Here is a 202,305-nt window from a genome sequence, read left to right as displayed (position 1 = left end):
AAATTAAAAAAGTTCATTTAAAATAAAAATCCGCAGTAAGATTTCATGTCAGACTTCTTTTCCTTATGGCTGCATACTTTTAAAAGCGTTAATACGGCAGCATTGCCTTAACGCTAGCACGATTTTTTCTTTGCGCGAAAATTCTTAGTTGTCCCACGTTTTCTGGTGCTTTTCACTTTTGAAGTAAGTTTGCAATTATTTTAGTTTTAGCTTTTTTTATATTTAAAATGCATTAATGCACCAGGAAAAACAATGCAAGTATCGGAAACAAAAGTTCAATAATAAGTGGCTTGACGACGAAATTTTAGTGGATAGTTTGAAGCTGTGGCAAAAGCAAATGCACTGCATGCGACAAAGTTTTGAGCTGTGGCAAGTCTGATTTACAGAAGCACGCCGAAACAAAAATGCTCCAAAAAATACTAAGGCAATTAAAAAGACATCTAAAATAAGCAGCTTTTTTTAGAAAAGGCGAGTAAACCAAATGGCTCCAGAAATTTCGAAATAAGACTTAGCATGTTCTTCGCTGAGCATAATGTTGCGCTGCAAGTGGTGGACCATTTAATCCCACTCTTAAAAGAAATCGTGTCCGATTCTGAAATAATAAAAAAATCTGAGCTTGGAAGAAAGAAGTGCACCAGCGTAATAAAAAATGAATTGGCAAAAGAAGAAAAAGACAATTTAGTTAAAAAATTAAGAGTAAACAAATTTTCCATAATGATCGAAGAGAGCACAGACATCGCACTCAATAAGCATGTGAGATTTTTCGACAAGGAAAGCGAGCGGCTTGTGGTTAAGCTGATGGATCTAATTCCAATAAGAACTGATTGCACTACAGAAGCTCTGTACGGAATTTTTAAAAAATCTTAAGCAAACAATTCAATTTTGACGTTGCAATTGCCTCATTATAGTGTAAACACAGGAGAAAAAAATGTAGGGAATTTCGTAGGGAAAATTTGTTGTAAGCGTGGGGAAAAGTAGGGATTTTTTTTGGGCTCTGTAGGGATTTTTCAAAAAACCATTTACCATCACTGCTCGATAGATGCAAGCAGCTTCTTCGGTGGCACGCGATCAACGGCCATGAAAATATTCTTTCTACACTGTTGAAGATGAGCAAAACGACAAAATCTATGCTAAAACTTCTAAAGGCGCAAAAAATGTTGTTCAAGGGTTCAGCGAGGCCACTAATCAGCCTACGTAATGGTTTGGTGGGTAATTACTTGTAAAGGGCGTTACATCTCTTCATTTCTGCAAAAAAAGGGGTTAAGACAGGAGCCAAGGTGTACCAAGAGGATGTCATTTAGAAGGCGCGGAGCAGCAGTTGATCAGTACTCTCTTTAATGGTAACGAGTTAAGTTCTTGAAGGGGCACTTAAGGAAATTAACCAGTGAGCAATTGACTAGAAGTAAATCCTGAGAAGATGGACTGGGTAGCGTTCACCAGGAAATACAATATTTTAAAATAGACTGGATAACATCACAATACAAGACATATACTAAGTACCTAGGAGTAATGTTGGATAGCAAACAAACGAAGAAAGCACTCAATGCCTTATACGCATTTGGTATTAAAAAATATAAATAATTAGCGCGTACACTTCTGTTAGGTGTTTGGCCGAGCTCCTCCTCCTTTTTGTGGTGTGCGCCTTAATGCTGTTCCTGAAATGGAGGGACCTACGGTTTTAAGCCGACTTCGAATGGCAAATGGCTTTTATGAAGAGATTTTTCATTGAAGAAATACACTCGAAGTTATTCCGGTAATAAAAACCAGAAAATGTGAAACATTTGTGGAAGAAACGCTAAATATTCAAAGTACAAGACTTATTTTAAGCAAAAGGCAGATTTATTTGGAATTGATTTGAAGATAAGATTGTTACGATACTCCAGCGTTTCTTATTACCATTGTGGACCATAATTCATATGATGGTTATTTGCAGGGCATACAGAAGGCTGGCAACAGCAACAGCCTCGTTGGAAAAAATAACTGATCTTAACTAAACCGCCTATCCCCAGGCTAGCTTCTGAAATAAGAGTAGTCATATTTTGGAGTACATAAATGTTAGCATGATTTCGCAATTTCCATTCGACTTCATGCAGCTAATAAACTCGTACCTTGAGTGTGCAAAATATTACGACGCTAATTTGGAAAGATAAAAGTTCCAAAACAAATTATCTGTAGAAGAAATCCTGGCCATGGATAATGTTTTCATAAGAATGGGAAAATACAGTCTTTCTAATAGAAGATTGTCCCCATAACTTAGAAAATATTTGACAATTTCGATTCTAACAAACCCCATTGTGTGAAATATATGTATGTATTCAATAAAATGTATAGTCATCACCATTAGCTAAAATGGCTTCACAACTTCGAGTCATACCTTGTGTTAATTTCTGCGCAAGTTGTAGTTGTAATCGGCTCCAAATCAGTCACATTTGCCTTGATAACTGTTTGACCGACTATATTTGTTTTTCTTTGAGTTTGTTAAACTATTGCCCAAACATGTTCAATGGGATTGGCATCATGCTACTGTGAAGGCCAACCCAACTTTTCAGTGCCATTTTGTTGTTTCTACTCTACGCATCGACGGTTTTGATGCTTGGTATCGTTGTCTTCTTGTAAAATTCAAGGTTTCCTCATTCTTCGAAACATCTTCACAACTGACAGTAATAATACTTTCTGATAAATTTTATTCATCAAAACTGGGTTAAAATTGCAGCTAAACACAAATAAACAGCCAAATTCTTTTTCGAAGAAACAGCCCCAAACATGAACCTTAACTGGATGCTTAACAGTTTTTTGAAGTTGTCGATTTACTTCAGTGTCCCAGGACCGACGTATGCAACTATTCGCCCAAAAGGGTGATTCATCCATGAATATTACATTTGACCAATCACGTTGTGAATTTGCCTCAGTCCATGCAAGTCTTATTTCAAATTTTGACAACGAGAGCAGCGGTTTTTTGAATGTGCTCCGGAATTTGAGTTCTTCTGCACGTAAACGTTCTCGAATAGTGTCTTGTGGATACATTAACATCCCTTTGTGAAGTTTTTGAGAGTATAAAATTTCCAATGCAAAAAAGAGAGTTGTAAATTATTGTAGGTTACATATTCTTTTCTTAATATTATTGTTAAAAGTATTGCTATGCCCTTCGAGGACAAACTGTTGCTAGATATCGATTTGGATGGCCAAAAAGCAGAAGATAGCATTGAAGCATTTTCCCAATAATTGAATGTTTAAAAAGTTATAACCTCTAGCAAGTTCATTCCCCAATATCGATACAACATGTATTCTTCTAGGTACTGTTACATAATACGAATGCCAATACTAATTATAATTTTTTTACTGTGGATTTAATGGATTGTTTCTATGTAATTATCATTATTATTGTACAGGGAATTATTATCAATAGCATTTAACATGCTGATTTCATTTTTATCCGTTCTTATTCTTCTTGATTATCTCTGCTCTTAGCGTAATTAATAGTTATATCAAATGCATTTAATTTTATAATCCATCTTTAGAGACATTTATTTTCTTTGAGCTTTTTCAGAAATACCCTTTAAGCACGCTTATTTCCCTTAAATACAAACACCAAAAAGGAACAAGATTCACTTATAGACAATCTTCATTGATTGAACATTTGGATGAAAGCATTTTTGTAACAAATAATACTTTATATTTTATTAAAACCCTATTAATTAAATATCGTAAATATTAATGGACACCGTTGCATAGATGTTTTTTGAAAACTGAATTCTCTAGTATGTATATTGAACTAGCATTTTAGTATTTCAATTGTGCAAAAAAGGGTTTAGAGTTTGACCGAAAAATTTAAATGACTCCAAAATTTTTGGCTTGAAGATTTTTTAGAAACGCAGCGAAAATAACGCGAAAAATTTAATGGGACACCTAAAAAAAATAAGAATTAAGGGAGAATTTTTGATGACTAAAAATTTAAATTTTTATGCTATATATGGATTTATAATAAAGTTTTATACCTTACTCAACAGCCCGTTAGAAACAGAATAAAGTAAGAGTAATTAATTTGAAATTTTGTATAATTTTACTAATAATATATTTTGTTGTGAAATAATATCTGGAAAATCCCATATAAATCGATGCATCGATACATCTCCGATGCATCGAAATATGTCAATGTAAATTCTAATGCCCAAAAACCCAGTCAACCAAAAGTGAAAAATGTTTGCAATACTATTTACGGGGCGAATTTATTGAAGGTGACTTCGGTATGCATGTATTTTGATTTTGATGGTTTCAAATACGACCTTAAAAAACGTGTTTTTTTTTTTTGGGTAGTAAAGTGTTCTATAGGGCCCTAAATGTTGGGAGTTTGATAGTTATAAATGATTAACGTAGGGTATACTTCGATGGGGTGGCGGGTAACACGACTCCGACTTTTTTTATTAAGGTAACTATTATATCATATATACATATATTATTAATTACACCAATTATGATCGACAAATTGCCACTTCAAAATTAAATCCTAAATTCTAAATAAAAATAATTATATAATTTGTTATCAAAAACAAAATCCGGATTTTGTAAAAGTTCAATACTTTTGCATTTAGGAATCTGTAACTATTCATCACCACTTAAATGAATCTATAGTCATTTTAGAAGTATTCAATACACAAATATAAATTTATATGTCCTTCTTCGAAAAACTTTCTTACTACCATAAAAATTCAAAGACGATGGAAAGTTTTCATAATATTGATGATTCTTTTCCCTTAAATACCCAAAATATTTGACAACTTTTTTTATTTATCTAATATTTTTTCACATGTGTGAATAAAATAATTTTAAGCGAAATTTAGAATTTCTAATAATTATTAATTGGTATTATTTAAGAGTATTAGAATCCAATAGAATTTAGAGCTACACTTCTATTCTCTGCAATTTTACAAAAATTAATTTAAACCAACAATATATTTGAGGATAACATTTCGAAACTCCCCTTTTCCATAACTGCACATTTTAATTTAAATTCCTTTGAATTTTTGAACACCATGTTTTTATTTAGATCTGTGTAATTAAAAAATTATATTCAATTTAAAATTGACTTCAAAATATGCTCATATAAACTGGCTTGAAGCTCAGAGATCCGCCTATTTCCTTGCATGTACTTCCTTACCACCAACATGAATTTAGGGAAAGGTTTTTAATGAACTTCTCTTAGTAGAATGGGAATACATTTTTCCCACGACGTTCTCGTATCATTCAAAATAATATTATTTGTAGGCCTGATTTTATTAATAATTATGAACGCTTGTACATGTATTCAAACTTCGGTACAAATCATTTCACATCCATTTACATAATTTATACAGATCAAACTTAACGTAAAAAACAATCTATAGTTCGCAGATTAAAGGGTTATTAATTAAATACATTCATATAATTGAAACATGAATAATTCAAGATTTACAATAAGTGTAACATGCCAACGACAAATCTTTCGTATTTTATTTTAAAGAAATCAATGGGAGTTTAATCAGAATTTAATACAAAAAAAAGTTCTATTCTAAAAAACACAAAAGTAGCAAATTCACCAAAGTTCTTCATAATTGCACAATATGGAAATTTGACAGAAATTAATTCGTTTACTTTTACGTATAAGTATTTATCTTAATTGAAACTACTTTAACGAAATTGACATTGGCTCTTAAAATGTGCCACTCGAGCATTTAGCCGACTTTTATCATCCGTATTAAAATCAACTGGAGTCAGCGTCGAAGGAATTAGTGGGGCCAGAGCGAGCGAATAGTTAGACTGTCTTGTACTACAAGCGTCCCCAGCTAACGGGGTAGTAGCACTATCGTTGCTTGAATTTATGCTCTCATGGCGTAAAGCACTTGGAGTTGCTAAGCCCGTTTCCTCATTGCTAGTATCCCACACGACTATAGCATTTCTACCAAATTTTGAGATAGTGCGTAAAAGCTCACGTCGGGCATGTACCGCTTCCTCATTGCATTTAAAAATTATCTGATATTCAAAACAGCCCGGGAAGATTTCGCGTCCAATTAACTTATCAAAAGTAATCAGGTTGCGTAGCTTTTCATAAACGCTTTCCGGTGACATACGATACGTTTTTTTAAGTAAAAGTTTTGAAGAGTTACGAGACTGCCGAACCCGAATCATAGGTAGTGAATTTTGTCGAAAAAGTTCCGGTAAGCTACGAAAGTCCTACTTTAGAAATTAGAAATAGGTAAATCCACAAGTTCTATTTACCGAATAATAGCCGTCTTCATGAGTGTTGGATTTAAATATTGAAGATAAGCGAAGCCTCGAGAGTCTCCTGAAAAATTCACCTTATACCTCAGTATATAAAGCTCACCAAGAAGAGCAGCGATTTCCGCGATAGATTCAGCCCTAATCTCCGGCGGTATGCCACTAAGAAAAATCTGAAAAAAAAATAAAACATTAAAGGAAACCAATTAATTGTGGAGTTTATATAGCATCACTTCTCCTGCGCATGCGTTTAGTTGTATTTGCAGAGACTCATGTATAGATCTCAAACTTTTAAGATATTTAGTTCCATTTTCCTGATAAGATTCGTAATGCGTGGAAGGGAATTCAAAAGGTGAACGCGAGTACTGAATTAAAGATTGGTGCTGTTGGCGTGGTAATGCATTTGACTGTTGTGGCTGTTCTTTAAAATATAATTCCATTTTGAACACTACACTTTTACACTACAAATACATAAACCTAGCGTGGGTTCCCAGGAATTGACGCGGCGTATGTATTTGACGCGACGTATTGCCCGCTTAAGCTTTTATTCGCGAATCTCAGTTGGCGTTTCAAAGGCAGTAGCGCATAGAAAATTCTGAGAAGCGTATAAAAATCGTTTGGCGGGCATATTTTGTATTTACATATAAACATATGTATTCACATGTTTATCAGCCTGCATGCTTTGATATATGTGCATATACAGTACCGTGCAAAACTCTTTAATATGTATATGCCAATTTTTGTATGTTATATGTAATAGAGCTAAGTAACATATTATATTATATTTATCATTTGCTTTCCTTATAAATATGGATTAAGAATTGGTTCATATATTTTTTAAAGAGCCTAATGAATAAAGTAGTTATCAATTTGAGTTCTCTCGGCTTAAGGACGTTATATTCAACTTCATATTCGATAATATTTTCATACCTACATTTACATACATATGTATCTATATAAATACATATGTATGTAAGGATGTACATACATACTTTTAATTCTGGTCTTAATGCAAAAGTATGTTGAAGGTTTCGTTGGTGTGAGAAAAGTAGGCAAATGTTTGCATTATACTTTATAACAAATTGTTAAAATATTTATTTAGCTCATGGAAACAATAGTGACTATAGTAAAAAAATAGGCTTCTGAAGCACTTCTGGTAATGGTTTGTAACAACAATTCCATAAGCCTTAATTTCGTAGAATTCTAACTCTTTTCAGTACTCGTTGATATTTTAAACTTCTTTTAACGACAAGAGTAAGATCGACTGTAGAAAATCTAGTTGTTTTCGGGAGAGGATCTTTGTACACACGGTGGAGAGGGATAATAAGGTGCATGTATCAGCAAAATATGGTCAGATAAATCAATGCATATTCTCGCTAAGTGCGCTTTAAAGTTCCTTTGAGTAATATCAGCAGCTATCATAGTCGTTTGATATCAAACGAGGTTTCAGACAGGGTGACTCCCTATCGCGTGACTTCTTAATCTTGATGCAGCATGAATCCTTTCAACATAACAACTGATGAAGCCTACAAATTTTAAATTGCTGATTTCAGAACCTTTTAAAAGGAAATATTGCAATTAAGTAAGAGCTACATATGTACGTAAGGTTCACACTCACCAAATTATTAAAAGTTGTGTATGGTTTGATTGAAAAAAAAAAAATAAAAATAGAAGCTAACCTTCAGTCATATGAAAAAAATTTGATTATTATGCACAACACTGTATATGTAAATTTTTATGTATGTATAATATGTACTTATGTTGGAAGCCATAATATTCTCTATACATATACATTTGTATGCATATGTATGTATATATACTAGGTATGCAAATTTATTAGAACTCCTATTTCTTTAACATTTCAAAATTTTCCAAAACGGAGCGAAGTAGAAAGAAAGAAGAGAAATACACAGTAGTGGAGCATAAAATAGAGCCGTTTTAAGCTCAAATTTTTAATGCACTTAAATTCTGAATGGACTTGTATTCATTCACCTAGTCGCGTTCTTTCGAAATGTGAACTTAAAATGATAATAAAAAACAGAAATAGTTTTGGAATGAATTTACATTATTATAATCGGGTACATAATTTCAAGGCATTTATTTTTTGAAAATGATATCTGGCATATGTAAATACATACATACATATAAATATGTCCGCCGCGGCCGCGAGTTACATGGTCCATTCGATCAGTCCAATGTTTGACTAGTTTTTCCAATAAATGGTCCGTATGGTGTCAATGGTGGTTTGAATATTGCAATAAATCGATTGCTCAGTCCATAGCAGTTATATTTTCTTCAAGCTTTAGGCCAGACTCCATCCCTAAGTCATTGAGTTGTTTGAGCCAGAACACGTTTTTTCGTAATATGCACTGTGTAAGTTTGTGCGGGAGTCTACTGCTGTTGTATTTATAGATAGTTTTCCAAATATATTTCATATGTAGTTCTAACGAATATAAGTAGCTATCTTCTACGTTAATTTCTAGCGTTATTGCATAATTCGGGTTGAAGTCAGGTAATTTGAAAATTCTTTTAATAAAAAAACGCTGAAGTTTATTTACTTCTTCGAACAGCGTATAACCCCAGATTTGAGCGGCGTATGTTTGTATGGCTCTGCACACAGCCTGAAACAGCTTCCATTTGGCTTTGTATGAGATGTATGGCTTAGCTAAGAAATCGTTCCATGTACTATTAAAGATAGCTTTTGCTGATTTATTTCTGGCTTGCACATGTTTGGCAAACGTCATTTTGGATGTTAGAATGACACCAAGATATTTATATTCTGCTACCACTTTTATTTCCTCACCTTTGTACCACCATTTTTCTGCCTTGGCTAGTTGACCACCTTTTCTAAAGACCATCATCTCAGATTTCATTAAATTTACTTCCATGTTCCACTCAGCGCAATATATTTTTAGTTTTTTAATCATAGATTGCATGACGTTAGGATTATCAGCTAAGAGAACAATATCATCAGCATATAGAAGAAGGCATACATTTATTCCCTCAATCAGTAGACCACCTTTCAAACAGTCATGTAGATCATTCAGGTATAATGTGAAGAACAAAGGTGATGACGGACAACCTTGTTTCACCCCTGTACCGTTTACAAAGTAATCTGATACTTCCCTTCCTGTCCTTTATGTTATTACTTACTCAGTGGATGAAGTCAATTGAGACTTGAGAGTTGAGAACTTTGAAATTAATTTCAGATGAACTTGTACATTTAAATGCTTTTACAGATTCGTTATGAACGAATAAATTTGTGTAATTGAATTATATATGTATGTACATATGACATTAATGTCTGTAACACCGCATTTTAGTTGAAAGTAAATAAGTTTTTTGTCTTTTTAATGGCGTTATAATACTAAAATTAATAATATTTTGACATTGAGAACAGAACCTGTGAAAAGCATTGGGTATACTTACTATCCAGAGCTTAAATAAAAAAAGCGTAAATAAAAACATCGTTAAGAAATTGTGTTTCAGAAATAATAATCAATCTAGGGCAGTTTTTGGGTCGCGACTTTGTCTAACACAAGCCAATGTTTGCCACAAGGAGAAGTCTTAAATAAATATGGAGATCGGGGACGACACCAACGAATTAATTTAATTGTCTAAGCTCAAGGAATGCTGCTGTATCGCACTGTGCAATTAAAAGTCTTAAATTCATCATTAAACGCGTGTAGCAAATATAAATCTTTTTATATATATTTGGAACATTCAGCTTAGACCTCTTCGCATATTTCTATATATGTATAGCTACGGACAGAGAAATTGCGCACTTCCCCATAATAGCATATAATGATGATTCTTTTACTTTCTATTCTTTTATTTCATTATCATCAACAAAAAAAAAACACGCAAAATAAATGAAAGTTCAATATCTACAGTTATCAGATTTTGAACTGGGACACTGGATATTTTGGACACTGAAATGGCGTACTTTTATCGATCTGCAAGAAAAACAGAAATTAGTTCTTTTGAATTGGTTAAACTTGTTTCTTAAATCTTTACCTGATTAGTATTTTGTTGAGTATCCATTATTTCTCAAAACTGTTTCACACCTGCGAGGTAAACTTTCTAGTATCTTTTGGCGTCTCTCCAGAGAAATAGGACTCCACGTTTCCTGTACTCCTTGCCATAGTAAATTGACATTTTAAAATTAGCCTTAATATCGTTCCATAAATTTCCAATGGAGTTATGGTCGAGGTTTTGCCAGAACTGCCTTTTAAAAGCCAATTTTTCACCACTTTTGCTATATGGAATCGTTATCATGTAAGTATAACCAGTTTAGTGGCATTTACTCAGAGGAATATGGCTCCACCGCGTTTTTGAGAATATCAATTTAAGCTTTTTTTGTTGACACGCCCATACAATTTATTTTTATTGAGATGTTTTCGCTCATGTCCACTTGATATATTCATGTTGTATGCCTCACTTATTTTCAGCATCATCGCTCGAGAGGACTTGAAACGTAAGTTTTCTTAATGATGGCCTTGTCCTGCTGAATTGTAGCCTTTTGCGCAGGTGTCTTTCGAATTTTCTTTTAAGCATATTTTTGTCTGCTAATTAACTTAACTAATGATTGAAATACTTGTAGAACCAGGGGCGGATCGTGACATTGTGGGGCCCTGGGCTAATGTTACTCGGGGGCCCTGTTTTCTATGGTGATGCAGTATATAGTTATCAGAAAAAAATAAAACATTAAACATATAAAACATTTATTTATCAAAACAAATATGACAATAAAGAATATTAAATTACAAATCAATCTTTCTGCATTTTCGTGCAGCGAATTCCATTATTTGCTCATCAACTGCTAAATCCTTTGTTAGATCACAATTTATCGAAAGAAGAGATAAATGATAAATCGATCGTTCGACACTGTTGTCCTATACTTATTTTCAATATATGACATCCTGGAGAAAGAGCGCTCCGCTTCGCAGCTGGTGATGGGCAACGTCAAAAAAATTTTTAAGATGGTGTAACAATTAGGAAATACACCAACAAGTTCCCTTTCATAGATAAGCTTATAAATTTCACTGCAAGAGGTGTAGCAGTCTGATTTAGATTGTAGTAAATATGATTTTAATTGAACGCATTCATTTACTAAATTTTCATCTACGTCATCTGAATAATATTTTACAATATTGCGCACACTTTCCAGATCCACGCTTTCCTGGTTTTTATTCTGCAAATCCATTAAAAAATTTAATTTTTTGCTGTTTGTCTCATAGACTTGACCCCTTTCATTTAAATCCATAATCAGCTTATCCAATGCAACGTTTAGCGTGTCTCTTTTAAATTTTTCTGCGCCGCCCACTGAGACTTTAGCAGTAGACTTATCGGCAAATTTTGAAGTAATTTGTCTCTTGTAAACGTCGTTGTAATTTTTTCCACACTAGTACTTAATTTTTTAGCTTTCCCTTCGTACTCTTTTAGCTTCTAATCCGAATGCTGTCGTATGTTGTACACGAACTTTTTAACGAAACAATTAATTTAGTGCCTTCGCAAATATTTAAGCCCGGGCTCTGTATTTTTTTATTTACTACATGAAACCTCTCCAAAATTTCTTCGCAAAATGTGATCAAAATTGCAAATGAGAGTTTCGCCAGTTTATTAAATAAACTTCGTGCCTCTTTTCTGAAATCAGCTTTCTCATCCTCATTTTCGCTAAAAGTTTTTAAAATTTTCATAATTTCAGAATAATGATTTCTTAAAGCTTTGACAGCCTCATAATGACAAGACCATCTGGTTTGGCTTAAACTTTTTAAGGTAAATTTTAGTTGCATTTCACGATGTAACAATTTCCACCTGTGGGTTGAAGATGAAAAGAAAACATATATTTTTTGCACCACTCCAAAAAAATTTACAATTTCGGTTGCAACTTTAACACATTCTTCACCAACTAGGTTAAGGGAATGTGCAGCACATGGTACATAATCCGCACTTTAGTTTTTTGTTTAGTTAATGCTTGGACACCTTTGTACTGACCCGACATATTGGCTGCGTTGTCATAAGACTGTCCCCTACAGTTATCCAGTACCAGCCCATTTTTTTCTAAAAAGTGTTGTAGAATATTAAATAATGTAAACCAGTATGACTACTAATTTTGATGAATGAGACACATCTCTCGTACACATGTCCCTGAAAACAGTATCGTAATACAATAGCAAGCTGGTCATTGTGAGACAGATCTGGAGTTGAATCCATCACAATTGAGTAATACTTCGTGTCGTCGTTTTTTATTTGATTTATAATTTAATTCACTATCTGTTTGCCCATAATATCAATAACTTCCTCATATACTGTTTTTGATAAGTACGATATTGTTGGTTTCGGTCGCAGCTCTCGTTGTTCAATATGTTCCCGAATGAATGGGTCAAATTCTGCCAATAGATCCAGAGCTCCCATGAAATTACCATTATGTGGTGTACCAAATACTTCTTCGGAACCTCTAAATGCTAATCCTCTTATACTCAAAAATTTTATCACTGCAATAACCCGTTTCATGACATTATGATAGTACTCTGTTTCTTTCTTTGATTGATCCTGGAGCTGCTTATCTACAACAGACTTATTTTCTTTTCGTGGCAGCCAAGCTAACATAGAAAGTTTATGTTCATTAGAATTTTCGTGATTTTCTAAAGACGTTCCTATGTGTTTCCAATCAGAAAATCCCGTTGTATATTGCGAAAGTGTTTTAGAAAAAAGTTTGCAAGTCGAACAAAAAATAGTCTCAAGGCTGGGTGAATAACAGAACCAAGGTCGTTCTAGTACTTGGCCGTTTTTCATTTTCTTAATGAAATATCTATCTGAGAATAATCTATTTTGATCTTTATATTTTTTTGTTGAAGCTGGATATTTATTTTCTGGATCTTTATTTTGAAGATCTGTTATTTCATGAGAGAGGATGGGATTACCGAGGTAATTATTTAGTAACACTGGCCACGATCCCACGTCAAGATATTTCCCAAACTCAAAGTTAACGTTTTCTGAATTTCGTTCAGTCTCAATATAAGCTTCCTTATGTTGAGCATTAATATCGTTTCCAGTGGGATCAGAGGGTTGTTGGTAGTCAGATAATTGTTCATTTGCATCACTAATATTTTTTTTTGATGTTGGGGATCCTTACTCTCTGTAGATATGTTCTCTTTGGATAAGGTTCCTTCCTTTTCGCTTGATAATAGATTTTTATATCTTTCATTTTTATGTTCTATTTTAAAAAAAGTATGTAGTTTTGCACATTTACTTTTTTCTTTTTCTCGGCTAAACTGTAATTTTCGTTTTTCGGCTCCACTTTTATATTTCCTTGTAGACATTGATATGATTTTGGTATTCTAAAAATAATCAAAGAACAGAATTAACCTATAATCGTTGAGATAATCGAATAGGTACTAATATTTTGTACAAGTAACGCAATTTATTAGAAAAAACATCCGAATAAATTTTTGAGTGGATGAACCCGACCGCTGAATGAGGAATAATTTTCTTAACAACTCCTGTCGATTTGTTTGGTTGAAGCCACCGGTAAACTTAATTTGTTGAAACCGATTGGCGCTACCGATTATTTCACAAATCATAAATCGCCAGCTTCTACTGATTTTTGGTTCCATGTAGAGCTGGCCATAATTCGAATTCCCATCCACCCTTACAGAAATTAAAGAGAACACTTATAACTAGATTTACTTACGCAATTACGATGCAGTTGCCTTTGCTTTGTTCTGAATATTCCATGGAGCTTCATTGTCTCTTTTCAAAATTCGAGACGTATTATCGCACCAAAACTTTTTTATGCACTATACTTTTTTTAAGTTATATAGTAACTTTATTAGAACCACACAGCCAGTTTTTGTTTATTTTTGCACTTCGAAGACAAGCATGAACTAAATTCTTGATCTACGGGGAGTCCCCAAAATATACGCAAAATACACCGTCTATAGACAAGCGAAGTGGCAGGTGAATTACCAATTCGTTTCATGGGCGCGCACACGAGTTGATCGATTTTAGTTGCAAACGTACGATTTTTTTTCGTTGCAAGTAACGTTCGCACACGTGTGCAAACAAAACAACATATATAAAGTCAAGTATCAATGTTTATGTCAGCGCAGGATCAGCACTGTCAAAAAGGGTGAGTACTTAATTAGTTGGCACTTAACCGTTTAAACGGTTCTGGCCGTCTAGTGTTTTTAGTAGAAAACTAATATGAGTGTGGTAGTAAAATATCAGTGCGTCTTGTAGGACATTCGTATTTTATTTTTATTGGTGGCTGGGGGCCCTTTGCAACCACGGGGCCCTGGGCTGAAGCCCAAAAAGCCATTAGGTAGATCCGCCACTGTGTAGAACTGCGCTATGTCGCTTTTCAACACAATAAATGAATTTCGAGTGAATCGTGGCGAAAAGAAACATTAAAAAAGTTAACGAGACTTATTGTCCGATATTAGAGAGAAGTGATTCACAGCATAACATTGGCACAAAAATATGTATGTACGAATATCAGTTAACCAGATAATCAGTTAATCTTCTAAGAAACAATAATTCGTATAGAGGACACTATACGTGCTCTATTTCTCTGTTCATATACATATGTATGTATATGTAAGGATAAAGATAAATATAAAGTACAGAAAGATAAATATAAAGAATTCTTCAAAATGTGTTGCGCGATTAACTTCGATTTACAACGAATCACTTTGATGCTTTCGTTTTATCATTCAGTTCAAAATGTTTGATTTATTCGGACTTCAACTTGGGTGTTCAGGAATTGTCTGAAATATTTTGGGTAATACGTCAGATAGTTTATAATGTTATAAATCGAGCGAAAAAAGAGGGTAGATTAGAGCAAAAGCGTGCAGATGGGTCTCAAACTACTCGTAAAATTACTGGACGTGCAGAACGTTGATGATCCGAAAATTGGATCAAAACCCGATAATTTCCTTGAGAACACTTGAAAAGGAGCTTAACGAGGAGCGTGGTATTAGTGTGTTGTTATAAATACTAGGGGTGGGATTATTTTCGAATAATATTCGAATAAACATTATTCGAATAAAACGAATAATACTATTCGTTTCAAATAATTCGAATAGTTCATTATTCGAATACCTTACTATTCGAATATCTCACTATTCGAATAGTTTACTATTATACCTCACTATTCGAATACCTTACTATTCGAATACCTTACTATTCGAATACCTCACTATATATTCATTAACATCAGGGAGAAAATGCTTTTAAAAATATAAAAATTACATTGGCGCTTCTCATGGTGCATGCACTTGTACATAAACCGATTAGTAGTCCGCTAATCTAAATAAATATTTACCGAAAATATTCGAATAGTGAAGTATTCGAATAGTAAGGTATTCGAATAGTAAGGTATTCGAATAGTGAGGTATTCGAATAGCATTATTCGAATAAACGAATAAAAAATTCGAATAAATATTATTCGAATTACGAATACCTCTCGAATAAAAGATTTTATTATTCGAATAATTTTTATTCGAATAGTCCCACCCCTAATAAATACACAAGCCCAGAGTCCACACATAAACGTGATTGAAAATGTGTGGGCCTTTTTGAAGAAAAGAGTCCATAAAAGACATCCAGGAATGCAGCAGCATTAAAAACTGCAATAATGGCAGAATATACCGAACGTATAGTATACGACATAAATTTTTTCATTCCATGAAAAAGCGTCTGTTATTGAAGCTAACGGTTATCATACGAAATATTAAATTAATAAAAATATTACGTATTCACATTATGCATTGTAATGAAGTTAATTAAAGTATTAAAGTTTGTATGTACTGTGAATAAATATGAATTAGTACAAAAAAGAAGTCAATGATAAATAAAGAGTGCTAATTTTTGCTAATGAAGTCGAAAAATTGAGATTATTTTCTATTTCAAAAGACATTCTTGACAAACTGTATTCACATACAATATCATAGGTAAATATTAAACAATGCTTATGGAATGTCAAGAAAACAATTCGTTTATATACATACATATATACGTACTTATAATAATCGCATGCGTCGAAAATCATATTTAAACTTAAAAAAATATGTAAGGGAGGTAGGGATTTCACCAGTGGCGGATCCAGGATTTCATAAAGGGGGGGTCCGGGGTATTTTAGAAGGGTGTTTTTATTAAAAATCAATTTCGTGAATAAAATATGGCATTATTCGCGCTGCATGTCGTGACTAGCCGATGAAAAAACTAATAGCTCTAGATATCTTGTAAAAAAAATTCTAAAAATAGTAAAGGACTTTGATTCAAAATTACAAGAATAATTGGCGGTTTTTATACATCGTGGGACACCTTCATAAATAATTACGCCTATTTAAGATACAATATATTATAACATATGTTGGAGCCAACTTGCAATTCAACCATGTATAGTTTAAGTACGAAAAAAATATCAACCCTGTTTGTAACTTCTTTACTTCTTCTTCTTGTATTAATGCTTACTGTGACTCAATTCACTCCAATAAAGTTCTTCAAACGAAACGGTCGTGTTTATATATAATATTATATATTTAATTGCGCTTTTCTCTAACAACATGTGTTGCTATATAACGGCAAGAAAGTTACCATGAAAGAGCTGTTGCTAAAAAACTAACATCAGATTTGTAATCATCGACACCAATGTCGAACATACATAGTTTTCTAAGAATCTGTTGCGCCATTAAAGAGGGCGTTAAGAAAATGAATTTGCATGTCTAAAAGTCTTAAATTCAAAATAGTATAACTTTTTTTCATTCATCCTAGAAGTCTTTTAAAAAATGGATTTTAAAGCTACAGAGTATTACTTTGCGATTCCGTTGTGAAAAATAAAAAAAAAATTTACCTTACTCAAAAAAAAATTCATAAAGATGTCCAAAATCGGCATTTCTTGACTATTTAACCACAAATTGCCAAAAGTCCTGACGTGCTGGAGCATTTTCAAGATCAAATTCGTTTTCAGCACAAAAAAAACTTCAAGAGACACTCGTAGCTGTTTTAGAAATTGGACAAAAATGAAATTACGCAGGCCTGTGTAATTATTCAAAATTTTGAATTGCGTCCGTCGTATTATAATTGTTTTTATTATAAAATAAGTTAAAACTGGAAGAAAAATCTAATAAACTGCTAATGCATATAAAAAAATATTGTTTTTTTAACTTGATTCATACAGAATTGAAACATAAAATTTTAGAGCATGATTCCAATGGGGGGGGTCCGGACCCGAAAACCCCCCCCCCGTGGATCCGCCACTGGATTTCACGTAAATATATACTTTTGTTGTTAGAAAACGATTGCATATATAACTTCTTAGATTGTCTTAGGCGGTTATTGTTCGAAACTATAGATACATCATTCCGTCTGAAAAAGTAAAAATATTAGTGTAAAAGAAAAAATATTAAGTGTTAAATTCTTACAAAAATTTTGTAATAAAATTCGTTGTTATTGGAACTTGCGGAATCTCCCGAAAGCAAACATTCACCAGTAGGAGCCAGCATGTGGATATGCGGCATACGACGACCACCACGGTGTAACTGCATATGAGGTGTAGTATGGCTCAACGTATGTGGGAGCTGCTAAGGCGACTGATGGTGCAGCAATGGCAGTCACAGGAACGGTGTAAGTGCTAGGTATTATCCATTGGGGCTTTCCGGCGGCGATAGTGACAAGAGCAAAAAAGCAAATCATTAACTGAAAATGTAGAAATAAGAAAATATTTCTTGAATTATATTTAATAAACGACTTATATTTTTACACTTTCTATACATGAACAAATTCCATCAAGTCATATAATAAAAACCTCAAATCAAGCTGAGACTGTACAAGGTGATATCAGCCGCAGTTAGTTTGTTTCTTTCTATCGCCTAAGCATTGGTACTATATGTGAACTCGAAATGAAATTACGAAAAGAGGCTGGTCTAGTACTAGCAGGTCCGTAGAGAGTATATCCGGGCCCCGGGGGAAAATTGCAAATGCGGGCCCTTTCCAATTATGTCTAATTCATATAATTCGAATTACTCTCGAGTCCGGGCCCCTCTGAGAACTCCGGGTCCAGGATAAAAAGTCCGAGTGCATTTTTGCAAAACCTGCTCATTAAAACTGTAGTTCAACTGTAAGATACACATCACAAATTGGAAGATATGATAATAAGATTTTGATAATATGTATCCTAATATATGTATGTATATGTATATACATATACATTCATACGGGGGCAGATACACTGCTTTTTCGCAGAATCGTCAGGATATTCGAATACGTAGCTATGTAGTTTGCAGAGCATAATTTAAGGTCTCTGTTAAAAAATACATCTAAAGTCATAAGTCTACGCTCCTTAGTGAGTAGTTGTAAAAGTAAAATAAAAAAAGTTTTTAAATTTTTGTAAATAATATTTTTTCTTTTAAATGCGTAATTCATTTTAGATCACACTATTTAACAAATAACTAATAGATTTTATTTGATATGCAAATATGATAAACTCCAAAAGTCTACGCCCCTTTGTGAAAAATTTGTGCACGTGCACGTTTCAAGGCCTCTTTGATTATAATTTGGTGTTCCGTTTTATTTCTTTCCAGAAGCGCCCAAAAGTGTTCAATAAGGTTTAAATCTGGCTATTGTGGAGGTGTCGGCAGTATTTTGGGAACATTTTAGAGATGCTATGACTTTACTATAAAAGCCGCTTGCTTGTTGTTGTAGTTGTTTTGTTGAAAGCAGTTAATCTCAACGCCTTGCTTTTAAATTGTCCCACGCCAGCAGCTGACATACAACTCACACCATGTTTCACTGTTCGTAATAAATTTTCTTAATTAAAACTTGCTCTCATCCGAAGAAACAACATTTTTCAAAATTCTGGAGGCTTGTGTACATACATATATGGACATTTACGAAAGCAACGCGGTTTCGCCTATTTATTAGGGAAATAACTGGCTTCTTCCTAGCAACTCTTCATTGATAGCCGGCTTATCTTATAACTCTTCTGACAGTTGAAACCCTAATTCATATATTTTTCAAACTTATTTGTTATTTCATCTTTCACCTTTGAAGCAGTTACCTTTGCACCTTCCTTCACAAGCTTTATAATATTGCCCTATAGTATGATATAATAATATTTATAATATAATATATAAATTTACAAGGACGCCCTACACTTTTAAGTTGTAACTGCGATATTTTCGAAGTTCTAAATTACTGTCCGAACTGATATCTATGCCCTGCCTGCTATTCTTCCCATTTGTTGATAGTTTTGACCTTCTTTCCACAATTTTATTATGACTTTCCTCTCTCGTCCATTGTAAGCTCTTCGCAGATTTTAATAGTTTATTAAATAAAAAAATCGTCCTAACATCACAAAAGGTGAATCATCATAGAATTAGTGTACACTTTTGATATTCGCCGTACTACGTATTACGTTAGATTTTCATTCACAAATAGTATTTAAAAATAGGAGGAAGGTATAATTATGAACCGTAGTGTATGTGATTTGTAGAAAAGTGGGAAACTGCACTGCGTTTCATTTCTCTCCATTTTGTTATTTTTTTCTGATATTGTCGAAGACTATCCAAGACGGCTTATTCCCCTTTTCCATAATGCACTCATTAGAGTATATTTAAAATATTTTTTTCACTACTTCAGATTTTTTAGGGTATTCACTGTATTCTGACGTACTTACAAATTTTAACATTTTTGTGTTTTTTCGGCCGTTTCTTATCTTAACTGCCGCTGCCAACTTTTCAATGTTGTTGAATGGAGGATGTAAGTACTTTTGAAAACTTTAACAGCAAACAATACTTGTTTTATACATGCGACCGCCCCGTTCGCAATTTAGAAAAATGTACACTATTAATGTTTGATCACTTACAAATTCTACTAGTGTACTATACATTTATCGATAGTGTAAATATTTGTCTTGCCTACAAAAGGATATTGTAAATTAGCAAATGGAATACAAAAAATCGTAAAAGTATTGTACGAGTATATACAGAATGTGAGGCCTCTTGTTTGCCAGGCACGTCCATACACACGATCGTACAATGAGCAATTTGACAGATTTGGACACCGCATAGCACGTCGCAGGCATTATTAATTTATATTTTATTTATATGCCAGTATGTATGTATGTATACGAACAAATCCGAATTCGGGTATATAACTGATGTTATGTACATATGTATAATATATGTACCTGCATATACTCATACATATTACATATCTAACTGTCAGTAAGTGTCAAAATAATTTAAAATATGTTTTTTCACAGTTCTTTTATGAATATTATCATGGTTTTTCATTTATTGTAATATTCGTCGAGAATAAAATTTTTTCAGTTGATTTTTTTTTATTTTATGTTCTCAAAAAATCGTTGTCGTTAATCTTAGGATTAATTAAAATATCCACAAAAACAAAGAGGAGAAAAAGTGGAAAAAGTCGTTTTGACGATCCAATTGTGATGAATACCCACTCAGAACATGTTCTCGAATCAAATGGACCAATATTTATTAAAACCAGGTATTACAGTTTAAGAAAAACAGTTTAAAGTATTTTATAGTGATATCTTAAAACTATTATCTCTCAATGCAGCTGTTGGGAACTTGAGCAATTTTGACATGTTCCATGTGCACTCATAGCGTGAACTCAATAATGTCAAAGATATCGAACTATCATTTACTTGGCGGCTCTAGTAACCGAATGAGTTGATGCCTAGCTACCGGGTATGAAACACCAATTATAGGGTATGAATCACCCCTCCATAGGCAACGGCAAACTCTGACAATATCTCCGTGCTGCGTTTTGTAAAAGTTCCTCATAAAAAAATCATTTGCCGTCTACATACTCATTTATAACCATCTAAAGTTAAATAAATAAATATAATTTGTGGAAGGCACGAACAATCGTTGCTATTTTCTGAGATGAAGATATTCACATGGCTTATGACATACTTTTTTAAGGAGGGATACCATGAAAATACATATGGTTCATACAACGCTCCTGAAGGTTGTATGGCTGCGGAGATATAAATTTAGATGGTTTATACTAAATGTGCAAAGGATAATCAGTGTTACAAAGAATATCATAACACTAACAGCGTTTTCCTTTCTTGTACTAAAATCACATTTATTCTGCGCTTCCTCAGGGCTGAACAATTTTCGTGTTTTTTTCAGTAAATTCATAGGACACAGAATTACCTTTACAAAACGTGACGAGATGCGTTGCCCATCTAATTTTAATTTATCTGTGCAGACATGCTCGTCAAAATATTTATTCGAAAGTTTTATTTTTTACAAATTTACAATTTACAATTTAAGTAAATCGTGCAATTTTATTATATTCAATACATAATTTGTAGAAACAACATTTTGTTGTATAGCTACATTTTCGTAATGTTACCTTATAGGTAGGTAGGTAGGTAGGTGAAATGGTTGAAGTACTACTCTGGCACTCCCAAGTAGCACTAAAGCGCCATTTTCGTACCATTGTGAGTCCTCCAATAGGAAGATATCTATAGTCAGCTAGGGCTGTTGATATAATGGGAAGATTGGTGAAATTTTGGTTTATGTTGCCATATAATGAGGTTTTTGTTTTTGTTTTTAATAAAAGGAAACGCTAATAATACATGGGTTAGAGTTTGCGCTAAAGATAGGACTTCTTGCTTCATCTTAACATGTAGTGAAATGAATTTTTAATCTTTTTTTATGAATACTAAGCTAAAACAAAGAAACGCTGTGGGTTTTTTGGAATAGGGACACAAGGTACATATTTTTGTTAGGTTTTTTCAGAAAACTCCTGTAAACCAAAGAAATTTAAAGCATCTATATCTACCGGAATATGCAATGGCAAACCTCCGAGTCTATTTCTGCCATGAAAAAGCTCTTCATAAAAAATATCCGCCGTTCGGAGTCCGCTTGAAACTGTAGGTCCCTCCATTTATGGAACAACATCAAGACGCACGCCACAATTAGAAGGAGGAGCTCGGCCAAACACCTAAAAAGGGTGTACGGGTGTATCTTCTGGTATACAAAGAAATGGAAAAATCGTGTTTTTCTATAAACAAAAACTTTCTCTCAAGGTGCAACTGCCCTTTATAAATCCTCGAACCAATATACATACGTATATTCTAAATGAAGGTGTTATAGGCCTGGGGCAATGGGTCCGTCGCGGCAACGAATTTGTCTGAGGCCATTGTGACAGGCCTATTATTTATACATAAGTGAGTTTGTTCCCAGTTTTATGAAGAAATAAAAGGAAGTAAACTAAACTGGTCTAAAATGAACGGCTAGTAACTCATATAATATCTTTCCTTGAAAGAAAATCCACTCAAAGAGAACAGCATCCAACAGACGAATATACCCAAAGTTTACTTGAACATCCTGAATGACAAGTGCTCATTGTGCCCACCACAACATAAAATCAGTTGCTGTTCGTAGCTGGCCGAGTTCGGTTGTGCCTGGAAATAATTCAGTAGAATAAAGTTGGGAGCACGAAACTAGAGAAAGGATAACAAAATATTACCGGAGTGAATGTAAAAAGAGAATAAGAGTGAGTGAGTTTGCGCACATCCCACAATTTTTTGAAAATATGTAACAAGTGAGAGCAGCAGTGAATGACAAAAGTGCAATGAGGAAGTGAAAATGCACGAGTGTTTGCATATACATACATATTTTATGTATTATACTACTACTATCGATGAATCCTACTACAGCGATATATACGCTTGTATTAATACAATGAGCAGTGTAGTGATAGCGACAACTTCTAAGTATTTATGAAATCAGAAAGAAAAAAGCGCATGTAGCACTCACTCATATATGCATAGTTCATAAAAAGGACGGAGGTTCGCCTGAAAATTATTGCTAGTGGTAAAGAGTTGAAAAAAAATAAGTAAAAAAAAAAAACAAAAATACATTAAAGGCCGACGCTCCAGCATCAACGCGAAAGGTAACGAGTGAGAATAATAGACAAAAGTTGAGGTGTTCATATTCGTATTGTCTAGTGTGTTATATACAAATATCGCAGTAGAATGTAATCCAGAGTATTTAAAAAAGGACATTTAGTATTAAACTGTTTTGAAAAAAAAAAATCAGTATTATTATCATAATAAATTGGAAGTGTATGCAAAATAGGCCCAGTGCTTATTGTATATTTAATGTGGTGGATTATATGATAAAATTTACATTAAAATACCTAACACAGTGAGGATAAATGTGTACGCAAATGAGCGGATGCCGACCATGCAAAGAAGGTTTCCTATGAAAATTGGTTAGTAAATTGTGCGATGCTTAATTATTTCCATGATAAAATACATTATTTTGTTGATCTTACTCGTATAAGCGTTTTTTAGCAATTTGTACCAAATTAAGATTTCGCTAAATTAAAATACGAAATGGCTTCTGTCCAGACGTAGTATGCAAAATATGATTGTTTTAATAGACAACTGACGTTTAATTTTAAAGAACCTTGTAGTAATGTAATTAATACATTTCATACTAGTTTAACGTTTTAAGCAGCGATATACAAATTTTTCACCGGCTCATTGTAAACTCTCGTATAACTAATATTCAATTTACATGTGAGCACATATAGATGCGTATCCTGCATTGGGATTTTATGAATGCGTACGAAATTTGTTTTTCTATTATATCTTTAGACTTTAGGTTGTAGAGGTACTTAAGAAGTCATTAAATCTTTTCAATTATATCAACTGGAGGAGCTAAGAAAAACAGAAAAAGTAACAGAAAAGGTATACATAATAAGAGTTCTTGATCCTACAAAATAACATATTTTGTTTCGACTACTTCTATTGTAATAATTTTACATATATATTCTGTAGTTCTTAAAATAAACGCTTTTATTACTTCTTCATGTAGTGACCAGAAAAGTAATTTCCAGAGGTTCTTTTCAATGTACGCTGTGACTGTATAATTTTCAAAATACGGCGGAGGCGGCGGAGAACCTTTTGAATGTTTCGGTGTAATATCCTGTTTTCACAATACCAATTTTTTAAGCCTGTATAATTTTTTTATTCATAAGCTGGTATTAGAATCTTACTACAAGTTGAAAGTTAAATAAGTTATTGGAAGGAATTGAATTTAAAAATATGCTCATAAAACGAGCTGTGCAAAACAAAAACTAAAATTCCTTAGTGCAATTCTTACTGAATTACATGCAATCAGATAAGTTTGGTTCCGAACTAAGATTTTCGATATTGATATCAAGCATTTCGACGACTTTAATACTGATTGGGTAGACTATTAATTTCATTTTCCTTGCGGTGATAAAATCACTATTTCGGGAGTTTTAGCAGCAACAAAAATCCATAACGAATAGAGACAGTGGTGATACTTTTTAAAAGATTTTGCAATTTGATTGGGATGTGTAGACAGTTTAGTTTTATATCTTGACATATTTTGCATTATTTCTGCTTTCACTGTGAAATTTACAGGTCTTTGCGGCTGCCACCATTTAAAATATACCACGGCGTTCCAGTGATTGTTCTCAGTATTTTTGATTGCGCTCGTTGAGTAATTTCGATATTGCTGTTGCCCAAATTGTTCAGACCATTATGTCCGGATGGGCTTTAGTATATGGTTGGGTTTTTGTTATGTGTTTAAATATTTAGTGTCAAAGTAATTTTACTTGCTTTTTAGCTCGTTTATACGAGTATGTGTGCGCCACTTCACAAGTCAGTGTTCTACGACTTATAGGGCTGACACAATGGGTTTGTTCCGTCTGTTGCGGCAACAGATTTGACTGACGCGACGTGCCAAACGCACCGTGGTGCCACAATGAAGGTATTGGAGCTTATAAAACAGATGTTCTTGTCGTGAAAGCAATTTATTTCGTTGGGGGGCGTCCATAAATTACGTGAAATGTTTAAGGGGGGAGGGGGTCGAGTCAAATCTCATATAATCTTACGTTGGAGAGAGGGGGGGTCTCGGCAAATATCACTCAATTTTTTTTCTGATTGAAACAAAAAAAAATTATACTATTTTGGTCCATTATCCAGATTGTACATGCTTAAGACTTAATCTTAAGCGTAATCGTAGCATGATTAAGATCATTCACTAATTCGTTCGAAAGAAAATAATTTCATTCATACTTCGACGAGTAGGTAATGTATAAACTACTGTCAAACCACCATATTTGTTTTATACCAAATAGCTCAATTTAATCTGAATTTACTGTACAGGGTAGCCCGTCGTTTGTTTTCGCGCCACTATCAGCCGAACGCGCGACTCGATGAACAAGAGCGTACGAGCTGAGTGGCAGCGACACACGGACACACGGATCTGCATATGATTCTTCACGACCGTTTTCTGCCACCTCCATACCCTATCACTCAGGTTGATGGACGTTTGACAATTCCGGACTTTAAAGAGCATAACTCAAAGTCATTTGCTCCATTTCTAATACGGCTACCGATTCAACCGCTGAATTCCTTTAATCAGCACGCCTTATGATCTCTATTGCCCAAGTATACGTGATGATTTAGAGAAAAGATGCTGCAGTACACGCGGTATTTACTTCGTATCTATCACAAGAGCTGCAGAGCACAGGCGAGCAGCTCACATTGCACCAGTTAAGCAAGCGCGTATGTTCCGCAAAGTGCGACCCTCACGGATTGTCACAAGACGAGCTAATGAGTTACTGTGCGCAAGCGTCAACGCCTTAGAGTGGCTAGATCAGAACGAAGTTGAAGGAGCAGATGATTTTACTGGAAATCTTATAGACATGTTGGTCCCAATAGTCTCTCTTGAAACCGCACATGATTCTCCATGGACTGAATTAGAGTAGATATTCATTTTTAATCGCAGTAGTTACGATTGTTAAATTTCTATTACACTTATAACTCTCAGCAATATTGATTAGTCTTAACTAGTCTTAACTAGTCGTAAATAAAAGCACGAAGCAATTTTATTTTCTTTTTACAATAACAATCCAACGCGTTTACATAAGAAACCCACATTTTGAAAAATCTCACGTGAGATTGGGGGATGGGGGAGGGGGTTGAATAAAATCACGACATCTCACCAGGGGGGAGGGAGGGTCAGAAAATAAAAAAAAACACCTCACGTAATTTATGGACGCCCCCTTGTGTATAAACAGGTTTTTGTTGGTTGTGAAATATATGTATTATAAAATTAATACTTATTGAAGAGAAAATCGTTTTAATAAAATATGTTAGTCGCAACGGTGAGTGCGATCATAACGTCGAGATCGGGACACACATTAATTTTTCAAGACCACTTTGTTAAATTTGGCCTTTCCTTTACTCTTTAAAGCTTTTATTGAAAAGATAAGGGATACGGAATGTATATGGCGTCTGCGCCGCAAATACATATAATCTATTTTGCTGTCAGTCAAATTCGTTGCCGCAACAGATGATATGGAATCATTGTGACGGCCTTATTAGAAGTGGTGGGCAACTGGAGCGACAAAGTATTGCGATGTGGTTGGTGACGTATAGGAATATATAATGGCACTCCTGCCATAATAGTGTGGCACTTGGACATAGTAGTTTTGATCTTTATTCCAAATTTTCTTTCATAAATAAATGCTTTTAAGAGTTTGTGGATTTTTCATGACAAAACGCCCTACAGATTTACGGTGTAATACAATTTACTTCTTCGATCGTCCCATGTTTTTTCCAAAAACCAAATTGGTGAGTGGAGATAATATTATTAGTTAGTAGACGGGGCCCAAGTTTGAGTTTGAGAAGTTTCTCAAACAGCTTTGAGAGACATAGAACTAGGACAATTATTGACGTTTTCAACTGCTGAGGAAGTGGCCTTATTTGGATATCGACATAATAGGTTTGCTCATGTGTACTAAGCACAGTTTGGTATGAGTATTTCAATCATCATTTTTGGTGGCCGTATATTGTACGTTTTTTGATTTACATAGATGTTATTTAATAGCCTCTGTTATTTCGATTGGTCAAACTGCCAGCGACTCATTTTATTATAATCCGGCACTCCGAGAGCAAATTCCATTTGCAATGCCATATATAGGTTTTAAAAAAGATTAAATTAAATATCGCAATATGGGCTTCAACGCCATAGCATCAATTTTGGAAAAACTTTTTGTAAAGCGCAAATCTCCATTTTTTATGATTTTAGTTTATACCACTTTTTATCTCGAAAAACTTTTTGTAAAGCGCAAATGTCAATTTTTTATGATTTTGGTTTATACCACTTTTTACCTCAAAATATTGTATTTTTTGCTCCCTGTCTTTGCTCTGAATTCTGTTATTGATTTCTTCAATTTGGGAACATGATAACACTTTTTCAAACTCCCCACTATCAACACTAAAAATTTCTGTTTCAACTATCACTTCCAAAACAATATCTGGAAGATAGTCTTGCAGTAAATTGGAAGAAAGTTCTTTTATATTGCAGATGCAGTAAATATGTAAGGATGACGTGGTTATTGACTATTTTAAATAGTAACTTCTTATAACAGGGGTAACCAATTTTTTATCCAATTAAATTTTTACTTACGTTGTTATTTGTAACAGATAAAATACAAGTAATTCATAAACATATGTACATAGTATATGTATGTAAATACTTGTGAGTACATTATCATGTGTATTAGCTTTCGTCCATTTCGCTTGGCTGGCAAAATGTAAAAAGCTGTGAATGCCTGCCGTGGCTAAGTCAGCCAGATATTCGAAATTCATTAGATGTTGCATATTTTACTACAATTACTAAAAAGTATTTCGTGCTCGTTATGTCAAAATATATTTTTGAGCGATTTAATACGTGTTTGCAGTGTTGGTGGTGCATGCCTATCAGTTTTATGAGATGTTAAGTTACATAGTCATAGTTTTGAATAGTTATATATATACATACATGAATACTTATATATAATTGGCTTTTAAACCCCTGTCTGGGTGTTTGGCCTCTTCCTATTTGTGGTGTGCGTCTGGATGTTCTTCCACAAATGGAGGGGCCTACAGTTTAATGCCACCCCCGAATGACAGATGTTGTTTTATGCTGAACTTTTTTATAGTAGAAATACACTAGGAGGTTTGCCATTGCCTATCGAGGGACCACCGCTCAAAACAAACTTTTTCTATTAGTCGGTATTTTATTATAATTGTGTGTTAAAGCTGTTATATGTTCTAGAAGATGGGGCGAAATCTAATATTTATTTATTCTTAGTAAATCGTACAGACTACCAGAAGAGAAATTAACTGTAATACTTATCTATGTACATATATAATTCATTCGGTGACAATTTAAACATTTGCTTAGAAAACGAAAAATCAACAAATCAATGATGGTATGAAGTATAAGTAGAGTGAAAGAACACTGTTTTTGCTTTGTAAAGACTTCAAGCTTATTGCATCATTCGAGGGAATCGGATCAGAAAAGGGATCTGAAAGCGAAACAAAAAATTCTTTTGAATTCGTTATTTATTCGTTTATTAGTTAGGTGGTGTCAAAACGTGTCTTAGTTACCCAACTCATTCCGTTTTATACAGTGTGAGGACAGAACTCTTTTGGTGAAATAATATAATTTTATAAAATACATTATAATTATTACGCCGGCCACCCCTAGCCGATGGGGTTGGTGCGTGAAACTTGAAATCAAAAACAGTTTTTTCTAAGGCAGTGGCAATGGCACACCTCCCAGTGTATTTCTTCCATGAAAAGCTCCTCATAAAAAAAGTTTGCCATTCGGAGTCGGCACGTGAAATAGAGAGAAAATGAAATAGAGTAGATCCAGCAGGTCCTAGTAAAAAAAAGCGAGGATTATTTCTGATTCTGAAACCGAAAATGAAATGATGCTATTGATACATCTTGCATTGAAGAAATTTCCAGGATGCTGCTGATGGGACTTTACAGAAAACATTGAAAGAAGGTAGAGATGTAGATCGATTACCAAGTTATACGTATCAAAGAAGTCTCGGGTCCAACTATATATATTTATATATATTTGGGGCGTACACACTTTTTGGGTGTTTGGGAGAGCTCCTCCTCCTATTTGTAACGTGGGTCTTCCACAAATGGAGGGACCTATAGTTTCAAGCCGACTCCGAACGACAGATATTTTTATGAGGAGCTTTTTCATGACAGAAATACACTCGGAGGCTTGCCATAGCCTCCGAGGAGCGACCGCTATTAGAAAAATGTTTTTCTTAATTTTGGTGTTTCACCGAGATTCGAACCAACGTTCGCTCTGTCACGCACCAACCCATTCGGCTACGGCGGCTTCGGGTCCAACTGCCTATGCTAAAAAGAATAGTATGCTTGGTTCGGTAAATAGTGCTTTCAAATTGATTATTGACGAAGGGTTATGGTTATGGGTTTTTATGGCAATTTTAAGTTTTAAAAACAAACTTTATATTCTTTTCCATAAAGATTTTATTAATAAATATTTTATTTCAATTTAGTTCGCCTGTTTTTTTGCAAAAAGCATACATTTCTTTGTATGAGTCAAATTGACTCACTTCAGTAAAAATAATCAACACTCGTAAATCTAGTATTAAAATGCTCATATTTCCTTCTAGCGCTTGGTTAATTTGTTTTTTAAATGTAAAAGACATAAAAACTAAAATGTAAAACTTTTTTTAAGTTAAAATTTATGAAACACCAAATGAACGGTGGACGAAATATATGTATATGTAATACTATACAGTCGGGATTCTGGTGCGGTGTCATATAAGTCAGTGAATACTATGTTTTTACTTTCTTGACACCACGATGTACAAAATACAAAGGTGACGCCCATCTGGTACTATTATTCCACTCCACTATCAATTGCACTAGTGTGGCGTCACACACACAGCGATTCTATTTGTGTAATTTCTTACACAAAAATTATTCCTCTCTGATGGGCGCAATCTGTATTCTATCATTCTCGGCTTGGCATTTTGCAAGGCAAATATCATATAACCAATTGTTGCCACTGTAGATGAATATAAATGAGACTGCCTAGCAATAATTTCAATGCTAAGCATAAAGATATTGAAGTCATCATTTATAGATTATGAAATACATTGTGTAAAATAAGTACCCGAAATTTAAAAAAAAAACACATTTTTTCATATTATTCATCATTATTTGTTGGATCGCCTTCAAAATAGGCTCCTTTTGAGCCGATACAAATATTCCAACGAACAACCCAGTCATCCATGGCCCGCTGGTAGGCCGGCGCCGGGATGGCCTTCAGCTCCTTTAGCGAATTTTTTTTAATGTCTTCAATCGACTCAAAGCGCCTTCCCCGAAGTGGCAATTTTAGTTTTGGGAAGAGAAAAAAGTCACAGGGTGCGAGATCTGGCGAATACGGTGGCTGTTCGATAGTATTTATTAAGTTTTTGGTCTTGTATTCGCGTACAATCAAGGCTCGGTGCGATGGCGCGTTGTCGTCGTGCAGAATCCACGAATTGTCCTTCCACAATTCGGGCCGTTTACGGCGAATGGCTTCACGTAAACGCCTTAAAACGGATAAATAATATTCCTTATTAACCGTTTGGCCCTCTGGAAAGAACTCAGAGTGCACCACGCCTTGGTAATCAAAGAAAACCGTGAGCATAACCTTCACTTTTGACCGGCTTTGGCGTGGTTTTTTTGGATACGGCTCGTTCTCGAAGCGCCATTCAGACGATTGCTGACTGGCTTGCATATCGTACTCGTAGACCCATGTCTCATCACCAGTTATTATGCGTTTCATGAACGTAGGGTCCGTATTAGCTCGGGAAACCATGTCTTCAGAGACCTCCTTCCGATGCTCTTTTTGCAAAAAATTTAGTAAAATTCGCCAAGTAAACAAAAGATCAACTCACTTTGACTGCAGAATAAAACACACTAAGTAATAGATCCCGTTCTAATAAGGCTTGTGCATTCAAGGACATGTGTACCAACATGAAAAAACCAAATTTGAAGTGTCAGGTATTCTCGGGAGAGTTTAAATTATAAATTCCGGGTACTTATTTTACACAATGTATTATCACTCTTCCTGCTTTCATATATTTATTAACGCAATTAAAATTTGCTACACTGACGTTGCACAACCTTTGCTGTCTATAAATTGTATTTTGAATTTAGGGTGAGATTTCTCGTGACGAATCAATTCACTATAAGGCATATTGGAATCAGCGGTCTGAACATCGATGAATTTGCACTATTAATGATGTTGGCCGTAAAATTTTGAGTCAACAAAGAGGGAGATGCTTCCTTCATTAAGGAAAAGGTACCTGCGTTGATTACTTCCTTAACCCCATCTACATATATCATCGACGTGTAATGGACTTGCTCGCATATCAACTTGGTTCTCTTCTGAATTGTATGGAAGTTGAGACATTAAGTATTTATTATTAAGATATATGGGAGATCGCTACAAATTTAGGACCATTGCTTACAATTTTGGTTTACGAAATTGGCAGAAATGTAAATATAATTGAAAATAAATATCTACTACAGGTACAATATTTTACTAAGCATAAGTACAAATCAAACTATTGGCATGGCGCAAGCTGCTGAGGAGAAAAACGCAAGTTATGTCGTTTAATCACATATTATATTATACCTATGTTTGTTTATATTTATATCTGTACGGCGGCCGCCGTAGCCGAACGGGTTGGTGCGTGATTACCATTCGGAATTCGGAGAACGAACGTCGGTTCGAATCTCGGTGAAAGATCGAAAATGAAGAAAAAGTTTTTTCTAATAGCGGTTGCCCCTCGGCAGGCAATGGCAAACCTTCGAGTGTATTTCTGCCATGAAAAAGCTCCACAAAAAATATCTGCCGTTCGGAGTCGGCTTTAAACTGTAGGCCTCCCCATTTGTGGAGCAACAGCAAAACGCACACCAAAAATAGGAGGAGGAGCTCGGCCAAACACCCAAAAAGGGTGTACGCGCCAGTTATGCATGTACATATGTGTGAGCAACCACTTTGAACAGATCTTTCTCATAGTCAAATGGTCATGCAATAGGTATAACGCCAACATGTTCGTTTGATATCTTTGCGATGTTAGCTAACATAACTCACTCATTAGATGGTACTTTAATCAATTGCAACTGTGCCCACTGACCCCCACAGGGGAAAGCGGTTTCTTCGTGGAACCTTGAACTTTCGAAGCTTCGTATACGGTCCAGAAAACTTCTTAATAAGGCCTTAAAGACCCAAACAGAAGAGGACTGGGGTAATCATCGACTTACACAGAGAGAATATAAGAAAAAAGTACGGAAAGCCAAACTTGAATCCTATAGAAATTTCTGCAGTAACGTCAAAGAAATGAGGGAAACAGCGAGATTTTGTAAGGTCCTTCATCTAGACCGCTCAATAAGGCTGGATTCCATTCGAAAAGCTGATGGTGCGTACATCATTTCCAAATCGGAAACGTTTAATGCTCTACTCGAAACCCATTTTCCGGGTAGTAGAACTCTCTCTGAAGTTGAGAGTGGCATGAACAATAACGGTGGCAACGGTGGAACCTCTAGGTACAGCTGGTATTTTGCTAGTCGGATAGTGACAAGGGAATCGATAAGGTTTTCCTTATCTTCCTTTGAGAACTTTAAGTCCCCTGGACCTGACGGAATATATCCAGCAATGCTTAAAAAAGGAGGAGACAGGCTGATTGAGGCCCTGAAAAGGATCTTCACATCCTGTCGTACACTTGGGTATATACCATCCCAATGGCGACGCGTCAGAGTAGTATTTATTCCGAAACCAGGAAAACGCGACTATTCCCTAGCAAAAAGTTTTAGACCAATCAGTTTGACAGTTGACGCTTACCAGAGTGAAAAATCATCTGAATCAACCTTACACGATATTGTTAGCAAGATTGAAGCCTGGCTGGAAGCTGATGAATACGCAATGGGCGTGTTCGTGAACATTGAAGGGCTTTTGATAATGCCACTTTCGACTCAATATGTTCTTCTGTCGAACGACACGGAGTTAATCAAACCATTGTAAAATGGGTATATTCCATGCTCTCTGATGTTAACCGATGCTCAGAACAGTGATGAACTAATCACCGTCAGGGCCAAGCAAGGATGCCCCCAAGGTAGTGTTCTTTTTCCGCTGTTGTGGTGCTGGTCGTAGACTCTCTACTAGCGGAGATGCAGGAACTCGGTTTTCATGGCGAAGCATATGCGGACGATGTCTGTGCACTAACATCGGATAGATCCCTAAGGAGGCTTTGTACGAAAGTGCAGAGGATTCTGGACACAATCGATAACTGGTTCATGAGACAAGGCCTTTCCGTTAATCCGAACAAAACAACCACAGTCTTGTTTACGAGAAAACGGAAATTGGCTGGACTCAGTCTTCCAACACTGAAAGGTGTGACACTTTTTCTTTCCGATGAAGTTAAATATCTAGGATTAGTCTTGGATAAGTCAGCTCCTTCTGGGAGACACACGTTTCACTGAAGATGAATCGCGCATTAAGGATTTTTCAACAATGCCGCAGAGCCTTTGGTAAGACCTGGGGTTTGAAACCTGCTGTGGTCCTTTGGATATACACAACACTTATCAGACCAATCATCACTTACGCCTCTGTGGTCTGGTGGCGACGGGGCATGGTTAAGTCCACAATCCGGGAACTATACAGGCTGCAAAGAAGTGTATGTTTATGCATCGCGGGTGCCATGAGTACAACCGCTGGTGATGCTCTAAATGCTTCGCTTGAATGCATTAAAATAAAAGCAATGTGTGGACTCCATAAATATGGTTTCTGGCACGAAGACGGAACTTCGGGGCACAGAGAAATCTTTAAGACGCTATCTGAGCAGTATCCACTGTTTTTGATGGATATTTTCTTTACCGATGGTGCCAAGAATGAAATAGGGTCTGGAGCCGGATGGTACTTAAACGATAGTAATAAGTATCATTATGCTCTGGGAGAAACGGCAAACGGAAGTTTTTGCCATCGTGAAAGTAGCCGAATGGATAATCGAGAGGAGATGGAGCGGGAAACAGATTGGAGTTTTCAGTGACAGTCAGGCTGCACTGAAGGCCCTGGAGAACGCGAAGCAAACCTCTAAGTTTGTTCAGGAATGTTAGAAGAAGCTTAATTCTGTCGCAAGACAAAACAGGCTTGTACTTAAATGGGTTCCAGGACACTCCAGGTGTCAACCGTGGATCAGCGGTTCCCCCACAAAGGCCAGAGCCAATAATCGGAATCAGTTCCGCAGGAATCATGAATTGGATGAGCGATTATGTAGGCAATATACATAAAGACCGATGGTCCGGTCTAGAACGCTGCACAACTGCAAAGTGTTCTGTGACAAGTCCAGACAGAAAACTGTCTACTACAATTTGGAAGGAAAGACGTTCGGTTGATGGACACAACCCATGGGGTCAGCATATGACCACCATTGGAATCATTGAGTGCCTGTCGTGCTTGGAGGAGGCGCATAGCAGTGATCACTTTCTCTGTGAGGGTCCTACCTTTGCTAGAGCACGGCTACGAGTTTTGGGTTCCGATGTCGTGAGAATGAGTAACATTTGTTCTCTAAAACTGGAGGATATTTACAGATTTGCCAAAGAAAAAAAAAAAGGAAAATTCTCACAGGACTAATTATCAATATCTCTGTCTCTATTCTTTCCTATCGCTTTCTCTGATACTTTTCTCCTTCCCTCCTTGACTATCTACCCTCTTTCCAGAGCTTTAAATACGATGTCCTTTTTGATTCATTGTTTTGAAAATAACAAAAGTAGCGTAACTCTCAGCACAATAATTCTCGAACTAATGAATAGAATATCATGAAGTTTTAACAGCTGTCTTTTTAAGGTTAGTACTAATGGAAAAAAGATGAATGCAATAAAACTAGTGCCATATACATATGTGTTAGGCCCGGAACTTTTCAGCCCATGTGATATATTTGAGTCGAAGGTGCCACATACGTGCCGTATATGGAGTAACATATAATATAATCACACAACACATGATGATTCATATTTTGCTCTCATTCACTTTCGTTGCCGCAACGGACCCATTGTGTCAGGCCTATAAGCACCTCGAAATATGGGAAAGCTTCAAATCATGCAATTTAATTAGATATATGTATGTAAGTAAATAGTTTTCTATATAATGTAGGATTAAGTATTATTGTGCTTAATTTTACAACCTTTGTTTGTTAATTCTGCAAACTTATTAAAATGTCTATGAAAAAATATACCTACATTCTTACATACATACATTGATGATTGAAAATATTTCCGTTGCTCGTTTGCCACTCTTGTTTGACTTTACTGAAAGCGCACTTGATAAAAAGAGTTCACTAACCGATAGAGAAAGCAATTTAACGGGCGGGTTTTTCCATTTTCATTACGGTTCGTAAGCTCCCATTCATCGGCAGTAAATACACATGTTTGTGTTTGTACACGTACAATAACAACAAAAACAATGTATTCCTATGCCTCAGCAGTTTTTAATTATGCACTATACATTTCATACATTTTATACATTGTAATAATCGCGACCAGTATTGCCGTTATGCTGTGGTCGAATGTAGTCAAATTTGCTTTTATAAGACAATTAAAGCAAATATTTTAGGAGTTATTATTGGAGTTTAATCTTCATCATTCGAATTAAAAAATATAATTATTTTTTTCAATAAACGATGTGCTAGTTAAAAGTTTGAACAGTACAACGGTTTTTTTTAATTTTGGGATGCCATTGTAGAAATATGTTTTGGAATTGCAACACTGATCACTAAAACGGCTAAAAAAGGAATGAAAACAGTAAAGACTTGGCTGCATTTGTATATATGACCATTTATTGATTGCAGTAGTAACGAGAAAGAAATATCGCTCCTATGAACATTATAAAATAGGTATGTACATACATGCACAATCACTAATATATTATTATATATGAATGTCCGTGCGCATGTAAATATGTAATATGCAAATATGTAGTCGTATACCTATGTGAGAATTCGGCAGATGCATCTGAAACTCAAATTTACCGGCTGCCTTTTACTATAAAGCTTATGAGCAAACTCCACAGTCGCATTAGCATGTATGCATATGTATATACATTAATGAATGAGTCCTGTAAGCCGTACTATGCTTTTTCGAACATCCTCAACGTTTCGTTGTTAATGCTGGTTAGATACGAGTACGTACATATATACACAGATACATCCATGTGCTAGAACGAAAGAGAGAGAGAGAGCACTTCAAATTGTGTTCAGTAATAAACTTTTGCCGGTGAAATAGTCTGCGTCACCGCAATTCGGAAATGGCTGAAATTTACATCTAATATGTTCATATATGTATATAAATGCTTATACATAGATGCGATTACGTACACGTGCACAACAAATTGTTGATTGGCTAGTGAGGGTAGAATGCAAAAGTCATCTTTAACCATAGAGATCTGTGATCACAGTTCAGCTTAGTTGTTTTCAGTGATTTGCTTTCTAAATCGCGGCACGGTTGTCTTCATGATGAAAGAATAATGAGATGGCGCCTATCGTGGCCCCGTTACTTTGCTCTCAGCGAATTTGACAACGAGTTACGTGATTTTAGCTCCAGTATAGCCAGATTACCATTTTCGTATCTTGATTTAGTATTTTTTTTTGTTATTTAGTCTCGGAGTTTTAGTTCTTTCTTCATGACATTTTTCTAGCCTGTTCTAATTAAAATGTAATGTTTATAATTTTGTAAAATATAAATTTTTTAATAATTAGTTAAATAATTCACTCAGCTTTACTTTTTTTTAACGTCTGGTGGCATTGCCCGCGACTGCAGGTGTTGTTGGTGTTCTTCTGCTTTCGGCAGTCAAATATCTTTCTCGCTACTGCAGTGTTGCCTAGCTTTGGATATAAAAACGCACTAAAATGCCCATTTGAAGAAAATAAAACACCAAATTTTTATTGAATCATTTAAAGAACTTTGTATGCGTGACAAATTGTCTTTAGAATGTGCGTTTTTTTTTAATAAATGTGTTATGCTTATGTTCAATTTAATTTATGAGTTTTTGTTTGTTAAGCGAGACTCTTTTGTTAAGGGAACAACTTATTTGCTATATTTGACGTTATACAACTAGATAAGTTACTCTTTTTGTAAAACTGTCAGTATGGTGTGGTTTCTTTAGTATTTTCTGGTATTTTGTGGCTTATTTTTACAATGAATACACCTCTTGATGCCCTATGTCCCACCAAGGATTGATGGCCGGAAGAAACGATTACTCTTCTATGGTTTTAATCCTCTCTGCATTATTATTCGGTTGTCGTGGGACAAAATAAAAATAACTTTACAAACATTGGAAATAAATGCACGGCAACCCCTACGATTTGTTTGTGTTTACATTCTTTCACATTGGGAAAACTTGACTCACAGTAAACGATGCCGTCCGCATTTAAAACAGTATCAATCGATTTATAAGTATGCATGTGTGTTTGTATTTCATAAAATCTGAAACGTTAGATATTTAAACAATTTTTTAATACAATCCACTTTTTATTTCTAGTGGGATTTTGTTTGCTAGGGCTTCTTTAGATTAACTTTTCTGCAAATATGTAAGTAAGTAAGGTATAAAATATAAGTTATCCAATACAAAATGAAAAAAAAAAATAGAAATCGATGAATGTTATTTACAAGGAATTATAAAAACACTTGAACGAAAAATTTACATTTTATAAGATCGTTAAGTAGATGGTTGATGGCAAGAGTACCTCAGGTTCGCTACAGGTAGCACTAGAGTGCCGTTTTGATACCATAATGTAGACCACTACCTGCGAAAAATTACAGAACTTAAAGGAAGAAAACCATCATCAGTCATCCTGTACTGTTGATGCAGTTGAGGAGAGAAAACTGATCAGTGTTGAAGGACTGCCTCAGGCTATCCCCAAAACGCCAAAACATTAATCAAGCGCCAAGCCACCAGACCCGGATATTTGCAAAGAAAGGGTTCAACAGTCTCTTTCTCTGCAGGATTCCTAAAGCTTTTGCAATGGGGATTGTAAAGAAATCCAAGATTCTCCGCTTGAGTTCCGATCATCCAGTGACCGGTGAACACCGCTATGTGTTTGGAAAATGAATGGCGGGGGATCCCCAGCACATTAAGTGGTAAGTTATCACAAAAACTCTGACAGTCTACAGGTAGAAAATTTTTCAAATTCTGCAAATGGTTTCACTGTTTGTTATTTCCCCCTCTAATATAGGGAACTGGACTTGATATCTTTCATTACAGTTGTTAGGTGTCCCTGTGACATTACATCGCTCATTTCGTTTACTTTTATTCTTTTAGTTATCGTTTTGCCTATCTATTGTAATTATCATGTATTACGGTATTATTGTACAGTACTATTGTACAATATGTTTAAAGATACACATGCGCATACGCTGGGATCGACATAGCTCGCCATTATCCGTTTTACAATATAAAGTCTCAAGTTAGGGAAACGTTTGTATTCGATTTGCAGACGTGTCAGACAACGCTATTTATGACTTTTATTGTTAATCTGATTAGATGCTCTTTAAATGAACCTCACCGCACACCCCAAATGCGACCAAATCATTGAGGTAAATAGTAACTCAAAAGTATATGTATTTAAATGGAAATTTAAAGGGCAGCAAAGAATAGGCCTTTTATTTCCTCGGCCCAATTCAGAATATTAGTAGATATATAATAACTAGTACCGGGTATTTTACCTGAAAATATTTGCTAAAATTTTAAGAAAAGCGATGCTTTAGCCAAAATATCAATATCGTCTTGAAATCCAGCTGCATCCGAAGTGTTTTTTATTATAGAGAAAACTTTTAAAACTACCGCACATAGTACAAATTTTGTAAACAGAGCAGTTACTAATGTTATTAATTAAACGTCAAGGATGATAGAATACATGGATGCGTCTTCAGAATTCGCTGTGTCGTCACAGCCCATGAATAAACGAACATAAGGAAGGGGAATCACTTATTTGTAAGGAGGAAGAATAGGCGAAAGCAATAGAAATTACCAAACACAAGAAGTTATACACACATCCTCACACACGTGTTCTTGCTACGGCGTCTTCTGCATAAAAACGCAAACAAACTGCATTTCGAGGCTTTATATCCATTAGTGTTTTCAAAATTTAACACACGGCACTTCCTTTTCATCAGTTTGATTAGTTTAAATCTTACAAATCAAATCACAATATTACCAAGCCATTCACTGAATTTTCACAAACATGAAATTTCTCCAACTTTTGTTAGTTTTGTATTGTGAAGGGATCTGACGTCAGACTTGTCAAAATCGCGCAAAATAAATTAACGGTTTTCGAAAGCCACCACCATCAGTACTCAATTCGCCTTGATTAAATCTATAAAAAGAAGTGGTCTTAGGACGCTACCTTGTGATATCCCTGAAGATTGAACAAGGTGCTGTAAGTCACTACATCAATTGAAACAACTCATGTCCGCTACACAGCCAACGTAGGAGGGGTACTTTTTTACTTTTAAGAAGTTTATATAAATGCAATTTACTTGAAAACCAGATGAAAAAGACTCGAAGGAATTTTTAAAAGATATATGTTTATATCTAATATAATTGTTGTAAGGTTCCAAACGTCAACAGAAGTCCCAGAAGATAAGGAGTTGTACAATAAAAACTTTGCTAAAAATATTGTTTTGTTGACTTTAAGAAGGGTTATAATTTGGCTCGAAAAAGGAAAATTTTAAAATTTCAAGCATCATCACTGCTAAGGACTCGCATCATCCACATTTGCTGGCTATAGTCTGGGCAACTTTCACTAAGGCCTTACGGTCGTATCTGTGTAACTAAGTGATATCGAGGCATAGCTGCAAGAATTATAAAAGTTGTTAGTCATTATAAACGTAAAGATGAATTAACGGCTGTTTATATTTATTATAAATCATTTATCTTCAATTCATTTCAACAGACTCAAGAAGAAGAACATGTATGTGTGCAGATGATCGATATAAGATCACTTAGTTTTAGAGAGTTTTTATAAGTTTAGTTTAAAATTTATATTACATATGTATGTAGTTTTATAATCTCTGAATAATAACTATAGCTTTACATAAGTAGTATTATTGCTTAATTCTAATTAGTTTAGTTTTGCATATTAACTTTAGCGAATTTTTATTTCTTTTTTTTATTTTTGCTTAACTTATATAATAACATGTTATTTATACAAGTTTTAAAATTGCAGCACTAGCAACGAAGGCCATCAGCTATCTGAATACTTATGAAATACGAATTTACAAAAGTTACAATATTATTAAATTTTGGATAGAACTAAGATTACAAATTAGTATATAGCGTATCTAGTTATATCTGTCTTAGCAAATCATTTGATTTAAGGTAGTTGTACATTGTTTTTTTATTATTTGTCGAGGGCGCTTTCAGTAGATCAAGAATGGATGAACATCAACAAAAGCTATGCTGAAAGGCATTTGTGTATTTTGGCAGGATGATAATATATGCTCCAGTGATAATTGTCCGTGGCATTTGAGGCATTTGTTTGGTGTAGAACCACTCAAAAGATGAGAGTGGGTGAGTATGGTGTGACCAAGCCGTAAACTTATAAAAGGTTTCAACATTTTTAAAGGCAAAATAGGTGTAAAGCTGGGTTTTATCCTCTTGTGATTAACAGAAGCATAGTGGTGGGTGTAGAGTTTCCAGTCATCACGGAGAGTGGAATTACGCCGTCTGGATATCTCAGAAATTATATCTTGTTTAGTTAGATGACGATGAAAAAAGGATGGAATATTTTCTACGCTTTTAGCAGCGGCATCAGCATTTTCATTACCTCTGATTCCCATGTGACCAGGAATCCACATAAATTTCAATTTATTTTGAGAGGTTTGAAGCATGTTACGGATAGCAACGATTTCTTGTTGTGTATTAGTTGGTGACTCAATAGCATCAATACAGGATCTGCTGTCTGTACATATAACATGTTTTCCTTTATTCTGTTTAGTATATTTGGCAGCTTCATATAAAGCAGCTAGTTCCGCGGTTAATACTGAGCATATGGGGTGAAGTAGGCCATGTTTAATTAATTCGCCATTTTCTTTTGTTACAGCAAAAGAAGTTGAGAAAGAAGTTTTAGAGCCGTCTGTAAAAAGTAAAATCCAACCTAAATTCAACAATTTATCGCGTTCAAAAGCAAATATTTTTCTGTATTCATCTCTCAATGTTTTTTCTTTGCAGAGGTGCATAGTCCTGATTGCAAAGGAAGTGTTTTTGATAGCCCAAGCCGGGTAGGCTTCTGTTTGATGAAATTTGGAGTAAGGAGGCATATCAAGTTGTTTAAATAAAATGAGACAACGAAAGATAACTGAAAGTGTTCTAGGCCGTGTTTTCCTATTTAAAACGTTGTTGAAGTTCTTAGCAAGATTGATGTTTGATGAGGATACAAATTTTGGAAGGAGGCGATAAGTGCAGTCATTAACTCTATCCTTTATAGTAGGGAGCCCCGATTCCGCAAACAAATTCCTCAACGGAGTTGTTGGAAAAGCTCGGAGAGATCTTCGAATGCCAATATGATAAGGTGTGGATATCATCTTTAATGAGCGTTTATCGCATATTCCATAAAATGGTAAAGCATATTCGATCTTTGATAGTAGTAGAGCCCTCGTAACGTTGATGAGTGATGACGGGTGGATAGCGCTATTCTTAGAAGGAAGATACTTAATAATACTTAACCTAGTTACAAGGCAGTCTTTTACATATTTACAATGGTTTTTAAAACTATATTTAGAGTCTATAATGAGGCCAAGGAGGTTGGCTTCAGTTACGGAGCTTATAATGATTCCATTGTGATCAAGTTGAAATCCAGTACAATATACCTTTCTGCAAATATGAAGGGTCTTGGTCTTTACAAGTGATATAGACGTTTCTGAAGATAGAGACCATTCATCTATATCATTCAGAATATTTCTAAAAAGGCAAGTAATATGTGAAAGATCAGAAATTTTGGTGTAAAATATCACGTCGTCAGCATATACATACATAGTTGACATTCAATGCTTTTGTGATTTTTTGCTATATACATAGGCAATTTCGTTAAAAGCTTTAATAAAAAGAAAGGCTGATAATGGAGAGCCTTGAGGCGTGCCATTATCTAAAGGTTTTGTTGACGATATAAAACCATTTATTCTGACCTTACACTCTGTACATATTAGAGAGGAAATTCTTTACAATTGTTCTAATTCTTGGACCTACTTCCCATATATCTAATTGGCGCATTATAATATGAATTCCGATTCGATCAAAAGCTTTCTGGAAATCAATTGAGAGCAACGATATATGATTTCTTGAAGAGAGTGCATTTGAAATGAAGAGGTCAATGTGTATAAGACAGCCAATGGGACCATGATGTTTTCTATATGCAGCTTGGTTTAGGCTGAGTATTTTTTTATTATCAGCATACCACATGAGTCTGTTGACAATTATCTTTTCAAACAATTTACCAAGACAAGGCAATAGCGAGATTGGTCTATAGCTATCAACTTCTGACGCTGTTTTATTGGGTTTTAAAATGGGAACAATGCATGCTAATTTCCAGGATTGAGCAAAAGAGCCGCTATCAAGAATATTGTTGAAAAGGTTGATCAGCCTCGTTTGATCGAAGTGGGACTGTTTCGAATCATTGGGTAAGAAATCCTGTCAAGGCCAGGAGTTTTTCCTTTCACAGAATTTGAAACGTATTCGAATTCGGATAATTGTATATCTGCTTCTAGTTGCTTTGCAGCCGTTGATAGGCGGAATGAGCATGAGAAGCTACTATTAAGAGCTGCAATTTTTTCATTACGGAAGTGTCAGAAAAGCTCGTGTTGAAGGAAAAATATGAGGCGAAGAAGTCAGAAATATCGGCTGGGGAAAATAGCACTCTGTTTGAAGAGTTAATGTGCGAAAAGGTTGAAATTCGCGGAGAACCAGTTAAGATTTTTATGTCTCCCCATATTTTCTTGGGGCTTGTGGTAGTTGGTGAAGTCAGATCTTCAAATTTTTTCCGTTTCGCAGTTTTTGCCAAAGGTTTTTCTTTGTTGACAGATTTAATAACTATATATTTCTGATCATCGCATTTGGTTATGTTAACCTGGGGTAAATCAGGAAAAGATTCTTGGGGTTTATTAGTTTTTTTCCTTTTTGATTGCGGACTAGAGGACAGAAGGGGGAATCTATTCTCGCCTGGGTAAGTAGCCCCAGAGGGCATTTTGAAAGAACTTCACCATTATCACAATATACGATATATTTTTGGATTAACTCTTGTGAAAAAGAAAACACGTGTAGCGTTAAGTTGGAGGTTAGCAAGTAATAAGCTCAGAGAAAATAAGCGACCGCACTAGAAAAACTACGAATGACCATAAGCAAAGAGAGTTAGTCGGTGACTGCTTTAGCGAATTAATATTTATGACCGGTCGATTCAAGTCGACAGCGAAATTGAATTATACTTGGTATTGCGTTAAGATTCCTACATACATTTGGGGTGTCCTTGTTATAAGTTTTAATTGGCAGCACTTGAGATCTTAACTTATCTATCTTATTATAATGAGTGATAAATTTAGAGATGAGGTGTCCGATTTGAAATTCAAATAAAATAACAAAAATTCAAACTGATTGGAAAATCTTTATTATTTTTGGTGGAACCATTCATGACATTTATTTTTTAAAGATAGTCCCTTTCAAATGTTGATCGCAACTCCGGCGTAATTCGACTATCCGTAAGTACCAATTTTGATTAACTCGCTGAAGGACCTCGGTCGGTATCTCGTGAATAACTTTAGTAATGTTGGCTTCCAATACCTCAATCGAAGCTGGTTTATCTACAATACAAATCATTTCGACTTTACATACCCTCACGAATAAGAGTCAAAAGGTGACGTGCAATATCACACGATTTTCGTGGCCAATCCACTGGTTCGAGACGAGATACGAGGTGTGTTCATAAAGTATCGCGAATTTTGGTGTTTTCCAAAAATTATTTATTTATTCATTAATATCTATTTTGTCCCCTTCAAAGTAGTCTCCATGAGATATTATGTACTTGTGCCAACGTTTTTTCCAATCTTCGAAGCACTTCAAAAAATAATTTTTGTTTTTATCTTGTTCAGCTCCTCCTTCGATGCCGCCTTTATCTCGTCAATCGTAGTGTAGCGTCGTCATTTCATGGGCCTCTTCAGTTTCGGGAACAAGAAAAAGTCACAGGGGCCAGATCTGGGGAATACGGTGGCTGTGGCATCTTTAGTGTGTTGTTTTTGGCCAAAAAGTCGGGCCAAGCAACGATATGTGAGTAGGGGCGTTATCGTGATGCAAGAGCCAATTTTTGTCTTTTCCTAAAATCCGGCTCGCGCCAATCGATATGTCTAGGCCCTCAGCAACTTCTCTAACGGTGATTCGACGATTGGCCAATACCATTTTCTTCACTTCATCAATTTTTTCGTCTGTTGGTGAAGTGCTCGGGCATCCGGCACGCTTTTCGTGGTTCACATCTTCTCGAACCTCTGAGAACATTTTGTACCACCGATAAAATTTGCTTTGGTCCAAAGTAGCTTCTCCGTATGACACAGTCAACATTCGGAATGCATCTTAATTTCATTTTTCACACAAAATTTGATACAGGTTCTTTGATCCATCTTTTTGAATAGGTAAAATTCGAAGTCGAGCCGAAGCACGTGCAAACAAAGCAGCTGTCAAAAATTAACTGAACATTCAAAATGGCATAAGTGAGTACCAACATATCGCCACAAAAAAATCGAAATTCGAATATACGTTACCTGCGAAAATTCAAAATTCGCGATACTTTTTGTACACACCTTGTATAAATTGCTTACTGAAACGATGACGCAGTAAATCCACTGTTTCACGGGCTATATGGCAAGTAGCGCCGTCTTGTAAATACCAAACGTTGTGAACGTTGAAACGCCATTCACTATTACATTGGCATCAGCCTCGTCTTTTGAAAAAATATGGGTCGATGATTCCTCCAACCCATAGGCCGCACCAAACGCTTCTTTTCATACATGGAATGGCTGTTCTTGACTGGCTTCGCGTTGCTCTTCAGCCCAAATATGGAAATTTTGCTTGTTTACGTATCCATTAAGTCCAAAATGGGCCTGATCGCTGTACACCATAAGTTGGCCTGAGCGTGCGATGACAATTGTCTCAGAGCGTGGATATAATACAATTGTACGATTTGTAAACGTCGTTGAAGCGTAAGTCTTTCCATGATGAAATGAAAAAATTATGTATTTAGTATGACAGCAGTCACTCGTGATATCTCAAAAAAACCCTATTGGAAAAAGTACCTCCAATCTGATCACCCTTTATATTATTTTATAATATACCTATATACAGTCGGTGTCAGAAAAAAGGATCTGCGATTATTCATGAAGTATAAAAGATATAAGTATATGGTATTTAAATTTTTTTTACATGAAACTATGTACAAAACTACGTGTCGCAATTACTTAATAAGGCGTGTAGTCTTCATCGTTGTGGCATCTTTTTCATGCTTTGAACCAGCTTTTCTGCGTAGCTCGCCGACAAACAGCACTAGATTTTGCGAACTTGACGCACGAGCTGCTTTAATCATAGCCTGGGCTTCCGGTAAGATGCGTTTTCATAATTCCCCACACATTTGGAATGGGGTTTGCGGCTGGGGACTGGGAAGACCAGTCCAATACTGTGACACCGTTTTCTCGTTTTGTTGTTTCTCACTGTATTTTTCTGAGAGCAGTGGTTTAGATGATGTGGGACGGTAGGATATGTTCGCGTCCTTCAGTCGACATTCAATGGCGTTGATACTCATATCTATTCCCTTTTTAGCAAGAATTGATCGTGCTTGGCGTAGTCACAAAGAAGGGTCCCGCTTAAAAAGTTGAACGATCACTTTATCCTGATTTTTTGTCGTCACTCGCTTCAAGCCGCGCTCGGAAAAGTCATCAACGTTTTTATACACCTTATACCGCTGATTCCACATCACAATAAACTTTTTTTATTTCTTAATCACTTTTGCAGCAGCGGCATAAGATAATTTCGGCCCTTTCGATTGCATGCATAAAAATACCGCCTCAAAACGCTTCGCGTACTTCTCACTCATTTTTGTTTGGTTGCGTTTACGGAAAAGTTTCGAACGACACTTACCTGAGTTAGCACTGACGTTGAGTGTGACTATAGTATTATGCAGCAAAAAGCAGAACGATAAATATATTAGCTTGAAGTTAAAAGAAAAAAAACAGTTCTTTTCTTCTGACACAGACTGTATATATACATATATATATTTGTATAATTGGCGTGTACATCTTTTTTTCGATTTTTGGCCGAACTCCACTGACATTGTTCTACAAATTGAGGGATCTACAGTTTTATGCCGCCTCCGAACGGCGGATGGTTCTTTATGAGGCGCTTTTTCATGGTATAAATACTCTCATAGATTTGCCTGCTACGTTGGAAAAAACCTTTTCTATCACTTGGTGTTTTATGGCCACAGTCATTGTAAAACCGTTCTTTGGCGATATCTCCAATATAGAATTAGAAGAAAAGGGGGACTTCCAGACTCAGCGACCGAGACAGAATCTGCTATTGAGCTGGCGTTATATTTAAGTGGACATTTATTTTCTTTTATATCGTTATTAACACGTTAACTGCCACTGTCAATGCTGTTTTTGTACTATTATTAATTTTGTTTCCAGTGAAATGGACCAATTGCTTTATTTTCTGCGTAAGTAAGGGCTTTCAACTGTATAGGTAGAATCGAAATTGTAGAGATCAGAAATATATCTCGGGTGACACCATGGCGCCTGGTGGTAGTTTTTTCAAGTGATCACTGGAGAACGAATTTTGTTGTAATCACTTGATGTATGTACATTCTGTCAAAAAAATATCAGGAATTGTTCATTTAAAAAGCGCGCACATATCTCGAAATTTTTTTTTGCTGGAATGTTGATGCAGCTGTCCTCTATAGTGGCGCAGAGTTTGGGCGTGATCTGTCAATTAACTTGTTTTTGGCATTTAATTACACCAGTCAATCGCAGGTATGCTCTGGGTTTTTCATTATAGATAAAAGTATCGAACAATGAATTTATATTAAATTTTGTGTTTTGAAAATTTGCAAAAGCCTATGACGAGTGTGCTTTATCAAAAACACGGGACTACGACTGGTTGGCTGTTGCAGAGGGCCTATAAGTCGTGGAATATTTGAAAACATGGACAAAGTCAAGGAAATGGTACTGGAAAACCATAATTTAAGGTTGAGGGAGGTAGCTCGTGACCTTAGCGTGTGCCACGAATTACAATAATTCGCAACATTTTACACCATCAATTGGGCATGAGATGCGTGGCTGCTCGACTCTTTCCAAGAGAGTTGAATTTCTCTCAAAAAATTCATGGGAGGAAGGTGGCTGAAGACCCAGCACATCATAATAGTTGATGAGACGTGGATATATGAGTTTGACATGCAACCAGTCAACAGGCGGCTGACTGGGGCTAACCACATGAGCCGAAACCCAAAAAGCCACGTCAAAGTCGGCCAAAAGTGAAAGTCATGCTACTCGTTTTCTTTGATTATTGTGGTGTTGTGCACTTGGAATTCATACCAAATAGTTCTACGGTAAACAAAGAATATAATTTGGAAGTTATGCGACGTTTGAGATAGAATGTGCGTTGGAAACTGCTCAATTTGTCGAAAGAAAACTCAAACTTGTGAACACTTTTTTGACCAAAAACTCGACAAATATCATCGAACAACCACCGTGTTCACCGGATTTAGCCCCCTGTGATTTTTTCCTTTTCCCAAAACTTAAATTACCACTCTGCGGACGCCGCTTTGAGTCGATAGAGACCAATAAGGACAATTCGCTGAAGAAGATCTCTTCAAACGCGTTTAAAAGCTGGTTTTATGTCTGGACTAATCGTTGGAATATGTGTAATGCTTCGAATAGAGCCTATTTTGAAGGCAACAAATAAATTTTGATGATTAAACAATTATTTTGCGTTTTATTGAACAATTCCCGGTACTTTTTTGACAGAATGTACTGATAGTCAGTGTGTTAACGAGCTAATTTATCGTACTACTCTCTTTCTTGTTTGCCTGCGTTATTGATGCGTCGTTGTTAAGTGCTTTCTTACTTTGTTTGTAGGTACATAGTATTAATGGGGAAGAAATGTTGTGCTTTTTACGTCTTTGTTAAGTGGCCACTTTGCTCGAACGTGCCTTTTTTGCGAATTCCTATATTATTATATTATATTACTAAGGCCTGCGCTATCAATATGTATATTGTATAATATTATATAGTAGTACATATATAACCTGGCAACTCTGACCAAGTACGAAAGGTAAGTCTAAGTCGTGTCTGGTAGTTTATCAAAAATAAGGCGTCTCACATGATTTTCGCCCGAACATTATTTATCGGTATAAAGCTCAAGCTTACCTGTTTAGGAGGTTTGTGAAATTCAGTGAAAATTGTGAACAATGCCAAATTGAGCAGCTGAAACATTGGTTACTTTACATATCATCGTAAGCGAATAACAACTAAAATACAATGAAACAGTTTTTAATTCAAATGTGACAATTCACAATCAGCGATTTGTTTTCCGTTTGTGGCCTGCGTTATGTAATAGCAAGGTTGCGCCTTCCGAATTCGTTGTGTTGTCATGCTCTATGAATAAAAAAACAAATAGAAAGGGAATTGTTTGTGAAGAGTAGGCGAAAGCAATAGAAATTACCAAACACAAGAAATTATACACACACACACTTGTCTTGTCATGGCATCATCCGCAGGAAAACAGCATTTGGATGCTTTCACAATTTAACATATGGTACTTCGTTTTCATTACTTTGTTTAGTTTAAATCTTACAAATCACAATATATAAAAAAATCAACGCAGCCGTTATTTATGTTACTCAGTTGCCGTCTGAACCATAATAGATCATAAATAATAAGATGCGAAACTCTCCATTTTGTGTGAGATTGCGCCCGGGAACTCTTTTCAATACTTGTATATTGCCACTGCTGATAGTCGAACTGGCGGGCTGTCAGAAGTAAGGCACCAAAATAACTGACGAAAACAGTTCGTTTTTGCGGTAAAGAAAAAATGTCGCGATTTAAATATTTGTAATTGCATATCTATTTTAAAATAAAAACAATTTAAAAGTAGTAATTTATATTAAAGTGAGTTTTTAGAATTCTCCAAAGCCTCTTATATCCTTTTCGGCTTATACTTTTAATTCGTCTTGTGTATATACATATGTATGTAAATATTTTATAGTTGAAAAGCTTAGTTAACCCTTAGGAGCATGGTGGGAAGCCAGGTTCCCACCTTCTTTTTTCTCAACTTTTCTCTACAGATTTGATATTTAGGAAAATGGGACCGAGAAAATTTATTTATATGATAATCCATATATCAAAGAATGTAACTGAAACTAAGAAAATTGTTTTGCGTGAATTTATAAACAATTACAGATAAACAAATTGAAAAAATCGTCTATTTTCAGGAAAAAATTCATTTTTCAACAAAGTACATAATGTATAAAGATGGGACATGATACTATAAGGTTTTTGGGGTTGCTGATTACGAATCTGAGGTCAGATTTGAGAAATTCAATATGGCGGATACAAAATGGCGGACATATTTTTTGAAAAATTGTTGGATACTCACCAAGTTTGATATTAGGGAGTTTTTGGGGTCGCTGATTACGAATTTTGGGTCAGATTTGAAAAATTCAAAATGGCGGATACAAAATGGCGGACATATTTTTTGAAAACTTGTTGGATACCAAAAACTCCCTAATATCAAACTTGGTGGAATATGGAAGCTTTGTAGACTAATAATAATAAATAAATGAATAAAAGTATATAGTACACATTTTTGCACTAGGTAGCTTTACTTATATACGCAAACACACATGCATACATACATACATGATAAAAAGTAGAAGATGGTTCCACTTAATGACATTACCAGATTGAAAATTGTAATTAATAATTTTGAAATATTTTTTATTATTAAAAATCTTTTACCAGAACCAGCTGCACTGCATGAATCAGTAATGTTTGCCTCCCAAACAAGAGTTCTATCATAAAAACATGCCTATAACCTTCATTGGGTGAAAATATGAATGTTTAAAAATTTTTACGTCATTTGGTGTTGTCGTTTCGTGGTGATGCGCGGACAACGTACAGACATTCACCTTTATAGTATAGAAGATTTGTGTGCACAATAAACCAAAAGTTTATATTGAAAATAAAATGAATGCGAAAGCAAAATCATTAGAAGTGCCAGCAGTTTCATGCTAGGCGATTTTCCTGCAGGGTGTCGATTCTACATTTCATTATATATGGTACACATATTGCTAACTTCGCAGCCGCCTGGAACGAATGAGAATTATCGATTTTTATGCGGCGTTTTTGCTGTTCCTGACTGCTTAGTTGGTGGGTGTGAGTTGGTATAATTCAAGCGTAGCGTTCACAGTAACGCTACCAGATACTTTTTTATGTGTATATCTTATTCCGCGGTTTAGATGCAATTTATAGAAGTTATTATAGAAGCATAGCATTACAAGTTACTGAATCAAAATAAATCATTGTTGCATATGTAGACAAATCCATTATTGAAAAAAACGTAGCATACAAACCATAAATAAATTTTTTTATAAATGTAAAGCCTCCAAATAATATTATAGGAGGAATTTTAATAAACTCAATGCCATCAAAAAAGTTGTCATGGTGGAGAATATTGGCAACCAAGACTACTTCTGTTTGCAGGGAAATAACTTAGGGAAATAAGTACCTGCAATTTTGAAATTTATTTTTAAGTATTCAGTAGAGAATTTTCGATTTTATAAATTATTTTGGATTTTATTTTATTTACTTTTGTATGTAAGTATTTATGACTGCCGAAACAGTTTTATGTGATAAATGCAACAAGTGGCCATTAATGAAGTATGTGATAGAAATAAATAAAAAATTGATTTGCATGAGTATTATCTTTTTATTTCGCCTTAAGTGTGGTACAAAGGCTTTCCATTTCACTTAAAAAATATTTTAAAAACTACTTACAAGATTGCACATGAACGTGTACATATATTTTCAATGAATTTGGTCACTTCTTATTTGGCCGTTTCAGGAATCTACAAGGGAAAGTTAGTAAATGGGCTAGAATAAATAACTATTTACACATTTCTCTTGGTTGCCGTCGTACTATTTTTAACACACTTTTATTAGATCGGGTTGTATGTATGTATGTAACGGAATCTTTGAGCTTAATTTTCATTGGCTTCTAAAAATGTGATCGACTTGAAATTTTGCATACCCATCAAGGACCGATGACAATGCAATAATTTGATAAAAGTTTTCCATTATCCTTATTAGGATTGCCAGGATTAATATTTTCTTTTTTTTTACTGTGGGCAAAAAGTAAGGTGAATTTGGTTGTAAAATGAAAAATCTTTATTTATTCTTGTAAATCAGTTTCTCAGGCTCCCTCCACGAAATAAGTTCTTCATCCCGATTACTTCTTTATCACGGCCGATAACTGCATAGCTTTAGACTCACAGTCGATAAGAAAGGAATTAAATATAACACAAACATATCGAATCATTTATTCACTGACTGCAATGATAACAGTAATTTTCATTCATAATAAAAAAAAAATAGTTTAAAGAAACTAAAAAACACGCTTTTTTGCTAATCGAACTAAAAAGTAGAAAATAAAAAATAGTTTAAAAAAACTATAATAAAAAACACGCTTTTATTGCTAATCGAACTAAAAAGTAGAAAATAAATTTTAATGACAAAGAGACCTATAATGAAGTAATAGCAAATCGAACGATCAGTCATAGTCAACTACCTCAGAACAGAATTATAACAAAAATTAAGATACAAATAGAGTAATTCAAATTAGAGTTAAAAGCGTGGGATGCATTTTGCTTCACTTTCATAACCCTCTGTACATAGGTAGTTGCCAATAGAATGATTGTAGTATTTACTATATCAAGCATCCCACGCTTTTAACTCTAATTTGAATTACTCTATTTGTATCTTCACCGCAACTTCCAGAATACTTTCCCGATAATATTTCGCACTTACATTGACTCTAGGCTCGGTGATAGCGACTGGAGAGCGCCCATCTGCGGTTACAGCAGCCCAAACCGTTACCTCTGGGGCGTGCTGTCTCCTAGTGGCCAATCGATTACTCAAATACTCGTATGAACGGTCGGTCAAATAAGTTCTATCGTTTTGCTCAATTTGAAAAATTTTCTCTCGGCCAAGTGAAGCAACCCCTTCGCTCTCTTAAGTCTGACTTGTTGCTGCTTTGGTGTGAGATCATGTGCCTTTTGGATCTTGTAAGGTTGGACTTTGAGATCATTTTTCAGTATACGGTGGATGCTACGGTCAAATAAAGGGTTTTCCAATAACAGGTGTTAGGTGTTAAACAGGAGAGAAGATTAACGAATTTTTATGGCCGGAATTGGATGGTATTGATCTGGACAACGTTTATTTTCAACAAGACCGCGCTACGTGCCACACAAGCAACGAAACCATTGATCTTTTACGGAAAAAGTTTCCGGACCGTTTTATCTCTCGAAGAGGTGATCACAATTAGTCACCGATATCTTGTGATTTAACACCTGGTGACTTTTTTCTTTGGGGCCATGTGAAAGAGAAGGTCTACGCCAACAGCCCAGGGTCGATTCAAGACCTCAAAGATGGAATTCGTGAGGCTATCGAAGATATAGGGCAGCCTCTTTGCAATTCGGTTATGGAAAATTTCATGAAAAGGATATTGTCCTGTAAGCGTGGTCGTGGTGGTCATTTGCCTGATGTTATTTTCCACTATTAACGGCATGCCTTCCTCTTTGTAATGAAATAAACATCCGATCATTTATATTTAAAAATAGCCTTTTTGTTTGAATATAAAAAACCATCTCTTAAAAACCCTTTATTTTCAGTGCTTTCGACATTTTATTGGCACTTTGCCGGGGATTTCGCTCAAGTCGCGAACCATTCATGTGACGTTGCAGTCTTTTGATGACTACCTCCTTGACGTTTCGTATCATTGTAACGAGTAATGGTGCGATAAACGAAAACTTTATTTACTTTAAGGTCTCGAGCTTACAAACAATCGCTGGTTCTGATTTTCCAGCCAAATACATATAATGCAATCACACTATTACGTTTGAAACCCATTACTGATTTTCTTTTTTTGCGTTTCCTCTCGGCAAAATGCTTCCGTGCGCTTGTAAACAATACTCTGGACTGTCATTTAGTCATCTTAGAGACAGCTTATTCTCATGCATCAGTTGCGCGAGCAATCTGATGTTGGTTACACTTCGAGTGCCGGACCCTGTATATCAACTGAATCAATAAAACTTGCTAAATGCATGTATTTCATGTTTTTTTTTAATTTAATGAAAATTATTTTTTTTCGCTTATACGTGTTGTTTGCAGTTGCAATTCGTCAAAGACTCTCATCAATGCTGGAGTGGGTTTTGATTAATCACTTCCAGTTAGGTGATTTAGGCGGTAACATATAGTATATCCCCCTCATCTATATCTTTCTCCCTGACGTTGGGAATCTGAGAGTGCACCTTATGACAGATGTACAATATCATCGTTTGTCAGTTTCTCCGAACTATCGTACCTTAAGCAGGACAATTGAGATTCCTAGAAATTAGTTATCTGGAACAAAGAATGTAAGTGTGGTTGCATTAATAATGGGTATGAACTAATTAAGTATCGACTCTTAACGCACTAAATATTTGCTGAGCCCAGTTTAGTTAAAATAGCGACGACTTTGTATAGCATACAGGCGATTTTAACGTCTATTATATAATGTGTATCGAAAATTACTGTCATATGCGCTAATCGAATTCGTATATCACAGGCTATTTCCATTTAGCCATTAAACAGAAAATACTAAGAAAATTTAATTTGCCTGACTTTTTTTGTTCCAGATGGCTAATTTATTCTAGCTATCTCAATTGCACTGCTTGGAGCATGACGGTTTGGAGAACTTTTAAATGCTGCTTAGCCTCTTCAACTAACACAATATCACAATTAATTGTGATCAATCTTTACTTTTTGACCGACGGCCAGCGTAGATGAGCTTGTAGCCACAAGTAGTCGTAGTCAAATGGGTTGGTGCGTGATTATCTTTCGGAAATGCGTAGGTTCGAATCTCCGTGCATGAAACACCAATTTTTAGAAACGTATTTTCTAATAGCGGTCGCCCCTTGCCAAGCAATGGCAAACCTCCGAGTGTATTTCTGCCGTTGGTTTAAAACTGTAGGTTCCTCCATTTGTAGAACAACATGAAGATACGCCCCAAAAACAGGAGGGGCAGCTCGGCCGAATGTCCAAAACATGTATGTATGTGTAAGTACATATTTAGCCCCTCGATGGAGATTTTTACAAAAATAGATATGCAATAATGTATGTTTTACGTACATATAATTTTTGTTAATGTGATGCTGTTACCACATTGTATGAGTTACTTCTATATTGCCAATAGGCGAAGGTGTAACAAAACTGAATATACTTCCAAATACAGTAGAAACTCGATTCTGGCACGTAATAACAACCGGGCTCGGTGCAAGTTTCGGGGTTGTCGCAAGTGCTGCGTTTTTTCATATACATTAAAATTACTTTTTTACTGATAGCAAAGTTTATTTGTTTTTATTGTTTTAATTAAATACACTTTAAAGAGATGAGTTTCTTTTAAAATTAAAGACATTTTCGATTTTGGTTTGCATAAAAAACAAACTCGCTTGTTCAGTAGCACACTGTTTCTGAGCCTCTGTAGCGTCATAACATTGTTGTAGTAAGCATTGTTTTATTTTGTCCAATCCAAGCATATATTGAATGCTGATATTGCTTCCCTCGATGTAATTATGTTCGTATTTAGGATCACGACGTTAGTTCCTTCACAGACTGTTTCGTCGTCTTCATTACAGTATTCTTCATTTAAAGCTGGTTCAACAATCTATTGCTCGATTTCAGATTGGGAGACTTGCTGCAGTGGACTTTCGAAACGAAGATGCAATGAATTGAATAATTGATGCATCATCAGCTCTGTTTTTAACGTAACTCCGAAAGAGGAATGATATTGTCACAATCCCAGTCAGACGGTTTAGCAAACAGTTTTTCAATCGATGACTGATGCATATTGCATTTTTCAGGTCGATATTTCACAGGGACTCGTTGATAGTTTCTGCACTATTATTTCCACCATGAAAAAGGTCCTCATAAATAAACCATTTCAGCTTAAAGCTGTAGATCCCTCCATCCATCCCTCCATCCATCAAGACGCACACAACAAATAGGAGGAGGAGCTCGGGCAAACACCTAACAGAAGTGTACACGCCAATTATTATTTATTTCTTTAACCATGGGATGTAAAGTTAGGAGTGAAACACATTCCGACATTTAACTCGCCTTATTTAAAACAGAGGCAAAAAATGGAGGAGAAAATAAATAAAAATCGTGCCGCAAGTATCGAGGTGCGCAATAATCGAGTTTCTACCGTGTATGGTTAAATCTAACACATAAAACCGAAGGACATGCTAAAAAGCAATACAAAAGTAAGTTTCCACTTACTTTAATAATCACAATGGCCCAAGTTCATAAAAGTTTCTGTTGGCCATTTTTTATATACATGCAATTTTTTATTGAAATCGCCATTTCAATGCATTTTTATTATATCTTTACGTTTCTTCAGTCTTAATTGCTTATTTCCATCCTTGTATCAAAGAAAATAAAAATATGTATTTCCATTCATTTTTTTGTAATATTTCTTAATAATTTTGAAAGTTATGAATCCCTTTGAGTGCTTCTACTAATGCAGTTTTATAAATTCTTCAAGTAGTTTGCAAAAGAAAAACTAATTATATCGTAGAAAACCACAGAAAGCCGTTACGAAACAAACAAGGAATAGCGCTAGGTTATGTAGTGCTGGCTGATCCGTAAAAAGATCTCACATACACCTCTAGGGTGTATTGTATTACCAGTGCTATATATTTGGAGTCGAAGATGTTATTTTTCTTATATGTAAGCCGTTCAGCCTATTATCAGCAATATCCTTCGAGGATGAAAAATAGGTTTTATCCTGGGCACATTTGTCAAGTCCTACAAAGAGCAGGGCAATGGCAAAGTAGGTGTTCCAAAGTACCCCATACATCCGCTTCGTTGCATGTGCTACACGCATCGTTCACACTAATCCCATTTTGGCTGCCTGATGTGGGGTGAGACAGTGTCCCGTTAATACTCCAAGCAATATTTTTCAGTCTAGTATTTTCTAAAGAGTGATAAAATAATGTTCGTAGTTTTCGTATTCCAAGTGCTTAGTATAATTTTGGCAGTTTTGTACGGGGTTGAGTGTTCCCTTATCGATTGTGTTTCCAGAGCTATTTCCTCATTAAGTTCCGCTTTCAGAAAGGAGAGTGATGGGTATATGTCTGACGCGGTCAATCTCGGTATTTCCGCAGGGTTCATTGATTTTGGATGTGCATTGTTGAACACATTCCAAGTTAGTCCAAGGAGCCATAATTGCTTTAATAGCCACTTTGCTATCAATAAAAATGTTTGTCCGAGTATCAAGAGGAGTTAATTCCAGAGCCAATTCAGCTGCTTTTGTTGCGGCATAGATTGCAGCTTGAAATATTCTACAGTAATTAGAGAGTTTGAAAGACCTTTGGAGATCAAATTGCGGACAAAAGACAGAGCTTCTACTCCTTCAGCAATTTTGGACCCATCTGTAAAGAAATTGTATGAATGGTATGTGGTATTTGATTGAAATTTAAGTTTCGTCATGTTATATAACGCGAGATAGAGGCATCATTGGGCATTAATGGAGCCAGCATACATTCAATATTGCATGAACATTTTGTCGCCAAGAAGATTTCTTCTCATTGGATACCGGATAATTTGACAATTGTCAAAAAGTACTCGTTCCGATTGGTGTAAAGACATTTTGAAGAAATTTAATCTCATTTGTCCAAAGCACGTCTATGACAAATCTTGGACCCATACATATGATCTGAAACAAAATAACAATTGACAGTATAGGTGTTCTAAGACGAACTTAATCCAACAAAAGTTGTTTGCAAAGGAATCACCTCAAAGTAAAGGGTCGCTGTTTTTTCGGAAAATGTTGTCGTGGCGCAACTATACTTCTAAAATAGTTAATTCTGGATGGAACACAACCATTTGTTTGCTGGAAATTTTCGGAGAATTGAGGAAAACCAATCGCCAGAAGACGAATTATTCTTCAACAAGACAATGCGAGCTTGCAGGTAACGTCTCACACAAGAGAGTTTTTGAGTACTCAAAATATCGAATTAACGGGTCATCCACCTTACAACACTGGTTGGGCTGTTCCCGAACTTCAAAAATAAAATGCGAGGTCAACGTTGTTCAACGCCTGAAGAAGCGGTTGAAGTATTGTATTTAAGTAGGTTGTTTTGGAGGTATCCCCCTCTTGGTGGTAAACATGCTTTGAAAATTGGTTCAAGCGAATGCATGAATGTACTTGTACATTTTAACTTCCAAAGAGAATATCTTGAAAAACAATAAAGTCATTTCCTTATTATTTTACTTTGTTGTCTTTATCGGGCGTATAATGTAAAAGGTAATCCCTCCATATATATGTTAATATAATTGGGCGTACATCCTTTCATAAAAAATAAATAAATACATTTTGTGTTTGTTTGTTTCTAATAACAAGGTTTTACAGTTGGGTTTCCAAATGAGCCGATAGATGTTCAATTACATTGATATCTGCAGATTGTGGAGGCGTTTCAAGTGCTTTAGGGCAGTTGTACATAAGCCATAGACGGACATCAAGTGCCTTATGATTGGAATCGTTGTCTTTATAGTACTGGAAATTGTCCTTATTCAGTACTTTGACCCACATTTTCTATCATAATTGTTAGGAATTGTTTGTGGTCCATATTGCCCGCAATGAGGCACAAATTTTCAGTACTAGCAGCGGACATACAACGTCATACCATTACCGATTCATCCCCATGCTTAACTATCGGGCGTAATTTTTTTTCTAGCAACTCTTCATTAGGTTTTCTCCACGCATATGATTGTGCGCCTGATCTAAATATGTTAATCTTGCTTTCATCTGCAAATAAAACGTGCTTCTAGCACTCGAAATCCTTATACCCATGACGCTTTACTAATTTTATTCTCTTGTACCAGTTAATCTCGTTGGTGAAAGGTTTTCTTCGAACGGTAGATAATTTTTATGAGGAGTTTTTTCATGGCAGAAATACACTCGGAGATTTGCCATTGCCTGCCGAGGGACGACTGCTATTAGAAAAAGCTTTTTCTTCATTTTGGTCTTACATTGAGATTCGAACCTACGTTCTCTCTGAATTCCGAATGGTAGTCACGCAGCAACCCATTCGGTTAGGGTTGCACTAATTACATTTTAGTAAAATGTGAGCTGGGAGCGCGTACACTAAAAATCATAATTTTTCAAGGGTGTTAACAATCTAAAACTAAATCAAATTCTTTAAAATCTTTCAACGCAATGTAGTATATTATAAAGTGCATTGTATAGTAATATATTATTCAATTTCCCCATTTTGGAACTAAACGTTTTAATGCGAAGGGAACGTCAAAGCTAGATATATACGGTCGTTAACGTTTGATTCCGCCTTAACTCAGAAATTTCTCTCTTTGTTTTTTCTACTTACGCTTTCTTCGTCGCTATTTAGTTTTCCAGGTGTGCTTATATGTTGCTTATTTAATCGAACTCCAACCTTTATGTAAGTAAATCACAGCGAAAGCTTAGGCTAGCTATTTAAATGTATTCGATGCTTCTTTTGCCGAAGTTCACGACAAAACTTAGTGAGAGCGTATCAAATGTAAAATAAACTATTATATTAACTTCAAGCACATCGAACTCTAGTCAACTTGAAGTAAAGTCAATAAAAGCGTAATACATTTTTTACAAGTTTAGTGCAACACATGGTGCTCGTAGCCCGGGAAGTTCAAGGCACTCCAAGTGTAAGTGCTGCGAGTAATTTTGATAAACTACTTGGCACGTACTGTAAAGAAGAAACACAGTACACTTGTTTGAGTTAATTGAAATAAATGTGGAAATAACTAATTTTTAAATAATACCACCATATGCTACGAGAACAGAAGTTGTACTTATATAAGTTTTAACTTTTTGCCCCAGGAACGTTTTCAAAGATCTATTTTACATTAAAAAGCAAAATTTGAACAGTGCATCGTAATGTTATGCGGTGGTAATGTTTCTCATAATTATAGTATGAATTAAATTGTTGATCAGTTGAGTATTCCAATCTTTAATGAATATCTAAGCCTAATATGCTATTAATTCATATATTAATGGTAATTTACATTCGAAGTACAGTTATTTTTAAGCAATAGTGGTTTTTGGAACTTTGAAAAATCGCACTGCGAAGTTGTTTGCCTATTAAAAGGTAAAACTGAAATTACTTGAGGTATTAAATATATTTAATTCAATTCACTTTTAAATTGTGCTTCATAACATACGAGTATTGTATAAAGGTAATATGAGCTCAAAATTATCCTCTGCAATTTACACATGTCTATAAACATTGTTGTCGATAGAATACTATTTTGAGATGATATGCGATTATATATATGCATATGTATGTGTGTCGGTATCAAAGTGAAATTAGTTATAATGGTGAAGTTATAAAAGCAGAATGAAAGATTCGGCACTGCCTTGGAAGTTTCTCCCTCTTAGATTTTCTAAAAGAGCTATCGGCAGAAATACAAATTTTTCCCATTTTTGACTATTAAATTTGCAATTATTTGCATTTTTTTGTACAATATACATATGTGATTAAAAACTAATTTTGGGATATTCCCCACTATGAAATTAATTAAGCCATATAAATGAACTAAATGTAAGCATAAGCAAGGGTTGGTTCGTGATTACCATTCGGAGTGAACGTAGGTTCGAATCTCCGTGAAACACCAAAATAAAGCAAAAATGTTTTTTCTAATAACGGTCGCACCTCGGCAGGCAAACCTTCCAGTGTATTTCTGCCATGAAAAAGCTCCTCGCTGCCTGCAATATCGATAGTTTCAACGATTGTCTACGGCTCAAGGAGCGAAGAGCTTACTCGCATCATCTGTACTGAAGTCTTCATAATCAATATCAGAACAGTTATCTGCGTTATCTATTATCGTAAGTGCCATGCGCTGGAAAACTGCAAGAAATTTGGGACTCCTAATAGATTGGGGAAGTGGGATTTGCCTCGCTGCACAATTTATGGCATTGCTGTCTAAAGGTGTATTTTCGGCAGCAGCTCACCATTGGTACACTGTATGTTCAAAACGTTGACACCGATTCGATGGTATTTCGAGTTGCCAGTAAAGCGTCATAGAAACAATAGCAGTATTAACCGGCAACAAAGTGAATTTTCAACACTTATAACGTCATATAAACATAACACCATATAATACTATTAAACACAATAAATCGGTTTCAACAAATTCAGTGTTTTCTAATATCCAATGTTTGCTTTCAATCACTAAGGCAGAAATAGCTCCGAAAAGCTAAATTTGCACCGCAGAAAGTTGCCGATCATAAAGGGGTAAACGTATGCCTTTTTCGATGACGGTTCTTCGCTTACGACAATGGGCTTGAGCTTTTTGTATAAAACCCTCCTAATGTTCGAAAAAAATTTTTTATAAACCTCTGAACAAAAATATCTTTTTAATGAAAACAAATTAAGTCTAAACAATGATGGAACAAATAAAGACTTTTAGAAGAATGATAATAGGCAAAAAACTATAACTTGATTTATATTCATTGAAAACTCTTTCTGCCGTGGGAATTTGAGTCTAGACACTTACATATGTGCCCAATTTAATTGCTCTTGTGACTTCGTTCTTCTTAAATACACTCCCTCCCTCTTAATTCCATTTTCCGTGTGTACTTGTGACAGTAATTTAATTATGATCATAGAAAAGTGATGATTTCCTCAACAGAGAAAAATGTTATGATGAATATATGTAATTACTTAAAACTGCGTGATAGAAACCCGGCGTGAATTATGAAATTTCATTTTGAAAAGCTTTTGAGAAATCTGTATAGACAACATCTACTTGGTGACCAGTTTTAAATGATGAAATTGGGAGAATCCACCAATAATATCAAAAATATCAAACCACTCCGAGACATAATAAATTTTCAAATTTTAAAACTGGTCACCATGTAGATGTTGTCTATACAGATTTCTCAAAAGCTTTTCATACTATTTTGCATAATATTTTGTTGTTTAAGCTTGAAAAGTTAGGTTTTGATTCCAATTTACTTTTCTGGTTATGGTCCTACTCTCTAATCGAACCTCCTTCTGGTGTTTAAATAATCACAATTCGCACCTCAAATATCGCGCCTCTAAGACTGCGTACGATTGAGAAATTAAAATATTCTAAAGATAAATATAAATTGACAAACTGCTTAAAACACTTACCTAACTTAAATTAAAACTTAGTTTCTCGTTAAATTGGGAATGATTCATATTTGTTGGTGTAAATATTTTAGATACTTAAAATATTCTCTACATCAGTGGTCGCCAACCCGTTGATCGCGAGCTACCGGTAGCTCGCAAAGGCAATTCTGGTAGCTCGCGCTGCTCACGTTGCAAAAAATCCAAAAGTCTGAAAATCATACCAGTATTAGCAAATTTCAGAAATTTTCATAATAAAAAGATAAACAGCGGCAACACTGCGGTAAGCGATTTCGCGCCGACAAACACGACGCGAAGTCGCGTCTCCGTTCTAGGATCAGCTGGAACCGATTAGCGTGTTCGAGAATTTTTTGGCTTTATATATACGCAATGCACGTCGACATTGCGGCGCAATGATTGCGCTCAGTTTAAAGCTAAATACACACCAGGCAACCGTTGAAGCAACGGTTGCAGCAACGTGTTGCCTTTGCTTAAGAAACACGTCGCAACCGTTGCTTCAATCTCAGTATTGTGTATAACTGTGGTGCAGGAAAGGTACAAGCGGAAGATACGTAAAATTAAATTTTTTAAATGATCGACAAAATGTGTAGAATTACTTCTCTTATTATAATTGACGAACTTTTGTACGAAAATGAGGAAGAAGAGATACAACAAAAGAAGAGAAAAAAAATCTGGTCCAAAAATTGGCTTTTAAAAAAATCGAATTTTCGAACGAGAGGCTGCTGAAAGAACTGAAGGAAAATGAGCCATCGGACTATAAAAATTGCATGAGGATGGACGAAGCCCTGTTTAGAAAATTGTTGGACTTCGTAAAGGCCAAAATAACGAAACAAGATACCATAATGAGAGAGGCAATATCAGCAGAAATTAGAGTGGCAATAATTTTGCGGTATCTTGCAATAGGAAACGCTTTTGCGGACTTGAAATTTTTATCAATTTTATTGTATTCATTTTTTAATTGTTCGTATGCTTTTTTTCTAAAATTTTTATTTTTATATTTTTCACTACTTATATATATCCCACAGCTCTCTCAAATTTTTATATTCGTTAATAAAATTAACATAATTTTCATTATTTTCAATTGCCATTTTTTTCTTTTTCACTTTATTTTACTCCGCACGAACCTTCTTCTTTGCTTGTGTTCAACGAACTGAACGAGTAAAAGCAGTAAACAATGATACACACGAAGCAACGGTTGCAGCAACCTATCCCAAAAATCAAATTTATTTGATATTTCAGGCAACGGTTGCAGCAACACGAAAATCATTTGGCAACACAGCTACACACGAGGCAACGGTTGCTTCAACATGGCCGAGTTGCTGCAACGGTTGCCTGGTGTGTATTTAGCTTAATACTGAACGGCATTATCAACGTTCTGCGTGCAGCGGTTGGGTTAGAGTTTGAAACATTATGGCAAGCAGTAGTAAGAAGGCGAAGACATACCATTTCCATTCAGAATGGGAAGAACAATATTTCTTCACAGAAGTTAAAGGCAAGAGTGTTTGTTTGTTATGTAATACATCTGTGTCAGTTCCTAAAAAAGGAAATATTGAGAGGCATCATAAAACTGTACATTCGAATTTTGAGAAGGCATTCCCGTTAAATTCTGCCACCAGAAAAGAAAAACTGAAACATTTAAAAATCCAGTTAATTGGACAACAGTCAATATTTTTGAAAATAATCGACAAAAATAAGGCTGCAACTGAAGCATCTTATCGTGTTTCCCAGATAATTGCACAAAAGAAAAAACCTTATGAAGACGGGGAAATCATAAAACAAGCATTTTTGGAAGCTGCAGATTCTTTATTCGCCAACTTTAGAAATAAAGACGAAATAGTGTCTGCTATAAAATCTATGCAACTTTCTGCTAATACAGTGATGAGGCGAATAGAAGTAATGAGCAATGATATTTTTTTACAGTTAAGAAGTGACTTAGATAACTGTATTTATTTTTCACTGCAACTGGATGAATCAACAGATGTAGTTGACACCTCACAGATGGCCATATTTGTCAGGATGGCTTTTAGTGATTTTACAATTAAAGAAGATCTTTTGAAGTTTATTCCACTCAAAGGACATACTACTGGGCTAGAGCTGTTTTCTCATTTAAAAAATCTCATCTCTTCTGAGAAAATTCCAATATCAAAAATGGTAGGCCTGACAACTGACGGTGCTCCAGCTATGGTGGTCAGTTGTGATAAGGGGCTCGTGGCGCTATGTCATAAGGATGAAAGTTTTCCACAATTTCTTAGTTACCACTGTATTATACATAAGCAAGCATTATGTGGAAATTTTCTAAACTTGAACAACGTTATGAAACTGGTGGTGAAAATTGTGAACAAGATTAGAGCTCAAGCGTTACAAAGAAGATTATTTAAAACCTTGGCTGATGAAATTGACTGTCAATACGGAGAGCTACTTCTTCACTCTGATGTGCGATGGTTAAGCAGAGGACGAGTGCTCAAACGTTTCAATGATGTCCTGCCTGCTATACTCAAATTTTTCAAAGAACGCGATGAACCGATTCCTGAACTGGAAAATTCGACTTGGCTCAGAGATTTTGGTTTTCTTGTGGACATTACAGAGAAATTAAATGAGCTTAACTTGCAGCTTCAAGGCAGGGATAAAGAATTAGCGGAAATGATTTCTGATATAAATGCATTTATTACAAAACTTGAATTTTGGGAACAAAACCTAAAAAACCGCGATACTAAGCATTTTCCTATTCTTTCCGAAAAGATATTCAAAAATCTATTAGAGCCCTATGACAGTAAATATCATATGGAAATAGTTTCTAACTTGAAGGAAAACTTCAAAAATCGTTTCAAGGATTTCAGCAAAATTGCTTTAGAGACGTGATTGTTGTTTCACCCTTCATGGACATTGATATACAACAGTTTGCATCTTGTGTTATGAACAACTTTGGCGAAGACATTGCTGTGACAGAAATGGAACTGATTGCTTTTCAAAGTGACTTGACTTTAAAATCTTTAGGTTCAAATACAAAATGTATATGGACTTTAGTAAGTAAAGATAAGTATTCAGTTTTATGTCGTGTTGCGTTGAAAGTGAAAGCGTTATTCAGTTCAACTTATTTGTGTGAATTTTCTTTTTCCAATATGAAATTTATTAAAAATAAGTACCGCAATCGGCTTACAGATATACATTTGGATAACTGTATTCGAATGACTGTATCAAATTATACTGCAAATATTAAAAAAAATATCGATGAGTCAGAATGTCAACCTTCTCATTAAATATGCTCTTTTTATCTGCCCATATTTTATTTATATAATAATGTATATTACTATTACTGTTTTGTTGTTTTTTTAAGTCGCTTGTGATTTGTCATTATGACTGCAAAAAATTTTGTTACGATTGATATGTGTGAACATGGATGTAGTTATGCATAAGTATAAGCACTATAAGTCATAAGTTTATTATATATAGAACGTATATTAGTAAAATAAATACATGTATTGTATGTCGAATATAACTGTGTATTATTTAATTTATGTTGGCTTGTGCAAGTAGCTCGCTGTTTATTTCAAAATCTTGAAAGTAGCTCAACACATTGAAAGTGTGGCGACCACTGCTCTACATGATTATCATCCCTAATTGGTGGAATGTGCGAAATACAAATAAATATTTTATCAAAGTTGCTGTAAATAAATTACCGAATAAGTTTGGATCAAACAATTCTATAACGAAAAGTGCTTATTAAGACAGGTTTCAACAAAATAAATTTTAATGACAAAGAGACCTATAATGAAGTAATAGCAAATCGAACGATCAGTCATAGTCAACTACCTCAGAACAAAATTATAACAAAAATTAAGATACAAATAGAGTAATTCAAATTAGAGTTAAAAGCGTGGGATGCTTGATATAGTAAATATTACAATCATTCTATTGGCAACTACCTATGTACAGAGGGTTATGAAAGTGAAGCAAAATGCATCCCACGCTTTTAACTCTAATTTGAATTACTCTATTTGTATCTTAATTTTTGTTATAATTTTGTTCTGAGGTAGTTGACTATGACTGATCGTTCGATTTGCTATTACTTCATTATAGACCTCTTTGTCATTAAAATTTATTTTATACTTTTTAGTTCGATGGGCAATAAAAGCGTGTTTTTTAGTTTTTTTAAACTATTTTTTATTTTCTACTTTTTAGTTCGATTAGCAAAAAAGCGTGTTTTTTAGTTTTTTTTTTTAAACTATTTTTTATTATGAATGAATATTATTGTTATCATTGCAGTCAGTGAATTAATGACTCGATATATTCGTGTTATATTTAATTCCTTTCTTATCGACTGTGAGTCTAAAGCTATGCAGTTATCGGCCGTGATAAAGAAGTAATCGGGATGAAGAACTTATTTCTTGGAGGGGGCCTGAGAAACGGCTACCCCACTCCATTGGCCAGTTTTTTTTTTCGATTTTCGTGGTGTGGTGAACTATGAATTCCTTCCACCTGGCTAAACTGTTAATAAGGAATATTATTTGAGCGTTATGCGTCGTTTACGTGAAGCAATTCGTCTAAAAAGACCAGAATTATGGGCCAACAACTCTTGGTTTTTGCATCACGATAATGCACCGTCTCACACTGCACTCGTTCTTCGTGACCATTTCGCCAAAAATTCCACGCATATCGTTCCGCATCCACCGTATTCGCCTGATTTGGCTCCGTGTGACTTCTGGCTATTCCTAAAACTCAACAGACCACTCCGGGGAACGCGTTTCGAGTCGATTGAGGAGATAAAAGCTGAATCGAAGAAGGTGCTGATGGCTATACCGGAAATGGACTATTTGGCATGTTTCGGGGATTGGAAAAATCGTTGGCATAAGTGTATTTCATCGAGAGGGGATTGTTTTGAAGGGGATGAAATTGATTTACAAGAATAAATAAAGATTTTTCATTTTACAACCAAATTCACCTTACTTTTTGCCCACAGGTAAAAAAAGAAAATATTAATCCTGGCAATCCTAATAAGGATAATGGAAAACTTTTATCAAATGATTGCATTGTCATCGGTCCTTGATAGGTGTGCAAAATTCCAACTCGATCAGATTTTTAGAAGCCAGTGAAAATTAAGCTCAAAGATTCCGTTACATACATACATACATACATACATACATACATACATACTTACATACATACATACATACATACATACATACAACCCGACCCAATAAAAGTGTGTTAAAAAAAGATTCAAAGATTCAAATTCACCTTACTTTTTGCCCCCAGGTAAAAACAGAAAATATTAATCCTGGCAATCCCAATAAGGATAATGGAAAACTTTTATCAAATTATTGCATTGTCATCGGTCCTTGATAGGTGTGCAAAATTTCAAGTCGATCAGATGTTTAGAAGCCAGTGAAAATTAAGCTCAAAGATTCCGTTCCATACATACATACATACATACATACATACATACAACCAGACCTAATAAAAGTGTGTTAAAAAAAGATTCAAAGATTCAAATTCACCTTACTTTTTGCCCACAGGTAAAAACAGAAAATATTAATCCTGGCAATCCCAATAAGGATAATGGAAAACTTTTATCAAATTATTGCATTGTCATCGGTCCTTGATAGGTGTGCAAAATTTCAAGTCGATCAGATGTTTAGAAGCCAGTGAAAATTAAGCTCAAAGATTCCGTTACATACATACATACATACATACAACCCGACCTAATAAAAGTGTGTTAAAAACATCAAACTCATAGTGTGACATGACTAAAACACATTTTTGATTTTAGTGCGCATGCCTGGGCCATACTCACCCAGTAGTAAGAACTTGAATGCAGAGGATTACCGAAATCGGCATCTGAGGGCATTCGAACGGATTGTCGACAACCACCATGTTGATGATATGCTTGACAGTGTAGACACAGTGGAGGAATTAATTAAGTTCGATAGGGATGTAAGTTTAATTCATGGCGAAGGCAGTTTCCACATCAAAAACTGGCAAACCCCCAACTGGTGTCTTTTCAAAATAGTTATTTTTTTCGCGATCTTGACAAATGTGACGACAGGTACCTTAATCATACTAAACAAACAAACAAAAGAAGAAGAAATTACACGTTTTTGATAATTCAATGACACCGGCTTGGGAGTATTGTGATTTGTAGGATTTAAACTAAACATACTAATGAAAACGAAAGCCGCGTGTCAAATTAATATAAACCTGCAAATTATTTTTTTTTTTAATTTTTAACCGGATGACACCGTGACAAGAAAGTGAGTGTATACTTTTTTGTGTTGGGTAGTTTATCGTATATTGCTTTTGCTCACTCTTCCTTTTCAAAAACAAGTAGTTCCCTTCCTTTTGCTTCTCGGAACATGACATTGCAGCCAATTCGAAAAGCGCAATTTTTGTTCTACCATTCTTGGCAAAATATTGTATAGTACAACAAAAACAAATTCATTCATAAGTTCTATAAAACGAACGCACTGGACACTCCTATATGCCAATTTTTTTCAACGATGACAAAAATTTCAAATTCAAGATTGAAGAAAACTCTGACGACCATTCGAATATAGTGAATGTTGGAATATAGTCAGATAGTTTCGTATAGAATTATTTGCCAATATTTGGCGCATCGTAAATGTTTGTCATGTCGAATGTATTCGCATTTAAACCTCCACTGGAGATATAATACGAAAACACATATGTGTTTTCATTTAGAACACATTTCTTTCACCATAAACAATAGACATTAATTTCCGTACATTTTTTCGCGTCCCCTTGGTCTACAAACCCATGGATAAGATCTTTAGCTTTATTATAGCTTAAGTCCGATTTGATGATGCTTTCTATACCGATTTTTTTGGCCATGTTTGAGATTCTGCTGCCAGTACTGCACGGCTTCACAAGTATTTATATTTTTGCTGCAGCATCTAATTCTCCTTTTCCAATTCGTATATTATTTTATTTCAATATGATCCTGTGGAACATTCTCACTTCACTGTGTTTTTTAAACACCCGCGAACACGACGCGCTTGTCTCATTTTAACTTGATTCGACTTCTTGGTTTTTGTTTTCATTTAGTATAAATTTGCGAACGCTTTAAATATCAGGCGATGCCAAGCAAAAGTTTTCAAACTGAAGTTCCATTTATTTCTTTTGACCAGATATTATATTCAAAAATTAAATGTCATGAAGTTATCTACCAAATTATAATTTTTTTTGTATTATTATTTAAAGCTATCAAGCTCTTAAAAGCAACCGATATACATATGTATGTTAACTTTCGCTGGAAATTAACACATTTGTATTAAAATAATATAAAGGGTTATTTTTTAAGATCAATAGGAAAGTTTCTCAAAAAAACGCACGTAAAATTCAGAAAAATGCATGCAATTTTTATTTAAATCGATAGTATACTCCATATAATTTAATATTGAAGATTATTTCATGCTAATGTTGACCGCGACTGCGCTTCAAATGGTCCATCCGCTTAGTCCAATTTTGGCATACTCGTTCCAATGTTTCGGCCGGTATCTCGCATATAAATGCTTTAATGTTGTCTTCCAACGTTAATTGAAGCATGCTTGTCTGAATAGACATGAGCTTTAACATAGCCCCACAAAAAATAATCTAAAGGCGTTATATCGCACGATCTGGGTGGCAATTGACAGGTCCCGAACGTGAAATAAAATGTTCACCGAACTCGCCTCTCAACAAGTCCATTGTTACGCGTGCTGTGTGGCATATGGCACCGTCTTGCTGAAACCACATGCCATGCAAGTCAAGCTGTTGCATTTTGGGCAAGAAAAAGTTGGATATCATTTCACGGTAGCGCTCACCATTCACAGATACGTTACGATTCGCAGCATCTTTGAAGAAGTACGGTCCAATGATACCTCCAGCCCAAAAACCGCACCAAACTGTGACCTTTTCTGGATACATTGGTAGCTCTTGCAATTCTTCTGGCTGATCTTCACTCCAAAATCGACAATTCTGCTTATTCGATTGAACTGATCATAAAATGGAAGAAGAGCGCGATAAACTTTCTTAACAGAACACGCATTTTTATAATAAAGTTCAATGATTTGCAAGCGTTGTTCGTTTGTAAGACGATTCATGGTTAAATTATACTCGTAGACCAAACTGAAGATGTTTGACAGTGAAACAAAACACGAAACGTACGTCAGCTGTTTAAACCAACTGTTTAAAAAGATAATAGCTAAAAAATCACCCGTTATTAAGCGCGAACCCAAGTAATACAAATCTCCTCACTAACTTCCAATTTGCTCATAGACATATAATATTTATTTCACCACATAGTAATTGCATAATTACTCGTTCCTATCATATCTGCACACATATATCCACATACTTATAAAATATGCTATTATTAACGTCGTTGATTGCTATATTTCTACAATAACATTATGTCAGAAATAACCTACCTTATAATGTACCATAAATATGCAAATACCTTGTTTGCCGTGTTGGAAATAATAATATTTAAATGCAACTATACTCGTAAGATGCAGTCTTTAGCATATGTATATCCAGATACTTGTATACACGTATATGCAAGCAAATTTGTACGAGTATGTAGTACATACGTATGTAAGCAGGCTCATACGTAGAAAGTGTTAAAAGTTTCTATGCCTATAGTAGGCAGAAAAATTTTCACCCACTGCGCCATTTTTTTGCCAACAGCATCAGAACCATATTCTTTGCCACGCTGGATTTTGCTGCTCAGACTCGCTTGTGAAAAAATATAGGTTAAAGTTCAAAGCACCCAACAAGTGTATATCATTTCTTTTGCATATATGTATGCATAAGTATATGTGTGTAGGCACATAAGCTTAAATTATTTTGAGAAAAGGCGATAGTGCAGAAATAAGTGATATCACCTGATTATGTTGCTCGGCGTTTTTACGTTGCTAAGGTAGTTACCTTTCTTTCCTCGTGGAATGTCATGCTGCCGCAGAAAGAAAGGATGCCGCCTATAGAGCCACGCTGCGATCGGGCGCAACGCGAGCCATGTGGGATCGCTACAGAGAGCTGAAAAAGGAAGAGAGACGTATTATCCGAAAGAAGAAACGAGAGGCCGAAATACGTGAGTGCGAAGAGCTTGAGATGCTGGCCAACAGGAACAACGCCCGAAAATTCTACCAGAAAGTTCGGCGGCTTACAGAAGGTTTCAAGACCGGGGCGTTTTCCTGTAAGAACAAAGACGGCGAACTGGTGACTGACGTACAGAGCAATCTTAGATTATGGAGGGAACACTTCTCGAACCTATTAAACAGTGACAGCTGCGCATGTCACCGAGAAAGTGAAGATCCCGATACCCCAATCGTTGACGACGGAATTGTCGTTCCGCTACCCGATCATGACGAGGTGAGAATAGCGATAACGCGGCTAAAGAACAACAAAGCCGCGGGCGCCGACGGACTGCCGGCTGAGCTATTCAAACATGGCGGCGAGGAGCTGGTAAGGTGCATGCATCAGCTCCTATGCAAAATATGGTCGGATGAAAGCATGCCTGCCGATTGGAATTTAAGTGTGCTCTGCCCAATCCATAAGAAGCGTGATCCTGCAATTTGTGCCAATTACCGCGGGATTAGTCTTCTAAATATCGCCTATAAGGTTCTAGCGAGCGTATTGTGTGAAAGGCTGAAGCCCACCGTCAACCAACTGATTGGACCTTATCAGTGTGGCTTCAGACCTGGAAAGTCTACCATCGACCAAATATTCACAATACGCCAAATCTTGGAAAAGACCCATGAAAGAAGAATCGACACGCACCATCTTTTCGTCGACTTCAAAGCTGCATTCGACAGTACGGAAAGGAGTTACCTGTATGCCGCGATGTCTGAATTTGGTATCCCCGCAAAACTAATACGGCTATGTAGGATGACGTTGCTCAACACCAGCAGCGCCGTCAGAATTGGGAAGGACCTCTCCGAGCCGTTTGATACCAAACGAGGTTTCAGACAGGGTGACTCGCTGTCGTGTGACTTCTTTAACCTGATGTTGGAGAGCATCGTACGAGCCGCAGAACTTAATCGCTCAGGCACAATTTTTTATAAGAGCGTACAATTGTTGGCGTATGCCGATGATATTGACATCATCGGCCTTAACAACCGCGCTGTTAGTTCTGCCTTCTCCAAACTGGATAAAGAGGCAAAGCGAATGGGTTTGGTGGTGAACGAGGACAAAACGAAGTACCTCCTGTCTTCAAACAAACAGTCGGCGCACTCGCGTATCGGCACCCACGTCACTGTAGACAGTTATAATTTCGAGGTTGTAAAAGACTTCGTCTATTTAGGAACCAGCATTAACACCGATAACAATGTCAGCCTTGAAATCCAACGTAGAATCTCTCTTGCCAACAAGTGCTACTTTGGACTAAGTAGGCAACTGAGCAGTAAAGTCCTCTCTCGTCGAACAAAACTAACACTCTACAAGACTCTCATCATGCCCGTCCTTACGTATGGCGCAGAAGCTTGGACGATGACAACATCCGATGAAGCGACGCTTGGAGTGTTTGAGAGAAAGATTCTGCGCAAGATTTTTGGACCTTTGCACGTTGGCAACGGCGAATATCGCAGACGATGGAACGATGAGCTGTATGAGCTTTACGACGACATAGACATAGCACAGCGAATAAAGATCCAGCGGCTACGTTGGCTGGGTCATGTCGTCCGAATGGATACAAACGCTCCGGCACTGAAAGTATTCGATGCGGTACCAGCTGGTGGTAGTAGAGGAAGAGGAAGGCCTCCTCTGCGTTGGAAAGATCAGGTGGAGAAGGACTTGGCTTCACTTGGTGTGTCCAATTGGCGCCGGTTAGCACGAGAAAGAAACGACTGGCGCGCTTTGTTAAACTCGGCCAAAATCGCGTAAGCGGTTATAGCGCCAATTAAGAAGAAGAAGAAGGTAGTTACTATGGCGGAATTTATACCGCCTCTGCAAGAAATCCACTAGCTCCAATCTGATACACGCGCTAGTACATGTTCGGTCTCTTTTCGTTACATTAATTGAGTCACTATGCGTGTCAGTTATTGAAAAAAAGTCGTTCCACAATACCATTGTGATCATTTTCTTGCTTCATAAAAACGAAAGTGGTGATACAGTCGTCTTTCTGTTATACAGTTTTTTCAATTCAAAAGTAACTTAAGGAGCAGTATTTTGTAATCGTAATCCTTACTTACGAAAAAAAATGTAATCTTAGAAAATACTCATGAAAGGAAAACCGACACAACACCATCTTTTCGCCGAATTTAAAACCACTTTCGGCTCGGTGATTTATCAGATTCCTCAACACTCCAAAAAAATCACTGTTTAGAGTGGATTTCCGTCCAGCGGTATAACTTAACTCGATATTTTAAAATTAACCCCATTTATGGGAAAATGTTATCCGAAAATAGCCAACTTGAATGTGCCACCTACAGCGGAGCCGCGACAGCCCTTGCCTGAAATTATATGTACTTGTATCGTACAAAGAATCGAAGAAAAAAATCGCAGGGAGTTTGGTCATTTAAGTGACCAAAATAAATTCCACTGCGAATTTTTCACACATAAGAATATCAACTTTGATAGCCCTACATGAAAAGTTGAAAATTATTTATTGACAAAATTTAAAATGCTTTCAATTGCAATAAAGATTTGTTTGAGGGAGAACCAAATTTAAAAGATTAGGCTGGCAGACAGCTGAGAGACAATTACAATTTCCTGGAGCTACGTGAAAATTTGTATGCATTTATTGCTTGTGTATCTACTAAACAAATGGAAAATTTTCAGGCTTGTACAATATCACAGGTGAAACAATGAAGCTTTTAAATACTTGTTAGAGGGGTTAACCGATTATTACTACACTCAATACAATAATTTGCTATTCAGCCAATCGCTGAACTTAGCGCTTCATTGAGGCTTTTCGTGGAAGGTGGATACCAAAAGAGTGTTGGTGAAAATCTTGAAGTTGGCCTTGCACAATCATCTTTATGTTAGGAATGAACTACCCTGTATATTCCCCATACATATATAGCTGGCGCTCTTACCCTTTATCTGGTGTTTAGACGAGCTCGTCCACCAATTTGTGGTGTGCGTCTTGATGCTTTTCCACAAATGGAACGGCAGATAGTATTTATGAGGTCGCAGAAATACACTCGGAGATTTGCCATTGCCTGCCGAGGGGTGACCTGTAGAAAAAGCTTTTTCTATCATTTTGTATCTCATGTACGGAGTTTCGAAGGTAGTCACGCACCAACCCATTCGTCTACGGCGTCTTTATTGGAGGTCCATATTATGCATTGTATATTGGTGGGCTTGAACGTATCTTGGTCCAAAAGGTCGGTGCTTGTTTATTAACCTAAAATCGCAATTCTCTCTCTCAACTTCGGTTTCGTTTCCATAAATCAGGCGTTTGGCTCTCTATCGTTAATCGAGGAAATTAATTTCAATATTTTTCAGAGAAGCTTACGAAATCATTATTTTTCTGGTTGGTGATGGCGAGAACTAATTATGCTTTCAATCCCCCGATTTCTAGAACTTTGGAAAATTTTAATTCACTTTCAAATTCCATCAACTTTGATTTTTCTTTCACAAAATACTATATTACTAAATGAGTATTATATACTCTTATATTCTTTCTTCGTAATCAGTATGAAATGAAAATTTCTACTTAAAGCGAAATAATTTAATTATAATATAAGTTTGAATTATTTTTAATGGCATTGTTAAAATAAAACATATTTGATTAAATCTGTTTTTATAGTCTGTAAGAAATACATAATTCATTTCTAGATTCTTATTAATTAAATAAATTCAAAAAATACATTGAAAATGGCCACTGTTTTCATTCGAAATTTGTGTTGGGAATTTATATTCGACAGTGAAAAATTCCAGGTTCCACTCATTTAAGTGAAAATTGGAAAGTGAAATATTTCGTACGAAAGTGAAACTCATGATAAGGCTGATTACAAGCACATAGTCGTACATATGAGGAAATAAAAAATGGGACGATTATTTTTCTTAAACATTTTGTTTTAGTTAGGTAGTTTCAAAGTTCGAACGATTTTAATGAAAAACACAAATTGTAGAAAAAACCATGATTATTTTACATCATTTATTATATTGATACCATCAAATTAACATATTTATACCCGCTTATTTATTTGTATAAAACTGAACACTGATTATTGTCTATATCTTTTTTTGCATTACAGATTGTGGAGCCATTAAGAAAAATACACCAAGACGTATTTACACATAATTGAACAGATTTGTGTTGAAACAAAGATGTCGATATTAATAAATCTTATTTCGGGATATTAAAAAGTCCTTACGACAAGTACAACTTTGGAGTAAAGTCAAAATTAATAAAATGAAATACAAGTTTTAATGTAATTATGCACTTAAATATACATACACCCAGAGGTCGTGTGACAGCTGAAATTTTGAGTTTCGAAAATTTAAGGTTTAATAATTTTCGCTAAAGGAGGATCCAAATCCAAATCCGAGCTGCAAATTTGACACCGCCTTTTACACGTGAAGAATTGCGCATCAGCAAAAGTATAAAAAATCAGTGAACTCAAACAAAGACTTGATATTTACCCAACAAATAAAAAAACAGAATTAATTCACTCACCAAAAGAAATATCACAAATGATGTATAAAAGATGTAATGGAAAGCCTACTTCATTGTAAAAAATGGGGTTGCATTGCCTTTTTAAGACCATTTTGATGGTGTACGTTATTAAAGGTTAGTTAAATTTCCAGAAGGTGGCATTTTTTCAACAGTCGCACAATAAATGCCTAATTTTTATTGTATTTTTTGACGTCAAAATTTTATACGAAATGCCAATATTAGCGGATTTTTCACAATAAAACATAATGAAAACCAACCAACTTAATCACTTAAATTTAATTTTAGCATAGCACTAATACATTGTACGAGTATAGTTCTGGAAAACTAAAATTAATTTCCTGCTGGATTTCTAGTTCCTCTGTGACATAACACATTTTCTGTTACTTAATTTATTTTTTATTCGGAATTTGCACTTTTTGTTTACTTTAACTGAAGTTAATACCTTTGTACGGGTATGAAATTCCAAGAGCTTTCATCGTAATGTTTTTTGTCCAATCCGCTGAGTCTTTATACTATATTTTAGGTTCGCTGGAAACAGATATATACCAGAACTTTTTTATAATTTCGAGTGTACGTCTTAATTTTATTCCACAAATGCAGTAATTTACAGTTTTATGCGTTCTCTGAATGGTAGATGGTTTTTGGGAAAAACTGGGCTTGTTAGTTCTACTCAATACTTGCTGCAAAACTGCAACTCTGTTACTCTTTTGTAACTCTGTTGTAGATACACAGCTAATACTTTACTTAAATATTCCATTATCAAAATTTGTTAAAAATTAAAACAATAGCGATTTTGCTTACATTTGTTTTCCCATTAGAAATTTTCTGATTCCGGATTTTTCCAGTTCTGTGCTCATAAAATATAAACCTCGTTCAAAACATTGTCTGAATTTCCACTTAGGTATGTACTACTTCAGTACCGCGAAAATCCTTAGAGATTTTTTAAAGTTTTTTTTTGAGCGGACATTCCTCCCATAACAGGACGCGGACACTTTTTCCCCTCACCAAATATATTTTAGTTCTCTTATAAGCGGACAGCTTAAAAACTCTGCCTTGGAGTTATCAAAATAAATAAATTTGTTATATGTTGTTTATTTCACTCCAAAAGCGTGGGAGCAAGTAAGTCCATAGACCAGAGTTATTGTTTTTTGTTTAAATAAAAGTCTTCGGTAAAAACGCTACGAATATATACCCGAAGAAGTTGAGGATGACTTGTTGTCTAGTTAGACCAGAGATTCCGATTCATATGAATCGTTTTTGGAAGACGCTCTAATAATAATTAGAAATTAGAATTCATAAGACAAGTAGTTTCATATGCATTTTAGAATGAATTGGGAATTTTTTCATTATCTGTGTAAACATTTCAACCCAGCGATATATGTACGAGTATTTCTATTACAAACAATAGATTGGGTTGTCGCCTTAATTATTCAAATATTTATTAATTCACATGAGATAAGTGTTGATATCCACGCCTTCTAAGCCATTATACTCAAAAAATAATATACTTGTACTTTTTGTCGAATTCATTTTTGTTAAATTCACTTTATTTTTGTTTAATTTTTCTATTGTATAACCATTTACACAATCGCAAAAACAGTTGTTTTCTTGTACTGCACTAACCTGAAACAATGCGAACATCGGTAACCCGTTACATTTTTTGTTTAAAAAATACCCAACTAATGTTTCTTCCAATGTGGCATCCCCGACGTACGTTATGAAAAGTACACATTTTGATAGCACTTTCACTAGAATAAGAGTTCTCCCATCACGAACAAAATGTAATGAAGTAGCAAACGGAAAGCTAGCACTGAAAAAACCAATACTCTCATTATTACACTTTGAAATATTAATACTCTCATGGACTAAGGCAAATTCAGAACGGAATTGGACAAAGTTAATATTCACGGATAGTTGCATATGCCGGTCCTGGTGTACTGCTGATTATCGACAACTTCATCGAACCGTTAAGCTCTCCAGTTACGCTTGAACATTTATTTATGTTTACCGGCAATTTGAGCGCAGTTTTGATGAATAAAATTTATTAAAAAGTATTATTACCGTCAGCTGCGTAGATGTTTGGCAGACTAGCTAACCTTGAATTTTACAAGAAGACAACGATCCCAGGCATTGAATCCGAAGATGTGTAGAGTGGAAACAGAAATTAACGCAAAGTATGACTCCAAAATGTGAGGCCATTTTAGTTAATGGTGATGACTATACATTTTATTGAATACGTATATTGCGAATAATAAATGTTATAAGTCCATACAATGCAGTAGTTGGAATTGATTTGGTCAAATAGTTTTCAAGTTGTGGCGGTCACGCTTCTATTAGACAGACTGTAATACTTACTCAAATTCACGCAATCAGAAAAGCAAATGTCGGCGAATAAGAGTAACAAGACAGCAGCAATAATTAAGCAGCGAGGCTTAACATGCATATACATTTGTTTCAAAAAGTTACATTTTTGCTGCTATTTCAATATTTTTGATAAACTAAAGGGTGATGTTTTAAGAGCACACGTTAAATTCAGAAAAATGCATACAATTTTTATTTAAATCGATAGTACAGTCCATATAATTTAATGTTTGAAGATTATTTCATGCAAATGTTGACCGCGACCGCGCTTCAAATGGTCCATCCGCTTAGTCCAATACTCTTTCCAATGTTTCGGCTGGTATCTCACATATACATACATAAATGCTTTAATGTTGTCTTTCAATGCGTTAATTGAAGCAGGCTTGTCTGAATAGACATGAGCTTTAACATAGCTTCACAAAAAATAATCTAGAGGCGTTATATCGCACGATCTGGGTGGCCAATTGACAGGTCCCGAACGTGAAATAAAATGTTCACCGAACTCGCCTCTCAACAAGTCCATTGTTACGCGTGCTGTGTGGCATGTGGCATCGTCTTGCTGAAACCACATGTCATGCAAATCAAGCTCTTGTATTTTGGGCAAAAAGAAGTTGGATATCATTTCACGGTAGCGCTCACCATTCACAGTTACGTTACGATTCGCAGCATCTTTGAAGAAGTACGAATGATACCTCCAGCCCATAAACCGCACCAAACTGTGACCTTTTCTGGATACATTGGTAGCTCTTGCAATTCTTCAGACTGATCTTCACTCCAAAATCGACAATTCTGCTTATTTACGTACCCTTTATCACCCTTTACTTACCCGGATTGACAAAGAAGCAACACCGAGAGTGAGAAGCTGCCAATTTACATCACTTTTTATAATTGCATCCATAGATAACATTCCATCATGCATACAACAAAACATATCATTGCACGCCTCTACAACTCGTCGCGATTGGGAGGTTCCACTCTACCGACCGCATCAATATGGGCGTTTGCAAAAATTCCTGATGTAGAAAATAAAACGGGTGGGCTATCCGCAAACCGTTACTTTGTTATGAGCGAATCCGACAGAGTGACGTCACCACAGTATGTATGCAAGGTTACTTGCTTGTGAATCAATGAGTGAATATTGTCATTTTTAAACTATACAAAATGATAAAAATGAAGTGGTACGTGCTACAATATAATGTTCGAATGGTAATAAATTCTCTAAATGCAGTTTTTCTTTGAGTTCCATTTGCTTCCGATCATTCTTCCTCTTCTTTTCGTTTGTCTTGTTTTTGTGCTGACATTACGGCCTCTGTTTGCAAATTTCTTAGTAAAATACTATATTAATTTATGCTTTTTAATGCTACAATAAAATGTAACATTGAAATTGAACGCTGCATTTTATGGTACCCCAAAATACAATACAGTACAATAGAATGATACTGATTTCGTTAAAATCGGTTCAGTATTTTATCATGTATAAGTATTTTAAGAGATTGAAATTTCCACATTTCCTCTTCTCTACTACCCTTATTATTAATTTGCACAATAAATGTTATATACTTTTAAAATCAGTCCAAAAAGGCGAATCACACCCACTATTCGGTTTTTTTTCCGAGGTGAGCAGTGCACCGACACTTATGCCCAAAAGAATGTTGTAATGGAGAATTTGGTACCCAACTGTCTTATGGGCTACTAAATAACTCCTTGGTGGGCAAATTAATAACTCGTACCCAACTTTTTGCAACACAAAAATATATAGGAAGACTAATTTATTCGCCATTAATTACACATATCACTGATAAAACTCACTAACATCGAGCATAACCAACGAAGGGATTGGATATAAAATAGCCCTCAGTGGACAGTTTTAAAGTATATTTTTAAAATGCCCATCCAAATGCCTGTGCCTTGCTTTCAATTGAAATAACTGAATTGAATGCAAGGAAAGTCTCCTTAACATCTGACAAGAATACGAAACAAAAAATTATCCATTAAAATATTTGTTTTTATTTTTACATTAATTGCTTATATTAATACTTATGAAGATTGTCAGTCTTAGGACCAGTGCCCTCTAGGAGAGCGATATTACCCACTTCTTTTGTTTCCTTTCCTTGCAAAAGTTTTACCGCTAGAAGGATTCAAGTTGGGCGATTGACAGTAAGAGTTGATATTATATTAGATTAGATGCATGAATGAGGTTTGCACTTCGACCTCATGGTCTTTTATGCCCTATACTCATCACAGTACCTCATCCAAGCCCAGTTCCTTTATTAAGTTCAGGATAGAGCTGGGTTGGATTAAGCGTTTGTGCCTTTCCTCTGGCTGCAGCTGGCCAAGATGTCAAAACCTTCTCCGCGCTATAGCGCTGCATTCTAGAAGAAGGTGTATAGGAGTCTCCTGGGATTGGTCGCAGTAGTCCGCAAGAGTCGGTAGATCAAATCCCGATCATGTGCAGATGACTTCGCAGTCTACAGGTGGCCTGTGAGGATGCCCGTAAGCATTTTCAGATTATCCTTGGGGAGGGTTATGAGTTTTTTAAACCTCTTTTGTTTATACCCTCCCAGTAAGGATTTCGCCTGGCGTAGCCCTTTAGTTTGGTGCCAGCAAACCTCCCTTAGCCCTAGCTCTTCACTTCTGAACTTCTCCTCGATAGTGTGTTCTCCCATGGCAAGGAAGGGCTCGGGTTCTATTAAAGGCGAGGGTGCAGCCTCTCTCGCCAATGTGTCCGCTACTTCGATCCCAGGTATACTCCTCTGTCTTGGGATCCAAATTAGCCGGATGCAATTGTTCATTCATAGTATATTAAGTTTCTCGATACACTCAAGTACCAGTGAGCATTTCATCTCACAGGACAATAGAGTCAGGAGTGCCGCCTGACTATCACTCAGAATGGAAATTCGCTCATTCCGGACATTCCTGTCTAAGTTTATCTCTGCACATAGGCAGATGGCATACATCTCCGCTTGGAAGATGCTTGGAAAACTACCCATCGGCACAGGCAGTTTGGTTCTGGGGCCGGAAATTCTAGCGCCTATTACTTCTGAGGGCTTCGATCCATCTGTGTACCAGTGCAGGGAACCAGAAGTGATATACATCATGTCTCAAGATAAATATTCGAGTTGCACATTACTCCCTTTGTGAAACGAAAGTAAAAAAAAACTTGAAACTAGTATTATTCAAGAAACAGAATTTTTAAACATATTTAAAATTATTTTTGCTCTGTAATGCACACTTTAATTACAATATCAAAGCATGCAATTTAGAGAATTGTGAAGTGTAAAAGAAAATTTTCGCCGGCTTGGAGAATTTAATTACCAAAACCTGATTTTAAAACAATCAATATCAAAATCAATAAATCCATTATTATTTGCTTCGTTTGCGACCAGAGATGTCAAATGAGAATGACGGAATATGCCGTGATGTCACCACAGAAATAAAACAAACGAATAGCAGACGAAACATTAGCGAACGTATAGCCGTTATTATTATTCGTGCTTTTAATTTTTATTATCAACAATATTCCCTGAATATTAACAAACAAGTAACTTGAACACAAAGGTGTTTGTTTATTTTCTGTGCTGGCGTCATTTAAAATAGCTCATTCTGTTAAATACGCAAAGAAGATGCTATTTCGCATTGAACTGTTAGTAGCGTAATAGTACGATACCTAACGTAATCGTGGAAGGGACTAATGTATGTCCATACTTATAAATATATGTATAATATTTATGTGTATGATACAAACATTTGAACATTTCAGTATATCTGAGATGCAGCAAGAATGCCATCAAAGCCATCGGTCGATAATAGTAGCTAGGTTCAACAACACGCCCTCGAAATGCGAATAACCTCTAATGTCAGAATGCAGTATTGCATGGGCACCCTTTTACAGCATGCAAAATAATAATGTTGTCGGCTCTGATAATGATGTGTTGTCCTGATAAAGATGTTGTGGCGTTATAGCATAGCTGAGGGCGATGAAAGAAGATTGTTACACGAATCATATTGAGTTTGCGAGGGTTGCTGTTCCGCCGCTGTTAATGATGTAAATAACTTTGCTTCCTCTTTCTTTTTGCATGGCAACAAAAGCAGCCAGTTCAGACGAAGTCAGCTACACACATATAAATGAATAGATGAATGTTTTTGCACAAATACATCGTACAAAAATCTGACCCTGTAGGAAAAAAACTCTCAGGGAACTAGTACCCTCTTCATTAATTCGATACCATTTTATGAAAATGTAAGACTAAATTGTCCTCCAGAGCTTTCCATTAGCTTAGAGTCATCAGTAAAGATTGCAATGAACTTTCAGTCTACGCCCTCGATGGCACGCTATTTACTTCTTTTTATTATTCTTGTGGAAAGCTTGCCAGGCCAAAATAAATACGTCCATTCTAGACATGGTACCCAGAATTTTTTATTGCTTCTATTCTGAAAATTGCCTATTATATACGATTTTTTTTTATTTATTTTATTTATTTATAACAATTTATACAGCAATTAATTACAGAAAAAAAATTAAAAAATGCAACATTAGCTACGAGGCTTTCGGACTTCCTTGTGATACAATAATTCCGTTGTGTTCGTATGGTAAATAGAGATAACAAGTGGTCGACTGTGTTCCGCCGCGCAATGGACAGCAATATGGGCTCCTTCGAGTAAAGAGGTGACAGTGAGAGAATATTGTTTGGCCAGGTCTTAGATGGATGTAAGGCCTCAGAATGTTAGAGGATACGCTTGCAGGGTAAGTTGGAGTCAGTCTCTTTGGATTTAAGGTGTAGTAAATGTGGCCTCGTGAAGCCCAATCGATCGAGGTTGCTTCTTGTATTCTTGACGCCGTTGTTCAAATCCACTTTGTGAAGATTATTAAGAGTTAGACCAGAAGATTTGGCGGCATTTCTTGCAGCAGCGTCGACCAGAGTGATTCCTAATATTCTCGCTTGACAGAGAAACCACATTAAGTTGATTTTGGAAGGCGATTTGATGGATGCGATGCATGCTTTGATATCAGAATAAATGATGTACTTTCCTTTGTTTTTGTTCGCATAGCCAATTACATGTTCTATAGCAGGGACTTCAAAGCAGAAAATACTACACATAGGGGAGAGAAGCCATTGGCATATCACTTCCCGTTCTTTTTAACTAATGCCAAAGAGGTGCCGTCTGAGGTCTTAGATCCATCAATAAATATAAAATTCCACCTGGAGGTGCTGTCAGAATCTTGGAATATATAAAAGTCATTAGGTCCGAAGTTATTCCAGGGGGAAACATTAGATAGTGATATTCTAACGATGGAAATAATGATATGGATCCTACCGTTTATTTGCTCTCAGCGAATTTGACAGTACCAGCTGGATTTTGTGACGTCACACTAAAGCAATGGGTGATCAGAGTGACCTGATTACCAGTTTCGTGACATGATTTAGCATTTTTTTTCGTGACCTACAGTTTTAAGTCGACTTCGAACGGCAAATGGTTTTTATGAAGAGCTTTTTCATGGCAGAAATATACTCGGGGGCTTTCCTGTCGAGGGGCGATCGCTATTAGAAAAAACGTTTCTATCATTTTGGTGTTTCATACACGGAGATTCGACCTTATACACACAAGCCATTCAGCTACTGCGGCCTATTGACTTATCGCTAATATAATAATAGAATAACAAATAAAACAAGCGTAAACTAAAATACAACTTGATTAAATAGAATACATCTAAATAATCTTGTCCAAAGTCTCAATTGAAAATTTATGGTCTCATTTAAAAAAGAAAGTTAGGCTGTACTTGAATCGGTGCATCAAAGAGGAATGATAAAAGATTTCACAAGAATATGCCGTGCATTACTTTCGAAATCCATTTGGAACATTTGGATTTATAAGAGAAATTGTAGTTACACAAGTTTCCAAGTAGATTTGGTATTAATTATGTGCTAAAATCGGAAGATTGATTTGTACGGTTTTGTTTTTTAAATATTTATATGATATAAAGATGTCGTAGTCTAAATTAAAATGAATTTGACAGGTGAAAGATTTATACGATAACATTGTATGATAACATTGAGTATTAAAAATGGATATGCAACTCACATTCAATTGATCTCGGGTTCGAATTCAAAATGATTCATCGTAAGACATACAGTTTTTTTTAATAGCGACCTTTCTTGTCATTCAAGAACAAACCTGCTTTTCTGCAATGAAAAAGCTTCTAATAAAAACCGCTCGGAGGCGGCCTAAAACTTTCTATAATTATCAAACAGCCTTAAGGCCCTTCTCCATAAAGTGGAGGATACGCTTATTCAAATACCGAGGAAAAGGAAATGGCAATAATTATGTATGTACGCGTATACATACGTACATACATATATGAATATATGAGTATACTTAAAAATTGTATGGCTGGGTAATATTTAAATGGATGTAATATTGGGTCAATTTAAAATTTGAAGTGGTTTTTTTATTATTCATTGTGAACTTATTTGATGCATTAAAACGGTAAAATTAATACAAAATAGTTCCCTCATTCTTTTAATAATAAACATACATATGTATGTGCATAATGCCTAATTGATAATAAGTATCATAATAAGTCAACATTTGAATAAAATAAGCTACCATAACTTTTAAATTTATATGTATTTTTTAACCATAGCTGATCTTGGTACAATTGCAAATGCGCTGGACCTTCAAGGACCGATATTTCTTCACGAGCCACAACATCGCATCGAATTCTCAAACAATACTGGCGGCTTAATAGAGTGTTCTGGTCATGGCAGTCCACCGCCAGAGGTGAATAAATATTTTGAAATGTTTACTTTTTCGAATTACTTCAGAATTGATAGCTGTTTTTACCATTATCGGAATCATGATTTCTTGTAGGAGGAAATAACGTATATACATACATAAATGAGTTAAAGATAAAAAATAAAGATGAGATTAAAATTATAAATAGTTCTAAAATCAAAATAAAACTGTCAATTTGTTCTAATATATTTCGAGTCCGACTAACGATCTCATTTTTCCACAGGTGGAATGGACTCCAATACCTCCACAGCAAGACATGGTGTTTACACTCTCGAATGGGAGCCTTATGTTTTATCCCTTCTCGGCGGAGAAGTACAGACATGAAGTGCATGCCACAGTCTACAGGTGCGTACACATAACAGATATTATGTAGAGGTAGTCTCCAAAAATATTTTGGCTACTTTTGTTCCTCAATTTGATTTTTATAGTATTATTGTAGAATAGCATTATTGCGTTCGATGACACAAAGATTTGTAATAGTTATTTCTAATTTTTGTAAAAAGGATAAAGTCAAACAATTATACAAAGTTACAGAGGGCTGGTAATTTTGTGCTGGAGAAATTTAAGGCAGCAAAAATTATCCATTATGGAATATATGACCTGAAAGTACAATATATGATTGAAGTTTTTGTAAACCCAAATTTATTTTTTGTGGAATCTGGTCTTTTGTGCGCTTCTGCAAATAATTGTTTCGAATTATCACAAATTTTACCGCAGTGCTCAAAAACTTGCCAGGAAGTCGAAATAGAGAAGGTAAAATGACATTTCTTTTTGAGGGGGGATGCTGCAAATTTATGCTGTTGCAAATTTTTCTCAGAAAAAGTTTAAGGATTTACTTATATGTATATATGTGCGTGATTATCGGTCGAGAGTGCGTGAGTTTGAGTCTTCGTTCATGAACATCAAATAATAGAAACAGTTTTTTCTAATAGCGGTCGCCCCTCGGCAGGCAATGGCAAACCTTCGAGTATATTTCTGCCATGAAAAAGCTCCTCATAAATAAACTATTTGCCGTTCGGAGTCGACAGGTTATTCTTTATAGGTTATTTATAAATTCAGTAACAAAATTCAGAACAGACATTTTAGAGATTAATTCAAAAATACAATACAAGTATTTTAGAATGTTTAAGATTAAAAAAAGAAAAAAGATTAAATTGTCAACACAAGAAACCGTTAAATTGCTAAAAAATATATACAAGTTAAAATTGAATTTTAACGAATTAATAACTATAACTAAAATAACAAAGTGATGGGAAATTTTCCGCGTATATGAATTTATTTGATTGGCCAAGATTTATTTTATTTGTAAAGTGAGCGGGTAGCCTACGTCTATGGCTGTTGCAAAAATTGGCGAACTTAAGTGAATTAGTGAATAAGAAATGTGTTTGTTGATTAATATCGCCGAACCCTGTTTTGAAGTGGAGTTGAAGTTGTAGAAGTAAGGGGTAGATTGTAATTTTTATAGGAAGTTGAATCAAAGGAAGGTGTAATTTTTTAAAGGAAAATTTGTTTTTTTTTTGTCGGAGCAACTAGCAAGTAAGGCACTCAAACAACATTAAGTCCATCGTACTGCACTCGGGTTCCCTTTTTAATTTTCTTTATATCTACCCGACTTCCGAAGAAATCTGAGTGGAAAGGAGCCAAGGTGGTCACTTCTGAACACATCTGTGCCTAAGACATCAAGCCTGGTTCGAGCGAAGGCTGGGAAGACGCACAGAAAGTGGTCAATTGGTTAAAAACTCAAAAATTTGTTTAAACTTGGACTATAAGTAGATCTGAAATAAATCAAAACAAATTTTTACAAAAAAAAAGAAAACTAATAGAGAAATAAAACTTAAGGTGTTCATTTTGGGAACATAAATGAAATTACTGAGGTTCTGAAACAAAACACATTAATTAAAACTCATATTTATTTATTACGTAAAAGTTCGTTACACCTCTCTTTTTCCGTAGGTCTAGTCTATTATTATATATCGTTGCTTAACTCGTTTTTAAGACGTTTTTGCTGATAGATTACTGAAACAGATCACTTCTTGCAGAAATCTGTCAAAGGTAAACTTAATACTTTACCCTCTGTATTTGTTTGTGATGAAAAATAATACACATCATCATCAACACATGGTTTTTCGGTACCACCCTTTCACTTTGCGACATTGTGGCCGCCAGTTATGCTTTGTAGTTTGAGATGACCCAAAAGGGAGGACTCTCTCCATCGGGGATACCATAATGAGCTTTCTCGATACCAGCGTGGTATTCAGGACTTCCTCTCTATTAGTTGGGATATTAGTGGACGTATTCCGCTGATTGCTTATTCAAGGTGATCAATTCAATTCAGATTTTCATTTGTAAATAAAATATAACAATATATAGTATTTATGTATCCGTTAGATTACCACCACGTAACAGGATAGAATAGAATCCGTAATTGATTACTTTACCATAATTTGATTTATTGATGATACAGCCTCTCCTTGATCTCGCCAACTCTGACTACCCTCCAATTATCGGTGGATAATCCTCCGTTGGCGGCCGCCGTAGCCGAATGGGTTGGTGCGTGATTACCATTCGGAATTCACATAGAGATCGTGTTTATCGACGACTGTCAGTGTGAGGTGCTCTTTCGCCAACCCAATAAAGATTTTGGAGGTCTGAGACTGAGACTGGCAGGGTTGGGACAGCGAAGGCTTTTTAATCAATTCTGCGTCTTTTGCCGTTAGCAGGAATATCACTCCGGGGCCGATGAACATAGTGGATGAGAATTGTGTTCTCCGTCGCTTTTTTCTGCTTTGCACAGCGAGAACTTGTTTGAACACCCTGAAACTCCGCAGAGCCAGAACTTCAGTGACTGCCTGGTTCCATCAGGTAGCGGAATTATCTCAAGAGGCTTGGTTTAAATATCTGTGAGAGCGGTGCTAAGGTCCAATTCATCTTACTTACATAAAGTTGGTCAGAAGTAATTATAAGGAGAAGGGGAACAGCCGACTATGGTGTTTGGAGGGGGATCGACATCCGGGATATTTCAGACGTCATTGACTGCAAACCATCCAATAGTCACAGGAACGCGTAATATACGGCTGAATTTGAACACAACAAATTGTCTCGTCTGCCTAGATCTTCCAAAAAAAAATTGCTATCATTTCCACGCTTATGACGATGGTATACTACAGGGTGGGCCATGTAAAATTTGCTTTTTGAATCGGCTATAAAAAAAAACTAATCAATATTTTTTCAAACTTTTGTTTTTATTTTAAAAATTGAATATTGTCATTTATGAATGAAAAATAATATCGTTCAAATAACTGCCACGACTGGCTTTACAGTAGGCCATTCGATCAACCCAATTTTTAAGCACATTTTCGATTGTTTGGGCTCCAATTTCATGAATGGCAACTTCGATTTCGTGTTTTAAAGCATCAATCGTCTCTGGATGGTTTGCATAGCATTTGTCCTTAACGGCTCCCCACAAAAAATAGTCCAACGGGCTTAAATCACAGCTCCGAGGTGGCCAATTGATATCGGAATTTCGGCTGATTATTCGGTTTTCAAAAACGGTAGCCAAAAGTTCGAGTGTAACTTTGGCAGTGTGACAAGTTGCACCGTTCTGTTGAAACCAAATGTTGTCCATGTCATCCTCTTCAATTTTTGGCGACAACTCGTTGAGCATGTCACGGGAACGCTCGCCATACCGTAACAAAACTCTCTCACACGTATCCTCACTTATATATATATATAATTGGCGCGTACACCCTTTTTGGGTGTTTGGCCGAGCTCCTCCTCCTATTTGTGGTGTGCGTCTTGATGTTGTTCCACAAATGGATAAATGGAGGGACCTACAGTTTCAAGCCGACTCCGAACGGCAGATATTTTTATGAGGAGCTTTTTCATTGCAGAAATACACTCGGAGGTTTGCCATTGCCTGCCGAGGGGCGGACCGCTATTAGAAAAATCGTTTTCTTAATTTGTTTGTTTGGTGTTTCACCGAGATTCGAACCGACGTTCTCTCTGTGAATTCCGAATGGTAGTCACGCACCAACCCATTCGGCTACGGCGGCCAATCCTCACTTATTCGACATAAATTGATGGAGATTGGATAAAAACCTCCCCCTCTTTTTATATAGTTAGACTAAAATTCCATCGCCCGTCTTATGTTTTGTTTGATTCAAATCAAATTAAATTTTACTATATTGTTTACGGGTATATAAAAATCGGCCCCGACCGAATTTGGATTTTCTTACTTGTTCCTAATTTATTTTGAAAATTTTTGCTACTTGATTTAATAACACAATTAGTATCTAAGAGCGTATTTCCTTCATTTCAGATGCAAATTACGCAATCTGGTCGGCACAATACTTAGCAGGGAGGTGCACGTACGAGGAGGTAATTTTCAAAGTTTTAAATAAAATTTTAATGAATTGCTGCAGTACAATAGAATTATAGGACGGTCGTGGTTATTTATTGAAAATGTATCAAACCAATAATGGGGATAGTGTAACAGAATAAATTAAGACTCCTTGTTTTTATTTTCGAATTCGACCAAACATTCACTGAAAAGTGAAAAAAAGTTTTCTGAAGAGGTTATAGGCTACTTTTTATTCTGAGAACATGAATTTGTATTTGTAGCAGCATACTAAACCCTGTCAGTGCAATGTAAATTACTGCTCGTCTTCGTCTAGCTTATCTAGCTCATCTAAGGTAGTCCCAAGAAACTTGCTGTTTCGGCAGGTTGGGTCCAGAAGGAGAGGGGTGTTAGATGAGTGGGTTTGATGGGGCATGTGATTAGTGTCGTGCGAGGTGCCTTCACATTCAGGACATATGTTTGATATGTACGGGCCTATTCTGGATAGGTAGGGGCCTGCTACAATATCCAGATCGTAATTGTGCGAAACGCGTGTCTCTCGGGGTAGCTGGAGCTCTTCACCTGCTGTAGGTGGTGGTTGGACTTCGATTGCAGTATTCGGGGGCTATGAGCTTAAGAAGACAGTAAACGTTTCCTGATGAATGTCGTTTATTGTCTGTTTAAACACTGTCCGGTCCAGTCGTTGTCGTTTTGCTTTGTCCTGGATCTCGCCGGAGTAGTTGAAGAGGTGCCTCCTGACATGCGTGGGACCTTGGACTTTAGTAGCAATTGGGGTTGTGTGTGCAGAGAAGGACAGCAAACAGTCAAATGTTACTCCCAAAGTTTTGGGTTTCCGGCCTGTTTGACCTCTTTTGCCTAGATGGTGAAGAGGGTCGCTGTGAACTTAGTGGAGAAAAGTTTTAGATTCCTCGCAATGAAAAAGGAGCAAGATTGGTGAGGTAATCGTTTACTTTGGCGCGTAGGCCATCAATGTGATTGCCCCACGCCATTATCTACTACTGCAATTGCTCACTACTCTGGTGGAGGTGTCCTCGTTCACTGTGAATGTGGTGCCCCCTACTATCGTTTGGTAAGCTTGAATGCGTTATGCGCATTAAAGTCACCTACAAACGATCGGTTCCCACCTCTGATGAGCACACCAATTTCAGTGGGATATATCGTCGGGAAGCAGGTAAGAGGGGTTGTATATATATATTAAAAAGCTATACCTTGACATTCTCAGGTGCTGTCCTTACGGCCGATGCTTTCATCGATCAGACGATACTGCAATGTGTGGTGGATTATGAACGTTAGGCCACCACCACTGTCTCACTCGCGATCAGGTCTGTGCACGTTGGGGAGTTGTGTTGCACAACTGATGAGTTTCGAATCGTTGAGGTTTGATTTGTGGCGACGGTTCTTAGTGCCAGAACATTGGAGGATGTGGTAGTCGTTGGCCGCATACTGTGTGGACCACTCCCTATGTGACTTAAAGCCTGAGCAGGTCTTAAGATGCCACCACCCGTTGCGCTTGTTGCACATAACCGAGGTGGAGTTCGGGTGGAACCCGTTATGGCAAACGCAGCAATAGAATACTTCTCGACCAGGGTTGGATTCGATACCAGCCAGAACAAACTTGCTGTATAGAATTGCTCCTGGGACGATAGATGAGGGGTAAGGTACGATGCACAGGGACAGTTTATTGGGGCGGTAGTACTTGGTCGGGAAAAAGCCGAGCCATTCCGGTAACGTATAACCGTCTGCCATGGGAATGCATGGGGTCATTGAACGGAAACATACAAGGTGATAATATTCACTGGGTTGAAGCTTTGGCTGTAACATGTATTAATCATCCATATCGATTGGAGAGCTCAAAAATGGAGGTTTTGTTATTTTCTGACGAATTTATGTACAACTTGCAAACCGTTGGTGGGTCCAATATATAGTTGACGTGCGCAACTTCCACGTAATCCCATTGAGCATTTGGTAAGAATATTGATTAGCTTAGGGAGAGAGGCGTACGAAGGATAGGAGGAGAGCAATATGATTAATTAATTTGCGTGAACTGGTTTATTATCAACTTGACCTTTATAGTTCGTGCAGCCTGTTGAAATTTGTAATTAAAGCAAAGGAAAAGGAGTAGGGAAATTAAGCTTGATTTTAACGTTGTATTCATGAAGCAGAATTCCCTAAGTTTCGACCCCTTTCCTTTGATCACATAGAAACGGATGAACTTTTATTAGCGAATTTCACTCTCAAAAATAAAGTCCGAAGTTTTGAAATACTGTGTGCTTATGAGCCGCATTCAGCACAATATTTCAGACTGCATGCAACATTTTAAAATTTTAATTTAAAACGAACATCACCGAATTACTTATTATTATCTAATTTATTTCTATTTCTTATAGTGGTCAACCAAAAATACACAGTACAAGTTCACGATGAATACGTGATGAGTGGCAACACAGCAGTATTGAAATGTCAGGTGAGTGTATTCTCATAAAGCAAGTAATATATAAATGTATGGATAGAAAACGGGTCTCACCTGAATAGTACAGGTTTATTCCCAAAAACTCATATTTATATTGAAAAATAATTCTGAACACTTTTAACTTTAACTTTAACTTTTACGATAGTAAACGTTTTAATTTTAAGTAGTTAAAGGTTTTGTGAAGAAAATTAATGCTTTCTTCATGTAACTAATTTCTATTCTGAACATGAGCCAACTAGAGCCGTTAATACGACTTTTAGAAATATTTGAACTTTGAATAGTGTCAACAGTCAAGGCAATATTTGAAAGCGGCAATAAAAATTATCTGCCTAGGTTAGGTTAGGTTATGGTGGTAGTCGGTCTGCACGACCAACTCACTTAGACCTTACAGGTCCGTTGTGATACCACTGTGCTACACGGGAACCTCGTTTATCTTCCTTTGTGGAACCATTTCGTGGCTCTTATGAAGCGTAGTATTGATGCCAACCCCACGCCAGACAGTTCTGTAAGAGAATTAAAAAAGTATTTACCTAGACAACCTGTTCTGATTTTAGCTAGGGCTGGACAATTGCAGAGGAAGTGCTCAACTGTTTCTTCCTCTTCCTCATCTCTGCAACTTCTGCAATATTCATGGGAGAAGACTCCTAGCCTCGAGGAATGCCTGCCAAATAGCCAGTGACCGGTTAAGCAAGCCACGACCTTCGAGATATTGTCTCTTGAGAGACTAAGCAATTCCTTTGTTCTTTTCTTGTTTATTTGCGGCCATAGTAGCCTAGCTGTTAGACACGTATCTTCATTTCTCCATGACCTATTGGCCTCTTGGATAAAGTGGTTTTTTATTATTAGTTTACTCGTGGCCATGGGTATTCCAATGGTACTTTTATCACTCAGCAGTTGGAGAGCGGTACCCTTTCTGGCTAGCTCATCTGCTTTACAGTTTCCCTCAATATCTCTATGTCCCGGAACCCAAATAAGGCTGACTTTGAATACGTCACTAATATCATTTAGAGCTGCCCGGCATTCCTGTGCAACCTTCGATCTTAGTAATGCCGCATTCATTGATTTGATGGCCGCCTGGCTATCCGAGAATATATTTATAGTCGTTTTGGTTAGGGCGTGCGTATTTAGGTATGTAGCCACTTCTTTTATAGCTAATACCTCTGCCTGATAGACGCTGCAGTAGTCTGGTAGTCGAACGGATAGTTCCAGTCCTAATTCCTTCGAGAAAACTCCGTAGCCAACCTTATCGTCTAGCTTGGAGCCGTCTGTATAAAAGTTTAATTCCCCCCTTCTCCATGGCCTTCTTGTATGCCACTCCCTTCTTGACGGTATACTCGTCTTGAAGAGTCTTTCAAAGGTGAGTGTAGGGATAGAGTAGTCTATTTCTTGTTTATGACTATTCACAGAGTGCAAAATGGAAGCGTGGCCAAAGCACCGGTCTTTCCATAGCGCCATACTTTTTAATCTGAGCGCCGAGGCGGCGGCCACGTGTTTTCCTACCAGATTCAGGGCAGGTAAGTTGATTAGCACTTCCAGCGCTTTGTTTGGAGTAGTCCTTAAGGCGCCAGAGATGCACAAAAAAGCTGTTCTTTGGACCTTACTCATGGTTTTAGCGTAAGTCGCCTTTTGAGCAGATGGCCACCATACAAGTATTCCGTACATTAAGATTGGCCTAACTACCGAAGTATAGAGTCAGTGCGTAATGCGGGGTGTAAGTCCCCATTTGATACCGACCGCTTTTTTGCAAGTGTATAATGCAACGTTGGCCTTCTTTACTCTTTCCTCAATATTAGATTTCCACGTGAGTTTCCTGTCTAATATGAGTCCTAGGTACTTGACGTTCTCTTTCAGAGGAATCTCCACACCCTTAAAAGTTAGCGGGGAGATTATAGGGAGCCTGTGTTTCTTTGTAAAGAGAATTATTTGAGTTTTTGAGGGGTTTATATCAGTCCAGCTTCTAAGCGTGGCCATGTTAGAGCGCAGAATATCCATAAGGGTGTTAGGATATTTGCCCTTAACGGCGATTGCTACGTCATCTGCGTAAGCTGTGACGTGGCAACCCCCTCTTTCCATTATCTGCCTAACTATAGACCAATTTCCACGCTGACGACTATTTCCAAATTATTCGAATCTATTATTATATTTAGAAAAGTATTATACTTTGCTACGAAAAGTTTAATTTCCTCCAACCAACATTGGAGGCCTTATCACCAATTTGCTGTTACAAGAATTTAAAGCGTACAAAAGATATTTCTTATATTCTCGCTAAGATCTTTACATTTTTCTGCCCATTAACCAACTTAAATTCACTTGATTGCAGAAGGTATAATCTATCGCTATCTTTTGTGTCTGAAGTATGATAATAAGAAGCATGATGATAAAAAGTTGAAATTGTTTGCGCGTTTCTGTTGTAATGCAATTACTTTTTTAAACCGGCGAGAACTTTATGAAGATCTTTAAAGGCATTGCTATAAAGATGCCAATAGCTCGGCCTTTTCGCGAATTTAATGAGAATCTTGAATTCCATTTCGTTTGATTTTGCTTTTCTAAAAATCAATCATCCCTTTTGTTGAATCATAATTTTAGTCCCTATTACATTTTGTAATTTATTGATCAATTGGAAACAGAAGAACACAATTGTCCAGCCTTAGCTAGGATTAGAGCAAGGTTGTTAGGAAAATACCCTTTTGATTCCCTCACGGAGCTATACGGTGTTGCGATAAAACCTATCCTATGCTTCATAGAGAGTGAAACTGGTTCTATGAAATATTAAGAGTGAGGTTCCCGTGTTACAAATGGTACCTCAACGGACTTACATGGTCTAAGTGAGTTGGCTATTCTAAGCCGACTGCCACAAAAATCTAAGATTATCTAATCTTGACATGGATCTGGTCGATACATTCATTTCCCTGGATATAATTTTCTGCTTTCTAAGAGGATTTCTGTGAATTCTTTCTCGAACGGCTTTTATGGCTGCACTGGTTCGAACCACGCAAGGTCGACCACTTATTTTTATGTCTGTCACTTTAGACTTTGGGAAAAACGATTGATCGTGCGGTGAGCGAACACTCTCGAAATATTAAGTTTTTTCATCAATTCGTAAGTCCCACTTGCACTTACCAAATTTGTGTAATGCAATTACTGCAATGCGATTTGTTTAGCTCCACCCTTCATTGTTAAGAAGCGAAATTTGGCACGAAACTGACCATAAGTTATGAGTCAATATAAATTTGTCAGAATTTATGGCTAGACTATGAACATGAACTGCTTTAAATCGTTTTTCACACGCAGAATTAATTTTGTAAAGTCAACGTGCTCTTTCTCACAAAAGTAAGAAATTGTACGACGCATATTGCGAAAAGAATACGCGGCATTTAAATTTCTTATAACGGAACTCTAAATTTGAATTATGCCGGTTACAGTTCCATTCTCGCTTCTCTCTCTCGTTATTATAAACACTTTTGTTAATAGAACTTTTCATTTGCGAGTCTCAACGGGCCTATGCCATTATTTTGAAAATTAAAAAAAAAGTTTTAGCTCTATCCAATGTTCTCGCCAATAGTCATAAAATTCCACATAGGTTATTTAAATCCCATCCTCTCGCATAAAAATGTTAGCCCAAATGTGATTTTGCAATGCAGTGTGGAGCTTAAGCACGGCACTACTATTTTGCTTTATTGACTAATATGGGATAAATTTTACTGCACAAAATTTTCATTATTCAATTCCATATAGTATAAAGCCTGTGGAGAGCTCTCCTCCCGAAGAGAAGTAGTGCTCAACAGCACAAAAACCATGGTGAAAAGATTTTTAATGGTGTGGCCAATATCAGAGCGTTAGCCGTCTCTCAGCGAATTTGACAGAATCAGCTGATGAGCTGACCTAGCAGGGGTTTAGAGTCGGCTTGTTTACGAAAAAACCAAGAATGTGTTAGTAATATACGAAAAATTTTAACACAATGTCACTTCGTTGCTAACTGAACAATGACTGATTGGACGGGTGTGTAAATATTTTTTTGAAATTATTGTGTAGATTTCGGCTGGCGATAAGATTGATATACAACGAAAAAAAATAAATCAACATAGCCTTCGCTTATGTTGCTTTGTTGCTATCTGATAGATAGATAATAACATGCGAAACTCTTTCATTTTGTGTGGGAGCGCGCCCAGGAACTCTCTTCAATACAGCTGACAGTCGAAATGGAGGGCTGCCAGAAGTGAGGAACCAAAAATAACTGGCGAAAACAGCTCGTTTTTGCGTTAATGAAAAAATTTCGCGATGTTAATATTTATAACTACATATGTATGCATTTATTTTTAAATAAATAAATTGGTTTGAAACGTAATAATTTAGATTAAAGTGAGTTTTAAGAGTTCTCCAAAGCCTCCTTTTCGCCTAATACTTTTTATATACCTGTAATTTCATTGGAAACTGGGGTTTTTATTGACTTGGTTATGATTGAAAAGCTAAGTTAATGAAATTGAATTTTTGTTTGAAATATTTTACAAACATACTGTTTTTAACTATTTTTAAGTTATAAAAAGTAAAGGTTACTGGTTTTAACTTATTCTGTTCATTGTTTCACAATTTTTGTTTTTTGTTTACATTTTTTATGTTATATTGAAAAAATTTAAATCTCTTATGTATTTATTTATACTTATGTTTTTGGTGTACTGAACATTTTTGTATTTCAATTTTGAAAAATTTAATTTAAATATAAACTTTTGAATTTTTTCTTATTTATGTATTTTATACTGATTGTGCTTATTTTTATTATATACGGCTGATATAAGTCTACTGGGCAACTGCGCACTGAATCTATTATCCTTGTAAAAGAGCAAACCTCGCAAACCTACCATCCTTGGTTACCTGGCGACAAGCGGTATGGTGTATTTTTACTACGAGAAAGTGAGCCATTTTGGTGTGGTTCAATATTGTTCTGACTCGTTAGGCTTTTAATGCTGCAGTCGAAGTAGTCATATGTATGCTGCGAAACTGAAAAAATCTACTGTCTTTGCGAACACGCAAACGACGTTATCATAGAAAATGATTCTGCGTGCTATCAGTCCATAAAATGTAAAAGGCTAAATAAATTTAACTTGATTAATTAAATTTTTGTTTTTAATTTTTAACGCGTTAGAATATTTTTGAATATTTTAAAATTGGTATTCGGTATTTTTTTCATCACTTCCATCGTCATTAGAAGTTTTAATTTTTTTGAATGGTTGAACATACTCTGATGTTAGATGTGTATGCAGATTTAGGTTTTTCAATGTCAATGCCATTTTCGTTTGTTTTGAAGCCAGTAAACTTTATAACAGTCAACGCGTGAACGTAAAATGGTTGTGTAAGTTTTTTCCATTTACTGTCAACCAATTTTTTTGCTTGTATTCCATAACATAATTTCCGGTTGGACTTGAGTGGTGAAAATTTTTATACCGAAAACATTAGGTTTTGTATGGCTCATACAAGGTGAAGTCCAAAATCAGTCATCACCGAAAACTCCTTCGAAATTGTTCGCAAATTTATCACAAAGGAACCGAAATCATCGTTGAAATTCATGGCTTACGAAAGTTCTGTGCACGTTTCAAGTTGAGGACTGAGGAACAAAAATTGCTTAGAATTCAACATTCGAAAGACCTCATTAAAGAGGCGAGAAAAGATGACAACTTTCTTTACAACATTGTAACTGGTGGTGAATCGTTGTGTTTCCAACATGAACCTGAAACTAAGCGTCAAAGTTCCGAATGGAAGGCCCCAGACGAGCCACCACCCAAAAAATCGCGTTTGGAGAAGTCAAAAACCAAGTCGAGGCTCATTTACTTTTACGATTCCAAGGGAATTGTCCACAAGGGGTTCGAGTCAACGGGCCAAACTGGCAATGCAATTATCTATATTGGTGTTTTAAAGCGTTTGTTGCATCGCATTTGTCGAATTCGCCCTGAATACCGCGAAGGAGGAAGCTGGTGCTTATTGACTAGAAATCGCATTTTAACCATCAGTCACTTACCGCATTCGCCTGATTCCTTGTACTTCTACATATTTAGAAAAATGCATTTGGCCATGAAAGGAAAAAATTTTGCGCCCGTAAAGGTCATACAAAAGGCTTGTACTGACATCCTGAAGGACATTCCGATCAATGACCTGAAAGCCTCTTTCGAAAAGCTTTTATATCGCGCAAAACAGTGTATCGAGGTGAGAGGGGACTATTTTGAATAAATACACTCGAAGTTATCAGAACAAAGTTCCTGTCGTTTCTATTTTATCTCTTCTTTTCTTCTTAATTGGCGCGAGAACTGCTTACGCGATTTTGGCCGAGTTTAACAAAGCGCGCCAGTCGTTTCTTTCTCGTGCTAACCGGCGCCAATTGGACACACCAAGTGAAGCCAAGTCCTTCTCCACCTAATTTTTCCAGCGCAGAGGAGGCCTTCCTCTGCCTCTACTACCACCAGCTGGTACCGCATCGAATACTTTCAGAGCAGGAGCGTTTGTATCCATTCGGACGACATGACCCAGCCAACGTAGCCGCTGGATCTTTATTTGCTGTGTTATGTCTTTGGCGTCGTAAAGCTCATACAACTCATCGTTCCATCGCCTGCGATATTCACCGTTGCCAACGTGCAAAGGTCCAAAAATCTTACGCAGAACCTTTCGGATGTTGTCATCGGACGGGCATGATGAGAGCCTTGTAGAGTGTTAGTTTTGTTCGTCGAGAGAGGACTTTACTGGTCAGTTGCTTACTTAGTCCAAAGTAGCACTTGTTGGCAAGAGAGATTCTACGTTGGATTTCAAGGCTGACATTAATATGTTAATGCTGGTTCCTAAATAAACGAAGTCTTTTAACCTCGAAATTAGAACTGTCAACAGTGACGTGGGTGCCGATACGCGAGTGCGCCGACTGTTTGTTTGAAGACAGGAGGTACTTCGTTTTGTTCTCATTCACCACCAGGCCCATTCGCTTTGCCTCTTTATCCAGTTTGGAGAAGGCAGAAGTAATAGCTGGGTTGTTAAGGCCGATGATATCAATATCATCGGCATATGCCAACAATTGTACGCTCTTATAAAATATTGTGCCTGAGCGATTAAGTTTTGCGGCTCGTACGATCCTCTGCAACAACAGGTTTAAGAAGTCACACGACAGCGAGTCACTCTGTGTGAAACCTCGTTTGGTATTAAACGGCTCGGAGAGGTCCTTCCCAATTCTGATGGCGCTGCTGGTGTTGAGCAACGTCATCTTGCAAAGCCGTATTAGTTTTGAGGGGATACCAAATTCAGACATCGCGGCATACAAGTAACTCCTTTTCGTACTGTCGAATGCAGCTTTGAAATCGACGAAAAGATAGTGTGTGTCGATTCTCCTTTCATGGCCATTTTCCAAGATTTGGCGTATTGTAAATATTTGGTCGATAAGGTCCAATCAGTTGGTTGACGGTGGGCTTCAGCCTTTTACACAATACGCTCGCTAGAACCTTATAGGCGATATTTAGAAAACTAATCCCGCGGTAATTGGCACAGATTGCAGAATCGGGCTTGCTATGGATTGGGTAGAACACATTTAAATTCCAATCGGCAGGTATGCGTTCTTCCGACCATATTTTGCATAGAAGCTGATGCATGCACCTTACCAGCTCCTCGGCGCCATGTTTGAAGCGCAGCCGTCAGTCCGTCGGCGCCCGCGGCTTTGTTGATCTTTAGCCGCATTATCGCTATTTTCACCTTATCTTCGTCGGGTAGCGGAACGACAATTCCGTCGTCAACGATTGGGATATCGGGATCTTCACATTCTCTGTGACATGCGCAGCTATCACTGTTTAGCAGGTTCGAGAAGTCTTCCCTCCATAATTTAAGATTGCTCTGGATGTCAGTCACCAGTTCGCCGTCTTGTTCTTACAGGAAAACGCCCCTATTTTAGCTCAGTCTTGTTTATTTTGGACTTCACCTTGTATAACTACTCGAGCCTGTGATGTGTATTGAAATATTTTGCGATGCCAGGTTATTCTTGAATTCACTGAATTTTGTAGACAATTTACGCAAGTCATCAATAAAGCCTTCGAATATTTCGAATATTGCTTTAAACAACTCAGCACTTTCCGCGTGCAAAATATATAATTAGCAGTTGATAACAAAATAGAGATCCGATGCTTGCCCTCTAAAGAGTTAATATTATGCATAATTGTTCTTGCGGCAAAGTTTTTTTAAGTATTTGCTATTGTTATTAACTTCACTGGGTTCCCCATCTTCACTTACCGAAGAACCACCGACGGTTTTTTCAAAATTATCTCTGATGTCTCTTTTAGCCATTGCGTCCTTAGTATGTATAAAATGTGCGACTGAAAAATAAATGCACTCATAATTTTTCAATGGCAACAAATCTTTATATTCTTTTCTACAGGTTGACGATACATTTCTCGGCATTTGATAATTTTGGTCGTTATTAATTGTTATTAATTGCTTACTTTCTTTCTCTATATTTCTTGGCACACTCAGCGGCCGAAAAGACATACGCAGAATATGTGTTTACACACTAAATAATCTTATAATATTGCGGTAGAATTTTCTGACACATGTAGTTATCCAAACTGTAAAATAATATACTAAATAAAAATAATTTAAAATCTACACATCAATATACGAGTATCCTATGTTCTAACACTTAATTTCTACACGGGCGTTCTAACATCCAAATTTTACACATTAAAAAATTCCGCCTTCTAACTTGCAAATTGTATACATTTTAAAAAATTCGGGTTCTAAAATTCCAATTACTAAACAAAAAATAAAATTAATACATTTATATGGTTCGATAGGTTTACATATTTCACTTGCGTGACGATTTTTATGTCGTATCGTTTTTGCATACTTTCAATGAAAATGAAAAAAAAAAATTCCTTAATATTTGTGAGATAGACGTTGTTTGCACTGTTGCCAACTCCAGAAAATCTGAGTCGCTAGGGCCAACATCAAAAGTCGCTAGAAAGTCGCTAACTCCATCAGGAGCGGATCCTAAATTTCATTCTGAGAGGTGCCCAAGAGGCCAGGTGCGGACTTAAAATTTGTAGATGAATAATAATTAAACCAGTAATACTAACTCTGCTGAAATTTGAGGAAAAATGTAATAAAACTTTTACAAAATTCATTCGGAAGCTGTTAAATAAATAAAGGTGTCTTTTTCATGTCACTTTTCCCCTATTGATAATATATATTTAATTATTTAACCAAATTTGTTACTCTAATGTTATGTAGGAAATATTTTTAAGTACATTCGTTGAGGTTTGTTTTTATTTGAGGTCGAAGAATTGACAGACGATAATTCCAGTGAAGAATTAGAAATCTCTTTTGAAGATGTTTTATGGAATGATGAGAGAATGGACTCATCGGACATTAAAGAAGAATAAAGTATTTGTTAACTTACCTACCTGTCAATTAAGTGGAATATAGAAAATAAGAAAATTATATATTAGCATAAAATTAAGAAATCATACATAACAAATCTTTTTGTACATCTAATGCCTAATGTTTAATTAAGTATATAATGATCATTGTAACGATCAGATAAATTCTTTAAATTCCAATTTCACATCAGATCAAAAAATATGTGTGCTATTCATCTTCATCGTCTTCACTTAGTAAATTAAATAATTCTTCAGTCTCATGCTTATCTGATAAAGTTGCAGTTGAAGTAGAGGGTTGAATGTCGTCTAAAAACTGATATTGCTGTTCAACGGGTTTTGTTGTAAAAGAATAACTTTTGTTGGTTCCAATGAGTTGCAGCACTTCCGGCGGTATTTCAAACGATGTACAATCTTTATTTTGTTTTTTTAACTGATCTCTCAACAGAATTAGTGCATTAATTGTGTTTAACGACATTCTGTTGCGTTGTTTTGTTTTTATAATGTTCATAGAACTGAATACTCTCTCGACTTCGGCATTTGAATGTGGCAAGGATAGAATAGTGATTGCCAGTTTTGAAATCAAAGAAAAAGAATTCTCTCCTGCGGCATTTTTGTACTGTAAAACTTCACTCCAAAATTGAACAGTGTTTGTAGTGTTATTCCACTTAATGAAGTTGATATTATGCCATTCTTGCAGCATACCATCTCTGAAATCGTCATTAAAACCCAATTCTTTGGCTACATTGGCTATTGCATTATTTTTATTTACTTTTAATGTTTCTTCAACATTTAACAACGACATTTTTTTCAGAATAGCGACATTACTTGGTAGTCTTTGTTGAATCTCCTTCATGAGTTTCAGACTAAATTCAATGCATCTCTTCTTCAAATCATTTTTATTTTCTTGCGGCAAACTTGACTGGGACAATTTCTGTTCAAATGCAAAGCCAAGGTGGGGACTAGCGTACATACATTCGTTCGGAACTATTGTCGTCAACAAATCAACAGTTGGAAAAACTATGTTTTTTCCTAGCGATTGCATGAGGAACACAAGAGTGTCGAGTAATTTTTTGGGGTCATTGTCTTCACCTTCAAATGCTTTTTGTGCTATTTGTACGTCTTTTAAAGTATGCTTAAGGTGAAACATGTAAAGTTGACTTAAGTCGTCACAATACATCTGGTACAAAAGATCAGCTGTGTGGCAATTGTCTTGAACTCTTGAAAGTGAAAAATGTAGCTTTAGTTCTTCCCATTGCTCCAGAATCCTGCGTACAGCTGGTTCAATTGAAATCCAACGAGTTGCACAGACTTTCAAAATTTTTAGCGGCTGTTTCCCGCAATTTATCGTTTCATAAATTTTTTTATATTCTCCTTGCCTTTTGGGAGAAATCGAAAACCAATTGTAGGTTTCCCGTACAAGAAATTCTATGTGTCTGGGTATTTATTGACGCGTGTGAAGCCGCAAGTTGTAGAGAATGACTTACGCAACGAATCAATACCAAATGTGATAAGCCATATTCTCTCTTGAGCAGTTCGAAAAGACCATTATTTACTCCGACCATTACAGAGGCATTATCAGTACAAATTCCTACCATATTAGCGATTGGGATTTTAAGATTTTTCAAGGAATTCACAAGAACAGCAGATAGGTTTTGAGCGTCTGCAGTTTCCACTGAGGCAAGCTTGAGAAATGCTGATCTAATGGTTTGGTTTTTTATACTATAGTACCTTATTTCGATTCCTAGTGCTTTTGAAACTGATACATCTGTGGATTCATCTATTAGTACACTGTATTTTATAATGTTAGCACACTTTGTACGATGTAATTGCATGTTTTTAGCGCTTTCATCAGTGGAAAACAACTTTTTACACAGTACGCCTAAATGATCTACAGTTGAAATGGAGCAATGTTCAGCAATGAATAGAGAAAGGGCACCTTCCGCTCTGTTTGATATTCTAACCGTAGTTTTCGGAGCAATTTTCACAGGTAAAATGGTTTGTGTTTTTTTTTAATCCAATTTTTGTTTGTGCTTATTAGATTTTAAATGTTTTTTAACATCACTTAGTTTAGCATAAAATTCTGTTACACATATTTGACATCTTGCTTTAGTTGAATCTCCAAAGACTGGTTTCAGCCATCCCTTGAATTCAGGCTGTGTTTCCCATACATCTCGATACTTTTGAACGTACTGCTTTTTTTTCAGAGGTAAATCCATATTTTATATTTACTTAAAATGAATTAAAAAGGACGCTAGAGGATAGTAAACAATCAACTGAGCCGATATCAATTCAATTGCTTCACGTACAGAACATAATAAAATCCGGGGATTCCCCGACCGCATTGCTCTTATGTGATCAGTGGTAAAAATAATTTGGTTACTCATTACAATTGTGTGAAACAAGGTCGATAATTTATCGACGATAACACACCAATAGGTAGTGCGTTATTTTATCTATAGTCAGTAAATTGTTACTGGGTATGGAAGGTAAAGGGCATTCACGGGTAATCAAGTTGACAGAAAAGTATCTAAAACGGTTTTGATTTGCTCTTCAAAAGTCGCCAGATAAGTAGCTAAATCATTTTTGCCGTCAAAACTTTTTTTTTGTCGCCAAGACTCAAGCAAAAGTCGTCACTTCTAGCGACAAAGTCGCTAAATTGGCAACACTGGTTGTTTGACTCTATACTTTATAAATCAATCGTCTTTGCAGGTGCCCAGCTACATGTCAGAGTTTGTTATGGTAACAGCTTGGGTGCAAGACACTGGCATGCATCTGTATCCCAATACGGACATAGGAGGAAAGTATACAGTACTATCTAATGGGGAACTCTATATTAACAATGCGGGGTCCAATGATGCGTTTAAGAGTTATACTTGTCGAACCGTAAATCGATTAACAGGTGAGTACCTATGCATAGCTAAACTTATTTGGACCAGCTTGTACAGTAAGTTCAATCTAAGTTAGTAGACTCTGGCGATGTTATTCCTCTTTATTAGTATTTCTTTTTCTATTGACTAATTTGTAATTTGTAAGCGGCCGCCGTAGCCGAATGGCTCACAGAGAGAACATCGGTTCGAATCTCGGTGAAACACCAAAATTAATAAAATAGCGGTCGCCCCTCGGCAGGCAATGGTAAACCTCCGAGTGTATTTATGCCATGAAAAAGCTCCTCATAAAAATATCTGCCGTTCGGAGTCGGCTTAAAACTGTAGGTTTCTCCATTTGTGGAACAACATTAAGACGCACACCACAAATAGAAGGAGGAGCTCGGCCAAACACCCAAAAAGGGTGTACGCGCCATGTAGGTATATAATATACATAATTTGTAATTTGACGAAGGTAGAAAGATTATTATTTCAATGTATATTTATTTATTACTAGCATTTCCCAGTGGGCTTCGCACCACCATACATAAAATGTTTTTTTTATATCGCAAGAAATTTTTCATATTAAGTTTTCTTTATAGAACTCGTAAAATGTTTAAACAGTTGAATTGGTTGATTTTTTTCATTCAACATACTTTCTAAAGATGTCACAATAGCCTTTTCTGTACTTTTTTTTAAATTTGATTGTGGTGGTCACCTATATACAAGTAAGGTGAAAGAGCCGATAAAAACTTGTAATTAAACTTTGATTCTTTAATTTCCATTTCAATTTTTTACGCTAATAAATTATGCTAAAATAAATAAAGTTAAAAATGTTTTTCCAGTTCCTTGAATGCTCCAGTTTTTATTATATTTTCGTCCAAAATTAATATTAACATAATACACTTGCAACCACAACAGTACAACAGAAACGCTCATAAGCGGCTGTGTATTTGTTGTTGTTTTTCCCATACAGGCATTTCGTATGAGAGGAAATAATTACTCACATCAAATGTCATAACTCAGAAACGGCTGCACCGATTTCAATCAAACTTCACACAAACCACCTCCTCAAAGGTAGAAAAGAACTCTAAAATTTCTGTGTCAATCGGTTCGGCGGTTCTTGAGTTATAAGATTACCAAGGAAATGTAACTTCTTTTTATATATATAGATTTTCTACCTTTCACCTGAAGAAGTTAGAGAAGAGATTTTTTTAATTCTTCTGTAATGCTTTTAGAAATAATTTCATGAGAATCGCGCACTACTTAATGTACATCTGTGTTTTCCCTCAATCTTCAGACGATACGAGTGGATTTCGAGTTTCTCTCATATATGTAGTTGTGAATTACCAATAATAATGCCTGCTGTACAAAAAATTTAAGATAATTGTATCCAGCTCCCAAGATATGAAGATATGTCCAAGATACCCCATCAAAATATGTAGTTTCTGTACTTGTTTATTTTAGTGCAGAATATTTTATCTAATTTGTGAGAGTGCCCAAATAATGAAACGTTTAAACGTGAAACTTATAGATTTTACTGTAATTATTAGTTAAAGTTCTTTTGTTGCTTATTTATTGCTTTTGTTGTCATATGTATGTACTTCAACGCTCAATAATAGAGTTACACTTGTCAGATAAGTATGTACTTCTAGAAAAACCTATATATGCTCTTGAAATTTGTAAATGTCACGTTAGATTTTGGCTCCATTTGTAAAAGTTTTTATTACAACATACGTTTTATATTACAAACAAGCTTTACCCTGGCCCACTTCTTCGCCCCACAAAATAAACTTAAATATTTTTTTTTTGAGAAGTTCCGAGAAGAAGTTCCGATTTATCTATTTTTTTAGGTGTTGTTTTAAATTGTCAGTTTGTGTCCTGCCATCTAGGACTTGTACTAGATAGGAAGCTTGATTGGGGGCTCACAGTTGCAGACAGAGCACACAAAGCTATGACCGCGTTGCACTCCTGCGGAAGGCTAATTGGGAAGAAATGGGGATTGGAATCCAGAATGATACATTAACTCTATACGCAGTGACGGTGCGATGCCAAGCACACCATCGATAGCATTATATGCGATATTAAACTTCGCATGATCTGATCAGATTCGGAATGATGAATAAGACTGAAGACTCTTAGTAAGTGGGCAAACACGGATTACGGCTACGGTAAAATCCTGGCTGGCACTTTGGGGCTTACCGGAGTGGTAGACTATGCACTCCCGCCTACACTTGCCATTACCGCGTTCACGACCCCCCTACGCTCAAGGGAAGGGAGAGAACGGGACGATGTAAAACAGGGCGAGTTCATCCATGTATACACAGATGGCTCAAAGCTTGAGGGCAGGGTGGGTGCAGGTGTATACTCCGAATATCTTGGGATCGCCTACAGTTTTCGGTTCCCCGACTACTGTAGTGTCTTTCAGGCAATAATGAAAGCCGTCCCGTCCCTGATACAGTGTGATGCGATATCCAGAAATGATATCTACGTTTTCGATGATAGCCAAGCGGCGATGAAGTTCCTCACAAAACAGTCGACAACCTCCAAGGTAGCCATGAAATGCCACGAGATGGCTGAATCTGTTCACCTAAAGGTAACATGGGTTCCTGGTCATCGCGACATTGAGGGTAACTGTAGAGCTGATAAACTAGCGAGACTCGGCACCATATTGACCGATGAGTACATAAACAATGACGTAGGAATACCGTTACAAACATGCAAGCTACTTATCCTTAAAGAAATGGTAAGAGTAGTGAACGAAGAATGGAGTAATGAAAAAAATTCTGAAAAGTACACATTGATTTTAGAAGAGATAAGGAGAAGCTCCCCGCATAACAATGGGCTATGAGCCTGAGCGTGTCCCTGCCAACTGTTTCCTATTACAAGTGAAATTTAGCTGAGTTATAAGTGAACACCATATTAGTTAAATATACTATACGAGTTGAAATTAATAACAAAAAAGGAAATTAGCAATTAAGGGGACAGATACCTGTAAACGGCCATATTTTTCCTGATTTTCCATAAAATTGGCATACAGTTTATTTATACATTAAAATTATATAAGCAATTTTTGTATTTTTATTTTAATCATTTAAAATGGCGGATGTACACTCAATTCTTCCAGGAAGGTCGCAGCGGGGCTTCTCCATCGGCGGGCATTGTAACATCGACGTCAGTGACTTGAATACAAGAAATCAAAAATTGTTTTGTTTATTAATGTCATAATTTCTATATGAATTAAACAAAAATGGAAAAAAATACGCGGAATAAAATGCTGAAAAAAATGAATTTTATGGCGAATTTTCCTACTATAATTTTTTCGAAAATGCTGAAATTCTAAAATAACTTCCTCAATGCACAATATCCAAGATTACTGAAATAATGAACGCCACATTCAAACTGCACCACATCCCTATATATTTGAAAACTGCTGAAATATTTACCATATGTTTAATAAACTAGGGAAGCCAACGCATGATGCCACATCTTATCGGCCTATCTCGCTCCTCCCAATCATTTCAAAACTGATGGAAAAGCTTTTAGCCAAACGTCTCAACATAATTATTAAGCAAAGAAATAAAATACCAGTACATCAATTTGGTTTTCTCACAAAACACTCTACCATTGACCAAGTCCACAGAATTACTTGCATCATTGAAAACGCATTTGAAAAAAGGTGTGTTCTGCTGTCTTTCTGGGCGTGTCTAAAGCCTTTGACAAAGTTTGCCACGGTGGGTTCCTCAAGGAAATAAATGCGCTTCTACCAACACAATATTTTAATAATCTAAAATCGTACCTATCGGATCGTTTCTTCCGAATAAAATACGAAGACACATATAGCGAACTTCAGGAAATTAAAGCTGGCGTCCCACAGGGCAACGTGCTGGGGCCCATTCTCTATATTCTTTTCACATGTGATTTGCCTAATGGCACAAATTGCTCCACAGCAACTTTTGCTGACGACACAGTCATCTTATCGGTAGGAGAAACTCAGATTGACTCAATCAAAAACCTTCAAATTTATTTAAATAAAATCTCAGAGTGGACCATTAAATGGCGCATAAAACTAAATGAAACAAAATCGATTAATTTAGACTTCACACAGAAGAAAATCCAATATCTGCCACTATATATAAACGGCGTGCAAATCCCGTATCACAACAACGGCAAATACTTAGGTATGACACTAGATACCAAGCCTAGATGGAATGCTCACGTTAAAAAGAAAAAAGAAGATTTAGAAATCAGCTTAGAAATACAATATATACTGGCTTATGGGCAACCAATCAGCCTTATCCTTATACGATAAAATTCTTTTATATAAGCAGGTGCTTAAACCAATTTGGACCTATAGGATCCAGCTATGGGGCTGCTCAAGCTCAACCAATATAAAATCTATACAAAGATTCCAAAATAAGGTAACACAGATATCGAACGCGACCTTGGCATCGAATCAGTTGCCACTTCGATCAACATAAACGCTAAGTCTCATATGGAAAAAGTACGCCACCATGTAAATAGCGAAGCCTTAGCCCTAATTGATTCCGGTAAATGGAAAGAAAGGCTGAAGCGAAAAAAACCGCACCAACTAACGCAGTAGTCCACTTCTCTACAAGCCTTGGGCAGAGTATTATTAAATTTAGTTGTATTGCTTAAAATTAAATCCAAATTGTTCGTTAGTTTATAATTTATTAACTAGTTACAATGTAAATAATAAAAAAAAAAAAACAAAAAAAAAAATTGTAAATTCACATAGAAAGTAATATCATAAAAAAGATGTGTGCAAAATTTCATGCAGATCGGTCAATAACTTTTCGAGTTATCGTGTACGCCAATTCGAAAAATATAGTTTTGAGAAAAACGCGTCTAAAGTTTGAATACATAACTATAACTCTCCCAGCGCTTGAACGCAAAGAATAGAGTCGTCACGATTGACGATTTCTAATATAAGAAATACTTAAAGAAAAAAAGATTAGTTTTGACTTGAATAATATTTTTTAACTTGTAGATTTCAAAAAAATAATGAAATGCAAGTAAATCAATTACAGATGAAAAAAGTCATTGGCGTTTAGATTTATTTAAAAGCAAAATGAAAATTGGCTTTTAACTAAAGCAGAAATAGGGAAATCTGAATTGCCATATTCCGCAAGTACGTCAAAAGTTGGCAGTAGGTCATGCAGAAATTTTGATATCTTTCTTTCTTACAAAGAAATACTGAGTAAAAAATGTGAACGCAGACCGCAGGAAATTCAAGTAATTGAAAATTTCCCAAAAGTTCCTTTGAACTTGTTGCTTGAACATACAGCAGAGAGACTTAACATATTTAGTATAAAATATGTAAAGGATTTTCCAATAAAAGGTGTTACAGTTGAAAGGATTGCGCTATCGAGAGATGATTAACGATTTTTTATGGCCGGAATTGGATGGTATTGATCTGGACAACGTTTATTTTTAACAAGACGGCGCTACGTGCCACACAAGCAATGAAACCATTGATCTTTTACGGGAAAAGTTTCCGGACAGTGTTACCTCTCGAAGAGGTGATCACAATTGGCCACAGAGATTTTGTGATATAACACCTTGTGACTTTTTTCTTTGAGACCACGTGAAAGAGAAGGTCTACGCCAACGGCCCAGGGTCGATTCAAGACCTCAAAGATGGAATTCGTGAGGCTATCGAGGCCAGAGGGCAGACACTTTGCAATTCGATTATGGAAAATTTCATGAAAAGGATATTATCCTGTAAGCGTGGTCGTGGTGGTCATTTGCCTGATGTTATTTTCCACTATTAACGCCACACGGAAGGTATAATGAAATAAACATTTTATTAAAACATAGCATTTTTCTTTGAATATCAAAATAACACCTCTTATTAAAAAACCCTATATACATACATATATGGTATACAATGTAGTAAAACAAAGAGATGTTATTGTCACAGGAATGGAAGCTAAGAAAGAAAATTTGTTAAAGGTGGATTTAATTGGGAGAATATTCAATATAATTCCACACGCTTGGGAAAAAGGAATGTAAAGAGAGCATAAAGCTGAAAACCGGACCCATCGGAGGCTTACAGGTTTTAAGTAATTTATTCTAAAAGGCTGTGTAATTTAGCGAAAGGTTAGTGTTGCTTCGAAACAGAACGAAAATCGTATGCAGGTATAGTTTTACAGATACGTTGACGGGTATTTGTAAATTTGTAGAATTTATGCGTATAACTCTCTTTCGCATAGTCGGCATTTGTTCGCGCTTAAAAAAAATAACCGTCATAAATTAAAACGTCACAGCTATGTGTGTAGTATGGAGGTACGATTACCCATCCCAATCATCAACACTGAACTGAAATACTTCATTTTTGTTCGTATTTTTATTTTCATTTTTTATTATTCTCGTTTAAAATTGAAAAGTGATGATATTGATAAATGCATCTACATTTAATTTTCATTGAAATATTTCCAAAACAAGTAGTCACACACGTATTTTATGAATTGAAATGAAATGAATTCAGAAGAAAATATATTCTATTTATTATAATGTGCCAAACTATAGTGAAGCTGCTGAAGTCACTTTGAAGACAAGTAATTGCAGTTATAAAGGTTGTTCTGAATCCACTTCCCAACATCTCCACCAATTTTCATATAATAAATCATTATACTTTGCTTAGATTGCTCGTGCGACTTTATACTAATAAAGCCCAACTGTTTAATTACGACCTGATAGCAGTACAGGTCGAGCAAAAATATTCAGTACAATAACTCTATTACGTATGAGTGACAAAAAGGGCACTATTTTTTGGTACAATCGGACACCTTAAAACTTGAGTATGTTAAAAAATCAAAAGAAATAGTAACTAGAGAAAATTCAGGAATTAGACATATTAAAATAAATTATATGTTGTATTTGGCGATGAATGTTGACCGAAACAAAATCAACTCGATCTCATATGTCCCATATGTGACGCTCCACCGAAGGACATTTTAAATACAACAGATTTAAAATCAGAGAAATTTAAATCGAATCAAGAAATTTAAACTATGAAATTTCTCCTTTACATTGTTGTAGAACGTACAAGTATTATATAAGTTATAAAATAGGATGTAAAAAAGTGGCAAATACATACATAACGAAACAGATAAACACATCTTCGCGGAAAAAAAATTCAACATTTGGTTTGAACACGTCTCGGTTTACATGTTTATATGTAGTAATCCAAAAAGTGGCGGATTTGGCAATACAAATGACGGCAATACTTCGCGGCGCGCCCGCAGAGTCAAGAAACAAAATTTATAAACACCATGCTCGAAAAAACAGCAGAAAGAACAATCTAACAGGCATGTTTAATAGAGCCTTTGACACATCAGATCCTTTGACTTCTAGTTTTAGTCTCAACAAGCGCATAAAAAACAGAAAAGAATGCAATCACTAAGGAAATTAATGCTTTGATAAGTACAAACAAGTGACCTTAATGAAAACGAAGATAACGACGAAAAAATTTCGGCCCTGACTCTGATTACGAAGAGCTATTAAATAATTTGGAATTAGAATATTAGGAAATTAATTGATTTGACATATTTATGAAAGCGATTTTAGGTATAGCTATGTATTTACAAGTACATACATACATATATGTATTTATATGTAACTACATTGCTCTCACACGAACACGCGAAAAATGAGTAATTCACATTTAAATTTTTAATTTTTTTTATTTTGTAACTTAAACAAGAATATATGCTAGGTTTCAACGCGATATAATTGATAATTATACAGCTTTTATACGCCTCTTTATCTATTCCCAACTTGATATAACATTTTGTGAGCACCAATACCATAATATGTATAAATCGTTTATTTTTTTTTAAGGGCGTAAACAATTTTATAGGCTATTTAAAATATACAACAACTAGCAAACCCGACCCGCTTCGCTGGGCAAAGACACGGTGGGTCCACGTTTTGGCATATATTTCGAGACCCTAGTCATCAATAGGTATGAAAATTACCCCACGTTAAAGCACTTATCGACAGCTTTCATTTGATGCCCATATTGCACATCCACAACCAAAGGTTACCCGGGCCCACGTTTTGACCTATATCTCGAGACCCCAGTCACGGAGCGGCATGAGAAATACTCTGTACTAAAGCATTCACCAATAGCTTCCAATTGCTATCCATATTGTACAAACACATTCTAGGGTCCACGTGTTGGTCTCTATCTCGGGACCTTAGTCACGGAGCGGCATGAAAAATACTCTGAACTAAAGCATTCACCAACAGCTTCCATTTGCTACCCATATTGTACAAACACATCCTAGGGTTACCCGGGTTCACGTTTTGGCCTATTTCTCGAGACCCTGGTATCCGATTCTTAAAATTTTAAAACACAAACCATCTACTGAATAGTCCAAACAAAGCCTAAAAGAATTTGGTTTGGATAGGTGAGCCCGTTCGCGAGTTTTAAGCGAATATAGGGACAGATTTTCACATTTATATATATAGATAGATAGATAACTTGTAAGCATATATGTATTCGATTGACGGGCTTGACAGATGCTTAAACACTTCTAATTTCTCACTATCATCAAAACATACATATGAAAAAAATTGGCGCGTACACTTCTGTTAGGTGTTTGGCTGAGCTCGTCCTCCTATTTGTGGTGCGCGTCTTGATGTCGTTCCACAAATGGAGGGGCCTACAGTTTTACGCCGTCTTCGAACGGCAGATGGTTTTTTTATGAGGTGCTTTTTCATGAAATACACTCGGAGGCTTACCATTACCTGCTGAGGGGCGATAGCTAAGATCCCTCTCTGTCATTAAGCGTTTCGTGCATATTTGCAATACCAAACTACCTTAGACAAAGAGTAATAAGTGTACCAAGTTTCATTGAGATATATTAATTTTTACTCGAGTTGACGTGCGCACGGACAGACGGACTGAATTGATCCCTCTCGTCACTCTGAGCATATTGGTATAATAAAAAAATAAGTAAAATAAGATGTTGATATTGGCGCGTACATCTTTTTTTGGGTGTTTGGCCGATCCTGCTATTTGTTGATGTTGTGCCACAAATGGAGGGACCTACAGTTCCAAGCCGTTCTGAACGGCAGATATTCTTTATGAAGAACTTTTTCATGGCAGAAATACACTCGGAGGTTTGCCATTGCCTGCTGAGGAGCGGCTGCTACGCTATTCGGCTCGGCAGCCGCTTATATATATATATACATCTCGATTCCTTTATGCTATTACATACAGAACTCTTGTGCATAATTGCACTCAGGTATAAAAACGAACGAGAAATGTGTTATATACACCCCTACTGTGTACTTATACATAGTCACAACTTCTTCAAATTTATTTCAGGTGAAATACAAATATCTACATATCCTGGACGCATCATTGTCACAGAGCCAAAAGGCATGGTGCAACCACGTATAAACGTCGAAAAGCATTCGCTTAGGCATGTCGTGCTTAATGGACAGACGACATTACCGTGTATCGCTCAGGGCCACCCAGTGCCGACATACCGGTAAGTATAAATGTGCTATATGTACGACTATGTTAGGTATGAATACCATTGTTTTTAATCTAGCATTGCTATACATATGATATTTACATGCAGTATACTTTTATATAGGGTGAACGATATGAAGTGTTACCAACTTCACACTGCTTGTATCTGTAAAACAGTTCATGACATTAACGTCAAAATTGTTCTAATGACAGTTCAATATATTGTTTATAAGTCATCAAAAGCATTTGCGTCTCAGTTTTGTTGAATTTTTTTTTCTGTGATGGAATTCAAACGTAATAGTGTGATTGTGTTATATTTGGCTGAAAAATCACAACCAGTCATGGTTCGTGAGCTCAGTCACCTCAAAGTGAAGAAAATGGTTGTGTATCGCACTATAAAACGTTGGAATGATATTGGTAGCATTGCAAAACGCTATGGAGGTGGACCAAAAAAAACCGCAATAACGCCAGAAATGGTTGGGAAAGTGAAGGCTCGACTTGAACGAAATCCACGTCGAAGTGGAAGAATAATGGTCAAAGAACTGAAAATATCGCAAGACAGCATTCCACGCATATTGAAAAATGAGCTTAAGGTCAAGGCTTACAAGTTCCAAAAAGCACACGATCTTTCACCCCAGCAAAAAAATATTCGGTGCGAAAGACTAAAGGAGTTGTTGCGTTATTCGCTGCGCTATGTCTATGCCGTCGTAAAGCTCATACAGCTCATCATTCCATCGTCTGCGATATTCGCCGTTGCCAACATGCAAAGGTCCAAAACTCTTTTTCTCAAACCCTTCAAGCCTTGTAGAGTGTTAGTTTTGTTCGTCGAGAGAAGACTTTACTGTTCAGTTGCTTACTTAGTCCAAAGTAGCACTTGTTGGCAAGAGATATTCTACGTTGGATTGCCAGGCTGACATTGTTATCGGTGTTAATGCTGGTTCCTAAATAAACGAAGTCTTTTAAAACCTCGAAATAATAACTGTCAACAGTGACGTGGGTGCCGATACGCGAGTACGCCGACTGTTTGTTTGTTGTCCTCGTTCACCACCAGGCCCATTCGCTTTGCCTCTTTATCCAGTGTGGAGAAGGTAGAAGTAATAACTGGGTTGTTTAGGCCGATGATGTCAATATCATACGCTCTTATAAAATATTGTGCCTTAGCGACTAAGTTCTGCGGCTCGTACGATGCTCTCCAACAGCAGGTTAAAGAAATCACACGACAGCGAGTCATCCTGTCTGTCATCTTGCAAAGCCGTATCAGTTTTGTGGGGATACCAAATTCAGACATCGAGGCATACAGATAACTTTCGGCCTTTTCATACTGGTGGTGTGTATCCATTCTCCTTTCATGAGTCTTTTCCAAGATTTGGCGTATTGTGAATATTTGGTCGATGGTAGACTTTCCAGGTCTAAAGCCACACCGATAAGGTCCAATCAGTTGGTTGACGGTGGACTTCAGCCTTTCAGACAATACGCTCGCTAGTACCTTATAGGCGATATTTAGAAAACTAATCCCGCGGTAATTCGCAAAGATTGCAGGATCACGCTTCTTATGGATTGGGCGGAGTACACTTAAATTCCAATCGGCAGGCATGCTTTCATCCGATCATATTTTGCATAGAAGTTGATGCATGCACCTTACCAGCTCCTCGCCGCCATGTTTGAATAGCTTAGCCGGCAGTCCGTCGGCGCCCGTGGCCTTGTTGATCTTTAGCCGCATTATCGCTATTCTCATCTCGTCATAGTCGGGTAGCGGAACGACAATTCCGTCGTCAACGATTGGGGTATCGGGATCTTCACATTCTCTGTGTTATGCGCAGCTATCACTGTTTAGCAGGTTCGAGAAGTGTTCCCTCCATAATTTAAGATTGCTCTGGATGTCAGTCACCAGATCGCCGTCTTTGTTGTTATAGGAAAACTCCCCGGTCTTAAAACCTTCTGTTAGCCGCCGAACTTTCTGTTAGAATTTTCAGGCGTTGTTCCTATTGGCCTGCATCTCAATCTCCTCGCACTCACGTATTTCGGCCTCTCGTTTCTTCTTTCGGATAATACGTCTCTCTTTCTTTTTAGCTCCCTGTAGCGATCCCATATGGCTCGCTTTGCGCCTGATCGTAGCGTAGATCTATAGGCAGCATCGTTTCTTTCTGCGGCAGTATGACAGTCCGCGTCGTACCAACAGCTTTTTTTCGCCAGAATCCGATTTCTTCTTCGGCGGCGGTATTTAGAGAACGATAAATGTTGCTCCATTGCTCGTGCATACCGATTTGTTGAGCAGTACTCTCTGAGAGCAGGACTGAGAGTCAAGTGGCGAATCTTCACAACATGCTCGATCTGGTTTCGTCTTTTTCGATCAGGCGACAACAACGTAGCTTGGTGTGTCTTCTTATGCTGGAAGCTGGTGCTGCAGACTACCATGTTTCGGGCCCCGGCGAAGTCGATCAGCCTCTGTCCGTTTCTGGATGTTTCGTTTTGCAGGCTGAAGTTTCCGACTGTGGGACCAAAAATTCCTTCCTTGCCCATCCTGCCGTTTAAGTCGCTAAGCACGATTTTTATGTCGTGGCGGGGGCAGCGCTCATAGGAACGTTCCAAGCGCTCATAGAAGGAATCTTTAGTCGCTTCGTCCTTCTCTTTCATTGGGGCGTGGACGCTCGTACACCGGAGTGAACGACAGTACTTGGCAACGAAGTTTTTCTCCCACAACAAATCTGACACCGAATTTGCGCTCATTCACATGTCACCTGTAGTAGACGTCGCAAGGCCCTATGTTTTTCTTGCCTTGCCCCATCCATCGCATTTCTTGAATGGCAGTGATGTTAGCCTTTACTCTCACGAGGACATCAACCAGCCGGGCAGAGGCACCTTCCCCATTAAGGGACCGGATTTTTAAGTGGCGGGTCCCAAACCCAGCGCACAACCAGCTATCCTGAAATGTTTCGCCTTCTCACGTTAGCTCACTCCCGAAGGGGTGTTCGGAAGCTACCCAGAGGATACTTGGGCTAATCCGGGGAGTTGTGAACTGCTTGAACCATATGCAGAAGAATCGTCCTGGCCACTCCCAAGTGAATGGCGATCAGTAACTTTCCCCACTGGCGTGGCACAACACACATGGAACCATCCTTCATATATAAATAGAATATATATATATTAATACAAAGAGCAAATAGTAACAGTTGTGTGAGGTATAACAAGCATATTTGCTAGGGGGAATATTGCTCGATAACTTTGCTGCTGCTTTGAGATAGAGGTAGATCCTTCCCGAAATCCTGAGGACTGGTTGCTGTTTGTAAGCAATTATGTAGTCGAAACTCTGAAAATAATGTTTGGACACTTTGAAATAGTGCTTTTTGCTCTACACCGCAAACTAAGAAACGAAACTGCCATCAGGATTCAGTTATTTGCTTGGCTCCCGCTGTACAGGGTTATTGTGTTACGTTAACGTCAGTCGGTCTCAAAGACAAATGGTTCCCTTGCTAAACGAAGACGTCTCAAAAATGTCAAGTGACCTAGAACTAGACTGAGGTAGGCATATACAGTAAACTGGTGATTGCAATTTGGCTGTATGCGCAACTACGGCTAAATCGTACGAGCCAAAGCGTAAAGAAAACCTGAGAAGTGAAGTTAGCAGAGAAAAGAAGACCGCATTCGCAGCGGTTATGAGAAGAAGCCACTACAATCGGAAAAAGCGTCGTGTTCAAGTGTAAAGGGCAAAACCAGCTTTTAAACAGAGTGCTTTATGTATACCATGCTCATGTATACCATGCAAGTAATGAAATTTGGTACCTCATGTTTTCTAGCCAACTTCATAAAGAATAGAAACGCTGAGCGCTTCGCAACAAAGTATTCAGAAGGCGGTGAAAACGATTCGCGAAAATCCACGTCGCCTGGACCAGATGGCATATATCCTGTCAGAGTCCGTGTTGCAGCCTTGAAGAAAATCTGCATTCATTGCATTCCTGACACTGGCCAATATACCACGCCATTGGTTGTTGGTGTGGGTCGCCTTCGTTCCTAAGGTTAGAAGAGATGAGTACACCAGCCCCAAAAGCTTTAGACTTATCAGTATGACTTCTTTCATGCTGAAAAGTCCCGACCGACTAGTAGAACTGCGCATACGTCAGGAGTCGCTGAAAGTTCACCATCTTTCTCCATTTCAGCATGCCTATCAATCCGCGAGTCGGCACTGCAGAACCTTGTTGCTAAAGTAAAGCTAGCTATCGATCACAACTTGATATTTTCATCGAAGGAGAAGCCTTGAAGGTCATCTGCAGGCTGAAATACAATGTAAATTGGTACGGCCCCTGTCCGGTATTAGACAACAGAGAAGGCATGGACTTCGATTCAATGATCCTCTCCATGCCACTTGACTTTATGCCGCCGAAAGTCGTACTTGAAAAGAGATACAGTGTGGTACTGCCAGAGACTCACCACAAGATCTACTAAAATTTCTTCGGAAACCGAGTAGATTTAAAGAAAATTAAAAAGGGATCCCGCGTACAGTACAATAGACTTAATTTTGTCTGAGTGCTGTACTTGGTAGTTTGTCCCGACAAAAAAAAAAACATTAATATTTGTTTAAGGGCCTCTAATTCCTAGTTGGAGCATAGTGCGTCTAATGGAAATGTATACAAGAAGTAGGCATAAAATTTTAAAAATTGAAAAAAAAAAATCCTACAAAAAAAAAAAATAGGCAAGGCAAAAGTTTACTATAGCAACAAATTCGGACATAAATCGGTAATTTTTTTGCCCCAAATATAGACCTATGTATTTGGTATTGTTGGAACTGAAAGCACAGAAATACCACGATTCGAGGAAATTCTTCCGAGTTTGTCATAAACAAAATGTTAATGCTAGCATACAAGTGACATAGATACACTATGTACATGCAAAAACATAAGATGCCACATTACTTTTAATCTCAATAGATTTTAATTAGCATTTAAACCAACTTTACAAACATAATATAAATTTATATTTACATATATGTACATACATATGTGTAGCATTCTTACACAAGCACTTCTAATAATCAAAATTTTCAATCTGATTTTAGCTGGTTCAAGGAAGAAAACGAACAGCTATTACCGCTGCAACTAAGCGAGCGCATTACAATCGTCTCGGCGGGATTACTCAAAATAGCAAAGGTAAAGTAAAGGAAAATATATGTAAACTGTAAATGTAATATGTTTGTACATGCATACCTACATATTGTGGGCACGCTAACTTTGGCTGTAATTTAAAAAAAAATGGAAATGAGATTTGAAAATAGATTTTCAAGACAACTATCTACATACATACTTGCCTCGGTGAGAGATATTATTAATAGCATACATATATAATTATAATATATGTATATATATATATAAAAGCGTATTCAAAGCGTGATTACCATTCGGAGTACGTAGCTTCGAATATCCGTGCATGAAACACCAAACTGAAAATAAAATGTGTTTTCTAATAGCGGCCGCCCTTCGGTAGGCAATGACAAAACCTTCGAGTGTATTTCTTCAATGAAACACAAAATATAGGAGCCGGCTTAAAACTGAAGGTCCTTACATTTGTGAAACAACATCAAGACCCACCCCACAGATAAGAGCAGGAGCTCAGCCAAACACCTAACAGAAGTGTACGCGCCAATTATTAATTTTCTTATTTTTATTCATTTAAACAAAATTACGAAAAATATTTTTATGCTATTTAAAAGTACCTATTCATATTTTGTATTTAACGCCCTCCTTTGTGGCACAACAAAACCAGTATTTTAGAAAAAGGTTTCATTTCTTTACTTTTGAGTATTTTTCTTTAAAATTTGCTCTGAAATGAAAAGTAGCTTTTCAAGTAGCTCATGATGGACCACACAGTGAAAACTAGATATATACGTATCCTTTGATTATTGCTTTATGCACCCAGTGAAAATGTTTCGTGTTCCACTAACTATAATACAATACTATTCGCCACTTTTCTGCTCGCTATTTCTCTGCGCGACTAACCTAACAAAAATTTGCATGCGAAAACAATAACAAAGTTATCACCACTTGGTAACGCTTGCCGAAAAGAAGAGGCCTTATATATATTTACATACGCTCATACTGAACAACGCGCACCCGCGCTTTTTGTGGAGGGTAGAAAATGCCACACATTCGCCTGGTTAGAGTACGAGTATAACAGTTTGAGAAAAGGAAACGAAAATTTGGAAGCTCTAGCTTAGGGAGGAATGAGTGCTCATTACTAACTATAGGAAGCCTGTCAGTAAAGATCTATGGGCTTTGCTGGCTGGAAGAGATACCAACGTTTCAGCCCTGAGGAAGTATATGAAAGGGTGTTTCTTAGGGACGCCAGTTAGCACAATAAAGAGTTAAGGACTGACGCGACTTCACCTTAAGCGATTACCACTCCAATTAGACAATTAAGGAGAGAAATGTGCATAAGAGTATATGCACATTGATACCTTTTCCGTTAATAACATGGTGATACAAAAGGAAACAAAAAAATATGCAACTACTCTCATTCAAACAGAGGAAAAATTGGTTGAAAAATAACAAAGTTATAGCTTTTTAAAGTTATATGAGCTATGACAAAAACAAAAAAAAAAAAAATGAGATCATTTAATCTCCAAGTTGTTCATACTAATATATTTTGAATGTAGGTGTGAAGATTCATCATTTTAGAAAACTAAATTATTATAATAATGTTTGGGATTATTTTTCAATCAGCACATTTAAAATTCAGTATTTTAGTAAATGTTCTTCTTTCTTCTAACTCACTGTAGGCTCGCCTCGAGGACAGTGGCAAATATCTTTGTTGGGTAAACAACACCGCCGGTGAGGAAACCATACAGGTGTCATTAACAGTAACTGGTAAGTCACTTAGTATAAGTCTATATATATATTTGATTACAATTATTTCCAAGGTAAGGTGAACCAGATCAAAATAAGCTATGAACGCTTTGTCAAAATAAAATGCATTATGATTGCTTACATATGATTAAGGCAGGGCCTTCAAGTTCGAGTTTTTTAGGAGTGTTTTGTTCGATTTCTCTCGGGAACTATGTATGTATATGAGTGCATATATAACTACATACATAAGTAAATATGCGTGTACACGCTGGGTGTTTAGAAAATGTCATACATTTATAATTTGTAAATTCTTTACAACGTATGTCAATAAAAACATAATCAATTCCCATTATTACTAAATACCTATTTTATTTGAATCTAAAATATAATCGACTTGAAAGACTTATTTATTCACTTATTTTGTAATCAAGTGAATATGATCTTGACGTTAATTTATTTCAAGTCATAATATTTGACAGTTTTTTTAGTACTTTAGGCTAAACGTTGATATAACACGAATCCTACTAATATAGAATAGGAATTTATAAAGATTAGTCATAGTTGGTGTTTCTGATTGTATCTGAAGGATGGTTCCGTGCGTAGGGAAAGTACCTGATTGTTAATCATTTGGGAGTGGACAGGACGATTCTTTTGCATACGGTCGAAGTAGCTCAAAACTTCCGAGCTTTGCGCAAGTATCCTCTGGATAATTCCGGAACATCTGTTTGAGAACGGGCTAATGTGGTAAGGTGAATCAATCCAGGCTATCTGGTTGTGCGCTGGGTTTGGGACCCGCCACATAAAAATCCTTTCCCAATGAAAACACAAAGCCTGGGCTGAGAACTGCTTATTCTGATGACGATCCCTGCAAGCAAACTAAGGACTATGATTTGAGGGGATCCACTTGGAATATTCGGTCCCTTAATAGGAAAGGTGCCTCTGTCCGGCTGATTGATGTTCTCGTGAGATTAAAGGCTACCATCCAAGAAATGGGAGATTTTCAAAACTTCTCGCTCATTTGCGCCCACGCCTCCACGGAAGAGAAGGACAGTGCGACCAAAAATTTTTCTATGAGTGCTGCCCCCTCCACGACATAAAAATCGTACTTGGTGGCTTCGATGCCAGGGTGGGCAAGGAGTGAATTTTTGGTCCCATGGTGGGAAAACTCAGCTTCTACAACGAAAAATTCGTTAACGGACAGAGGCTGATCGACTTCGCCGGAACCCGAAACATGGTAGTCTGCAGCACCAGATTCAAGCATAAAAAGATACAACAAGCTACGTTGCTGTCCCCTGATTAAGAAACGTGAAAGCAGATTGATCATGTTGTGATAAATGGAAAATACGCTTTTAGTGTTGATGTATTTTCCTTCTATAGGGTCCGCCATATAACTTCACGGAATTAAAAATACTATAAAAAAGAAACTACTCAATATTTTCCAAACTGTTTTTTTTTTATTTTGAAGTACAATCCTTCCGGTTAATGATGGAACACAACTTCATTCATATGGCTGCCTCGGCTATGAAACATATGCACCTTATATACATATGCATATACTTTACAAACTAAAACTAGAATAAAAATTATTCTACAATTTTTCTTCTATCACTTACAGCCCCCTTAACGGCCCATTTACAGCCTCAGGTACAAACAGTGGATGTTGATAAGGACGCGCAATTTCAGTGTATTGTGTCCGGACATCCAGTGCATGATGTTAATTGGTTACATGATGGAAAACCAATATTGCGCGACAATCGGGTTGAGGTAAGCCATTATTGTCATTATATTTAACGTCTATTAGAGCGGCTGCTGCTTCCGTGAGCAAGCAGGCAGTAGGTTTTTTTCTAAAGTATCGCTGAGTAGTTGAATTTGTGGAAGCTTGCTTAAATTGACAGTGATGTTTCTATTGAAAACATCAGAAAGTAAATCATGTAAATACTTACTAGACGCAGGCGTATACATTTTAGAAAATACATTTATTCTGAATATTCTAATATAAAATAATTTTGATGAAAATTGTTAAACTCAAACGGTGCCTGCCCCAGATAAGCTCTAAGATAAAGAGGATCCAGTTATGAATACGAGTATGAACCAAGGCGAATAAAATACAGAAAGTGGCGCCCTCCGAAAGCCGTTACTTTAATTTTCCAGATTTTGACAACCGACTACGTCGTGCACCATAATAATACAAAACAAATAAACAAAATCAAGAGAAATTCATATAACCGTATGTTGGTTTTGGCCGAATCCAAAATGTCGCGTCAGCTGTTTCTGTCCTGCGTTCGTTGGTGCCAGTTGGAAATATCGAGTGAAGACAGGTTCTGCAGCACTTGGTCTTTCCAACAGAGATTGCTCTTCCTCATCCACGCCTTCCATTTGGGATACTGTGTCGTAAATTCGCTTTGCGAGAGTGTCTTCTTTCATACGGGTGACCAGCGCAGCCGCTGTATTTTTACACGCTTAACTATGTCCATGTCCCTATATAGCTCATACAACTCGTTGTTCTACCGTAAGCGGTACTCCTCACTAACGGGGAGGGGGCCGAAGATCTTACGTAGAAATTTTTTCTCAAAGGCTCCCAAAACTTTTTCATCTGCTGTTGACATCGTCCATGTTCCCAGTGGCCTACTGAGCCCAAAGTAATACCTGGTGGCAAGAGTTATTCTCCTTTTGATCTCCAGGCCGACGTGATTTCCATCCATTCCTATCCCCAGATATTGACAGCGACCACGAGCTAATCATAGGTGACGTCAAACTAAAATTGGAATGCATCACAAAAACCAATTTGCAATGCAGGCACAAATACCTTAACGTCCAAGCATAGAACAGAGCCAGCGCAAAAAAACAGCTTGGCAAACTGCCTCGCGAGAAATTGCTTGATGGGATGTGGCAACCTCTACTTTATGAGAACTAGCAGGATAAACTGGTTACTAAGAAACATTTTACTTGGTGGCCGTGGATATCGGATTCTACTTGAAACATCATCCATGAAACTTAGTAACGATGACAGCTTTCGGCCTGCATATAGGTATTTAGCCAAGGAAGTGAAGAAAGCGGCCAGAAATTACAAGCGTAAGCGTCGTTGGAAAACTTGCTAAAGGTGTTGAAGTGACTGTTGTAATAAAAACGTGTGAGTGAGCTATTTCGCATAGTGGGCAACTTAACCAGCCAAAAAGACAACAAGATCCAAGGATCTGGCCGGTAATCTACTCACCAATTCTGCCGACTAAGTTCGCAGATGGAGGGAGCACCTCCATCTAACAAGTACTGTTACCAACAAAGGCGATGACTATTGCAAACTGCAGCAACATGAACAAGAAGATCCCTACAACAGGCCCAAGCATAAGATAAATTAACGATGTCCTTGCCAACTAAAAACAAATAAAGCACCGGGTGAAGATGGAATATAATCGGAGCTTATGTCAGTACACCCCAAAAAATGCAAAGAGCTGAAATACTATCATACATCCGCAGGTGTGGAACAACGAGCAGCTGCCACCTTCGTGGACCAAAAGCGTCATCGTCAAGCTTCCGTCTGGGGTTAGACAAGGCTATCCCCTCTCACCGCTCCTTTTTACCATCGTCCTGGATGAGATCATGTGCCAACTAACCACGTGCCCCAGAGGCATTACATAGTTTCTCACCAGGCAACTGGAGAACTTGGACTATGCTGACGATACTTGTTTTGTATACCACAATTTGGCCGAAATGCAAGCGAGGGCAGACAAACCAGTAACGCTGGCAAAGTCGGGCTGGAAGTAGGCGTCGCAAAAAAATATATTGAGAATTAATCACACCAACAATAACCATGTTATCATAGATGGCAAAGAAGAGAAGTTCGCTGATAGCTTTAGCTACCTGGGCTGCGCTAAACAGCATCTGGCGGATCAGAGGAAGACGTCAACAACGTGAGCAAGACAAAAGCTGCATTCGAACGCTTATGGAAAATTAGGCAAAATTTACAGGAACACCAAGCTCCAATAAATCAAGCCCGGAGAATCCTGCAACTCAACACCCGCCACTGCACAGCTGCTCAGTCGTTGAAAAGAAAGTAAGCAATAATCTGTGTAGTAAACAATAATGTTCCTCAGAGCGGGATGTCCGCACCTTGTAAGGGGTACTCGTACATAAACGCAAGGGGAAAAATAGTGGAAGAAATATTTGCTGCAATGGAGCTCGTATTGCTCAACACTCCGGGAGTATACACTTTTGATTGCACCAGAGGGCGCTCTAGTCAGCTCTACGATGTGCAGATATAACATGAACTTGTATTCCATCATACTTAACTCCGTCAATCTTTAAAGTAGTTTCTTTCATTATCCTTTGTGTTCTTGTTTAGTTTCATTCTTAAATTTAACGACCGAGTGATGGGCGAATTTCTCTCATTGACTACTCTGTAAATTTAAGGATGATGGATTTACTAGGTGTGCTCTTTAACTATGGTGAAAAAGAAAATTGTGTTCCCCTCACAGGCTGTCACAGCCGAATTCTGTATGATTATTTCACATGAATGTATTCACACACTCGTCCAATCAGTCGCTGTTCAAACTGCAACCAAGTGTGATTGGTTGAGTTTTTTCGTATATCACCAACATAATCCCAGTTTTTTTGTAAACACATCCCCGTCAGCCCATTTGCAGAGCCGGATAACGGTCTGTGAAAGAGTAAACGTCTAAAAATCTTCCCACCTTGTTGTAAAGTGCATATATATACATATAATTTTTTTGGGCTGTGTAGGGTGAACAAACATTAAAAATTTAATGACAAAATCGTTATAAGACGTTAGAAACGGCTACAACCTGAGCGTATGGTGCGTATGAATTCCAGAAATTTATCCACAAAAATTTGTGCGTCGGCAAAGTATTCACCAGCCGCGAGCTTTTATGCCTTCTTTGAGGGCCAAGTTGAACGGCCGAGAGTGTGTTAACCCAGTGTGGTGTAGATTGGCACGTAATGCCACCGTTCCAATATACCATTTGAAGTTTGATGATACGACGTCGTTCTTATTCGGTTGCAGCCTATAAGGTTTGCAAATTCTGTAAAGAATTTAGACTCAAATTGCATTCCTCAATATCTGTACTCATTAAACAATATATGTACTCATCGCATTTGGACATGACAATAATGTTAATGTCCACATGTTTGGATCGCTCACTTGTGATGCCAGTGTTGCTGCGTTGACAGTGTAAGCAATTTCGGGACCATTGTGTGATATCTCGATTCATGGGAGGTCAAACGAGGCGTTATTGAGTGAGTGTCTGCGTCGCGTGTCTATTTGGGTGCAGCTGGTCGAAAATCTATGCGACTTAGTCCTGCACTTACGTACGGCCGTATAGTCCCGGTTGAGGGATCACAAACTATTTTCTACCTTCTAGTATATACATAGATGCCTGAAAAAGTGTGTGCCTTTTTGTGCTCGCGGTCATAGGCGCTGTAGTTCTCCTTTACTTTGTTGGGCTTACTTGTGTGGAATCTTAGCGGTTGTCTCGCGTTGCTGACAAACTGTTCTAATGCGAGTGTGCGAGTGGCACGCGAGTAGAGTGAGTGGCGCGTTCGGTGCAGGGTATGCGAGTTGCATCGCGTTAGCCAAGAGTTTTTTGCAGTTTTTGAATGCGTCTATTGTTGACTTATCCCAAACGATTTTCATTTTGTGGTTTTTACGAGCGCCGGTGGTGAGTGCTCTATGAGATTATGCTGCGCCTGGCATATTAAGCCTATAGAAATTCCACGACCCTAGAAATCTGCCATGATTGGAAACAGTCGGGGCTTTAAATAGCATCCTTAATGTTGGTCGTAGGGTCCAGGTATATTACTTCGGTTTGTGTGAAATTACATTTTTCTAATTTAATGAAATCCCATGTTGTCTCAATCGGTAGACGGTGAGCCGATTAAAAAATTATCTATGTAGGTACGACAATAAAGAGATTTCAAAAAATTGAGTCCATGAGACGATGAGGGATTTGAGCCGCGTTGCATAAACTGAAAATCATTACGCTAAATTGGAAAACGTCAAAAGATGTTATAACTCTTTGAACACTTTCACCGTCTCGTACAGCGGATTGTCTACTGTAGTCGGTGCAATTTGTGGTGGTATCTCGTGTAATTGTTGTATTGTAGACGTAGCAATGCTAGTTGTGTGTGGCTCCAGAAGTTTGCGGCTTCGCAGATCTACTAGCATTTCATTGCGTTTAACAAAGTATACGCCGAGCTTTGGGTGAGCGACGTTTAGCACAGTAAACTCCAAGTTGAATATACGACCTAGTCCAATACCGATTGTTATGGTTTTGGAACCGTAAGCAGATATTTTTGCTCGTTTGCTGAGCAAAGTAGAATTTTACTGCTTGCACTAGTTTGTTTTATATCCTTATATACTCTCCCGGGAAGAACTGAGACGTTGGCGCCAGTGTCCACAAGGAATGTGATATTATGTTAATTTTGCAGTCTGTCGTTTATAGGCGCGATGTGGAAGGTCCTTCAGCGGTGTCTACTAAAATAACTGAAAGTCTGTCTAGTTATTGTTGTTGTTTTCAAACTCGCTCGCTTGACGGCATTTTCGTGCTTGGGTGCCAAAGCGAAGATGATATTAACATAACTTGCTGCCTATTTTTTTTGGAAGTGGCTGCACTTCTGCTCTTAATTCGTCAACACTGCTTTGCTGCGAATTTATTTCGATCGGTTTTGCCGCGGTTCGTTGTTGTTGCACTTGTTCACATTATGTACCGCCATGATGTCGCTTTGCGCATCGAAGATTTTATCTGTTATCATTGTCAAGTCTTGCGTTGCAATAATTGCTAATACGCAGTGTATGTTTCAAAACAGCCTTTTCAGGAATATAGTGCATAAAATTTCGTCCGCTATTTCTGGAGGAAAAAGGTTCCTGAGCGTTGCAAATATTGCGAGGGCTTACCTTCGATGTAATTGAGTCCTTCTAGGAGGTGGCGAAATTTCAAATGTACTTGTTAATCGGTTTTTAAACGCAAGGTATTTGTCATCATCAGGGGGCGAAGTTATTATGTCACGTATTTGTACTTTGCCCCATCTGTGCGAACTTGAGCAACTTGCACGAACCAAAGAATGTAATTGTCCTTCCGAAACGGGGGCTGCCTCACGGCGCGTGCCGACATTATTTGCACGGCGTCAGTAGCGGGTGAGGAGTTTGATTAGTCATCCTCTGACATTTTGCCAGAGCTTCTTACGGTCGGGGTCACCAGTTATAGCGTGCGAATAAAATACAGTTATATTTCTAATAAATATAATATTATTTATTTTTCTATGGCTACAAAAGTTTAAAAATTTTACAAGTTTGTCCCGCCTCGAGTCGATGCCAAAATCAAGAGAGAGACTAGCTCCTCCTTTATCCTAATTTACATATGTATGTATATTGAAGTTCTGACTTAGCACAAATTCATCAAATTCGTATCTGCTGTTTTTGTAGTTGCCACCCATATATGATAAATAAAGGATTAAATTTACGTTATGATAAATTGTTCAGTATTTTTTTTATTTGAAAACGTCATTTATCGTCAATTATGCGCTTTTTCTTCACAGATACTAGCCGACCCACCCAGATTGATAATTAAGAAAGTGCAAAAAGACGATCCCGGCATGTACCAGTGCTTTGTTTCGAATGAATGGGAGCAAATTCAGTCCACAGCTGAGCTACAACTTGGAGGTAGGTGTTAATTTTATGCTCTCTGAAAAGCTAAAAAGAGATAATAAGGAGATATCTTAATAAAACCCAGACGCTCTCAATTGCACGGAAGAGCAGCTCAAGTCGAGTTAAAGGAATAAGGTTAATAAAGTAGTGTTTTAATTATTATCTTGACACTTCGGGATATGATAGCAATATTTTCATTTTTGTTAGAAAAAGTTATAATAAAAATAGTCAAAAACGAATAAAGATTTTTCATCAATTTTTCTATACAAATTATATTGTTTTTGGATAACGGACCATCTCATCCAAGCGAATTAAACTTAACTGACATACGTTTTTTTTTTTTTGAAATTAGCCATAAAACTTTATGGAAAACTCTACGTAGGAGTACAAATTTGAGCAAACTTTTATTAAATGTTGATGATTGTCGAGACTAAGGCACTAATTGGACCATTGAGGTTATTGATATGAAAGATTATTGAAATCATAAAAAAACAAGAACTGTTGCGAAGTTTTTACGGGGAAGTCTTTTAAAATAATTCCTATGAGCGCGACGCTTACATGAATCCAATCTATTACATATATAAGTGCATACAAATTTATGGTATTTATTTACTCAAACTTTTGTCTTTTGCTCTCTTAGATGCTTCTCCGGAATTGCTTTATTGGTTTTCGGAGCAAACATTGCAGCCAGGACCGACTGTGTCGTTGAAATGCGTAGCAACCGGAAATCCTCTGCCGCAATTCGCATGGTCACTGGATGGTTTTCCGGTAAGTATGTAGTATACAATACCGAAAATCATATGAATGTGGAAATACAGGGTGGCTGATGAAAGCCGCTACCAAAAAAAAATTGAATAACTTTTTTTCTTTTTAAGTTATCTGTTCCATTTTTGTTTTAATTTGCAGATTGATCTTTAAAATTTATTAAAATGGATAACTGGGACATGCAAACAAGAATTTGCATAGTCCGCCGCTATCACGCACTGGAGTCCGTAGTTTTGGTACAGAGAGAGTACAGGCGGATGTTTGGCGGCGATCCCCCGAGCAGATGGACCATAATAAGACTGGTGAATAATTTTGCTGAGCAAGGAACAGTCGCAAGAAGGCCTTATCATCGAAACCCACCAGTTCGGACGGAGGAACCGATCGCTGCTGTAGCTGCAGCTATACAAAGCAATCCAAGGGTTTCAACAAGAAGCTTATCTGCACAACTTGGTGTCAGCCGACAGTCTTTGCAAACAATAATGCACAAAGATTTAGATTTATTTCCCTACAAAATTCAAATGGTTAACAAACTGAATGCAGCAGACTTGCCGATTCGCTTGGAATTTTGCCAGAAGATCCTGCAAATGGTGGAAGAAGACCAAAACATGTTAAACTGCCTTTTCATGTCTGATGAGGCCCATTTCGATTTAAACGGCAATGTGAACAAACAAAATTGTCGAATATGGAGTACTTCTAACCCACAGATACTTCACGAGACGGAATTGCATCCTCTTCGCGTGACAGTGTGGTGTGCGGTTTCTTCACGCTGTATTGTCGGGCCTTATTTTTTTGAAGAAAATGGTCACACCGTTACGGTTACTGGAGACCGTTATTTGAAAATGCTGAAAGAATTTTTCTATCCAGAACTATGCCGAAAGAGAATTCCTTTCAACTCTGTGTGGTTTCAACGAGATGGGGCAACGTCTCACATAGCCCAGACTGTTATGACAGAGTTGCGACGAAAATTTCCCAATAAACTGATTTCAAGAAACTCCGAATTTCGTTGGCCCCCCAGGTCGCCTGACCTTACTGCACCTGACTTTTTCTTGTGGGGTTTATGTAAACAAGAAGTTTATAAAACAAAGCCAACAAATTTGGATGAACTAAAAAAATCCATTCGGGCAACAATTGCGGCTATTCCTGTCGCAACTCTCAAAGCAGCAATGAACAACTTTTTACTAAGATGCCGCACTTGTGTCAACGAGCATGGGGGGCATTTAAATTCAATTATTTTTAAAACTAGTTAAGCTACATTTAATAAAATTTAATGACCTTCAACTTGAAAAAAAAAATAAATGAATTCCATACACTAAAAAAAAAGTTATTTGAGTTTCTTAATGTAGCAAAATTCATCAGCCACCCTGTACATAACTTCAATAAAAATGTAGAATATAGTACGAGTATAACCCTTGCCAAATGCTTAAGCAGGCATACATTTCGAGCTTAATGTTGAACAGTGAAAAAAACTTCCTCTTTTTATACAGTTTTAATTGAATTTTTTACATTTGCCAAATAATTGGCCCATTTTTTGCTCATGATTTTCGAAAAAAGAAGTCCCTTTTGAATCACTATTTAGCTATTTTCGGATAAAGATATTTGAATACAATGTCAATTATATTTCAGTTAGTAAGTCAACTTTATAATTTGAAATTGGCCAGGAGCGCTCATTTGTTAGTATGTCATGAGACTGAAATTACTGAAAAAAGGGACGACTCAGATTTTTATCAAATATTGAATGTAAATGCCATTTCTGTTATCGTTTACTAGAACAGCGAGCTCACCTCCTTCGATATTCATCGCTATTTTGGCAATTTAATAGGTATGCATTCTTCAGTCTTCCTTTGAACTCTTACCGGGGCATTTGTGCCCAAGGCTATTTTAATTTTGTTTACATAACGTTTGAATGTAACGGCATGGAAGAATCAAGATAGATATAGACATATATCTGCTAATATGTTTAGAATGATGAAAGGAGCCGACTTTGTTCGTCCGTCCGTGCGCACGACATCTCGAGTAAGAATTTATATGTTTCAATGAAACTTTTTGCACATATTACTCTTTGTCTAAGGCTGTTTGGTATTTGAAAAGAAAAAAGTCATATCTCTGTAAATAAAGCAAAATTAATCATAAAATAAATCGTTTAGAATGGAATAACGACAAATGCTTTCAAGTAGTTTCTTCAAGAAAAGCAAATATCATATATAGGTACACCATATTTCGGGGCCTAAACGGAAAACTGCAGATTAAATTAAAAATCTTGGGGTATATTTCGACTCTGAACTCACATTCAGTTACCAAAAAGTTGTATACGAAATATGTTAAAAAAATAAGAAGAATTTTTAAATTTCGTGGGCTACGTACATTCGACTTTCGATTAATATTTTTTTATGTTGCTACACTCGTCTCGAAGATATGTTTAGGTTGGCTCATGCCATACCATGCAATCTTTTCGAAAATTTTGAGCATGAAGCGTGTGGCAGTGAAGTTCGTTCCAAAATTGCTAAATTGCTCAGGAATTGTTGAATGACGTCAACGATGATCCAGATTTGGTTAAAAGGGTCATAACTGGTGACGAATCATGGGACGAATCGTCCCAATGTAAGAATCCAGGAAGCCAAGACTAAGAAAGCATACCAAGTTCGATCAAATGTCAAGGTTTCGCTTCTTCGATTACCATGGCGTATTGCATCAGGAGTTCTTATCAAAAGGTCGTACCGTAAATAAGGAGTATTACCTTGAAGTTATGCGCCACTTGCGTGAAGTAATACGAAAAGAAATGCCCGGAATTGTGGAAAAAAATGCATGGCTTTTGCATCATGATAATGGATTTGCTCACTCATCTTTGCTTGTGAAAGATTATTTGGGCGAAAACAACACCGTTATCATGCCTGAGGCACTGTATTCACCAGTTTGGCCTCCTGCGACTTTTTCCTGTTCCCAAGATTGAAGAGACCCATGACGTCGAAGGATATAAAACTGAAACGCTGAGGGCACAAGTTTATTAAATCTGAGGGGACTTTGAAGGAGACGAAATAGAAATTTATGAAAAAATAAATTTTTTTGAGAAAAACGAAAATTCACCTTAGTTTTTGAAAACTCCTTTTACATACATAGATAAAACGAAATGCACACGCAGAAGATCGCGCAAATTAGGCTTTTAATTTGTTCTTGTTAGTTTACATAACATACATACATTTTTAAATAACATTTTTTTAGTATATACAGGGCCCGCTATCTATCGTTACGGATTTGAACTAGGTATTATTGGTAACACTTAGCTGTCATCTGATTTGACAGAAAATTAGTTGTATTCTTCCGCTGAACGAAAATGGTTGTGTATACGCTCAAAGAACGCTAGGAAATATTACGACATTACTTTGAAAATCATGGTAATGATATAGAATGTGTACGAATGTGTACTTGAAGAAGATGAAGACTTTTACCGAAAAATCATCTTTTCGGAAGAAGCTCATTTCCATCTCGGCGGGTATGTTAACAAGCAAAATTGCCGCATTTGGGGCTCAGAAAGCCCGCACGCACTCGAAGAAAAGCCGATGCATTCACAACGAGTCACTATTTGGTGCGGATTTTGGTCGAGAGGCATCATTGGTCCATTTTTCTTGGAAAATGAGCGAGGAGTGGTCGTAACCGTCAATGGAGAGCGTTACCGGGCCATGTTGAACGAATTTTTGTTTCGAGAAATTGAAGAGGAGGATATTGGTGGCATTTGGTTCCAATAAGATGGCGCTACTTGCCACACAGCGAATGCGACGATCAATATTTGGCACACTCTCTTCGAAAATCGCACTATCAGCCGAAATTCTGATGTCGTTTGGCCGCCTCGGAGCTGCGATTTGACGCCGTTGGATTATTATCTTTGGGGTGCCGTCAAAGACCAGTGTTATGCCAACAAACCAGCAACAATTAATACACTGAAGACCAACATACGCGATGTCATAGCTAAAATATAGCCGCATACAATCGAAAATGTGTTGAAAAATCGGACCGATCGTATGGGATGGTGTATGGCTAGCCGAGGCAGCCATGTGAATGAAGTTGTGGTCCATCATTAACCGGAAGGATTGTACTTCAAAATAAAAAAAAAACAGTTTGGAAAAATATTGAGTAGTTTCTTTTTTATAACATTTTTAATTCCGTAAAGTTATATGGCGGACCCTTTATATACACATATATTTACATATGTAAATACTATTTATTATTACTATTTACATACATTACAGAAAACTGTTTATATTTGTGCTTGAAAATAATTACATACTTTTGATACTATGCTGCTTAGTGCCGATTTACACACGGAGGCATCTGGAAGGGAGACACTGCAAATTCTCTTTTCATGTTTCATTCACGGTCAGACGGGCAAAATTGTTTTCGGCAACATTTTGACGTTTACCATTATCATCTTCTGGTTCGGATATATTCTATAACCCACTAACACGTAAAACCGAGAACGTTCGTCAACAGTTTCTTAAATATTTCAATGAATAATGCAAACTGGTTAAATAATAAATAATTAACTTTTTTTTATATATGTATATATGTACCTATATAAATTTTTTTTACTTTAATAAAATAAAAATAATTGAAAAATACTTCATATCTAAATAATTAGCTTGAGTATCTAGAAATGGCTGAAAAAATTAGAATTAAACCAACAACTGATATCAACTTAACTAGAAAAAATAATCCTGCATTTCCCAAGCAGCGTTCTGATGTTTGTCAACGTTAATTTCTTCAGTTTGATTGAAAACCAACACACCAACCAAATGATTCCGTGTGTAAATGGGAACTTACTGGCACAGTACTTCGAATTTTTTATATTGCTTCCATTAAAAAGTAAAACGTCCCTTTTTCAGATTCCAGATAACTCTCGGTTCTTGGTCGGGCAATATGTAACCATTCACGATGACGTCATAAGTCATGTGAACATATCAAATGTGAAGGAAGAAGATGGTGGTGAATATGCCTGCACAGCGCAAAATGCCATCGGAAAGTGAGTATTAAATATACGAATTTATACTATACATAAGAATAGCAGATGTTGATTGAAACTGTTAACTGATTCCAACGGTTAAATGAAGACAGTGAATTTGTTTATGTATTAGGTAAATTAAACTTTAATTTTAACCCAGTTGATTTTACTGGCTTCGTTGTTGTTTATAATTGCGTTGCTTGAGTCGTCTCCAAATCTAATTCAAACGTTTTCCTTAACTTGAGTCCTTATTCTAAAACGGATAATGGCCAGATATGCCGATCCCGTTCAGCTGATGCCTATAATAATGCCTCCCATCACTTCACTCCCGTGAATCACCGACGGAATCACCATCACCAAGCTTGGCTAGGCGGTATGCTGGTCTACGGAGAAATCAGATAATTGTATTAACCTCCAGTGCTCGTATCTGACTATCTTTAGCTGGGGATACTTGTGTGGTGCAGCCTTGTTGTCACAGCCTTGGAGGCACATTTGATTCAAAAAATTACGAACCCTCCTACTACAGGGTGAACGATATGAAGTGTTACCAACTTCACACTGCTTGTATCTGTAAAACAGCTCATGACATCAACGTCAAAATTGTTCTAATGACAGTTCAATATATTGTTTATAAGCCATCAAAAGCATTTGCGTCTCAGTTTTGTTGAATTTTTTTTTCTGTGATGGAATTCAAACGTAATAGTGTGATTGTGTTATATTTGGCTGAAAAATCACAACCAGTCATGGTTCGTGAGCTCAGTCACTTCAAAGTGAATAAAATGTTTGTGTATCGCACTATAAAACGATACAATGATACTGGTAGCATTGCAAAACGCTATGGAGGTGGACCGAAAAAAACCGCAACAACGCCAGAATTGTCCACGTCGAAGTGGTCATTTTTTGACCGTTTGAAGGGAAAGGTGGTCATATCGAGCTAAAGTGAATATATGTTAAAATTTTAATCATTTTTGAACAATTTTGTCTTTGAAATCAATAAAAACTAAGGTAAGGAATAGGTAACACTTCATATAGTTCACCCTGTAGTAGGAGAGGCATTGGTTGCTGCCACTTAGTTCGACACAGCAACTGCGGTAAATACTCTGTAGTTTAATGTTTCCACAGGGAATATTTTAAGTTCTACGCAATTTTCCATTGTTTCTTATGGCAAGCGCTCCCAGCAACCACAGACACATGGATTTGCTGGGCAGTTGAACACTCGATATGGTAATTTGTGGTTTCAACTCGTCGGTAGACAAATTATCCGCCAACTCGATATGCGTAGCTCGCACCGTCAGGCAGGTAAATAATACGCCGAATTTCTTCCCTGGTGAGAGGAGTTTGGTTTATGATCCAAATAAATCGACACCAGTGTAAATGATCGGTAATGTTATGGTACAAACCCCCCGCCCCCCCTAGGTGTTTTGCTTCATCTATGCAGCAAACAACATAATACAAATAAAAATGTTAAGTGAAGATCATGGCAGCAGCGAGATTTTACAGAAATTCTATAAAACATTTAACAAATTGCATACATATATATTTGACAATTGAAATTAAATAATAAGTATTTATTAGAGTGGCCCTTAGGCGAACGAACAATAAACGTAAATAATAATAAACTAACAATTTCTAACTTACAGGGTATCCCATAGTGCAAAAGTGAATATCTACGGACTTCCATATATACGAGAAATGCCAAAAATAACTGGTATATCTGGCTCAGATTTGATTGTGAAATGCCCTGTAGCTGGCTATCCTATCGATAAAATTCATTGGGAGCGTGGTCAGTATACCCGCATATGCATGCAACATAATGGAAATAAAATTACAAGTATTTATGATCGCAGTACTCTGGTGATTGCAAATGTTTATTTTGGATTATTTGAATTTTTCTCATCAAAATTTTTCCGTTCATACCTTTAATATTATCTTACTATCTGCATGAGTAACTCGGGTAGCAGTTTATTGTTAATATGCTTTCAATGATGTTAAATGAAACATTCAAGTCAATATATTTTCGGCCATATTCACCCAACGATAATTCAAACGACAATGAAAGTATAAAAATTTTTATACATGGTATATTAAGATATGAAGATGACAAATTTGTATACTCGTATATTTTGAAAGTTTTATCCGTTACGTCAATAGTGACATACAATTTATTTTACATACATACGACTTACGATTCTGCTTAAAAATTTAATTTTTTTTTTTTTGCGAGAAAAGTAGCAGGGAGCCAGATCGGGTGAATACGGGGGGTTCGGCGGCAATTAATAACGCAGTTCATGCAGTTTAATGGCGACAATTCCGGATGAATGTGCTGGTTCGTTATCGTGGTGAAACAGCACCTGTAGTATAGTCGAACTCACTGTAGTATTGTTTAACTTAGTGTAATATTATCCAGTGATCGTGCTTCCTTTTTCTAAGAAATCCATGAGTATGACGCCGTTGGCATCCTAAAAAATCATCGCAATGACTTTTCCGGCCAATGGGGCCAATGGGGCCGGGCTGTCTTCGCCTGAATCTGTGGCAACTCGACGCAAAAATTCCTTCGAATCTCGCTTAAATTGCTCCAAACACGGATTCGAAGTTAACAGTCTGATCCGCTTGTGGTTGCTAGTGAGCAATCGCGACACAAATCTGGGCGACAATTTTTTCATCGCCAACTTATCATGTAAAATGTTAATTGCCGTTCCGGTCGACACATCTATGGCTTCTATCAGCACACGGTGATAACACCAACTTCCATCAGGAACAGAGCGATCGTCAAAACGGGTACTTATTGAACAACCCTCGTACTTCTAATAATGTTCCAGGTGGCCAATTGACAATACCATTTTGAGAATAGATTAGTTGTTAAATTTAGATCGAAATAATTCAGATGTTTCTGTTGGTCTACGCCGGCTTGCTTAAACCAAAACTCATGGAAAATATAATGGGCGTAGGAATAAAAAAAACTACAAGCAAATACTAGCAACTTTGATGCTTAGCATGCCTGAGGCATGCTACAAAAATAAAAAGTAGTTACATTTAATGACATTCGTTGTTGTTCCTAAGTGCCTGTCGTTAAATAAATTAATGACATTACATCAAAACTATGCTACCAGACTTATTGGCAGTAAGTAAGCAACGGAAGAATCCTGAAGGAGGTTTGTGAAGAATTGGAGAACACGAACTCAGATGTGTCAATACCTAGAAAACGTCTCTCCAAGGAACCCAATCCAAGGAACGGATGGCAGCTTCACAGAAACACGTATACATATACATATATATACAAAGTTCTAACCCTTTTGGAAATCCGATAAATGAAATTGCAAGGGAGATTATATGTGAGATTAAGGTAATCTGGACGGTAAACTTCTGCCAACTCTACAAGTTAGGAGGATTGGAAGGAACTGTTCAAATGAGGTTACATCAGTCAATAGAAGCGATTAATATATGGTTAGTTAAGATCTTTGGGGAATCCCTATCTCCAGGGTATATCCATAATTTACGGAGGAAGGCCAAGGTAATCTTTATTCCCAAGGCAGGGAAACCCGGATTAAATAATGCGAAAGATTTCAGATCAATTAGTCTTGGTAAAAAATTGTGTATTAAACCACTGAGCGTACAATACGATCATCAGACCCATTTCGACTTATGGAGCTGGCGTGTGGTGGGAGGCGGTGCAGACACAATCCTACCTAAGTAATCCCATACAAGTAGGAATAACAGGTGCGCTCCGATTGACGGCTTAGGCGGTGCTGGAAGTGATCCTATATATTCCGCCCATTGATATACATATATGTTAAATGGATTGCGACCAAATCTGCTTCCAGGATTAAAGCAGCAAGTATGTTAAAAGAAAAAAACGCACGGTCATGCATCAGTTCTACTTTCTGTGGAACACTTTCAAGATGCATCGTAAGCAGACTATCTGGATCCCAAGATAGTCTCAACAAAGACTATAAAATACAAATACCTTACGGGAAGGATTAGCACACCAGCGTCATATCAGATGATAGGGTCACCATATTTATACTAAGGTTCAAATATATAGAATGGCACTGGATCGGAAGTGTACTCGGAACAATTGTCCTAAAAAATTGTTCGTTTACACTCTCGGAATGGTGTAGCGTCTTGTAAGCTGAGATCAATACTGTAGACATGAACTTACCTCCAGCAATGCCTTACCATTTTTGTTGATAGTCAAGCAGCGATCGAGGCACCGGCCTCAACGCGCATCAATCCAAGATGTGTCAAAGAATGCAGGAGGTCGCTCTCTCTTATCCAACAACACAACACCATACTTTTTTGAGTTCCCGGCCACTCTGGAATGGAGGGAAATGGAAGAGCGGATAAGTGTGTAAGGAAAGGTTTTAAGCTTGACCTTCAGCGACGGGTAGAGGACATAACCATTCCTCTAAATGAATTTTAAAAGGACAAAATGTCTGCTCGGGTTCAACAGATCAACTACCAGTGTCCAGGTGTTATAACGGGTCACTGCACTATTGACACCCTAGGCAGTAGAATAGATAGATGAAGAAAAAATTGAATCGGTGCAGCACCTACTCTGTGAATGTCCTGCACTTCAAAGAAGCCACGCCAAATATCCTGGCGATTATTTCCTTGAAGACCTGGAATATATACAAAATGTCTCACTGCAGGGACTAGTTACCTTTTTTAAGCAACTTAGTTTGGAAATCAAATGCAGGCATCACAATGGGCTTTAGATCCACCGAGTGTCTTGTTTTAGACAACCAACCTACCTAACCTGACCCAACTTAACCTATTGGCAGTATATTTTTTTCCATTTGGAAGAAGTAAACAATATTTGTGAGAGGGAAGTAAAAGGCGGTCGCCGATCCGGGTTCGAACCACACCGTAAGCATGAAATACTAAATACCGCTCGGCTGGCAATGGAAAATCTCCAAGCATATTTCTGTCATGAAAAAAATTAGTTTAGATTGAGATGCAGACATGACCACCAGAACTATTTTATGTTGCGTAGAAAATGCATCCCGATATCTGTAAACAGTAACTCATTAGATGAAACTGTGTCTTTACTGTTAATTTCCGACACTTGACTGCCTTACATATATTTTTCAATGCTGTCTTTATTCGCTGGACGTTTCATGTGCTGTTTCTTTATATAAATATGTATGTTATGTACCTATATTTAGGGGGCAATTTTGTTATCATCTTCAAACTAGTATATATGTATCTGCTTACAGGAATTTTTTTCTTAAATTTCCATTTAAAATTTTATGTTTTTTTAATTTTTATTATCTGATTTAACGTATACTCTTAAATCCATGATTCAATTATAAAAGTTTTGCTCAGTAAGCAGATTTCTTCACAGCTCAATAGGAAAGTGGAGCTCAGGTTGCACGGACTACATGACTCCGTACTTTAATTGGGAGAGAAGGTTTCGCACTACAATTGAAGAGGAGGGATGGCATAAAGGCATGAAGCCTGGCCATAGAAATTTTCACATCTACACAGACGGCTCTAAAACTTTAGACGGAGTGGGAGCGGGTATTTACTGCTCAAAACTAGGAATAAGGCAGCCTATCAAGCTGCCAGACCACAGCAGTATTTTCCAAGCGGAAGTTTTTGCTGAGGGGAACGCCGCCTACACTAGAACAAGAAAGAACTCAACAATTAATATATACGTGGATAGTCAAGCAGCAATAAGCTCATATTGAATTAAGTCCAAAAATGTTCGACGGAGCAGGGAGGCCATAGAAAGGCTAGCCGCAAACAGTAGGCTATATATCTACTGGGTACCCGGTCACAAAGGCATTATGGGGAACGAAATAGTAGATGAGATAGCAAAAAGTGCTGTTAGACTACCTTTTGAGCAAGAGAACGAAAAAAACCGCTAAACACAATATACAACGAAATGGACGTCCATATGAAAAGGCGAGTAGAAGCTAGGTGGACTAATCTGACCACATGCAAAATAGCAAAAGTTATGTGTAGAACTAATGACGAAAAACTGACTCAATTCGTACTTACGCTCTCGCGAAAGGACTGCAGAACTATCATAGGTATGCTAACAGGTCATAATCTATTGGGTTCAACCAGGCTAACCTAACCTAACCTAAGCAGCTTTCTTTTAAGTAAGTAAGTAGGACATGGAATAAATCCTGTCATAACGCTTAAGCCAAGACATCATAGAGAAAGTGAGGTAATACTAGCGAAAATGGTTTTCGGAATTCTGAAAAAAAAACATGTTTTGCAAAGGACTAGCATTTCGCAAATATTTACATCATTGGAATAATTGGATAGTATCGGCGCAATCGAATACATTGCCAGTTTCATTATAAGAGAGTTGGGATTGATGGAACTTGTTTTCAATGCGGCTACCCTCACATGGGTGGATGAAGGGTCCAGAGGAGGTTTAAAAAATCCCTATTTTGCTTAGGTAAGATAATAGCCTCATATTAGCGAAACTTCGCAACTTTGCGATCGGTTCTAAATTAAAAAAATAATTTACAATATATAATTGTTGGATTAAAATAAAAAAATGTTTGGTTCAATATCACTCTTGGCAATTTCTGCTAATAACTTTTGTTACAGGACAATATCCTTTTCATGAAATTTCCCATAACCGAATCGCAAAGTGGCTGCCCTATGTCCTCGATAGCTATACGAATTCCATCTTTGAGGTCTTGAATCGACCCTGGGCTGTTGGCGTAGACCTTCTCTTTCACGTGGCCCCAAAGAAAAAAGTCACAAGGAGTTAAATCACAAGATCTCGGTGGGCAATTGTGATCACTTCTTCGAGAGATAACACGGTCCGGAAACTTTTCCCGTAAAAGATCAATGGTTTCATTGCTTGTGTGGCACGTAGCGCTGTCTTGTTGAAAATAAACGTTGTCCAGATCAATACCATCCAATTCCGCCATAAAAAATCGTTAATCACTTTCGATAGCGCAATGCATTATAAAATATCACCTCTCATTGGGAAACCCTTCGCTTTATTTATTTATTCACATAAATGAAATATATTTGAAATATTAATTAAAATTTATTTTTGAACAGTTCGCAGTTTGTTTTCATTTAAGTAAAAAAATACTTTTTTGCTACCATTTTTACCACAAACAGCTTTTTTCACCTGATTCCTGAATGCAACCTTTTGTAAGAGGGTATCAAAATTCTTTTGTCACAAATGAGCAAACCTTTAAGAATTGAATAATACGTTAAATCTGTGAAAAGCCATTTATTTGTGAATAAAAAATTAAAAATGCCTAAGGCAAGCAGGATTCCACGAAGCTGGAGGAAACATCCTATGGTGAACTGGAACAGCCCATAAACCAGCTTTGCACAGAGCTTCATTTATTGAAAGGCATATTTTATATATTTAATGGCGAAATGATTTCTGCCACAGCCATGGAGTAGGCCTTCCAATGAATTTAATGAAGCTATCTTTCAAGTGCAGGATGCATTTCCGCATAAAGCATTTAAATAAAAGTTTACATATATTCCTTATAAATCTTTTATATTGACCAGTTTAAACTTATTTATTTGAATGAATGTTCATATGGGCAAAACGAGGATATGAATGCTTTTAACTCTGAACGGCGTTGCCGTGCAAAAAGCCTTCTCGCCATCTGTTATGGCAATTGTTTACTTTTGTGGGAACTCAGTTCTTTACATTGGCATAATTATTTCATGTATTTTTATAATAAAGTCTTTGAAGCCTTTTTGTTATTGTTAGAGTTCGTTTTTGAGTACTAAATACAAGCGTAATACGCAAAGTCATATCATATCTAATTTGAATAGTTAGTTGAATAGAAAATTAGTTAATTTATATGACTTAAAAATAATTTTAAATCTCACATTTGTGTATTACAGAAAAATTTAAGTAGTTGCCCTTTAAATCTAAGAGACACACACTTTCAATAAGGCAGTGTTAAACATTTTGTACTGCTCTTCTTGCTTCACCTGTATAATTTCACTATGAATTGCAACAACCTTCTATTTTTGTTTCTCGAAGTTTTCTGATTTTGTTTTATTCGTGTAAAAAAGCTGTCTTGCTAAAAGTGTATTATATATTAGTTTGATTTCGTTCTTTATTACCAGGGTTACTTTTTATATTTTGCGCCTTTGTTGCACTACGTGTGATGAACTGAATTCGATACAAGTTTTAGTATAAACTTACAAACGTTTTCACTTACGAGCTTCATTTGTTCTATTTTCAGTGAGTTGGAAAATTCATTTCGCCCTAAAGATGGAATTAACTCGTGAAAATTTTCGTTTGATAATTTATTGCGATTTTCGAGACGAAATTTACGGTGTGTGCAGTTAAGGGCATTTTAATATTTTTGCTTATTGATTCATTTGGGCAATTATAAACCCTGTCAAGGAACTCTTTTAAGCTAAAAAGTGCTCTTTCAAAATTAGAGCTAACTGACTCCAATTAGAAATATACCAATGGGAACCGTATCGAATACTTTCAGAGCTATTGATTTTGTATATATTTATACATCATGGCCGATTCGGTGGAGACCGTTCTCTCGTCTATTATAATATAGTTGTCGTCGCTAATGCACTAAAGTGTATACATCTTCTGCAGAGTTTCTCAATCAAACACCAATTCCATCGGGGCTTAAACTCGAATGACAGAGATGTTTGAATTCCTCACTTTAACGCCGATTGGGATTAGACGCTCATCCATGAGGCCAAACGGCAATACTTGGAGACGAAGCCCCCTAACGCAAGGTTCAATTAACACTAGAAAAGTTTCATCCAAAGTTTGTTGGAGTTTTAATTTTTTTGGTAGTTGCTTTTACGTGATTTCACTGCTCAATCAGATCCTATGGTGTTTTGTTCAAACGTTTATGTACCGATTTGTTTACTCCAAGAATATCACCCCAGTTGCCTGTAAGCCCAAAATCGGATATGTAAGATGACCACACAAGGGTCCGTCTTCTCCCTTTGGTTGCTACCACAGAATGCTTGATCGAATCCGGAAGTTATGAACTGCTCAAAGGGTGTACAAATGAGACATTCTTTGTACAGCTTCCGGATAGTAGCACCCACCTCCATTTACTTCTATACCATTCTCTTACAAAAATCATGTACGAGTATACATTTATGTTCGCCAGTATACTTATCAATAGGTTGGGTTGCTTATTCAAAAGGCATAGAATTTGGTTAACATTTTTAACCCACCAATACCTACCTGGGTGACTTTTCAGAATTTTATTTCTCAGTGCTTCTTTAATTTTAATATAGGTATGTATATTTGTACACTTTCATAACTTTAAGTTATCAGTTAATAGCACAGAAATCATTTAACATCGCTCTACGCCCAGGCCAATGGCGGTAAAAGTGCCTCTTTCCTCATTTCGAAAGATATAACGATAAAGGCGCTCTGCCATAAACCGCACCTTTCATTCATTCTTTGTGGATGCATTGATGCTTATTCCAAAATTTGTCTATTGTTTTCGCTCCAATAACAGCTTGTTGAGACAAAAATGAGCCACGTTGATGATGACAGACCTCACAACGAAGTTCACGAAAATATTTTTTTATAACTTCCTTACGTTCGGAAAACGTGAAACGATGCATGATGAAATGGCAAGCTGTTGAAACATAACCTTGAGAAAAATATCACTTGGTCACACTTTATAATAAGTGATAGCACTTCTACTTTGAAATACGAGATTACTTGGGTGGGTATTGGTTACACAGAATTTTTTCAGCTTATTTGAGGCTATTTATGTATATAAGTATTATTGAGTGATTGTCCTACTAAATATGTTATTTTCTTTATTTTATTCTTACTAAAGAAATCGGTTAATTTTTTGCTCGTATTGAATTTTCTATCAAAAGATGGCCAAACTCTGCCCATTAATCGCAGACAGCGCGCATACAACAATGGTACCCTCATAGTAGAGCAACTGCAGCGACTGGAAGACGCAGGCACTTATACTTGTATGGCACAAAATAAACAAAAGCAAACCTCGCGTCGAAATGTGGAGATTCAAGTTCTGGGTGAGTAGTAAAAATTATTACTAGGGGCAGTAACCCATACGCACATACATAGATATCCATTATGCGTAAATGCAGCTCGTTTTGGTTTCCTAAGCATCCTAATAGTGTATAGCTTTCACTGGGGTGTTAAAGGGACCCGGTGGTCTAGAGCACGAAAATGTCATCTTTTTCATGACGTTTTTTTTTTGCCATTAAAAATTAAAAACACGTTTTGCAAAATAAAAAATTTTCAACTACTGTTTTGCAATTGTTTCTATATATGAAGTTGCTCGTGCAAGTAATGACGATCATTTTGAACCCAGAATCATTAAAATCGGTTCATTTTTTCCTAAGTTATGAGCATTAAAAAAATTTTCTTATATAATTAAAAAAAATCGATTTTGAGCCAAAAAACAAAATTGCCGATAAATCTTGAAAAAAAAATTTTTTCGGGCGAACAAAAAAATACGTGTCTCATTATTTTGACCAGAGAGCAACATATTTGAGTTACATCGAAATCGAAGAATATGTCCCGAATAGCCCGGTTGAATTGAAATGAAAAGTATCTAATATCATTCGAAGTGTTTGCGGGGTTTCCCTATACTGTATATATATGTATATATACAAGTACATACACATATTCTTTAAATTTTCTTGGACCGTCTTCATTTGGATCGAGTTTTAACATTAACACCCTATATAATATAGAACTTTTGAGTTTACAGCCCACACTTATTGATTTGAAAGGTTTTTTCACAATTTATCGTAGCCAGACTGATCTCTTGTATTGAATCTATAAGTTAATTGTGGGTACGAATTGTGAATTATGTATTTATCTTGCTCTATATTCAGCGTTACAGTGTTTTTTATTATAATACATTGTATTGTATATTTTTTACAGTCCCTCCTAAAATTATGCCAATCCAAGCCATGACCAATATGTTGCGTGAAGGCATGCGAGCTGCTATATCATGCCAAATCCTTGAGGGCGATTTGCCAGTCAGTTTTCGGTGGGAGCGTAATGGCAAACCGTTAATAGGAACAGGGTAAGCTCAAACAAAGTACAAATCAAAATGTAAAAGAATGCAAAACTCATTGAAGTCTTAAAAATATTGTATTATTGGCCACTTTGTTGACCGAGTTGTTTTGGTTAAATCTGGATTTATGATACAACGCGGCTACATATTTCAGGATTCTTAACAAAAATAATCAGATTTGCGATACGCGAAATTTTGCTTTTACGACTTGGATTTAAACCGCTGAATTGTTAATTTAGATTGAATATAACTTTTCTTCTGACCAAAAACACATGCCAAAAAAACACTAGGAATTACGAGAACATATGCACGGACACAAACACAATTATTAATAAAAGTTTTGAATTTTTTCACACACATACATACATATCTTTTTGCAGCAACGAAGTCTTTCGCCGATTAGATGAATATTCTGCCAGCTTGGTGATTGAACACATTACCTCTGAACATTCAGGTAACTATACATGTATTGCGAGTAACGTCGCCGGTATGGAGCGCTTCACGGTACCACTGACTGTGAATGTTCCTCCAAAATGGGTGCTGGAGCCAAAGGATTCAAGCGCTCAAGCTGGACAAGATGTTTTACTGCATTGTCAGTCCTCTGGGTATCCAAAGCCAACGATTACATGGAAAAAAGCTATTGGACCTACTCCAGGAGAATATAAGGACTTTTTGTATGAGCCGACTGTACAGTTATTTCCGAATGGGACTATATACTTCAAGAAGATTAGCAAGGAGTCACAGGGACACTTTCTTTGCGAGTCCAAAAACAATATCGGTTCTGGCGTAAGCAAAGTTATCTTCCTTAAAGTAAATGGTAAGTGAATTTACCCCACAATGGTATCCACATTATTTAAGCTCAAGATCGGAAAATAAGTAAATATTTTTAGCAGTATTATATACATATATTATATTAATATACTAAGAATATAAGTTTACATGGTACGACATTACTCGATTTAAACATCGATTTAACTAATAATGATATCATCTTTCGGTTACGTAGTACAACTATTTATTGATTTCTGTGCACTTCAAACTTGTTGCATATACATATACTAATATTAAATAAATGAAATCTCAATTTGTTCTTCTTTTAAATGGAAATTTATTAAATTTAATAAAAGTAATCGGTCGTTTTGTTCAATTAGATGCACCAGTAATGTTAATAACCGAGGATATGAATACAAGTGTATGCATGGTCAGTGCTTACAAGCGTTATTTTCGTATAAGCATTTACCGCATCGAATCCCGTGCATGTTTATATCCGGTGCATGCTTATATCTCGTCTAATGTTTGTATTTGGGAGTTACTGTATTAAATAAATTTTAAAATGTCAATAAAGATAGTTTTTAAATGAGTCGCACTCAAGTAAGTAATCGCGAATATTTCGGCACCGGAACCACGACGCGTAAGGTCGCAATACTCGTACTAACGGAGACTCCTGACTGTGATGAAGTTGCCGCCGGCGAAGCCGAGCGAAAGGAGCCTGGGAAATATGTGTCAACGACTTGAATGAGATGAGTAAGGTCAATGCAAATGCTAAGAGCAGTACGAGCACCGATGGAATAAGCGAGTATACACTAGGGGTCAAATCATCACATCCGTTCACCGATCGACAACCAAACCAAAGAAAATACGTGATACGCCAATCATATAATCTGAATGGCATTAAAACAAACGAATGCAAACAGATCGTAATTTATTTTCAGTTGCATACTTTGGATTGTGTTTTTAAGTCACAAAAGACGTGGAAATGTCAAAAGTGTTGAACAATTTAATAAATACAAATGAAATATAACCATTGATTCGACGTTTTTTTTATATATGAGTTCTAGTGAAAGTGATGGAGAATAAAAAGCAGTGCGGAGGCTGCTAAGAGAAAAGAGCGTGAATATATAAATGGTTATTATTGATTATGCTAGCTCATTTACAAACTTTTCCATGCAGATTCTTGAAACGATTTCGCATGAGCAAAGAGGCTTTTGAATTTGTTCTACAGGAAGTAAACTTAATGAAATCAGTCGCCAAAGCGGTGCCTCCAATGATACAATTGGCACTCACATTTTCACTTTGTGCTAGCGGTGGGTACCAGCACAATATCGGTAACGACTATGTGCCAGAGCACTGTTTCGAAGTTGACATCCCAGGTCCTGAAAGATATAAATGTGATGTTTGTTACAATCGCTTTCCCAGGTATACGACCAACATACAAAATTTGGCAATCAATTGTCCATACGGTGTTGCAGCTCACGACTCCTTCGCTTGGAAACCCTCAAACGAAAGGAGAGTTTAGGGAAAATGATTTCAGTATAATAGACAGGGGAGCTCGTGACTCTTAATTAAATTCCCAATCTTTCAGATCTTCGCAATGTGTACTTATTTTTTACATTCTGGTTACCCACTTGAACCATGGTGCATAACTCCTTATAGAAAGGTGCAAGGAATCCTGAAAAGGCACAGGAGAATTTTAAAACACCAAATAAAGCACTGCTTATTGAACTTTTCTCGAAGTTAAACATATATGGACACATACATATGTATGTAATTCTGTAAATAGTTTTTAAAATATTTTGTAAGTGGAATGGAAAGCCTTTGTACCATACTTAAGGTGAAATAAAAAGCTGATATACATGCAAATTCATTTTTTTATCTCCTTATTTATTTTTTATTTAATTTCGATTTTTTTTTAACAATTAATTGTCGGTTTTTTCTCGGAAATCTGAAAAATACTTCCTCAGTCCGCCATACTGTTAATTTTGAAAAAAAGCTTCGATCAGGCACAAGATTATCTATTAATAAAACTAATTTCTCTTGATCGATTGATTTAAGATGAATCTCCAAAGACTTGCGATGATCACCGCAAGGACTTCTGGAGAAACGGGCTGCACACAAACTGCAACTACTTTTACAATTATTTTTTTTTTTTAATTTTGCTAAAGTCAAGGCGAAACACGGTGTATTAATGCTATGTTTTTATTTTTGTAAAATTGAGCAATTCACCGAAACAAAATTATTGAAAATCATTATTTTTCGGGCCTCTGACTATCCGCCTAAGAGCTCAAAGTGGGCCTCCATGCAAAGAATTAGTGGGCCTCCATGCAAAGTCACTCTTGAGGATAAATCATAGGACGCTTGGTCGACACAGGCAGTGACCATTTACTAATAACTGAAACTGTAATACCAACTACGCTTCAATGCGCCACGGTTAGCAAATGTTTTAAAGGGTTTGGCGGATCGATCGTAGAGTCTGCGCGAAAAGCTGAGGTAAAATTGCAGATAAAGAGCGAATATGTCAACGCAAATCTATACGCATTTCTAGAAAAAGCTCTTGGTCTCTATTTACTACAAGTTAAAAATTTAATCGGACAAGTTTAAAATCGATGATCGGCCCAACAATGCTCAACTAACGGAAATTTATGGCAATTGTTGCGACGAAAGTAACATCAAAATTACCATCACATATAGCCAGATAATATTTGCGTTTATAAGAAGACGAATTTGAATGTAAGCATTGTCAAGGCTCACCTTGACTGCATTCAGCCAGTCAGCGAGATTACCACCATAGAAACCGTAGACTGCAGCCGAACAACAATGAAAATAGTGACGACTGGATTTACTCAATGCAGATAAAAGACGAACATCTAAAAGCAACTACGTCAATGCTTAAATCGAATGAAGAGTGATACAAGTCGAAGCTGATTTCATAACTCACAACAGTCAATTATATTGAACGGTTCAAGGCGAACGGCGATATGTTATCACACAAGCAATTAGATGGCGCGTGACCAGGTCATGCGTGAAATTTTACACTGCAGATTGCCCAGAATGTTGTTCCAATAAGACAAAAGGGGGCAAGTTAGAAAACCAAATCCATCTCACTGAACTTTTACCGATGCCATTTCGAATAATGTACATTGATCCTTTCGGACCATTTATGAAGAGCCAACGGGATAATCAACATATAATCATTATAGTTTCTGGTTTCACCAAGTACACGATATTGAAAGCGGGACATAGTATCAAGACGACGCCAGTTCCAATAATGCTTTCAGAAGTCATATTAATTTACTGTATTGACATATGTTATTGTATTGACAATTCTTGGGATTTAGCACTTGAAGCACATGAAGCAAGCACAGCACCAGGAACATCAGCCGCAAAGAACTTGTGTTCAATTAGTCCAAGCAATAAATTCGTAACCACGGTCTTATATTCACACTGCACGTTAGACGATGGCAAGGAAGTCCACCAAGTTCACAACTTCGCCAAAATCATTCAACTGCATACTGACAAATTCGTCCATGCCAGTTCTTTGTTACGCCATAAGTTTTTGTTCACAGGTGTGTTCGTTGCAGTTACTCAGCTTTAGTCACGACCTGTTGGGACGTGATTAACTTCTTCAATGGGTCGAGTTTTGGGCTCTAATCATCACATCAGTGAACGTACAACTCGTCACTGAAAATAGTGGGAAATTCAGGGGATCGTATATCGTCATTAAACAATTAACCCATAACCGATATATTGTGGATAATCTACTAGGCGCACGACGCACCCAACAATGTGATTTCATCGTAGTGTCTAGCGACCATATGAAATCAGGGTACCATTTAAATCCAGATCTCCATTGTGCCGAACATGAACCAAGTACCGTCGCATATGGGGAGATATAACAGCGGATGGATGTCACGCCGAAGGGTTGCTTGTTGATAGTTGACGAGTTCGGACATGTAATGGCTCAGCTGCGCACGACGGTCGGATTGTTCACTTTTTTGTTTATTTTTATAAATTGGAATTCACTAAATCTGCATGTGTATATTTCCAAGTTTTTTAAATAATTTGTAGAATAGTTTCTATAGAAAATATTATAAATATAAAAAAGATGGGAATATCGAGTAAGTAATAACAGGTGGCGCAAAATTAATCAATTATGGAAAGATTTATAATATTTGCAAATATCGTCCTACGGCAATCATATTTGACACTTGTGAGCTAGACAGCTGCAGCATACAAACAGACAAGCAATGGAGCACGTAAGGGTCAAAATAAAGATTTTCGTCATTCAAAATAATTTTTATTGTTTTAGTAAAAAGTTGAATGGTTAATTTTGCGCCACCCGATTAATTTTACGCCACCCTTTATAAGGTTAGTTTCAAAAATTACTTTATTTAATATTTACAAATATGTAGATTTACAGATTCGAATTTCCGTGCATGAAACACCAAAAATTATTATTGCCCTTGGCAGGCAATAGCAATCCTCCGAGTGTATGCATTTCTGCCATGAAAAAGCTCGTCATAAAAAATATCTGCCGTTCGGAGTCGGCTTGAAACGTGTAGGTCCCTCATAGAGAATAGTTGTATGGAGTTGGAGTTGCAAGTTGCCTTACTTTTATGTAAACATTAAAAATAATAAGTGTTACATAACATATTTGTGATATAGTTTTAAAAATGAATTTAAAATTTAAATAACTATTAGTATTATAGTTCAAGTGTGTAGTGTAACCCTGAAACAAATTATCCTTCAAAAAATGAACTCAATCTTCTACCGTTTTTAATTATTGTTGCTAATCTATTCACTAAAAACAATTAGATTTAATTCTCCAAACTCGCGGGTTTGGTTATTATACATTTTTTATCATCCGTACCGGCCATTAGGATTATCCGATTGATACTGCTTGTTAAATTATTATTTTTTTATTTCAGTACCTGCCCACTTTCAAACAAAAACAAAGCAAATTTCAGTTGCGAAAGGAAAGCAAGTGCACGTTCAATGTAACGTTCAGGGCGACAATCCCATCGATATCAAATGGAAAATACAAGCGACGCAACAGTATTTGGATGAATCTCTCGATTCTAGGTAATTCCTTTCACATATGTATTTTTAAATGACTGGAAACTTTTTTGATATATTTTATTATTATTATTAGGCTATTGCGACCAAATATAAATATTGTGCAAAGCCTGCTGTGATACCCTATATTTTGAGACTTTTTAAAAATTGTAGCACATTCTGGGGCTTATTGTTCCATAATTTATATGGAGGCACGGCAGTACCACCAAGGCGCTGTAGCCGCTTGCTGCCTAGTGCAGGACATTTACAAAGAATGTGCGATTGGTGGGTAGAGACCCATTGGAATCCATTTTTTGAATTTAAGCCCTTTGATTCCCGCCCCTGTTCTATCATCTCCTAATTTCGATCCATCAGTGAACCATATCTGGGTTCCGGGTTTGAAGCAGATAGAATTATTTTACCAGACCGTACCTTCACTAATGAGAACTTGGAAGTTCCTGAAGAGAATGTGTTTGCGAGATAATGAGTCCACCCTATAAAGAATAGGATATGTCGTAAATCTTCTAAGATTTTTAGATATCTCCAGTTTTTAGATCGGAGATATCTTTTAATCTTAAAGCGCTCAAACTTACTAAAATATGGGCGGATATAAAAGGTGCGATTCATACTTAGCTTCAGTTCGCATTCATACAACGTAGTAGCAATAGTAAATTTAGATGCATTTTGTTTTTACAATATGGTGTTTTGAATATCAAAATCTTCCGCAGATTCCATGAGTTCCATGAATTTCAATCAGAATGTAAACAAAACGTATCACTTTGAGATTCAAATCACCAAAACGCAATAAAAAAAAAAAACAAATTATTGCTCTAGTCACATCACCATATCGTCCCCTTTCTGTGTTAACCTCGTAACTTTATTTTTTTCGAAATTGAGATTTTTAGTGAAAAACACTCCTTAGCACTCCTGTTACGTAAAACAAAACATACAATGTTCATAATGATTATAGAATTTTTTTCAGAGCGTTTCGATTTTTTTCGTATCTACATGTTCGAATTCAAAAACCTCGTATCTACTATAAGTATCGTATCAAATAAGTTATAACTTTTCATAGAAGTTAAGTAACTTTAAGTATTTTTATCGATTTACTGAAAATTATGATTTTATATATACGAGGTTAACACAGACAGGGGACGATATATGAATTCATATTGGTCATAATTATTCATTATTTTAATGTTCTCAGTCAGATAAATCAAGGTCGCACGATATGGATTGAAGATTGAACACCTATACACACTATCTAGTTACATTACAGTCCATATATTTTTCCTGTATTTTCCATAATTTTCGCCCAGGTACACAATTCGTGACCAGGTACTAGACGATGGTATGGTCTCTGAATTAGGCATTTCTCATACATATCGCCAGGATACAGGCATCTATATTTGCCAGGCCAGCAATGCTTTCGGACAGGTAAGTGTTTAAACTAGGATGTACAGATCTGAGGTACGTCTTAAAGTACAACATGAAGAAACTAAATATAAAAATTCATATACCAAATAGTAATGTAATAATGCATTGTAAGACCTAAAAAGTTGTATCAGTAAATTATGAAACTATGTATTTGGTTGGCGCTTCATGATTCTTACTTTTCGGCACAATGCTATAGCTATGAATGTGCGCTAGATTCCTTGAGAATTTTTAGTGAATCGTAATATTTTTGTTGTGGGATGTGTGCGCAGCCCTATATGTAATGTGACCTCACTTACAAAATATATGTATGTACGGACTTATTCATCTTTTCGCTTTAATTTTGAATTTTGGAATTTTTTTGTGTGCTTTGTGGAAGTTTGTATGCACATATTTATATACATATGTATGCGCGTTTGCCTTCGATATGTACATCGATATGAATAATTTTTCATATGCAGATATTAATTGCATTTGACTAAAGGAATATATTGATTTTGTAATGGAAGTCTGTATTGCGAAATTGTCTCCCACAAATAGTTTAAAATATTTGGGATGCTGGCTAAATCATACATGGAGCGCGGATAAAGAAATAAGGGGTCGTATCGAGATAGCCAGAAATAAATATTAAAATAATAAAATACACAAAAGTTCAGACCAATCGAGAATTAAATATAAAACTGCGTATGCGGTATATGAAATGTTATGTTTGGTTTGAATTACTATACGGAGTAGAAGTGTGAACTCTTGAAGCAGCAATGGTGAATAAAATAGAAGCATATGATAAAGATTTCGTTGACTGGCCGTGTTACAAACGTAGAAGTCCTCAGAAGATGCAAAAAAGAGCGAGAATCGTAGCCAAACAGCCTATCTGGGAGCCATTCGTGGAGCGAAATATGAATTACCCCAACTAATAATCAAGGGAAAGATAGAAGGAAAGAAGGGCTCTTAGTAATCTCTTCAGTTTAAAATGTTATAAAATCTGAGGAAAAATTCTGTTCAATCTTCGGCAACAGATTCCTTGCAGGGGAGACTATAACGCCAAACACACACAGTAGGGATCTCGACTCTCTACCGCAAAAGGTCGCAAGCTGTTAGAAACGATATCAAAATTGAATCTCAAATAAAATACCCAATTTAATCGACTTACCTATGTGTAACAAACTCCCGTACAAATCACGTTGAAGAAATACTCAGCTGACATATGAGGTCTTTACAATAGTAAACTGATTGGAAATACTTCCGGACGCTTGCATCCTCAACAATTGATCTGAAGCACCCTCACAAGACCAATGGAGATACAACTAATGTTGTAGAGCATTTTAATAACTGCGTACAGCAAGCAGCTTGGAAATCCACACCTTTCGCAACCAAGCGACAACGCAAGCATATATCTCGTACCGTGGAAGAAAAACTAATAGACCAACGTCAGGCAAGAAAGCATTGCCAACAAACTAGACACCCTGGAGAGAAAAAAACTCTGAACTCTCTTATACAAGAACTCAAGGAACTTCTCAAAAATGAACGTAACTCTCAACTACAAAACTATCTCAGTAACCTCGATGCATTCTCTTTCTCAGGTTACTCTCTTTGGAAAGGACGAAAAAAGTTCAAAAGGCCAGTTTTAGCACAATCAGCCCTTAAAATGGAAAATAAGAAATGGGCTGAGTCGGATCTTGATAAAGCTCAAACACATGATACCGAACCCTCGCGAAGTACTGTTCAAAAAGTTAAATACACCCTGGATCTCATCCACCAGATGAACTCACCCATAAAAAAAATTTTCAAAAAACGAAGAAGAAGAAGCTATAAAAAGGCCTAAAATCAAGAAATCCCCAGGATATGATCTCATCACTGGAGAAGTACTCCGGTAACTCCCAGCAGAAGAAATATCTTTCCTCTTGCATATATACAATGACTCAATATTAACTGGGTTTGTTCCTCCCCAATGGAAAGTTGCACTAATAAAAATGATTCATAAACCCGAAAAAGCGCCGAGAAAGTGTAATCTTATCGAACCATCAACTTATTGCCTATTACGTCAAAAATTTTGTAGTCACTATTTCTCAAAAGAATGATGGTCATAATTGGAACCAAATCACCAATTCAGCCTCAGAAAAACACATGGTACCATCAAAGAAGTACAAACCTTGATGGCTTACTCTGTAAAATGAGGGCTACCCACAAATTATTATATCTTTATCAAATCCTACCTAAAAAGTCGGACTGTTTTTGTAAAACAAAATAAAGAGCAATCTCAACTCTGCGAAAGTTTAGCTGGTGTACCCCAAGGCAGTATTATGAGTCCCATTTGATACTTGCTTTACACTCACGATGTTCCAGTTATTGAAGAATCTATCGTCGGAACTTTTGCAGATGACACCGCTGTACTAGCAACTGACCCCCTCCCTGATGTGGCTTCTTTTAAACTCCAAAAATGATGAAATAACTCAATGGCCCAAAGACTGGAAAATAAAATCAAATGAGGCAAAATTTGTTCAAGTTACCTTTACACTCAAGTGAAATATAATACTTGCCCACCCGTTAAACTCAATAACACAATCAAACCCCAAAGTATTGTTACAAAATGTCTCGGAAAGCATCTTGACTGCAAGCCCGCGTAGCAAATCCATATTTTTATTAAACTAAAACCAGTATGGACATATGGCATACAACTCTGGGGAACCGCAGTTAACAAACCCGAAATACTCCAAAAATTGTAATCGAAAAACTCTCAAAATGATCGCAAATGCACCACACTATATCACAAATGCTCAAATTAACCGTGTTCTCAAAGCTCCGACATTAGATGCAGAAATCAAAAAGCATGCCTCATCACACAATATAAGACTTCAATCGCACCCAAACCCACTAATTACACAAATGACCTCAGTTTCATTTTCAGAGCACTACTCAATCCATCGTGATTAAGTACAAATCAAAATGTTTTAAAAATACAATTAGGCGCACGTTTTACCTGAAAAAGAACAAACAATGACAATGAACCCTATACATAGAATAAAAATACAAAAAAACTAGAAATGGAAAAGATCTGTAGAATAGATAAGTATATCCACAATTTCTCAATATAGTAATAAATACATTTTTATAGGCGGCAAAATTGTGATGGGGTGACTTTTCACTTTCTGGGGTATTTATATATTCCAACTTATCTAGGAATTAATTTAGTATCAGAGGTTAAAATAATTAAATTATTTCACATTAGGAAGAGCTTTTATAACCCTTTTGTAATGGCTTTCAATGCAATGTGGAAATAGTGAAAATAGGAAATAGTAATTAAATGGATGGAACGAGTTTTGAATATTTTTGTAAATGTGGTCTTACATAATTTATTTGTATAAATATATAAAAATATATATTTTGGTTTTATATATGCATGTATAAATGATGTCAACTAACTCAATATATTTATCCGTGGGTCAGGATGAAATGTCGATTCAATTAATCGTACAAGAGGTTCCAGAACAACCGAAAAACCTTCGTATTAACTCACAACAGTCGCGTAGCCTTCAACTAACTTGGAGTCAGCCCTTTGCTGGTAACAGCCCAATCGATGGATATCATATATATTATAAACAAATCTCAGGTAAGTGACACGAAAGCATGGTAACAATCAACGTCTGGATGTTTTCTAGTTACTTTTTCAAATAACTCCAGTTTAAAACTGTTTCCATCAATATAATTAATTTTATTTCTTAAACACAGATATTTGGCAAAATGCCGAACATATCACCGTCACCGGTGGCCAAACCGTTGTCAACATACAAAACCTACGTCCTGCTAAGGCCTATCACATTCGAATGTCCGCAGAAAATAAATTGGGTGCCTCAGAGTATTCGGAGGTTGTACAAGTAACCACTCTGGAGGAAGTGCCATCCGGGCCACCGCTAAATGTGCGCGCAGAAGCCAAAAGTTCTACAGAGATATCTGTCACATGGGATGCACCTGAACGTGACCACTGGAATGGAATACTGCTCGGTTATTATGTTGGATACCAAATGTCGTTATCACCTGAAGATAAAGAAGTGAATCCCACTCAGGGGTTTAGTTTCAAAACTGTCGAAGTGCGCTCACATTTTGGTGGAGAAACTATATTGAGTAATTTGAACAAATTTACTCCATACCACGTTATTGTACAAGCGTACACTAGTCAAGGAAGCGGACCACCGAGCAGGGAGATAGCAGTACAAACCATGGAAGATGGTAAGTAAGATGCAAACTACATTCATTAGTACATAGGTACATTTTCGAGGAACGTGTGTTTAAATTTATAACAATAAGAATTAAATATTACAATACAGGTTAGGTTAGATTGGAAGCGCTTGTGATACCACAAGGGGAACTTGCCCTGAGCTCTGCTAAAACCAATGAGATCTGATCAAAAACCTTAGAAGATCTCTGATTTCCATAATTATGAGATCTTCCAACTCATTGAAGGATTGTCTACTTATATTGGATAATTTTACATTATTTACTTGACGTCATAAAAAGGAGTAACAGTAAGTTCATAAGTAGTGGCGATCCAACATACTGGCCAGCTGACCCAAGAAAGTCCAGACCTGATCGACTTTTTTATGACAAAAAATGTTAATCACGAAGATGTTTCAATTAAATCTATAATCTCGTACATGTGTTCGAAAAATAAGGAGAATTTTCAAATTTCGTGGGCTACGATTATTATTGGACTTTCGATTATTATTGTTTTTATGTTGGTACACTCGTCTCAACAATATTTTCAAGGATCAAAAAATGGATCAAAGAAGATGCATCAAATTTTGTATAAAAAATGGAATCAAGTGAGTATACTCTGAGTAAAAAAAAAATTCAACAAGTGGCACAAGCTTTTCATAGAAGGTCGAGAAGGCGTGAATGACTCGTTGAATCCCAATTGGAGAAGTTGCTGAGGATGTCGGCATATCGGCATATCGGTTCGCTCATGCCATGAAATTTTGGGCATGAAGCGTGTGGCAGCGAAGTTCGTCCCAAAATTGCCGAATTTTGACAAAAAACAACGTCGCATGAGTATCGCTCAGGAATTGTTGAATCACGCCAACGATAATCCAGATTTCTTTAAAAGGGTCTTAACAGGTGACATGATTCGTATATGATTATGACATCGAAACCAAAGCCCAATCATCCCAATAGAAGAGTTCAGTAGAGCCAAAACCAAAAAAAGCACGCCAAGTTTGATCAAATGTCAAGGTTTTTCTCACTGTTTTCTTCGATTACCACCGCGTATTGCACCAGGAGTTTCTACAACAAGGTCCTACCGTAAATAAGGAGTATTACCTTGAAGTAATGCACGGTTTGTGTGAAGCAATACGAAAACAATACCCGGAATCGTCGATAAAGAAATGTATAGCTTTTGCATCATGATAATGCACCTGCTAATCATCTTTGCTTGTGATAGATTAATTGGCAAAAACGGTGACGGTGTTGCCGTTGTCATGCATCAGCCACCGTATTCTCCAGATTTGGCCCCCTGACACTTTTTCCGGTTCCCATGATTTAAAGGACCCATGAAAGGACCTCGTTAGGTTAAGTTGGGTTAAGTTAAAAGGCTGTCCTAGCTTAGGGCACACTTGGACAAATATTCAAAAATTCGTCCGTTGTGATGCCAAACAGGGTAGAGAAGAAAGGAGAAGGCAAGAAAGAAGGAGCCTTTGGGATTAGAGACGATGATGGCCATGCATTGACGGCGACGCTGACGGTGGCTGATTTACAGCTATCGGAGTAAATATTTACTTCCTTAACAGTAATTACCGAGGTGAGCAACCCATCCACTGCTTCCTTAATTGCGGATACCTACGCAAAGAATGTTCAACATCGAAAAGCTGCAATCACAACAGACAGCCAGAAGATTCGCCACTCGACTCTCTCTCCTGCTCTCAGAGAGTACTGCCCATCAAACCGGCATGCACGAACAATGGAGCAACATTTCTCGTTCTTTACGTACCGCCGCCGAAGAAGAAATCGGATTCCGGCGAGCCCGAAAAAACAATTGGTACGACGAGGAATGTCATGCTACGCAGAAAGAAACGATGCTGCCTATAGAGCCACGCTGCGATCGGGCGCAACGCGAGCCATATGCGATGGCTACAGGGAGCTAAGAAAGGAAGAGAGACATATTATCCGACAGAAGAAACGAGAGGCCGAAATACGTGAGTGCAAGGAGCTTGAGATGCTGGCCAATAGGAACACCGCCAAAAAATTCGGCGGCTTACAGAAGGTTTCAAGACCGAGACGTTTTCCTGTAAGAACAAAGACGGCGATCTGGTGACTAACATCCACAGCATTCTTAAATTATGGAGGGAACACTTCTCGAATCTATTAAATAGTGACAGCTGCGCATGTCACAGAGAATGTGAAGATCCCGATAGCCCAATCGTTGACGACGGAATTGTCGTTCCGCTACCCGACTATGACGAGGTGAGAATAGCGATAACGCGGCTATATAAGAATAAAGCCGCGGGAGCCGACGGACTGCCGTCTGAGCTATTCAAACATAGCGGCGAGGAGCTGGTAAGGTGCATGCATCAACTTCTATGCAAAATATGGTCGGATGAAAGCATGCCTGCCGATTGGAAATTAAGAGGCACATCCCAATCCATAAGAAGGGCGATCCTGCAATCTTTGCGAACTACCGCGTTATTAGTTTTCTAAATATCGCCTATAAGGTACTAGCGAGCGTATTGTGTGAAAGGCTGAAGCCCACCGTCAACCAACTGATTGGACCTTATCGGTGTGGCTTTAGACCTGGAAAGTCTACCATCGACCAAATATTCACAATACGCCAAATCTTGGAAAAGACTCATGAAAGGAGAATGGACACACACCGTCAGTATGAAAAGGCGGAAAGTTATCTGTATGCCGCGATCTCTGAATTTGGTATCCCCACAAAACTAATCCAACTATGCAAGATGACGTTGCTCAACACCAGCAGCGCCGTCAGAATTGGGAAGGACCTCTCCGAGCCAACACCGATAACAATGTCAGCCTTGAAATCCAACGTAGAATCTCTCTTGCCAGCAAGTGCTACTTTGGACTAAGTAAGCAACTGAGCAGTAAAGTCCTCTCTCGACGAACAAAACTAACACTCTACAAGACTCTCATCACGCCCGTCCTAACGTATGGCGCAGAAGCGTGGACGAGGACAACATCCGATGAAGCGACGCTTGGAGTGTTTGGGAGAAAGCTTCTGCGTAAGATTTTTGGACCTTTGCACGTTGGCAACGGTGAATATCGCAGGCGATGGGACGATGAGCTGTATAAGCTTTACGACGACATAGACATACGCAGAGAATAAAGATCCAGCGGCTACGTTGACTGGGTCATGTCGTCGGAATGGATACAAACGCTCCGAGAAAGAAACGACTGGTGCGCTTTGTTAAACTCGGCCAAAATCGCGTAAGCGGTTATCGCACCAATTAAGAAGAAGACAAAATCAATGAATGTTTAAATCCCATAACTTCTAAAGATAAGAACCTCTAACCTTTAGTTGTCAAACTCGACTTTTAAACAGCTGTTCCATTTGATGCCAGGTTATCGGTTAATTATTCATCATGCGATTTTGCCAATTTCAATGACTTATTACTTGATATTAATGGGGATAATTTATTTGCTGAATTTGACACGTCTAATAGTTTTTTTGCCTTTAAGTCCATTTTGTCTAAACTCTGCTTGGACAACATTCCGCTCAGAAAATTACCCATTCTAATTATTTCAAGAAGTTTAAATCTACTAAGATTCATTTGTATGTCGTTAAATACAATATAAACAAACGTTAAAGGATTTAAACGATTTAAAGAAATCTCTTTATAATACCTATATTAATAACATGGAGTTGAACATTAAAGCAAATCCCAAAACCTCCTGGACGTTTATAATATCTAGAAGGTGTAATGCCAGTGTTCCCACTGGTATCTTTTTAGGCAATAGTCAAGAACGAAAGTCAAGTGAAGTGGCAAATTTATTTGCTGAGTTTTTTAAATCTAATTTGTTGACGAAGTACTTGATCTTCCATGCGCTCTTTGCCTCTCTCCTGAGGATATTGGTAATGCTTTACCTAAATTGAAATCTTTATCTCAAACTGATGCTGATGTACTTTCAGCAGTTTTGATAAAAAATTATCCGGTCTTGGTCTATCCGGTGAAAATTATTTTCAACAGATCTTTATCGTCCCGGAGTTTCATAGAAGATCTCTTCCATTACGCCTTTCTTTAAGAGTGGCAATATAAATTACGTTAAAAATTATAGGCATATTTCAAAGCTATCGACTATTTCGAAAATTTTTGAGCACGCGATCAATACAAAACTGAGCTTTGCGGTTAAATCTTTAATTTGCTCAAATCAGCAACGGGTTGTAGCTAACAGATCTACAATATCTAATCTGGGTGTTTTTAGTGAATACTGCATTGATTCTTTCTCGGCTGGTATGCAGGCCGACTGCGTTTACACTGACTTTTCGAAAGCCTTCGACAATGTTTCTTATAGAATCTCAATTAAAAATTAGTTTGTTTTGGCTTTCATTCTGCATTTCTGCAATAGACAAATTCTTATTTGAGCAATAGACGTTAAGATCTTTTCAGCGATCAAGACTCAAAAGGATGCCATTAAACTTCAAGCCGATATGGATAGGCTTTGGCACGGCTACAGGTAAAATCCCTCAAACGGTCGATTCCTGAATGTCTAATTGTTGAGAACGTTGAGATATGGATGTTGAAGTTTGATCAGGAAATCTTTGCGCTACAGCAGCTATATTCTCAACAGATCGTTCAGTTTTTGTTCTGCCAGTCCTTTTATTCTTGACAGAACAAGTAGCTTGAAATTTTTTCACCAACCTTTGAATTGTGGTCTTGTTCGGACGATTATTGCCATAAAAAATTACGAATTTTGCAATTTATTGTTCCACTGACATCTGAGCATCACTTTTGAAAGACCCTTCTATTGTGAATCCAGAGACTGCGAGCCAGGGATCGGATACTTTTATACGCACTATATATATTAATATACCAAAAGAGTAATAAATGAAAAATATTATCGAAAAAAATTCAAAATTAAAGGGTAAAGTGGTGGTTTTCTTATGATGAATCTAGTGGATGGGGAACTTTTGATCCTACCAATTAAAAACAAATAACTTTTCTTTGAAGGTGGATGTACAATTATTCAATTCAAATTAGTTTCTATACCAGCAAACTATTATAGACATTTAATGGATCAGTTTTCTTTCGTCGGCGGGTACAAGTGTAAAAGCCGTTACTAAAATTGAAAAGATCGACTAAACATTACGATCAAATTTTTTATTGTAATGATGAAATAGGCAAAGTTATATGCACTGCATACCTGATATCAGTGGCATTAATGAATAAAAACAAAAATACTTTTTCACAATTAACAGCAATCCTTTAAGGACAAAATGGCAATAAAAAACTGCTGACGTTTTCTAACAGATTTCTTTTAATTTGAGTAAACCTTGTATTACATTCAAATGAAGCTCAAATAATTGTACATACAGCAAACATATTCCGCAGAAATCATTCAATGCTTGTATCGGTGAATAACGGGACACGCCTACACTTGTTAAAAGTTTCTATCCAAGAATTATAGAAACAAGATTGCGCCCATCAGAGAGTTCGTGGCGTCACATGAGCTGAGTTGTGCAGTGTTGCCAACCATTTGCTCTTCGCAATAAATTTAGTGCTTTTCTATACCCAAAATGCGAAAATGTTTAAGTTTGGTGTTTATTCCTTTTTTAATTTAAAGCTACGGAAACTGTAAACTAAAGAAAAACTGTATTATTAAACAAAAGAGGGTTAAAAAAGGTCACTCTGAGAACATTTTAGTGCTAATGAAAATTGATAGATTCTTATAAAATTTTATATTTTGAAAGTGAAAATTAAATTTTTGGTCCTTTTAAGGTTATGCAAGAATATTAAATCTTCTTCTCCCAACTCTTCTTAATATTGCGAAAATGTTTACTCATTTTAAACAGCGTTTGAATTTACTTAATGCGAATTAAAATCATGGAGGTGTAACCGTTCCTTCCGGTCCGTAATCCTTAGTGGAGCATAGGGCATCAAGAGTGATAATCATAGTAAAAATAAACAAAAAAAAACAGAAAATACTGCAGTAACCATAAAGACATTTTTACAAAAGGAGTACCTTATATTTTTGCATAACCTCAAATATAACAAAAAAGTCGTTCTTTTAACAAAAAACTCATAATCTAAATTGTACATAACCATAGCACATTTACAGGGTGGCTGATGAAAGCCGCTACCAAAAAAAAATTGAATAACTTTTTTTCTTTTTAAGTTATCTGTTCCATTTTTGTTTTAATTTGCAGATTGATCTTTAAAATTTATTAAAATGGATAACTGGGACACGCAAACAAGAATTTGGATAGTCCGCCGCTATCACGCACTGGAGTCCGTAGTTTTGGTACAGAGAGAGTACAGGCGGATGTTTGGCGGCGATCCCCCGAGCAGATGGACCATAATGAGACTGGTGAATAATTTTGCTGAGCAAGGAACAGTCGCAAGAAGGCCTTATCATCGAAACCCACCAGTTCGGACGGAGGAAACGATCGCTGCTGTAGCTGCAGCTATACAAAGCAATCCAAGGGTTTCAACAAGAAGCTTATCTGCTCAACTTGGTGTCAGCCGACAGTCTTTGCAAACAATAATGCACAAAGATTTAGATTTATTTCCCTACAAAATTCAAATGGTTAACAAACTGAATGCAGCAGACTTGCCGATTCGCTTGGAATTTTTCCAGAAGATCCTGCAAATGGTGGAAGAAGACCAAAACATGTTAAACTGCCTTTTCATGTCTGATGAGGCCCATTTCGATTTAAACGGCAATGTGAACAAACAAAATTGTCGAATATGGAGTACTTCTAACCCACAGATACTCCACGAGACGGAATTGCATCCTCTTCGCGTGACAGTGTGGTGTGCGGTTTCTTCACGCTGTATTGTCGGGCCTTATTTTTTTGAAGAAAATGGTCACACCGTTACGGTTACTGGAGACCGTTATTTGAAAATGCTGAAAGAATTTTTCTATCCAGAACTACGCCGAAAGAGAATTCCTTTCAACTCTGTGTGGTTTCAACAAGATGGGGCAACGTCTCACATAGCCCAGACTGTTATGACAGAGTTGCGACAAAAATTTCCCAATAAACTGATTTTAAGAAACTCCGAATTTCGTTGGCCCCCCAGGTCGCCTGACCTTACTGCACCTGACTTTTTCTTGTGGGGTTTATGTAAACAAGAAGTTTATAAAATAAAGCCAACAAATTTGGATGAACTAAAACAATCCATTCGGGCAACAATTGCGGCTATTCCTGTCGCAACTTTCAAAGCAGCAATGAACAACTTTTTACTAAGATGCCGCACTTGTGTCAACGACCATGGGGGGCATTTAAATTCAATTATTTTTAAAACTAGTTAAGCTACATTTAATAAAATTTAATGACCTTCAACTTGAAAAAAAAAAAAAATGAATTCCATACACTAAAAAAAAGTTATTTGAGTTTCTTAATGTAGCAAAATTCATCAGCCACCCTGTATTTGAAAAAAAACGCACATTTTAAAGACAATTTGTCATACACACACAGTTCATTATGTAATTCAATAAAAATTTGGTATTTTATTTTCTTTAAGTAGCGAGAGAGAGATTTCACTGCTGGAAGGAGAAGAACATCAACAATAACCGCAATCGCGGGCAATGTGATCAGATGTTAAAAAAATGTAAAGCTGAATAAAACTGAGTGAATTATTGAACCGATTTAAAAAAAATGTATGTTTTACAAAATTATAAACATTACATTTTAATTAGAACAGGCTAGAAAAATGTCATGAAGAAAGAACTAAAACTCCGAGACAAAATAACAAAATAATAATAAATAAATAACAAAAAAAAAAACTAAATCAAGTTACGAAAATGGTAATCTGACCATACTGGTCACCAATTGTGTTAATATGACGTCACTCATTGTCAAATTCTCTGAGAGCAAAGTAACGGTACCACGATAGTCCCCATCTCATTATTCTTTCCAGCATGCTTTCCATCGTTGTTATTCAGTGCATTTTTACATTTCAAGAATAAACCCCCTCGACATGTGGAGTCAGACGACTAAAAAGCACTTCGAAGTGCTGATTGAGGACTTCGCTAAATTTGGTGTGTCTGCGCTCTTATCGCGATTGCCCGCTTTCTCTTGCTGGCGCCACTGATGCATTGTGTAACTGTGTGTTTTTTCTTTGCTTTTGCTTGTTTTAGCAGCCACAATGCATAATGCGCTATGCAAGACAATTACCCCAAACATAATTTTGAGATTATCCGAACTTATTTGCTTTACAATTGTAAATCAGTCCTCCCACATTGAAAATTATTAGTTTTGTGTTATTTTTGTCATGAGTAAACTAATTCGTTTTGTTAAAGTTTTTCTTATTATTGTCACCTATAAGTATGTAAGAAAGAAATGCGATGAAAATTGTCAGGGTAAATCTTTTAATACTAAAGTTGCTGATGTATCTACAATTTTATGATGCAGTGTAAATACCAAAAATGTTCCATTAAAAGCACAAAATACACGTTGTATATATGTGCATATGTACATAAGTATGCATATTTTAAGGGATCCACAATTTTCTTCCGCCTCCAAATGGCAGATGAATTATATGAGAAACTTTTTTCATTAATGTTTAATTTTAGCCTCCAATGAGTTAATGAATGTTTTTTTTTATTTTTGCAGTGCCTTCTTCACCTCCAGAGAGTCCTCAATGCGACGTATTGGGATCCACATCAATTTATATAACATGGTCACCTCCTGATCTAGACGGGCAGAACGGCAAAATTAAGGGCTACAAAGTATTTTACATATCTGTTAATGAATTATACGGTAAGAAAATTAAAAATAATAGGAAACAAAATGTCGAACACGTTCTATATGCCCTTTCGGAGATTTGGCTGAAATAATTTATTATATCTTCTTACCAAATTTGACTTGCTTGTATAAATATATAAATCTGGCGGTATCGTGTCAATGGGGGCTTGACATATGTTCGACCAAATGTCGTTGATGTTTAGCTGATTAATTTTTGGAAACAAAAATTCAGCCAGCATAGCTCGACAGCGCTTGTTCACCGTAATGGCAGCTCCTTCCTCATTTCGAAGTAGGGAAGGAAGTAAGGGCCGATGATGCAACTAGTGCTCTATGAACTTCGGGAACAAATTTATTTTTTCGAAGCAAATTTCCATAATTTGGAAGCGCTGTTCTGGTGTTGAACGATTCATGATGATTTGTATAACCTTACTGAACAGAAAATTCAATGCTATCATATGCTATGAAAATCCATTTTTGCCTAAGTAGAATTTTGAAATTAACTGAAAGCAAACATTAGTATTATCCAATTTGTTCCTTAAATTTTTTTATTCAATTTATGGTAATTATTTAGAGCCCGGCTGGAAAATTGGTCGATATGTATACCAATCGACACGTTTTGGTCCCAATATTATTATTTTTATATTGATGGAATGAACATGCGGTCAGATTTATTTATACATATTAATTGCACCCTTAAATTTAATATTTATATAAATCGGGTGTCTAATATTGCAGACAAGTTATAAACAAAATTGAATTAACACTTTGTGCGAAGTGGTAATACCACACATAATTTGGCAATTATTTTCATCGCGCGTTTTGTGTTTACTTTTCATTTGAATTTTGGTACTATTGATAGTTCATATATGGACATTTTTAAAAATGTCTTCGTCTTCATTTCTTTTTTTTCAAATTCTTTGAGAAACAAATTTTATAAATATTTAGAGAAACAAAAACCGGAAATGAATATGAGGATATCATTGTGATTACTCCTCCGCTTGATATTGGTTGTTTGAATTGGCTTTGAATTCAAGAGTAACGTCAGCATCATTTGTGCACTTAAGTAGTTTGGTTCCGGTTTCGGTGGAACAGTGAGCTCTTAAAACTGAAAGAAAATTCTAGGTCAACCTTTACCCTCAGTTATTCGACAAGAAATTGGGAACTCTACAGAGAAAGTCGGAGGCAGAATAAGAAGGCAATTAAGGCCACCAAGAAAGAGAGCTGGAGGGAGTTTTGTTTGTCAATCGAATCCACCAGGAATTCTGCTAGGCTTAGCCGTGTTCTCTCCAGTGATCATTCAATAGCTTCTTGGGTCAAGAAACCTGATGGTACTTGGATTGCTATGACAGAAGAACCGCTGAAAGTGGGAGGGAAAATATTAAACCAAAATCATCCACAGTATCTTGCAAATGAAATAATTACCAAGGAGAACGTTGCATGGGCAATCAAATCACCTTTTAAATCTCCGGGGCCAGATGGGATCTTTCCAAAGATTTTAACGGAAACCCTGTATCCTACCATGGCTAGAGGAAATTTTTAAAGCGTGTTATTCCAGATAGTTGGAAATTAGTTAAGATCGTTTTCATACCAAAAATAAAAAAATAAGTTTAAACCCATGTAAAACAGAACTTATGCTTTTTACCACCAGACACAAGAACCAATTTTTATCCTACCAAATATTAACGGACAAACCCTCTCATTTTCCCCAGTGCTAAGTACTTAGGGAAATTAGGAAATTAAACGTCGAAGAACGGGCAGAGAGCCTGTACATCAATGCTAGGAAGAAGATGGGGTCTTTCAATCCAAGTATACATTATGGTTATATACGGCGGTTATTCGACCTATTTCATCGTATGGTTCAGTAAGGCGGTGGAAAGCTCTAAGGAGTGAATACAATACCAAATTACTCAGCAGAATACAAAGATCAGCCTATACTATAACGGTCGGTGCGATCATAGCATGCCCTAGGAACGCTCTCAATGCACTGACACACGTTATTCCAATGTATCTACATGTGAAGAAGACAGCAACCATGAGTGTATTTAGGTTAAATGAAGCGGGTCGCTGGAAAAAAACTTATGATCATGCAAGCCTATTATTGCGACAAACTCAGTTAGCCTCGGAGAGGACTGACTCCATTGTCCCGTCGGTAACATTTAATAGGAATTTTGCCACTCTCTTTCCATCAAAGGAGGAATGGAATAAGGGATTCTTACTAAAAAACTTCGACACTACAGTCTATATACATAGATGGCAGTAAAATGAATTGTGGTATTGTGGAGCTGGTATATGTTCTCATAGACTTAAAATTGAAAAATCTGTGCGTTTCCCTAATACCAGCAGTGTATTCCAGGCGGAAGTAATGGCAATCGGGGAAGCTTGTAGGCTACTAATCGCAGATTCCTTTTTTAAGAGCAATATCGCTATTCTTTCGGATAGCCAAGCTGCGATCCAGGCACTGCATTCGGCTACAACAACCTCTAAAGTGGTGGAACAAAGTAGGAATAGCCTTACCACCTTGAAAGAGACCCATAAAGTTACCTTAATCTAATCACATCACATACTGTCACAGTTGAAACAGTCTTCCATTTTCTCTGTGAATGCCCTGCCCTGTGGAAGGACAGAATGTTAACCCTTAGCAAACCACTGTTGGATTCTGGATGAACCACCACTTTAACCAACCAACCAGCCAAGGCCAAGTGTACATACCTTATGACATACGTATATATATAGAAGAGAAAAAAGTTAAATAAAGTGTATGCCAATTGGCATGCTATGCGTGACTACCATTTGATAATGCCCGGGCTCGAATCTCCGAGCATGAAACATACAGCTCGGAGTCGGCTTAAAACTCTAGGTACCTCCATTTGTGGAACAACATCAAGATGCACGCCAGAACGAAGAAACTAAAATGGTTAGGTTCAAATGGTCGCAAAACAAAATCTCTTTATATTTGACATAGATAATATGATACATACATAGTTTTATATGTTTTCCTAGTCTAAATTATTTCCGAAACTTGCTAAGAAAAAAATCAAATAGTGTTTTTCACTTTGTGATTCTCCCATGATTGTAAAAGGTCAATTATTAAAACTTTACATTTGAACTCTTAAGAACTAAGAACGGACACCCGGAGGTCGTAAGTCTGCATGAAAGAAATATTTCTGTTTTCATTCCACAGAAGGTTTCTACATTGCAGAAGTGTTTACAGGATTGCGTTTCGTCAAATCATTATTTTAGGAGATATTTATCGATAGAATCATACACCATTTTTTGGTAAATTTTTGGGACTTAAATTTAAACTGACTGGGTTCTAATATAAATATATCTTTACATTACTATATTTGGAATAAACTTAACGAAACTTTGACCAAAGTCAAATAACAAGGCATTACAGTCGATACTAAACAATATTTCATTTTTGACAAATCGCTTTTTGTACTTATTTAGAAACGGATCCCGAAGTTATGAAGTCAACAAATCAATATGTTACGATTGAAAATCTGCGTAAATACACTAACTACACGGTTTGGGTGCTTGCGTATACCAAAGTGGGCGATGGCATGAAAACGAAACCATTTTATTGCCGTACACATGAGGATGGTAAAATTATTAGAAACCCTTTTTTTCTATATCTTGTTATGCAAATCTGAGACTAACAAAAATTTATCTAAAATAACAAATTTCCCCTTTAGTGCCTTCTGCGCCACAGGCTATTAAAGCAATACCTGCTTCCAGCACGAAAATACTTATATCTTGGCTGCCACCAGAATTTCCTAATGGAGACATTGTATGGTTAATATGCGGAATAACTATTTCTTTTATATATTTTCTTGTTTAATTTACTTTCAGACCGGATACACTTTCTACATGTCCATGCTTGAAGGTGGCCGAGAAGAAGGCACCCACAAACGTATACTTGGACCGTTTGTCGAGATGCATGAGACTCAGCGGACCCAAGAATCAGCTACATATCAATTTTGGCTTACTGCCTCGACAAAGGTTGGCGAGGGTGAGAAAACTCAAGTTGTTACAGTGCCCCCAAACAACAAAGTCCCCGCTCGCATCGTTTCATTCAGTCAGCGTATAATAAGCCCTTGGAAAGAGCATCTTGAATTACCATGTCGCAAAGTAGGTTCCCCAGCACCTGTGACCATTTGGAGGCAAGATGGGCACAATATGGATACAAATGCCCGAAAGGTTATTGCAAAGAATGGTACACTCTATATGCGAGAGTGTCAGGCCAGTGATGCTGGCAATTACACTTGCAGCGTTGAAAACACTTGGGGCAAGGACGAGATTGTATATAATATTGTTATAAAAGTGCCACCAGAAGCACCAAACCTTACTGTGGTGAATAGTTATACAGACAGTTTACACCTGGAGTGGATGGATAATAATCACGGTGGAAGTCCCATTCTCGGTTATGTGATAAATTATAAACGTGAGAATGGCGATTGGGAAGAACTGCAGGTAGATGCCAAAACAAATTCACACTTGTTAACTAATTTATGGTGTGGAACCCGGTATCAGCTGTACATAACGGCCTACAATAAGATAGGTACAGGTTTGCCATGTGACATTGTGAATTCGTATACGAAGGGTAATCCACCTGTTCAGCCGAAGCATTCCCAAATGATAACGAACAATTCCACTAGTGTGACATGTTGGCTAGACTCATGGGGTGATGGTGGATGTGGCATTTTATACTTCATGATTGAGTCGCGGATGTTTGGGAGGTAAGTTGTGAAGACATAAAACCTCTACATAAATTTCAGACTCAATAAACATGAAAGTTATCTAAATTCCATTCCATTTGAGGAACAACATCAAAAAGAGTGTACGCGCCAATTATATATACAGGGTGAACGATATAAGGTGGTTACCTTTTCAAAACACCATAACTTTTTTGTGTGAAATTAGTTTTTATTGATTTCAAAGACAAAATTGTTCAAAAATGATTACAATTTTAACATATATTCACTTTAGCTCGATATGACCACCTTTTGCCTGGACTATAGCCTTCAAACGGTCAAAAAATGAGTTGCATGCTGCACGAATGTGATCTTGAGGTATTTTGGCCCATTCTCGTATAATCACTTTTTTCAGCGCATCCATACTGGCATATTTTTTAGACCTCACGTTGCTCTCCAAAATGGACCAGATGGAATAGTCCATCGGATTTGAGTCTGGCGAATTCGAAAGCCATTGTGTGGACGAAATGAAGTGTGGAACATGATTTTTTAACCATTCTTGGTTCACACGAGCTTTATGACACGGTGCCGACACCTGTTGAAACGTTCATGGTCTACGACCGAAAAGTTTGCGTGTCCACGACTCTAAAGCAGCTTCTAAAACATTTTCCCGATAATAAGTACACTTTCACATCAGGCTCGTCCTCAGGCTAAAAACGATTGGAGAGCGTCCATCAGCGGTCACTGCGGCCCAAACCATTACTTGCGATGGAAAATTGCTTCGAGTGGCCATACGTAGCCTCAAGTAAACACTATCGTTTTGAGTGTTTATGAACTGCTCAATTGGGAAATTTTTTTCATCAGAAAACACAATGTAAGGAAATTCGCCACGTTCGTGTAAGCGCAACAACTCCTTTGCTCTTTCGCACCGAACTTTTTTTTGCTGGGGTGAAAGATCATGTGCTTTTTGGAACTTGTAAGTCTTGACCTTGAGCTCATTGTTCAATATGCGTCGAATGCTGTCTTGCAATATTTTCAGTACTTTGGCCATTTTTATTCCACTTCGACGTGGATTTCGTTCAAGTCGAGGCTTCACTTTCCGAACTATTTCTGGCGTTGTTGCGGTTTTTTTTGGTCCACCTCCATAGCGTTTTGCAATGCTACCAGTATCATTGTATCGTTTTATAGTGCGATACACAAATATTTTATTCACTTTGAGGTGACTGAGCTCACGAACAAGGGCTGGTTGTGATTTTCCAGCCAAATATAACACAATCACACTATTACGTTTGAATTCCATCACAGAAAATAAATTCAACAAAACTGAGACGCAAATGCTTTATGCTTTTGATGGCTTATAAACAATATATTGAACTGTCATTAGAACAATTTTGGCGTTAATGTCATGAGCTGTTTTACAGATACAAGCAGTGTGAAGTTGGTAGCACTTCATATCGTTCACCCTGTATAAAGGTATATATGATCTAAATATTTGGTTTTACCCTTATATTAAATAGTTTTTTTCGACCTGATCTCATATGTGGAACCAAAAAATCAGATGGTTAGGTCTATAACAAGCGTAATTTTTTAAGTTGGGATGCACTGAATTTTTCCATCATTTTTGGCCTGTTCGTTTTTCTGTGCCCACACATAAACTTTTCTAATCCTAGAACTTGAGTTCTTATGGCAAATACTATTCTAATAAACATAGTTCATAGCTCATTGCTAAACTTTTATAGGTTTACAACAATTTCTAGAACCTTGTGTCTTTAAAAAAAATGCTGAGGGTATGTAGATCGCATGCTATTGGGGTTGGAGTTGACTTGATTAATTAATAGTTCGATTCTGCAGGGTAATATCTTTGATATATGCATTAAAGTGCTGCTCTTGGCTCTGTGTGAAATCCAGCTTTGGTTAAGATTACTCGATTTGGTGACGTAAGAAATGAAAGTGTGCTCCTTCTAGTTGCAGTGTGATAAAGCATAAGTTTTGTGTTAATTTTTACACAATTTCCACATATCGAGGGTGTGTAATCTATATTTGCTTTCATTATGTTTATTAGAGTGTGTATGTGGAAGAAATTGTATTATGTTAAGCATATTGACAAAATTCCTTAAAAATAAGTCTCTTATCAAATATTACTTCTAATATTTTCAGGGAGTTTGATTGGGGCATTGATGTATTATGTTATAAGGAATGGCTGGGATAATTTTTTGACACGAAAGCTTATCGCCGATATTTGAATCCACTTTTTTTACTGTTAAATATATGTAAAGTAAAAGTAGGTTCCATATCTGTTAAGTCTTTAGTTTTGGAAAAAAAACTTTTTCATTGTATAGGTTGTGAATACTTTGGTTGTTAACATTTGTAAAGTATTTACGGTTTTGTAAAAATGGCTTTGATTACAAATGACTTTGTTACTTATCGTCCCCTTAGTATTAAAATAGCCTATAAATTTTTTGATGTTTTGAGAAAATGAATTTCAAACTTTTTGTCGAAAGTAGCTCTCACTCAAATCTCGTTATGTCTGTAAATATTTATTATTTTTTGACTGACGTTTTGACCCACTTTGTGGAACTAGAATTTGACAAAATTTTGACCACATATAAAATCGACGATGGAGAATCCAAAAATTCAATAAAAAAATAATAGCCTATGAGCACATAGGCTATTGTTATACTAAGGGGACGTTATATTCCAATGCTTTTACCATATATGAATTTATATACCTTGTTTGCGCTCTACAATAAGGTTGCTGCTAGTATACCTTAGGTGGTGCACTGACTTTTTATGGGGATAGTCTGTGTGTGTATATATATAGATAGTCTCTGCTGCTAACGGGTGAGTTTTTAGCTATTATCTTTTTAAACAGTTGGTTTAAACAGCTGGCGCACGTTTCGTGTTTTGTTTCACTGTCAAACATCTTCAGTTTGGTCTATAATTTAACCTGAATCGTCTTACAAACGAACAACGCTTACAAATCATTGAATTTTATTATAAAAATGCGTGTTCTGTTAAGAAAGTTTATCGCGCGCTTCTTCCATTTTATGGTCAGTTTAATCGACCCACTGAAGCGGCTATTCGAGCTATTGTGACTAAATTTAGAACCAAATTTACATTATTGGGCATCAAACCACCAACACGCTTATGTAGAGTGCGAACTGAAGAAAATATCGCCGCTGTATCGGCCAGTTCGGCCGTTCGCAGCAATTGGGCCTCTGTTACTCAACAACGTGGAAAATTTTTCGAAAGGATTTAGGTGTGAAGCCTTTCAAAATACAGTTGGTGAAACAATTGAAGCCGAACGACCTCCCGCAACGCAGAATTTTTGGTCAATAGGTTCTTGGAAAATTGGCCCCAAGATCCACCTTTTTATCGAAAAATTGTGTTCAGCGACGAAGCTCATTTTTGGATCAATGGGTACGTAAATAAGCAGAATTGTCGATTTTGGAGTGAAGATTAGCCAGAAGAATTGCAAGAGCTACCAATGTATGCAGAAAAATCACAGTTTGGTGCGGTTTATGGGCTGGAGGTATCATTGGACCGTACTTCTTCAAAGATGCTCCGAATCGTAACGTAACTGTGAATGGTGAGCGTTACCTTGAAATGATATCCAACTTTTTTTTGCCCAAAATGCAAGAGCTTGACTTGCATGACATGTGATTTCAGCAAGACGGTACCACATGCTACACAGCACGCGTAACAATGGACTTGTTGAGAGGCGAGTTCGGTGAATATTTTATTTCACGTTCGGGACCTGTCAATTGGCCACCCAGATCGTGCGATATAACGCCTTTAGATTATTTTTTGTCGGGCTATGTTAAAGCTCATGTCTATTCAGACAAGCCTGCTTCAATTAACGCATTAGAAGACAACATTAAAACATTTATATGTGAGATATCGGCCGAAACATTGGAAAGAGTATGCCAAAATTGGACTAAGCGGATGGGCCATTTGAAGCGCAGTCGCGGTCAACATTTGCATGAAATAATCTTCAAACATTAAATTATATGGACTGTACTAACCATTTAAATAAAAATGCATTTTTCTGAATTTTACGTGTGTTTTTTTGAAAAACGTTCCTATTGATCTTAAAAAATCACCCATTAGTTGCCTTAATTGTGTAATATATGAATATATTTATATTGGATGAATGTAGTTGGATGAAGGAAAAAGAAAATATTCATGGGTAAAAATGAATCAACTTTTTTATTTATTTATGCATTTGTAATGCACCCGTGCCGCGAATGGCCTTCGAATTCCTATAGGGAGAATGCTCTCTTCCGGAAATTTGATATAAACTCTTTTTAGATCGATATTATTCAATCTCCTATTTTAATTCCGCTGCACAAATGTCAAAATATTAATATCCTATTCTTAAAAAAAATACTTTCTTTATACAAAGATCACGTAAAAACTTAAAATTTAGAGAACTGTTAAAATTTAAAACCAAAACTGTTTATCACCTGTTTTTTTAGTCGAAATGAACCTTAGTCAAAAATGAACCGATTTTAATGAGTCTGGGTTCAAAATGATCGTCATTACTTACACGAACGACTTCATGTAGAAACAATTGCAAAAAAGTATTGTAGTTGAAAATTTTTTATTTTCCAAAAAACAAAAAGTGCGAAACAGGATTTTTACTCAAAAATTCATTACTCAAATACAACTCATTTTAGCTACTGGGCATTCAGCTCAATTGAAGTTTGAGGTGCCCTCTTGATTTGGAAAAAGTTATAAAAAAAATACACTTTTTGAAATATTGAATTTCGAAAAAATTTTAATTTTTTTCCTTTTTTGCTAAATAAAAAATTTGCAACTACTTTTTTGCAATTGTTTCTACATTAAGTCGCTCGTGTAAGTAATGACGATCATTTTGAACCCAGAATTATTAAAATCGGTTCATTTTTGACTAAGTTATGGGCATTTAAAAAAAAAAAAATCTTATATAATTGAAAAAAATCGATTTTGAGCCGAAAAACAAAATTGCCGATAACTCTGGAAAAAAATTATTTTCGGGCGAACAAAAAAAATACGTGTCTCATTATTTTGACTAGAGAGCAACATATTTGAGTTACAACAAAATCGAAGAACATGACCCGAATAGCCCGGTTGAATTGAAATGGAAAGCATCAACAGTGTATGTATTTAGAGCAACTAGCGCTTGACAAAAAAAAAGTAGACGCTTTGCTTGTTTTTGGTTGCTATTGGTATTTTGGAAATGGAAATTTGCGAGAGTTAAGTGCTATGGCGGACGCCGAATGGGTTGGTGTGTGACTACCATTCGTGAGTTGGTTCGAATCTCCGTGCATGAAACACCAAAATCATAGAAAGTTTTTTCTAATAGCGGTCGCCCCTCGGCAAGCAATAGCAAACCTTCGAGTGTATTTCTGCCATGAAAAAAGTTCCTCATAAAAAACAATATCTGTCGTTCCGAGTCAGCTTAAAACTGTAGGTCCCTCCATTTATGAAGCAACATCAAGATGCACTCCACAAGCAGGAAGAAGAGCTCGGTCAACCACACAAAAAATACACAAAAAGGGTTAAGGGCTAAGGGTTAATTATATACGAGGTGTGTTTAAAAAGTATTGCAAATTTTGTATTTTCTACAAAAATTATTTAAATAAATATATCTATTATAATATCTATTTTGTCCCCTTGAAAGTAATCCCCTTGAGATATTATGCACTTGTGCCAACGTTTTTTCCAATCTTCGAAGCACTTCAAAAAATAATTTTTGTTTTTATCTTGTTCAGCTCCTCCTTCGATGCCGTCTTTATCTCGTCAATCGTAGCGTAACGTCGTCCTTTCATGGGCCTCTTCAGTTTCGGGAACAAGAAAAAGTCACAGGGGGCCAGATCTGGGGAATACGGTGGCTGTGGCGTCATTAGTGTGTTGTTTTTGGCCAAAAAGTCGGGCACAAGCAACGATGTGTGAGCAGGGGCGTTATCGTGATGCAAGAGCCAATTTTTGTTCTTCCATTGGATTGGTTCGCGCAAATTGCGCATAGCAGGTAATATTCCTTATTGACCGTTTTACCCTGTGGCAAGAACCCACCATGCACAACGCCCCTGCAATCGAAGAAAACGGTAAGCATAACGTTTACACTCGTCCGAACTTGGCGCGCTTTTTTCGGTCTTGGTTCATGCGGCAGCTTCCATTGAGATGATTGAGTTTTGGTTTGCTCGTCATAACCATAAATCCACGATTCGTCACCAGTTATGACCCTCTGGAGCAAATTTGGGTCGTCGCGGACAGAGTCCAACATCTCAGTTTTGGTACGAATATTGCGGCGACACATCCCATGCCCAAATCATTGACAAAAATCTAATGGCACGAGCCAATCGATATGTCTAGGTCCTCAGCAACGTCTCTAACGGTGATCCGACGATTGGCCAATACCATTTTCTTCACTTCTTCAATTTGTTCGAAGACGGACCGAAACACGTGCAAGCAAAGCAGCTGTCAACAATTAACTGAACATTCAAAATGGCCGAACGCGTCGGCATGAGTGAGAGACATGAGTACCAACATTTCGCCACAAAAAAATTGAAATCGAATATAAGTAACCTGCGAAAATTCAAAATTCGCGATACTTTTTGAGCACACCTCGTATGTAAGTGCTTGTGTTCATTATTATATTACATTATATTCTGGGGAGTTGTATCCTCACGGATTTATTTTTCTCGAGAAAAAAGCACTTAAGTTGTAAAATAAATTCGAATTCTGAATTCTGCATTTTTGGGCAGTTCTAATTTAAGTAGATTATGTGAAAATTAAGTCGATAAAAGGCAAGAAAAGCAAATAAAATTATTAAATAATATAGCTTTCCGAATAGTAGCACAGGTAGAAACACAGACACGAAAAGCTTGAGCGAGGCAAACGCACTTGAATTGTCGCAATCCTTGTATCAAAAATATAATATTTGTTAGAGTTTGTATGCTTGGAATGCCTATCCGGCCAAATAACGAGAAGTTTGACGTCAAGCTTATTGTAAAACTTATAGAGTTTTGCAGTTTTTTTGCTGAAAATTTATATCAAAACGTGATTGGAAATGATGTTTTTTTTTCTGGCCCAATCCACTCTAAGTAAAGTTTTAGAATGGTCGAGATTTTTGAAAACTTGTATGTCCAAAGTGGACAAATGTATGTAAAGCAGAAAAACAGTTCTGGGATGGAAAAACTGTGAGCGAATCCATGAACCGCTATCCTGTGCTTAGTCAACTGATTTTTTATCATAATAACTGGATATTTTCTTTTCTTGGGGTGAGCTGGATTGCGCTCAGAACTATCCTAATATTTATTAAACAAACCAATAGTTGAATTTACCTTTGGAAAGTTTTGCTTTTTTATCATTTGCACATATGTATAATAATACAATTATTTAAACCACAATTTTAATTAATCAATAATTAATTCTCAATTTACAGATCACAATGGAATGTGGTTTCCAATCACATTCCTCCGACAGAGCGCATCTATACGGTTAGTGATCTAGTTCCTGGTACGAAATATCAATTAAAAGTTACGGCTCATAACAATGCTGGCTCTACAACGGCAGTATATAATTTTACCACACTCTCACCTAAAGGGGGTGAGTTTAAAGTGATGTTACTACTAATGAAACCTATATTAAATAATTCCATCAGTTATATACCCAACAGATCACGGGAACCCCGTGTCCCATATAAGCGATGGTCCTTTCTATGCGAATTTTAAAGTGCTCCTTCCTGTGTGTCTTTCGATGTTTATGCTATTGGGTATAATAGCAGCGGTGCTACTCATTCGCAAAAGAAGTAAGTAATAATTATGTAAATTTTAAATCATATTTCTTAATAATAAAAGCTATGCCACAATAAGGAATCAAAGGAAAGGGAAATTTTAGTTTGAGAAGGGGAATAGTAGGTGAAAGCAATGGAAACAACCAACATTGTAATTTCTCCTCCTTTTGTTCGTTTTGTATCGGAAAGGGAGCTGATATCAAATTGCGAAATATAAGTAACGCCATAAGGAACTCAATTCGTTTTGGGATATAACCTTACTCATACCTATACTTTTTACTTGCACATGCAAATCTTCCGTCAAGCGAGCAGAACTCAAACATGGCGAGAAATGCCGAATTGAAGCCGCCTATTTATTCTTTTTTGTTTTTTTTTTTTTCAATTAATTTAAGTGGGTGAACCACTCCAAAGGCAAAATAGAGCAAACTTTGAGAATTTTTTAATAAACTAAGTAACGTATTGTTACGAATTTGTTACTTTTTCATTCAAATAAAGTGTCTTATAATAATGCTTCTGAATTCAATCTGTGGATTGCTAAATAAAAGTCGCAAATTAATGGCAACACAAGTTGCTTACTTTTTACTTTACGTTTATTCGCTTACACTTTTAACTTACGATTGAATACCCCATGCACATATGTACACCTCTTTCTATATATGTACATGTGTTTAATAACTATCGTAATTTCTAGACTTGGCAACGTGTATATTCTAGCAACTTCTGTCTCGCCACCTAGTGTCAAGAAGAATTCATGTTTTTTTGTAGTATCTCTCAAGTACCAGTCGGTTCGCAAACATTCACATTTTGATACACTGCCCTTTGTCTGATCGTCCCGATTGATATTGTAAAATGATTCTTAAAACAAGATAAATTATCAAATGAAAATTCCTTATTAGTAACCTTTTGTATAAACTTCGCTTCTTTTCTTAATTGGCGCGATAACCGCTTACGCGATTTTGGCCGAGTTTAACAAAGCGCACCAGTCGTTTCTTTCTCGGCGCGTTTGTATCCATTCCGACGACATGACCCAGCCAACGTAGCCGCTGGATCTTTATTCGTTGTGTTATGTCTATGGTGTCGTAAAGCTCATACAACTCATCGTTCCATCGCCTGCGATATTCACCGTTGCCAACGTGCAAAGGTCCAAAAATCTTACGCAAAATCTTTTAGAGTGTTAGTTTTGTTCGTCGAGGGAGGACTTTACTGCTCAGTTGCCTACTTAGTCCAAAGTAGCACTTGTTGGCAAGAGAGATTCTACGTTGGATTTCAAGGCTGACATTAATATCGGTGTTAATGCTGGTTCCTAAATATACGAAGTCTTTTACAACCGCAACAGTGACGTGGGTGCCGATATGCGAGTGCGCCGACTGTTTGTTTGAAGACAGGAGGTACTTCGTTTTGTCCTCGTTCACCACCAGATCCATTCGCTTTGCCTTTTTATCCAGTTTGGAGAAGGCAGAACTAATAGCTGGGTTGTTAAGGCCGATGCTGTCAATATCATCGGCATACGCCAACAATTGTACGCTCTTATAAAATATTGTGCCTGAGCGATTAAGTTCTGCGGCTCGTACGATCCTCTCCAAAAGCGGTGACGTACGCTGATGATATGGTGTTAATGGCGTCAGTACTGTGTCCTAATACGATCAGTGGGATCATCCAAAGGGCGTTAGGCGAGCTTTACACTTGGACCACAGGCTGTGGCCTAGGTTTAAACTCGCGTAAAACAGAACTTATGCTTTTCACCACCAGATATAAGGTACCAACTTTTACCCTACCAAATATTTACGGACAAACTCTCTCACTATCACCCAGCGCAAAATACTTAAGGGTAATTTTGGACTCCAAACTAAGCTGGAAATTAAATGTTGAAGAACGGGTAAGGAAGGCAGAAATTGCTAGCAGTTTACCAGTAGAAATTCTCGCAGGTGAATGAGAACGCAAACATTTCACGCGTTCGCAATCTTCACCCTAATCCCGAGTCGTTCCATTTGGCACCTTAATTCCATGTCGATGAGCCGGCGTTTGTTTCTACTATATAACGCCAACAGAAAATTAGAAAATATTCATAAGGTATCTTCTAAGCTTAACTAAGCAAACCGAAGAGATTTTTTCAAAGTTTTTTAAATAAAATATTAAAATATTAACCATAAGCAAATGGTATGAAACATGCACCGTGCAGTAGTTTCACGGGCCGGACACGAGCGACCATCGTTGCCATCTCAACAATGTCTGATTGGACGAGTGTATGAAATTATCGTGCAAATTTCGGTTGGATAAGATTGCGTTAGTGGTATACGAAAAAAAAATTAACACAGTTCTATCTCGTGTTTCTTCGTCGCTATCTGAACCATAGATAACATCTGAACAACGACTGATTGGACGAGTGTGTGAATACACACACATACATGGTTGCGTCTTTCGAATTCGCTGTGCCGTCCGAGCCCATGAATAACGGAAATTAATTGTTTGTGAAGAGGGAGAGTAGGCGAAAGCAACATAAACTATCAAACACAAGAAGTTATACGCACACACACGCACTTCCTTGCCACGACGTCTTCCGCATTAAAACGCAAACAAAATTTCATTTGGAGGCACTTCGGGTTCATTAGTTTGTTTATTTTAAATCACACAAATCAAAATGTTACCAAGCCATTCCCTGAATTTTCACAAACATGTAATTTCTCCTCCTTTTGTTTGTTTTGTTGTGTATTGGCAAGGGACCTGACGTCAGACTTCGCGAAAAATAAAATAACTGTTTGGGAACTCGCCACCATCGGTACTAATTGGCCTTTGTGACGTGGCAGCCAAAGGTCCCCCCACTTTTTTTTCACCATAGCTAAATAGCAAACCTGGTAATGTATCATCCTTGTTTCGGTAACATTCTGGTACATTCCGATTCCCATACCCGATATTATTATTTTTATTCTGAATTATTGGATCATACACGCCACCGCCAGTCACTTCCGATACCTCTGGTAAATGTACAAGGATGCCCCGATGGTCATCCACCTCTTTCTGCCCATTATCCAAGCGGAAACGACCACACTCTTTGCTGAAATAATAAGTTGAACACGAATATGAAAACAAAAAACATTTAATTATTTATAATAAGTACACAAACAACAAAAGAAAACAGTAATCATAATAATAATATTTCATAATATAGTCATAATATACATATAAGTATATATACGTGAAACACCAAAATGAGTAAACAGTTTTTTCTAATAGCGGTCGTCCCTCGGCAGGCATTGGCAAACCTCTGCATGTATTTCTGCCATGGAAACGCTCGTAATGAAAAAAAATATCTGCCGTCCGGAGTCGGCTTAAAACTGTAGGCCCCTCCATTCAACATCAATACGCACGTCTCAAATAGGCGAAGAAGCTCGGCCAAACACCCAAAAAGGGTGTAAGGGTCAATTAGCTGCATATTATGTTTGTTAGTTCCATCTCAAACGGTCAGGAGGAAACTCAATTCCCTATGGTGTAAAATCCTTGCATAGAATGAAGGTTAAAAAATATTCTCCCTCATTCAGGCATCTCATTTTCGCTCTAAGGCATATAGCTTTCTACCTATACTAATTGGTTACAACTACAAAGTGTTGGAATTATTATATAATAAGCAGCACTAGTTAATTATATGAGTAAAAATTTAATTGAATCAAAATTTGAATTACATAGATACATTACAATTTCCTTTTTTTCAGTTTGTACCAAAACACCTTGAACAGATAGTTGTAGTAGAGTGCTTGATTTAATTTTTTTCTATTTATTTGGTTTCAAAGCCAAATTTTATTTAAATTACTTTAAACTGCGAATTTTTGTTTATAGATTTTTGTATTCAAAAACAAACAAAAAAAAATACATTGTTCTTGTTGTTTTTGCTCTCTACTACCTGTTCAATGTGCCTTTGTTTGCACCATACATAAAATTGATTTTCAGTGTATTATAGTTCGTTTATCCTCTATTTGCAGAAATCGACAATCAAGCACGATTAGCCTCTTCTTCAATGTCCGAATCTCCATCTTTGACCAATTTGCAAAATAAGCAAAATCGCGATCAGCAATACTTGGCCGTGCGCTGCAACCCCGGTGGTGGACCACCTCGTGGTTCCCATTCCAATGACTCGGGCAGCTTTGGGAAGGCCGAAGGGAATGAATACATAGAGGACATTTGCCCTTATGCTACATTTCAACTGAATAAACAAACATATAGTGAAAGCTCCTATAGCGGTAATGTATACAGTGGACCATATCACTCAGTACGTGGCTCATTCGTGTATCATGACGTGAAGCCCGAGAGCTATCATGTGAGTAACATTTTAAATTTATTACGCGTGATTCATGACTTCTCGACCTCATATTTGATTTTTAATTAAATTTTATAGTCCAAGGAACCAGAGTATACGAAAGTGCGCCGAAAAGTGGGACGTTTACGTGATCCTCATTCGGAAAGTCAAGGTGTGTATTCGTTAATAGAATACTATACTATACTAGGAATATTTGGTTTTCTTTCTTTTGTTTATGATTAGTCATAAATTTAACTTAATTTGAGAACAAAACTAATGTGAATTTGGAATCGTATTATGCATGAACTAAAATTTTAAAAATATCATATTCATTAAACATCGCCTCAATAACCACTGTCACCAATTAATCCATTACCATCGCTTTGACAAGCCCAATTATGATTTTAACTGCACATAAATACGAGTACATGACCTTTTCCGTCTAAAAATAGGTACATAAATAAATTCTGTTTACATAAATGCGGTAGATGTTACATATATTAAATTACCAACATTTCTGGTAGTATTAAATACCTTATTACAGTTGGACATCCATTATATGGGATTATTGAGGTTGAGGTATGAAGAGCATGGACTCTCAATTCATAGAAATTATGAAAATGCTACCGAAATGGTGAGACTTTTATGGATATGGTTCATTACTATATTTCGCGTCAGTAGGATGTAAATTGGACATCAAGAGCTCCGGCGTATCGCAACAAATACGTCATCTATGATAAATATCATAATATACATTGCTTCTAAAAAACCGTCACTATTGTGTAGCAAAATAAATTTTAAAAAATTTGGGAAGTATTTTTTATAGGAGATATATACAATATAACCCTAACTTAATTAGCACAATGTTAAGTAAGTTCCCACAATTTAAGTATTTATTATAAGTTCATAAACTATAGTCTTATTTCTGAGAACAATAAGAACAGGGGAAATGAAAGAACAGTAAATGAAGTGTGGTTGATTTTGTTCAACATCAAAAGTGAGACTTTTTTCGCTCTTTTCGTGAGATACTTAAATTTTTATACATATGTAGTATGAATTATGATAAATTTCAGAGCACAAAAAGTAAAAATTCCGAAATACCCGAAATTTTGTCTTTCCTTTTTCGTTTTGCTGCTTAAGCCGGTGGTTATGGTTTTTTCATTTGTTTATTTCTTTAATGAAATGAAACATCAATTAGTTTTTACACGTCTCTAATAAATATTATGAAACAAATTTGCCTACGCATTTCTAAAGTTGGGTGGGAAGCATCTACTTTTATAAGTGGGCATCTTACTAAACAGCCAGTAAATAGCTTATCTGCTATAACGTTTAGGTATATATCCTGGTGTAGAGAGGATTCTAAATAATGCTGCAATATTGCAGGTAGAAGCTGACAAAAGAAGAGAATAGATTTTGAATGCTCAGATAAGGTTCTTATTAAAAATCCACGCATCGACCTAGATTTGGCAACCACAAAGTCCACCTGTTTGGAAAAGCTCATTTATAAATTGAATAAAATACACTAATCTTTTTTGTCGTAAATACGTGAGAGAGGCGAGTGGCCAATCGTCTACTAAAGGACATATACCCGCATTTGTCGGCATTAGTGGGCAAACAATTTAGACGTAGTGCGAGTCTTCAACTTGGATAAACCATCCTGAAGTCGATCGCGAGCAGATAATTTTACACTGCGAAATATTTTCACTGCCCTCCTGAAGAAACATCTATAACCCGTATTGGTAGTTTTTATGCTCACAAATTGAGCTCTGTCAGAGAGATCCTTTCCATTTTTTCAAGAACTCACCTTGTAATTTCTTTGAAGACAATTGATAAGGGCTTTACCCTTCATTTAAGCAATATAGACGGGAATCTATCTTCACTAGGAACAGAGTCATTAGATAGGAGCGTTAGAACATGGTATAGCCCTCGATAGAAAATTACGGTCTTGCAATATCGGTTGTTTCACAAAGAGCAGTAATTTGCCACTTGAATACTGATCTTGAGACATGATGTAGATCACTTCTTACTATCAATCTCCCAACTTGAATGTTTCTAACCCAATCCGAGTCCGGGTACCTCACAAAGTGGGAAACCGCAGTGGAAGGAAAGAGAACAAAAGAAGTGGGCGATCTGGCTCTCCTAGAAGGAACTGAGCCTAAGGCTAACAACCTTATACCAGTATTCATTGTCGCAAATCCGCAATCCCATTATTTCGGTCTGCACAAGTCTGTAGTGCTAATGATGATGATGAATGCTCAACGTAGCTCTTGTCAGACGATATCTTACAGATAAAAAATAATGCTTTCAAATGCCCAGTCAACTAAACCCCATCTGTAACTAGCGAATATCATGACATAAAATTTAACAGCATCGCTAACAATAGCTATACAAGCAGGCGTGCGCTCAGTGTAATTCACAGCAGAGAGTGAGGAAACGCGAGTTATAATGCAAACAGACCAATGAGGAACTACCTGCAGTAGTTAAAGTTAAGCACCGTCATGTTCACCATCTATAGGGTCCGCCATATAACTTTACGGAATTAAAAATGCTATAAAAAAGAATCTACTCAATATTTTTCCAAACTATTTTTTTTATTTTGAAGTACAATCCTTCCGGTTAATGAGGGGACACAACTTCATTCATATGGCTGCCTCGACTAACCATGCACCATCCCATACGATCGGTCCAATTTTTCAACACATTTTCGATTGTATACGGCTGTATTTCAGCTATGACATCGCGTATGTTGGGCTTCAGTACATCAATTGTTGCTGGTTTGTTGGCATAACACTGGTCTTTGACGGCACCCCAAAGATAATAATCCAACGGCGTCAAATCGCAGCTCCGAGGCAGCCAAACGATATCAGACCCAGTTTCTCTTACTTTTTTCGCAAAGTAACGCACATACGCTTCATTCGGTGCTTTTCTTCTTCCCATTGCCGTACGTAATTTTCGTACACATTCTGCAACATTACCATGATTTTCAAAGTAATGTCGCAATATTTCCCAGCGTTCTTTGAGCGTATACACAACCATTTTCGTTCAGCGGAAGAATAAAACTAATTTTCTGTCAAATCAGATGACAGCTAAGTATTACCATTCTTCAAATAATACCTAGTTCAAATCCGTAACGATAGATGGCGGGCCCTATATAAAATACAACTATAGAAATTAAAAATTAGGATCAACCTTCAAGATGACTATGTGAATTAACATCACAATAGAAATACAGTCACTCGCACCCTATTTGATACAGATACGATTTTTTTGTAAAATGTTCTATATTTTATAATATTTTGAGAAAATGGGAAAACAGAGTATGCAGACATCTTATCTATTTCTCAACATAAAATACAAAATAGTGTCCACTCATTTCATTCTAATGTAAGAGACAAAAAAACATAAAAAAGTCACGCCACAGCTTACATGATGCAGTTAAAAAAGAGCAACTATATATTTCTAATTTATTAAATTTTAAGGTGTTTATTACTTTGTTGCAGACATCTTATCTATTTCTTAACAAAATACAAAATAGTGGCCACTCATTTCATTGTAATGTAAAATAAAATAACAGAAAAATGTGCAGAGAATTTACGCCACATCTTAAATGATACAGTTACAAGTACTGATCTTTCCGGCGCGAGTTTCAACAAACCAAATTGTATTTTTAGTAAGCAATATTAAATTTTATGTACGTTTGTTTTTTTTTTTAACGATTGGCCTCGATAGAAAATCGAGAGTTAGTTTTGGATCATTTCAAAGAAGGCTTGCTTCAATTGTGCATTTAAGTTCGTCAACAGTAAATAAGAGACCACAGGCTTCAAATAAAACTTTCACAGAGAAAGAGTGTCAGTGGTGAGTGCGCCAAGTGAAGAAAAATTCAGCAACAAGCGCTCCAGAGTTAATTGAAATTACCAAAAGGATTTAGGTAAGACTTGCCATTCAGAAACTGTTCGTAAAATACTAAGGGAAGCAAATTTCAATTATAAAATTGCTCGTAAAAAACCTTTCGTAAGAGCAAGGAATTTAAGTAAGAGATTGCAGTTTGCGCGTGACCATCTAATTCATTTTGTTGGACCAGATGCAATACGGAGCTCAAACCCCAAAATTTACGAGCTACTATAAAACACATCGGTGGCATCATTATGGGCTGGGCATGCATGCAAATAGAGTAGAAAATTTGACCTGCATAGACGGAACTATGAACAAATATGTTTATTTAAAACTTATGCAAGAAAATTTGGTTGAAAGCGCTAGAAGATTCCAAATTGAAGATGACTCTCGCTTTTATCAAGGTGAAGACCCTACGTTCAAGTCACAAATAATACAAACATGGTCCCCACATTGTTGAAACCCCTGCACAATCATCGGATTTCAACATCATCGAAATTGGTGGTCGGTTTTGAAGACAAATATAAGAAAATATTACATCCATAACAAATCTGATATTAAAAGAATCAAGTATCCTTTAAGAGTGGAACAAATTAGTCAGAAATACTGATTGATTAAATTAATAATAAAGGATACTCAAAAAAGTAATAAACAGCTTAAAATTTAATAAATTAGAAATAAATAATTGCTCTTTTTTAACTGCATCATGTAAGCTGTGGCGTGAATTTTTTTATGTTTTTTTGTTTTTTACATTACAATGAAATTAGTGGACTCTTTTTTGTATTTTATATTAATAATTACCTATATATAAATAATTAATATATAATTACATAAAACAAAATAAATAAGATATCAGCATACTCTTTTTTCCATTTTCACGAAATATTATGAAATATAGAACACTTTACAAAAAATCTCAAATAATTTGTGAGTGACCGTATATTTATGGCTACTTAGCGATAAAAGCGAATCGTATACCGGAGGTACTGTTCTTATATGAAGCAACGCAGTAGGTTCTTGTTCTATATTTTTGGCTGATCAAGAAGTTTTGATAGTGTTAAAAAATATCAGGCATTTTCTGTCATCTACTTTCTTTAATAGACCAATGCACTTAGATAATTTTTTCCGACATTTGGGTAGATTTCACTGTGCCTAAGGCTTCACCGGATAGGCAGGACAAACGTTTCTTTTTTCTAAAAGTGTATAATTCGATTGGATTTTGTGGCATGATGTTTCGGAAAAAGCAATTTTTATAAGTCATATGGTTTTCGTAACAGATTTTTGACACTTCATATAATATACTTTAAATGAATTTTTTACTTTCTTGAAGAGAGACTTGAAATAGAAGACTTTGGCTTAATAATTTTGTTGAAATTGTGGTTGTAAATAAAAATTCACTGAATTAGTCAGGGGCTGCCTAAACTATTGGAATAACTAGGAATAATAAGAATAGAGGAAACTTGTAATTAGCTTTTATTTTGAACAAATTTTATGTAACTTCACAATTTTTCTACACAACATTAACTTATTATGTTATTCCATTATCGTTCGGAAACGATTGTTCATATTGGTCATAACGGTATTAATTGCAGCCTTCAGAGGAGATATGGTGAGGAGGCCTATTAGGTTCACGCTACGCATACGCATACGAAGTAATATGGGGGATAATGGTCTAGAGAGTTAGGCGGCCATAAGTTCGGTGTTATGTGGCCATGGAAATTTTCAGCCATCCAATCTTGTGTCATCACCGCTTTGGGTGGAGGAGCAGAGTGTTGCTGGAAGATGTATATGCTGTCGCCGCGTACAGTATCAATCCAGGGTTTCATTACTGTCTCTAAAACCTCAATATATACAGCAGAATTCACTGGAAATGTTTTAGTAAAGAAGTGTGGTGGCATGGCCTTTGTTGCTCACAACACCTGAAACAGTAACAGTGGCTGCAATTTGGTGTGCATGACAACAGGAACCTTCCAATCCTAAAGAACATAGCCATCTGTCATTTCTACTGTTGGTCTTTTGGTCTTGGCCACAATTTTTAAAGCCAGAAAAAACCATAAACAGACGCTTGAGGATGTTTAATTTTGTTTAGAAGGTGATGTGATTAGATAACTCGGTGTTCTCGTGTTTGCTCTAACACACACTATCTTCTGAGCATAACGTAGGATTTATACCGAAGATCTTCATGGACAAATCGGCGGATAAGACCCTTAGAAATTTTAAACTGCCTCGCAAGGGCCCTATTGTTTTTGAAGGCTTTGCAGTTGTTAAATAAATTCTGTGGATCGGACATTGTCAGAACGTTCCTCGTACTTTTGTGTTTTGCAAAAAATTCTGCTTCGCCGGAAGTTGTAGCCACGTGTATGCATGTCCTCCACTACCGTATATTCATTCAACTTTGGAAGAATGTTCATAACTTGCCTACTAATTAAATTGAATTATTTTTATAGAAAGATAGAAAGTAGCAGAGAAGGTAAGTACATATGTATGTGATGTAGGAGTAAGAGTAATTAAATACGGAGATAGCTATTTACATTTCTGGCCTTGGGCACCTCTAGTGTTGTCAGGCGTCATCTGACGTTTCATTGGAAAGCTTGACATATTTTGCCATCACCGCACTGAAATGTTTTTATTTGTGAGCTTTAAAATTATCTCGGCAAAAATGGAATTAAAGCATTAACATTTTCGTACAATGATTTTTCACAATTTTCGCCGCGGATTAACAATACAAGAATGCATCGATGAACTAAAATGAGTATGAGGGAGCAAGCACCATTATCTAGCACGGTATAATACTGGTACAAATAATTGTTTCGTGGTAGTTTTTTACCCTCTGAGGAATTCTGGAAAGGTCGCCCAAAACCAGTTGGGCCAGGAAATATCGAAGAATATTTTGAAAGCAATAAAATCGTTTTCAACCACCGATGTTCATTTCTCCATCGTTAGACTAGAAATAAAAATAGTAACCCTCATACATCCAGATAGGCGAAAGGTAAGTAAAGCGTAAGCTTAATTCGGGGAAAAGGCAAGGTATTAAGATTTTTTTTTTACATATAAAAACGCAACTATTGAACAATAATTTCATACATTTTCATTCTAAAATATTGAAAATTGAGCGAGTGACAGCGAATCTGCGGAGGCGCCTCGAAAAAAGTTGCTTTTCGGTGTACATCATAACATGTAACAGTAGAATCTCAAACAAAAAAAAAAAGAAAATGCAGTTGTTACAGGAGATATTTCTCGAGGAAGATTTTTTTCACTTTTCCACTTAATATAAGATTAATAATTATCAACTGAAAACTAACAAGTTTCAGAAAAACGCTTTAAAGTCGAGCAGGTAACAAAAGCCAAGTTCAGAGTAACGGACGCTCAAATACCCATGACCTCATCAATTAATCCCCGTTCGACTTCAAATTTGAACACAATATTTGGGATACTGTGCATTGTACGAGCTGTACCTTATGTGTCAGGACCTTACTGCCCTCGAACTTGCAGCAACTTTGAGTTGGACAGGAAGCTAATTTTACCATTGTATAATTTTACAAGTAAGATAAGTTAGTTATTAAAATTTACACCAGTTGAGATCGAGTACCACATTCAATATTCAGTAAAACATTGTGTTCAAAAATGTCAAAAGGCAATAAACCTTTGAGATTAGGCTTTTAAGAGATTTAAGATTTAGCGTAGATTTTAAATTTAATTAATTATCATGCCCTCCCGGGGACGGCGGCTACGTTTTATACACTCACAGCAAACATATTCTATATCCTGTCACACTTGTCTACTGCTGTTTAACTGGTTGATTGCCAAGTGACCAATGTCCCATAATCGTGTATGCCTGAAAGAATCTCTTATTTGACCGTTTAGCTTCACAAATTTCAATCGGTCTTTCTTGTAAATTGCAGTTTACGCTCGCTATTCTCCCGGATTTTTCTGAATTCTAGAGAATGCCATGAGAGTATCTCATATATTTCTTATCTCTTCGCATGTATAAGAATAGTTATTTCCACTGGATCCCTGGTTATTTGTGTAACTATTGTTCCTGGACATTACTGGATCACAATCATATTGGATAGTTTACTCCTTCTTTTACACCGGGTGAAGTGGTTGCCTCGATTTGTATAATATTGACAGCTCTTTGTATGTTGAAGTGATTTACCTGTTGTTCTTACGAGCTCATGAAGGGCAATATGGGCAGGCTGTCCGAAATATTTTGCTTTCCCATGCAAATTCTTCTTCTATTCTTTTGTAAGAAGGCAACGTAGACTCTTCTTCAACCTTGTAGAACAGGAGTTATAGTTTAAGCGTAATCAAATGGCTGAGCGAACTTCACTTCACGAAAAGTTCCCTGTCAAAATTAAAACACGCTGCAATATATACGGTTGCGCACAACCAAGGTGATTTGATTTATTTTTAATTTTGCCGCCGCTGCTGCCACTGGTCGACAAAATCAGATATCAGTAAATAAAAGTAAACCAATTTCCTCCACATTATATTATAAATATGATATGTAAACTTGTGATAATTTGAATTAATCGAACAATTTGGGGAATAATCTTTACGCGTTTGTATTTTATATTCTTTATTTATCTTCGCTTTGCTTCTGCTCACCCGCTCTACATCGCTCTGTCCGATGAAGAACGCTCAGCAATTCGATGGTGTTTGAAGACTTTGAAGAAAATTCTTAGCTGCTAAACTATAATTTTTGAAGTTTCTGTAGCATTATGAGTAGAATTCAATTTGCGTTAATAGAATGGGCCCGTTTAGGCGTTCCATTGTTGGTATCTGATGGAGGGTTTCATAAGAATTCTAGCAATTTTCCAGCTGTAGCTGTCCAAATTCCATTCTCCTTTATATCGAAATATGGACTTGCATGTACTTTATGGAGGCTCCGTATTCTATTGAAGAACAGTACGGTTTCCAAGACTCGATCTTAGCTTTTCTTTTATGTTGCCATTTTTGTCCTGTACCAACCGTTAAACATCTTTCTGATCTTGGTTCTAATCTCTCCATAATGGTGGGAACTTTTTCTTAAGAACATTACCTGATATGGTTTAGAATTGATATATTATCTGTTAGAACATACATCTGGAGCCCTTCAGCTTAATCTAAAGGGTTTTTCAATTGGCGCGGGTCGATTTTGGCGCCCTGTGGCCGCCATTTTGTTTTGGTGACATCTGTCAAATCTTTTGTTTATTATTCAGTTGTTTATGCCAAATCATCATGGCAAGTTACACGATTGAACAGCACGTTCAAATGATAAAACTTTATTATCAAAATGAGTGTTCATTAACGCAAACGTTGCGCGCATTGCGCCCATTTTTCGGAAGACGTGGTGGCCCTTTCAATTTCTTATGGCCCATATTGAGCCATATGGACCTAGACGACATGTGGTTCCAGCAGGACGGCGCTACGTGCCACACAGCAAACGCCATTTTATTCCATTTCAACATCTACCCGCCCTTATTGAAAAACCCTTTATAAGCACTTCATTTATGTCAGATTGTACAACGTTGATGCTTATATCCTGCAACAACTGACTCGCATCGTCTACCTTCTCCTGGTCGTCGTAGCGGACTCTCGTGGACTATTAAGAGTAGCCAGTTCTCTTCAACCGGTTCCTCCATAGGGGTAATATTTGACTTTTTAGGTAAGGATAATCAAACAAAAAAATTGTTGTCTGCAAAGCTACTTGCAGCAGGGTTCTGTGTTTCTAATAGCTGTCACCTCTCAGCAGGCAATGAAAGAAAAAGTGTATGAGAGAAAAAACAGTTTGACAATAAAATTTTATTAATTCATACAATTAAAGCAGAAGGGATTTTTTTAGGAATCACATTTATTAGAATATAATTAAATTATTGGCCAAAGCAATTTTTTTGACGACTCTGAAATTTTATATGTGACACAAAATACAGTATCTATAGAGACTTACCTCCCACGATGGAAGCGACAAACGACAAGTCAAAATCAAATTATAATTTTATTTACTTTTTATTTTCAGGCGACTAAATGTCTTTATTTTCGTTTAATTCTGAATTGTTTTCATAAAAAATGTCTTTATGTTTCTTAAATTGTTTTGTATTTTTTAATTTTTTTTACGCTTTCATGTTTTTCCTTTTACTTAGGTAGAATAGTAAACTGAAAACTTTGAAGCCGTCTTTCCCGGCCTTTTTTCGAGTTATGAGTCTGTTGAAATAAATGTAAACATAAGTCGTTTACGCGTCGATGGAAAGAAGTATAACTGCATATTTATTTTTCTCTCTTAATAACGGTATACAATTTTTAGGCATGCAATTTGTTTTTGTTAAATTTTCTGTTTTATTTCCATATGAAGAAATTTGTATTTAACATTCATCCTTGGTACAGTTGTCCTGAATTTTTAATCAAATCCATGTTTTGCTTAGGAATTACCTCATCTAACGGTACTTCGCAACAGTAAAACTTCAGCAGCTGCAAAACTGATTTATTGGTTCACTTGAATAGAGGCAATAACCAAATAGCAAAACAATAATAATAAATACAGGATTTTTTTACATTTATTATTTAAAAGATGATTCCAAGAGCACCACATTCACGTTTTTGACGTCGACCCGAGTACCTTTCCACCTTTCTTAAGTAATGGAAATAGTAATTTCAGATTTAACTTCTTCTCGTCATTAATTATTACTTTTTTGCAGTCATCGCGATTGTTATTTGAGAAATTTATTTAAATTTGGGTTTTATTGTATTTTTTTTATACTTCAGATGCGGTGCGTTTAGAATAACTCTTCGAGGGGTGGATTTGCTGGCGGCAACATTTGCAATTTCTTTAATTTTTGCTGATGAAAAGGTAGATTTTGATGCAATCCTAAGATCAATCAGTTCTCACCATAGGAGGCACCTTGTTTAACGTAATGATCCACAATATTTGACTTTCAACCAATCTTTTTGGCAATTTCTGGATTGGAAAGTCCGTCTGAGGTCAAGATATCCATTTGCCCGTTTTAGCGATCTGTTAAACCTTTCTGCTTTCCCATTTTATTAAAATTAAGAAGTTTTCGACCAAACACAATGAATCCTTAAAAAACAATCTCCTTTCACATCTTTAATACGCAAATAATATACGCTAACTGACCCTACATATATTCAAGTGAACCAATAAATCAAGCCCAATATTACAGGTGCTGAAGTTTTACTGCTGCAAAATACCGTTGTATTGAGTATATTTTGATGCGTGTTTATATTTAAGCAAAGTACAGTCTTCACTGGAATTATCAGAACCGATTGTGTTACTAAATCAAATACGGTTGCTTTATTAACCCTTTTATTGCATAAAAATTATTACTTCTAATCAAACCGCCGTAGCTGAATGGGTTGGTGCATGACTACCCTTCGGAATTCAGAGAGAACGTAGGTTCGAATCTCGGTGAAAGATCAAAATAAAGAAAAAGATTTTCTAATAGCGGTCGCCTCTCGGCAGGCAATGGCAAACCTCCGAGTGTATTTTTGCCATGAAAAATCTCCTCATAAAAAATATTTGCCAGAGGTCCCTCCATTTGTGGAACAACAACAAGGCGACATAAAACTGGGGCCTCTTTCTTAGACAAACATCAAGACGCATACCACAAATTGGAGGAGATGCTCGGCTATAAAATGGTGTAGGCACCAAGTATATATATAAGTGTGTTTTAGATTAGAATTCTACGAACTACACGTTCATTCGGACAGCACTGATCCCTATCATAGATACTAGAGCAATATATGGCAACGCTACCAAATTCGCCATGTAACGATAACGATAACGATAACGCTAATGGTTTGAGAAGCTTTTAGAAATGGTCTACGCTTTGCTTGTCCTGTACAGGTACTTGAATTTACTGGGTGGTGTACTAGTAGAATTTGGGTTTTGGAGTATCTTGCAATCGCCTTAGAGCAATCTAAATCGCTTTAGACCGTTGATTATAGGGGATAATTTTATGTAACATTTCTAAGAACCAAATCTCTACTAGCAAAGTAAGTCTTATTGTCAAAACGGCTCAGAGAAATACCTAATATTTTTAAAGGGGATTATGCTCGTACTCGACGTTTTTCTGAATAGTGGCATAAGTTTCGCAGCCTTAAAACCGTTTGATTTCAAATAGCTTTTCCAGGATTTGGCATTTAAAATTTCTATGTAATAAATGTGAGCTGATGAAATCCATTTAGCTGGGTGGTGCCCCTCATTATATTATTTCACATAGCTGATTAGGGTTCTTGTGAACAATTTAAGTAAATTAACCTGCATATCAGTTTTTGGGAATGATAAGTTGCTTCCTAAGCTATTGTGATTTCCCTTTCTGCTTCCGTTGCATAGCTATGAGCTGATCTGAAGTTGAGGGAGGTTTAAAACGACAAGCACAATGCAAAATCTCCGGTTCAGGAACGCGAGCTAATTACAGTTCTTTAGCATTTTTTAATTTAGGAAGATATGAGCATACTTATAAAACTTATAAGCGCTAAGTACCGTAAATCTATCCTACTACATATTGAAAAGGATGTAAAAATAGGCTATTTTAAGAGTCAAATATAAGAATAAGGAGCTCCAAATGTCTTACGCATATAATATAAGAAAAAGGGGATTATCAAAAAAATTTACAAAAAGTAGTATTCACTACTCACAACGTTTTCTAAATGTCTATAGTTAAGTCGATTAACCGGAATGTGACGATGCGATCGCATGGTATGCTCCCCCACATCATTACGCCTTAAGCACCATCTTTCACTGTTGACAATAAAACACTATTTTATACCGATTAGTTTTCGATCTTCGATTTCGAGAATATAAATTTCCATTCCAAAGTTCCATTTCCGAAACCAAAGTTTTTTGCCGATTTATTATTACGAACTACCATAATTTATATCTTCTGAATAATATTTCCGTGATAACCGGCATTTCTCTTCTTTTTACTTCTAATACTCAAAGCACAAATCGTTTTTTGAAATGTATTCATGACATCATGAAAATCACTTAACGACGTTCCATTGCCTCCACTGCCAAAGGGTCCTTTTGAGTCTTCGACCATCTTTATACGCGTGCTTAATATTCATTCCCGAAGGGGAAGGAAATATAGTGAAGGTTTAATTTAAAAATTTATTTTATGTATTGCGGATTTTGCTTACGGATTATGAAATTTGTATTTAAATTTTTTACCTTCTCCCTTATTATATTACTTTTTAGTTAAACAGCGATAAGAAATAAAAAATAAACCTAACAATCATTAACATTAAACTTCATTTAAAATCGAAATCCATCAAATCGCACTAAACTTTTTAGAATCGGACAATCCAGGTTCAACAGATTCCGAAGTTAGGAAAATCCTAACTCTTCACATACCAATTACAGAATATGACACACTAGGCTCCGAGTCTGACAACGACGTGTCTGCCCGCGCCATGAACTCAGCGAAATACCGAACACAACGTGGTAATAAGAAAATCGAACATGGCTTTTATATGTCGAGTAGGGGTGTCCTTTGTTTGCTGATTTTATTTTTAGTTAAATTTTCAATATTAAATTATGTATCGAATTATATGTTTCCTATTGATATTCAAGTATTTTCTCGGGTCGAAATCAAAGTCTAATCACTAAATTAAAGATTATCTTATTTGATACGATATCAAGATGTTAATCTAATCTAATTGTAAGATGAGCGGTTATAAAGCACCTTTGAACTTTGAGTTTATTATTTGCTTTTCGAAATATTTTGATTCCAAAAGCAGATGAATAAATGTTCATAGTTAAAATTATTTCCGCCGTCTTCCTAAATAAGCCAATCATTTTTGGTTGCATATTTCTTAAATTATTTAATCATTTATAGATTTTTGGTCTTAAGTATTAAAATCGTAATTAATCGAGTAATTGATTAACCGGGCAACCTCTCAATTTACATTTACAATAAGTATACTTTTTGGATTAAAATGGAGCTTGGGCTACCTCGAAATATCTTAACTGTTGCATTATTCCAGCTCCATTATGTTCTACTAACATTAGGGAAACAACCAAGGATACATACTTTTATATTCACAAATTTAAGGATGCCCCTAATTACGCGCATGTTTTTATTAAATAATGTATTTTATCCGTATAGATACCCAAGATGAAACATCTTCATCATCGGAAACTACGCCAACAAGTTTAACGAGAAAATCTAAACCACCATTTGTGGCACGCAAAAGTGGAAAATCAGGTACAAGTGGCAAACGTCATGTACGCAGTTCTAGCGGCTACTCGAGTCACAACGAAGAAACCACATTTAGGTAAAAAGTAATATTAGTTGGTATTTCTCACAAAATTAATATTTTACTTCTATATTTAGCATTTCCAACTATCCACCAAATTATCAGGATCATATAAATCCCCCGGCGCGTTTTTCTGACTCCAACGACAAATCGAAAACTCAAACTTCACCGCGGGTACGAGGCAATCAGAAATTGCAAAGGGAGGCATTTCAAATCAACGTGTAACAGGAACGAACTGATAAACTTTCTAGTAATGAGTAACTAATGTAAAATCGTAATGTGAAAAATAGCAAATCAAGTTGAAAGAAGTGTTTAGATGTGATGTTTATTTAAAAAGCTCAAAAGTTTTTAGATAATTTTACTTATATAACAAACCTGAATTTTGCACGTATATAAAGCAGCTGATCATAATTACCACATCGGCATACATGTAGGTAAAAATGGCATTAGAAAAAGTAATGGTATTTTTGACTACGATATTCTATGATTTTTCTTATTAACGACTTTATGAAACTATATAAGTATTCCCAGTTCTTGGAAAATCAATGATAATTTAAAACTTATACAGCTCCATTGTTTTCAATATACTCTATATACAACTTAGTAATTTCTAACAAAGATTGGAAATAAAATCAATTTGTTTTAATTCCCATTGCTTATTTACACTATATGCAACAAAAACAGTTTACTGACGGAAGGGGAAAAAACTTTGTTTATTCCAAAAATACATTTAAAAAAATAAACTGTGATATATGATAATTCTTAAAATTGTAAATGTAATAATATTCCACAAAATATTTTTACTTATGAAAAGCCGAACGCTTTTGTATGAACTTAGTCAGTCTTCTGCATGCTCCTTGCCAGCATTGTTGGTAAACTTTAAAATGTTTCCGTGGAACAAATTGAAGTAGCCGCTCCCATTCGCAGCAAGTTTTTTAACACGGAAGATACATACATTATTTGTAGGATGAAACAACTTCAAATATTTTTTTTTTATTATCATGTAACCTCTTTATGAAACAAATAATTATAAAAAAAATTAAAATTTGCGAATAGTTAAAATTTGATCCATAAATACATAAAACATATAACGGTTTGTATTGAAAGATTATATCATTCTTTTGTGCGGCCGGAGGCCAACAACAACGCGAATTTGAAAATTTTATTTTGCCCCCTACTGCGTATTTTAGGACGTCTGTGGATAGGTGGATACTGAACATTATACTAAGAGTAGGTTAGCGGTTCTGCATAGTGATTGGAACAGATGATTTTCTAACTGGTTATCAGCTGCATATAATATTATTAAATGTAACCAGGTGCACATGATCAACTTTTTCGCTTTATAAATTCTTTGAGAAATAACATAATTTTGCTTTATTACCGTTTGCTTTCTGGCTAAATTTTTTATGTAAATTCAATAGTTTTCACTTAAATAAAAAAACACAAAAATTATACACAAAGTATCTATTTTAGTGGCGACGCAAAGTTACGTTACAATAAAATAAACAAATCTGTGCAACTAATAACGTTACTTAGTATTTTACATTTGTAAAGAAGTAAAAACTGGAATTTTCAATAACGGTTTTAAAAAATTACTAGTGGCTCTAGGAAATCTATTGGAAAAACACCGGGTACCTATTTTATTGGTCATTCGTGTATGTACTCGCACGAGTTTTTAATCCAAATATCTAACTTCCAAAACAGCATTGATTTTTTCTTTTTTGTGGTAAAAAGGTTCGTAAATTGGGTCATTGGGGAATACAAATCATTACCTAAACTATGCTGGTAGCTTCCCTAATAAAAAATAGAACAATCGCAATCAATCGGTGAATTGATGATGAAAAGTTGTCAAAATTCCGACTTCCTTCTTTAAAAACACAAAATAAGTACGTAAAGCATTTTTTATTTGAAGAAAATTAATTCATTTTTACCTTAATTTCCTCGTCCATTTCGAGGAGATTGCATGCATCTGTCAATATTTTCCGAGGAAGTGTTCGTTGAACAAATTTGCTTGGGTTGAATTTGTGTTAAAAGTAAAGATCCGTTTAAAAACCTGCAGTTATGTGCGCAGATCGGGTTTTATAGGACTAAGCCACCAGCGCATTGCGATAAATAACTATAGTTCAGGGACTTGAGAATTTGTGTGTTTCGAATTTAATTTTAATCACTTTTTTATGAAAATATAGTTAATTTCCCTGCAAAAGCCATATAAATCCAAGTTTCAAACTTTGTGCAAATTTAAATAAAATAATTCAACAAATTTTCGTCGAAGTTTAAACCTCTTTAAAACCCATTAGATTTTGCAAGTGTAAGTTTGTAGAGGCTCGAAAATCAACACGATTTTTGAGAGTTTTTTTTTGTTGTGAAATGCTCGAAATTTTCTAGAGGGTTTTCCAATAACAGGTGTTATGAATGGATGGATTGCGCTATCGAGAGATGATTAACGATTTTTTATGGCTCGAATTGGATGGTATTGATCTGGGCAACGTTTATTTTCAACAAGACAGCGCTATGTGCCACACAAGCAACGAAACCATTGATCTTTTACGGGAAAAGTTTCCGGACCGTTTATCTCTCAAAGAGGTGATCACAATTGGCCACCGATATCTTGTGATATAACTCCTTGTGACTTTTTTCTTTGGGGCCACGTGAAAGAGAAGGTCTACGCCAACAGCCCAGGGTCGATTCAAGACCTCAAAGATGGAATTCGTATAGCTATCGAGGACATAGGGCAGCCACTTTGCGATTCGGTTATGGGAAATTTCATGAAAAGGATATTGTCCTGTAAGCGTGGTCGTGGTGATCATTTGCCTGATGTTATTTTCCACTATTAACGGCATACCTTCCTCTTTATAGTGGAATAAACATCCATCATTTATATTAAAAAAAATAGCATTTTCCTTGAATATTCTTGAATTCTTTCATGCTTTTACATCATCAGTTAGTGAACCAAATTACATAAAACGGTCCGCGGATGACATATGGCAAAAATAAATTTTTTGTTTTTTGGTAGGACTGTTATAAGCTTACATGGCAAATTTCAGCGTGATATATCACATAGTTTTTTTTCTGTGCTACTATAAACAAGTCAAGCTCGAGTGTGTTCTTCGAATTCTCTTTTATGACTTCAATTGTCTCAAAATGTTTTCCACGGAGCGGCAACTTGAGCTTGGGAAACAGGAAAAATTCACATGGAGCCATATCAGGCGAATACGGTGCTTGCGGAACGATATTAACATTATTTTTGTTCAAATATTAACATTATTTTTGTTCGAACAAGACATGATGTGTGAGCTGGTGCATTATCGTGATGCAAGAACCATGACTTGTTGTCCCACAATTCCTTCCTTTTAAGACGAATGTTCTCGCGCAAACGCTTTAAAACGTCTAAATAATATTCAGCGTTAACCGAATTTTGCGATTTGTGTGATTTTCAAGCACAATTTCCTTTACTTTTCCGATGTTTTCGTCGTTTACTAATGTTGCTGGACGACGTTCATGAGGCAAGTTTTCAACCGATGTACGGCCCTCTTTGAACGATTTGTACCACTGGAAAACACGTGCACGCGATAGAGCAGAGTCTCCATAGGTTGTCTGCAACATTTTTAAGGCGTCTGAAGCCGAAATTTTGTTGGAATAACAAAATTTCAAACAAATTCTTTGTTCAACTTGAATTTCCATCGTTAAATTCGAAGAACACACTCGAGCTTGACTTGTTTACAGTAGCACAGAAAACAAACTATGTGACATATCACGCTGAAATTTGCCATGTAAGCTTATAACAGTCCTACCAAAAAACAAAAAATTTATTTTTGCCATATGTCATCCGCGGACCGTTTTATTGATAACTTCTCGTTCATATTTGAGCAGAAGTATACATATAGATACGTATGCGTATCATCCACAAATTAAGATTAAGTCATTGCAATAGACTTGGGTAGCGAATAACTGGCATAAAAAATGTAAAGCCAATATTTTGCCGTGCTTCCGAATTGATAGTTGATACTTTTTTTGATATTTAAAAAAAAATATTGGAATTCATACTTTTTGCAAAATAATTAACTACCTGATTTTCACCACTCTACAACTTCAAATGACTGTGATTAAAGCAAATTATTTGTTAAAACACATCTTAGTTAACACCAAATTCTAACTTTAAATCAGTTTTTAATTTTTCTCAATCATAGTTATGTCGACATTATGTTTCTAGCTAAAATGAAATGGAAAAGTTTACTCGGCAATATAAAGAAATATGAGTACTTTAATTAGTTCAAATATATATTATATTTGTCTATATATGTATGTATCATATCATATGGGTTGTGTTAACTCCTTGCCTCTAAAATGTGATTATCCTCGGTCATCAATAGAAAGGTAAGTCATTGAATTTGTTGTATGTTGGTTTGTAATTCGTTTCTCGTGGCGTGGTAACTGTTTCGCTTATGCAAGGCTTCACTACTTCTTTTTCTATATATTGAATCTTTATTGATATTTAGCAAAATAAAGAGTGCTATGGCCATCACGGATGTTATGCATATTAGGCCTCCGCTGGAGAATGTTGCCTTTTTGGAAAAATTTATTCGGAAAGTATTTCGTTTGGTCCTTCTCTAAAAGAGTGGACTGTAATATTGCAGGGATTGTTTTAACTAGCATTACTTCGATATTATTACATAGTAAGTCATTAAAATATTACAACGTGCAGTACATTTATTTCACACTTTATCAGATTCTATTGTACCGCTGAACTTATTAAGCAGAATTACGCCTGGACTTATTTTTTCTTTTGTTGGTACGTGATGGTCATTGATGGTATTACAAGTAGAATTTAAACTATTAACTATTATAGTTATACATAAATCGTTACTATAAATACGTTAATAACATTTGTTTATTTGCAAATTGTTAAAACATTATAACTTTCACATTTGTCTTTAATTCCATATAGCGTATCTTTTCCTGTTAGTACTTCTTTATATTCTGTTTTAATTATGATATTGCTCACTCTCTTTACAGGTCTCACAATTACTCTTTTGAATATTTCATTTAATTTTAAAGGCATTTTAATTATATAAATAATTTCCATATCTGTGCTCAAAATGTTAACTGTTGATCATTCTAGTGCATCTTCGGCACTTTTGAGTGGAACTTGTTCGTTCCATAGTTTGTTGATTTAAAATTTTATTTCTTCTTTGCTTAATAATTCAGATTTTATTAAATTATTCTTTGTTCATTGAATGGCACATTTGTTAGTTTAAGTCTTCATGATCAGGAGATCCTGCTATAAATTTCCATGCCGGAATATAATATGAGGAATATTATCGGTTGATACATTTTTTTTATAATTATTAATAGTCTAATGGTTCCGTGTGTAGAAGTCCACGCAAGTGGGGAAAGTCACTGATTGCTATTCACTTGGAAGTGGCCAGGATAATTCTTCTGCATTATGTCGATGCAGCTCACCACTTTCGTGCCTCTCCCAAGTATTCTCTGGGTAGCTTCCGAACATCCGTTCGAGAGCGAGCTAATGTGAGAATGCGAAGCATCGCAGGATATCTGGTTTGGGACCTGCTAATGATAACGACAACAAAGCCACAGATAAAAACTACTTATTCTGATTACGACCTCTGCAAACGAAATAAGGACTATGATTTGAGGGTATGCAACTGGAATGTCCGGTCTCTTAATGGGGAAAGTGCCTCTGCTTGGCTGGTTGGTGTCCTCGTGAGAGTAAAGGCTGACATCACTGCCATTAAAGGAGCGAAAATTCGGTGTTGGATTTGTTGTGGGAGAGACTTTGCCGCTAATTACTGTCGGTGACTCCCGTGGACGAGCGTCTAGCAACCCAACATCGACTCGGATCACTTTCTTATTGCAGCCAATACATATTATATAACTACGCAATGAATGTTCGACATCGGATATCTGCAATCACAACAAACAGTCAGAAGATTCACCACTCGACTCGCAATTCTGTTCTCAGAGAGTACTGCCCAACAATCCGGCATGCACAAGCAACGGGGCAACATTTCTCGTTCTTTACGTACCGCCGCCGAAGAAGAAATCGGATTGCGGCGGGCCCGAAAAAATAGTTGGTACGACGAGGAATGTCATGCTACGCAGAAAGAAAAGATGCTGCCTATAGAGCCACGCTGCAATCGGGCGCAACGCGAGCCATGTGAGATCACCACCGGGGGCTAAGAAAGGACGAAAAACGTATTATCAGAAAGAAACAAAGAGAGGCCGAAATATGTGAGTGCGAGGAGATTGAGATGCTAACCAATAGGAACAACGCCAAAAAATTCGCCGGCTTACAGAAGGTTTCAAGACCGGGGCGTTTTCCTGTAAGAACAAGGACGCCGATCCGGTGACTGCCATCCAGAGAATGCAGAATGGTTTTACTCAATACTTGCAGCGCCGTCAGAATTGGAAAGACCTCTCCGAGTCGTTTGATACCAAACAAAGTTTCAGACAGGATGACTAGCTGCCGTGTGACTTATTTTACCTAATGCTAGAAAAGAACGTGCGAGCCCCAGAACTTAATAGCTGAGGTACATTTTTTATAAGATCGTACAATTGTGGGCATATGGCAATGATATTGATATCATCGGCCTTAACAAGCACGCTGTTAGTTCTCCATTTCCAAACTGGATAAAGAAGCGAAGCACATGGGTCTGATGGTGAACGAGGACTAAACAAAGTACCTCCTGTCTTCAAACACAGTCGGGGCACTCGCGTATCGGCACCCACGTCACTGTTGAAAGTTATGATTTCGAGGTTGTAGAAGACGTCATTTATTTAGGAAACAGCATTAACACGGATAACAATGTCAGCCTTGAAATACAGCGTAGAACCTCTCTTGCCAACAAGTGCTACTTTGGACTAAGTAGGCAATTAAGTAGTAAAGTCCTATCTCGAGGCTCTCATCATGCGCGTTCTAACGTATGGCGC

The 202,305-nt window shown here is 36.4% G+C and overlaps 2 protein-coding genes and 1 long non-coding RNA gene across 6 annotated transcripts; 1 reads left to right on the top strand and 2 right to left on the bottom strand.

The window, feature by feature from the left end:
* Window positions 1–5,104: 5,104 nt before the first annotated feature.
* On the bottom strand, window positions 5,105–6,816 carry LOC129240595 (uncharacterized). Its single transcript, XM_054876500.1, has 3 exons — window positions 6,486–6,816; window positions 6,253–6,425; window positions 5,105–6,196 (listed from the first exon to the last, which is right to left on the bottom strand). The coding sequence occupies exons 1-3, from the start codon at window positions 6,690–6,692 to the stop codon at window positions 5,665–5,667; spliced, it is 912 nt and encodes a 303-aa protein (XP_054732475.1). The 5' UTR covers window positions 6,693–6,816; the 3' UTR covers window positions 5,105–5,664.
* Window positions 6,817–17,517: 10,701 nt separating this feature from the next.
* LOC129240596 (uncharacterized) lies at window positions 17,518–20,028 on the bottom strand. Its single transcript, XR_008582087.1, has 3 exons — window positions 19,934–20,028; window positions 17,682–17,955; window positions 17,518–17,625 (listed from the first exon to the last, which is right to left on the bottom strand). It is a non-coding gene; the product is annotated as an uncharacterized LOC129240596 (long non-coding RNA).
* Window positions 20,029–23,157: 3,129 nt separating this feature from the next.
* LOC129240593 (cell adhesion molecule Dscam2) lies at window positions 23,158–195,672 on the top strand. Of its 4 annotated transcripts, none has more exons than XM_054876497.1 (33): window positions 23,158–23,517; window positions 74,856–75,391; window positions 84,282–84,418; window positions 84,657–84,778; window positions 88,752–88,810; window positions 91,178–91,254; window positions 103,362–103,551; window positions 112,877–113,042; window positions 118,077–118,167; window positions 119,793–119,880; window positions 121,475–121,623; window positions 127,408–127,531; window positions 128,157–128,284; window positions 133,156–133,292; window positions 134,912–135,054; window positions 143,100–143,261; window positions 144,142–144,286; window positions 144,658–145,094; window positions 149,983–150,136; window positions 151,429–151,546; window positions 154,988–155,150; window positions 155,270–155,767; window positions 164,319–164,465; window positions 167,901–168,053; window positions 168,146–168,240; window positions 168,303–169,189; window positions 176,574–176,737; window positions 176,808–176,939; window positions 180,899–181,233; window positions 181,312–181,384; window positions 194,393–194,542; window positions 195,207–195,375; window positions 195,435–195,672. In XM_054876497.1, the coding sequence occupies exons 2-33, from the start codon at window positions 75,340–75,342 to the stop codon at window positions 195,580–195,582; spliced, it is 5,793 nt and encodes a 1,930-aa protein (XP_054732472.1). In that variant the 5' UTR covers window positions 23,158–23,517; window positions 74,856–75,339; the 3' UTR covers window positions 195,583–195,672. The 4 variants fall into 4 exon arrangements, with proteins under 4 accessions (XP_054732472.1, XP_054732473.1, XP_054732471.1 ...); XM_054876498.1 differs by having other exon boundaries at window positions 176,793–176,939; window positions 194,462–194,542; XM_054876496.1 differs by having other exon boundaries at window positions 176,793–176,939.
* Window positions 195,673–202,305: the final 6,633 nt, after the last annotated feature.

Source organism: Anastrepha obliqua, chromosome 3 (genome assembly GCF_027943255.1).
Source record: "Anastrepha obliqua isolate idAnaObli1 chromosome 3, idAnaObli1_1.0, whole genome shotgun sequence".
In the NCBI taxonomy this organism is placed as follows: Eukaryota; Metazoa; Arthropoda; class Insecta; order Diptera; family Tephritidae; genus Anastrepha; species Anastrepha obliqua.
This window is presented reverse-complemented; position numbering and strand designations above follow the sequence as displayed.

Coding starts and splice junctions, on each gene's coding strand:
- LOC129240595 (XM_054876500.1), bottom strand. CDS start 6,692: ATGGAATTATATTTTAAAGAACAGCCACAACAGTCAAATGCATTACCA. Junction 6,426..6,485: donor TAAACGCATGCGCAGGAGAA/GTGATGCTATAT, acceptor TTTTTTTTTCAG/ATTTTTCTTAGTGGCATACC. Junction 6,197..6,252: donor ATGAAGACGGCTATTATTCG/GTAAATAGAACT, acceptor GGACTTTCGTAG/CTTACCGGAACTTTTTCGAC.
- LOC129240593 (XM_054876496.1), top strand. CDS start 75,340: ATGGGGTTGCATTGCCTTTTTAAGACCATTTTGATGGTGTACGTTATT. Junction 133,293..134,911: donor GCGCAAAATGCCATCGGAAA/GTGAGTATTAAA, acceptor TCTAACTTACAG/GGTATCCCATAGTGCAAAAG. Junction 181,385..194,392: donor TCCTCATTCGGAAAGTCAAG/GTGTGTATTCGT, acceptor TAAACTTTTTAG/AATCGGACAATCCAGGTTCA.